We start from the raw sequence: 277,881 nt of genomic DNA, 5'->3' as shown, positions 1-277,881 counted from the left end.
CAGTGTCCACTTGTATCACCATTTTACAGATGGAGAAACTGAGGCAGAGGGAGATGTCATCTGCCTAAAGCACCCCATCAGTGGTTGGAAGAGCTCGGATTCAAATCCAGGTCTCCTGACTTCAGAGGGGGTGTCAGCTCTTTAGCACAATTAAGGAAGAGTGCAGACATCAGTTGCTCTGGGCCCATCAGTGACAAGGAAAGGACTGGCTTACAGTGGAGTTACTTCATCTGGGGTACATGGAGTTACTTCATCTGGGGTACATGTGAATTCCACCAAAGAGTATGAAAGTATGGTATGTGTGTGTGATACATATGTGTGCAGGTGTGATGGGGGCATGTGAAATGTGTGATGCCTGTATGCATGTGTGTGGTGTATGTGTCTGTGACAGGAGAGTATGTTTATGTTCTCATCAGAGGGCATCCAGACCCTCCCCAAACTCCAGGACAGTCTCTGACCTCCCCCCCACCCCCTTCTGCCAGAACTGATGGGCAGCAGGCAGTCCCAGGCTGGTGAAGCCCCTACCACCCCGGCAGTGCACCGGTGACCTGTCCTACGGGATCCTGCTGTGGCTTGTCCAGATCTAGGATCTCTGCTAGAAACACTCCAGCAAGAAGGGCATGCTGGCCCTGACCTCTGATTCCTGGGACTACCTCTCCTAGACTCACCAGAGCAGCACAGGGCCCTGGGCTGAGTCAGAGGGGGGAGGGTGTGCCAGTGGAGAGAGCCGACTCCTGTCCCCCGAGGGGGCAGGCAGTGAGAGCTGGGTTCAAACCCTCCCTCTGCCCCCTCTGCCCGTGTTAGCTTGGGCAAGGCCTGCCCCTCTCTGAGCCTCAGTTTCTCTTTGTAAGGAGAACAGTTGCACGTTCCTTATGGGGTGTGTGCAGGAATGAGATATGCCTTGACCCCCACAGTCCCCTGCTTCACGTGGTTCCCCCAAGGGCTCCTCACATCCTCCAACAACATCATCACATCATCATGGTGCCAACTTTGCCCCCCTAGGGGAGCTCCCTCCCTTCCACCTGTGATTTTTGGGCACCTCTATGTGCCATCTGTCTGACCCCCAAGAAAAGCAGCTTTGCACCTCTCTGGTTAGCTCTTATTTTTGACACAACTAGATCAGTTACTTAATCCTCTAGATAACTTGTCACTCTCAAGGGGCCATCTCATGAGATGGTCCCAGGCCCATCTGAGGCCTGGTCAGGCGGCCACGATCAAAACCCAACACCCCAAAGGGCACTTTGGAGGGTATGCAGCTCTTTAGGAAGGGGAAGTGCTGGGCAGTGGCTTCTGTCCTGGGAAGGCTCAGGAGGGCCACAGAATGAGGAGGCACTACCACATCTTTTTGCAACGTGTCTGAGATGCTCCTGTGATGAATGGCATACATGCTCCTTTATCACCAAACTCGTGGGCGCTCCAGGCCACTGCAAATTTCTCCAGCAATGGATGCTCCCAGGAAAAGCTGTTATCAACATTTGGACATCAGAAAGGGTCCTATCCTTACTGAGGCTGGGGTCCCTTGGTCCAGGGTATTTATTTAAAACTACAGCTAGACCCCCATGCTAGTGCAGCCTGGTGGTTACCACATAGGCTCAGCACCCCATAGGCCTAGGTGTCAATTCCAGAGCAACCACTGGACACTGTGTGACCCGGGACAAGTCACCTCCCCTCTCGGAGCCTCATTTCCTTGCCTGAAAAAACAAGGCAGTTTTAAGACATGGAAGCAACCTAAGTGTCCATCGACAGATGAATGGATAAAGAAGATGCGGCACATATATACCATGGAATATTACTCAACCATAAAAAAGAATGAAATATTGCCCTTTACAGAAACATGGATGGACATAGAGATTATCATACTAAGAGAAGTAAGTCAGAGAGAGAGAGGCAAATACTATATGATATCACTTACCTGTAGATTCTAAAAAAATGGTACAAATGAACTTATTTACAAAACAGAAACAGACTCACAGACATAGAAAACAAACCTATGGTTACCAAAGGGGAAAGCGGGGGAGGGATAAATTAGGAGTTTGGGATTAACAGATACACACTACTTTATATAAGATAGATAAACAACAAGGTCCTACTGTATAGCATAGAGAACTATATTCAATATCTTGTAATAAGCTATAATGGAAAATAATCTGAATATATATATATAACTGAATCACTTGCCTGTACACCAGAAACTAACACAACATTGTAAATCAACTATACTTCAATTAAACAAACAAAAAACAAGGCAGTTTTTAAAGCTTTGGGTCTCTGCGCGGTGGTCCTGGGGCACAGTATGAAGCCCCCTTTTGAGGGCGCACTGTCCTGGTGGATATCAGCTTATTTTCTGGTCCTCTTTCCCCACTGAGCAGGAAGGGCAGGAAATGCTGCAGGGGCCTGGGTTTGGTCATTTGAGGTTTCAGTGTTTGCTGAGATGGGGAGGAGAGGGGCCCGCTGGCTCAAGGCCCCTGTGGGTGGGGCCTCTTCCCTGGGGGGCTGATCTTCTCAGCTGCCAAGACGGAACCACAACCGCCAGTAACAACAGCAGCTTCCGGTCCGGTCTGAGCGCTGACCGTGTGCCAGGCGCTGTGCTAAGCATTTTGCTTGCATTGTCGCCTGCCCTCTTCTCCCAAACCCAGGAGGCCTCCATATTATCCCCAGGTGCGGGGCCCACGGCTGGTGAGTGATGGGTGCCGGCCTCTGCACTTACCCATTAGGCCACACTGCTGCCCTCTGACCCTGCAAGGGTGTTTCTTTGGGCAAAAAGAGAACTCAGCTCAGATTTAGACTCCCGTGAGAGGGAGCACATGCATAAACACGCACGCACGCACGCACGCACACGCGCGCGCGCGCACACACACACACACACACACACACACACACACACACACACACACACACACACACACACACACACACACACACACACACACACCCCCCACCGGGAGCAGGCCATGGGGTCTGGGAAACACAGCCCTTCTGGTGTGTATTCACTGACACATCCAGCCGGCCTAATCCAAACAGGAAATGCTGTTCTTCTAATAGCAAACAAACCTGGGTCGCAGCCTCCCTTCCCTGTGAACTGCCCCTGGAGCCTGTGCTAAGGACCTCTTCCCTCTGCCTATGTCCCAAGGACAGTCTCCCCAGCTCGGGGTGGGGGGGGACCCATAAAATTAGCCCTGCTTGCACACCAGCTTGTGTGAGTCCAGGTGCCCCAGTTGATCTGTACCCATGTCGTGCACATTCTACAGGGGAGGGAGCAGCCCAAGAGGCCTGGGGGTACCGGAGCCTGTGGCGGCAGCCCCCAGGGGCCCAGTCAGCGCCAGCGCCATCGAAGCCTCTGCCCAGACAAAGGGCAGGGCCAGTGGGCCGGCCTTCCAGGTTAGGGAACAATGCCCGCTTTCTGTGCCTTTGATCTGGAGGCCTGGCCCTGCGGCCCCTCACTGGGCCAGGGCGGGGATGCTGGGGGACCCAGAGAGCCTGCAGCTGCCCAGCCAAGTTAATTATGCTCCATGGAGCTGCCCTTCTCACCCAGTTCATTCCTTCTTCATGAAGCTGGGACGGGAGCTAGAAGGAGTGATGGGAGGAAGGAAGCTGTCAGAAAATCATAAATTAGGGCTCCGAGAGAGGGCTTTCCTGCCCTCCTCAGGAATCCTCAGGGGGAGAGACCGGCACCTTGGGTCAGGGGAGGACGACAGGGTGGCAACCAGGGCACCTGTATTTGGAGTTAGGACACCTGGATGTCTGCGTGATCTACAGTGAGTCCCTTCTCTCTGGGCCTCAGTGCCCCCATCTGGAAACCGGGGGAGGGAGGGATACAAGACTTGGGGACTTTCCTGTGACTGTGCTTTGTTGACTGTGAAGAAATGGACAGATAAGAGGCCTTCTCCTTAACAATGCTTGTCCCACTTCCCTTCCTCTGGTTCCTTGCCCACAAATCCCCTCCTTTCTGCCCCCCACCTTTGCCCTATTTCCCTTCTTTGGGTATCCCTGGCTCTGCTTCTTTTTCCACATCTCTCCTCGTGCAAAAACAGACTAATGAGGTCTCCTTAGGCAACATCCACCTAGCTGGGAGGGGGTAGAGTTTGGCTCATTTACACTAGAGTGTTAATGACTGATATATTGAGTGTTGTTAAATGTTGGGGCCCAGTTAACAGGGATTCTTCCTCATTTAAACCCTAAATCACTAGTAGTGGGCTAGTAATCACTTCTAGGCTAGTAAGGGGGATGCTTGGTGACCAAGGATCTAGGAACAAGGTCTGCCAAGTGAAAGGGCCTTCTGTGTGGGAAAATGTCCTTTTCCTGGCCACAGTGAGGTGAAACCCACCCCCTGCTGGACGCATCTGGAGTGGTGGCCACAAGTCCATGTGGTTTAGATGGACCTGGCAGGCACGAAGGACAGGCAAGAGGAGCCACTTAGAGTGGAGACCCTGGAGCTGCCTGCCAGCCCTGCCAGTCCCAGGAGGTGCCTGCTGGGCCAGGAGCATGTGGGCCTGCCCCACCTGACACCCCCAGGATGAATGGGTTCCACTCTGAGGAAGTGATTCTGAGGAGGAAGAGGAGAGGGAGAAAGAGTCAGAGAGAGATATAGAGATATAGAGAGATACTCAGAAAGAGAGAAAGAGAGCCAGCAAGCTGGAGACAGAGGGAGAGATGTCAGCCAGAGAGATGTAGAGAGAGGCAGATGGAAAGACAGAGAGACAGAAAAAGAAACAGACAGACACAGAGAGAAGAGCACTTGGGGAAGAGGACCCCAGGTTGTCGGTCTCAGCTCCTGTGGGGACCAGGCAGAGGGGGCAGGACCAGGGTGCCAGCCCAGCACCATCTTCTGCACGACAGGCTCTGCCTCCCTCAGACCCACACTCCCAAACACCTAAGAGTCAGGAGCTGGTCCTTCTGCCATCTGCTGCCCTTGCCTGGCACTGGCTGACCAATGGGCTCTGGGCTGCCTGCATTGGTATAAATTGTGCCTGGGAAGCACTGTTAGGCAGATGGAGCTGCTGGACCCAGAAGAGATGGATTTCTAGCCTGTGGCTTGGCCCAGGGAGTCATAAGTGGATGGACAGCATATGGGGGATGTGCACCCCTGGAGCACCTGGACTCCAGGCTCTCCCTGCCCTGCCCTCCTGTCCAGCCCTGCGGTGCCAAGCCTGGATCCTCTCCATCTGCCCACTCCTCGGCTCTGTCCCTTCCAGCCTCCCCACCATCTATGGGATGTGGCCTCAGTTTCCTTGGTGGCTTCTTACCTCCTCTCTGACCCTTCCAGTCTTTTGGGATCTTCCCAAAGGTGACTGGAGGTATTTCCCTGTGAGGGAAACCTTCAGTGTCCCTGCTGCCCTCAGGGTGGGAACTGAATGTGTCCTGGCCTGCCCATCCTCCCTGTGTCCCAGACCCTGGGACACCAAAGCAAGTCTCCATCCTCCCAGCCAACCCTGTGCTCTCCAGCTGGACTGCAGGGCTTTCCCATCCCATCCCATCCCCTCTGCCTACCAATGCCCACTCCCCCTTCTGTCACAGCTCAGACATCACCCCCTCCCTGCCTCTGGGAAGGTGTCCCATACCAAGACTGGATCCAAGACTGGATCACATGTCCACTGGGCTTCTCCACTCACAGCGTTCTATGCAGGAGCCATCTGTTGATTTGTCTGATTCCCCTAATGGATCATAAATAGATGCTGGGCCCTTTCCGTAATCTTTCTAAGAGTACTAAGAAAACTACATACCCCAGAAGCCATAAAGGATACACTGGGTACATAAAAATTTCTGCATTAAAAAGAATAATATGATTAACTGTGGAAAAAATGTTCAACATATCAATCAGAAAAAAAGACTATTTTCCTCCACATATAACGAGCTCTTACAAATCAATAACATCAATCAATGACCCAATAGAGAAATAGACAAAAGTTATGAACAGACAACTCAGAATGAAAGGGCATTCAATTTCACTCAAAAGAAAAAATTGCAGATGAAAACCACAATGAGATAGCACCTTCCAAAACTGATGGTAAGGACTTAAAATCTTTGATAAAATGAGTTGGCAAGGATGTGGAGAAATTGTCACTTCACATATGCCCTCTTTGGAGCACAGTTGGTAATATGTAATAGAAGGTAAAATGTGTCTTCCTTTGACCTAGTAATTCCACAGTGAGGAAGTCTCTTACATGTATATTTGCAAAGAACAGAAGGAAATTAACTGCAGTACTATACGTAGTATCAAAAGACTGGAAACAACCTAAATGCCCCTTGCAGGAGACTAGTATATTAAGGTACACCCATCAGTGGAATGCTGTATTGCCAGTAAAAAGAACAGAGATAAGTGAAATGTGGCATACATATACAGTGGAATATTAGTCAGCCATTGAAAGGAACACAGTACTGATACATGCTCCAGCACGGATGAACCTTGAAAACATCATGCTGAGTGAAAGAAGCCAGACACAAAAGGCTACATATTGTATTTATATGAAATGTCTAGAATAGGCAAATCCCTAGAGACAAAAAATAGATTAGTGGTTGCCAGGGGCTGGGGGCAGGGGATGGGGAGTGACTGCTAGTGGGTATGGGGTTTCTTTTTAGGGTGATGAAAATGTTCTAAAATTAGTGGCGATGGTTACACAACTCTGAATATACTAAAAAACACTGAATTGTTCATACTAAAGAATGAGTTTTGTGGCATGTGAATTATATATACATATACATATAAAGATGAGGCTTATATATATATTTACATATGTAAAGATGAGGGAGATTATGGAACTTTTTTTTTTGGCTGCGTTGGGTCTTCGTTGCTGTGCACGGGCTTTTCTCTAGTTGCAGCGAGCGGGGCTACTTTTCTTTGTGGTGGTTTCTCTTGTTGCAGAGCACAGACTATAGGCACGTGGGCTTCAGTAGCTGTGGCACGCAGGCCCAGTAGTTGTGGCTCACGGGCTCTAGAGCTCAGGCTCAGTAGTTGTGGCGCACGGGCTTAGTTGCTCCGTGGCATGTGGGATCTTCCTGGACCAGGGCTCGAATGCATGTCCCCTGCATTGGCAGGTGGATTCTTAACCACTGTGCCACCAGGGAAGTCCCTAGATTATGGAACTTCTAAGATCAGTTGTTAAGTGAAAAAAGTAAGTGCAGCTGTGTGTAAAGGATGCTGCCACTGGGGGGAAATTGCAGGAATATCTACCCGTAAGTACTCAGATCATGCACTTACTTTCTCTAGAAGAATTCACAAGAAACTGCTAACTGGCTGCCTTTGGGAAGGTGAACTGAGGGACTGAGGGTGTTAGTTTTCACTGTGAATCCTTTTGCATGGTTTGAAAAAAATTAATACCAAAAAGTATACATATTATATTCACCCTCTGCCCTAAGAATTAAATTCATGTGTGTGTGCGCCCGCTCATGCACACGTATGAAATGGCAACTCTTACAATTCCAGCTCTGGAAGCTGCTATTGCCTTCATCCTGGGAGGGCCCCTGGGTGCTGGGGTGAAGTTTTGGATCTCCACCTCTGGGCAGGCAGAGGATCCACAAGGGCCAGGGCTGGATCAGGAGCTGCGCCTCTGAACAAGCTGTACCCTGGGAGGCGGCCCCTCCCTCCCCTCCCGGGAAGGACCCTGTGCCCCTGTCCTCAGCAGGCCTGGCCCAAGGATTCTGGTTACTCATGACACACCTGAGTGGAGGCTGTTCAGGGAGGTGATGGGGAGGTGGGGGCCCTGGCCAGAGGGAAGGACCTGACAGAGAGCCGGGGCTGCCCCCCATGTCTGCCTGCTGGAGCCACGAGAAGCTGAAGTTGACTGTGTCCTCCCCTGATCCCAGGGAGGGAAGAAGAGGAAGAGAAGGGGAGGGAAGACAGAGATAGAGAAAAGGAGGGTGAGAGAGAGAGAAAGAGAATGTTAGAGACAGAGATAAACACACAGAGACAGAGAGACTGAGCCCTGCGGTCAGCAGGGAGGAGCCGGGCCTGACATGGAAAGAGGTGGGGCTCAGAGTAGCCACACAGGCAGACAGCGATGTGGAGAGAGCAGAGAGACAGCAGGAGGACAGGATGGTGGACAGGAGCAGGGGGAGTGGGGTGGGCAGAAATGACCTGTCTTCTACTGAGTCAGCCCTGAGCCTGTATCTATGTGCCTGCAGACGGCATGCATTATCACAGCTGCCCATGCAGAGGTGTTCTGCCCAGGAAAGGGAGGCCAGGGAGGCTGATAAACTGCACAGCGAGTGACCACAGAGGGCGACTCAATGTCTTGCTGCAGAACCTTGGAGCAGGTGGTCGGGACAGTCCAGGTCCGAAATTGGCCCTGGGAGCCTGCACTGTGCCCAGCCCCCTCCTGATGGGGCCCGTTGGCCCATCTGGGCTGCCTGTGCCCTGCCCCAGTGGTACGTTCCCAGGAGCACAGCTGACCTGCTTAGACTCCTCCAGCAAGAAGGGCAGCCTGCTGTCAGGAAGGGGCTGACATTGTGGGGTCTGTAACCCCAGCTTGGCCAGGAGGACGTTTCAATCCTGCCTGTATCTTCCTCACTGTATGACATTGGCCAAGTTGCTTCCCCTCTCTGAGCCTCAGTGTATTTGCCTGGAAAATGGGGATAGCAGCATTTGTCTCAGGGTAGGTTGCTAAGAGGAGAATTCAGATGAGCTCCTTATGCAGGGCCTGGCATATTCTGCTCAGGAAAAAGTACCCACGTGACTCTGAGGCATGGTGTATGTAGTTTGCAGAATGAGAAATCTGGGCAGCTTGGGAACCTGACAGACAGAAGAGTCAGTCTTTGGCAAAGAGAATATTGGGGAAGAATTTGGTGTTTTCTAAAGGCCCTTTGTTGCTACTAGTTGTTGCCTGACATTCTTCTATTGGCCAATCTCTTGGGCTAAAGCAAGGAAAACCCATGTTGAAATACAAAACTTTTCTCTAGGAGGGCTACTGTATTTACTCAAGACTAGACTGAATAGTTTATTTACTATCATCGTGACTGGCTTTGCTGGCCCAGGGATCCGGTTCTTTCTAAAACTGGGGATAGTTTGTTGTACTCTGCCTGCAATTAGGAAGCTCTGCCACTAGGTGGAGCCTTGGGTTTGTACTTGCACATTAATGAGTGTTTTTTGTTTTTTGGTTTTTTGCCCCCTCTGATTCACTCCTAGAAGTTACCTTTTGAGAAGAATAGATAGGGATACAGAGACAGTCTATAGTTTGGTGGAAAAGAGTGCTGTGATCACTTAGCAATGTCTACCCTGGGTGAAGGAGTGGAAAACAGCAGCTTCTGTGCCAGGCATCCAGCCGCCTCTAGACTGTGCTTCTGAGTAGACAAGAATGTGTTTCTGTTTAATGATACTTTTCAGAATAAGTGGAAATCTTTAAAACACGTGATCATGAATATTAGAATTACTAATCTCTGCTTAAGAAGGGATGCTTATAAGAATTATTTTTGTAATAATGAACATATAGTTTGGGAAAAGGTTTGCAGCAAGATATTTAAGAAAGCAAACATGAAGTTTCAGCCTTTCTTACCGGTCATGAATGGTTAAGAATTTCCATTTTTCCCCCACAATCGTTTTAAAGAGAGACACCTTTAATGCCTTTTCTTACCTGCTTTTTCCTATGTGCGCACAGGCAACTCTCATTCTTGGAGTTGAGATGTTCACAGCTTCCCTCAAGTCTGCGGCTGTCTGCTCACTCGGCCTCTGTCTCAGTGAGCCCGTTCTTGGAAGAAACTATAAAAGAACAAAAAAGGCCTTTTTGGCTGCACTCTCCTTAAGAATTGCTGGGTTTTATAAAATCACTCTTTTTCATCAGTAATCCCTCAAAGCCTTCTTAGAATCTTTTCAGTGGTAAAACATTATAATAATATAATATCATTAAATTTTTTCAAAAAGAAAATAAATCACTTGTAATCCATCTATCTTGATGTAATGATTCCCTAGATTTTTGTTTGGGGTTTGGGTTTCCCTTCTTTTTAGTGCTTTTTTTTTGGCCAAAGAATGAGAAGTTCCAGCCCCATTGAAAATCTTTCCCCCACCTCCAGACAGCTGAAAATCCTCCTTCTTTCTTAGCTGTTAGCTAAACTCTTAGCTGTTTGTCCTTTGAAGTTAAAGCTGGTTTCATTTCTAATCTGCGCTGCATGGTTCTTTATTGATAGTCACACGAGAGATCAGAGGAAGCTGAATGCAAGGGCCAGGAGTTGTCACAGTTTCTACATACACGGCCTCCCGTTCACGATCCATATAAGTAAACAAGAGCAAAGGGATGTTTCCAGGGCAGGACACCAGATATCTTTGTTTGTAGGGATTATGGGTGTGTCTGTATTTTCTTGTTTCTAATTTGTGGCTTCCGTGATCTCTCGTGTTTTGTGTTTGTAATTTAAAATATAAATTATTTTTAATTAAGAAAAACACATTCACCACACTTAGGTATAGACCCAAGAGAAATGAAAACATATATCCACACAGAAACTTGCACACAAAGGTTCACAGCATCACTATTCATCATAGCCCCAAAGTGGAAACAACCCAAATGTCCATCAGCTGACGAATGGATAAATAGTGGTCTATCCATATAATGGAATATTATTCAGGCAATAAAAAGGAATGCAGTGCTGACACATGCTACAACGTGGCTGAATCTAGAAAACATTATGCTAAGTGAAAGAAGCCAGACACAAAAGGCCACGTACTGTAAGATTCTATTGGTATGAAATGTCCAGAATAGGGAGCTCCATGGAGACAGAGAGATTAGTGGCTGCCTGAGGCTGGGGCTGGGGAAGGGGTGCAGTCAGAGGGAAATGGGTCGTGACTGCTCATATGCATAGGATTTCTTTTTGGGATAATGAAAATGTTCTAAAGTTGATTGTAGTGATGCTTGCACAATTCTGAATACCCTGAAAACTATTGACTTGTACAGTTTGGGTGAATTGTACGGTATGTAAATTATATCTCAATAAACCTATTATATAGAAAACACACATACATACATTCAAACAGAACTTGATTTTAAAGGTGGGAAAAAAGACTCTGAGGAAGGAAGATGGGCAGGGGTGGGAGGTGGGAGGAAAGTTCCAGCCCTGTCTGATCCCCATGCTCCCCCAGACACACTGCAGGATGCCAGCTGTGCCCTGCGGCGGGTGGCGGCCATTCTGCAGTGAGCAGGATGGATGTGGGTGAGGTGGGCCCTGCTCCAGCCGAGCTCGCGGTCCGGAGAGCAAAGACAGGTGAACCCACCTTATAACCCCCTGGGACGACTTGACGGGGACAGGCTGTGGGAACTCAGGCCCCTGATTCACTTGTCAAGGGGAGTGCAGGAGAATCTCTCTAAACAGACTTGGTAGACTAGCAAAAGTCATCCAGGTGAAGCTCACAGGAAGAGTCCCAGGCAGAGGGAGCGGCGGTAACCGCTCGGGGGACGCCTGAAGGCAAGAGCGCGTGTGGACCCTTGCAGGAACCAAGGGCAGGTCAGTGTGGTGGGAACAGGGTGTGGGGAGGGGAGCAGGGAGACCCGAGGCCTAAGAGGTCAGCAGGGCCCGGCCAAGGGAGCTTCCTGAGGCTCTGGGAGCCTGTGAGGCTTTAAGCTGGAAGGGACTGGGGTCTGGTCTCTGCTTCTGAAAGATTCCTCTGGCTGTGCGCCCTGGAGGCTGGGAGACGGGGTAGTTGCAGTGGCCCAGCTTGGATGATGGCAGCTGGGACTATAAGAAGGGGTTGAATGGTGACCTCCAAAACATATGTCCACGTCCTGTAAGCTGTGAATGTGTCCTTATTTGGAAAAGACTCTCTGCAGATGTAATTAACGATTTTGAGGTGACATCGTCCTGGATTACCTGGGTGAGCCCTGAATCCAAGGACAAATTGTCCTTATAAAGGACACTGGAGGAGAGACAGAGAAGAGGAGGCCATGTGGAGACAGAGGCAGAGATCGGAGAGGGATGCAGCCACAAGCCAAGGAATGCCTGGAGCCACCAGAAGCTGCACATTGCAGGGAAGGATCCCCTCTAGAGGCTTCAGAGGGAGCCCTGCTGACATCTTGACTTCCGGATTCCAGAAGTGTGAAAGAATAAACTTCTGTTGTTTTAAGCCACCAAGTCTATGGTCATTTGCTACAGCAGCCCCAGGACACAGATACAGGCAGGCACGTGGGGATGGAGAGAAGTCACCAGATCCGAAGATTTTTAGGAGGTAGAAATAACCTCCCCTCACACCGCCTCTCCTGCCCGAATTCCCAGGCATTGCCTTTTACTCCAACTGCAGTGATCTAAGCTTCATTCCTTCAACTGAGGGCTGTGTCACCCACTTGTGAAATGGGATGGTAACAGCTGCCCTGCAGCTAAGGATGGGGGAATGTGTATGCCCAGTGCCTGGCACACGGTGAGTATTCAGTACACGCGATGATGGTTATAAATTCACAAAACCTTAGAGAGTATGTGAAATACCCTTTCACTTTGCAAACGTCCCCAACCCTCAGAACCTTCCCCACTGGCCTCCAGGGAGGCTGAGAGGAGTAAGAGCGTAGTGGAACAGAGTTATGGGTTGGATGGTGTCCCCCTAAAAGATGTTGAAGTCCCACCCCTTGAAATGTGACGTTATTTAGAAATAGAGTCTTTGTAGATGATCAAGTTAAGATGAGGTAATTGGGGTGGGTCCTCATCCACTACGGCCGTGTCCTTATGAAAGGGGAAATTTGGACACAGAGACAGATGGAGGGAAGATGATGTGAAGACACAGGGAGAAGGCCACCTACGAGTCAAGGAACGCCTGAGGCCACCAGAAGGTGGAGAGAGCAATGGAACAGATTCTCCCTCCCAATCCACAAAGGCACCTGCTGAGCCCTCAACTGCAGACTCCCAGCCTCCCAGCCTCCCGAGCTGTGACACAATAAGTGTGTTGTTTATACCCTCCAGTTGTGATACTTTGTTACTGCGGCCCCAGGGCACGAACTCAGGTGAGGATAAGGTGAGTCTCACGGTCCAAGGAAACTGGGCATTCCAGGGCCTGTAGGGGTACTTGGGTTGGTGCCAACCCCTGTCGTCCACAACAGTCACCGTCCAGGCCAGTGGCCAGGCTCGGCTGCCCCTCTGCCCCCCACTGTCCCAGCAAGAGGGCACCAGGCGCTTCCAGGACAGAAGTCCGGGATGCATTTGGAAACACTGGAGGAGGGGTTTTCCAATTCGGCCCCATCCTGGTCAGCAGGGGAACCACCATCTGGATCCTGTCTGCAGCCCCTGGCAGGGGAATCAGAGCAGAGCTGTAGCAAGTAATCAGGGAGGGGCGGCTCCCTTTGTGGCCAGGGCTCCTGGTGGGAGACAGCAGGTCCTGCAGTCTGGCCCTGGGTCAAGCCCTAGCTCTACACTTACTTGCTGGGTGAACTCAGGCCACTCATGTCACCTCCCTTGTCTTTGTTTTCTTACCTATTAAATGAGAATAATAGTAGAAGTTACTTCCAAATGTTGCTGCCAGCATTCAGTGGGAGAATGGGAATAGCAGGATGCTTGATGAAGGGAAATTTTAGATTTTTTTTTTAACTTAAAAATATTGTAGGGCTTCCCTGGTGGCGCAGTGGTTGAGAATCCGCCTGCCAGTGCAGGGGACATGGGTTCAATCCCTGGTCCGGGAAGATCCCACATGCCGTGGAGCAACTAAGCCTGTGCGCTACAACTACTGAGCCTGTGCTCTAGAGCCCACGAGCCACAACTACTGAGCCCACGTGCCACAACTACTGATCCCATGTGCCACAACTACTGAAGCCTGTGCGCCTAGAGCCTGTGCTCCGCAACAAGAGAAGCTACCGCAATGAGAAGCCTGGGAACTGCAACAAAGAGTTGCCCTCACTCGCCTCAACCAGAGAAAAGCCCATGTGCAGCAACGAAGACCCAACGCAGCCAGAAACAATAAATAAATAAAATAAAATAATAAAATACATAAATTTACTAAAAAAATTGTGGTAAAATATACATCATTTAAATTTACCTTTTTAACCATTTTTAAGTATATGGTTCAGTGGCATTAAGTACATTCATATTTGTTGTGCAACTGTCAGCACCATCCATCTCCAGAGCTCTTTGCATCTTGCAAAACTGAAACCCCATCCTCATTAAACACTAACTCCCCATCCCTCCTCCCCTCCTGCCCCTGGTAACCACCACTCTACTTTCTGTCTCTATGAATTTGGCTGCTCTAGGGACCTCATATAAGTGGAATCATACAGTATTTGTCTTTTTGTGACTGGCTAATTTCACTCAGCATAATGTCCTCAAGGTTCATCCATGTTGCAGCATGTATCGGAATTTCCTTTAGATTTTATTTTTCACAACAAGAATATTGTGAGCGGCTTTGTGCGGTGGTGAGCTCCAGCCACCATGGCAGGAGGTGCTGAGCAGCCCCTCTGCTTTAGGTAGGTGCCGTGGGCCCAGAGGAAGGAGGCCCTCGGATGGGTCTGCTCTCGGGGCTGCCTGTCTCCCGACCTCTCGTCTGGGGAGCTGGAAGGGGGCATTTTATTAGGGGGGCTGGAGCTCCTGACCTGCTCCCCTGTGAGTTTCTAAAGTTTCTAGGAGGAGACCCCAGGGTTCCAGGGACCTGCACTGGACTGAGGGGAGGTGGGCACTGGTTCCCAGCCTGCCGGGGGCTGGGGTGGGGTGAGGAGATGGCTGGGTGCACACACATTATGTATATGAACCCGTGTGAACTAAAAACGAGGATTGACTAAAATACTGAGGGGACCCAGGTTAATGTGGGGTGGCTCAGCCAGCGTCTGACCCAGGTCCTAGAAAACTCCCCTCAAGGGCTGCATCTGAGTTCAGGTTCTGCCATAAGTGCAGCCAGGCTGGACCCTGCCTGAAAGAATCCCGAGGTTCCCAGACATGGGATGGAGACCCTGGCCTCTGGGTCACCCTCCGCCTCATGCACGGCTGCATTTCCATGGCTCCCTCCCAGCATGTAAATGGCCCTGGGTACCACTCCACAATGGAATGGTTCTTAGGTGGATGGTGGACTCAAAAGGCCTTGGGGTCATCCTTCTGCACAGCGATCTTCACAGTCCAGGCAGTAGGGGATGCAGTGGAAAATGGGACCAAGCATGGAGCCTGGAGGTTAGGCAGACTTGGGCCACCACGGGCCTGAGCAAGGGTCCTCACCTCCCTTCACCAGCCACAGTCTCCTCATTTGTAAACTGGAGATAATAACAACCGTGTTCACCTGACAGGGCGGGCGAGGATTCGTGGGGTGGTGTACAATGTCCAGCCTGGGCCTCGTGCCTTATGAGGAAATGGCCCTGTTACCGTTAGGAGAGACGACAGCTGCCCGGGCTGAATGTGCATTGGGACGCCCCCTTGGATGCTTTTTTTTTTCTTTTTGGATGTGTCAGCTCACTTTCTAGCCACTGGCCTCTTCTAGAAGTTGCACACGGATAAAAGGTCCCAGTTAATGAGGATTCTAGCTAAAGTTTTAAAATTCACAGCAAGCCCACTCCGCATAATAATGTATTAGAAACACAACAATCCTTTAATCTAGAAGGAATTAATTGCTGGGCTCAGAAATTCAGGGCACGCTGACAGAATCCTTAATTTCTTGAGTTGATGGTTTCAAAAAGCGACTGATTTTAGACTGGCTTCTCTCTACGTGTAAGTAAGACTCCCACAGTTCTGACAAAGGGCGAGATTGTCTCAATGCCTCACTCAGTAAGAATCATGTATGTGGGGTCTGAATTAATGTCAGCTCTGAATTTTTCCTGCTGGGTGTAACGTGGCTGACTTGAATCCCCAGGAGATTCAATGCTGGCTCTGTGGCCTGAGCATCCCGGGCCTGTACAGGGAATGGCTCATTCCTCCCACACACACGTTTGCTGAGTGGCCACTCGGAGCCCGAGTTCAGGTTCGGTGTTGGATATGCAGGAGCATATAAATAAAAAATCTTTGCCTAACCTAAGGTTGCAAAGATTTTCTTTTCCTATCTTTCCTTCTAGAAGTTTTATAGTTTTAGGTTTTACATTTAGGTTTATGATCTATTTTTGAGTTAATTTTTATATACAGTGCAAGGTGTGGATCAAAATTCTTTTTAAAAGAAAATTGCATATGGATGTCTACATTAGTTTCTTGAGGATACCATGACAAATTACCACATACTTGGTGGCTTAAAACAACTCTCTAACAGTTCTGGAGTTCAGAAGTCTGAAAGCAAGACATTGGCAGGGCCGTGCTCCCTCGGGGCCTCTGTGAGAAAATCTCTTCCTCATATCTTATAGCTTCTGGTGGCTGCCTGGCATTCCTTGGTCACATCACTCCCATCTCTGCCTCTGACTTCATACCACCTTCTCCTTGTATGTCTCTCCTCTGTGTGTCTCTTATAAACATACTTGTCATTGGATTTAGGGCCCACTCAGATAATCCAGGATGATCTTCTAATTTCATGATCCTTAATGTAATTACAACTGCAAAGACCATTTTCCCAAATAAGGTAACATTCAGAGGTTCTGGGAATTAGGATGTGGACGTATCTTGGGGGTGGAGGTTCAGCACACTATCATTGTTTTAGCACCATTTGTTGAAAATATCAATACTACCCTTTCTCTATGAAATTGCCTTTGCACCTTTGTTGAAAGTCAATTGACCATATACATACATGAGTCTATTTCTGGATTCTTTGTTCTGTTCCATTAAATCACTTGTCTATTTTTATACCAATGTCACATTGTCTTCATTGCTGTAGCTTTATAATATCTTGAAGGCATTTAAGTCCTCCAACTTTGTTCTTTTAAAAAGTTGTTGAAAGGACTATTCTAAATCCTTTGCATTTCCATATAAATTTTAGAATCAGCTTGTCAATGTCTACCAAAAGCCCTGTTGGGATTTCGATTAGGATTATGTTGAATCTGTAGATTGATTTAGGGAGAATTGACATGTTTGACAATATTAAGTCTTTCGATCCACAAACATGGCATACTTTTCCACTTATTTAGACTTTTTAAATTTCTCGGAACAATGTTCTGTACAATGCTTCATACTTTCTGTTGTATTTATCCCTAAGTATTTCATATTTTTGTACTATTGTAAATAAATTTTTTTAAATTTCCAATTGTTTGTTGCTAGTAATACTATTGATTTTTGTATGTTGATCTTGTATCTTTCATCCTCACTTACTTGTTCTCATAGCTTTTTTGTAAATTCCATCAGATTTTCAATGTAGACATACATGTTATTTGCAAATAAAGGCAGTTTCCCCCCTTTCTCTCAAATACAGATGCCTTTTATTTCTTTTTCTTGCCAGATTATATTGGCTAGAACCTCTCGTACAATGCTGGATAGAAGTGATGAGAGTAGACAGGCCTGTCTTGTTCATGATCTTGGGGGCAAGTATTCAGTTTTCCGTCATTAAAGATGATGTTAGCTGTAGGATTTTTGTTGTTGTTGCTCGGTGTTTTTTGTGTAGATGTCCTTTATTAGGTAAGGAATTTCCCTTCTATTCTTGGTTTGCTTGAAGTTTTTTTTTAACAGGAATGCATGTTTTTCTGCATTTATTGAGATGCTCTTACAGTTTTTATTTTTCAGTCTATTAATACAGTGAATCATACTGATTGATTTTCCAATGTTAAAGCAACTTTGCATTCTTTAGAGAAATCTCACTTGGTTGTGATGTATTACTCTTTTTACATGTCATATATTCAGAGATGGCTTATGGAATAGTGGTGTGAGGAACTCTGTGGCTCCCTCACCCCAGATAAACAACTATAATTGATAACAATTATTTGTAAAACAAACAAACAAAAAACACACTTAAAGTCTCTGGAAATTGCCTTAAGGGCATACAGCAAACAAAGAAACATTTATTCAAGAAAATTTAGTAAATCTCAGAACAGCAAGAGTCTGTAGCATTTGAGACATGGCACATTCCCTCCCTCCCCCACCCATTTCAGATCAGAAAGAATCAGCAAACGAGGATAGACTGACAGAGATTATACAATCTGAAGAATGGAGAGAGAAAAGAATGCAGAAAAATGAACAGAGAGTTAGAGAAATGTGATACAGCATTACGTGCACCAACACATGTATAATGGGAGCACCAGAGGAGAGGAGAGAGAAAAGGGGGAAGAAAAACTTTTTGAAGAAATAATGGTTGAAAACTCCTCAAATTTGATGAAAACGTTAATTTACATATACAAGAAGCTTAATGAACTCCAAGTAGGAAAAATGAAAACAGATCCACATCCAAACACATCATAATAAAAAAAAAGTTCAAGGACAAAAAGAAATTCTTGAAAGCATCAAAAGAAAAGTATATCATCACATACAAGAGGACTTCAATAAGACTAGTAGCTGACTTCTCATCAGAAACAATGGAGGCAGGGCTTCCCTGGTGGCACAGTGGTTAAGAATCCACCTGCCAATGCAGGGGACATGGGTTCAAGCCCTGGTCTGGGAAGATCCCACATGCTGTGGAGCTACTAGGCCCGTGTGCCACAACTACTGAGCCTGCGCTCTAGAGCCCAAGAGCCACACCTACTGAAGCCCACGTGCCACAACTACCTAGCCTGTGCACCACAACTACTGAAGCCCATGTGCCTAGAACCTGTGCTCTGCAACAAGAGAAGCCCCTGCAATGAGAAGCCCGTGCACCACACCAAAGAGTAGCTCTCGCTCACCACAGCTAGAGATAGTCTGCACGCAGCAAAGAAGACCCAACACAGCCAAAAATAAATAAATAAAGTAAATAAATTTATTAAAAAAATAAAAGAATCTGCCTGCCAGTGGAGGGGACACTGATTTGAGCCCTGGTCCGGGACGATCCCACATGCTGCAGAGCAACTAAGCCCGTGTGCCACGACTACTGAGCCTGCACTCTAGAGCCCGTGAGCCACAACTACTGAACCCATGTGTCACAACTACTGAAGACTGCATGCCTAGAGCCTGTGCTCCGCAACAAGAGAAGCCACCACAATGAGAAGCGTGAGCACCACAACGAAGAGTAGCCCCCATTTGCCACAACTGGAGAAAGCCTGCACGCAGCAACAAAGACCCAACACGGCCAAAAATAATAGATAGATAAATAAATAAATTTATTTAAAAAAAAAAAGAGAAAGAAACAATGGAGGCAAAGTGCTGAAAGGAAAAATATGTCAGCCAAGAATCTTATATCCAGCAAAAACTATCTTTCAAAGCTGAAGGTGAAATAAAGACATCCCCAGATAGACAATAAAACAAGAGAATTTGCTGTATACTATTGGATTCAATTTTCCAACATTTTGGTAAGAATTTTTTGTTTCTATGTTCATGAGTGATATTGTAATTTTTCTGTTCTTAAAATACTACTGTCTGGTTTTGGTATCAGTTGAATTAATGGCCTCATAGAATGAATTGGGAAATATTTCTTCCTGTTCAATTTTCTGAAAGTTTGTATGGAATTGGTATTATTTCTTCCTTAAATATTGGGGGGGATTTGCGGGCCCAGTGAATCCATTTAGGCCTCAAGTTTTGTTTGTAGGAAGGATTTTAACTATAAATTCAAAGTCTTTAATAGATAAAGAGGTATTCAGGGTATTTCTTGGTTCTTGAATGATCTTTGGTAAATCATGTCTTTTCAAGGAATTTGTCTATTTCATCTAAATTGCCAAAATTTTTGGCACAAAGTTGTTCAAAATATTCCCTTTTTGTTTTTTAAATATCTATAAAATCTATAGTGATGTCACTTCTGTAGTGTGTCTTCTTTCTTTTTTATTGGCCAATCTGGCTGGAGGTTAATCAATTTTATTGCTCTCAGAGAACCAGTTTTTTTTTTCCAGTGATTTTCTCTATTATTTTTCTGTTTTCCATTTGTTTGATTTCCATGTTGATTTTTATGCCCTTCTTCTACTTACTTGGGGTCTCACTAATCTCCTCCTCCCCCACCCCCCTTCTTCATCTCCTCCTTCTGCTCTTCTCCTTTTTCTTCTTGCCTTTTAGTTTCTTAAGGCGAAAGCTCACTCCAATCCTTTAAAATTCATTGAGGTCTGTTTTATAGCCCAGAATATGGTCTATCTTGGTAAACGTTCCATGTGCATTCTGCTATTTTGGGGTAGGAAGTTGTATAAATGTCAGTTAAGTTGAAAAGAGTGTGGAAAAACCCTGAATGAGTCCAGGCAGTGAAGAGGTCAAGGGTTGTTGCAGAAACTGCAGGAATATTTCTCAGTCATAGGGAAGGCTGAGGCTGTACAGAGGTGGTCTGTCCAGGGTCTGTGGGTAAACACCTGGTTCTGGCAAGGAGAGGTCCAGGAGGGAGGTGCAGGTTCAATGTCATCTTGGCCCTGGGCCTGTCTGCATTGTGGCCCTCATGGCCGCCTCCCTGGCTATCTCCTTCACAGGTCCCCCCTGCTGGGCTGGGCTGATACCCAAGTTCCAATTTCCACCTTCATCAAGGCCCCAGGCCTTGACGTGGCCACTGGGCCTACCAATGAAACTCTGGCCACAGAGAGACCCCCCACTGGATTCTGTGTCCACTCAGGTGGGGTACAGGCACTATATGTTTGGGTCCTGGCTCCTCTATTTCCCAGAAAGTTATCTGTGGCAGGCAGCCTACCCTGAGCCTCACTCTTCCTCCTCAGATCATGGGTCCTGTTCCCACACCCAGTTCTTTTATGCTCCTCCCCACTGCCAGCAGCCCCTTGGCTCAGACAAAACTAAGCTCTCAGCACCTGTATCGGGTGAACCATGCCCACCCCCAAACTCATATGTTGATGTCCTAACTCCCAGTATCTCAAAAAGTAACCACATTTGGACCTAAGGTCTTTAAAGAGGTAATTAAGTTAAAAGAAGGTCATTAGGGTAGACCCGAATCTGGAGTCCTTTTGAGAAGAGGAAATTTGGATACACAAAGAGATACCAGGGATGCACATGCACACAGGGACAACTATGTGGAGAGGCAGAAAGAGGGTGGCCATCTGAAAGCCAAGAATAGGGTCTCAGGAGAAACCAAACCTGCCAGCACTCTGATCTTGGACTTTCAGCCTTCAGGACTGTGAGAAAATACATTTCTGTTATTTAAACCACCTAGTTTGTGGTATTTTGTTATGGTAGCCCTAGCAAATTAATCATCACCCCTCATCCCCTCATCACACACACAACAAGCTTTTCTACCCATCGAGGGAGGTGGCCCAGTCATACCCTCAGCCAGTCTGCAGAGCTGGATGCAGATCTTTTTGGTTCCTGGCAGAGCCAAGAGGCCACAGCCCAAGGATCTGAGGGCTGAAGAATCCAACCACCAACAAAGGTTGGAGCAGAACCTGTTTCCTCCACACCTAGATCTCCAAATTCTGAGGAACTCTTTATTAGTTATCTGTTGCTCTTGTGGGTCAAGAGTTCCGGAGCAGCTTAGCTGAGCTGTTCTGGCTCAGGTCACTCATAAGACTGAGGTCAAGATATTGGCTAAGGCTACCATCACCTGAAGACTTGACTGGAGCTGAAAGACCCACTTCCAAGATGGCTTGCTCACATGGCTCTTGGCTGGAGGTCTCAGTTCCTCATCACTCAGGCCTCCCATGGGGCTGCTTCAGTGTCCTCACAATATGGCAGCTGGCTTTCCCCAGAGCGAGTGATCCAAGAGAGAGGAAGGCAGGCACTGCAACGCCTTTTATGGCCAACCCTTGGAAACCAAGGGTAGTCTGACCCATCTCCCTTCTGAACTCCCCTTTTTAGTTCAGTAGAGATCCATGGGGCTGCCCTGGCTCCCCTGTCCACCTCCCTGTGCCAGGGGCAGAACTGCCCCTTCGGGCAAAACCACCATACCTCAGAGACCCCCTCCCGAAAATCTGCAGCTGAGGGTGGCATTCTACCACCAGGGAAGGTTAGGGTTCTGTTCCCCTTAAGATGCAAAGGCTGGATAGAAGAAACAAGCACTCTGCCGATTGTCCCCAAAGTCTGCAGAAAGGGCAGGAGGCCCCATCCCCATCTCTGTCTCCATCCCTCCCCTCTCCCCTGCATGCTTGGGAGGTTTCAAGGAGACTTCCCTCCTCTCCTTTGACTCAGCCTCTGACTCAGGTGGGGTGCGGAGGGGTCTGCTAAGGAGGTGTGACATATGTGCCACTGGCTGCACATTCCCTTCCTAACTAGAGGCTCCTCCAGTCCCTTGCGGGAGGTCTTGAGACTGGGAAGGGTGAGGGGCTCACCTGGACCACCCAGCAGGACCCAGGTCCCTTGGCAGGCTCCCCGAGGGCAGCTCAGAGACCCCAGATCTGAGAGCAGGTTATAAGAGCTTGTTCTCAGGAAGGCAGGCTTAGGCAGGGGGAGCTGGCTGGCCACTGGGACTCTGCTGCTGGTATGGACCTTTGGACTTGTGCAAAGTGAGCCACTGAAGGCAGACCAGGTCCCCCAAGGGAGGACAATGAGGACATCCAGCCATGTGTTCCCGCTTCCTGGGGCGGGCTGCTGGGATGAGCTCTGGGCTGCTGGGATGAGCTCTGGGTGCCCCGGCCTGGAAGGGGGATCTGGACAGTCCCCCTCAGAGTGTCCACCCCAAGCTTCAAGTTTGTGGGACAAGTGTGCTGCCTCCTTGACCTGCTCCCCTCCTCCCCCTGGCCTCCCAGATCCTATCCTTCTGGAAGCAGCTGCAGTGGTTCTGGGCTCTGCGGGAAGAGGAAATGGAAAAGTTGCTTGTGTTTGAGACATTTCCTTGTATTCCTCTGATAAAAGAAATGTTCATGTATTGAGGTCTGGGGAAGTCATTCTGGCTTATACATGAGTTAACTTGAATTTTATGCTAACTAGTACAGCCCGTTTGTGGCCTATTAAACATACATTGTACATCTGCTTTGATTCAAGAAAGGGGCACTTTGACCAGAAGTAAAGAATGCCCATGTTAAAAATAAAGATTAAATGCCTCCCTCCTGGGATGTCACTCCTCTGGTGCTAAGACTCCCTTCCCAGGTGCCAAGGCCATACTGACCTGATGTGTACATGCTGATCTGTTTTTTTTTTTTTAAACTTGAAGGAATGTATCCCTGACTTGTTTGATGTTCTTTGTTCTGACAAGACATAAAACTGTGCTGAAAACCATGCTTCTATGGAGCAGTTTCTCAGAGTTATCTGAGAGGCTGTCTTCCTGGCTATAGTCCTTAGTTTGGCTCAAATAAAACTCTTTGCTATTCTTATTATAAATGGTTTGTTGATTATTTTCATCAACACCTCCATCCCCAGCCCTGAGGCTTCCAGGGAAACCCCAGGTTATGGAGCTGGGGAGAGAGTGGACAGTTCAGCCAACCTCACTAAGCCCTGGGCACTGGCTGAAAGATCTGGGCTGCAGGGGCCAGTTGGAGGCACCTGGAAGGTCACTTGCATTCCTGCAATAATAACAGCAAACTTGAACTTGCACTCACCAGGCGCTGGCTAAAATGCCTCACAAGCCTCATCTCAGGGTCCTCACAACCCTGGTGTTAAGATACCTGCTGTACAGAGGAGGACACCGAGGGCCACAGGCCTGGTGCATAACAGGACCTGCACTCATACTCAGCTTGTCTTAACTCCCAGCAGGCTGGATACCCAAGGACCAGAGCAATTAGCAGAGATGGGCTTTGACAAACTTAGCCAGAATCTGGCTAGAAGATAGCAGAAGATTTAGAAAGAAGCTATTTTAATTCCAACATGCACAAAGGTTTGGAGCTTATGGTTGGTTTTGTTTGAGCTGTAATTGGCTATGGGGAGGGGACGGGGCAGTGTCAGCTTGTCATTGGCAGCCTCTAAAGGTCTCAGCTGGCTGTGTCCAATGCCACTGTCCTAAACTGCTCTGCCACTTCCACCCCATTGTCACCTCTGTCCTTTCCCTGGCCCAGCTCCTACTAGGGCTGAGTTACCTTCAGCATTTTCCTGGGCTCCCCAGCAAGGGGACTGTCAGCTCCTCTGTGTAGCAAAGGGGCATCAAGGCCAGAATCATTCAAAGGCCGTCATAACAAAGACCATTGATATGGTTTCAGATTCCACACTGCAACTAACCTTTGAAAAACTGCCAATTTTGTGTTTTAGTTTATATCAAAGAAGAATAGCCATTGTTGTCTGAAAAAGGTATTGAAATGCTCCTCTTTTTTTCCACCTTCCTATCTGTATGAGGTTGAATTTTCTTCATATTTTCAACCAAAACAATACACCACAACAGAGAGAATGCAAGAGCAGACATGGGAATCCAGCTATCATCTGTGGAGCCAGACATGAAAAGATTTACGAAAATATTTTTTAAAAAGCCATCTTCTCACTAATATTTTTTAAAATATAGTTACTTTAAAATAAAAATAGTTTTATGCTAACAAAAAATATACTTACTGTTATTTTTAAACAAATTAATAGATTTTTTAAGTTCTCAATTTAAATTTCTAATAGGAGTATTAGTTTTCTATGACTGCTGTAACAAATTACCGCAAATTTTGTGTGGCTTAAAATAACACTAATTCATTCTCTTACCATTCTAAAGGTCAGAAGTTGGAAATGGGTCTCATTGAGCCAAAACCAAGGTGTCACCAGGGCAGTCTGGGGCATTTAAACAGTGCCTGGAGCTCAGTAGGTGCTAAGTGTTGGCAATCATCATCACCTTCTTCTTTTTCTTCTTCTTCTTCTTCTTCTTAATAATGAGGTTAGAGAGGTCAGTTGAAGGCAGATCATAAAAGCCCAGGAAGCCCCGTTATCCTGGGAGCACTGGGGTTCTTAGGGCTGGTATTCGGTTATGGAAGGGTTTAGGCAGGAAGGAGCTGGTCAGCCCTGGGTTTAGGAGGGCCCCCCTGTGGGAGGGTGGAGAATGGATGGGAGAGGGAAAACCACCAAGGACACTACTGCTGTCACCCAGCAAGGAGTGGTTTTTGGCTTGACCTTGGCAGTGGCAGAGGGATAAAGGGCAGTAGATGGGATTGAGAGGAAGGCTGGGACAAGGCCCACGTTTCTGGGCCAACAAGAGTCCAAGGGCCGGATAGGTAAGAGTCACACCTGTCAAGTGCAGGAGCGGCTGCCTGCAGAGGTACAAGCTTCCTGCCGCAGGAAGGTGAACGCAGGGGTAAAGGGCCACCTGCTAAGGATGCTACAGGGGGTGCCTGCACTTGGACAGAGCACGACCTCCAGCTCTGACAGACATTCCAGATTGTGACTTAAATTACTTGGTCCTGGCATATAGGAAAGCATCTGTAACCAGAGGTAAATTAGGCAGGCCTGGGCCACAGATGGGGTGGTTAGCCTCCCTCAAAGTCTCAACGTGCTGTCTGAGGGCCTCCAGGCTCTCTTACATGCATGCATGGGCCTGCCCACCAGGTGCACACTCCACCTGTTCTCACCCACTACCCTTGTCTTCTGCTGGGTGCCCAGGCTGCCCAGTGGTGCCAAAAGCCTGTGGCTGAAGGCATGGTGGGACTGTGGTCCTCAGGGTTGGTGTCCGGAAGGGAGGTCCGGGGTGCCCAAATCTTGCTTCCTGTGAGGTTGCCCAGTGAAATATACACACCAAGACATTGACAAACAGAAAAATGATATATAACTTGGTTCTGGAATAGTCTCAGAGGAGCCCACACTGGTCTTGGGGGCCTTTGATGTCACCGAGTGACAAGTCCTGCTTTGCCATTAAATGATTATGGCCATTGATCCTGAGCAAGCCACACAAGGCTTTATGTGCTTGTGCAGATGATAAAACATATTGCGACCAGGGCTGGATTCCTTTGGGGCATCCCTCCTTCTGTCTGCTCTGGCGTTTGTGGCTTGCTGTGTGCTGTTTCACTGAGAGAACACAGTGGGACCTCCGGGGGTCCCAGATGAGGTAAGAAAGTTGTGACCTGCCTCAAGCATGTCAGATGGTTGTGGGACATCTGTTACAGTCGATGAACCTACACTGACATGTCATTATCACCCAAAGTCCAAAGTTCACACTACAGTTCACTCTTGGTGTTGTACATTCTATGGGCTTTGGCAAATGTATAATGACATGTATCCACCATCAAAGTATCATACAGAGTATTTTCACCATCTTCTGTGCTCTGCCTACTCATCCCTCCCTCCCCACTAACCCCTGCTGTCTTTTTGCTGGACCTTTTTGCTGTCTCCATAGTTTTGCGTTTTCCAGAATGTCATATAGTTGGCATCATACAGTATGTAGCCTTTTCAGATTGGCTTCTTTCACGTAGTAAAACACTTTTAAGTTTCCTCCACATCTTTTCATGGCTTGATGGACTATTCCTTTTCAGTACTGAATAATATTCCATTGCCTGGATGTAGCACAGTTTATTTATACATTCACCTCCTGAAGGACATTTTGGTTTCTTCCAAGTTTTGGCAATTATGAATAAAGCTGCCATACTCATTTGAGTGCAGGTTTTTATGTGGACATGTTTTCAATTCCTTTTGGTAAATACCAAGGAGCATGACTGCAAGGATCATATAGTAAGAGCATGTTTAGTTTTGTAAGAAACCACCAAACTGTCTTCCAAAGTAGCTGTACCATTTTGCATTCCCACCAGCAATGAGAGTTCCTATTGCTCCTCACCAGCGTTTGGTGTTGTCAGTATTCTAGATTTGGTTCATTCTAATAGGTGTGTAGTGGTATCTAATTGTTTTAATTTGCATTTCCCTGATGACATACGACATGGAGCATATTTTCACATGCTATTTGTCATCTGTATATCTTTTTTGGTGAGATGTATGTTAAGGTCTTTGGCCCATTTTAAAAATCAGGTCATTTATTTTCTTATTGTTGTTTGAAGAGTTCTTTGTAAATATATTTTGGATAACAGTCTTTGTCAGATGTGTGTGGCTTGTCTGGGGGAAAAAAATATTTTCCCCCAGTGTGTGGCTTGTCTTCTCATTCTCCTGGTATGTCTTTGCAGAGCAGAAGTTTTACATTTTAATGAAGTCCAGCTTATCAACGATTTCTTTCATGGATCATGCCTTTGGTGTTATATCTAAAAAAGTCATCACCATACACAAGGTCATCTAGGTTTTCTCCTTTATTATCTTCTAGAAGTTTTATAGTTTCACATTTTACATTTATGTCTCTGATTCATTTCAAGTTAAGTTTTGTTAGAGGTGTAAGGTCTGTGGTTAGATTTTTTTTTTTTTTTTTACATGTGGATGTCCAGTTGTTCCAATAGCATTTGCTGAAAAGACTATCTTTGCTCCATTATATTGTCTTTGTTTCTTTGTTAAAGAGAAGTTGACTATATTTATGGGGATCTTTTTCTGGGTTCTCTATTCTGTTCCACTGATTGATTTGTCTGTTCTTTCACTGATACCACACTGTCTTGATTACCATAACTTTACAGTAAGTTTTGACATCAGGTAGTGTCATTCCTCCAACTTTGTTCTTCTCCTTCAATATCATGTTGGCTATTCTGGGTCTTTCGCATTTCCATATAAACTTTAGAGTCAGTTTTTTAATATCCAAAAATAACTTGCTGAGACTTCAATTGGAATTGCATTGGATCTATAGATCAAGTTGGGAAGAACTGACATCTTGACAATATTGAGTCCTTCTATTCATGAACATGAAATATCTCTCCATTTATTTATTCTTTGATACCTTTCATCAGAGTTTTCTGGTTTTCTTCATATAGATTTCGTACATATTTTGTTAGATTTATACCTAAGTATTCCATTTTGGGGGTACTCATGTAAACAGTACTATTTCTCTAATTTCAAATTCCACTTGTGCACTGCTAGTATATAGGAAACTAATTAATTTTGTATATTAATCTTGTATCCTGCAACTTTGCTATAATCACTAATTAGTTCTGGGAGTTTTTTTTTACTGATTCTTTCAGATTTTCTACATGGATGATCATGTCATCTGTGAACAAAGACAGTTTTATTTCTTCCTTCCCACTCTGTATACCTTTAATTTCCTTCTCTTGTCTTATTGCATTAGCTAGGAGAGACCACACCTATTTTTAATGCCACTGTATCCTTTGTACCCAGCACCATGCCAGGCATAAGTAGCTGCTCAATAAATATTTATGGAAAAAATGAACCATGTGGTCACTTAGAGGCAGAAAGCCTAAGAGAAGAGTGTGTGGTGTGTGTGCATGTGTGTGTGTCAGATGTGCACCTGCATGATAAGCACATTTGTATGACAGTGTGGGCATGCTTGTGCATGTGTGGTTGTGTGCATGCATGTGGTGTGTATGGAGAGACAGTGTGTGTGTGCATGTGTGTAGTGTATGTGTATGTGAAAGATCTTCTAACAGTGACTAGTAAATTCTACTCAGTCACTGTTCTGGAATCAGACTCATTCGAAGTAGCAGCCCCCTCTCTTGGGGAGAAGTGAGGAGGGGTTGGAGAGATGCAGCCCCTTTCTCTACCTCTTATTCACTGGTGCCCTCCCGGGGCCAAAGCTCCCAATGGCCTGTGGGAGAGTCGGGGAGAAGATGCCATTCCCACTTGGGACTCTCCAAAGGAGAGAAATGCAACATCTTCCTGCTTGGAGGCCAGGGTCTAACAGGGTTTGTGAGCATTTCTGTCAGTCCTCGCTTACATCATCCCTGCTCACCATAGAGCTCAGACATATCCAAGGGACAGCTGGGTTCAAATCCCAGCTCTGCTATTAGTTCTTTGATATTGAACAAACTTTCTTCCTCCGAGTAGGGGAAAATATTATTACCAACTCTGTTGTCATGATTAAATGAGATAATGCAAGCAACATGCTGTAGTAGGCAGCCCCCACAGTGGCCACCAATGATCCTCACCTCCTGGTATTCACACCCTTGTGTAGTTGCCTCCCACACCGAATAGGTCTGATCTCTGTACCAGCAGGACACTGCAGAAATGACTAAGTGTGATTTCTGAGGCTACATCATAAAAGACATTGAGGCTTCCATCCTTCTCTCTCTTGCATCACATGCTCCAGTAGCCAGCTACCATATCTTGAGGATGCTTAAGAAGTACCATGCAGAGGTTTAAGAGGCAAGGAACTGAGGGGGCCAGGACCGACTTGCCAGCTGCATGAGTGCACCATCCTGGACATGGATCCTCCAGCCCCAGACAAGTCTTCAGATGACGGCCTCCCTGGCTGACATCTTGATTATAACCTTGTGGGAGACCCTAAACCAAAACCAGTCAGCTAAACTGCTCCTGAATCCTGACCCAGAGAAACTGACAATAATACATTTTCATTGTTTTAAGCTGCTGAACTGTGGGGTACGTTACACAGCAGAGTATAACTCATATATGTGTGCAGCACAGTGTCTGGCACTGCGTGTACTCAACAAATGATAGGAAGGCACGGTTATTAGTCACTCCTCTCCTTTGGAATCAAGCTTTGTATCTAGGTTGAGCTCCCTGTACTAGGTTCCTTCTTCCCTTAGGCTGTGGGCTGTTCTAGGTAATGCAATGGAGGGCTGGTCTCATCAGTTTGCCAGCTGTGTCTGAATCCCTCTTTGACTTGAAGAGGATCCCCACCACCACCATCCACAGGCATTTCCATCTTGGACTAGTTAACCTATTTCCTGATTTTGTGATGTCTCCAACACCAGGACTGGTTTTAAAAAACATACAGGCAGGCCTCCTTGAATGTCTCTTTGTCTATGAAGGTAGAGGCTCCTAAAGTTAGGATGAACCTCAAGTCTCCTAGTCTAATGCCCCTCCCTCTCACTTTAATCCAATGTCCCCATTTCCCCATTTGGGCACCTGGACTTCATCTATCATCTGTCATTCTCAACATCACATCTCTTACAGAGCTCATCATTCTCAATTTTTAAAAAAATCTCTCACCGGCAAGCACTTGTTTCCTCCTAATCTGGCTCCCTGAGCAAGTGGAATCTGAAACCAGTCTCTCCTAAATATTTATACCTGAGAACACTAAGGAACAAGACACACCTGAGCTGACCAGCCCCCACTCCCCATCTTCCTCTAGATCCATCTCCTGTTGCCCTGCTATCCCATCAGGCTGGAAAGCAGCCTCTTTCAGCAGCACCCCTGCCCTGGAGGCAGGGTCATCATGCTGATACCGCTAGACATAGGGCTGGCTGCATAATTTGTGCGGCCCAATGCACAATGAAAACATGGGGCCCCTTCTTTGACAATTATTAAGAATTTCAAGATGGTGACAGCAGAGCCGAGCACAGGACCCTTCTGAACGTGTGGCCCTGTGTCACCGCAGAGGTAGCCTTTGTGTGATGCGGGCCCTGCTGGCACCAGTCCCTGTTGTCTTAGAACTCTCCAGTGCCTTGTGTTTGCTTTTCTCCTCTGTTCTTTATTTTCATTTTCCAGCTCCCCCTTGCATCCTCTTCTTTTCTGGAAAGCTAGCCAGGACTCTTGGCTGGTGTGGCCTCCTCTGGACATCTTCAGGGCTATTGGGTTTCCCTTAACATTCATCTGCCTCTTGCTCTGGCACCATCTTTTTTTTTTTTTTTTTTTAACATCTTTATTGGAGTATAATTGCTTAACAATGGTGTGTTAGTTTCTGCTGTATAACGAAGTGAATCAGCTATACATATACATATATCCCCATATCCCCTCCCTCTTGCATCTCCCTCCCACCCTCCCTATCCCACCCCTGTAGGTGGTCACAAAGCACCGAGCTGATCTCCCTGTGCTATGCGGCTGCTTCCCACTGGCTATCTATTTTACATTTGGTAGTATATATAAGTCCATGCTACTCTCTCACTTTGTCCCAGCTTACCCTTCCCCCTCCCCGTGTCCTCAAGTCCATTCTCTACGTCTGTGTCTTTATTCCTGTCCTGCCCCTAGGTTCTTCAGAACCAGTTTTTTGTTGTTGTTTTTAGATTCCATATATATGTGTTAGCATATGGTATTTATTCTTCTCTTTCTGACTTACTTCACTCTGTATGACAGTCTCTAGGTCCATCCACCTCACTACAAATAACTCAGTTTCATTTCTTTTTATGGCTGAGTAATATTCCGTTGTATATATGTGTCTGGCACCATCATGTCCCTCTCCTGCCGTGGCTGAATTGATGTCAGGGACTTTAGCCACGTGGGGCTTGGTTGCAGATCAGTACCCTCTCTCCCTGCTACTTTTCCACTGGTGTTTCTCAAGCTGGGCCAGCCCACTTTTCCAGCCTCACCCACTTGCTCCTCCTACATGCTATGCTGAACAGCACTCACACTGGACCTTCCTTCAGATCTTGAGGCATTTCAGGCCCTGACACGACTGTGAGATTTTGAATAGTTATGGCAGAGACAGTGCTGTGGATTCACCAATTTCATTTCCCACACCGCCTCCCCGGCAGGAGGACTATACTTCCCAGAAGCCCTTGTATCCAGCCCAGCCCATGTGACTGGTTACAGCCAATGGGATGTGGGAGGAAGTGAAGTACAGTGAAGGAGTATACTCTTGGGTCCTGCCTCTAAAATCTCCTGGAGATCCTCTGCCCACTCACTCCCCACCCTGCCTGTTTGTGACATTAAGGGTGCCTTGAATCCACAAGATACTGGAGCTAAAGATGGAAGCAGTCCACGGCTGACTTTGCATAAAGGAAGAAACACCCTTGGCAACTGGGTGATGCCCTCCATCTAAACCGAGGGCCCAGGGAACATGCCAGATCAGCTTTCTCCCCATCTTCCCAGTCCAGTGCTTGCCACCACCTTCAGTTTTTTTTCAGGAAGCTCCATGCAGCTGTGGAAAAGCACAGACTGTGGAGGCAAAGTCATAGTAGCAACTTGGGCATGAATTCCACCTTCTGGGCCTCAGTTTCCCCATTGGAAAGATGGAGGAGGATGATCCTTTGAGATCCCCCAGCCTCTCATGATGGGCTTTGGGACCTGGGGGCTGACAGCTGCCCCTCTCACTCCCTCTGGGTACCCCTAAGTGGCGAGCTTGTCTGTGCACTCAGCTCCCACAGGTAGCTCCTTTGAGTTCGGCATTGCTTCTGGAAGTCTGAAAGGTGATAACCGTCATTTGTGTTAGTGAACACAAATGGACAGGGATGGCCGGAGGTGACTTTGAAGTTGCAAAGCCCTGGGTTTCAGTCCCAGCTCTGCCACCACTCACCAGGTCGATGACCTCGGGCAAGGGACACCTATCATCTGAAGAGGAGGACCTAAGCAGCCAGGATTAAATGAGACTCAAAAAAAAAATAAAGCAGACTTTACTTCTCTGAGACTCAATTTCCTCATCTGTGAAATGTGAATATAACCATACCCACCCTACTGGGTGGTTGGGAGGATCAAATGAAATAATATGAAGTGTGTCGAGTTTAGCAGAGAGTCTGGTCCTCGGGCATTTAATCAATGTCCACCATTGATATGACAAAGTACCTGCTCTTCAGCAAATGTTAGCCCCGTGGTGGGTGGGCCTTGCTCCCCCTGACTCTGTGTACACACCCATCATCAGGGGGTCTTGCCCCAAGTGGTTTAAATGCTGTAGCTGCTCACAACCCTTCACCTGGAGCGGGTGCTGTGGTGTCAGGCTCTTTCTCAGGGTGAGTCTCTAGTACCTAATTCAGAGTTTTAAAGATGTAGCCGGTGTCATTTCCAGAGAGCATTCCAAGGCCTCAAAAGCCCATCAATAGCAAAGTTATAGCAGAAGCCCAGATCAGCCACCCGCCTCAAACTGCTGCAGACCCCTTGGCGGAAGATCAGACACCCCGATTGCTAAGGGTTAATTACAAACTTGGCGCCCATCTGCTCCAGAACTCTCAAGAGTTTTTCTTTTTTCTCTTTCCAAAGGCATAAACATTTGTACTGCAAGTAGCCCGGGGGGCTTGAGTTGTTTATTTTGTAGTTAACAAAGAGAAGAACCTTTTGGCTTGTGGCCCAAGTATTCTGCTGGCCTCAGGGAGAACCTTTTGGGAGGTGCCCCCTACACAAGCAGGTGCCTCTGGGGGTGGCTCAGGTTGGGGTGGGGCAGGCTAGCAGCTTCAGCCCGGCCCTGGGAGCCCAGGTGACTTCCCCAAGCAGGGGAAGTGCTACCTCTCAGGCTTAGTCTGTCTTGGAAACACACACCCCAGCATTTTGACTCTTCAGAAGAGACAGAAGAACGAACTGCTTTCTTCTGAGTGGTATGCCAGTGAGAGGCAAATGTTGCTTTGTTTTTTACACTTTCCATTTTAAAAAAAATAATCAATGTGCTTCCCCCCCCCCAAATTGCACATGTAATTCAATAATATAAAAGATTCAAGCTACATATAAACACATCAAATAAAATGTGTTGAACAGTGACTTAGAATTTCATGGTATGGAAGTAGAATAATTCATCTGCTCACGTACCTGCTGATGGGGTGTGTTCCTTTTATAAGCAGACAAAAAGGATGCTCTTAAATAAAGATCTTCCTGTTGTTGGGTCCCGTGGGGTCAGGGCGCAGAGGACTCGCCTTCTGAGCAGACATTTTGAGAATCCGAGAGCTCCTAGGTGTCGTGGTGAGAGAGAGTGCCCTGGGTTAGTCAACAGGGTTAGGGCCCAGAGCAATGGAGGTGGCGGTTCAGGCCTGATGTTCTGTCGCAGCACTCAGATATTACCACTGAGCAGCGCTGGTGAGCAAGGCTGCGCAGGGGCGGCTCCTGCCATGAAAGCAAGGGCGTGGGAGGCAGAGTCGGGGCGAGCAGAGAAAGAGCTGGGCCTGGGGTTTTAGCCTGCCTGTTTGCCCACCTGGGGCCAGGAGGGAAATAAAAGGACATCAAAATTCTGCATTTGTTCCTGACCTGAAGCAACAGATGAAGAAATCCACTGCAGGCAGGAGGCCTGCAGGAGAAGGGTATTTTCACCCAACAGATAACGTTACTGAGAAGGTGATGGTCAGTAGATATTTTTATAAAATAGGGCCATACAATGAACATATTGGGGGAAATTAGCTACTTAAAGGAACCGAGTCAGGAATTATTTTTCTAAGGAGTGAACTGCCCTTTGTGCATTGTGTGCTTAGAATTTGATAAACAGAGTTTCAATCCCAAAGGCAGGGCGCATCTGAGGTCCCATGCTCTTGGTGGTCCCCGGGAGGTCTGGCTGCAGAACCGTGTGATTCCGCTCCCGTTTGGGACTATGGACCAGGCCCTTGACATGCTGACCCTCTCCAGACCTGTGTGGTTAGAGTGTCACCACCCTTAGTTTACTGATGAAAATCATTAAAATGCCAGTGCCAGAGCTGAACACTTTACCTTTATTACGTTATTTAATCTTCACAACAACTCTATGAGAAAACTACTGTTAGACCTATTTTATAGATGAGTCAACTGAGGATACAAAGGTAAAATAACTTGCCTGAGGTCTGGGAGCTGGTGACAGCAGAGCCTGTATTAAACCCAGTCCCCACAAGTTCAGAGCTCATGGTATTAATGCTCCTCTGATGAGGAATCAAGGCTTCCTCGGTGAAGCCAGGTGGCTTGGCTAGGGTTACCTACACAGGTATGTTGGCAAGCCTGCCTCCTTCCCCCACCCCTCAGCAGCGGCCGCCTTCCTCAGTCCCAGCTTCCGGTCCCTGTCACCCCAAACAAGACAGAGGCACAGCCCGGAGTGTTTCTGGGGTAGAGGGTTCCCAAGACTTGGGCCCAAGTTGCAAATGACTCGGTGGGAATGGAGAAAAGGCGAACAGCACCAAAGAGAAAGGCCACCCGTGCAGCAAGTCTCCTGTCCCGAGAGTCAGCCGGGGAGCCAAGGGGTTGGAGAAAGTTAAGCAGATTCTTTGCTAAGCCCCTTTGCTGACAGATTTGATGGCAAATCTCAGCCAAGCAAGGCCACATGCAAAAGGGCCGCCCTGCCCGCCTTGCGGCACTGAGAAGGCCAGTTTCTAAGAGACTGGGGCTCCCTACGTGGGAAAGGGAAGTGATTTTTGCCCAACATTTGGCTGGGAGTCTGGCTCATGGTTCCAACTCATGGGTATTAGCAAAGGAGAACAAGGCATTGCTGAGGGTGGCAAATTAGTTATAATTAAGAGAACCTGGGAGACGCAAAACAATGTGAGGGCCACCAGCTGTCGTGGATCTGGGGCCTCTGGAGGAAACCGGTCGCCACCCCTGCAGTGCAGCCCATTCAAGCAAAGAGCCTCCCCTATCCCCACCCCGCCCTCCCTTGTGCTCCCAGGGGGCAAGCGCTGCTGTGTGTTAGGGTCTCCCTTTCTGCCCCACCAGCACCTTTTCCTTCCCTTTCTCCACAATTTAAACTCACCCAGCTTGTCTCTCAGAAAAGCAAACAGGCTTGGGGGTGGGTTCAAGTCCCGATTGCTGTGCTTCTTGAGTGAGTTATTTAACCTCTCTGAGCCTCAGTGTCCTCATCCGACACATGGGGATAATAACGAGGTCTAACCCATCCAGCTGTTGTAAGCATTCAAAAGGATGAAAAGCGGTTGGCATGGTGCAGGGGCTGGCCTGTGGGCTTGCCTTCTGTTTTCCTACAGCCCGCGAGCTGAGAATGGTATTTACATGTTTTAATTATTGGAGGAGAGTCAAAAAAGAGGAAGAATACTTTGGTGACATGTGAAAGTTATACAAAATCCAGGTTTCAGTGTCCATAAATGAAGTTCTATTGGCATACAAGCTGCCATGTGTTTATATATTGTCTGTGGCTGTTTAGGGGTGGGCCTTGGTGCCCGCCTCCCACTGCCGATCCCCACTCCCTCACAGTCACCCGAAGGCTTGAGGACTTGAGGTGATGGGGGAGGTCCTTGGGAGTCCCTGGGAATAGGCTATGGTTGGAGTGGATGCTGCCCCCAACCAGTGCAGGCAGAGTTGAGAGGTTGTGACAGAGACTGGAGACCACAGGACCCACAAAAGGTAAAATAGTTACTATTTAGCCCTTTGCAGAAGAAGTTTGCTAACTCCTGGTGTGAGTACCTGACACTGGATAAGTGATCAGTAAAGTGTATATGCATGGTTACTATTATGATTATTACTCTTTTGGTCTAGTTTTAACTTTCAGGTACCCCTGTTTTGGCTTAATGGAGAGATTCTGAACCTGAAGTCCATGGAAGGGTTTCTGGGGCTGGGTGGGGAGCATCTCTGAATCTCCAGAATTTCTATGTAGCTTTTGCAGGTGAGGTCTTTTGGGGACAGGCTTCGTGACATTCCTCTGATTCCCAAAGGAGTCTGGGTTGCCAAATAGGTAAAGAAGTGTAGAGTTGATGCCTTCCTCACCCCAGGCAAATTGATCTGTATTTTCCCTGGGCTGTCTGGAAGCAACAGGGATGATATTTGGGGGAAATATTTGGGGGCCACAGGGTTTCCCCTCAGACCCCAACCCCCTGCCCAAGTGGGAGGGGCTTGCAGAGCAACAGGAACCAGGAGCCTTGGCTTTGGAGCCAGCAGACTTGGGCTCAGTCCTGGCCTTGCCCTCCACTGGCCGGACTGCTTCTCTGAGCCTTGGTTCCCAGGCTGGGTTGACCCAGGGACGACTTTAAGGGTTGAGCACAGTGTCTGGCACACATACCGCAGAAATGGTAGCTATTATTATTATCAGCAGCAGCAGCATCCTTGCACATTCAGATTTCCTCAGCTCACCTGGGACCTATAAAAAGCTGCCCCACATTTGGCTAATATGAGGTTTGAATTCCCACTGAGTGCTCTTGATCCGATTTTACCTTTGGTACCAGCGACTAAGGCGAGTTCATTACACATATTCTCACGATCAGTGTGCAAAACAGCAGGTCCTCAATTAAGTTTTTAGAAGTTCAGTGGCTTCACTTGAACAGGGACAATGGTAAACGTTCCTGAGAGCTAAATAAGAGAACTGAAGCTTCTCTGTTGCAAGAACTTTGGCTGTTTCAGATCCTGCCATCTTTTTTCCCAAGGAGTTACTCTGGACCTCAAGCTTGGATCTGTTTTCCCCCTAAAATGCTTCCCTGTGGAGCCTGGTTCCCCAGCCCAGTCATCCACAGTGGGCAGGTTCATTCCAGAGCCTGGTAAACACCACTGAGAGGGCTGAGGGCATCCCTGCTACCGGGCTGTCCTGGAGAGGGGCTTCTCAGACACAGGCTGGTCCACGGCCAGCCCAGCCCGGTGCTGTCTGCGTCCAGTTGCCGGGTGTAGTCCCATTCAGCAGGGATCTGGTGGCTCCAGACAACAGCTGGAGACCAGGACGGGAGACTTCCAGCTACAAGCAAATGTTGCTGCTTCTTGAGGCTGAAATATTCTATCCCCAAAGTGTCCCTTTCAGCCAAGCAAAAACAATCAATCCCCCATGGGGACCCGACCCTGCCAGAGGAACAAAAGCTTCCCAGTTCTCTGCATCCCAGAGACCGTCTGCAGCTTCAGGCACGCACAGCCCAGTGGGGAGAGGGGATGATCACATGACCCCCAAGCTTGGAGACAAGGTCACCCTTGTCCAGCCCTTTCGTCTCCATGGGAAGAAGGGCCTTGGTTGCCTGACAGAGGATGGTGCTGATGCTGCCCTGGTGCTGGCTCCCGGATGGGCGGGTTTTAGTGTCCCATCTTGCGGGTTTGGAACAAGGAGATGAGGTCAAGGTCAGCGATCTCCAGAGTCCACTCAGATGGGTTTTGGGGGCTCCTCCTGGCGCTGCTCTGGGCAGGACAGTGGTGTGCATCCTGGCTGCGTGTATTTATTTTTCTGTTGCAGGCGGATCCATCTCTAAGAAGTTCACCAGCTAGGCTGTCCCATTTGTCTTCCACCAGCCATTAAAAATATTTTCCTTCAGGGAAGGAAAGCGCATATGGGAAACAGAGGAGAGCTCAGAGAAGATAAACACTCAAGTGAAGCTGGCCTGTGAGGTGCCATCATGTGGCAACGGCCACAGCAGGTTAGGGCTGACTGGCACCCTGGGCGCAGGCCGAGGTCAGGAAGGGAGGGGACAGCGGGAGGGGGGCACAAACCCCACGTCAAGGCAGCGCTTTCTGGAGAAGTGTCTGGAATGACTGCTGTGCTGCGCAGTTCTCCTCCCCTGCCCCTCTCTGTTCCGCAATGAATCTCTGGAGTGATACGGCCTTCAAAGTCGAGTAACCAATACACTGTGGATAGTGGAGGAAGCAGCCAGTGGAACTTAAGGCCACTGCCTATGAGTGGATGATTCGTTTTAGAGGAAAAGGTGACTACTGACCAAACGTCTCAAACAAGAGGGCTGTCACAGTTCAGTGAGCGTCGGCAACACTCAGAAGCTTCCCAGGGATTCTGGCAGGTCTGGGGTGGGGCCCAGGAACCTGCATTTCGAACAAGCACACCAGGGATTCTGAAGCAAGTGGTCCAGGCACTGCTCTGAGGAACGCGTCTGCATCTGAGGCGGTGGTAACGTGCCCCCTTTTCTCATTGCCATAACCAGCTGGAGCAGGGAGACCTCCCCCAGCAAACTGCCTCCTGAGAATTTGGACCCGGGGCTCCCAGAACCAGCAGTGGCTGTGTGACTGAACCAGGTAGGTCCGAAGCTTGGCTTCCGGGGCTGCCCCCTCTCCTTCTCCACGAGCCAGCTCCCCCCACCCCACTCCTGCCCAGGCTCCCCCTCATCTGCCTGAGTGTGTCCGTGACACTGTCCTCAGCAGCCTCCTGGGTGGCCCCAGACACACCCTGGAGATGTCATCTGTGTCCCCATTTCCATGGGCTGTGGAACCTAGGTCTGACCCTCCCTGGGTCTCAGGCTGCCTGTCCCGGCCTGACAGCTCTGCCTCCATGTCCCACGGGATCTCACTCAGCCCAAACAGAACTCAGCGTGTCTTCTCTCTCTTCCGGTGCCTTTTACGTCCTTTATCGAAAAGACTGGCCTCTCTCTCTCCCCAGCACCCAAGTCAGGATACTTGGGCATCACCCTAGACACTCCCTTGTTCTTCACCCCCCAGCTCCTTTCTAAAATAACAAGGAACAGCCACCACTTACTGAAAACATACCACAGGTAATAACTCATCACAACTCGATGACGTAAATAAGTACTGTAATTGCCCTCACCTGACAGGTGAGAAAACAGGCACCTGGGGAGGGGGCATGCGCCCGAGGTCACGTGGTGGTGGGGTTGGGGGATGAGCCAGGCCCCTGGCCTGCGGAGGTGGCCAACTCTCTCTCAGGCCCTCCCCTCCCTCCACGGCGCTGGTGTGGGGGCCTCGGTATCTCCCAACTGGCCTCCTCGCCCTTGGTCTTACCCCACTCCGACCTGTTTTCCAAATGCACGTAGGAAATCCTTCTCACTGGGAATCTGGCGTCGCTCCTCCACTGAAACCCTTCAAAGGCTCCCTGTTTTACACCCCCGGGCTCACAGCGAACCAATGGTGGGAGCTGAATCCTGCAGGCTGACTCAGCCGTACTCTTAGTTTACTGCCCCGCACTCCTATCTGAGCCTCAGCTTCCTCATCGTCAAAACAGGGACCACAGGACCCAATGCAAGGGCCACTGGGGTGCACAGCTCCTCACGGGAGAGGGCAGGTCACATCCGAGCTTCTTCCGTGTTATAAAAAGGAAGGGGTGGGGGGAAAGGGGAGAGGAAGAGCTGGCTGCTCTGAAAGGCAGGGAAACCCATGTGGATGATAATCATGCAGCATGCTAGCCTTCTTGACCTTCTGAGACGTAGATGCTGTGCATCTTACAGGAGGGGAAGCTGGGCCGACCGACCTGAAGCCACTTCAGACCCAGGTTTTCTGAGTGCAGAGCCCTGTGCCCTTGCCCGTGGCCACCCTATGTCCACCGTGCACCATGTGAGTTTGGAATCCCAACTCTTCAGACCTTACCGGCCGGAGATCGGCTGTGGGTCAGAGACGCGATGAGAGCTGAGCGACTGGAAGACGCTGACCCAGTGAGAGCCTGAGGTCCTCCCAGCGCGACACCTTCCTGGCCTCGGGCTTGGGAGCCTCCCGTAAACACGACAACCTAGGGCCCATCACGGTTTCTACAACAATGAGAATATTTATTTTCTCCAGACGGTAAAAATAACATTTTTCTCTCTTTTGTAAAAGTACCATTACATTCCATTTTCTTAAATAACAATCCTAAAAATATATATTAAATTGTATACAGTGCGTCACACTTCATCTTATATTTTAAAATACATGATGTTTCTATTTTATTCTCAAAGTTGTGTATTAAGAGCATATTTACAAATAAAGCCATGTCATCCAAAGTCAGGATCCCTGCGGGAAGGTGAGTCTGGATGTGGGCAGGTCCTGGCGCTGTGTGGACCCCTCGGCGGCAGCCCCTCAACTGTGTGCTCCTGAGGACACGTCCTTTCTGAAGCAGTAGATTGACCTCAGACTTTCCTCCACACCCCACTGCTGCCTCGTTAAATATGTTCAACTTGGCAAGATGGGAACCTGGGAGATGGGCCCCCTGGGGTCTGCAAACAGAGGGTGAGGCCCCATCCCCCTGGGCCAGCCAGCCTGAGAGGAGGCAGCTGGGCTGGAAGGTCTGAAAAACACCCTGGGCCAGGGTAGCTAAGCTGAGAGCCCTGGCCAGGAGGTAGAACAGTGAGGAGGGTAAACAGACACCAGAGGAAAACAATCAAAAGGTTAAACATTCCCAAGGTGGTAACAAAAGCAGACATCAAACAGCAAGGAGAAGATTGGAAACCCAAGAGGGCAGCAGTTGACCGGGCTACAGAGTGGGGGCCACCAGGCTCTGCAGGAGGCCTGGGGTGCTCATCAGACAAGGGGATGGGACCTCGGAGGCCGTCCCCCTGTAAGTGCTAGGGAAGATGAAGTGCCAGGAAGCATGGGGGCTTGGTGACAGGCTGCATGCCCTGCTAGTGTCAGGATGACCCGGCCGGACACTGAGCAGGTCAGGCCACTCCTGCCTGGGGCTGATGATGGGCCATGCGGGTGGGGCCGTGCCCACCCATGGGTTCGGCCTAAGGGCCAGGACAGCTGTGCTTGCGAGTGCTTTGATCGTTGCGCTGCGGGTTTCTGGCCGGCTGGAGTCTTGAGCCAGAGCCCACACTTCAGAAGTTACAGCAACCTGGTTACCTCGCTCATGCCCAGAAAGGGGGCGCCTCACCCTTTTCTCAGGGTCACCCCTTTCCAGTCCCCTCCAACCCCCACTTTCTTGCCTCTAAAGTGGTTTCTTAGCAGATCAAGTGCTTCCTCCTTCGGTGCTCCTGGGTGTACATCTCCCCTCTTCTGGCCTCACAGGTTCCCCTCTTCTGGGACAATTTATGCCTCCAGTGTTTACTTAGCCACGGGGGGCCCTCTGGGGGATCATGCTTACAGAGGTTGGCCTGGGACAATTTATGGCCCTCTCCCCCCATGCTGTCCTGAGGCCGGTTTGGGATTCCTGGGGCTGCTCCCGGGATGGTAAGTGGGTCCCAGGGTGCTGGGCTGTGCCTGGGGTGGCAAGAAAGACAACACTGGGGTCACAGCCCTTCTGGGATCTCTGAAAAAGGGCTGCTCCAGGTGCTCAGACACACCGTGACCTGAAGTCACGAAATGTGAAGAGGGCAGGCGGGCCCATAGGAGGCCCCAAGGCCAGTGATCAGAGGGAGCCCATGGCTGCGAGCGACTGCCCCTGGCCGGGTGGACCCCTCCCGGGTGGGACTCCACATTCCCTCTGTGCTGCGCGGACCTATTCACAGCACAGGGCCCTCTGTGACTGCACACACCTGACACTTGTGTTTGAGAGGAGATTCCATAAAGGCCAGGAATAGCTTGGAGGGGAGACTGTATACGTCAGTATATTCCAGTGGTCCTTGCACTCGGCAGGCCTGTCTCCAGACCCTGCTGACAGCTGCTCGGGGTAACCGCCCTTTCCAGATCAAAGCCTCACCCGGTGCCTGGGGCAGCGCCCCCGCTCTCCCGTGGACACGTGGCGTTTCCCCCTCCAAACGCCCCTGGCCCACGCTGCCAGCTCCCAGCATCTCTCCTGGTTGCTGGTGTCGCCTCCCAGCTGGCCCCACGCGGCCCTCTGTCTTTCTGGGAGCTGGGCGCAGACGCCTGCCGGTGTGGCAGACCCCTAGGGAAGGCCACAGCAGGCAGTAGCTCAGGGGTTCGGCGAGGGGGGGCAAAGTGCCCCAAACACTTGGCACAACGAGGCCCAAGGCTCGAGTGCCTGCGGGAGAGCCACACTCCGACAGAGGCCAGGCCCGGCCTTTGGGGTCCCAGGTGCTCCTCCCGGCTGCTGTAGACGAGGCTGCTCTTGGACGGACGGCAGGGCTTCTGGACGGGATGGCACGGACTCCCACCACCCACGGCCGCTGCAGGTACAGCTCTCAATCTTCGGAGGCCTTTCCTCAGTGGGGCTCCCGTTCCCACACCCTCCCTCCCCACTCCGCATGCCACTCTCTGCGGCTCCCCTCCCCTTCTGGGGGGCAGAGGGTGTGGGAGTAGGGACAAGAGGCCTCTCCTTCCCCACTGAGCCATTCCGAAGCCCACCCTGTCCCCATAAGAAGAGGCATGGAGGCCGCAGAGAGCACAGGCCATGGGAAATTTTTCATCCTCTTTTAAAATAAGGGACACTTAAAGGAGGGACTGCTGGCACCCTGTGTCACACGTTGCTTCCTGGATGCTCAACCATGTTTACACTCCCTGTTCTGAACTGAGAGTCAGCTTAGGAATCCCGAGACGGGGCCTGGCTCAGGCTTCACAGGACGAGCAGCTTGGGGGAGAGGTCACCAAATCCAGCCCAACAAGGAGCTACTGAGCACCTAGAAAAGCTTTCGGTAAAGTCTACTGCATGAATAAATGAATGGATGTTTCCTATGACCACCCCTCAAACTTGTCTGCTGGTCACCAAGCTGCAGAAGAAGCCATAGAAAGAAGCCCATGGGTGAAGGTGTCAGGTTTTTACATGACAGGCCCTTCCAGGCTGGAGGCGGCCCATTCTCTCCTGGAGCCCACGGAGCAAAGCCCCAGAGTCAGCACAGAGCGTGGGTTTCTGTCATGCTTTGGGGGGCCAACCCCCAGGACAGCCTCAGAACTCTCTCTGCCTAGCCTGTTCCAAACCATAAAGACCAGGAGAAAGCAATCTGTGTGGACAAAACTGAGAAGAAGCACTACCTACCCACTACCTGACAGTCGTCTAGAACGTACCTGAGCCCAGTGCTGGACACAACCATCTCTGTCATCTCAGCCCCACTGTCCCGACACCCTGTTCCTAGATCAGAGAGAGAGAGATGCAGGAGGCACGGACCGTAGGACCATGAGTCTCTCTCCTAAGTGCAGTGATGAAGCAGGTCGAATCCAGGCTATGCTGCCCCTGTGGCCGGTGCCCCAGAAGAGGCCAAGGGAGAGGCAGGAAGAGTCAGTCAAAGGAAACCACGGGAGAAGTGGTCCCCAGGGGCCTCGAGCTCAGAGGGATCTCACGTCCTGGGCACAGAGCGGGGAGGTTTTAGTCACTCACAAGAGGATTACGGTCATCTTGTTGACTCTGACCCTTGAGCTTCTTCTTAAAGATGGAAATCGAAGTAGAAGGCTTATAAAAAATGCTCCAGATTTCCCCCGACGTCCCTGGTTGACGACAGTCCCTAAGGTCCCCTAAGGCAGGAACACGATGGGATCTGTCGAACAAAAATAACTTAATTTTTCAAGTAGAATAGAACAAAGCGTCCGAAAGAACCTACCATCTCATGAGATACCTGCACCTATAAAATGGGACATTCAGTGACGTGAGGCCTCAGGAAACCTTATAGCTGCCTTTAGAGACCCGAGGGACTGCCATCTGGATGACCTGCGCCCTGTGGGATGGCAGTGCAGTGGGGCAGGTTCCAGCTCAGTGTAATGAAGAACCTTCTAGCTGGAAGGATTATTCAAATCTGGAAAGGGCTGGCCTGAGAGATTATGAGTTTTCAAAATACTTCTTTCTTTTTAAGCAGAAGAACTCTTTTCAAATGACACTTATTCGGAAGCCCACCTAGCTAAACAGGATGAAGGCAAGCCTGCTCTTCTTGGACTGGGACCTGCCTTTCTGCCCACGCCTGCCCTGCCCCCATGCCAGCCCCCGGCACTGCTTGACAGGGAAGCTGCAGAGGGGCTCGGTGTCAGATGAAAGTCAGACACGGGCTTTGGTGCCTCAGTGTGCGGTGAAGTGCTGGACCCTAGAGAGAGTGTCCTGCGCTCTCCCTGCTGTGGGGGACACGCAGACGGGACTGTGCCTGAGAGGCTTCCCCAGAATGTGTGAACTGGGACTTAAAAAAAAAAAAGAAAGAGAAACACAGATATAGATGCCCAGTAGACAATAACAAGGACATTGTTTCCACTGAAAAATGTAAAGTGCAGGGTGGAAAGGCCTATGGGTGGTGCCAAAGAGGCCAAGGGCAGCCTTTACAGGGCAATGGAGGAGACGGCATTTAATGTACAAAGAAGTCTGTGGCAGAGAGCAAGCCAGAAGGTCAGGGAAAAGGTAGCTTTTACAGGACACCAATGCTCAGGAAGGCCTTGAAATGGAGAGAGCCCTTATGTTAATTATATCTCAGTAAAACTGAGAAAAAAGTTTTACTGAGGAAAAGAAAAGAAATGGAGAGAGCCTGGACTGAGAACCACAGGAAAGACAGAGCAGAGGGCTAAGAAAATTAGCACCCCCCTCTGCAGGCACACAAACATCAGTGCATGAACCATCACCCCTTTCCTGGAAGGCAGAACAGTTAAACCTGAACAGCGGAAGTAAGGGGAGGAAATATTTTTTTCCAAATTGGTTGGAACTGAAGGATGAAGTTTTTAAAAGCTTCTTAAATAATTGTTTTAAAATAATTATTAAGCAATAGTTAATAAAATGTTGGAATTCTCTTCCTAAGAATGTCTCACAGTTTCTAGAAGGCATCAGGAAATATGCCTGGTATTGTCCTAGGAATCTTTGCTCTTATGTAAACATCTCTTCAGGGGGCCAGCACAAGCCAAAAGATGGAAATTGTCCTGTTTTATGCCCAGACTATTTCAATCCTCCTTGAAATCGTATCCTTTAGACCCAGGAGCACACACACAATCCCTCAAACCTAGTGAGATTTGTCCAGTTGTACATTTCACTCTACAGAGAATGAGGAATGTCTATGGCCTCACGCTGCCCAGCACTGAGCGCTTTGGAATCATGTTCCGATATTACAAGTGTTCTCAGACAACTGAAGCGTAGTAGAAAAGGAGCCCTGAGCCTTCCCCTCCTGGAGTCGGATGGCTCTCATACTCACTTGAAAGTGATGTGCAGAAGCATCTTTGCTATGACGGCTGTGACCGTGAGGATAAGGAGCGTTGCCAGGCCATACACTGTCCATCCTGCAAGTGCAAAAGACAGGGGTGATCGGACTGTGTTGTGTGAGCTCACTTTTCAGAAGGAGGTCTGAGTGAGGCCTGGTGGCTCAGAGAAGCAGGCCTGGCTGAGGAGCTCCCTGCAGGTGGGGGGTAGCCATGCAACGCAGCTCGAGCTGGGCTGGCCCGGAGTACCAGACCTTCTGAGCACCTCGACTTGCTCTAGACTCCCTCCTGGAGAGAGGCAGGCAGGGTGGTCCAAAGCACACTCAACTTGGAGTTGAAAGGAGTGGTGCACATTCTGTCTCTACCACTGGAATCACTGTGCGACCACAGACGAATTACATAAACTCTCTGGGCCTCATTTCCTCATCTGAGGAATGGGATGTGTGACTTGTGAAATCCTACAGATACACAAACAATAGGATACACAGGAAGGGGCTCTCCTCCCTGACTTCCTACTGTGAGTCTTGCAGGGGAAAACCTCTAGTCCAGGGAATTGCGAATGGTATCTGCAGCTCCAACTTCCTTGGCAGAAAAGAGAGAGTCACAGTCCGTACCCGACCAAGTTAGCCAGCTTGAACCATAAGATCACCACCCTCTCTCCACCCGTCTCCTGCAGGACCTGCCTTCACAGCTCTGGTGACTATCTGACTCTTCTTTTGCTTTTTGTCTTTCTCCTTCCATGTGTCAGCCACAGATGGGCAGGGATTTTGTGTGGTTCGCTGTACAATCCAGTGCCTAAGACAGAGCCTGACACCATTAAAGCACTTACACATCTTCCGAATGACTGAATAAACACAGCTCTGGCAACTGCTGATGCACTCAGAGAGCTACAACTTGGGGCCGCAGGAAACACTGGGTTAGCTGATTAATCACCACGTACTAAAGGCAGCCGTGTTGGATGTTGGAGGTAAGGACTACGGAATCAAGCTAAAGAGAAAATGTCCCTCCAAGGCCAGGACAAACAGAGTCATGGAGCCAGGACCCCCAGCCTACCTCGGAAAGAGAAACACCTGAGAGAGCTCTGTTTCTGTAACCGCCAAGTGCACTACCCCCAAGCTCTGTGGCTCCCACCCCTTTGATGGTGTCTGGGAACTGCTACCTGGCATGGTCTGGGGTGGGTGGCTGGGGCTGGTGGTGATGACGTAGAGGACTTTGGAGGACCGGGCAGCGCTGACACTGAGGTTGGCCTGCTCCGTGAACACCTCAGCCAGCGTCTGGTTGGCAGTGGGCCTCTCCTGTGGCGGGTCTTCCTTGACGGCTGGAAGATCAAAAGGAATTAGCTGGGGGAAAGCTGGTGGAGACAATGAAGAGGAGGAGGCACTGGTCATGAAGAGAAGGCAGTTTTCTATAGTTCAGTGCTGGGGGCAATTCTTGGCCCCGCTGGCCCCAAAGCAGAACCTGCCAGGCTCTGGCTCCGAAGGAGCCATTTGACGTGTCTCTGCGTGGATCCCGGAACGTGCTTTAGGGTTTTCCTGCCCTTGTGCCTCTGCAGCTATGGTCCCTCTGCCCCGAAGGCCCTCTTCCTTCCTATCTGTCTGCCCCAACTCTACCTGTTCTTTCAGCCCGTCCCACCCGTGAGGAGGCCTCCTCCTCCTTCCTGTAGCCGCACACTGCCCGAACTCTTCTTGAGGCCCTTGACATCCAGGACAGAGACTAGGTCATGGACACCTGCTGTGTTCTCATGTGCGGGCAAGGAGTTGTGCCTAGCACACGTGTGTTCACATTACAGGGGCAGGAGTGCAGCCCCATGTTAGGAGGGTCTGAAGATGGTAAACCAGGCTTTGGGGATTGGCTAGGATGTTCAGAGGCAGGAGGATGGAGCAAATGACCTCTCTGGAACCTTCCGATTCTGCCAATCTCAGCTCTTTCTTTTAGTTAGTCTTTTAACTCTCCCATGAAAACTGTCATGAGAACGACTAAGACAGCAGAACTCACAGGTGGCACCTCGTTTCTGTATCATGAAGTGGGTACAAGTTATAAAATAGGAGGCGGGAAAACCTGCAAGTTGAGTGGGCAGATCCTGACGTACAGTCCTTCTGGCAAGAAGCACCCGAGGTCCACACGTCACAATGAGGTTCAAGGGGAGCCCAAGGAGGCCGGGGTCTTACCGTGGTACAAGACAGCAAATCCCTGGGCCTGATTGACGCGATCAGAGAAGAAATACAAGATGACAAAGTCCAGAGAGATGTTAAAGGACAAAGGTGGGCGGTTCCTCCCGTTGAAACGGACCAGGACGCGGTGGGTGTAGCCGTCCAGCAGCTCCACCATGTCTGCGGAATCCCGGATGTCAAACAAGGCAAAGTTGAAGTAGATGTGGGAGGCTCCCGGGACCCGGATGGTCCAGTAGCAGACCCTCCCTGTGGCGTATGCGTCGGGAAAGTCGGGGGAATAGACCACGGAAGTCATGGCCGAGTAATTCCCACCACAGGCACCGACCAGAGCTGCAGGAGACAAAAGGATACCAGCCCTCAGGCTGGGGCTCGGCCACAGGGCTCACTTTTCAACCTGTTACAAACAAAACTTCCTAGCTGATGGGATCCAGTTTGGGATGTTGTTTTTTGTCTGCAAAACCAGACTGTCTCATGTTTCAGGATTGAATCACAGAATGAATCGCTTAAACCCTGAACAAATGACTGGAGGCTTTTTTTTTTTCCCCCAGGAGACCTTAAAGTTAGCACACAGCACAGCAGTGCGGCCCCGGCAGGGGCCAGGCTGGAGTCAGAGAGTCTGGGTTCGGAACCAGCTGGGCCATTGATCCCAGGGGCCATACTTCACATCCAGACCTCTAGCTTCTCACAGCTTTGAGAGTGGAGAGACCACCACCTACCTGCTCTCGTATCACATAAATGTGTGAGGACAGATGAGACAAAGCACATGAAAACACAGGACCTCTCTGCAGGGGGCACTGATGAGGTAAGGTCGTAAAAAGCCAAGCGCATCCCAAGTACCTTAGGGGTGCGAGGTTCATTTGAGGGGCCACACTTGTTTTTCAAGTGGGAAACTGTGGCACAAGAAATGACTTTCTGCAGAGGGGAAGCTCACTGATCACTCTGCAGCAGCACATTTGATGTCTCTGGACTCCCAGTTCTGAGTGGCAGGTTCTGAGTGGCAGATACACTTCACTGTATCTTATGTGCTGAAGTGCAAATAAGATCCTGGAAATGAAAGTCCTCAAGAGGGAGGGTAGGGCCGGGATTTAAAAAGCAGGCTTTGGGGGAGTTCTGCTTCCCTTTAGGATGTAGAAAGCTGCTTTCATCCTAACAATGAGAAAAAGCTCAGAACTTTTCTTCAATGCATTAGAAAGCTGAGGTCTCAAGACAACCAAGGCAATTTAATTCTAAAAAGTAAGAAGCTCCTCTGAGGAGAGTCAGGCCACACAAAGTGTTTCATCGTTGACGGAGCACAAGAGGAAGAGGGGGTCGCCATGAAAGTAAGAAAGAAGAAAGCAGCTAAAATTTTAACAAATTTCTAAAGGCTGAATGTGGGCTAGCCTCTCAGTCCAGGATGCCCGGGGACCCCAGACACAACAGGAGTCTGCACTCACTTGCAAGCAATTCTGTGCAGGCCTCCACCCAGGGCCCACGAGAATGACCAGGGTAGGGCAGGACACCAAAGGGTCCCCATTGGTGGTACCAGTGAGCAGAAGGTGACGGGTAGGAGGTGATGAGCCACTGCTGGGGGACAGGCCTGAAACCCTGCCCTCTTCCAGGACCCTCCTCTCAAAGGAAACAAAAGTCTTAAGCTGCAAGGGGAGGGGTAGCAAACCCTCCTGCTCCCAGGGCCAGCGTAGAAGCCCCTGGGGAGGGAGCAGGAGACTCTCTCGTTCCTGTCAAAGTAACCAGGCAAAAACTCATTGCTTCCGGGGGAAGAGCAGAGGCAAAAGCCATCAGCCCCTGGTTGCCTTGAGCCCCAGGATCCTGGACCAATGTCAAGCAGAGGTCTGCTACCCAATGGAGGGGCAGGAGACTCTTTTCTTCCCGGAAGCCTCCACAGATACAAGGCAGTGCTCGGCTGCCGGGAGAGGGGTATTTGGGGATGCTGGAAAGACCCCATCCCTGAGGCCCAGTGACACGACGTGTCTGAGATGGAGGATGGTGCAGGAGAACCAAGAACCCCCAACCACACCACGAGCACAGCGCCAAGTAACAAGCAGCAGAAGTCTACCATCAAGGGAGGGGAAAGGTCACGGGCAAGGAGGAACTGCTCAAAGTTGAGGGTGGAATGGGAACAATGAAAAAACCCCACTGGCATCCCAGGCTCCACACTGAGCACGAGGTAACAGCAGCCATCATGGGAGGAATCTGAAGGTTGACATGCACTGCAGGTGATGACAGGAACAGGGAAACCCAAACCCAGCTCGACCACTGATATAAAGGCTCAATCAATCCCCACACCGAGCAGGCCTGCCCATTTCCAGGTGTAAATACACTTCCTCAGCCTCTACTATCCTTCTACGTATAGTGTACGGTATTCAATACAATATTACAACACACAAAACATAAAAGCGGGCTTCCCTGGTGGCACAGTGGTTGAGAGTCCGCCTGCCGATGCAGGGGACATGGGTTCGTGCCCCGGTCCGGGAAGATCCCACATGCCGCAGAGCGGCTGGGCCCGTGAGCCATGGCTGCTGAGCCTGCACGTCCAGAGCCTGTGCTCCACAACGGGAGAGGCCACAACAGTGAGAGGCCCACGTACTGCTAAAAAAAAAACCAAAAAAAACATAAAAGCAAGCAAGCAAGAAAGAAAGGAAAATAAAAGAAAGGAAAATAAAAGACACTGTCGGGACTTCCCTGGTGGTGCGATAGTTAAGAGTCCACCTGCCAATGCAGGGGACACGGGTTCAATCCCTGGTCAGGGAAGATCCCACATGCCGTGAAGCCCCCATGTGCTACAGCTACTGAGCCTGCGCTCTAGAGCTTGCAAGCCACTACTGAGCCTGTGTGCCACAATCACTGAAGCCTGTGTGCCTAGAGCCTGTGCTCCGCAACAAGAGAAGCCAGCGCAATGAGAAGCCCACGCGCCGCAACGAAGACCCAAAGCAGCCAAAAATAAATTAATTAATTTATATTAAAAAAAAAGACACTGTCAAGAGATAAAACATCTGGTAATCATTTCACAATAATATATACATATTGAGTGATTATGTTGTACACCTAAAACTAATCTAGTGTTATATGTCAATTACATCTCAATTTTTAAAAAAGGAGATAAAACAATCCACAGAACCAGACTCAATAATGACCCAGACATTAGAACTACCAGACAGAAAATATCTAGGGGAAAAGATGGACAACATGCTTGAACAGATTGGAAATTTCAGCAGAGATATGGAAACTACAAAAAAGAGTCAGATGTAAATTCTAGAAATAAAACAAACAATATTAGAGATGAAGAATTCCTTTGATGGGCTTAGAAACAGATTACACACACTGAGAAAAGAATCAACATGCTTGAAAATAGGTCAGTAGAAATTATCCAAAATGAAACACAGAGAAAAAAATAAATGAAAAAAGCAGAACAGAGCTTCCAACAGCTGGGGCACAATATCAAACGGTCTAACAATATATAATTGGAGTCCCAGAAAGAGAAGAAAAAGAGAATAAGATAGGAGAAATAGTTGAAGAGATAATGGCTAAGAATGCTCCAAAGTTGATGAAAGGTTATTTAAGAATCTCAGCAATCTTCAGGCAAATAAAACAAAAATTTAAAAAACAAAGGGAATTCCCAGGAGGTCCAGTGGTTAGAACTTGGCACTTTCACTGTCAAGGGCCCAGGTTCGATCCCTGGTCCGGGAACAAAGATCCCACATGCCGTGTGGCATGGCCAAAAAAAAAAAGAAGGTGAAATAAGGCTTTCTCAAACAAAAGCTGAGAGAAGCCATTGACAGCAGACCTGCATTAGAGAAAATGCTAAAGGAACTTCTTTAGGCCGAAAGAATATGATACCAGATGGCAAATAAGAACATGAAAAGATGTTCAACATCATTAGAAATTATGGAAATGCAAAGTAAAACCATGAGTTACCACGACACACACGACAGAATGGTTAACATTAAAAAAGAGACAATACAAAAGTACAGGTGAGGATGAGGAGCAACTGGAAATCTTATATCTTGTCAGCCAGAGCGCAAAATGGTATAACCACTTCAAAAAACAGCTGGCAGTGTCTTATAAACGCTGAATATGCACTTAGCGTATGGCCCAGAAATGCTGTAATTCCTAAGTACTCACCCAAGAGAAATACAAACACACGCTCACACAAACACCTGTACATGTGTGTGTACAGCAGCTGTACAGCATCTTTATCATAGACTGATGTTTATCGATTGGTAAATGATGAATGAGTTCTGATACATTTGTACAAAGGCATGTTTCTTAGCAATAAAAAGGAACTACTGAAACAACACAAGCGAATCTCAAAAGTATTCTTCTAAGTGAAAGAAGCCAAACGCAAATGTTTAAGTACTGTGTAATTCCATTTATATGACTTTGTTCAGAACACAAAACCATACAGATGGAACACGGGATCCGTGGCTGCTGAGGGCTGGGGGTGGTGACCACAAAGGGGCACAAGAGAGCTTTCTGAGGTGACAAAAATGTCCTATATTTCGACTGTGTACATATTTGTCAAATCTTACTGAACTATGCAACTAAAAGGGTGACTTTACTATATGTAATTTCACCTCAATAAACCTAAATTAACAAAATAAAGATTCCTGGGTTCTAATCTTGACTTTACCATGTACTAACTATGAATTTGAGCAAGATACTTATCTTCTGTATACCTCAGTTTCCTCATCTATAAAATGAAATTAGTAATAGTTTCTCCCTCATGAGGTTATAAGAATCAAAATGAGTTGATGCATGTAAAGTGTTTAGTATGAGATCTGGCACAGAGTACAAGCTCAGTTACGTGTTAGTTATTTTATTATTATTATTATTATTTGAAAAGAAAAAAGTGTCCAGGTTAAACTGATGTTTCAACAGCAAAGGCAGACAAACTCAGAAATTTCGATTCCTAGATGCGTGCCATGCTGACAGTACATCCAATTCAGCAATTTTGAGAATAAGCACGTGACATCTATGATGGATTATTAAGTTCAGTGATAATTCAGGAAAAAAGGAAACTTACATTTCGGATAATAAGGAAACTTAAAACTTACGAATATATTCAAGATCTTATTTTTTGAAGGGGACATTGACCTGACACACAACCTAGGATGTGTCTTTCAGTCCGTGCATGTCACTGTTTAATTGGAAGCATTTTTTTCCCTTCAGTGGCATATAAAATAATGTTGCATCTCACAACTGATGGCATCTTGGAATCTATGAAATACAATTACTAATACAGTCCCAGCTGTCAGATCCTACATGTCCTTAGGCCCTCAATCTTTTTCACCATTAATCTCCTCCCTTCCCACCAAAATGTAAGTTCCATGAGGGCAGGATCTCTATCTGTGGGACTCTGGGCAAGTTACTAAACTTTTATGAGCCTCAGTTTTCTTGTGGGGCAAGTAAAGATAACAGTACCTGCTTCACAGTATTATGAGAATTAAGGGAGAGAATGCCTGGGAAATGGATAGCACAGTGCCCTGTAAATATAAGTGCTCCACTAATGTTACCAAGTAAGACCCAACCTATATGACTCACTTCTCCCTTCAGTGCCTAGAAGCTGAGGGAGGCCAAGAGGGCTGTTGGGCAGTCCCTGTGACCTGTTGCTGACGCTGGCCTATCTGATCTTCTGTTTGGTTCTGTTAATTCAGTACGTTTAACTCTGGGGGCAGCAGAGGCTCTGAAGCCTTCATCAGCGCCACTTTTACACACAGAACACAACCTACTTCAGCAACCTCCCTAAGCTCATGAGAGCCTGCTGGAAAATCAGTCACAGAGCCTGTGACAAATCACTGGATGTGGCAACAAATACTGAGCAGACAGCTTCCGCCCGCTGCCTGAGTAGTCTCTCTCCCGAGGTGGTTGTTCTGAGACACAGAGACTGAAACCTGGTCCCTTTCTCACATCTAACTCTCCTCCAATCTCTTAGGAGAGGCACCTTTGCCCTCCCAAATTACGGGATAGTCTGCAGTCACCATCTCTGAAATGCTCAGCCTCATCCAGTGGATCATAAGGATCTCCATGAGGCAGTACTTAAGCTCTTTAAACTATTTTACTCCTAACAGATGAAACTTTACAGATTATTTCTACAGTGCTGCATTTTGTACCTTTCTTTACAAAGCTGTGGGGTACGAATTATGAGTTGGCTGCTGTCAGGGGCCCCTGCCAGTCAACACACATCGGGGCCTCTGAAGACTGGAATAGGCAGCCTCTCAGTGCCATTCTTTTTAGTCCTCGAGGGCGTGGAAGCCAGAGGGGGCAGTTAGAGACCTGCGGAAGGGGCCAGTTTGATCATAATCTGAACAACCGGGCAAACTTTGTTCACATACTTTTTTTTTTTTTTTTTTTGGTACGCGGGCCTCTCACTGTTGTGGCCTCTCCCGTTGCTGAGCACAGGCTCCGGACGCGCAGGCTCAGCGGCCATGGCTCACGGGCCCAGCCACTCCGCGGCATGTGGGATCTTCCCGGACCGGGGCACGAACCCGTGTCCGCTGCATCGGCAGGCGGACTCTCAACCACTGCGCCACCAGGGAAGCCCTGTTCACATACTTTTAAAGCATTAAACTGGATCTGGTATTATGATCTATTTTGTTATTGTTAATACAAGGGATTTTTAGCTGCTGAAAATAGAAAAATAAAAAACTGTGGCAAACCTGAGTTTGAATCCTGGCTCTGGCACTTATTAGCTTGGACAAATTATTTAATCTTTTGATCCACAGCTTCCTTATCAACTGGGCTGTTGCAAGGATTAAATAACAAACTAAACAAGTGCCCCAGCATCAAGTCTAACATGAAGCAAGCACTCAATAGAGAGCAACTATTTTCATCGTAATTAATTTGTCTTAGGGCACTTTTGTGTGAGGCCCAGTGCTAACTCCTAGATATATTTCTAGTACCAAAGATGATACTTGGTACAAAGATGACTGACTTTAAATCAAATTATTTCCGTTTGACACTCCAGTAGAGGCACTGTGCAAATAAAACATAATTTATCTGCCACACTGAAGATACCCAATAAAAATGTGCTAAATGAATGAAAGAGTACCATATAAAAACTACACTTATTTTTATTGATATGAAATTCACCATTTTAACCACTTAAAAGAGTACAATTCAGTGGTATTTAGTTTTGTCACAATGTTGTGTATCCACTGCTACTATCTAATTCCAGGATATTTTCATTACCCCAAAAAGAAAACCCATACCTCCTAAGCAATCATTTCTCATGCCTCCCCTTTCCCCAGCTCTTGGCAACCATTAATCTGTTTTCTGTCTGTATGGATTTGCCTATTCTGGACATTTCTTATCAATGGAATCATTAAATATGCGCCCCGTATGTCTGGTTTCTTTCACCGAGCATCATGTTTTCAAGGTTCCTCATGTTGTGGCAGGGGTCAGTAATTCATTTCTTTTTGGGGCTAAATAATATTCCATTGTATGGACACACCACATTTTGTTCACCCATTTGTCAGTTGATGGACATCTGGGTTGTTGCTACTTTTTGGCTGTTATGAATAATGCTGCTAATGAACATTCATGTACAAGCTTTTGTGTGAACATATGTTTTCAGCTCTCTCGGGTATATACTTAGGAGTGGAATTACTGGGTCATAAGATGATTCTGTTTCACGTTTTGAGGAACTGCCAGACTGCTTCAAAGGAGCTGCACCATTAACATTTATACCAACAACGTACAGGGTTTCAATTTCTCCATATTCTCACCAACACTTATTTTTCATTAAAAAAAATTAACACTATATTCTGTTTAAAGTAGAAAAACAGGTAATGAACCCACACACCCTGCTTCTGTTTACTGTCTACGCCCACGGCTTGTTGGTGGTGTGAGTCCTGGCAAGTTATTTATCCTCTCCACAACCTAAGACTCTCTTCCGTAAAATGAGAGGGATAATAATGCCTTCCTCAGATGGCTGCCAGGAGGGCCCAACGTGACAATTCTTATAAAGCCTTACATACTAGGGACTCAGTATTTTTCTCCTTATTTTTTTTACTTAAGAGTATACCAGGGCTTCCCTGGTGGCGCAGTGGTTGAGAGTCCGCCTGCCGATGCAGGGGACACGGGTTCGTGCCCCGGTCCGGGAAGATCCCACATGCCGCGGAGCGGCTGGGCCCGTGAGCCGTGGCCGCTGAGCCTGCGCTTCTGGAGCCTGTGCTCCGCAACGGGAGAGGCCACAGCAGTAAGAGGCCCGCATACCACACACACACACACAAAAACAACAACAGGAAGAACAGAGATAGAAAAGGGATGTAGGGAAGGTAAAGAATAGGTGTTATGAGAAAAACAGAAGTACTGAACATTAAGAACAGTGTGCAGTGGACTTCCCCGGCAGTCCAGTGGTTAAGACTCCACCTTCCAATGCAGGGGGCGCGGGTTCAACCCCTGGTCGAGGAATTAAGATCCCACGTGTCTCGTGGTGTGGCCATAAATTTAAAAAAAAACAGCAACAACAACAGCAACAACAAAACAAAACAAAAAACCAAAACGATGTGCGGGATTTAGCTGAATCTTGAAGGTCACCCTTGGCAGAAAAAAAAAAAAAAAAGAGTATACCAGGCACTCTGTAAGGTCAGCCAACATACTCTCCTGGGTTGGGGTGTTGAGGCAGAGGATTTTATAACAATGAACTCTGGAGATGAAAGGCTAAATGGATGTGCAGCACATATTATTTGCCAACTATTCTCCCTTAAACATTAGCTAAGGTACAGCCTTTAACAGAGGTACTAACACTGAGCAAAACAGGATGTATAGAAAGCCACTGACAGTCTCCAATGGGCACACAACTAAAAAGACCAAAAATTAACCACGTGAGTTCTGCTCGCCAATCCTCCTGCTGTCCTCCCCCCACAAAAAAACACATTTTTGACAGTGTCTAAGCTGTAACCTGCGAAAGCATCAGTTATAAACTCGGGCTGGGTTTTACAGACACCATACGTAGTGGCTGAATCATGTCCTCCAAAAAGATATGTTTAAGTCCTAATGCCTGGTGTCTGTGTTGGTGACCTTATTTGAAAACAGGGTCTTTACACATGTTATCAAGTTAACTGAGGCTGTACTAGATTAGGGTAGGCCTAATCCAATGACTAGTGTCCTTGTAAGGAGGCACAGAGGGAAGTCAGTCACGTAAAGAAGACAGAGACCGGAGTGATGCAGCTACAAGTCAAGGAATGCCGAAGACTGCCAGCAATGACCGGATAGTAGGAAGAGGCAAAGGAAGATTCTTCCCTGGAGCCTTCATAGGGAACATGGCCCTGACAACGCCTTGATTTTGGACTTCTAGGCTCCCAAACTATGAGAGAAGAAATTTCTGTTGTTTGAAGCCACCCAGTTGGTGATAATTTGCTATGGCAGCAGCCCCAGGACACTGACGCACCACATGACATTCTGGCTTAAAACTGAGCCACTCAGCCTAGTCAAGATGTCAGCATCTAATCTAGCCTGGGGACTAACAACACTGTAGACTCTACAGTGTGTCTCAGTAAGCTCAAGCCTTTCCCTTCGTCTGCCTCATCTGTGACTATCTCCTTTCTGCCATCTTAAAATCTGGCGCTGCACTGGTACGAGGGCGCTTGCAAACTCTCATTACCACCGCGTAGATGTGGGTGGATTACGGGGGATCAAGTGGGCCAGCGGTTGAAGAGGTCAAGGCCCCAGGCCATACCCCGTTTAGATGCTCTGCCCTGGCCAGCATCTCACAGAGTGGCGGAGTGGTGGGTCAGGGAGGAGATGGGTGGGTCAGAGCACACTCAGTACCAGGCCTGGAAAGATAACTCGAAGCTTTGCATCTCTTCTCTGCTCTATCACAGTAAGATGTGTGTGATCTTATCACAGTAAGATCTCAGATGCCTCAGAAAACACTAAAATTACATTAAACAAGAGGATCTTAAAGCTGATACTGAACCATTACATCAGTGTCCCTATTATCTTTTCTAGGTTGTCTGAGCATCTCACAATAGGCCAGGGCACAACTGTAAGTAATTACTTGTTAAACGTCTGTGCTCCCTTCTAGAGTCTTCTGGTTCAGTGCTGTATCCCCAGGGTCTGGTCAGTGACTGCCTGGCCTGTAGTAGGTGCTTAATAAGTATTGCCAAGTGAATGAATGGAAAACGGGGAGGGAGGAAGCAGGGGCAGGCTGGTTCCCCTGGCCCAGGGTTCCTGTGCCTTGGACAGTGCCGGGCACAGGGCATACTCACTGTCAAAGACGATGATCCTGCCATCGCCCCCACAGGGCTGGGTGTGATCCCCGAAGCAGACGCTGTTGCACTCAGTACTGGCTGCCTCCCCGTACTTCCAGTAATCAGGACTGTTTCCACAGAAGCAAGCATAGCCTGACTCCATCCCGGCAAACTGCCACGACAGAGAAGCAGCACTTGGTAAGCGTCAGTCAGGGGTGTCGGTGGCCTGAAGGAGCCTGGCAGGTTTGGCCCCCAGCAAGCAAGCACTTCGTCTTCCCAGCCCATGTTCCCCAGGGACCTCTGCCTCATCCCACCCTCACCACACTTCATTACATGTGGACTGGTAACTACACACCACCAAGGTGCTTCCCCTTCAGTAAGCATCCCTTATTAATGTTTGCATTTCTACTGTATTTAAGTAAGTTAAAGGCAGGGGGGAATCTCATTAACTTGAAACATTAATAATAATAACAGCTAAACACTTTATTGAATGTTTACTATGTGCCAGGTGGTAAATGCTTTAAAGTTAGTACTCACAGAAAACTTACTCTAGGCCCCATTTAACATTTTTATTTTTTATATTACCATACAGTACGACTATTTATATGGTACACAGTCCTATGAATTTTAACCTATGTATAGATTTGTACACCCACCACTACAATCAGGATACAGAACAGGTGCATCACCCCAGGAACCTTCCTTGTGCTATCGCTTTATATAATAGTTCTCCCTCTAGAACCCCTGGCAACCACTAATTAGTTTTCTACACTATAGTTTTATCTTTTCGAGTATGTCATACGCTATAGACTGAATGCCGGTGTCCCCCCCAACCCCCGAAATTTATATGTTGAAAGCTAATTCCCAATGTGATGGTACTTAGTGGTGAGACCTCTGGGAAGTGAGGGCTTGCTCTCATGAATGGGGTTAGAGCCTTTATAAAAGAGACCCCCTTGCCCCTTCTGCCATGCGAGGACACAGTGAGAAGATGGCCATCTATGAACCAGGAAACGGGCCATCACCAGACACCAAATCTGCCAAAGCCTTGATTTTGGACTTCTCAGCCTTTAGAACCATGAGAAATGAATGCTTGGTTTAAGCCAACCATTTTGTAACAGCAGCCAGAATGGACTAAGACATTGTATACTGTACATGGAATCATACAGTATGTTATGTTTTGAGAGTGGCTTCTTTCACTCAGCATAATGTCTCTGAGGTTCATCCAAATTGACGCATGTATTTTATAATTTGCTGAGCAGTAGTCTGTTGTATGAATGTACCACAGTTTGTTAATCCATTGAGTTGTTTTTAGTTTTTCATAATTATAAAATAGAGCTGCTATAAACATTTGTGTAGATTTTTGTGTGAACATAAGTTTTCCTTTCTCTAGGGTAAATACCTAGAAATGAGATTTCTGGGTTGTAATTTCTCTACAACCTCACTAACACTTGCTTTTGTCGTTTAAAAAAAATTACAGCTGTCCTAGGTTATTTATTATATGAAGTGGTATCTGATTGGTTTTGATTTGCATTTCCCTAAAGACTAGTAATATTCAGCATCTTTTCATGTGCTTATTGGCCATTTGTACATCTTCTATGGAGAAATGTCTATTCAAATCCTTTGCTCATCAGGGCTTCCCTGGTGGCACAGGGGTCAAGAATCCGCCTGCCAATGCCGGGGACAAGGGTTTGAGCCTTGGTCTGGGAAGATCCCACATGCCTGGAACAACTAAGCCCGTGAGCCACAACTACTGAGCCTGCGCTCTACAGCCTGTGAGCCACAACTACTGAGCCCGCGTGCCACAACTACTGAAGCCTGCGTGCCTAGAGCCCATGCTCCACAACACGAGAAGCCACCACAATAAGAAGCCTGTGCACCGCAACGAAGAGTAGCCCCCGCTAGCCACAACTATGCCGTGGAGCAACTAAGCCCATGCACCACAACTACTGAGCCTGCACTCTACAGCCTGAGAGCCACAACTACTGAGCCCGCATGCCACAACTACTGAAGCCCGCGTGCCTAAAGCCCATGCTCCACAACAAGAGAAGCCACCGCAATGAGAAGGCTGTGCACCGGCAACAAAGAGTAGCCCCCGTTAGCCACAACTAGAGAAAGCCCATGTGCAGCAACAAAGACCCAATGCAGCCAAAAATAAATAAATAAATAAATAAATATAAAAAAAAAAATCTACAGATCGTTTGCTCATTTTTTAGTTGGGTTGCTTGTCTTTTTATTGTCACATTGTAAGAGTTCTTTATATATTCTGGGCATTAGATTTTTATTCAGATATGTTTTGCAAATATTTTCTCTATTCTGTGAGTTGCTTTTTCACTTTCTTAATAGTGTCCCTGATACACAGACGTTTTAAATTTTGATGAAGTCCAATTTACCTATTTTTTCTTTGTTTGTTTGTGCTTTTGGTATCATAACTAAAAAAACCACTGCTTAATCCAAAGTCATGTATATTTGTACCCATACTTCTTTCTAAACTTTTATAGTTTTAGCTATTACATGTAGGCCTGTGATCCATTTTTAATTAATTTTCATATGTAATATGAGGTAGGGGTCCAAATTCATTCTTTTTCCATGTGGATATCCAGTTGTCCCAGCACTATTTGTTGAAAAGACTATTCTTTCCCCATTGAATGATATGGCACCCTTGTCAAATATCAATTAGCCTTGGGACTTCCCTGGCGGCCCAGTGGTTAAGACTTTGCCTTCCAATGCAGGGGATGTGGGTTCGATCCCTGTTCGGGGAGCTAAGATCCCACATGCCTCAGGGCCAAAAAACCAAAACATAAAACAGAAGCAATATTGTAACAAACTTAATAAAGACTTTAAAAAAATGGTCCACATAAAAAAGAAACTTAAAAAAAAATCAATTGGCCTTAAATAAATGTATGGGTTTATCTCTGGACTCTAAATTCTATTCCATTGGCTTATATGTCCATCTTTATGTCAGTACTATAGCTATTTTTTCAGTAGTATAATTTGAAGTTATGATGTGATGTAAGGACAGGGGTTCATGTTTTTCATAAAGAGCTCCAGTTCTCCAGAACCATTTGTTGAAAGACTATCCTCTCTCCCACTGAATTACCTTGGCATCTCTGTTGAAAATCAACTGTCCATCTAAGTGCAGGTCTATTTCTGGACTCTCTATCCAGTTCCATTGATCTATAACAAAGGTTGGAAAACTCCTTCTATAAAAGGTCATACAGTAAATGTTTTCAGCTTTGTGGGTCACACGGTCTCTTCTCAATGACTAAACATGAAAGCAGGCCTGGACAATATATACAGGAATGGGTGTGGCTGTGTGTCAATAAAACTTTTTTTTTTTTTTTTACAGAAATATGTGGGTGGTAGGATTTGGCCCACATGCCAAATCTGACTCATGATCTATGTGACTATTTGTATGCCAATACTACTGTCTTGATTACTGTAGCTTTACAGAAAGTCTTGAGATCATGCAGGGCAAGTCCTCCTAGGATGATCTCTTTAAAAATTATTTTGATTATTCTAAGTTCTTTGCCTTTCCATATAAATTCTAGGATCAGCTTGTCAATTTAAAAAATCTGGTATGATTTTGATTAGGATTGTATTGAATCTATAGATCAATTTGGGGAAAACTGACATTATAACAATATTGAGCCTTCTGATCTATGAACAATGTCTATGTCTCCATTCATTTAGATCGTCTTTAATTTTCCCTTGCCATGTAGTATTCAGTGTATAGGTCTTCAATATCCTTTGTTAAACTTATTTCTGTTATTTATGCTACTGTAAATAGCATTTAAATTTTTGTTTTAATTTTTAAAATAAAACTTTAATTAAAAATTATTTTTAAAATTAATTTTTAAATTGAAAATTTAATTGTTCACTTTTAGTATATAGAAATGCAACTAATTTTTGTATATGACCTTATAAACTGCAACCCTGCTAAATCTACTTATTAGTTCTAATAGCTTTCTCATAGATTCCTTATGTCTACATACATGATCATCTTGTCCATAAATAAAGAAAATTTTACTTCTCCCTTTCCAACCTACATGCCTTTTATTTACTTTTCTTTCCTTATTTTATTGGAAAGGACCTCCAATACAATGCTGATCAGAAGAGGTGGCAGTGGGTCTCACTGTTTGTTCCTGATCGTACATGTAAAGCACTGAACCTTTCACCACTGAACATAAATTTAGCTTTAGCGTTTTTGGTAGATGCTCGTAATCAAATTGAGGAAGTTCCCTTCTCTTCCTAGTTTGCTTATGACTTTTCTCATTAATGGGTGTTGTGTTTTCTCAAATACTTATGCTGTATTTTCATTTTGAAATAATTCCAAACCTACAGAAAAGTTGCAAGAATAATACAAAGAACTGCCCTTTCCCTCTCACCTAGAGACCCACATTCAAGTTGGCAACTGCCTTTGTAGAAAAGGATCCAATCCAGCATCACAGACATACTTAGCTGTCGGGTCTCCTCAGTCTCCTTCAATCTGGAATAGCTGCAGGCCTTCCTTGACCTTTGTGACCTTAACATTTCTGACGAATAAAGGCTATTTTGTAGAATGTCCCTCGTTTCAGATTTACCTAGTGTTTCATGCTTATATTCATATAACACATTTTTGGCAGACAATCACCAAAGTGATGTTATGCTCTTGACAGGTCAGGTGAGACACAATGTCTAGTGGCCCCATCACTGGTGATACTAACTTTGATCACCTGCATATGGTAGTGTACGCCAGTTTTCTTCACTGTAGAATTACTTGTTTTCCCTTTATGGTAGTATTTTGTGGGGAGATCTCTGAAGCTATATAAATATCCTATTCCTCACGCAACTTTCACTCACTAGTAAAACTTTTACTCACCATCCATGAGGATGTGGAATATTTACATACCTTGATATTTGTTCTCTGAATCAATTATTACTATGATGGTGGCCAAATGGCGAATTTTCTAATTCCATCATTTCTTCTACATTTATTAGTTGGCATTCTCCTGTAAGGAAATGCTTTTCTTCTCCTCATTTATTTGTTCACTTTTTTTTTTAACATCTTTATTGGAGTATAATTGCTTTACCATGGTGTGTTAGTTTCTGCTCTATAACAAAGTGAATCAGCTATACATATATCCCCATATCTCCTCCCTCTTGCATCTCCTTCCCACCCTCCCTATCCCACCCCTCTAGGTGGTCACAAAGCACCAAGTTGATCTCCCTGTGCTATGTGGCTGCTTCCCACTAGCTATCTATTTTACATTTGGTAGTATTCAGTTATTTTTTTATATCAGCGTGAATTTGCAGATTCTTATTTTATTTAATGGAGTATATTCATTATTCTTATTATTTGTTTTGAAGTTCAAATTATGTTAGATTTAGCCAGTGGGAGTCCCTCCAAGTGGGTTCCTGTGTCCTTTTGACAAGTCCCTCACATTCCTTACTTTCTTGTACAAGATGTTTCAGGATCATCTTGTGCTTTCTCAGAAAAAAAAACCCAACAACCTTATCTTGCGATTTCTCTAGAATCAGCAAGTTTCTCCAAGGAGCCCTAGTTCTTTTTAATGGAGAACAGTATTTATAAACCAAGATATGAGTGCTAAATGTGACCTTTACTACCAGTGTGGCACTGTTCCCAGGCCTTTTCAGTGGACAGACCTAGGAAATATACATGTATATACATACATACATACACACACACACTTTTATAGTTAAATTTACTTCTCTATATATATGTATCAGAAACCATACACTACACTAATAACTTCAATCCCTGTCCAACACTATAGACTTCATTCCAGTTTTCCCTGGCTTTCTTCTCTAATAATGAGAAACCTAGCTCCCATTATCCTCAATATAGTTACTTATACGCTCAATCTTTTGCAAGCAACCAATCCCTTGATCACGTTGGGCTAACTGCCTTGCTCAGCTACCTGCCCCACAGAGGCCCTGAACCCTGCCAGTCTATTCTCCTCGCTTGGGCCTGATTAATGATCTTTTGACTGAAGAAGGAAGGAAGGAAGGGAGGGAGAGAAGGAGGGAGGGAGGGAAAGACTTTTCTTTCTTTTTTTTGATATAATAAACAAGAGCATTACTGAACCTTCATGGCCGACGAATGAGTTTCAGATAGAAGAATGGATAGGAAGGAAAGAAACTATTTTGGACTGGTGTCCAGGCTAGGGCACCCTAATGTATCAAAGAAGTAACCACTACCTTGGCTTATTCCCAGATCCCCCACGGAGCCAGAGATGTCTCTGCTCATAACATGCAGGGGCTCAAGGACACATGTAACTGTGTTGGAGGTCAAACTGGGATGCAGATATTGGTGCTTTTCCTCCCCTTTTCTCGCAGTCTTTGGACAGAGTGCTGCCTCACGCCCTTGAATCCCAAACCTCACGCTTCCTCCAACTTCTCCTTGGCAGAAAAGTATACAGTCATATAGCTTCACAGGTTGTTTTTTAAAATTTATATGTTTTAAAGGTATCTTAGCAGAATGCACTTACACCTTTATCTTTTTCTATAGATACATAGCCACAGAACCATTACCTTGAACCTTTGACTCCGACAAAAACTGATACAGGTTTGTATGGTAAGTCTGTTAGACGTTTTACTGGCACCAGTTAGAGGAGGTGGGTTTCCATGATCCTTGTAGCAGCCAAGGTTTCCAGGCACTGAAGAAAAAAGAAAAACAAAAGAACTTTACAACATCTGGCTGTGAACACCAAGAGGGAAAAGCGTGTTGTGTCAGGTACTCTCATCTCAGCCAACATTTCCACTCCTAAGGTGCAAATGAATAACAAGCAATAAGCTTTAAAAATGGAAACCTTGGGCTTCCCTGGTGGCGCAGTAGTTGAGAGTCCGCCTGCCGATGCAGAGGACACGGGTTCGTGCCCCGGTCTGGGAAGATCCCATATGCCGCAGAGCGGCTGGGCCCATGAGCCATGGCCGCTGAGCCTGCGTGTCTGGAGCCTGTGCTCCGCAATGGGGGAGGCCACAGCAGTTAGAGGCCCGCGTACCGCAAAAAAAAAAAAAAAAAAAAAGGAAGCCTTAGTGTCCTCTGCTAGCTGCTATGTTTTTGTTTTATTTTGACGAGTGAGGCCCATATAACTAAGCCTAAGAAATTTTTCACCTGTTCAATATTGATAGAATTTAGTATTGATGAGAACTAGGAATAACTTCTTAAAAACAGAGAAGCTACAATATGTAAATTACGTTTCAGAGTCACTGGACAGCAAAAAAGCCCTTGGAAGCCCACCATCCTATGCCTTATGCCTCCCCTTGTTTCTTAAAAAGCCCCGCAAGTTGGTTTAACCAGGTCCTTTGGTGAATGTATTAGTTTCCTATTGCTACTGGAATAAATGACCACAAATCTAGTGGCTTAAAGTAGCATAAATTCATTATCTTAACAGTTCTGGAGGTCAGATGTACTAAATGGGTCTTTTGGGGCTAAAATCAAGGCGTCAGCAGAGCTGTGTTCCTTCACAGGCTCGAGGGGACAACCTGTTCCTTGCCTTTTCCGTCTCCTAGAAGCTGCCCCTATTCCTTGGCTTGTGGCTGCCCCATCCCAGCCTCTGCTTGCCCCCCTCTGCTTCTATCATCACATCACCTTCTCTGACTCTAGTCCTCCTGCCTCTATGTTACAAGGACCTGTGTGGTTACACTGGCCCACCTGGGTAATTCAGGACAATCCTCCCCATCTCAAAATTCTTAACTTGATCACATGTGCCATGTAAGGTAACATATTTAAAGATTCTGGGGGTTACAAAATAGACATTTTGGGGAAGGAGATTATTCTGTTTACCACAGTGAACATATTAGTGTTTCACACAATCAGATGGTCTGGTCTAGTAGAAAAAGCTGCAACTGAGAATAAGGAAACCTAAATATATATACCAACTGTGGTAGACAGCTTTCAAAGACGGCCCTCCATGATCCCTACCTCCTGGTGTTCATGCCCTTGTGTGATCCCCTCCCCTTGAGTGTGGGCTGGAAGAGTTACTTGCTTTCGTCCAACAGAATGTGGCAAAGTTGATGGGGCCACTTCTGTGATTGGGTTACAAGAGACTGTGACTTTAGTCTTGCTAGTAGACTCTCTCTATCGCCCTCTCAGCTTATATACTTTGTTAAAGCAACATACCATGCCCAAGATGTCATATGGCAAGGAACTGAGAATGGCCTTCAGCCAACAGCCAGCAAGGAACTGAGACTTTCAGTTTCTGCAAAGGCTGAATCCCACCGACAACTATGTATGCTTGAAGTAGATCCTTCCCCAGAGGAACCTTCAGAGGAGATCCCGGCCCTGGCAGACACATGAGAGACCTTGAAGCAGAGGACCCAGCTAAGCCATGCCCAGATTTCCTGGCCCACAGAAAGTGTGAGATAATAAATGTGTGCTGGGGCTTTCCTGGTGGTGCAGTGGTTAAGAATCTGCCTGCCAATGCAGGGGACATGGGTTCGAGCCCTGGTCCGGGAAGATCCCACATGCCGTGGAGCAACTACGCCCATGCGCCACAGCTACTGAGTCTGTGCTCTAGAGCCCGCGAGCCACAACTACTGAGCCTGCGAGCCGCAACCACTGAAGCCTGTGCGCCTAGAGCCAGTGCTCCGCAACAGGAGAAGCCACCACAATGAGAAGCCCGTGCGCCGCGACGAAGAGTAGCCCCCGCTCGCCGCAACTAGAGAAAGCCCACGTGCAGCAACGAAGACCCAACGCAGCCAAATAAATAAATAAAAATAATTTTTAAAAAAGTCATTAAAAAATGTGTGTTGTTTTGATTCATTAAATTTTAGAGTAATTTGTCATATAGCAATAGACAACTAACACACCTATATAACACATACTAAATATATGCTCATTGAATGAAGGAATGAATTTATTGTGAGCCATGGACAAATCAACCTCTCTGCCCCTTAGTTTTCCATCTGTGTTATTAATTTATGAATCACTTCACTATCAGATGAAGCCCTTTCCCTACGTTCTCTGTTTGGCTCCTCACAGTTTACATAACTACAGCTATAAAAAGACATGAATGAGGCCTGGTCCTAGAAGCACTTCTAGGTCAGTCAAGAGTTATACATTATCCAATTCCAAAGTGAGACATATAGATTCTTAGGAGGCACTTTTCCTTTATGTTTAAGACTGGAGAACAGCATGGTCCAGTTTAGTAAGCTTTATATCCAAACTAGTTTTTGGCATATAAAAATATACATGTATATAGGTATATGTGTGCATAATATATATATGTACACATACACACTTTTTAATTTCTGTCACCATCTACATTTAACCAGCTCATTTTAAATTGGCAGGAAGTTAACCCAAAGAGTCATCCTTCCCCCCTAAGCCAAGTGGTTACCCTTCTCCTTTGCATCACACATGGTTCAAATATAACAAATGTGGCTCACCACACAAATGTTAAAATGCATCTTTCAGAAACAAACCAAATCTCTATAGAAGCAAATGCAAACAGAAAAGCTCTAGGCAGTAGGAGTTCACAGTGTTCAGTGGGGGCCTAGCTTGGGAATGGCTGGATTTTAGAGTTTAAACAAATGCAGTGAGTTAAGTAAGCATCTCTAGTCGGAGGCATATCTTATAAGCCCAGTTTGTTAAAGGGGCTTTACATATGGAAACCTGAGCCATGCGTTTAATGGTTTTTAATAAGAGCTACTTGATCGTGATCGTCTTGGTCATTTACTCTGATTTCTCTCTCATTTATTCCATTATGTTCACAAATAAGCATGATATTATGTATTCATTTATAGACAGCCCAAGGCACATAATCATAAATGTTAAGATTAGACATAAACAGGGTCGTAGTTTGCATTGATGCAGCTGGAACCTATAAGCTTTATTCACAATAATTCGGTGAGCAAATCCAGGCAGCTCATGTTCCAGTGGGGCAGTGAGGTCCCAAAACGCACCGGGAGGTAGATCACTGGAAATCAGACCACACCATGCTGCTGCTGCTCCACCCCTCTGAATACCCATGGCCTTAGGTATCATCCTTGACACCCAAGTCAATCGCTTGCCAGACACTGTCAATTCTACCTCCTAAAATACTGCAGACACCTGTCCACGTCTCTATCCAGCCTGCCATTTCCCCCGTTTAGGCCACCGTTCTCCCACTCAGACTATTCCATCAGTCTCCTATTCCATTTCCCTGCTCCTAGGCTCACCCTATTCTAATCTAGTTAGTACACTGCAAGCAGAGTAATCTTTACAGTACATTCCAGGCAGAGGAAGGCCAAGGGCAAAGGCCTAAGGCAAGAACAACCTTGGCCTTTGCAGGAACACAAAGTAGTGAGTATGACCAGTGAAAGAGAGGGAAAAGCAGCAGGAGATGCAGAGGTATGCAGGAGCCCTGCCTAAAACCCTCAAAGCTCCCATGCTGCCCTTCAGGATAAAGTCCAAACTCTCTCACATGGTACACAAGGTCCTGCCTGATCTGTGCTGTTCCCCTACCCCACCCCCATCAGCATGACCCCTCTCTCTATCCCTCGGCTCACATTCTATATGAAAGCCAAGATAAATCATAGTGCATCTGCAAGTTTCCCACCTGCACATTGCTCTATGGCCTCTGGACTTTCTTACAAAAGTCTGTTTCTTCTGCTTAGAATGCTCTTCCCTGCTTAAGATTGCAGCCTGAGCATCATTTCCCTTGGGAAGCCCCATGGGCCTCCCATCATCCTCCCATCCCACAAAACAGGTTATACGCCCCTGCTGTGTAGTCCTACAGCAGCCTATGCTAAGCTTGATTCTAAACACTTGTTTATGTGTCTCTCTCCCCAGTTAACCATGAACAACTTAAGGGTAGGACTGTACCTTCTGCCCACTTGTATTCCCAGGGCCTAGCATGGTCCTAGCCATACAGCAGGTGCTCTAAAACTGTGTGCTAAGTGAACAAATGTGTCCCACACTGCCAGCTGAACTCATGGAGAGAGAGAGGTACCTCTTAGGCAGCAGGGAGTCGAGAGAGCAGAGCAGAGTGAAAGGCAGAGCTGATCTGCATCACGACGTCCACTTACAGCCAGTACCCATTGGTTTTGACTCCTCTCTGTCCTCTTTGACTATCTGGAAACACCATTCCAGATAACCAAGTTCTCCATTAAAGGTTAACTTTAAAACTTAAAATTCTATCTTTATCATTTTGGATGAAACTTTTCTAAAATGCATTAGCTATTTTTTTTTAAAAAACTTAGTTTAACTTACACACTTTTAAGTTTTTCTTGGTGGCTTGAGGTCACCAGATGTACGTCACCAAATGGTCCCAGACTGGTGTGCTTTTCTGTGTTCCTGTGTCCGACTTTAATAGTTAACCTGTCTCCGTGGTTACTGTTGGGGCAGCTGAACCCTCAGAACATTAGAACTGGAAGGAGTCTTAGCATCTACTTGCTACTGTTCGTGCCTGTGGTCCTTGCTTATCCTCTTCTTAATTTTCTGCTTCTTAGGCTTAGAAGAAAACTATCGAGCTTATTAGAACTGTGTGGAAAATAATAGTTTCTGAAAGAGGGAAGGCCTTTACCACTTCCCACTTTCGGCCATCCATACTGTAGCTCAGGGGTTGTTTTTTGCTTGCTCACTTCCCAGTTCTTGGCAACGTTCTGAAGAGCACTGGTGCTACCATCACCTGTCCAGAAGCAGCCAGCATTTTGCAGCATTCACAAATGTGGGCTTTCGGGTCAGAAGGACCCCAGGCTTAACTCTGGCCCCTCCACCATGGCCTTTCTAAGCTGAGGTTCGTCCACAGTGGAATGAGGAACAATATGGGCCTCAAAGGGTTCTTGTGAGAATTAAAATTAGATAATGTAAATAAAGTAAACACCACAAGGCCTGGCAATATAGTATGTGCTGAATAAACAGTGTTTGTTATCATTATATACAACAAGGCTTTCATCATTTACCACACCAACAAGAATAACCTGCTCGGTTAACAGAAGAGTAAAATGGGACTTCCCTGGTGGCACAGTGGTTAAGAACCTGCCTGCCAATGCAGGGGACACGAGTTCAAGCCCTGGTCTGGGAAGATCCCACATGCCGTGGAGCAACTAAGCCCCGGTGCCACAACTACTGAGCCTGCACCCTGGAGCCCGCAAGCCACAACTACTGAGCCTGCATACCACAACTACGGAAGCCGGTGCGCCTAGAGCCCATGCTCTGCAACAAGAGAAGCCACGACAATGAAAAGCCCACGCACCGCAACGAAGAATAGCCCCCGCTCGCCGCAACTAGAGAAAGCCCGTGTGCAACAAGGAAGACCCAATGCAGCCAAAAATAAATTAATTAATTTAAAAAAAAAAGAAGAGTAAAATAGCATTGACTTAAAAGATAAAGTCAAAGGCAGCCACCTTGGAAAACCGGGTTTGATTCTAGATATTAAAATATTAACCTCTTACATCTGGCTAGATACAGTGCACTGCCATGCGAGCCTTTCACATGAAACTCAGGTCCCTTTCAAGAAGGTGGGACAGGTGATGTGCTTCCTAGGTGACTGAGAAGCTGCAGTTCAGCAAGGTTAAGGGCCTTGCATGGGGACACACAAGATGGAACTAACTGGAGAGCAGAGGTCAGCTCTAGAGTGGCAGATTCTCACTCCACGGTATTTTTCTTGGTGTCCCTGCCCCCCCCTTTCCTCATGGGGACAGTCTGGGAGCTAAACGACAGTGACTTCCTGAGAATAAGGACTGAATCTGCAAACACGCAGTCCCTCAGCGCCCTGTGTCCCACAAGGCTGGCCTCTGAGGGCTGTCACTGCCTCTGACTCGCACTGGAAAGTGTGGCTCGAAGTCTCGCCAGAGAAGACACGTCATTGTCGTCTTCAAAAGCATGACTAGTCAACTGAGTGGATTTCCAGACTGTGTCCCACCCTTAGCTCTTCCCAGAAGCAGGGAGGAAAAGTCAATTTGAAAAAGGATATTTGTCCTCAGATTCCTTTTTACTTTCAAGACCACTTTAAAGTCCTGTTGCTTGGTCATGCATTTTTTTCTTACCAAAGAGGCTCCAACACATTCAAGTTTTAAAAATCATCTTAAAATATAAATGGACCCCTTGTTTATCATACTTGATGCTTTAAAATGTGACAGTTAATTACCAACAACCTCTTCAGATGTTCAGAGTTCCTGACAGAGATAAAAGTTTTAGAGGTGGCTGAGGGAAGATGGTTCTCTCTTCGGATTAATCCAAGAACTATTGTTCTTTTACTACCACAAGGAACTGTTGAGAAGCAACCAGGCAGGCCTCCTAAATAGCCATTACATTTGGATATGACTGTGGCCTCATTGTGAAGGTGCTAAACACACCTCCATGGGGGCCTCCACAGCCGACAGCCCTTTTCTGAGAACCACTGTCTCAGAGGACCTGCTACCTGCTACCGTAACTGCTGCTGGGTGGGGACAGGCCAAAGAACCCCACCCATCCTCTGGCCACAGCTGACTCCCACTGGGGCCACCAGATCCTCTCTCCCAGGAAGGTGGAACTGGATTCCAGTAAGTGAATTACAGGCACTGGACTTGTAGGGTTCAGTCAAGTAGGGATTAAGGCAACCAGCCACGTTTGGAGCACGTGAGTGGATGAGTGAGCTGATTCTGTTGGTCCACAAAGAGGAAGAAGAATGGACACCATACTGAGAGAGAGGCATAGACGGGAGGCCATGTGGCCCCAAAGAGAAATGGCAAGAGTGGGTACTTCCTTCCCAGGTTCTTGGGACACAGGTATTGACTTCTGCAATATATTCCCAGTGTCCTTCCAATAAATAAATCTCTTTTGCTCAAGTTAGCTTGAGTGAGTTCTATTCCTCGCAATCTAACAATTCCTGACAAACACAGAAAACATGGCTTTTATTGTACAAGCTCAATCTGAATAAAAATCTTCAGATGGTAATTTGCTTAAGAAGAAGTCCTGACCCATTACTGTGTTTTCTATTCCAGTGCTCTGACCAAATCTGAGATATTTGTTTAAGAAATCAGAAGCAGGGCTTCCCTAGTGGCGCAGTAGTTGAGAGTCCGCCTGCCGATGCAGGGGACACGGGTTTGTGCCCCGGTCCAGGAAGATCCCACATGCCGCAGAGTGGCTGGGCCCGTGAGCCATGGCTGCTGAACCTGCGCGTCTGGAGCCTGTGCTCCGCAACGGGAGAGGCTACAACAGTGAGAGGCCCGCATACCGCCAAAAAGAAAAAAAAAAAAAAAAAAGAGAAAGAAACCAGAAGCAAAGTTCTACATTTTAGAAAACTCTTCCCTGGCTGTACAGAACTCCTCTTACTTTTTCTTACAAATAAAAATTTGGTTCTTCAGAAACCATGCAGTGACTGCTTATTTTTTTATACTACAAGAATAAAGATTTTTATTAAGCATTGTAAGTTGCATTCAATAGCCTTCAGATACACCACACCACAACCCATATACAATCAGTCAAACCCAACAGCAGTTCATTCTTGCACAATCCATGACTTAAGGCAAAACTCCCTTCAACTTACAGTAAGACCCTACTCAGGTCTTGCAGGCAGGGACTGGGGAATTGCATCTTATTTCTGATCACTAATGTGTGATGAAGAGCATCAGGAGAATTATATAAAAATGAATAAGAAGTGATCTGATTTCAAAGTACATTGTTTGGAAACTGACAAAAACATCAAAATGATATAAGTATACCTGCTTCTATTAAATTCTTGATGGGAAAGTTCTCAAGAACAAGCAATTTGTTTCCTGCTACAGAAGGGGGGGGCGGTGACTGCTTATTTTAAATGTCATTTAACCTTGTGTGGCAGAGACTATCTTCTGTCTCAGGGACTCCACATTGGTGCCTCAGTAGCTGAATTCTCCCTTCCGTGGGAATAAGGACTAAGTACACATGAGATGATACCACTGGTGTCCTATCAGAGGACCAGCCAATTCAAATACCTCCTTCAGAGCATCAATAGGCTAAGCGTGGATTACTCCACACTCTCAGCCCATGACTATGAGCACACTGTACCCCATCCTGTCCATCTATAACTTCCGTTCCAAACCTGACAGCCACCAGTTTGGTCCAAGTCCTATCATAATATGGCCCCTTTCTACCTCTATAACTTTTTTTTAAAGTTTTTTTTCTTTTTTTGGCCATGCTGTGCGGCATGCGGGATCCTAGTTCCCGCATCAGGGATTGAACCCGTGCACCCTGCAGTGGAAGCATGGAGTCTTAACCACTGGACCACCAGGGAATCCCTCTACCTCTATAACTTTATTTCTAAACATCAATTCTCATTTTCAGTCACTCTGATTCTTCATAGCAGCCCTACTTATGTCTCTGAGTCTCGTTATCGACTCACCCAAATAAATAAGTAAACACCGCTTTTTCTTCCTCTTTGAAATTTTACCTTTAGGGGAAGGTGGTAAGAGTTCCTAAGGATCCTGACCCCCATATAACCCTGATGTATCACAGAGATAGTTCTCCTCTGGCAGGAGTTCCTTCTTTGAAACTTAATTTCTGGTGATATAATGCGGGAGACAGTCTCCAAAGGAGGGTCTAATCATTTCTCCCCTCCCCACTTATGTCATACATGTGTGTGACTCCCCACTTTAAACTTGGAATCAATTTCTTCTCCTCTTGAATCTGGACTGACCTTGTGACTTGCTTTGATTAACAGAATATGGTGGACTTCTGAGTTCACTTCTTAAGGGGACTGGAAGCTTCTCTTGGAAGCCAGCCACCCTATAAGAGGTCTAAGTATGCTGTTGGAAAGAGAGGTTGCCCAGGTAGAGGCCTGAAGCTGTCTTGGATGCCCCAGCCCCAGGAGAGCCCCCAGGTGGATGCAGCCACCTGACTGAGCCCAGGTAAGAGCAGTAGAAGCATGGCCGAGCTGAAACTCAGCCAACCCACAGAGTCAGGAGAAATGACAAGTTGTTGTTGTTTTAAGCCACTGGGGTTTGGGGTGGTTTCTGATGCAGTAACAGACAACTGAAACACCTTACTTGACAAAAGTTCAGTCCAAGTTCAAGAGGAATGATACAGCTGTGTCTCTGGGAAGAAGAGCTCAGTCTGACTTGAACTTTTTTTCTGGGACACCACAAATATCCCAGGCAAAGAACCACAGAGGCATCTTTTACTCTTCCTGCTGTTTCATCCCTTATATATTCCACTTGTCAAGTTCTGACTTCTTCCTAAATGCATCTTGGATTAACCCTTCCTGCACGATCTCACTGCTGCCATCATCGCCCAGGCCCTCATCTCCTGCGTTTAGAAATCTACACCCATTCTCTCCTCCCCAAACGTCCCTCCCCCGATCTACCCTCTAAGGGACACTGGGCTCATCTTCCTGAACGAGGGCTTTCAGCGTGTCAGCTGCCAACTAATCAGCCCTGGCTTTCAAGGTTCTGACCCGGTTCCTCTCTGTCTGCTCCTTTCCTCAGGCATCTTGGCTCCCACCAGCGTGCATGGCAATCCCGTGTCCTTCCTCCAAGTCTCTGTCCAGCTGTTCCCTGACCTGCTGTGCCCTGACCTGTCCAGCCCCATCAGCCTTACTCGATAACAATGCCTCCAGCTCCCCAACCCTCACGGAGCCCTCTCATCTTCAAAAACTCACAGCTCTCTACCTCGTAATTCAATCTTATTTATATAATTGGTGGGCTGGTCTCCAATTTTCTCCTGTGTTTATAACTCAGATTCCTAATTACATCATAAGATTGAGGGTAGGGACTATTTCTTATGTTTATGTATACTCCTTACAGGCAAGTGCTGGTGTAAAGATTTTACAGTAAAATTGCCCTTATTGATCTAAATGATTTTCCCTTTTTAAGTTATTAGTATGCTTTACACAACTTTGCTTTAGAACATTTTGGAAATGTGATATACATAACTGTCGCTGAGGAAAATGTCCATTTGGTTCAGAAAGTCTGTATTTTTTTAGTGAAAAATTAAATAATATCCACTGCCAAAAACAATGAGTAATCGAGTATATGCCAGATCTGAAACCATAAAACTGCACTGTCAGAACGAATGTGGGGCCTCCTGTGCTCCCCGAGTGCAGTGTCACATCAGGCCCCAGGGGAACGGCCTCCGAGCAGCTGAGGCACAGCTCCGGGGCCCTGGGGCCAGTCATATAAAGCAGGAACAGAAAGAAATAAAATGCAGGTCAGGAATAACCTGTTTAGGAATTAGATGACAGGAGCATGCCAATGGTGGTTTATGTCTTGGAGAAAGCACAGGCCACCACAATCCACGCTGTTACTTGCATGCCTTCCCTCTGCTAGGTCCTGGACTCAGAGTCATGTGTATTTTACTCATCTAATCTTCAAAATAACCCTGAAAGGTAGAGATGTGGAAACCAAGGCTCAGAGGAGAGTCATTTGGCCGTGAGCTATTAAGCGAGTAATGATTACAACCTAAGCCGGTATGACTCTGGAGGCCACATTCTTTCCACTAGATTGTGTTGTCTCTCTTCTTGGGAGAGATATGACATCACATCAGCAAGAATATTTAGTGAGCACCTGTTACAGCCTCCACAGTGCTAGATGTTGTGGAAGATTTTTAAAATATATGGCTCGAGGAGGGAAAGCCCCAATAAATTCCATCAGTACCCCTCTGTAAATAAACATACAGTCCAAGTAAAATGAGGGGGCCGGCTGAGCAAACACAGCTTTCAAAGAAACCCTCGAGTACCCCTCCACCTTAAGTCTCTCCTTCAGAGATTCCAGAGCTACCCCTGTGCCGATATTTGAACAGCTTAGTCCAGTTGGGAAAACAAAACTGCTCACATCAAGCAAGAATAAACAATCAAAAACAAGATTCTGACCATGCTAATTTGGGTAGTCTAAAAGGGTTCAATTAGACAAAAACATTAAATAATTGTAGTGGAAAGAGAGAAAAGGTAAAAAATGAGCCGGCATAATTCATATTATTAACGTTCATCTTTTCTTTGGCTACCAGCTAAAGTTTAAGGTTTCATTTTAGCTGTAAAGTGTTAGTGACGTGCTGAGATGTGTCTTTTTCAAGGTGAGGTTCAGCCAGTGCAATGGAAACACGGTGCTGGGAGAGACCCTGAGGCCTGGACAAGGCTGCTGATGCAGGGTTTCAAACAAAAGGTCCACTTCTGGGGAGCCCCTTCCCAGCTGAGAACAGCTGGGCCGGGAACACCCGCGGAGATGGGCCCAACAGTCTCCAGAGCTGGCTCTGCCTGCAACAAATGCTTCCTGGATACCATCGCAGCCTGCTTACTCCCGGGGCTTGGGATTTCCCAAACTCAAAGAAGAAAAGAAAATGACTTGGAGCTAACAGCTTGAACTGCAGACCCTCTGTCGCCACTGAGTTAATCCTTTGGTTTCTACAATGTCAAAAAGGCAATCCTAATAATTCAGCATACTATCAGAATTTCAAACTCTAATTCCCAAACAATCCACAAAGAAAAATTCTCAAGAATGACCTCAACAGTAGCCTGGATCCATCTCAAGGTTCCCGCTTTTAAGGAAATAAAGGAAATGGGGCTGTTCTCAAGTACTGGACAGAAATGGCACTGGTTTTGCCATTAGGAGTCCTAGATTCAAATCCTATTTGGCTCAGAGGGTAATCCTCATCAAATCACTTAACCACTCCAGCTTCATTTTCTCATCTGACCAAGGGGAGCAGGCGGGAGACGACATACCACCTGCTTCATAGAATTGTTGAAAAGGTTAATAAGATAATGTGAATATAAGTGCTGTACACATACTAGGTACTCAATAATAACTGAAATAAAAGCTAAAATGTTTAAAAATCAGTGCTGACATTAAAATGCAGAAAGTGCTGACAAAAACGAAACATTTTCTATAATTGAGAGACTGCTTTGACCACTACTACCAAAGTGCCCTTGGCTTTTTACTCAAAGTCTGAACTTTAAAAACTCAGTCTGAACTTTAAAACTTGAAGTCTGAACTTGAAAAACTCTTATTAGGGATCACAATCGGAAGGTTTCAAATCCTGTTTTGGGGGTTGCACTTTTGTAAGGAACAACAAATCTGTTTTAACAAAGTCAGGGTATCATTTAAATAAAAGGAAATTGAGTCAGTGAGACTGACCGAAGTTCCCATATGGCAGAGGTGCCATTGCTGGCATCCTCTTAGGCTGGTCTGGGAGAATATGATACAATCGCTACAGAACTTCTCACGGATTAGGAGGGAGAAACCTCACCCCATATCCCTAATACAGAGGCTTAAGAAGTTATGGAGAAATGTTTCCTTCTGACCCTCCACACTCCCCTCAGCCTCATCACTATCTTCTTGGGTCAAGTCTGTACCCAGAACATTATCTGGCCCCATCTAATTCTTCTCGGACCTCATCTCCTGTCCTTCCTTCTTAAAACTGATATCTCAGCAACACTGATTTTGCTTGGGAATTCACGTGTGCGTGTGTGTGTATACGCATGTAAACTGTTTCCTTTGCCCAACCCTAACACCTAGAACCTGGCTGCTTGAAGTGTGGTCCTGCAGTGCCAGCATCCCAGGGGTGTGTTAGAAATGCAGAGTCCCAGATCTGTCCCAGAACTACTGAATCAGAATCTGCACTTTAATAAGATCCTTGGTGATGGTATGTACCTTACAGTGGGAGAAGCCCTGAACTAAGACCCCACTCCTTCCAGAAGCCCTCTGACAAAGAGCAGGCCTGCCACCCACCGTGCCAGGGCAGATGCCCCCCTTTAGTGCTCCCATCCTTTTGCTCATCTCACTTATTACAGAGTATCTCACATTTGCTGATCTGTTTATATGTCGGCCTTCAGTCCTAAACTAGGGGCTCCCCACAGGCTGCAGATCATGCCACCCTGTGTCCTCTACTTTGTACAAGGTCTGGTATATGGTTAGAGCTTAAATAATGTCATTTGTCACAGCTAATGACTTCTAAAGTCCTTGTGATTTTAAACTCTAATAACTAATTTTAAATAACTAACTCTAATAACTAATAGTTTTAATAACTTTAAATAACTAATAGTTTTAATAAGTTTAATAACTAAAACTTTAATAACTAACCTTAATAAATAACTCAAATACCTGTGAGTTATATTTAAAAAGTACTACAATTTAGCTTAGTCATGTTACACATTTGAATCCAGATACTTTGAATGTATTTACACATTCACTTTTAAATTTTTTAAACGTTATAAAATTTTTTAATATTACAAAAATTATTTTTATAATTGAAACTTTCAAGTATACACAAAAGTAGGAAAGAATATGAGGCCCTTACCCAGCATCAACAAATAGCCACTTTTAAAAAACCATTCTTGGGCTTCCCTAGTGGCACAATGGTTGAGAGTCCACCTGCCGATGCAGGGGACATGGGTTCGTGCCCCGGTCCGGGAAGATCCCACATGCTGCGGAGCGGCTGGGCCCGTGAGCCATGGCCGCTGAGCCTGTGTGTCCGGAGCCTGTGCTCCGCAACGGGAGAGGCCACAACAGTGAGAGGCCCGCATACCGCAAAATAAAAAAAAAAAAAGGACTCTCTGTATATGTAAACGACCATGCCATTATTGTACCTAATAAAATTAAGAGTGATTTCTTAATATAATCTAATACTCAGCCTGTATTCAAATTTCCCTATTTCAAAGATGAATTTTTATAGTTGAGTTTGTAGAAATCAGGTGAATATTTAACAGCAAACCAAAAATAGCTCTCGGAGCCAACATGATAAATATCTCATGCCTGTGGCCTCAGGCCCTAATCAGGTATGTGAAAAAAATTATATCTGCCTTTAAGTGCCATTTGCAGGTTCTGCTCCCCCTCAACTAGATTACTTACTTTAAAAAACTGTACAAAACTTTTATAAGAATCTATAGGTAAAAGAACAAAACAAAAGCCATGCTAAGCATTACACAGCATGTCCCTCAAAAGCAATAAAATAAAGAGGAATTGGACTGGTGAGGATGATTATTTAACAACAGACAGATGCGCAAGGGGTGGACATTAAGCCAAATGATTTCTCCCTCAGTAGCCAAACCAATAGGACTTAGAGATTTAGAAGGCGGGACACAGAGGAGTGGTAAACTTGATGCTGTTGGAATTTCCTTTTAAAAATCTGTATTTCTTCTCTCTGCAATAAGAACGAGGTTTCTGAGAAACATACTGGCAGAAGCAGTTTAAACAGCAAATCCAATTACCTCAGAGTTGTTCTCCTTTTAACAGTAAGTTCTGATCCATGTTCCGTAGGTCAAGAGCACAGTTCAAATCTCTCTTTGCCCCCTTCTGAATCAGGCTTGTCTTTGCCTCCCTGCTCCTTTTAGCTCTCTACGTAACAGAAATTCCGGTCTCCACACAATGGCCCACCATTCAACCACACTCAGCTTTGTCCCTAAACATTCACTCCCCCTGGCTCCTGCTGGGTCTGTTATATTCAGATATGAACTTTCCAGGAATCTGATCATGTCACAGGCCTTTTCCTGTATGACAAGTTCAATGCTAATCATGAATAGCAGGCTTCACACAGAGGGTTAGCATTATTCATGATGACTCCACATCCAGAAATAGGGCAAAACTGACCTAAAATAGGCAGGCTGGATCTCAGTTGAGTCCACCAGGCAATTACCAAGGTCTCTTGCTGCAAACAGCACAGAAGTTTTTCTCAACTTTGTTAATCTGACACATTAGAAGCACAATGTCCTTCCAGACTCAAGGTCTGAGGCTCAGCTTCATGGGAAGCACTGGTGCCCACAGGGTGAACAGAAGGGTTTTCCGAAGAACCAAAGCCAGACACTGCTCATTCCTCCCACACCCCCAAACCAGGGGCTCCCCAGTTCTCATTCCCAACTTCTGTATGTCTCCCTACCCTGATCATTTCAAGACTGGCTTTAGAAGCTTTGGGAGAGTTACCAAAGGGCCTTAAGAAAAATAATATTTAATTTTTCTCTTTGGGGACAGTGAGGCACATCTGACAAATATTACAGATTAGAGGGAAATTTAGGTGGTTCATACTGTTTTGCTATAATTCTCTCCTCTGGAACTTAGTCTCAGTGACCACATGAGTCCACTCCCATTGGCCCAAATTATATTTTATAAATGCGAGTTGAGGATTATCTTTCCAAATAAAAGCGACCGGATTGAAATCCCCTCTTCGCCATTCCTGAGAGAATGACATAGGCTGGTACTAAAAGACTATCTTTGTGTAGAACAAATGGACCAAGGAAAATCTGCTTTCCTCTCCCCCTGCCCCTTCCTTTTTTACATAACTAGAGCCAAATGAGATGTTTTTCACTTTAAAAATTTGATTAAGCAGCCTGGGCAAAAGCCTAGTCTTCTGGTCTTTACTGTTTTCTCAATTTGGGGGACTGAATCAAGGTATATCAGGTTGGAAGGATAGCAAAGTGAGGGTCTGACTGCCAGACAGTCGTGACATGTGGAAGTTTAGTTCATGAAAGGTGAGCACTGGTCCCCTTGAGGCAGAATTCAGACCGCTGTGGTCGGCAGGAGGGAGAGGGTCGCGGGGCCCCACATGGACCTCCATACCCTCTCCACACACACCCTCCTGCCCTGAGGACTGGGAGAGGAGGCAGGGCAAGGGGTAGGTTTAAATCATAAGGAAAAAGAAAAAAAAACAGGTAGAATTATTATGAATGAGCTGTCCTTTTCTTCAGCTCTAGGAACTGAAAAACCTTGTTCCTTTGGCCTATTTAAGAAGATATTATAAACACTGCCTTAGTAAACGCCTTACAGTACCATGTTTGATTTTGGTTCCTGTACTCTAAATCTTCCCACAACAGTTTCCACCTTGTTTTAAAGTATCCTTCTAAGATCCCCTGCCACATCACATATTCCCTGAGGGTCAGGGTATCTTTCTGCCTTTGTACCTTACAGATAATAAACACTGAATACGGGAATGAATGAATGAACCAGTTAGAAAACAGGTCTTGTGCTAAAGAAAGAAGAAAGTGGGTTTTCCAGTAGTAGAGAGTGACAAGTTGTGAGTTATCATAAAATAACAATAGAACATATTTATGCTAATGTGAGGAAAGGGACTATCACATTGGCTTTGGAGGGTATCTAATTAGATATTTACTGAACACCATTTTTCAGGAGACATATCACATCAAATCTAAATAGTAAGCAGTATCATAACTTAGTTTTACTGTCTATAAAGGGCTATTCATTCATTGTAAAAAAAAAATTTTTTTTTGGCAGCACCATGTGGCCTGAGAGATCTTAGTTCCCCAACTAGGGACTGAACCTGGGCCCCAGCAGTGAGAGTGCTGAGCCCTAACCACTGGACCGCCAGGGAATTCCCTCATTCTAAAAAATTAATTCCCCAAAGTGCAAGGTACTTTTTTTTTTCTGGACTGCTACTGAGCTGGTGCCATCTCTATTCAAGAAAGAATCAGCATGAGGAAATCAAGCAGAAGCAGAAATTGTGGTTGGGCTTATCCATCAAGGGAATGGGTCCTGAGAGAACCTGAGAGTCCCGTTTCTGAAAAGCCTCCATAAGAGAAGTGAAAATCCTCAGCCCAGGTGGCTCCTCCTTTCACCTGCTTCAGGAAATCCACCTGCCTGCACTACCTGCCCCCGGCAGTGGCCTCCACTCTGCACGCCTAGTGCTCAGCGTCCCGAAACCTGCCATGGGTGCATTAGAGCCTTACTCTGGCAGGCGGGAATCTCACAGTACTTCCAGTAGACACCATCCTCGTGCTCCGCCACGTAGCACCAGGGGCTCACATCACCGTCTGGGTTTCTGTGGAGGGAAAAGGACACACCTGGTAACACTCCCATTGTTTTAAGTCAACTGGCTCATTGCTTTTCAGTTTTACCAAATGCCCCTCACCAAAAACAAACAAACAAAAAACAAAAAAACACTTCAGCTTCTGTGTTGTTTCTAATAATTCGTATAGATTTTAATGCCACCTCTTATGAAGAAGAAAAAAGTGGTAATACTACAAGAACAAAGCTATCCACTCCAACAGAAACTTCAGAGTTTGAGGGTGGGGGTAGGGAGTGAGTAAAGGTGAAATATGTTTACACAAATTCACTGCAGTGTAACTGGGACAATTAACCACTGAACAGATGATGCCAAACAGCACTGGCACCTTAACCATGAACACGGTGGTCCCATGGCTGGGAGAACACAGGTGCTCGCAAAACTACAGATAAGAATACGAATGGAGCAGGGACTACCCTGGTGGCACAGTGGTTAAGAATCCACCTGCCGTGGAGAAAAGGGAACCCTCCTGCACTGTTGGTGGGAATGTAAATTGATACAACCACTATGGAGAACAGTATGGAGGTTCCTTAAAAAACTAAAAATAGAATTACCATATGACCCAGCAATCCCACTACTGGGCATATACCCAGAGAAAACCATAATTCAGAAAGACACATGCACCCCAAGGTTCACTGCAGCACTATTTACAATAGCCAGGTCATGGAAACAACCTAAATGCCCATCGACAGACGAACAGATAAAGAAGATGTAGTAAATATATACAATGGAATATTACTCAGCCATTAAAAGGAACGAAACTAGGTCATTTGTAGAGACGTGGATGGACCTAGAGACTGTCATACAGAGTGAAGTTAATTCAGAAAGAGAAAAACAAATATCGTATATTAATGCATATATATGGAATCTAGAAAAATGGTACAGATGAACTGGTTTGCAAGGCAGAAATTGAGACACAGGTGTAGAGAACAAACGTATGGACACCAAGGGGGGAAAGTGGGGGGGGGCATGGTGGTGGTGGGATGAATTGGGAGATTGGGGTTGATATATATACACTAATATGTATAAAATAGCTAACTAATAAGAACCTGCTGTATAAAAATTAAAAAATTAAATTAAATTAAAAAAGAATCCACCTGCCAATGCAGGGGACACAGGTTTGAGCCCTGGTCTGGGAAGATCCCACGTGCCATGCAGCAACTAAGCCCTGCACCACAACTACTGAGCTTGTGCTCTAGACCCCGTGAGCCACAACTACTGAGTCACATGCCACAACTACTGAAGCCCGCGCACCTAGAACCCGTGCTCTGCAACAAGAGAAGCCACTGCAATGAGAAGCCCATTCACCGCAATGAAGAGCAGCCCCTGCTCGCCGCAACTAGAGAAAGCCCACACGCAGCAATGAAGGCCCAATGCAGCCAAAATAAATAAATAAATTTTTAAAAATATAATAATAATGTGAATGGAGTGAACGGTCAGGATGGAAACTTGGTGATTAGAGTCAAAGGCCCTGAAGATACGCAAACCCCCTTTACTTGGCAATTTCTCCTTTAGTGCTATATTCTAAGGAAATCTTTACTTACAAAGATGTTCACCACAGCATTTTCATAATGCAAAAAAGATAGAAACAACAATTAAGGATTGGTTAAACAAATATGTCCATATAAGGGAATGCTAGGCAGCTGGTAAAAATGTGGTGTAGAGACACATTTATTAATATGGAAAGATATTCACAATGTCTTGTTAGGTTTTTTTAAAAAGGCAGCTCTAAAACATGATGGATGACAACAATCCCATTTTTGAAAAGATATATTTAAGGAAGGATATGCACCAGACTTTGAAAGTATTTATCACTGGATGATGGGACTCCTGGTAATTTTAATTTTTTTCTTTTCCAATTCTCTTTATTTTCTCATTTCTTCTACAATGAACACTGTGTAATTTTTAAGCAATAAAGTAAAATTCACATCATGTAGTCTGCACTGACAAGCTTTCACCAGGATCAGGCCAGTCAACTCATGTTTGATAGAAATGGGTCCTATTTCCACGTCAAAACACTAACTTCTCAGGGAATTCTGAAAAAAACGATGCCAAAGAGTTTCACTCAGAACATACAGTCCTATAATCCTGGTACCAACTTCTGATATGGCAATAATAATTGCAAAAGACTTATTCCACATTTCTAAATGAGTGGCTTGGAATAAATGCCTTTAAGGTCTTTTCAACTCAGAGATGCCACGACAATAATGGGCAGCACTGCTGAAACAGAGCAAAAGATGGCAGGGGTTACTGGACACACAGAAAAGCCTCACCTCTCCTCGCTGCTTTTCAAGCTCCTTTTATTTGGACTCAGAACACTGGAAACCTGACACTCCGGTTAGGCCGGAAATGGGCATAAAGACCCTGCAGCCGGAGCTCTGGAGCAGCCCCTATCAGGCCTGGGAGGGATCAGCCTATTGTGTGGCCCAGAAGATAAGCTGCCCTGAAGCACAAAGGGTCCTTTTATTTTTTTTGTGCCCAAAGGCAGGTACCAGTGCCAACCCTGCTGTCCTGGCCTCTCTGCCTCCCCCCAGTCCAGATACGTGGAGCCAGAGAAGTGCGTCCCCATCACTGGCCATCTCGCAGACATCTCAACTGGGATGGGTCTGGAAACATCGCATAAGACAAACATGGTGTCGGATGTCAGCTGAGAAATCAAAGTCGGAGAATTTGTACAAAGCCCTTCTTTAAACAGTTTCACTGTCATTTTCCTCCCTCTATTCAGTGTTCAGCTTTGATGTAGTATTTGGTAAAGGCTTTCGAAAACAACTGTTTGTCATCAATGTCAAAACCATTCTGAAAAGCATCGGAATAGGTTAAAAAAAAAAAGAACAAGCAAATTCATCTTTGACTCTGCTGCAGTGCTAAAACGAAAGGCCCCAGCTCTCTGATGTGATAATAATCGACAATTTCAGTATCCCTTTTTCTGAAGGATAAACTGTTAGTTCAGGTCTGGTACATTCCATCAAATCAAAGGAGAGGACCGCAGCCAGCCAAGGCTCAGGAGGAAGGTGGTCCCCTGGCTCTCAGTGTTTTCTTAATGGATATTTACTGGTGCATTTCTGAGAGCCTAGTGGTAAACTGGGTACTAATCTATAAGAAAAGATTTTCTTGTCAGATAAATAAACTTCATTGGAAATTTAAAATTTACCTTAAAATCAGGAGCACGTCTGAGAAGGCTTGCTTGATAGAAGGCAACAGAATAACAGAATAATATAATAGAATAAACCAACAGCCTAATACCAAGGGACACTTTAGAACAATAAGATAAGTAACTATGTAAAAATAAAAAACAAACACTGGTTTCTCTTCCTAAATACTCTTCCCAACCCAAGCCAACTATTCCCATGAATAGGAAAACTAGGGGAAGAAAATAAGCCAGAAGTGGAGTGGGGTTAATTTTTTTAATTATGCAAGAAAAAAATGAATGAACATGTATAACTTTGAAAATAAAACATCAAAGAATTCTTTAATGAGTATGTGTAATGTTAACAATAAAATACAAATGATAGCGAAATGTGAAATAGCATATATACAAATTGTTACCTCTGGGAAGTAGGCCTTGTTGGAGAGGATTTGGGAGGAAAGAGGTACAATGGGGACTTTTATTTAAACAATATATATATCTGTTGTGTTGGAGAATTTTTTTTTGGAAAAACTTTTAATACTTTTATAACAAACAAATAATACAGTGTAACATATAAAATATAGCAATCAAATAACAAACTAAAAAATAGTGCAATAGCAACAATGGGGGAATGACCAGTTGGTACACATCAGAACCAAGGTGAAGCAAAGAGCTGAAGGCACAGGGATAAAGATAACATGGACTACAGGCCTTGAGACTTCAAGAAAAGCACAAGGGTCCTAGGGTGTTAGCAAAGGTACCTGGAGAGGGCAGTAGGTAAACACTGTGGCCCATGCAATGCAGGTATAAATATGTTGTCTCAGCTGGGTCAACAGTGCCATGGTTGAGATTCCAACATTCTGGTAGCACTGGGGGCACAGTGTGTAGCTCAAAGAGTAGCTTGGTGATCATTTTTCCCTGTCCCAATGGCTCAAGAGGCTGCCTTTGCACCTGTCCTATTAATAATTAAATTCAACACATGGCTGACCCATGAGTCATGTTACCAGGATCCTGGGTATAAATAGCTAAAACGTAGCTATAACCAAGGGTGCTCTGGTCCCTACTGACCAGTGATTCTCAACTTGTTTTGGATCACAGAAAACTTTGAGAATCTGATCAAAGCCATGGATCATCTCTCCAATCACAAGTACATGCTTGAAGCACCATGGGTCTCAGCCCCTGCGAGGGTCAGACAGGAGGTGAAAGAGCAAAGGAACACCTTAGTCTGTTGAAAAGAAGGAAACAGCACAAATCTGATGGCTACAGCTGCTCCCAGAGCAAGGTGGTACTGGGCTGGCAGGAGGTGGTACAACGCAGGGAGGGCAGCTTCCTTTGCTCAGAAGCAGAGGGAGGTTTGGGTCACAGATGGTGCTCTGCTTGCCCATGACATTCACAGCAGCTTAAGAAGCTGCGCTGTTTGTGCACTGTCTTCTGGGACAACTAAGAAAACCCTCTCAGAGAGACATGAAGCTATCAGACAGGAAAGCAGAGCTCTGAAAACCAGTATCAAAGCACCCCAAGTTGAAAAGAGTGGGTAGATTGTGTGTGTGCGTGCGCAGTTTTGGGAGAAAGATTTTTAAAACAGTAACAAGAAAGGCCTTGTGAGTTGGGCAAAAGAAGACAAAGAAGCCCTCCCTGTTGTGAGTAAGGCCAGAAGAAATGGGAAGAGGAGACCAGAGATTTTTTTAAGTACTGTGAAACCCCATCTTACCTGCAGTAGTTATGCTCGCCCAGGCCCCCCTCCCCATTGGGGTATTTCAGAGTGTTGTATGGATGCTGGAAAGTCTCGTTCCAGAACAGACATGGCTTCCCGCCTTGCAGTGCTGTCCAGTTCTGTGTTCCCCTATAATCTGCACCGTTGGCTGTGAAACATTCTAGGAGAAAGAAAAGACAGAGCAAACTAATTTTCTGGCAACATCTATAGCTTCCTCCCTCTCTGCTTGATGTTTTATTTGTTTTGTTTGGACCAAGCTAGAAATGGATAGTGTCTTGCTGATCCTGGACACAGTGGATTTAACATTGGTAGGGCTGAGGAAATCTGAAACGAGGTACCCTCCAAATGCTAGGCTCATCTTGGCACTCGCTTGTCTACAGACACTAGGACATTTTCCCCTGAAGTATACAGATCCCAACTAGGATATAAACAGGGAGCTGAACGGTAATGAAGCCTATGGAGTGAACCGGGAAACCCCCAAATCTGGGAAGAGTTGGTAACAGCCATCCGTGAGGAACTCTGGGTGCTCGGAGGGGGTCACTGCTCTCGCCAGCATCTCTGTGTGGTAACTAGAACCAGGTCACCAGCTGTAACTGAGCTCTCCCCTACAGTCTGAAAGGCTGCACTGACACTTGGATTTAATAAGACCATCAGATACAGCAACGTTTTGGAATCCCAATCACACGAGTCTGGGAATGACTCACATTCCCCGGTAATGAAGAACAGTCCTCCCCACGCTGTTTGAGATAGAGGTGCCACAAAACAGACAGTCAACAGGAGGGAACAGGGGCTGAGTTGGCATTTTCTCTCACCTCTTTCTGAAATTCGTTCCTACAGGACACATTCAACATGGTCTGAGGTCCGTTTAATAAAATGACAAAATCCTTGCAGGTGCAGCAATGTGCTTCTAAAATCTGCCTCTCAGGGACATCCCTGGTGGTGCAGTGGTTAAGAATCCGCCTGCCAATGCAGGGGACACGGGTTCGAGCCCTGGTCTGGGAAGATCCCACATGCCGCGGAGCAACTAAGTCCGTGCGCCACAACTACTGAGCCTGCGCTCTAGAGCCCGCGCGCTGCAACTACTGAGTCCACATGCTGCAACTACTGAAGCCCGCATGCCTAAAGCCCATGCTCCACAACAAGAGAAGCCACCGCAGTGAGAAGCCCACGCACTGCAACGAAGAGCAGCCTCTGCTCGCCACAACTAGAGAAAGCCCGCGCATAGCAACGAAGACCCAATGCAGCCAAATCAAATCAAATCAGATCAAATCAAATTAAATCTGCCTCTCAGACTTTGGGGGGGATGGGAACTTTAGCTGAGAGGATTTCCCCCCACATGTTGCATGCATTAAATTCACAGAGGTTCATGAGAAAGGCACAGTACAAAGAGCAATTTTTAAAAATTAGCTTAGTTGAAACTGACAGATAGAAGCACTTCAAACACTTTTTAAAGATGTATCACTAGGAACCTGACAATCTGGGGGAGTTACATTAACATTCTTAGCTTTATTTCTTTCCCTCTCCTGGCATGTGCTGACCCACGACTTCCGGTATGAAGGACTCTCACTGCCGGCTCCTGCTGCAGTGCATGTGCCTCCTCTGGCCTAAGCATGTGCACAACACAAGCACATCTATATTCTGAAAGATATTCCTTTTACTATTTGAAATCTACCTGCTAACCATCTCTCTTCCTGTACCCCCTTCCTCTCCCTATCTGGGCCCTGCGTTTCATCTGGAACAGCCCAGTTTTATGGACAGCCAAAATAACCTGGACTCCCAGGCTGCAAAGGACACCCTAGCACTTTATCGTGCCTGGTGTGACATTTACATGTTATGAGAAGTGCAACTCATCATGTTCCAAGACAACCGAACCCTCCACCAAGAGTCTGCATAAATAAAAAAGTTCAAAGGTAATTGAAGGAGGCAGCTCGGTACAGCAGAAAATACACTGAACCAAGAGCCTAAGCCCTGGCTTCTTGTCCTGGACCTGCTGCTGACCAGTTGTGCAACCTTGGACGAATCACCACAGTCTGCATCACCGCTGATGTTTACAGAGTGTTCTACCGTGTGCCAAGCTCTGTGCTAAGTGCTTTACAACAACTCACCACCAACCCAGTGGGGAGGTCCCTTAATACTCCCATTTCACAGATGAGGCACCTGGGGCACTCGATCACACTCTATACTGCCTCCGACAGAACACTTCGGCATCATCCTTGCTTTCCCCATGCTCTTCCTCACCCCCATTTCTGCTCATCAGCAAGTCCTGTTGACTTTCTTCGAATATGTTCCCTGAAACCCCCCTCTCCTCTCCATCTTGGGTGCTGCCACCTTCTTCCTGTTCACCATCGGAGGACAATACGGTCCTGTTCAGGTCTCACAGCTTCGACTTTCGTGCTCCCGCAATGCATTCTCTGCACAGGGCTCAAAGTGCCCAGGAAAACGTGAGCACTGGGAACAAAACCCAAAGCCGTCATCCTTGTCTGTGAAGCCCCCTCGATGTGGCCCCAGGCCCTCCCTCCACCGGGCCCGAGCTCTTCCCCTCATCACGTGCTGTGCTCCAGCCACACTCGTCTGCTTTTAATTCTGTAAACACACCACGCTATTTCCTGCCCGAAACGTTCTTTCCCTAATACTTCCCATCACAGACTAAATATTACCTCCTCAGAAAACCCTTACCCACCATCTCCACTCCTGTTTTTCTGCCCTTCATTTTCTTGCTTCATAGCATTTATTATCACTAGGAATATATATGATCTGCTAGAGAGAAAGAAAGAGGGAGAGCGAGACTCACGTGTGCCCATGTGTGTGTGTGTGCGTGTGTGTGTGTACCACACCAGAGCCCTACCCAATCCCAAGGTTAGAGTGGGATCTGGGAACCTATATTTCTAGAAAGCTGCTCAGGTGATGATTCTAAGAACATCAAGCCAATCTTTGCTAATTGCTAGAATTTTAATTGCTATGTGTTAATACATCTTTTTCTGCTATCAAAAGTGGTTGAGGGTGGCTTGGGAGCCAGAAATGCTGGCCGACCACTGGAAGGCACTGGAAAGCCTTAGTAATAGACAGCAACCTGCAGGGCAGTGGGGTCGGTGTTCCCGGAGACTCAGATGACTTGATTTGTAACACAAAAGAATGTGGTAGCCATCCACACAAGTGTCAGCCCTCAGGAATGGAGTGAGGTGGCATCTGAGACAGGGAATGGGTAAGAGCAAGCCTGTTTGCTTTAGTCTATTCCTCCTAGACCCAGTCTTATTCTTAGCTATGCTAGGGAAATGGAGGCAGTGTTACCAGATTTGACAATTATTTTTTTAACAGACTTGTCCAGTGCATGTCAATTTTGGGGGGGAAAAAAAAAACAAACTTGAACGTTCTGGATTAAAGTTATGTGTGCATCTTGATTTCATCAGAATACTGGGGTGTGCACTAGGTAATGAGGACCCCGCCTCCCTTGTTTCCTACCACTATGAAACTGGCCTAAGCTCTGGCTAGACAAGCAAGGAGTGGATTAAACCAATAAAAAATAAAATATCACATGGCTGGTTGTAATATTTATGCATTCAGTGAAAGAGAACAAGCAAAGGTGATAAATCTAATGTCTACGATATTATTCATTAATTCAACAAATATTTACTCAACACTATGTGTCTGGCACTGTTCACAGCACTGGGACAGCAGTGGTGAACACTCTGTGTTCCTAGAGCGCACATGCTCACAGGGCTTCACGCTCATAATACACCAATCAAAATTAACACTAGCCAGTGAGAAGTGCTACAAGGGAAAATGGAGTTAGGGGACGGAGATGGAAGGGTGGGGGTTCTCTTTTAGAAGAAGTGGGTCAGGAAAGGCCTGGAAAGGAGACGAGGGGAGGACGAGGGGAGATGTGGACAAGGGGAGGAAGCGAACAACGGAAAGGACACGGGAAGGGCATTCCAGGCAGAGGGCACAGCCAGTGCAAAACCTCCGCAAGCAGCAATGTGCTGGGGAAGGCTTGGGGAACTGTGAGGCAGCTCCTCTGATCCGACCAGGTAGGGTGAGTGCAGGGGAGGGTGGTGGGAAATGAAGAGGAGGAGGAGGCAGGCAAGGCCAGGACATGTAAAGTCTTGAGGGTCGTATAAATTAGATTTTGGCTTTTGTTCTAAGAGTTACAGGACGTCATTGGAGGGCTCTGAGCAGAGAAATGACACGATCTGACTTATCTTTTAGTAGAACTGTAGCTGCTGGGTGGAGGAAGAGCTGTGTAGAGACAGCTAGGCACTCAGCAGGGAAACCAGTTAGGTGCCTACTTGCAGAAGGATGAGCTGGAAAGAAGGATGGCTTGGGCCAGGCTGGTAGCTGAAGGATAGGAAGAAGTGCCCGGATTCCAGATGTATTTTGAAGGTAGAACCAAAAGTATTTGCTGGGGTCCCAGAGAGAGAGGAATTAGGTACAACACCAAGCAGCTGGATAAGCGGTGTTGCCATTTACTACGATGGGGATGACCCAAGAGGCACAGAATATCTTGGGGTGGAATCAAGGCTTTGGTTTTGGATAGGAAAATTGGATGGAGATACAGAGTAAGCAGACGGCTAGATGAGCCTAGAGTTGAGGAAAGAAGCCAAGGCTAGATCCAGAGTGTGGAGGTAACAGCACTTGTGTGGAGAGAGAAGACATCTGGGGCTGAGCCCTGGGGCCCTGCAATGTTTCAGGCCTGGAAAGAGAAGGGCCCAGCAGTGATGTGCAGCCTGGGAGGTGGGAGAAAAGCATGTGGGTCTCAGAAGGTAAGGGAGAAGGTGTTTTGAGAAGAGAGGAATAAGAAGCTGTGAAAGCACTTTTATTTCCTCCCTGTCTTCTCCAGTTGGAACCCATTCCATTCATCTCTGCTGGACCTTCCTCTCCATCAGAAATCTTTTGCTTTGGGGATTGAATGAAAACAGCCATTAAGTTAGATACAAGTCTGACAAAAACTTAGTAAATACAGAAGAAAACTCCTTAATAAAAACTTCCAAGGCTGGCATCAAAGCACTCGGAATTAATTCTACTTTTCTAAGCTGGCGATTCCTTATCTTTTTCTCCAGCACCAAAACCCTCCAAAATATGGCATATGGCATTTATTTTTAAAAACTGGAGATGCGGGCTTCCCTGGTGGTGCAGTGGTTAAGAATCCGCATGCCACAGAGTAAATAAGCCCGTGCGCCACAACTACTGAGTCTGCGCTCTAGAACCCATGAGCCACAACTGCTGAGCCCACAGGTCTAGAGCCCGTGCTCTGCAACAAGAGAAGCCACCGCAATGAGAAGCCCGCGCATGGCAACAAAGAGTAGCCCCCGCTTTCCGCAACTAGAGAAAGCCCGCGCCCAGCAATGAAGACCCAACGCAGCCAAAAATAAATAAATAAATTTATTTTTTAAAAAAAACCTGGAGATGCTACTTTCATTGAAATTCTCTGGAGATATATGGAATCACATTAGGGTATACAAATCTTGGGTGAGAATCTCTGCGCAAATGGTTTTGTGCAGACCAACTGTTTTCTGCAGGACCTGCTGCTGCATGAAGGCCTGGAGGTCATCCCCATGGTAGGAAGATCTGAGGACAAAGACCATGTCTGGGTGAAAGTTCAATACTCCCCATTGCTAATAAAGGCAAGCTTGAGTTTTCTCTCATAAAACTATTATTGTTTATTATGTTTGGAATTCAGAAGGGTCGGTATAAAGACTGATTGACTTGATGGCATATATATTCAAAACTTTGATATTTATCCCTCAAATTCTATAGGCTCTCATACTCGCATGCTGTATGTAACATTATTTGAAGATTTCAGTTGATTTAGAGGCATGACCTGTAGAGGACCTAGAAATATTCCCAGATACATTTTCCACAATACAATTCCCAAAGTCTGTCTACCTAGTGATTTAATGGGCAGTTATCAGGCTACCATCAGGATAGGAAAAATATATATGGTTTGAACCCTATGTTGAATCCCAGCATTCAGTGGATAAAAAGTAAGGAAAAAAAGGTACGTTTTTCTTAATCAACATTTAAACTGTGGGATGAAACACATCTTTGTTTATATATGCTACTGAAGTCACATAATTCAATATCTGTACTTATTATAAGTGAAGAAAATGCCAAGTTAAGAGAACCAGGCAATTTAACTCCTGACAGGTTGCACGTGCACTGCATTTTTTAAAGTTCATATTTAAAACTATAATGATGTGTTTTAAAATAATCAAAACTTGACATATATGAGATGGTGGTAGGAAAGCAAAAGACATTCTATTCCTTGATAACATTTAATAAAGTTGAAGAATAAGTTCTCAATGAAGCTCTATAACTAGGTCATTCCTAACTACACTGTTTGCCTGAAACCACACTATTGAGGTTTTTCTCATATTGAGTCTTGAATTTTCCTGGTTTTCTGGTAGCTAATTACTAGTTAGATCTCTATTATATGATGTTTGTGAGAGTCACTGTTTTTAATCCATCAAAGCTGACTTTCTGTTCCATGTAGGACCACTCAGCATCTCTATTGATCCTATGTTGGAAGAATCTGGCTGGTTTTAGCCCAGTTTGAAATTAACATGAATCAATAAGCATTAAATTGAATTATGGCATCTTAAAATAAGAAGGCAGAAACATTTTCCAGTGGGAACATCTGTTCTTTTAAAGACATCTATAAAATTTGGTAGGTGGGTAGATTATAGAAATACAAGGCTTAGTTGAAAAAGCTCCGTTTAATATACAGAGGGCAACACAAGAGTGTCGTCAGATGTTTGCACAACACACCTGATGCTCTGTTGGGTTTCCAGTACAGACTGGTGTCCAGTGGGAACTCATGGGTAGGTCTTCAAAGCCTATGGTCCCTGGCAAAATCGCCTTTTGCCCTCAGACACTCCAAAGCACTTCAGGAATGCTTATTTCAGTTATGTGGAACCCCACGGTAAAGAGGCACGTGGCCTTGGGAAGGCAGGGGTTCCCAGACTTTCCCATCCTAACACAGCTGAGCCTGTGAGAAGACACTGTGCGTCTTTAACGCCGATGGCTCCCCAAGGGAAGAGATTCCCATGATTACATGGAGGCAGGCGATCAGGTCTAGATCACCTAGATTACTTAGAGAGACGGTAGGAGGGAGGGGCCTTCTAAGCACATGGTACATATTGAGAATCACTGGAAGAAAGGGGAAATGACACCAGACGAGTAGCTGACACTGCGGGGTTTGAAGAAATCACCTGGATTTGGGGCTCCATTTCTTCACTGGTGAAACAAGGGGACTTGAGACAGGTGGTCTCAATATCCCTTCACACTAAACTCTAATTTCAAGATTCTAACAAAATAGAACTGAGGCTCAAAAGTCTGAGGGAGTGTGACAGGAAAGGACTGATGGCTAAAATCTCTCCCAGGCTTAAAATTCTCTAATTCTACCTATTTCTCTAATGGAAGTGAGAATTCTATGGAAAAAAATAACTCACCTTTATGTGGGCCCGCCTTCTGAAGAGGCATTTAAGCACTCTTTTTGTTTAGAAGAAACTACATCTTCAACAAATAAATTTCAAGAAAAAAAAAGAAAAAGAGGAGAAACCTCTAGGTTAATAGAGACTCAAAAGTCACATCACCTAACTGTACCTGGCTTCGGTCCTGGTTTGAACGGTAAAAACATCGATGAGACAACCAGGGATATCTGAAAACTGATTACTGACTGGATATTTGATGATATTAAGAAATTACTGCTAAAATTTTAGTTGTGATAATGGTAGTGGTACTGCTACTATGTTTGTTTTTTTAAAATATTTATTCATTTATTTAAGTTGCGCCAGATCTTAGTTGTGGCACGTGGGATCTTCGTTGCAGCATGTGGGATCTTTTTTTTTTTTAGCTGCGGTGTGTGGACTTCGTAGTTGTGGCACACGGACTCTTACTTGCAGCATGCATGCTGGATCTAGTTCTCCGAGCAGGGATCAAACCCAGCGCCCCACCCCCCGAACCCCCCCCCCCCGCCCCGCCGCCCCGCATTGGGAGCACGGAGTCTTACCCAGTGGACCACCAGGGAAGTCTCTGTTGCTATGTTTTTGAAAAGAGTTCTTATCCTTTAGGGATACATACTGAAATATTTACAGATAAGATGATATGATATCTGAGATTTCTTAAGAAATAATCTAGTTGGGGGGATGAAAGAGGTAGAGATGAAATACTTTGGCCTTGGTTTATGATTGTGGAAGCTGGGAGATGGATACACATGACTTCCTTACACTTTTATTTTTGAATATGTTCTAAATCTCCCAAAGCAAAATTTTTTGAAAGGACATCTTGAAAATACTTACTAACATGTTGTTTTACAATTAATCTACCTTAGTTTCTTTTCAAGAACGATAAACAAACTCAATCAGCCATAAATTCAGTCATCTAAAATCAAGACAGACATTCACCTACCATGTTCTTAGACTATGTATTCACAGTTCAAATGACCAGAGGACAAAGTACTTTTGTACTTTTGCCCAAAGTAGAATTACCACAAAAATAATCACTGCAATTATTTATCAGTAGCTTTTCCATTAAAATATCTTTTAGATCTTCCTTTTCATTCATGGGAACAATGTCAGAAGAAAAGGCCATACCTCTCAAAGTTATTTTAACTAAAGAATTCATACTTTTGGAAGGAGACCTGAGGTCTTCTATTTGAATCTCCAGTTTATTCATCTCTATTAACAGATAAATACTTAATTAAAAGACTATTTTAAGAAAAACTGAACATATCGTAAGCAACAGACAACAGGTTTAAATCCAGAAGACCCACGAAAACACTTCAGAGAGGGGTCCTTATTATTTGCTATATAAAAATTGGAAAAATAGATAATTCTTGAGGCAGAGCAGGCCCAGAATGCAGTGCTGCTTGGGTACCACTCCTCCCATCTGGCTCTCATCTTGAATATGCTCCACTCCTACCCAGGCAGGACCCACTGGAAAGCATGCTGTGGCTGTCACTGTGAAGGACATGTGTTTTTGCTAGGAAGAGTCACCATGAACATGCAGTAGTGCTTGAGGAACTTACATTCATCATTTAGGATATTATATACAAGTACACTCATCAAACTGAAGACCAGGAGATAGTTCTTAAGAAAGAATGACCATTAACCTATCAACATCTAGCTCTGTAACATATACAGAGAGATTAGGCCAAGCCTCAGTGAAAGCATGGACTCACTAAGTTAGAAGTTACTAGCTCAGCAGAACTCTACGAAAAACATTTCATTAATTAACCATGGGCTTTACTGCCAATACCAACAGAACATATTCTATCATGGTGTGGTGATGGCACCTCTCTCGGTGTAATGTTTGAGTATAAATGGATCTACTTTAGATGTTTATTTATAAATATCCTCTTCAATCTTGAAATAAAATTTCACACTAGAGTTTTCACATAAGGAAACGGGAAGCACAATAAGATGTTTTAAAGCTCAAAGTCCAGTTCTCTGATGGACAATAACTTAGTACATTATAAATCAACTCTAAAGGAAACAAAAAAGACAAAAGATGGAGAACTATTTGAAAGCTCAGGGTCTAGAGGAGAGAGCACTATACTCCTATGGAAACCAGAGGCTCTAAAACAAGTCCCACAGCACCTGCTGCCCCAGCTCTTCTAAGATTTGATCAGCTTGATCTATAATTGCTCAAGAAGCACCTGGCCCTGCTTCCACTAGCCCGTAAGTTTCTTCACTCATCTTTGTATTCTCAGCAACTACAGAACAAACAGAACGTGCCTGGCAAACTTTTGTTGAATGAGGGAATCAGGTGTATGGAGGGCTAAGGGGAAAAACCCATGACAGACATGTTCAGAGTGCCCTGGTTTCCTCACCAATTTGTGCCTCCAGGCTAGCTATCACGCCCTACCTAGCAATGACCTGGGAGAAGTTCCAGAAAAGCTCATATAAATCAAGTATTTGAAAATCAAATGCTTGCTATTTAAACCAGGGGAGTCTGCTATTTAAATGGAATCCACGGTAGAGCTACTTGTAATAGGGAATAAGCAACCCCCTTTGTAATGAACACTCATGTTGATACTGAGTTTGCTTTCAATGGGAGACACCTGGCTCAAATCTACACCTTGCCTCACCATCACTTGAGCAACACTATTTCACGCTGTCTGAAGCTCTCAGTCAGACTAAAAAGGAGATAAAATAAACTGTTATAATCCAGCTTTTGCACAACTTTCATCAGTATTGCCTGTACCCTATTTTTAATTTCAGAGGGCAAGAAAGTTCCCCAATAATGGAGCCCTGGAGGGCAGCCAATGCTCCATGGAAGCCAGGCTCTGGGCTATTCAGCTTCCCTTGGTTGACGTGGGATGGGCAAGTAATACAACAGTCCTTGAATGGGGAGCTAGCTGACTGCCAGGTAGACAGCGTATCTCTAGAGAACATCTTTAAAGTAAAACCCGAAGCAACAAAATTGTCATCTTCTAAGAACCGGTACAGGGATGAGTCCTAGTCAGAGATGCTGGGCATACAGTAGGCATTTGATAAGCGTTTGTTAGTTGGTCCCAAGATAAAAATATGACTCAAGTGACAAGTTTCAGAAGTTCTGGCCATGGAGACAGCTTGAGGCAGAAGGAAAGTGTCAGTGTAGCACTGACTTACAAACAAGAACAGGCGTTGCTGTCACCTCTAGTCACCCAGAACAATAAGGGCAGATGGTGGCCAACAGACTGATTTGCTAGTCAAAGGTTTAAAGTTTCATGTAATGTTTCATGGATCTAGAGTAGGGTTGTCAGATTTAGCAAATGAAAGTACAGAATGCCCAGTTACATTTGAATTTCATATAAACAACGAATGATTTTTAAAGTATTCCCAAATATTGCATGAGACAAACACAAAAAATTACTGTTTATCTGAAATTCAAATTTAATTGAGTGTCCTGTATTTAATCTGGCACTCTTACTCTAGAGAAAGTGGAAACATACGGTGACCCACAGACCTTACTCCATTAAGATTTCTGAAACACTGTTCACGGAAATGCTTAAGGAGTTTAGATATGGACAATGAAGAATCTATTTTCTTAAGAGTGAAAAAAGATGTTGATCAGAGTTGCCTACTCCGAGGCCACAGTGAAGGGAAGGATAAGAGAATAATATAATTAGGACACGGTTTCTCGACCTCAGCGCTACTGACGTTTCAGGTTGGATAATTCTGGGGGGGAAGGGGGCCGCTGTCCTGTGCACTCCAGGATCGTAAGCAGCATCCCTGGCCTCTCTACCTGCTAGATGCCAGTAGCACACCCCTCCCCGCCACACAGTGAGTTGTGACAAGCAAAAATGTCTCCAGATATTGCCAAGTGTCCCTTGGGGGCAAAAAATCTCCTCTAGTTGAAACCACTGACTTAGAAGAAATGGTCAAATAAACAGAAAGTGTCATATCCATTAACCAACCGGTGGTCATACAACAAAAGATTCTTCTCAAGGGAGAAATTTTCAGCTCACCCCGGGGCTGCCTCGGGATGAGAGGGCTAGTCATTTCAGCTAAGACAATCAGAAACCCTTCATCCGCCAGAAGCACTACAGAAGAATCTTTGGTAAGCCAAGCTGATGAAGCTCTGCATGGCAGTACACACATCACAGCAAGCAGGGCATCGAACCCAGCCTTTGAAGATGTTCCTTTTAAGTTAACCTCCCTTCCAACTAAACTTTTTCCAAATCTCTTCCTGCCATTTGGAAGTTGAGTGATTCTCAGCTGAAAAGGACTGTATATACGAGGTGCAGATGGCAGCAGTTACGGCCCTCACCAGATGCTGCAGTCTCTAATTTGATTGAAAGGATATAATTAGACAACAGAAACACTTTAATGAAAGAGCAAAACATGGAGGGAGGGAAGGATTGAAGGCCCTTAACTGATGCCAAAACACCCACCAGTAATAGAGGCTTTGAGTCTGGGGAAAAGGAAGGGGAAAGCCCCTTAAAAGGACAGTCCCCATCCTGTTTATTTCCCCATAGACATAGGAATAGGGATTTTATTATTGTAGATTTCCACTGTATTTTATGTGGGAACAATCTGATTAAAACCAGAAGAAGTCTTTGGAAGAACATCAAAGAAAAACAAATATGGCTTCTGTGGTCATTATTAAAAATATTTTTACCAGCCCAATAATTTTCTTTGAAGATGAATTTTTATAGATTGAACAGCAGCAAGTAATTTACATACTGTGATGACACTGGTTAACAATCCCTACTGTTCTAGAACTACTTGGTCGCCATGTTTTCATCCAACTTTAGGACACCAAGGAACATGGACAGCCATTTAACATTTCTGTTTAAAAGATATAAACTCTAACTCTGTTTAGAGTTAGTCCTATAAGTCAATGCCACAACTGTTTTGTATCATCTTTAAAAGTTGCCTATGCTGTTTTTATTATTTCCGAGCTTTCAAACTTTGAGTGTGAATATACTGCTCTGGTTCTAACCAAGAATCTAACCAAACTGAAAGAAATCCAGCCCTCAAAGTCTGAAGTTGCTAATGTGGTATGACACTGGGGTTTGGAAGACTCCTCAGCCCACTAGAAGCAGGGCCCCGCCCTCGTGGTAAATTGAACAATAAAAGTTTAATGCTTTGGCTACTTGCCAGGGATTAAATCAGTGGCAAGAAAACTAGAAGCTGGGCCCAGCAGAGGGGCAGCCCCGAGAGGGTACTGTTATTAAGTACCCTCTCATAACTGCAGGAGGGAGAGGCAGCCTTGCGTGAGGTGGCCTCAAATCTTTTGTCTGTAAAGTACTTCCTAGCCCCCAACCTCATTCCTCTTCAAACCGTTGCAAGTCCAGAAGAGGGAGGTGTTTACCTAGAAAGAGGATTAAAAGGGGGATGGAAGGAATTTCCTTAGAGGATGAGAAGGCAGGTTTCTGTGGAGTGGCTATTTTTGAGGAGTGTGGACACCCTTCTAATGTTTCTACAACGGCCTCTATCCTTTCCCTGTTTAATCCGAATCCAGGATAATGTCCCAGAGGTGACGTCTGGGGAAGAAGCACTGCCATCTTGAGAGAATGACACTGAAGACAACAGAGGGGGAAAAAACAGAGTGACCTCAGGCTCCTCTCCTAGACTAATGCTTCCGGGTTCCACCTGGATACTCAAGGTCAAAATGAATGTGGAAGAATGTCAGTCACCGTCTTCACCCATTCACTGTGAGCCAGACAGAAACTAACCTGCCAGGTGACAAAAGGGGGCTTGAGGAGACCTCACCTCAAAACCTGCACAGGTAGTTTGCTAAGGAACACATTCACTTCCTCCTCTGTTATCCTTATTCAGGAGGCAAAAACTAAGAAAAAACTACAGATCCAAACTTTCGGCCTCTCCCAAGTGTTTTGCATTAACTGTTCCACAGTACAAACACAATCAATTTGGTATGTTTGAGTGTTTCATTTTGTTTTTTCGAAAATGTTTTAATTAAAACAAAATAATCATCCATGCTAAGCACACTGTTGTTTTTTAAAGGCCACTTTAAAAATCACAATAGAACCATTCAACTGTTTAGGAAAGTGACAGAAGTTTTCTTTTTTTTTTTTTTTTTTAAATGTCTCAGGGCTGGTGCCACCTGCTGCCTGGGCTTTCCTCTGAGAAACAAATCTCTCAACAGTTTGATCCAAGCAACATCTGCATAGCTGAACAAACAATGCGCTGGTTCCGAGAAAGGCTCTATTTTCTTTATGTAGTGCACACTGAACCATACTGAATTACTTTTTTTTTTTTTTTTTTTTTTGCGGTACTTGGGCCTCTCACTGTTGTGGCCTCTCCCGTTGCGGAGCACAGGCTCCGGACGCGCAGGCTCAGCGGCCATGGCTCACGGGCCCAGCCGCTCCGCGGCACGTGGGATCTTCTTGGACCGGGGCACGAACCCGTGTCCCCTGCATCGGCAGGCGGACTCAACCACCGCACCACCAGGGAAGCCCCTGAATTTCTTTTTAAAGTATTTTTTAAAGTCTTATTAAAGATCTAAATGTATGTGTATGAAATTTCCCTCCCTCGATATGTTTTTTTTTAATTGTGGTAAAATATACCTAACACAAAATTTACCTTTTTAACCATTTCTCCCATGCCTCTTAAAGTTAGTTTATAGTAAAAGGTAAAAGGTTCATTTAGCAAGCCTCCTTGTCACTTTTCCAGACCAGTGAACACTGCAAAAAATCAACACATATGGACCTAGAGCAGGACTTGGTCAAGTCTAGCCTGCAGGCCAACTCTGGCCCACTGCCTGTTTTTGTATGGCCCATGAGCTAAAAATGCTTTTTAAACTTTTAAACGGTTGAAAACAACCAAAAGAACAGTATTTTGTGACATATAAAAATCACATTAGACTTCCCTGGTGGTTAAGAATCCACCTGCCAATGGAGGGGACATGGGTTCGAGCCCTGGTCCGGGAAGATCCCACATGCCGCGGAGCAACTAAGCCCGTGTGCCACAACTACTCAGTCTGCACTCTAGAGCCTGCAAGCCACAACTACTGAGCCCACGTGCCAGAACTACTGAAGCCCGCACGCCTACAGCCCGTGCTCCGCAATTAGAGAAGCCACCGCAATGAGAAGCCCGGACACCACAACAAAGAGTTGCCCCCACTCGCTGCAACTAGAGAACGCCCGCATGTACAACAATGAAGACCCAACACAGCCAAAAATAAATAAAATTTTTAAAAAACTGTTAAAAAAATCACATGAAATTCAAATACTGGTGTCCATGTAAGTTTTCTTGGAAGACAGCCACACCTATCCATTCACAGTCTGTCTATGGCTGCTTTGCTCTATAAACATGACCTCCCTTCTCTTCATTCTTTGAGATTCTGCAGCTGTTGTACTGCAACAGACAGTACATGGCCCACAAAGCCCAAATTATTTACTGTCTAGCCCTTTACAAAAAATGTTTGCTGACACCTACCTGACTTAGAGCCTAAGATGGCATTATAGGCTCAAAAATTCTAAACTAAAGATGGTATATTGCCCATCACCCAAAATTTCTAATCTGTATATTGTAAAGCAATTTAAAGCAATATATTTTACCTTCATCATTTATTGCTTTTGATCCACATATGCTAAATCATAAGTGTATCAATAATATCTATATTAAGTGTACCAACTTGCTGTTTATTAGCAGTGAGCCTAAATTGAACTTCACTTTGCTCTAAGATTTATAAAAGGTCTCACTGCATATCTCAAACAGTTAAACAGCTTTGTTGAGGAGCCAAAAATTTTCACAAAAAGATCAGAGTTCTTTGATGCCAGGTCAGTTTTGATAGTTTCCTGTTTCTTAAAATACATAAAAGTAACTGGTAATGCACGTTAGTCCCCTTCACTCCTCTCAGCCCCTGGGTTGTATACAGGTAATTCTATACAACATAAATGGAGTCCCCAAGAGGGATAAGGCCCTGTACAGTATGAAGCTCTCACTGTTAACTGAACTCATAGGTTTTATGGCAAGACACACTGCTGTCTAATGGGACAAATTCTACATGAGGAGCTGGAGGAGGATGAGCATAAAAGGCTGTTCACAGCAAACATAACCAGAGTTGATACACTCTGTTGACGCACACCTGAAAGCCCCTAAATGTGGTGAAACACCCAAGCAGGTATATGCCTTAGGCGGAAAACTCAGAGCTGAAGTCCACTCAGCCTTCTCTGCTCTTCCTACCTCTCGGCTGTCCCCTGCAGGTCAGTAAATTCCAGATGGGAGTTCACTTCAGAGAGCCCATCAGCCCACGGCCCTGGCTGCCTTCCTCCTTGAAAAGGGAGTCTAGATTCCACCACTAACCTCTACCTTCCTCCTTATCAGTTGTGAAGGAAAGGAAAGAATCTCAAAGAATGAAGAGAAGGGAGGTCATCTGGGGTTGGCTACACACTGTAATTAGAAGTAGCACTGATAGGGAATGAGCTAACTTTTTATAAAGTCAGCATTCAAAAATGCAAACCACCAGTAATCTAAATATTACAAAATTATGCAGAATATAAGTATTGAAATAATTTTTTCCATCCACAAAATTTTAGAGAAAATTACAGTATCAAAAATATGAAATGTCAAGTTTGGCATATCCTCAGAGTAAAACGTGTTTTTCATTGGAAAGGATTTTTAAAAACTAGTGGGTAGGCTCTAGACAGGATGTGATGCTGAAGACCATGTGGTATCTCCCTAAAACTGCCTCTGGAACTAAAGAGGAGAAGTCACAAAGGCACTGATGTACTAGGATGGGAGGGAAAAAAGCTGGTAAGGCTCACTGAATTGGGAACATGGGCCACTTATCATAAATCATTTCACAATGGTTATTTATTAACCAGACTCCAATAAAAGCACACACCAAGGTTTGAGGTTCAAACTACATAAGAGCTGCTGCATTTGACCCTTCCAAGCAAAGCAAAGGTGCCTGAGGAGAGGGTGCCACCTTCCAACAAGCATAAGCACACAGCTGGCTCACTGAACACTTTTCAGAGCTATTACTCTGCCCTTTCCAGGAGAGGAAACAGTTTATTTCCACCCATACCTCTCTCTCCATAGAGGTCATTAAATCCTGACCACACATATGGCAAAGTGGACCTAAGGGGTTACTAGGTTACAGTTATGTTGACATATCCTGGCTCTCAGAAAGTCCCTCCTTCATTCCCCACATACAGCAAACAGTAGAAGTGATCAAACTTCTGCACAAGTTTTTGTAGTTGTCCCCTGGAAGGCCACTGATCACTCAGAAACCACTTCCTGAGCCTAAGGTTTATAGCACTTGGAGAGCCCCCTTCTACCACTCTAAAGCCAAGCTTTGCCTTTAACAGGGATTAATCAGACTCGAAGCTCATAGCATTCCCAGGGCAAAGGAGGTGTCCAGCACTTGGTGAACTGTAAAGCACTATAAAAAGAAGTATTAAATATGTTTAGTGACTGCCTGCTACATGTGGGTGTGTTACCTGCAGTACATCATTTAATCTTCACAACACCCTGCAAGGGAGTTATCATCATCCCTCCTTTACAGATGAGGAAACTGAGGCTCAGAGAGCTGAAGGCACAACCCAAAGTCACATAGTAAGTGACAACACTAAATCCTTATCTTTATCACAAATCCAAGCTGGTAAGTAAACAAAGCAACTTGGAGTTTTCTTTCATCAGCAAAATCCTGTCTCTCCAACATCACAGTCTGCGACTTTGGGTGGAGAACCCAGAGGCCGGTTTTCTTACTTCAGCAAACCTGTAATGCACTTTTCCTGTCCCTTCCATTAATGCCGAATTCTCAACACCTGAACAACTTGCGGACCAATGTACCTGGGCCAGACAACGCCCCCTTGCCTGCTCTTCAACTTGGAGAGTTCTGTTGCAAGGAAGGGTGTGCGGGCAAGCTAAGCAAAGTCACAGCTTCCATCCTGGTCTAGGGCCCCACTTGGGGAAGACCTGGCCTTGACCTTGGCCTGGGGAGCGGGTTACCCTGTTTAAAGTGTGGGCCTACTGGGGAAACGAGTGCTCTGCACTGTACTCTCAGGATAAGCACCCTAAGCTCTGTAGGGGAGAAGATTCCCATCACCCCTTACTTTCTTCCCCTCTCCACGCTGGACCTGCACCGAGTCACGGGGAAGTTCAAAGCGGCCCCGGTGGGGTGGGGGATGGCTAGGGAGGGAACGTTCTGGCTGGGTAGAGCCGGTCGTCTCCGGACCCAGGTCTACCTCTAGCAGGGCGGGCAGGTCAACTTTACTCTCCTCAACTTGTACTCAGAAATTAGTGTTGGGCAAGCGGGTGCAGCCGGGACCGGGCAGAGGGGCCGGGTACCCGCTCCCGTCGCCTCCGCACCCGCTCGTGAGCGGGTAGACTCAGGGTTCGCGGGCGTGGGTGGGAGGAGGGACTGGGGGCGCCGTTGTGGGGCTTGCGGAGGGGATCCTGGCCCCGGGTGTCGCTGAGGGGCTTGGCGGGGGCGGCAGCGTCTTGAGGCGGAGTGGGGGAGCGTCCCGGCCCGGGGGGAGTCGCTGAGGGACTTGAGCTGGGGGTGCCGGGTCCTGAGACAGAGGAGACATCCCGGCCGGGGGAACGTCGCTGAGGAGCCTGACCAAAGGGTCTGGGAGGTACTGAGGCAGACAGGGCGCCGGCCGAGGGCGGCTGAAGGGGTCTGGGGGAGTCCCAGGTCCTGAGGAGAGGGTCCGCCCCGTCTGAGGGGCGTCGCTGAGGGACTGGAGAAGGAGTCCCAGAAGGCAGGGGCGAGGGAGTTGGGCCCCCCGGGCGGGCTCCGCGCAGGACGGGCGGAGCGGGGGGTGGGGGGGCAGCTCACTCACCGGGTCCGGGACCGAGGCCGGGGCTGGGCGCGGGCCGGGCGGCCAGCGTGAGCGCGGCGGCGGAGAGCAGGGCGAGGCGGGCGGCGGGCGGCGCCATGGGCCGTCAGTGCGGGGCCCCGGGGCGCGGCCCGGGGGAGAAGGGGCAACGCAGGGAGCCGGGGGCGGCCATGGGAGCGGGACGCTAGGCTCGAGCGTGGCCCCGCCCCGGCCGCCCGGCCGCCCCGCCCCGGCCCGCCCTCCCCAGCGTCGCCACCACCCCTGCCGCCAGCGGCCCGCCAGGCTCCGCCGCGAGGCCCGAGGGGCGGAGCCGACTGCGCACGCCCGCCTCGCCCCGCCCGCGCCTGTCACTCACGCCCCAGGCCCCACCCACATCCCCCCTGCACCTGGGCCCGCCCACCCGCGGACCACTTTCTTGGTTGGTTTGAGGGGCGGGGCCCGCAGGTGAGGGGCGGAGCCTGGGGCACATTCTCCGAGTCCACAAGCGGAGGTTTGACCCGGCTGGACCGGGCCGGGCGTCCAGTGACCCTTGCTCCAACCTCACTCGGGTCGTGACCCACACGCGGGCTCAGCCGCAGCCGTTATAGTCAGAACAGCAGTCTGCAAACCGCTTTTCCCTGCTTGGCTCATCACAGCGGTTTAAAAAAGGGTGCTCTGGAGTCAGCCTGTCCGGGTTCATATCCCACTTGATCACCTGTAAAATCTTGGGCGGATTTAAAAGAAAAATAGCTCTCTTACTTCAATTTCCTTATCTGTTAAATGGGGACGTTGATAGCAATTACTCCCAAAGAGGTTGTACTAAATGAGACAATGCGTGGAAACTTTGACACACACACAGTAGGAGCTTAGAAAATGTTGAGCTCCTTTTACCAACCCAATTTTTGCAGCCACAAAAGAGGCAGCATACTGAGCCCCGGTTCCGAATCCTATCGCACATTTTTTGTCAGCTGGGGCATGTTTCCTGCTCTTTGTCATCTGCAAAATAGGAATATTAAAAGGTCTTCACAAGATTAGATTAGCTAGATGCAAGTAAAGCGCCCGATACCAAGAAAATCCAGAAGTGGGTGGGGCAATGGTGCTTTCTTAGACACTGCCATCCCGGGACGCAGAGAGCGCGTGGCTCGCTTAAACTCTCGGCCCCGCGTGGCCTCACTCCCCCACAAGGTCTTCCCCGCCCGCCCCCGCGGTCTGTGGTGGGCCTCTCTCCTCCCCCACACTACCCCAGGCAGAGATTCTCCTTCGGCTCCAGCCTAAACCGCCGCGGTGACGCCCCGCGGGGCAGGTCCGGGCGGTGCGCCGGGCGCTTTTAAGTCCCTGGTCCCAGACTTGCAAGTGCGGGCCTGTGCCCCACGCGGCGGCGGGAACCTCAGCCCTCCTGTGCTGACTCGCCGCGCCCTGAGCGGTGCTGGGCTGTCCCCGGCCCGCCTTAGGTGCACCGGCCCCTTCGCCCCCTAGCCATCCCCCTCGCCCGGTCCAAAGACCCGCCACCTCGCCCCCAACCATCCCCCCATCCCAGCTGCTCCCAGAGCTGGGCCCCAAAGGCACAACTACACCCACGAGGCTTCTTGGCTCCGTCACACTACCCACACGACCCAGTGCCACGGCAAGAGTATGCTTGTTCAATCACTGTTTTCCCTGGGTCATTACCAAGGTCGAGAATCCTCTGGCTCCTTATTGGAGCAGGGGGATGCCCTCCACATCCCACCTGGTGTCTCCCACTCTTGCTTACCTTCTCCTTCACCATTTTGGGCCCTTCCCCACCTCCAAAATCACCTCCTCCAACATAACCTGGCACTCCTTCAACTCTTAACTTGCACTCTCCCAGGCAGGAGGCCCTAGAAGGAGAATAAAATGGGAAGATGCAGGTAAAACCATCAGCACAAAGCAAGTACTCAGTAAGCGTGATCCCTCCTCCATTCAACAAATATTCAGTGTGGAGCCTGTCAAGAGCACCAGCAAGACAAGAACTTACACTCCTAGAACTGACACTCAAAAGGAGGGGAGAGGCCAGTCAACCAACTGGAAAATAATGTGAATTTCAGAGAGCAAAATGTACTACAAAAACAAGAAAATGATGATATTGACAGAGGGTGCTCTGTGGACTGTTTTAAACAGAGTGCAGGGGAAAGGTTTTAGCAAAGCAGGACACAGCTGTCTACAGTTTACAAGGTCCTTTCATATCTCATCCTAGTTTCAGAGGAGGAAATAAGAAGAGGCAGATGGGGGGGGGCGGGGATTCAAAATCAGGTTTATTTGGCCAAGTCTGGGGATTTATGCCTCATGGTAGCAGCTCCCATCTGTCTTACTGCCCTGCAGAAAGGCACCCCTGTTGACTGGGTACCAGCCCCCTTCCTTTATTCTGCTCTCTTGGCCTTGTGTAACCAGAATGGGCTACAGTGAAAAATGAAAATGAAAATGTGGGGCCCCTTGTTCAAAATTTTTAAGAATTTCAAGATGGTGACAACAGAGCATTAAACCAAGCCTGAGGTCCTTCTAAGCTCGGGGGCTGGGGGGTGGGCCTGTGTCATTAACTACACACACCCCTGAAATGTTGCAAGCCCATGAAAGCTGACTTGTGCAACAGAGCTCAGAAATAGTGTGCAAGCTCCTGCCCCCACTGGCTGCCATGAGAAACATCTCTCTAGCTGTCCCCAGCCCTCCCTCCCCTCTTTTCCAGCGTAAAGCCCAGCACAGGTGATGGAAACAGCACACAGAGGCTAAAAATACCACCGAGCAGGTCTAGGTCAGGGCACGTAATGGCTCAAGGTCTTTGCTCAGTTATGTGGTCCCTGGCCCTGGCAAGGAGCTGCCTGAGATATTCATTTCAATACTTCACATGCCTCGGTCCTTAAGCAGCTTTATTTCATGGAAAGAGTGAGGGCATTGACTGTAGCCCCCGGGCCTCCAGGAAGATATTGGTGTCCGTCTGTCTGCCGGCTCTGCAGTCAGGCCCTTGGATTCCTCCCGAGGGCAGCAGGATTTGCCAAGAAGCTGAGAGATCTCAGCTGGTGGAGTTTGGGCGATCCTGGTATCTTTGAAACTCCAGCTGCGGTGATTTCTACTCAAAGTGCAGTCATGTTGTGGAGAGAGCACTGGATGAGGAGTCTGATTATAATAACAAGAATAGCAAACCTTTACTGAGGATTTTACTAAGCTTTCAGCAGTGTGCAATGTTTGTCATCACATTTCTCATATGACGGTAGCCCTATGAGGGAGGCACTCTTACGAGCCCCCTCATACAGAGAGGTTAAATGGCTTGCTTAGAGGTTGCCTAGTGGTGGAGCTGGGCTATGACCCCAGGCAGTGGGACTTTAGGACCCTACTCCTCATCACCGTGGTAAATTGCCTTCTTATCTTTATGGGGTTCTAGCAACCAACGCCTACTGAGTGGTCCAGGGCTGGGATTAGGGTGAGGCAAGTGAGGCATTGGCCTCAGGCACAAGATTTAAGGGGGCTCCCCAAAACTCAGTAATCAAGACAAATATTTAATCAATTTTTAAATATATTAAATATATTTAATGGACAGTGTTTTAATGCAATATCTTTAAAAACTCTAAATGAACGTCAAAAAATTAATGATGGACAGGGCTTCCCTGGTGGCGCAGTGGTTGAGAGTCCGCCTGCCAATGCAGGGGACGCGGGTTCGTGCCCCGGTCCGGGAAGATCTCACATGCCGCAGAGCGGCTGGGCCCGTGAGCCATGGCCGCTAAGCCTGCGTGTCCGGAGCCTGTGCTCCGCAACGGGAGAGTCCACAACAGTGAGAGGTCTGCGTACCTCAAAAAAAAAAAAAAAAAATTAATGATGAACAGAATCTCAAAACTGTAAATAAAAATAAAAAATAAAAAAAAACTGTAAATAAAAACAGGACCTAGATTCCTGATTTTCCTTTAGCCTCAGGCTCATCTCAGCACTGATCCTGTCTCCCAGGTTCTGGGTCAGGCAACTAGTGATGGAAAATTCAAGAGAAGCAGTAGTTAGTCTGTTCTGATGGGGGTGAAGGGAGAAAAAGAATTTGGTTTTGAACATAACGAGTTAGCAGTGTCTGTGGGGCATCCAGGTGGCCACACCTGAGAACTCAGAGCCAGGTGAGAAGGGGCGGCAGAATGGGCAGGGCAACCTCATTTCACATACTTGGCCCATGATAGGTGTGTATTCAGTACATGTGGTCTAAATCACTAGTCCTCCAAGTTTGCATCATGGTTCAGGAATCTTTTCAAGTTCTCTCATCCAAAGTTTTTCTCTTCTCTCCTAAAACTTCTACATCACAAACCTAAGATGTGTTCCCATATGGGTGTGGAAGTTTACTTGCTTGGGTGTTAAAATAAAAACATCTTCTGAGGAAATTAAAAACAACTAAATTCCACTAGAATTTGGGGGTGGGGCATGAAGGAGGAAGATGAGAGTTCATATAAATTGGCTCAATTTCCTCTTTTCTTTAACTTTTTTTTTTTTTTAATTTTTGGCTGTGTTGGGTCTTCATTGCTGCACGCAGGCTTTCTCTAGTTGCGGAGAGCGGGGCTGCTCTTTGGTGAGTGTGCGGGTTTCTCATCATGGTGGCTTCTCTCCTCGCGGAGCACGGGCTCCAGCTGCGCAGACTTCAGTAGCTGCAGCGCGTGGACTCGGTAGTTGTGGCTCGCCGGCTCTAGAGCACAGGCTCAGTAGTTGTAGCGCACGGGCTTAGTTGCTTTACGGCATGAGGGATCTTCCCTGACCAGGGCTCGAACCTGTGTTCCCTGAATTGGCAGGAGGATTCTTAACCACTGCTCCACCAGGGAAGCCCGGCTTAATTTCCTCTTTATTCACTGACCCTCCGGAAAGAGAACAGGAGCTTAGAGAAATTAGAGAGAAGAGTGGTAGTAGAGGAGAGAAAGAAAGAAGAAAGATTATCGGAGCTAAAAATACATTGAGCAGAGACTGGCTAAGCATCAGAGACAGGCAGATGTGTTTCCAGACAGAAGCAGTGGTTTAGATATGTCAGGAAGAACAGCTCCAAAGGATGGGTGGAAAATAAAGGTTATTTAGACTGATCTCAGCAGAGTGAAAAAGGTTCATTGGCGAACCAAACTCAGGAACAGGACTTTCAGCAACATGGAAGCCCTATGACCTCAGCCCCAAGGTCTCTGGATCAAGTGTTGGCACCAACAATGGAAACTCTTGCCATGGTTTCAGGACCCTGGATCAAATAGAGTCTTTCCATCCTGACTTTATACTTCTGAACAACCTTCAACAGAACAACCTCTGTTAAAGACTAGTTACTTTCCTTAGTGTATCCTCAGGTACCCGCTTCCCTTTCCATCTAACAAAGCAGGGATATTCGGGACAACTTCTAAAACCAAGGGGAAATGTAGCTCCTGTAGATACATCACCTCCATAAGGTTGATGAATCTGACAAATGTTTAGTGAAGGTGGATCGTGGGAAAAGAAATGTCATGATACCCAAGTCAGATCAGAATCATCCCCTGTTTCAAGAGGCTGATTGCTTGACAGCAAGGATTTACTGTGTGGCACAGGGAACTATATTCAATATCTTGTAATAACCTATAATAGAAAAGAATCTGAAAAACTATACGTCAATTAAAAAAAAAAAAAGAGGCTCATTGCTTGGTCTCATAAACCAGATGGGCACACAGCTAAGGACCTGGGATGAAGTTCCTATAAAATGTTGGGTTAAGTCACTCAGACCATGAGCAACAGGGGCTCAAGAAGGGGTCAGATGAGTGAATGGGCCATAATGTTAATAACATTAGGGACTTCCCTGCTGGTCCAGTGGTTAAGACTCCGTGCTTCCACCACAGGGGGCGTGGGTTCAATCTTTGGTTCGGGAACTAAGGTCCCGCATGCCTCACAGCACAGCCAAAAAAAACAAAAAAAACCCCCCAAAAAACCCCAACATTAATTAGAACTTTATTTACTGAGCACTTACTCTCTGCCAGGAGCCATGCCAAGTGCTTCACATGCGTTGTCCCATTTCCTCCGCGTAGTGATCCTGGGGTAGGCACTCCTACTATCCGCATTTCACAGATGAGGCAAGTAAGGCCCAGAGATGTGAATTCACTTGCCCATTGAGAAGTGGATCTGGGAGCCATCAATAGGACTTGATGTGGTCCGTGCCCAGGTGTGGTACGTGGATGGGTCAACCAGATGCAAGGCAAAGTGTCACAGCATAGCTCTGAGTGGATAAGAGCAAAGGTGGTATAGACCCTGGTTGGGTTGAGTCCAGCCTTTGTTGGTTACTAGCTTTTGGGCCTGAGGCATGGTCCTTGAGCAATTGAACCTTCAGTTTCTTTTCTTTTTAAAAAATTTTAATTAATTAATGTATTTATTTATGGCTGTGTTGGGTCTTAGTTGCAGCACGCAGGCTCTTCGTTGTGGTATGGGCTTCTCTCTAGTTGTGGTGTGTAGGTTTTCTCTCTCTAGTTGTGGCACGCGGGCTCCAGAGCACGTGGGCTCTGTAGCTTGCGGCATTCGGGCTCTCTATTTGGGCACAAGAGCTCAGTAGTTGTGGCATGCGGGCTTAGTTGCCCCGCAGCATGTGGGACCTTAGTTCCGCAACCATGGATTGAACCCACGTACCCTGCATTGGAAGGCAGATTCTTTACCACTGGACCACCAGGGAAGTCCCTGACCTTCAGTTTCTTCATCTATAAAGTAGGGATGGCAGCAGCACCCAAACTCATGCAGAAGACTGTTGGTAGCATTTGGTGAGATGATGTTGGTAAAGTGTTGTCTAGAACCATGTTTGGACGACAATGAGCATTCAAATCAACACAGATTTTACTGAAACAGGAGAAATAGCACAGGCCAAATTACCCTGAGTTATTTCTAAGGAACGTGAGGCTTACTGCTAGGGCAGGGTCAATTGAAGGGAGTTACACAGAAGGGAGAGAAGAATTTGATAGAACTTGAAGAGTCTGTATCAGCTGCCATCTGTGTGAACAGCTCTGTGCTAGAAGGAGACACTGAGTGCTTCTTGAGTCAAAGGCCTAGGAAAGTAAATACATTTGAGTGTCTGGAAAGAGGTGGTGTGGGAAAGCCAACCTCAAGATGGGGAAGGAGAGAAGGAAAGCAGAAGAGCAGCTCCATGTGCCATTCTTGCCCTTCTGTCCCTGCCATGCAGAGTAAAGGCAGACCGTAGCCCCAGGGCCCGGTGGCACTTCTCCAGGGCTCACTGGCTTTGAAAGGATGCCTGCCTGCCCAGTCTCCAGACGTTTGCAGACCCTTCCCAAAGACAAACCCTTTCCAACGCCCAGCTCTAAAACTGACCGACCTCTCGAGAGGTGAGGCCAGAGCTTGCCACTGAATTAACCCCACTGTCCTCCCAAGCATCTGTGGGTCCAGATGCCGGTGGCCTGGTGGTGGTTCCACGGTGGCCTGCGGTGCGGTCTGCCTGCGACTTTGATTCACTCCAGGGACAAAAAAACTCAAACAGGCAACGCATGTGATTCCAGGAACTCCTGCCAGACTCATACTCTGTTTTTCCACCATTTCGCTCTCCTCCCCCCGGAGAGGGAGCCTCCTTTGGCATTCTGTACATGAAAAATCAAAACCACCAACAGGGCAGGCACCTGATAAGGAGATAGGCATTGCCCAAGAGTTCCCAGGAAGAGGCGTCTTTGTTCTTGTTTCAAGCCCTTGACACTGCTAACAGCTCTAATTACTGCATTTGCCATGGGATGTAAAATAAAACCGCATTCCAGAAACCACGTATTCTCCCCCGAGAGAGACATGCGGGCAGAGGTGCCCAGGGCTGCAGGAACGTGTTCTTTCATTTCTGGTCCCTAGCCTTGGCAGCTATTCTGAGAACTTAACAGTACCTCCTTTATGTGCACGGAGAAGGGCCCTTTCGCACCTGTAAGGATGCATCTCGCTACCTGTATCCACAGATCTGGTCTGCATATTTGACTACATTGCGTGCAAAGTGTGCTTCTTAAGAATGTCAGAACCTTCAAAATTCACCCGCGCCATATTGGGGAAAATGAGGGCTTGAGAAGTTCCTGAGGCTGTAAACACAAGAAAATAGAACTTCTTCCAACATAATTTAATTATAAAAATCTAATGATGTAACACCCACCCACACCCACATCACAAACCAGAGTGACATCACAAATCCTAGAGATAATGGTTCAAAACTGCATGAGAGGCAAAATCTAAACAAACAGCAATTTGCCCATACGTGACTGAGGCAGAGAAAGACAGGTGATAGAAATATTAAAACAAAACAAAAAACAGAGAAAAGGGAAAAGAAAATACATATTTCTTCCCCCTACTAAGCTAACTAAAATAAAATTTAAGGCAACCGAAATATGGTAAGGTGATTTTATTTTATTATAGATGACATTTCTTAGAAAGCCAGGTCTCTTTAAGTGTGTGATTCTAATCTATCCAAATTGTTCTCTTGTTCTTGGCTGGTCCCAAGAAATGGAGGCCAGCATCATTTACATTGTGCTTTTGCCTTTTTAGACCCCAGAGTATATTTCCCTGCTTAGCAGCTTTTCTTGGCTCATGGCAGTCTGGTTAGAAAGTGATTTCAGGGCTTGGCACGATTTTACCTGCTGTCATTTCTGGGTTGCAGCATAGTTGAGGAGTGGCTACAGCTCCTATAGGAAGCTTGAGCGATCCCATCTCCCATTCCTTTCCTGCCATGGGTTCCCTTAGCTTTCCAGGGGACAGAAATGGTCTTTAATTCCTTATAAATGCTCTCTGACCCTCCCTCAGCTTCCAGCCCAAGCATGCTATGTTCTCTGAGAACCTGACCATCACTGTGACCTTGTGAAGTTCTACTGCTTCCCTACTTGGTACAAAAGGTTTTGGTGTGCAGGAGAGAGGTTGTGCAGAAAGATTTCTAAGAGCTGTGTGGAAGGAATGGTCTATAAAAAGATGTTAATACTTTACCTCCAAAGTAGACCTTCTAGTCTCTGCTTGAGAATTGGCCTTTTTTATTCCTTTTCTCCCCCTTATAATTCTAGCATCCAATCTCTGTGAGATGAGATCCCAGCAACCCCACCTATGGACTCTGACAGTCTATCTTATGAACACCAGGCTTCAGGACTGCTATGTGGACTCGCCAGCTCTCACCAACATCTGGACAACCAGAAAGTGTGCAAAGCAGAACATCAATGCTCCCGTACCAGGTACCACCTCTTCTTGGGAAGTTGTAAAGAACCCATTAATTGCCAGTTCCTTCTCCCTGGTTAGACTTTTGCTCAGGCGACAACTGAAGGAGAAATGCTGCCCAGTACCACGCAAGTTTGGAGATGCGAAACCCTCAAAGAGATTAAAGCCCAAGGACGATTCAGCAACGAAAGCCGCCCAGCGGGGCGGGATAAGAAACTCCATCAGTTCCAACAGCAAGTGGCCAGTGGGGCAGTGGCCAGGTTCACCCAGGCACAGGAGGCCTGCAGGAGGCGTCAATGAGGTAGGTGATGGCTGGTGGTGGAGAAAATGTGATGGGGTGGGGAGAAGGAAAGGTAAGCTAGGGCTTCATGCCAAGAGAAGGAAACCCTGAAGTTAAAGACAGGATTGTGGGGGGTCAGGATGGGGGTGGGGGCGTGATTTAGTGGAGAGAGGACAGATCTGGGGTCATGCATATTTCTCCTTTGCTCAGTTTGAGAGGAGGATAAAGTGGCTTTCAGAAGTGGAGACAAAAGAAACTTGACTTGAAGCAAAAATGAGGATGGGAAAGGCTCAGATGCACATGCTTGAACCCCAGAGCTAAGCCACAGACCTGGTCATGAACGTCCACATGGAGAACTTGGCGCCCAGAGGCCTGATCTGAGTCCAGCTCCGTTAGTCCACAGTGGCCGGCAGAGCTCAGAATGCACCCTGGAGCTAGGTGGTCAGTGTTCAAATCCCAGCTCTGACCGTAATTGAGGGGGACCGTGGGCTCAGTCTCTTTCTACCTAGGTTTTTGTCATCTATAAGATGTGGAGAAACAGCCCTCCCCTCACAGGGTTTCATGAGGATGAAATGAGTTAATGCATGCAAAGGGCTTTTGAGCAGAGCCTGGCACAGAGTAGATGTTTAGGGTCCTGGGTGGCACTCAGTAGGTAACAGCCGTGGTCCACCTTCTGGCTGTGTGGCCTTGGGCAAACCCATTCCAATTTCCTTGCTTTTAAAGCTGTCTCCTGCTGACCTTACAGGGCTGTGGGGAAACACTCGCAGTGGTATCCCTGAAGGAATTCGGTAAACTAGAACATGCTAGACAAATGTTGGTTGTGGCTGTAACCAAGACCTGGGGACACAAATCCCAGATAATTATCCTGAGCTCCCTTCTCAAGTTTTAGCTTTGACTTCTCTGCTTTCTTCCTGGCTACAGTAAAGAAAGTTCAAAGGAGAAAAAAGGAACACTCTGCCAAGATCTTGAGAGCAGATATGCTGAACATGTGGCTGCCTCCCAAGTGCTACCCCGGGACATTGGGACAGTGTCCTGGAAGGGCCGAGCCTCACCTCACTTCCGGAAACCAGGAAGAGACAGCAGCTGTCGGAGGATGCATTAACCACCCATGGCCTCTGCACAGAGGGCCACTGGGCTCTGCACCACACAGTGGTGGAGCCAATGCTGTGGAACCCTTCAGGGACCCCCGAGAGGTACACTTAGGAGCTGGGCAAGGCCATCAAAACAAAGCCCTGGGAGGCTCTTTGCAGCCAGGCTGCCACCCCTGAAGGTGCTCAGAAGGACCCACTGCCAGGCAGGAAGAGGCCAGAGGTCCACGAGGAGCATGCTCCCAAGAAATGGCCCAAGTCAAAGAGCGAGAAATAGGGACAGGAGCTAACAGGATTAGGGTATTCTCTGCTAAATGTCCGAAGAATAAACACCACTTTGCACCTTCCACGCGATCTCAGAGCACTTTACAGATCAGTGACTACCCTCCCCGGGAAACAAGACAGATGGGTGTGAGATTCACTTTAGACTCGGGGCCCCTCTCCACCTTCATGATTTGGTCATTTCCAGGCTGGATGCTTAAGCTTTTTTCCTACAAGTCCCTTTTCCTTAAAGAGGGGCTGGAGGGCCTCAGTCTTCCAGATAGGAAAAGGCTTAGCAGATGAAGTCGATGGTTATACCCAGTTTACGGTCCCTATGTTCAAAAAGTGGACTGCTGGGATTGACCACCATTCCCCCCATAGGGCTGAGGAGAAAACCTATCACCACCTCAGAGACATAATCTCAAACGCTGTCTCTCAGATACTTGCCCAGACACCACCTGGATCCCCAATAACCTGAACTCTGTGTTAACAGGAGAGGAAATTACACAGATGCTCCCATGAGCGAGCGGATGTTATTAGGCACTGCTTCACGCAGACCTCTCCTTTGTGGAATCTGTAGACCTTTACCAAATAGAGCAATGACAATATATAACGTACTTGATAAAATTGTATTTTTTTTTTACAGTCATTTGTACAATTTGTTACAAAACCATAGAAGACTACAACTTGTTTTAAATCATTTTTGGTCGGCAAATATGTAAAATCTGTGTGCAATTATCATGTATTTACAGGGCCTCATGTTAGTCATTTTCAATGATTATTCCAACGTCACACTCTCAACATAAGACATGGCTTAAGATAAATATATTAGTAAATAAATATTCTGAGAACATATTTCCATAAATGAAATGTGCTGCTATACATATACAGAATATACATAAGTTGTTTTCTAGCCTTTAAAACATTTTTTTTTTAATGGTAATGTTGGAGAAGGAGCCCTTAGACCACTTTATTACAAAATCTTTACAGCAAAGTCTTTACAAAATATCTTTTAAGTGCTATGGGAGAAATTTTTAAAAAAACATTTTAAAATAGTGCCTTGTTAGACCAACACAATAGAGTTTATATAAAGAATAGAAAAAGGCAGTTGTTTAAAAAATAATACTCTTGATTAGTAATTATTTTTTAGACCTCATTTTAAAAGCATTAGTCCTGCATGAACTTTGAGTAGGAACTAGCAGCACATAAGGGAGGGTGTGAGTGGTGGACAGCAGAGTGGTGGACGTGTCATAAAACGGCGTGGGTTAGGGTTAGGGTTAGGGTTAGGGAGAGGCAAAGAGACGGAGAGTTAAGGCCAGCATCCTGGGGCTGTGTCTACTACAAAGAGGTACCTGGTGGACCAGAACTCCCAACCCCCCATTTTTAACTGGTTCTAGCACTCTTCAGTCTACATGGCTGTCCTATACCCAAGGCTGAGCCACGGGACCACACCCAACAGTCACATTCCTGCGCGCGTGTGTGTTTGTGTGTGTGTGTGTGTGTGTGTGTGTGTGCGTGTGTGTGTCTCTCTCAATGGAAGATGTGATGCTCCCAGTTTCCATAGCTATGTAACTCCCACATGCCACTGAGAGGCCACCAAGGAAAGGTACTTGTCATCATTATTGGAGTCTTACGACTTCAAAGAAGACATTTCTTTTGATTTGAATGGTGAGGCGATATAGTTGGTCACCATACTCTGGTGACCCAACACAAATTTAAGACAACGGCTGAGGTTTAAAGCCTGAAAGTTTCACTTTTCTGTTTCTACCACCCTATAAACTATGAAAATTAAATGTCGTTTTTTTGGCCATCTGTAGTTACTGCTCTTTCAAATGAAAATTGGACTCATTTATTTTAATAAGCCCAGTTGAAGCCACATGCTCTCCTCATCTATTTATTGCTTAAGGCTGCTGAGGAGTGGTTTTCCAGCCAGGGCTAAAGAAAGCCACTTTGGGGGTATGATTTCAGACAAGGAAGATAATATGCACTCAAAGGCATTAAAAACAAACAAACAAACACAAAGCCACAAACGAACAAACAAAATCTCAACAATGAGAAGCTGCTTTTTGTAGTTCATGTTAGAAGCCATACCCCCCACCCCTTCCCTAAAATCACAAGATGCAAGCTGCTGTCCTCAGCAGCTGCTACTCCTGGCCCGAGGAATAAAGGCGGCCCAGATCACGTGTCACGGGGCTCAGGCATTTCGCACACCCTCGCCAACAGGTGTGCTGGGCACAGGCGGTGCTGGGGGTGGGGGTGGGGGCAGCCCCCAAGGGACTGCACCTCAGAGGCTGGATGACAAATCTCACCACAGTGAGCTCCTTAATGGCAAACGGCTCAATCGTTTGATGCTGGAATTTCTTTCTGACAAATCCTGGCTGGAAGTAAGTAAATTTCCTCATCACAGGCTGGGGTTTTTAAGAAAAAGGGATTCAGTAAGATTCTCATTCAAAACGTTGTGATGTGGACCCTGGGCTGACCTTCCCTGGGCCTGACTGGAGAAGAGCCGTCACAGTCCCCTGGCAGCCCAGGGTGGGTCTCTGCTTCCCCACCTACAGGGGGCCAGGACTCAAGGTTCCTATTCAGCAAATGAGCATTTCAGATGACAACAAACACCTGCTGAATAAATGAATAAACAGAAGTGACCAGAAGAGTTAGCGAACACAAGAGCTAATGTGATTAGTTTCTTCTAAAAAATTTTTTAATAACAAGAAATACATTGGACAAAAAGGATAACGATCCCTGATCTGAAATAGCTTTAAATAGATTCTCCCTTTTAAAATGGAAACTTTTAAAAAATGGTTTGGGTTTTTAAACTCTTCTTCCCTCTTAAAACAACAACAGCAACAACAAACAACAAAAGGTTGGAACAATATATAAAAACCTACCCTTTGGGTCTAAACTATCTGATAGTCTCTTTCACTCTGTCTCATGGAGAATCAATACAGAATAGTGCATTAGGTAGAAAGGATAGTAGACATTTACAGGCGAGATGAGCAATTTCAGCCACGAGGCAGAGGGCTGAACAACCCTGAAGCAATGGGATGGGAAACGTTGTCATTCAAAGGGAGCTCAGACCCTATCGGGTCCCGGCGACGCGCACCCAGGAAGGCAGCCCAACGCCGGAAGCAGCCGGGGTGTGTGTGGCCGGGCACACACGGACGCATGCGCACAGGTCCGCTCCGGGGCGCCCTCCATCCCACCTCTCCCACAGCTGGGGTAGACACCAAGGCTGCAAAACCACGTACATTCCTCCTGGGTGTCTCTCCCCACACACCCCGTCGAGCCATCTCTGCAGCCAGTGGCAGGAAGCCCAAAATCAGGACTGTAAACTCTGTCCTAGTTAGGACGATGACCAGAGGGGACAGACTGAGGACACTACGCAGAATCGTCCCTGTCACCCTGGGGCTTACGTAGCAATGGCTTGTCCCGGCTCCGCAGTGCTGCAGACCTTCCACCCGACCCCAAGCTGTTTCCATCAGCTGCCTGAAGGTGCAGGCTGGAGAGGCATGGCTTCCGAGAAGGCCTGACATTTTGTATGTTGGGATTTGCCACGAGAAAGTAAGAGGCAGCATTGCATTGTTCCTCAGAGTTTGTACCCATATCAACTAGCTTTACTTCAAGTTTCTGGTTCATTTTCTAAGGCAGGTGTAGCCCTGAGCTTTTCAAAGGCCTGAGCTCCCTCCAGGGAGACAACAGTATCTACACATGATGTGGTTCAATTACTGCAGCAGTGATTTTTTTTTCAGCAAAAGTTGGCGGTTAGGGTTCTTTAAAATATATATTTAAATAACTTTTTACATTTACATATAATATCTTAAAAAACAAAGCAGAGAAGTCAATCCCACACACCTCGAACCCCAAGCACACACACTTTACAAAACAGAAGAGTAACATGTTATCAAGAGGCAAAAGACTAAGAGAATTTTGTCTGTTGGTTTGTTAATTGGGAGGAGGGGTTGCCACACGTGGCTCACATTTTGGGTTGAGGAGGGCTCTCTTTATTACCACTTTTGTGTTTGTCAAAGCTAAAAAAATCTTTTTTTTTTCTTTTTTTTTCTGTAGGAAGTCAGAGTTTGGAATCTCCATACAGTTCCCATTTCCACGGAAGAGTTCCATCTGAGCTCAGGCTCCAGGGCCTCCACTGTCGGCCAGGCGAGATCTTCGTCCTGGGAGAGAAAGAACAATCGTCAGGGGAGGGGGCCAGGCCCGCAGGCTTTGGGCACCACATGCAGGGACGAGGCAAGGGACCTGGGGGCCCATCCCAGCGTGTGGTGGGCTCTCAGAAGTGACAGCTCTGGATGCTGGATGGACTGTGTATATGGTAAAGGGCTGAAGTGGAGCCCCCTTTCTGAGGGCACGGAGGCCTTCTAGGGAGCCGGCCTCCCACATTGGGCTGTGCAGAGCCTTCTGGAAACCCTTAGGCAGCATGAAAACACAATGTACAAAAGATGTGCCTTGGGCCCTGTTGCAGGCACTGGGAAGACCCCCATTACGGAGCTCTCACACCTCACAACAAAGTAATTTCAGATTGTGAAAACCTGGGAAGTAAACAGAGGGTGTGAGAGTGAGCTCGGAGGGGGCTGGAGGCCGGCTCTTAACCCAAGATCTGCAGGAGAGAAGCGGTAGAGAGGCCTGGAGGCTGGAATGAACCTGGCACGTTGGAGGAACAGGACGGGGGCAAGGCGGCTGACATCATGAAGAAGGAGGGATGCGGGAGGAGGTTGGGCGGGGGCGGCAGGGCCTGATCATACAGACCTGGGTGAGGGGTTTACATTTCTAAAATTTGGAAGGTAATGGCAAGTCAGTGAAGAGTTTTCTGGTATAAAGACAGACTTATGTTTTAAAAAAGACGACTCTGGCACCCACGTGGAACAGAAGGCAAGACTGGCCACAGGAGACCAGTCAGAAGGCTACTGCCCTCACCCTAGAGAGAGGAAATAGGCCTGGCTGCGGACAGCAGGCGGGGAGCAGAGCAGATCCACGTGGGGTTTACTTTGGAGTTGGAATTGTCCCAGTGCTATTCAAAGGTGCTAGACTGCACACTGTTCACTACTGAAGACAAAAGATTTGGCAACTTTATCACAATTTGATGATGTCTGCTGAATCTAATAATAAAAAATCTGGACTTGGGTTTTGCATGTCTTTTGCTAAGTTTCATTTTTCTGGGGATTCAATTTTCTGGACCAGGGGAAAACCAGCACATGTGGTTCTCACAGACAGGCTGAGAAGCCCAGGACCCTGATGCATGAGGGGCAGGGCAGGCTCAGGGCTGGGGCCTGGGCTTTTGGCCTGAGCATCTGGGTAGGGAGCCTTGGAGAAGGGGGTGCAGAGGGAGGAACTCGAGACACTGCTGTGGCAGGATCAAGCGGGATGCTTCTGCAGCATCTGGGGGAGAGAGCTCATGGAAGCAGAGGGCCAGCAGGTCTGGAGCCCAGAGGAAGGGCTGGATTGGGGAGTAACACTTGGAAATCATCAGTTACGGATGCTGTTTAAAGCCAAGGGCACCAAGAAAGTCACTCAGAAAGTGACTGTGTGGAGAGAAGACCCAGATCCTGGCCTACCGTCACCGCCCGCTCTCACCTGCAGCCTCAGTGGCTGTGGCACTGGAGTCCTGAGTGTCCTGGGGGGCACTGGGGAAGCTGGCCCCAGGGGCCCCCACATCCTCTGGAGGGCAGGGAAGTGACAGCGGTGCCCTGGCCGGGCAGCACGGAACCCGCTCTTCTTGCTGGGCTGCTCCCAAGCCTCTGTGGGGCCACAGGGCATCCGGACCTGGCAGTGTCCCACCCCAGGGGCTGAGGCCCCGGGTCCCTTGGCATTCAGAGGGCAAGCCCAAGTCACAGTCCACATCCTCCGGAATGATGGGGATGCGCTGGCTCAGGTCCCGGGCCCCGGGGTGGCAGCTGGGCGGGAGCTCCTGGGCCAGCGTGTACTGCACACGTACCGAGCAGTCCTCGGTGTAGCGGCCGCCACCCCCGCCCCCGCCCCCGCCATGGGCCACCTGCTTCTCTTCATAGAAGCAGCAGGGCAGGCCCTCATACTTCACCCCATCTGTCCTGGGCAAGTGGTCCGGGTGAAGGCCATAGGGGCCCTGGGAGCTCCCCGGCTGTGACTCCCCAACCTGGGGGCCGCAGCCCTCACAGGGCGGGGGGCCCAGGAACAAGATGCCGCCCCCAGCCGCTCCCGTTCCGGGGTCTGGGGCGGGGGTCTGGGGCTCACAGCAGCAGGCACACATCGGCCCCTCCCGGGCCCCCTTCCAGGTCCTCCTGAGGTCCGGGGCGGCCCCGGGAGAGGCCTCGAGCCCCCCTTCTGAGGTAGAGCTGTTGGGCCCCCGGGGCTCCAGGGAGGAGCTACTGCTGTAGTTCATCTCCAGGCTGCAGGTGGACAGCTGGTCCCCCGAGGGAGAGGCGGGCCCGGGCCAGGGCTCTCCCCGCCCCGCACCTGGGCCTCGGGCCGCAGCCAGGACCTCCTCGGGGGGCGGGGAGCCCTCGAGGCGCACCACGGGCCCCCGGCCTGAGCCCCCCATGTCTCCGGCGCGACAGGGGCTGCGGCTGCGGTAGACGAAGGGGTCGTAGTCGCTGCTGAGAGAGCTGCGGAAGGTGGAGCAGCTCCCGTACACGCCCTGGTTGCTGACCTCCGTGCAGTCCACCACCGAGTCGCTGGAGGAGCAGCGGCACTGGCCCGAGCTGCCGCTGCTGCTGCTGCTGTCGCTGCCCGGGCCGTCGGCCAGGTAGCCGCTGCACACCGAGCGGTGGCCGTGGTAGCAGCTGAAGCTGGACGCGCTGCCGCTCTCCAGGTGCGAGGCCGGGGCCGCGTGCACCGCGGGGGCGAAGAGCAGGCCGCTGCTGCCGCCGCCGCCGCCGCCCGGGGGGAAGGCCCGAGCCGGCCCCCCAGGGGTGAGGCCGGGAGGGGGCTGCCCCTCCTGCTCGGGGTAGCTGAGGCCCCGGAAGTAGTAGTGCTGGTACATGGTCTCGTACTGGGAGAAGCAAGCTGCCTTGGAGAAGCTGCGGCCGCCGAACTTGGGCCTGCGGAAGGGGGGGGCCGGCGAGTAAGGCCGGTGCTCCAGGCCGCAGCGGTGAGGGGCCAGGCTGTGGTCCAGATGGAGGGGCGGGTAGCCGCGGATGTAGGCGGGGGTCTGCGGCGGGAAGAGGCCCTGCTCCCCGCGCCGGTCCACGGTCAGCAGCGTGACAGGGTTCCCGTGGGCGTCCATGCTCGTCCTCGTGGGGTAGGCGGGGATGGCGCTGGCCCTGTGTACGCGGCCGGGGTAGTGCACCGGCAAGATCACCCTCTGCTGCCGGCCTCGCGCCAGACTGCCGGTCTCCAAGCACACGGCGCTCGGGTTTCCCTTTTGTTCTGGGGAGAGGCGGAGGAAACGCGGTCAGGGGGGCGTGCACGCTGGGGCCAAGGGCTCAAGGGGCGGATGCGGGCAGAGACTGAGGCGGCCGGCGCCAAGGTGCCCAGTCTCACGACCATGGCCCATTCTAAGCTGTCGCCAAACCTGGCCACGCGGGTAGAGGCCTCCTGCTTCTCCACTCGAAAGGTGGTCACTCCTGTCAGGGTCCATCTCCCACCTCCCAGCTGCTCTGCACGGCATAAGGCTCGAGAGAGCAACAGGGACACGGAGGGGAAAGGCATTTTCCCTCTTGGGAGAACAGCTATACCTGGAGGGCACCCTGCCTTCTGGGCCCTCATCCACCACCACAGGGAGGCAGCAGCAGCATCACAACCCCGAGGTACCAGGCACAGCAAGCGTCACCACTGTCATCCCACTGAAGAGATTGTGGGCCCAGGGCCTGGAGAGGCCGGGTGCCTGGCCCAAGGTCAGGAAGCCAGTTCATGTCAAAGCCAGAACCCAGACTCAGGGTGATTCTTCAGAGGCCTCCAAACCCCAAGCCCCCACGCCTCCAAGTCCAGGTGGCAATGCTGCGGTGGTTTGCTCGCTCCCCAGCACGTGTCCTGCTCCTGCTAGGTACTCGGTAAAGACAGTGACACTCCAGCAACAACAGAGGCAGCGGAGAATTACCTATGATGTTGTGTCGACAGTGGGGGCAGGTGTGGTGCTGCAGCAGCCACGGGTCCACGCACTTCCTGTGAAAGCGGTGAGTACAGGGGATGACCCGCAGCTCCTGGGAGGGAGAGAGGACACACAGCCTGAAGGAAGGGCACAGGCAGAGGGCGGTGCTGTCTTCAGCCCTGCAGTGTTTCTTCCCGTGGACCAAGGAGCCCAGTTCACTGTGGCAGTGCCCAGAGGCTCCCCCTCCCCATCTCTAGCTACAAGTGGGCTCCGTTCCCTGGAGTCAGGGCCCACACATGGGTTCTAGGGAGAAAGACACGGACCATCAGCCAGCTCCAACCACGGTGCTTGGTGTTGAGGGAGGAAGCCAGCTCCCTTCTTGTGAGGAGGGCACTCACACCCACACCACATATAAGGGACCGCCAGAGCTGTATGCTAGTGCAAATGGTGAGCCTGGGGGTATGGAAGGGTGGCTAGATACACCCCAAAACCTTCTGCACTTCTGGGATGGTGGCTGGCTCCAGATACCCAAAATGGGGTGGGTAGAAAGGAAGATGCCCAGGACTCATGATTGACAGGTGGGGCAGCAAGGGGGCAAAGTTCTCCCGTCTTCCCCTTCACTGGACCCTCAGCACTCACCTGGGGGCACACAGTTAATAACAAAGCATCCAACGTGGAGAGGAGGTAATGGGGTTCTGAGGCAGGCAGAACCACCTCTAAAGTTCCTGAGCCCAAAGCACCCTCCAGACTTGCTAATTTTACTTTGATTTTCCATTCTCTGACCAGCTCAATGCAGTAACATTCAAACACCTAAGGCTGTGCCTGACCGTGGCAAGAGTCCTACCTGGATTTTCTTGTGTAACCTTTGTGATCACCTGGAGTACAGGTCAGTCTCGGGCCCATATCACAAGCATAGGCACAGAGAATAAAGTCACTTGCCCAAGATCACAAAGCTAGAACCCTCCTGGGCCCAGATGAGAACTCAGGCAGTCTGCAGGTAGAGACCATGTGAGACTATTCATCTGGAGGCCTCTGCAAAACCTCTTTTTTCATCCAACAGTCTACACAGCAGCGGGACACTTTCATCAAAGGGGCATCAAATGCCTGCAACTAATTCTGAAGTGGTTTGCTCCCCACTCCCCAAAATGTGTGTGTATATGCACGCCTCTATCCAGAAGGAGATGAAGCAAATGTGGCAAAATGTTAACAATGGGTGATTCTAGATGAATGATCCAGCATTCATTGTCTGATTCTTGCAACTTTTCTGAAAGTCTTAAAATTTCAGAAAAAAGCTAGAAGGAAAAAGGGGACATCACATCCCTTGTCTCTCTTTCTTTCTTTTTTTTTTTGCGGTACGCGGGCCTCTCACTGTTGTGGCCTCTCCCGTTGCGGAGCACAGGCTCCGGACGCACAGGCTCAGCAGCCATGGCTCATGGGCCCAGTCGCTCCGCGGCATGTGGGATCTTCCCGGACCGGGTCACGAACCTGCGTCCCCTGCATCGGCAGGCGGACTCTCAACCACTGTGCCACCAGGGAAGCCCCCCTTGTCTCTTTATAAGTAAAAACGTAAACGTTCCATACGGCTTTGTAAGAGAGGTTTGTATCAAGTCAAGCGCCAGAGTTTTCAGAAGAGCAATTCTGAAATTAAGTGTAAATGTTCTTACAACTAGACGTTTTCTGGCCCATTATATATTTCTGATCAACTTCCGAAATCACCTATGTTCAGCTCGGTCCCCTGGAGAGAGTGTCTGTGTATGTGGCCACCTGCTTCCGGGGGGCGGGGGGGAAGAGCAGTTTGAAGGTCTCAGGACGTCTCCTGGAGACCTAGGCAGCTCGGCCCTTCCCCTGTGGGAAAAGCCCTTCCCCTTCCATCTGCAGGCCTGTCTACCTCATCCCCACCAGGACTGGCCCCGCCTCTGCCGTTACCTCTCCATCGATGTACTTCTCCAGGCAGATGGCACAGTCGGACGTGGAGCTGCTGCTGAGCGTGTCCAGGGCCCCACAGCTCCCCTCCCGGCGCCCCTTGCTCTTGGAGTTGAACTTCCTGGTTTCCATCTTCTCCAGGGCCTGCACGGCCAGTCTGTTCATGGAATTCTGCACAGCAGAACGTGGTCCATGTTAGGGTCTGGGACATGTTAACAGCACTAGTCACCCCTGGGGCCATGGTCGGCCAAACACTAGTCTCCATCAGGCCAGGACAGACTTCTGAGAAATCACTAAAGATTCAGAGGCCACGGCACAAGAGCACAGATCTTCTAGACTCCCAAGTGTCCACCACATCGGTCTAAGCAGCAGTACCAGCAGAGGTCTACTCTAATTATTTGGCCAACTCTGCTCTGTGCTAAGGGTTCCTTCCTTCATTGGAGAACGTTCTGAGGGCAAATGAGACCATGCATTGGGGTGCCCAGCACTTAGCAAACCAGACACGCTCGACAAACATCAGCTGCTGCTCCGTCGCTGATGGCCACCCATCCTCCAGAGAAGTCAGCGCCCAGTCCACCGTCTCTCGCTGTGGACATCACACTGCTACACCTCTGAGAGTCTAGATTCCCGAGTATCCTCCCATTGCCCTCTACCCCCAATCCTTCCTTCCTACAAGCACATCGCCTGGAGAGCTTGGTAGATGCAGAGTCGGATGAAGCAGGTCTGAGGTGGGGCCTGAGATTCTGAGTTTCTGCCAAGCTCCCAGGTGATGCTGATGCTGCTGGTCCCCAGATCGTATTTGAGGAGCAGGGCTCTAGGGGTCCAGGTTGACATTTAAACATTTCTTTGGAAAAACCCCCGGCTGGAAACGGCCCCAGGGCTTGGCCTTTGTAGGACTGGCCCTTCAGAACAGAGACGACACAGTGCTATAAGCTTTGCTCTGCTTTTTCTCCATCTTTGCTGGTTCTAGGCCGCTGGGGACAGGCTGCAGGGCTCAGGACCAGGTCTGCGCCGGCAAAGGGGCCGCAGGGATGAACGCTCACAGGCTGCTCTGCGTTACCTGACTGCGTCGCTGCTTCAGCTTGATTTTGACAAGGAGGATGAGGCAGACCAAGGAGACCACGACAAAGAAGGCCAGGAAGATCCCCATATCAAAGTATTCCGTGGGTTGCTGGAACAGAACACGGACACAGTGAGTCACAGGGGATTGGCACACGGGCTGGGCCAGCCCTGGTCGGGAGAAGGATGGGGCCACCGGGCTGCATTTCCCCTCCTTTGCAGGGCACATGTAGGGTTCTGCTAAGACACACAGTGTGCTATCCAGGCCCAGGTAGTGCCCCACAGCGTGGCCCGGGGAGGCCGCAGCGGTCTCAGCCAGGCCTCCTAACAGCCAGGAGAACTCTGTTCACAGAGCCTCGCTCCCTGCAGAATAGCGCAAAGTTCGCCGTAACCGGTAGGAGAGGCCCTTCCAAATAAACACAAATATCACATTTATGGGACAAAAGAGTGAGTGTCATGTTTTGAGGGAACCGTGATTACTAACCATATAATTAATGGTTTACAACAACTCAGAAAATTGTATGCTGCTTCCACAAATATCAGCTTCCACTACAATGAGTCATATTTACCAAAGCGCCCTTTTTTCCTTTAAAAAGCAGCCAGCAAGTCAGTTCTTTTGCAAACTCCCTCTAGTTTTAGTTCTTACCTTTTCCTCATGGCACACTGCCTCCTAAAACCTTAAAGTTACCTCATCTGGGACGTGTTTAGCCAACAGGAATGGAGTTTTGCTAATTGAATGCTATGGGTATCCGGATATTTTGTGCAAAAGACCCATCCTCTATGTGAATATTCCAATATTCGTGAGGAGGAAATAAACCATCTGTGGGGCACCTGTCCTAGGTTCCTAGAATCTTCAGTCTGAGGTTGAGCAAAAGATGCCAGCAGTGTCCCTTTAATACACCTAAGAGAAGCCTAAAAAATGAAGCTATTCATTAACCACCTGGAAGTCGTGAGCCCCAATCCCTGTTGAAAGCTTACTTTTCCAGAATCAAATACAAGTTAGGGGGTTTCAGTAATGCATTTGCCCCATAGGAAGAAGGAAGCACAGGCTTTATCCTCTAGTCTAGGCCAGACGGAAGGAGGGAGATACAGGAAGCTGAGTGCAGGGTGTCCTTCCCTTCAATGCTCCTCAGTTAGCCTTTCACAGGGAGATGGGACAGAAGAGAAAAAAGGATAGGAGTTTACCCAGAGGGGATGCCAGGTGGAAGAGACATTTGGTCACAAATCACCTATCATTGGAAGGACTTTTCAAATCCCCTCTAGAGGAGCCGGCTGAAATTTCTCCCTGGCCTCCAGCCTTAAGTCTGATCTAAACCTGCAGGAACCTGGGGCGCATCAGCATTGTAGACGGAAAGAAGGTAGGAGCAAAAGGCCAAAGCCCAAAGGGGATTAAGGCACAGGCGGCAGCAGGGAAGGTGGCGGCGTGGCCAGCGGAGGCTCACTCGAGGAGGGCGGTGCTGGATCCTTGCTCGAGCCACTTTCTGCTTGTTGACAATGTTCATCAGCTTGATGGCGTCTGCGCCCTTCACGTACACCACTGGCCTCTTGAGTGGGTCTTCTGACCCCTGGTTTAGCTAAGGAAGGAGAGGAGGTCCTGGTTAGAAGACGTAATTACTTCAAGAAGCAGGAGAGAGAAAGAAAGGCTGGAGGAAAAGAACACGAGATACCCTTTTGGAAATCCTCAAACTCCTCAAGCATCGTAGGCTTGGAGCTCCCAGAAGGACGAGGCTGAGGATGATGCCCCTTTTAGGATGGAGCGGGACCCCAGAAGGGCCTTTGAAAATGCCTCACCAACCCTCAGCTTCTTGGCTCTTACCCCTCTTGATACACTTGCCTTGGAGTATGATGTGCAAACACGGATAACTAACAAGGGCAGACAAGTGCAAGGGCCCTGAGGATGAGGGTGACACAACCGTGAGAAGCCAGGCGAAGTAAAGGAGGTGCTTCTCTCAGGGACACTGCAGCATTGGCCTGGCCCGAGGAGCTTACCTGGTCGATAGCTTCTGGGTTTTCAGACACATCGAAGATGACTGCGGTGGCTCCCCGCTGCACGGCTCGCTTGGCCTGGCAGAGTGAAAAAGAGCAGGTTGGCACCCTGGTCCTTACCTTTCTGAAGCTGGCCTTGGAAATCAGACCTGTATTTGAATGCAGAATCTGACAGTCACCAACTAATGTGACTGGGTGAGTTACTAACTTTCCTAAGCCTCAACTTGCCCATCTGTTTAAAAAAACGGGGGGTGGGGAGTGGGCAACAGCACCTTGTACAGTTATCCTGGGAACCAAATGAGTTAGAAATGGTGAAAATAAACAGCTGGGTACTCGATTAACCTTTGTCTCCCTATCCAGCCTAAACCTTAAAATCAAACTACAAACCAATAACCTGCCCAGTCAGCATAAAGGTATTGGTTTCAGTATTTTCTGCTATGAACACAGGGCCACTGGCAGCTAAAGCAAATGCCTTTGGTCCTTCTCTTGCGGTCCTGCTTCCTCCCCACATCATCCAGCACCGCAGTTAGAGGAACGTACTGAATATTTCCGAAGGAATCTCAAAACGGTCAATTTTAATAAGTGACATAAACTAAAGACCTTTGGACATGCTGTCGGGGGAAAAGCTACGAGAAATAATTGTAAATGGGGATTTGGAGCAGTTGGCTGCCAAACCTGGCTGCACATCAAAAACCACTTGGGAAGTCTGTAAAGCAGATTTCCTGGCTCAAACCACAGAGACTGATTTAGCAGGGCTGGAGTAAGGCCCAGGAAACTGAGTTCTGAAGCTTTTCCGAGGGATTCTGATGATTCAACCACTTGGGGAACTACTGATCAAAGATGAGATTAGAACGTTTTAGGGAAAAATGAGAAGGGGTGGGATTCTCTTTTGGAGGAAAGGATTCCTTTCCACCCCAGTGAACCTTCTAATTTCATGTCCAGCTAAGGGAACAACGGGTAGAAGCTGAGGAAGAACAAGACGTAAGACATAATCCTTGCTTATAGGAACCTGAATCTCGTTAGGGAAGCGAGACACCTCTAACGGGTGGGGGGAGAGCTCAAAACAAAAACCAAAGCCCCTATAAGATGGGCAAATGATGGCTAGTACTCAGAGGTCAAGAAAGTCTCTGTGAGCCAGAGTGCTTGAGAAAGAATAAAATCTGAATTCCTTCCCCACAGGAAAGCAACACTGAGCCTTAGACCAGAATGTGGCTAGAGCAATAGCTCCATCAGCCACCAGAGGGCGGCCTTACCTCACACCTTCTACAACAAGACAGCTCCCTGTACTTGGTACTAAATAAGCAGGACGGTGGATTGTCAGGGATGCAGCAAAGTCCTCCGCAACTGAACAAGCTCAGACACCTGAGTGCTGTGCTGCAGAAGCTGTCCTTGTTCTGCTGGGGACCCTTTCCTGTTGAACTGAGATTCGATGTATTTAGTCTGCTCTGCCGCTTGCCTGTCCCACCCCGTTTCCCCACCAGCACGCTGCATCAGGAGGGGCCCCTGGGCGCTGTCTCCAGCTCTGCCAGACAAGCTGCCAGTGGTCGGCGAGTCAGAGTCTCTTTCAGCCCCAGCCTCAGTTTCCCCATCTGTAAAAGGAGGAGGGAGCCTCTGTCATGAGGACTAGGGTCCCTTCCAGTTCGCAGTCTTGGCCACTCAAGGAGGCAAGGGACTGTCCAGAGTGACGCAGAAAGAGCTGCAACAGCTGTCACTTGCCTCCAGCAAGAGAGGACATGATGGCCCAGTGAGAAGGTTCGGGGCCAGGTGGTGTCACTTTCCTCCATAAAGCTCTTTAGGGGCACAGACCCCTTTGCCTGAGGTCAACAAGCCCTCGGGGGCTCCAGAGTTAACTAACAGCAAGTGGGTGCCAGTCTCAGGGGGTAGCCCAGCCGTGTTCACAAATTCAGGGACGCAGAAGGCCCTGAGGGACAGCACCACAAACGAGGAAATAGACAGGACTTCTCGTTCCTTTATTTGGCTTTTGTTCCCTGCTTGAGCACATCAAACAGCACCTGAGGGGACTGTGCGTGCAGCTCCCTCTTGCTTGGGAGCTTCAGTGGGGTGCATCTGGAGAGCCTGGAGGCCAAGAGGCTGCAGGCCCCAGGGCAGTGCAAGCCTCGGCTGCCGCCTGCTCCCGCCTCCAGCCCCCCTGGCTTCACGAGGAGGCAGAAGTCACGGGGATCTGGAGGCCAGGTATGACCCCCATGGGCCAGGCATGTTTTAAAAGACATTTTAAACAAAATCTAGGAGGGAGGACTCATCTCCAGGTTTCTCGAGTGAAAAGAGCAGGTCAAGAATAAGGTGCTTAATCCTGTTTATAGCTCAACTTTAGACACAACCAGGTTAATGCACAGGGTCCAAAGTACTAATATTTTGAGAAAATGATAATTCTCACAGTCGGCTTACTTTAAAAGTTATGTTTAATGTAAGCTGCTGTTAAATTAAGGTTGTATTTCCTGCACTCAGGACTGGACAGGAGGCAAGTCAGGATTACGTCAGGAACTTGCCTGTCAGGAGCAAGGCTTGGGATTGAAAATAGGCCATGAATAATCCACACTTAAGAAAATGACACGTTGATCATACTATTCCCAAAACAAACGAAAACACAGACCACTACTTGGTCATACTTTCCCCCTTGCCCCACATTTTCAGTTTAAAAATTGATGAGGCATCCTTAAACATGTCTTCATATGTTAGATCTTTCACTGTTTTCTCTAGTCAAGCTTGGGCTGGAATATTATTTCAAAACACTAACTTTATAAAGGCACACACCCAATGTCCAAATCTCTCAGAATAAGGCTGTTTCAACAAAAGGCTGAGAAAGATACAGCCTGGTGCCTGTTGCTAGATGAAGGTCACTGGTCACTGGGCTTCAGTTGGAGAGGGCAGTTACCCTTGACCTGTGCACAGACTGGATTGGGAAGAAGAGCATGAGAAGGGTGTGAGCAGCAGAAAGCAGGTGGGATGTCCTGGCAAGGCCTCCCAGAAGCAACTGAAGGCCTTGCCTACTGACCTCTGCTCGCCCTTCCCCTCACCCCACTCACACAGGTGTTCCCCACCCTTCATCACTGCTGCTGCTTCCATCAGGCCAGGACAGGTTGGCACCAGCCAGCAGGTGACCACAAGCCCCGCAGCAGAATGAGGAGTAAAAGGTTGTCATGGTCTCTCATTTACCTTTCCAGGGCTGTGAGACCCGAGGCTAGACAGTTGCCACAGCCACTGAGACACGTAGCAAAAGCACAAACATCTGCAGACTTACCTATTGCAAAGTACAAAAGGTCAAGCTCTAGAAGACAGGATGTTACGTGGCTGGCACTTATCACAATGCGAGACTCCTATGGTTATTCGATAAACGGTCATTCTAATTGAAAGCAAACCTGCCCAGACCGTACTCTTGGGTTACTGCTCCCTGAACGTGGATGTGGTTTTCTCCTAAGAAAGTGCTTCTATCAATATGTTTGAGTCTTGGGACTTCCCTGGCGGTCGAGTGGTTAAGACTCCACACTCTCAATGCAGGGGGCTCGTGAATTTCTGGACGCGTGGGGGGCATTCTGATAAGAATAGTCCCATTACCACCTTGTGGGTGAGAAAACCTACAGCCTAGAGTCTGCTTGGGTTTCAATTAAATTCAGGAATTCCAATCAGGAATGGACCTGGCACTCTCCCTGGTGTGTGCAGTAACACCCAGACTTGGTTCGGGGCTTGGTCCCACCCCATAGCTACTCCACAGAGCCCCTGGGAACAGACTCCATTTCCCCCTGTTTATCCGTTTCTTCGTCAAGCACTGGATGTGGCGTCCCAGTGCCTAATCTTTATTGTAGGAAAACTTTCGATAGCACACAACCTTAATCGGAAATAACCCAAAAGATGGCCCCAAATCTCCTTTGTCCCAAACGCCTGACCAGAGGATAACCCAGGAAGCTGGACTGTTAGCACTGATATGAAGGCTTGTGTCTTCAACCTCTCACAGGAAGTTCTGACATATGGGGGCTTCAAGCAGACTTTTTTTTTTTTTTGCCTCTATTGAATATAATTTCCCATTCTGGCCTTTTTGTACTTATCATAAGCTTCCAACAAGTCATTTAAATTTTTTTGTTAATATGTTTAAGGCTGTGATATATCTCTTCAGATACGCTACTCATATCTTTTTGATATTTGGGCTATTCCAGTTTTTTCTTTATTCTTGTAATTAATGCCATGTTGAATGAATCTTGGCTTACATTTCCAATTTTCTTAGGATGGAGGCCCAGGGCCAAAGAATATGAAGATTATTAAGAATCTTAATACAATCCACATAGGATTTTAAGGCCCCTCCTTATAAACCCACTCAACTCTTAATTTATCTGCAGTAATGACAAGATAAGATGACACAGACAGTAAAAGACAAATCTGTCAACAGATTTAACTTCTGGATAAAGTGGCCCATTGCTGAGCTGGCTAGGAGGAGGCAGGCAGTCTCAGAGTAACGCTCTGCGTGATGCTTCAGGTGCACAAAGATCTCCAAAGTGAACTATAATGAGTTGATCTTACCTAGCCTACTGATTCTTCAAGGTCAAGTTCATGTGCAAAGCCTGTCACATAAGACCGGTAAGTGCTTCTCTTTAGTGAAAAGCAGCTCTTATCCCTCTCTGAGTTCTAATACCAGTCAAGATTCTCCTCTGCCACTTACCACTTTCTGGGATGCATTTTTCCCCACAAGTGTGACCATCTTTAGTATTTTTGCTATTAATAAAAGTAATATGAGCCTGACATGAAAATTTTAAAACAATTGAGAAACTGAAAGCAAAAGATAATCTACCTATTACCTCCCTATATCCCAGCTTTATAATAGTGTGGTTTATATCTTTCCATTTTTTTCAAACTCATATATTAGCAGCAATAAAATGCTTATGTTTATATACACTCACATACCAAAATATACTTAAAAATAAATTGGATGTATATAATGTTCTCAACTCTGCTGTTTTCCCCCTTAACTCAACAATATTATATGCAGTGATGCAGAAAAATGTCCATTCTTCTTACCGGCTACATATATTCTTCCCTTATATGGAGCTTAAGACTGTCCCTCTGACAGGCATTCAGGGGATTTCTTCATTTTCTCTATTATGAACAGTGCTGTATTTATCTTCTTGTACTAGCATTCTGGTGGAATCTATATCCTTTAAATTGCTACAAGTGGCCCTGCGGAGTCGAATGGCAATAACATCTCACATGTAAATGTCTTGACTGGGTACCAGGCTAAGCTGCCCCGGGGTCTATGGAGCCAGGAGGTACATCTCTGACCAGTGTCTGTGCCCCGTAAAGCCTAACAGAGCAGACTGCCCTGGGCGCGGCCCATACTCCACAAATTAACATAGTAGGCGGCAGTAGAGTTTAATTCTATTTGAGGTGCCATTTATTACTTTATTTGTTCACGTAGTAATTAACCAATTACTACGTGCGCCAGGCCTGGAGGATACACACACTGAGCAGAATGGTGGCCGCGCGTCCTCACGGAGTGTCCGTCCATTCTGTCAGCAGTGCTGGCACGGGGCTCTCTGAAGAGGCTGGGGGAGTCATCAGGAAAGGTCCGAGCGTTTGGTTCTGAGGGCCAATGAGTAAGAAACTACCAACCAGGAGTCACTTATCCCACATCCCTGTAGTAGGTGTCAGGGGAGGAGAGACTGTCCCGGTCAGTGTCCTTTGAGAAATGCTGCCTGTGATAAGGCTCTTAGCTACCCGGCATCCCCAGGTTTTTTGACACAGGACCCTTTTTGCAGCAACTCCTGTCCATACCCTACCCTCCCTTCTAAGGGAGAAATTTTGGGACCCAAGGCTCCGTGCACAGGCCACGCTCACGTGACAGGAATCTCACCCCCTAACCACTCCCTGGCTTTAACTCACGTAAGAGGGTGAGGGATGGGCCACAGACCGACGTTTTGATCTGGAAAATGATACTAAGGAATACACACACTGCAGTTTAAATGAGATGGTTCCTGGTATATTCAATTACAGTTGACCCTTGAACGACGTGGGGGTTAGGGTGCTAACCCTCTGCGCAGTTGAAGGAAAATCCACGTGTAACTCAGTCACCCTCCGCAATCTCGGTTCCTCTGTCTCCAAGGTCCTCCATACCCACAGTTCTGCATCCACAGATTCAACCAACTGGGATGTGTAGCACTGTAATATTTACTACCGAAAAAAACCCATGTATAAGTGGGCTGCATGGTTCAAACCTGTGTTGTTCAAGGGTCAACTGTATACAGTTCAATTTGACAACTACCTAAGAGGGCCAACTGTGTGCCAGGAGCCCCAAGAAAGATACAAGCCAGGACCTCCTAGAAGTGTCTGTCTCCACACACTTGCTGGTGTCCTGGGGGAAGAGATCTTGCTTAGCAAGGAGCAGGGTGAGGGCACTGAGGTCTCTTCCTTTCTTACCCAAGAGAGTGTTCTCTTGCAGCTCTCCTCTGGCATACTGATACAGCAGTATGACCCAAGGTGGCAGAAACCATGATCATGGAGAATCCAAAATGGCACCAGAGTCTCAGGGCTTAGTTCCCACAACCTGGCATCAGCTTTCTGCTTCAGCAAGGTCCCCAAGCTCCTGCCGCTGCTCCCGGGGCAGAGCTCACTGTTCTTGCTCAGGCTGATACAGGTGCATGGGCCTACCCTCCATGCAGTCCTCACATTCCTACAACCAGGGCTCCCTCCTTAGGGAGGTGCCCCGCTAGCGCCCCCAGGGGGCCAAGCTAAACTACAACCCTTTGCCCTCACCCCTACACTCAACTGCTTACTAAGTTTTGCTGATTCCATCTTCCAAATCCATCCACTGTTTTTCCATCTCCACTGCTGCCACCCTGTACAGGACACCAGACTTCCCACGTAAGTCACAACAACACTCCCCCCCTGGGGGTTCCTTAGTCCACCCCACCTGCCCCTGGTAGGGTCTCCACGCAGCATAAGAGGGACTTTTCTAGTTAATAAACCACCGATCTGACCTGCCCCACTCTCCCCGAACGACGCTGTGTCTGCTCTTAGAATAAGATGTGACTTCCCTGGCTTTTAGCAAACTCAACACTCCAGCCCCAGAGCTTGACTAGGAGGAGCCTCTATAGGTGAGCCTGCCCACCTGCTGGAGAAACACACCACATCGCCCCACAGCCCGCCTTGCCTCCTCTAACTCTCCCTGCCTTGGGTGTCACTCCCTCTGCACTGCCTGGCCTGCAGCCTGCCTCTGAGCCCCACGGGTGCAGCTCTTGTGACATCACACTGTAACTGTTTACTTAAAGTGCCTCCCTCACTAGAGGGCAGCCAAGGCCTCAGACTTCTTTCCTGCTCAATGCCCAGAATCCCACAGAGAGCCTGGCACAGGGTAAATGGCCAAGAAATGTCTGTTGCTTAACCTAAAAAGGATGAGATTTTGCCCTTGGGGTTAGCATCAAACACCCTAGGCCCTGCTACTCCAAACACAGGCTGTAGCTCGCTCCAGGCCGCCTGATCTCCTGTTTCCTTTGACTCTTGAATTGTGGAAGGTCCAGTTCTCTACCATATCTTCTTAGAACTCAAGATTCTCCGCAGTGCAGATGTTCGGGATTTGGTTTCTTATTAACCGCATGCACGTCTTCTGCCGTAGTGCTTGCTGATGGGTCTTTGATTGGTGGTTGGTTCTAATGTAGGAATTATTCTCCCTGGGCAACCTCGACCCCAGTCACTGAAAGTGGCTCTGCCTCGTGGTGGATCCTTATGGGGCCCCAGGCCTCTTGTGAACACATCTCCGATGTCAGAGCTCTCAGAAAACGAGCCTGTGCACTTGCAGAGTCTGGCCTTTCTACTCAAGGGAGGAATGCAAGCCTCCCTGAGAACTCTCACCAAAGGAAAGCAGACCAAACGATCAGCTTCGGGCATATCCACAGGGACAAACGGCAGGAGATGTGGATTTTCAGTTTTCTCCCGATATCACTTAGGGGAACTTTGCTTTTCTTCAGCCTAAAAGACTGATGGAAAAAGATGGCCTGCACCACACAGGGAAGAGAGTGTGTGGACAGTGGCCTGCCCTCCCCACCTGCTGTGAAGATCCTGGGAACTGGCCGCAGATTCCAAACTCTAAACTCAGTGGTGGCCTCAGGTGGACCAATGAGAGACTAAAAGCACAGGCTTGCGAGGCTTGTCCACCTGAGGCCTGAGCTTCAAGCAAATCACTGCCAGGAACCCAGGGCCGGTAACAAGCCCTGCTTAGGCTGCCACTGCCACAGGGCCTGCTTCTGTGGCCAGGGAGGGGCAAGGGCCTGTCAACACGACAGAGACCCACCAGCCAGACCCAGAGACACCTCGCCTGATGGCCACCAGTCTCTCTTGGCTGCTCCCGCCCCAGTGCAAACAAGCCAGCGCTCACCACGTCCCTTTATGCCCCTCCCTCTGGAGGCCACTAAGTGGATTTTAAAGCTGCCCTCCTCACTTTTTCCTTTCCTCCTCCCCCGTGTTCTTCACTGAGTAGTGACCACCCAGGCACCGGGCTCTTGAGCATTCTGGTCAGCTGCTGTGCCCTGAAGCATGAGTCACTGCACGACAGGGGACACACTTGCCAGGCAAGGGGGCTTGCAAGGCCCGTCTCACCAAGAGCCCTGTTTTCCTGCAGAAACCTTTCATTCCATAGGAAATGAGGTCACACACCAGCGCACATGGGTAACTGGTGAGAAAATCCTGGTGCCAAGAAGGGGGCGGGGCATCAGAAGAAGTGGCCAGAAAAAAACGACCCTAACACCTTAACGTGCACAAACCTCAGGGGAATCACCTGCAGCTCTGAGGGAATCTGTAGGGGGTAGGAAGGAGGGGGGGCACATAGCTTAAAAAATAACCTGGTTTCTTTTACAGTATGTACAACAAACACGATCTTTGCAAACCAAACGTGCAGGGCATTTGGCTAGTTGACTGTCACGGCTTGGAGCCCCTAACCCACTGCCTAAGGCAGACCAACACAAAACAGCCCCCAACGGAGTGGAGGTCGGGATGCCAGGCAGCCAGGCGGGCTCACTTTCCGCGGCGGGAGGAGGCGGGTGGGGGGTGCGGGTGGGGGGTGCAGGTGGGTGGCGCAGCCCGGCCCGCTCCACCGGCTCCTGGCTCCGGGGCTTGGCTGCAGCCGGGCCTGACCTTCCAGGTTTCCCTGGCCGGAGATCAAAGCGCCAGAGCCACAAACACGGCTCAGAACTCCGAGGCCCCGCGGCCACCCCCGTCCCCGGTCCCTCCCCATCGGCTTCCCCACACCCCCAGCCCCTCCCCCCACCCAGTGGGGCCGCTTTCGGGGGGGGGGCGGGGGCGGGCTCCCATCCGGCCTCCTCTGACCCTAGCTCGCCGGCCGGGCCCCTCCCACCCGGAGAAGGTACTCCTCGCCATAATTGAAGTCATTAAGCCTCCAAAGTCTCCTGTCGGCTGCTGGTTCTGAGCTCCGGAACGAAGGTGATGCATTTTAAGTCCTAGTGAAGATTATGCTCATCTATTTAGGAGACATGTAGCAGCGAGAACTCCGCGGTTAAGTTAGTGGTTAAGGCTGCCTAAGTTTAGAGTTATTTATTCTCAAAATATGTAGCAGCCCCACTTAATTTCTCCTAATTAAAGGAACCGGCAGAAGAGGCTGGAGGCCGCGGCCGTGTCACGGCGCCATTACCAGGTTGGTGCCCTTCACAGTCAGAAAATACTGGGTCTCAAACGGAAATGCGTTTCCCTAGATCTTAATCTTAAACATAGACATTTAGGCCAGTTCCAAGAAACACAATGATCCTCTTTGTTTTAACACCTGACAAGGAGCACCAAAACCCAGGAAGCTGTCCACACCCTCCGCTCCGTCGCCACTGCCGGGTCAGGGGGTGTTATGGAAAAACGTCAGCAGCTGGCTTGTTTAGTGAGATGTCTATGGCTGCAAGAGAAACTTCTGGAAGAACCTGTTAGCTGCTAGCTATCCCGGGTTGAGTTTCCAGAAGTCCCACTGCGGGCCAAATCTTACAAAGTCAGCAACTAGAAACTTCAGAAAGGACCACCCCCTTCTTTGCATATGGCAGCGAACACTTGTTTATAAACAAGTGTTAATTAGGTGGCGGAATGGGGCTTAACAAGGAACAACAGTGCCTGCAAAGTCTGAAGACCCTACAGTCCCCCTTCCACCAGGAGAGTGGAGACGGGGCTCTTGTTGAGGCTGAGCTGGGTGGACTTGCTTCTCAACCTTGGCCCCCTGGGGAGGCAACTGGGCCCCGCCGGCCCCTTGAGATGCCTATTTCATCTATGTGGAATGGAGCCCCACAGAAGTATTTTTCTCAAAGTTTCCCAGTTAGTTTTAAAATTCAGGTAGGGCTGAGTACCACTGAGCCCCAAACTGCACGAAGCCTCTGGGATGCCTGTCAGATGCACATTCCGGACCCTCTCCTGGTTCAGCTGGACTCGTGGAGGTCCAGAAGCTGCCTACCCAGCACCCCAGGCAAACCTTGTGATGAGGCAAAGGAACATGGTAGAGAATTCCTGAATCAGGTGGCAAACTGAAAAAACAAAACAAAACAAAAACCCAAGATATTTTGATTATATGACTTTCTTATTTTTATTAAGAGGAAAGGAATCTGGATGAAAGAATTTCTGCATGCCCGAAGCAGGCTTGCTCCTAACATTTCTGGGGCTTGGGACAAAGCTAAAAAACCATTAAATAAAATCAATGCTACCCTCTATCTTAACATATACACCTTCATAAAGACCTGAAAGTTCAGGTTCCAACCGATTTCTCTAACTCCTTGTTAGAATGTGTCAGTGTGGAGAAAGCTCACCCCTGGCCCACTGTGCATTTTGAGGGGGGCTTACACACATGCGAGTGGACACTCCAGCCTTGAGGCCAAGGTCTGTCCACCCTCCTTGGGAAGACGGGTGTGCTCCTAGGATAGTCTGCGCCCAGGAGGAGGGTCTTGGAGAAGAGGTCTGCAAGGTCCTGGAAGCCAGCACAGGGTCATCTTGGGGCAATGTGGGGATCTGGGAAATGATTTAGAAGGGGACTTCCTCTTGGACTCGTCACCAATTGGCCAGAAGCTTTAGAAGCAAGGGCTCCCTTGCCTGGTCTTGGGACGTTACTGCCCCAAAGTATCAGACTCCAAGGGGGAAAAGTAAGGAAAGTACTTATTATGTACGGGGCAAGGCAATGAGCTCTTTCAAATAGCACTAAATCTGCACAGCATCTGCAGGCGGGGTGGGGCTGATTCCCATTTCACAGCTGGAGGCTCAGAAGTTACATCACACAGCCACGGAGTAGTAGAGAGCTGACAATTTGACATCAGCCTCTCTCCATAATCCCAGGCTACAGAAACACTCATGTTATCCTAGGGGCTTCCAAAAATCAAGCATGATGGAGGTATGTGCACAAGTATAAACATGAATGCTGAAACTCAGGTAGTCCATTAACAGCTTATGTAAGTATTCTATTTCCCAACCCCACAAGGAAATTCCAGATATCTCTTATCCTAACCCATCTGGACTCCCTCCATCTTTTTTGGGGGGCGTGGGGGGGCATGCCACACAGCATGTGGGATCTTTGTTCTCCAACCAGGGATCGAACCCATGCCCCCTGCATTGGAAGCACAGAGTCTTAACCACTGGACCAACAGGGAAGTCCCACGGACTCCATCTTTAAAACTCCCTTTACAAATGTCATGCAGCTCATATAGTCAACATAAGGAGGGATGGCAGGGTTGAAAGTTCTACTTTTGTACAAGGTTAGCTGCTTTGAAAGCTCATGCCTGTTTCATCAGAGGCTCTTTCATTCAGAGGAGTTATATCCATTGCTCTTTAGCCAATGCAAGTTCACAAATAGTACAACCTTCACCCTGTATACTTCTTAAGGATCTACGAAGCTTGTTTCCATATGGTCCTTGGCATACCCTATTGTATTGATTCCTTGTATCTGTGACTTGTATTAGAATTTAAGAATGATATAGTTTCATTATCTCAACTTCACACCAAAATCATTTATAACAGCAACAGAACCAAATCTCTCCCCACACCTACCTTGGGCAGTGTTACCAGCTGGGTCCCCCTCAGCCTAGCTATTCTTATCTGGCCCCCAGCCACGGTGGCCCTGAGGAAGAACACAGCCTGAAGGTGACTTGTGAATGGGCGGGCCAACCCAGGTTCTTTTTAGCACTGCCATGGGGGAAGGCAGGGGATGGAGCTGTCACCTCACACTGTTTAATTCGGGCTCATCTCCCCAGCTCTGGCTGTGAGTAGACGTGACGACCTTTCTCAGCTCCCATTTGTTCACCTGCACAGTGGGGATAATGCTAACAGGCAAGATGAGAAGATGCCTGGCACACGGTAAGCACTTCAGCTGGATCTCCATCTCGACACAGCACATACACTATGAGTGTTTCCTTGGGGCGCCCGGCCCTCCCCTTGACCATCTGCATACAGGGTTCCTCTCCTCTCCAGGAAGGAGAGCTGAGGCACCCTGTCTGAACCCTCCTGCAGGTCCAGTTCCCACACAGAGTGGCACGCACTTGGGACTCACAGTGACTGTACCTTCGGAAGGTTCTGGAAGTCGACCTTAGTGTACTGCACACCATATACACACAGGAACCTCACGGTTTAGGCACCAAAACCGGCAGAAGGTGGTCAGTGGCTGTCAGAGTGGCACATCGGAATGTTCTGGGGAGCTTTTTAACAATACAGAGACAGGGACTTCCCTGGTGGTCCAGTGGCTAGGACTCCGTGCTCCCAATGCAGGGGGCTCAGGTTCGATCCCTGCTCAGGGAACTAAGATGCCACATGCTGCAACTAAGACCCGAGGCAGCCAAATAAATAAATAAATATTAAAAACAGGGGCAGACCCCTCCCTGGAGACTGGGGGGCACTGGGCTAGAAGTGGACCCGCCCTCTGTAGGCCTGAAAGCTCCCCAGGTTGATCCTTGGGCACAGCCAAGATAGGGACCCACCAGACAAAGACCTTAAGGAGGTCAGAGGACAGGGTGGTGGGAGTGTGCTTCTCAAGCCCAGCTCACCCATCCCTTGTTCCTCCCCTCCCGGAACTGCCAGATTCCTTTCTCAGTTAGACTATTTGGTTTCTAGAAACCCACTTAGGCTACTATAACTCAGACTTAAGGAAAGCTCTCAGAAAAATGTGCTTCAAGGCAATAAGCAGTTGAGCTTCTTGGCATGTCTGGCTGTGGGAATGATACACCTCCCCCCCGCCCTGCCCCAAGCAGAAGCCTGGGGCTCTCACAGTCAAAGGTCTGGGGGTGGGCAGCCACTATCCCAGGCATCCTCCGGTCACCAGGCCCCCAGCAGGCAGGGTATCTGGAACCCAGCAGGCAGCAAATGCCACGGGGCACAGATGCTGGGGGGAGGCGCTGTGGCATAAGAGCAACTATCTACTCCTTACAGGGCAGGCTTTGGGGTTCACAGCTTAGGACCTCCCTGAGTCCAGGACCCTCCACCCCCTGACTGGACAGAGCAATAGAATGTAAGTTCCAAAAGTCTTCTGTGATAATAGCATGATGAAAATTCAGAAAGACAAGAATTTCAAGAAAGCCATTTTCAAGTTTAGGTCCCGTTTTTCTTCACAAAACACATGCTTTTTTAAAAAAATTAATTTATTTAATTAATTTATTTATCTATCTTTGGCTGCGTTGGGTCTTTGTTGCTGCGCGCGGGCTTTCTCTAGTTGCAGCGAAGCGGGGCTACTCTTCGTTGCGGTGCGCGGGCTTCTCATTGCCGTGGCTTCTCTTGTTGCGGAGCACGGGCTCTAGGCACGTGGGCTTCAGTAGTTGTGGCACACAGGCTCAGTAGTTGTAGCTCGTGGGCTCTAGAGTGCAGGCTAGTAGTTGTGGTGCACGGGCTTAGTTGCTCCGTGGCATGTGGGATCTTTGCGGACCAGGGCTCGAATCCGTGTCCCCTGCATTGGCAGGTGGATTCTTAACCACTGTGCCACCAGGGAAGTCCCTAAAACACATGCTTTCCTGAATGAAGTCTGCAAACACACACTGAGCTGAGTTAACCAAGTCACAGAACGTGGATGCCAACTGCCCACCTAATCTCCACTTCCCTGCAATAAGTCACGACTGCTTGATGGGACTATGCGTGTGGAGGGGTGATACAGGCTGCAGCAGCTCAGATCACAGGTTAGGCTATAAAACATAATGTGAGTTAAACCCAGAAAGGCCATATTTTAGTGTCTAATTCAAAGAACAAGCCTTAGAATCCCATTTCTATAGGCCAACAAGCTGAAGGCCACATTGAAAGTACACTCTTTATTTTTTTCCGAATGCATTCCAGGCCTGGTGCTCAATAAACAGTCACAACAATGGTGGTGATGATGGAAGCGGAAGGAGAAAAGCTGAATAGGCACCAAGCAGGACTTCCTCAGGCCGAGAAAGGACCTGAGCTGGAGGAAGAAGATGCTCTCGGGCATCCCTGCCCGGTGTCAGGCAATGGTACTTCCTGCTCCTGGGTTCACAGTCCCATCCTGCCCCACCACCTGGGCTGCAAAGCAGTCGGGAATGAGAGCTCGCCTGTGCAGAGCTTGCAATCTTCTGACTTAGAGAGAGGGAGCTGGACCAACAAGGAAAACAAATGGGTCAAGAGCCCAACTGTGTGGGACCACCCTGAGGGAGGCTGCAAACAGGTCTGGAACAGATGAGCTTGGATGTAGGGGTGGTGTGTGCTATGGGCTGGCGTGGTCGGGAAGGGCTTCATGGAGACCAAGCTGCCCGGATGAAGAGGAAGGGAAGGCTGGCCAGGAGCTGGACATACAAGGCGCTGGCTGAGGCCACAGACCCTGCAAACACGTCAAGTCCCACGAAGGGAAGAGGCGGTGCTCGGTTGCATGGTGATTACACATTACAGTCCACTCCTAAGGCCATCATATAAACACTGACTACTACTTACTGACTCTTTTTCTCTCAGTAGCAGGCAGCACACCCACAGGTTAGTTTGTGACACAGTGTCCAAGCAGCCCCTATAGTTTACTGACATTTTTGGATCACTAACTGAAATTTTATTTTCTCTGACCCCTACACTAGCTCAGTCTGCTCACTGTGTGCTTACAGGGAAATGTGTAATTCTAAGTGACCGTCTTCCCCAGGAGTTAATTTAACACATATTTCTTGAATGCCTACCATGATGGTACAATCGTATGCTGAACAGGCTCAGTCCTAGAAGATTTAGTCCCTCTTAACTTGGAGCTCCAGTAATCACACTAGGGGGCCTGCGTGCACAGCAAGAAATGCTTCCTTGAATGAAGGGAAGGTGGGGGTGGCAGGGGGGGAAGAAAGGTGCCTGCTGACAGGGCTCATGTGTCTCCCCTTTACATCAGACCTCAACTCATCATCCTGTGCACGGAACCCTCACTCAGCAAATATTGAAACATCTCTCTTATCCAAGAACAAATATACGGGCAATTATTGCTTCAAGAAGGCAGATTAATTTTAAAGTACAGTTTGATAGTCTTTAACTGTGCCGAAAATTGAAAAAAACAGTTAATAACTTTGAAAGTCATTATAATGAAACAGACTAAAAGGACTATGAACCACAGAAAGGTGGAGTTGGGCTGGATCACTTCCTTTGGTCAATAGGTCGATGACTGTGTCATTAAGAAAAGGACTTCTTGCAAAGGAACAGTTTAATCCCAGGAAAAGGAAAGAGTAAGAAGGTTACATTAAGGGAATCAGGGATAATCTCTATCAATTACCCAGAGCCTTTCCTGTTGGGGAAGTCTCAAAAGAAGAACAGGAAAAGAGCTGGGTCATGATCAGGTGCTTACGCTTTGTTTCACAACCTAGGAGCTTGGCAGTCTGGTTTGTGGTAAGTGGAGAGAGCTGAAACTACAAAGTGCCATGAGACTCCCCCCCGCCCCGCAAACAAGCAGACAATTGTAGAATATGCCAAGGTTGGTTCAAGAGGCACCCAACTATCAGGCAGGCGGGGGGTGGGGGCTGGCTGGCATCATTTTGAGACTAAACAAGTCAAATTGTGTACACTGCAGGAGGCTGGACATTTGGAAGGACCAGTGAGCCAAATCCAGAGGAGAGACTGAGCCTGCTTTCCCCAGCCCCGAGCACCAGTATGGCCCAGCTGAAGAGTCACTGCAGTCCTCATGCAGAGGGACAAATGGGGCCTCTTAGGCAACAATGACCTTGACTACGGTCCATCTGAATCGATTAAGTGCCTCTCAGACCTGGAATGGGATTAAAGAGCACCTAGTCCCACGTCCCAGATTTGCAAAAGGATGCGGTGACTTCCCGAGGTCAGAGCTGCTGGCAGCAGGGGAGGGTGTTCAACTCAGAGCTGACTGCATCCTGTCAGCCCTGCCCCCCAACTTCTTTATGGTCCCTTACGTTTTGTCATGTCTAAGTTTTCCCTTTTGGAGAAAATCAAAACTTAGGGAAATCCAATGTTAGTTTTCCAAAAATAACTGAAAGATAATATTTAACCAGCACCTATTAGTAAGAATATAAGTATTTTGCATATTATTTTAAGCGATCGTTTACTAGAACATTCCTATACTAAGAGGTCTGAAACCAAGCATTTAAGGAAAGAGTTTATTAAAAACTGATTTGTGAAAGGAATAAGGTTGACTGTAATGAACTTGGTAGCAGACAAGTGTATGCTAGCCTTAAAAGGGGATGGAGTCTTGAAAAGAAGTGTAAATTAAAATAATTTCAAATATACCAATTGAGTTCACTATAAAAAAAAATCCTAAAGTGAGTACTTTTGAAACAATACAGAAGTCCCCTAATTTCTGCCCATATACTGAGTTTGCTTCTACTGGGCATTTGCATAGCTCATGTATATAAATAAAAGAGTTGACAGAAGCCCAGGCTTTTCACTGAGCACCCAGCTCCTCCTATTCTGCTGGTCACACCACCATAAAGCCCAAAGTCCCACTGTCATGAGAGAATGAAGATGTGCTACATTCAGATATGATGCTGGGCAGGGACCAACCAAGACTCACAAGTACTGGGCTCCCCAAGCCCCACAGCCCGACTTCAGTTTTAGCCCCGAGAGAAAGGGTGCCCAGGATCAGGGTCTGACAGTCAAGAGGTTGTTAGGTTTGGGGGTCACGTTAACAGCTAACAGATGAAGTTATAGATTAACTCATCACTGGCATTAGTTAGTTAATGTACAATTTTGTAGGTAACTTCAATAGTCCTGGGCCAAGTTCAGTTAAAAAAAGCAGTGTTCCCTTTTCTCGTTTAAAATTTAAAAAGGAATAAAAAGGAATAAACTGCTGATACAATCAACATGGATGAACCTCACAGTAATTATGCTGAGTGAAAGAAGTCGGATTAAAGAGTACATATTGTATGATTTCATTCATATAAAGTCAAACTAATCTAGAGAGAAGAAAGCAGATAATGGTTGTGTGGGGACTGGCAAGGGACAGAGAGAGAAGGGGGAGGAAGGGCTTCAAAGGGGCATGAGGGAACTTTCTGGAGCGATGGGAAGTTCATTATTTTGATTGTGGTCATGGTTTCATGGACGTGTGTGTGTGTAGGTCAAAACTTATCAAATTGTACACTTTAAATACATTCTGTTTATAATGTCTACTATACTTCAATAAAGAACTTTAAAAAATTAGGGGTGGGGACAGAATGTACAAACATTCTTTTCCCATTATTGCTCTTATTGCTTAAAAGCGAAATTTTTATGACACAAATAGCTTTCATCATGTGAATGCTGTTAATTCTAGTTAATATAGGAAAATTCTAAAGCTGGTTTTAAAAATTATCCAGACTGAGCAAGGTAAGACCTTCTGATATGTAAAAGTGTCCCAGCATCCTAAAACAAATCCACTCTCAGTGAATCTAGGTGAATGGTAAAGCTGGACCAGCAGTAGGGAGCCCACGGGGACTCCCAGGTCACGCAGGAGATCACATCAATGTGAGGATGGTCAGGACTGGAGGGGGCAGCGAGGGGGGTGCGTGTCCCTGCGCACATGCTCCTGCTGCCCGTAGTCCTGGGAGCCCAGTGGCCTGAGGGATTTTTAAAAATTCCCAATTCTATTACTTCCTAAATAGGTGCCCACCGTCGAGTCACTTCTGATCCTCAGGCGCCTCATCTGTAGAAACGGGCCAGTGACAGGACTCCGTAAGGGTGTTCAGGGGATCAGACAGTTCATGGGCGTAAAGTGCTTGCCACGGTTTGGGCACACTGAAGGCACCAATTAATGGCAGCTATGATCTAGTCTTAAATGAGTCACGGCACTAAGAAGTGTTGATTGCTGCAAATTAGACAATGCTGCTTTGAGAGAAAGGAACTTGGGTTTGAGTTTTGAACAAGGAATATCAATGTCTTTAGTAATCTCTTTAGCTTGCTCTCATGAATACGAGTGGCATTGTTTTCCCCTGCACCACCTTCAGTTTTCATTTGGAGCAGAACTGAAATAATCTCCACAATTAGATGAGTCTTCAGAATTTAAACTGCTCCACTGTGATCTTCAATCCTTCCTGGCTCAATTGAGAATTACACGATTGACCCAAAGCATCAAATAGCTCCTTTGGCCAACTGTTACGAGAAATTCACACCTGTCAGGGTAGATGGGGAAAAAATGGCCACAATACTTTGTGGCTCCTCCCATCAAGGGGTGGAGTTTATTTCTACAGCCCTTGAACTTGGGCTTGGTCATGTTACTTGCTTTGGCCAGTGGTTCATTAGCACATATGATGCCTGCAGAGGCTTGGTAAGTGCCTGTGCACTGGGCTTGCCCTCTTCTTCTGCTGGGAACCCTGAGACGACCACATGAAGAAGCCTGGGCCAGCCTCCTGGATGATGAGAGCACGGACTGAGAAGGTACCACTGTTCCGAGCGAGGCCCCAAAGAACCGCCAGCAGACCACAGGGATCAGCCAAGCTGGCCCAGACCAAAACTGCTCAGCTGACCCATAGAATCATGAATAAATGAGAACAACTGCTGTTTTTTAGGATACTAGGTTTCAGGGTACTTTGTTATGCAGCAAAAACTAATGGATACACATGTGTTAACTGAATGCACGACAAGGTCATGCTCCCTCACCTGGGTTGTCCTCTGTGCTGGTCCACAACCCTGTGAACACTGCTCTGAGCTCACGGGCTGGCCTCTCTCCTCTCTCACACGTTCAGGTTCCCCTTGATGACTCTTACGTGGTCCCACTCACTGCCTGCTTGCCTCTGGAAATTTCCAAACACTAATCTCCTCTTGACATACCGCTCTCCGTAACTACTCCTCAATCTCTTTTATTGGCTTTCCCCTCTCGTCATCCCTTATTCCAAGTTTTCCTTGGAATCCTGTGCTGGCCCCCTTTCTCTTCCTGGTCTATATTTTCTTCCTGGACAAGCTCATTCAGACTCTTGGTTTGAAAACACACTCCCCCCACAATGACTTCCCAACCGCCAGCCCCCGCCCCTTTCTTGGATTCCAGGTCTCCTATTCAATACAGCCAAAATCAGCCAGCAAGTTTCTCTCAAACCTACATTACTTGTCTCAGATTAATGGAACCACCATCACGTGAATCCAGAAACCCTCTCCCGCTGTCTGCCTCCAAAGCACTGTGTGCCCCCGACATATGGTCGCCCCAATTCTGAAAAATTAAGACACACAAACACCTTCTTGCTTAGGCTGTTCCTTTTCCCTGAATGGCTCTCCTGGATCCTTCTCTACCTCTCAAAGCCCTCCTCATGCTCAAGGACCTACCCAAAAGCCTCCTTTCTCTGCAAAGTCTTACCCATTTTTTCCAGAACCATCTCTATACCACTGTAGCCTCCGTGTGAGCGCCTCTTATGAACCTTTACTTCACTCACCCTGGTTGATGGAATGTAAGCTTCCTGTTTTCATGTCGTATAGGCCTAGCACGGTCAGGTGTCCTGTGCCCAGCATGCCTGGGACAGCTGTGATTTATACTTGTCTTCCCACCATAATGAATAGTGACAGCATACCCTTCCATTCTCAAAAGTGTTCTAGCATGGATGACAAATGACGTGGTCACCCTACATTGGTCTTATAGTGCTTGACACAAATCAGAGGCATAAAAGAATTTGGCAAATCCAACCCATCTTGGATTCTTCTTCATACTGACTGTTTGACCATCAGAAAATAGTGGTCTGTGTTCACACTTGATTCACTAAACCTTCTGCAGACAACCTTGATGGTATTTCCCTGGCAGTTTAAAGATCACGCAATGGAGATCACAAACTCAGCTGCCCACAGGGCCAGGTAGAAGGCTGACGGCAACACATATGCTGCCACGGTGAGAGGAAAGCAGCCGAGTGGCGGGGACAGTGGCAGACTGGTTGGGGCACGTCTGTTTGATGGGGGCAGGGTCCATGCAGCTCAGGTGATCCTGATCAGCAGGGATGGGGCACCAGCACTGCCGGACCTTCTCATTTTTCAAGAGAAGGTAGCAATGCAGGTTTTTATATTAAAATCTTCCAACTGAAGTGTTGACACCTAATTTATACTTAAAACACTGTGCAGGTGCACGTTGAGTGGCCAGTGCCTTACATCTTTGGCCTTCAACAAACCCTCAGATTTCTGCCTGGAAAACGCCCCACTTCAGGAACGGAAATAAATGAGTAGGCTCCTGAGCTGGGCCGAGTCCGTCTCTGCCACTCACCAGCTCTGCCCCCAAAGACCATTTGTGGGGGCAGAGCACCGCTGTCTCAGTTTATCTAGAATACAGGGACCAAACCACCTTTCTCTCTAGGCAAGCATTACGTTTCTCTCCCATTTCAAGTCTCCTGGATGAAAATGAGTTGCACAGGTGGCTTTGTGCACTGCTGTGCACACTCCCGAGGACATGGGGGAGCCTCATCCAGAAGGGGAGGGATGTTTCTCCAGCTGAAGTCATGTTTCTGTGAGGTACAGCAGCCCCACCACCACCACCACTGCTCCCAGCCCACCCCAATATAAGCCAGCTCTCTCTCAGCCGGGGCAAGTACTTTAAATCAGAATATGAAAAGTCTTATTTGAAACTCCTTGGTTAATCAGTAATCACTTAAATACTAAGAGGTCACTCACGTATTAAGGAACAAATACACTTCTGTTTCCACTGCCTCTAACAGGTAATTTGCAAAAATCCCTAAATTCAAGCTTTATCTCAAGTCTCATTAAATTAACCCTTGAATTTAAGTTCCTTAAATTAACCTTCATTGAACAACTGAAAGGATGGCCTCATTCAGGCTTTTCCTACTATAATTATTCAGTGTTAGCAAGACTTTACTTAGTAGAACAAACAAAGGAAGTGGGTTCTAGTATAAACCTTTTATTTGCTAGAGCTCCCACCCCTTGCCCTGGCAAAGCCTTACTTCCCATTCACTTTTTTCTAAAGAGAAAGTTCTCTAGCTCATTGCAACCTGTCTCCACACTTGTGTCTTCCGTAGGTGGTCAGACACCGCTTCACCTTCCCAAATGCACGGATCGCGGGCTGAGAGGGCGCTTGGGTGGTCTGGTCTCTAGATTCTGAAGCGAAGGCAAGGTCAACGCACCGGGAAGCTCTGCGTGAACTGTGACCGTGGGCTTTGCCAGGACCACAGACATAGGGATGGATCAGCTGACCTCTTGCAACATTATTTAATTCAGAGTAGAAGATACAAGTCTCATCAGCCAAGCCAGTCTGCATGTTAATCAGTTTTGGGTTGTTCTTTTCCCCCTTTCCTTCCTTCCCTTCTTAAAGCCACTGGGAGAGGGCAAGAAGTCTGGAAGGAAGGATGTTAACTCAAAGCAATACACCAAAACCGGAGTAAGTTTCAATTAAACTTTGGGTTTCTTAGGCTACAACTTAGCATTAAAAAAAAAAAAAACCCACACGGTAAGTTTTTGGCAATTATTAGAATAAAAGATTTTGCATATAGTACATCCTGTTACATCACATAGCACATTATATAACTTTTAGAGGTTTGAAAGCAGTTGTCACCAAATAGTCAAGTAGATAATATTTAACAAGATACCTAAAATAAGCCGTTAACTTTCTGCAAAACTTGAGTGCTCTTGTTTTATTACTTGGCAGATAGGACATATATGGTAGCAAAGTGCCATTTGATGGTTAGAAAGTGACAGGAATCACAGGAATCAAGAGCTCACACCTCACGCGGCAGATGTGCTGAAGAGCAGGTGCCAGAGCGGGTAGGTGCAGAGGCAGGCACACTGTGACGTGGTGAGGGGTGTGGGAATGTTTCCCTCTTTTTTTCCAGGAACCTTGACCCTGGGCTCTCAGTTCAAGGCAGCCTATATGGAGAGACACCCCACTCATCCTCCCACCCCTGTTTATTGGTCTTGCGATGCACGTCACAGGCTGCACTCAGCCTGTTGTATATGTGTGTACTTGCTGGTGTCCTCTGCATCCCCCCACTGCCTGTGAGCCCCCTGTGGGCAGGGGACTTGTCTATCTGAGTCACCACTGTATTAGCAGCATTTAGCAGAAGACCTGGGATATAGGAGGTACTTAATAAACAGAGGAATGAAATCTAAAGATGCAGTCGGTTCTTCTACATTGAGCTACAAAAGGGAGCCGCTTAGAGTCAAGCTCGTTGCATCCTTTCACCACTGCTGGGAGCCTCGGGTGTCTTTGCTTCTGGTCACATGAAGGGGTTGCAGTAAAATGGTCCACAAGCTTTTGTCCCCACCCTGGCTTCTGTGCAGTGCACTGCTGAGCTGCCCTGGCTCAGGGATCCCACAGACATGAGAAATCACATCACCCAAGCCTGCCCGACAGGTCAAGCAGCCCATGGGGCTACTGCTCCTGGGGGAAGGGACTGAGGGCGTGTAGGGCATTAACAAATGACTTCAGATGACTGAGTGACACCAAAGATGCCACTACTATTAAACTGCCTTGTTAAAAAAACAAACAAAAACAATTTTAAAAAGTGGCGGGGAAGGGGGAGCACAAAGCAAGAAAAACAACAGTGGTAATTCGAGTGACATTTCTCAGCTCTTCCTAGGGGCAAGATTTGGGCGAGGATCCTCACTGTTGTTTCAGCCCTCGCACGTCTGTGTGACTTTCTGGCAACATGGAAATAACCAGGGCAAGAGGAAAAATACAGGGAAAGATATTTACGGAACAATATTAAGACTACGAAGCCTTTTGCACTGTTTTGTTTTTTTCTCTTCTGAGCATGGAGATATTTTAACATTATTAACAATGCTAGGCTGTTCTGGGAAAGACCACCACCAATATTCTGTGACGACTGTGGTTGCTTATGTTAGAGAATGGTACCCACTCCAACCCAGGCCCACCCCACCAGTTCCTCATGCTAATGGAGTGAAGCATCATTGCCGTAAATCCACTATTGTTCAGTTTTCTCCGTGTCATAGCTACACCGGCAATTGAAAAATCTGTGATAGAATTCGGTTCCTGACACGTGAGTCCCTTTCCAAGCCCACTGTCTTCACAAGTTTAGCAGGCAACGGTTTAAGCTGATCATTAGGTACAAGCTGACATGCAAATGATCATATACCCTCCTTTCGGTCTGATACAGCTTTAAATTAGCTGTGAGGGTGTAACATGGCCAAGATTTTCTACAACAAGGGTCAAGTTGCTACCACATTCTGTCACCTAAGCACCACACTCCCCAAAGAGCGACAGGATAAATCAAGGCCATGGTGGGAAGGTTTTCTTTTGTCTTATCTCTTTCAAAGGACCAACGTGGCCTCTAAAAACTTAGTTGTCTTTTTATTTCTGGATCTACCCGTTTCCCAATGACTTTAAGTAGTTTCTACAAGCCCCAATGAAAACTGAAGCACGAATGCGAGGTTGGAACAGGGCCAGTTGCTGGCACTGACAGGATACTCTCCACTGGCATCATCTTGCCAGGCAGTGGCCGAGCTACAGCGGCCTAACCACAGGCATGGCGCGGGAAGACAGACGTCCTGGGGTTCCCTGAAACCTCACTTCAGACAGTCTGAGCAAGCTGAGGGCTTGTGGGAAACAGACACAGTGGACACGTCCCTCTGGCACATGACAACCAGGAATGGGTGGCAGCGCTGGGCTCCTCCCCAGTCGGGGGCGTGGACTGTTGGTCAGGAATCTGTCTGTCCTGTTACACATGCACAAGTAGAAGAAGAACTGCCGTCTGTAGGCTCAGCTTCTAATTCAAAGGACGTAACTAACGGGCAAAGAGGAGCTGGGTGGCCTAGAAAGAGCAGGTCTGAAGTTACCTCAGGACCTGGACAGAGCCAGGAGGTGGCTGTGGGTAAGTCTCCTCCCCGAGACTCAGTGTATTCATCTTAAAGGCGGGTATCAACTGGCTCCCGGAGCTGTGAACACCAGAGGACACTCTGTCTGGACAGAGTGCAGCCCAGGGCTCAGCACGGAACTCAGGAGAAGTGTGCTTCACACATTTGACTCCAAAAAGTGTAATTTCCCCTTATGAACTTTTAAAGTCACTCAGGCACAAGCACCCAGTGAACTTAACGATGAATAAGGTAACAGCCCTCAATTGTGCATAAAATGCTCAGGCACACAAAGTTCTCACGCGCCCTTCCCACACTTACCAACATGAAGGACGAAGGGTGCCTCAAAGATCAGCTGGGAAATGGCACATCGCTCGTGCTCATGGTAATTATCTAGAATTGTCTAAAATTGATTCTATCATTTACCAACAGTCTTATACTTTGGGCCCAGAGAACACTGCTCATTTGCCTTTTTAGGACAAAAGAGTAAAAATGAGAGAGATCATCTGTTCTAGCCCCTGAGGGTTCCTGGGCAAGTCAACGATGTACCCACAACAAAACAAAACAGGTGTATGTGGATTCTCTACACACGCGATACTTCCGGATAATCAAGAACTAAGAGGTGATCAGTCTGAAAGGAGCATAGCCCCTCCACTTCATGGCCAAGATCAAGAAGCATAGACTCATGTGCAAGGCTGAAGACATAAGAGGGTCCCACCACCCAGTGCCAATTCGACCTTGGCCTTGGCACCTCAGAGCTGCAGTTCCCCCTCACTGCTTTGCATTTTGTTCTCACTGTTCTCCTTCGGGACTTAAGAAACTTCACTTGCAGTCTAAGCGTGGATTTGAGCATCTCATGGGGCGGGGGCGCAGCCCGGGATCCAACTTGGCCAACAGCTTCAAACGACTGGCCAATCCAGGTGACCCAGCTCTTGGCCCAGACCGAGCTCTTTGTTTTGGGTTAGGCTGGTGGTGGGGTCCCCCGGCTGCGGTGGGCCCACATTGTCAGCTTGTTGCTTCTTTCCCAAAAGAGGATCTTGTTACAAAGAGAAGCTGGAAATTTCTTTGCACACAAGCAGAGACATGGCGGCCCTGCAAAGGCCCCAGGGTAAGGATTAAAGAAAAACAAAATAGAAACCCTTCCATCTCTAATTAGGGTCTTCATTTGCCAAAGTGCCATTCCCCAACAGGAGAATTTACATTCAGGCCGTTGCTTGGAGTTACTTGGAAAACGTCTCCCAGCAGGTTGGTTCCTCGGTTCAGGGTCCTTTGAGCCAACAGTTTCTGGTTACTTGGAGGAGAGCTGCCTGCATATTGTTTTAACTGGCTTGGCTTCTGCAGCCAGCTTAGCTGTGTGAACAATCTCCCATTCAGAATCCAAAGATAAAAGCACAGTTTGGTTGAAAAATCTTTTTTTCTTTTTTAAACTTGGGAATTATAGGTTTTGGAACTGGCACTACTTCTCTCATACACAAGAGTGTTCCCCCCCCCCCCCCGCCTTGGTTCTCCGCCAGCAAAGGCTGCATCCTGGAGCCCGGCCAGCCGCCAGCCCCCACTTCCTCACCATTCACACCATGGGGCTGGTGGCAGCTGGCCACGGAGGCGGACAGGAGCTCCCCATTTGCAAGGGGTCAACCACAGAATAGTGCAGCCAGCTTGCTGGACCCCTGTGGCCAGCCTAGGAACAGCCTTGGAACCTTCTGTGCAGTTCCGTATCATTCTTTGTAACCACAACAGCACATCTTCCAACATGTCGAGTCCCCGAGAGCCTGGCCCAGGAAGTAAAATTTCTCTTCCTTTCTGGAACTCTCAGGACAACAGTAAATTCTAAACCAAGACCGAGTAGTAAGATATGCTTGTATAACTTTCTATGTGTAAGAAAATGTTAGCTGATGATGAATTAAGGAGCAAGTGCAAAAGAGAGAGAAGAGACAACAAAAGCACAGGCCACAAAAGGAAAAAAAAAAACTGGAGAATCTGGATTTCAACTCAATTAAAAAATGGGCAAAGGACTTGAATAGTCCTTCTCCAAAGCAGATATACAAATAGCCAATAAGCACATGAAAAGATGCTCAGCATCACCAATCATTAGGAAAATGCAAGTCAAAATCACAGTGAAAAACCACCTCACACCTCTTAAGATGACTATTCTACAAAACAAAACAGAAAACAAGAAGTGTTGATGGGATGTGGAGAAATTGAACCCTTGTACATTACTGGCGGGAATGCAAAATGGTGCAACTGTTGTAGAAAATGGAATTACCGTATGACCCAGCAATTCCACTTCTGGGTATATACCCAAAAGAACCAAAAGTAGGGTCTTAAAGAGACATTTGTATATCTGTGTTCATAGTAACATTATTCACAATACCCAAAAGATGGAAACAACCCAAATGTCCATCGAGGGATGAATGCATAAACAAACATGGTGTATACATACAGTGGGATATTACTCAACCATAAAAAGGAAGGAAATTCTGATACGTGCTACAGCATGGATGAACCTTAAAGACATTATGCTAAGTAAAAAGCATATAAAAGGACAAATATTATATGATTCCACTTACATGAAGTACCTGGAGTAGTCAAATTCATAGAGACAAAAAGTAGAATGGTGGCTGCCAGGGGCTGGGGAGAGGGATGAATGCGGAGTTAGTATTTAACGGGTACCGAGTTTCAACTGAAAATGAGAAAGTTCTGGAGATGGATGGTGGTGATGGTGGCACAAAATGTGAATGCACTTAATGCCACAGAATCGCACACTTGAAAATGCCTAAAATGGTAACTTTACATTATGTATATATTGAACCACGATTTAGAGAGAGAGAGAGAGAGAGAGAAGATTCAGGGTAAAAAGAATTAGCGCCACAGGGAAGGGAAATTAGAGCCCTGTTTGTGTTTTACGTTGGCCGGGCAGGTTCTACCAAGTACCACTTTAGTTCAATCATGTAAAACTTCTCTGGGATTTTACATTTTAAGGCCTCTGATACGTTGTTTTATTCCTCTCTTTTACTTAAATTGCCACAGAATAGCAATTTACAGCAACATCATAGAAATGTCCAAACTGGGAATCTATTTCTAGGCCTAATCACATCCTGATTCCCTCTGCTGGGACCACGTGCCCCTCCCCTCCACTGTGTGTTCCTCTTTTGCACACCTCTTGACACACTCCCTGGAAATGCCTTCCCTACCAAGGGGATCTCCTGTCTACTAAAACCACACAGCCGGGTCAAGTTGCTCTTTCTGACCCACCCTGGGACACACCAACTACACACCAGCAGGCTACTCCTGCTGGCCCCACTCCTGGCGTTTCCTCCTGCATCCCTTTCTTACCCCAAACCCACCCATTCTTGAAGGTTCGGTTTCACCTCTTCTGTGAAGCCTTCCCTTGCTAACACACCACAGACCCAGAAAGACTTTTAAGAGAAAGCAATGTATAAGCAAAGACCTGAAGGAGTCTGTCCTAATTTTCTCCCCATGACGGCCCTGCAGTGCCCAGAGGGTGGTTGGAGCCCTGTGGACACCCCGAAGCTACCTCTGTAGATCAAGGGACCGTGGCAACCAGGGCAAAGGAGTACGTGGGAAGCTGTAGTTCTGAGCCATCAGGTAAATTTAACATCCTGTACACATCCGCATCTTAAATGACAAACTCTGGCCCAATAACTGAATAAACCTTCTTGGTAACAAAAAAGAGTAATTGGCTCCTTATACTATCACAGCCACAGAACTTGGACAAACAATAGAACTGAATTGGAGAATCAATTTCGAGCGGTGAGAGACATCCAATTCTCCTAATCCTTCTATTAAAGCTGCCAACAAGGATAGTCGTTAGCATAACTGGTGAAAAACCAATAACCTTCTTCTGAAGAACTGCTAAATTCAAGCCAAGAGCCATCACCAATGCACCCTCCACCTGCCATCCCACGCCCATCCCATTTAGTTCTGTCCTGAGAACACACAGAAAGAAAACGGTGCTCATTCGTTCAGCCTTGAAGTACTACGTCCAAGTTAGGCCTGACACTGGGGAGAAAGGAAAGACAGAAAACCCAAAAGGTTCAAGTGAATCAAGAACCCTAACCTCTCTTTCCTAGTTTCTTCAAGACACGTGCCTGACACCTAAAAGGGCCAAAGTAAATCACACCACCATTAATTTCTGCATGTCGAGGTAGATAAAGAATCTCGAGAGAGTTGGCTCAGAACCTGGAATGAGGGAAGCCATCACCTCCAGGAGCATGCACTCGGGTGAACAGCCATCCCTGGACCCCATGGCCACGGCCAGACTCTGAACAGCTCAAGGTCTCCAACTCCCACTAGTAAGAATACAATTTGGAGCATGTACTCTGCCCACCAAACAGGACATGGTGATGATGACATTTTTTAATACACAGAACTTGTGCCATCCTTGCATGTCCTTCCTCATCATCTGAGTGTGCAAACGAGAGAAGTACCATTTCAGATAGTTTTGTAAAAAGGAAAGAGATACAGTTTTTATAGAAGGGGCAAATGAGCAAGAGAAAAAGAGGAGGTACGATCAAAATATTACAAAAGGTAAAGACAGGTAGCAAATTAACAGCTGGAGAAACATCCAATTTCCCACACATGTTCTAGCTCAGGAAGCTCAAGGCAGAAATTAACATCTTGGGCCGCAAGCGAGGGGGGCAGGCTTGACATTTGAAAGGTGAGCTCTCAGAGCACATTCACCTTTTACTTCCAGCATCACTGTACAGCAGCCCACCCAGATGGTTAACACTGATTCTGTCTCTCCAAACAATGTGAGAGGCTCCACTCCTCTGCATTATTCAACAAACAAGCAAAGATGAAAGTCAAACCTGGAGGTGAGGGGTAGGGTGACTGCTCTGGCATCCGTGGTCCTGGAGGAGTGAGCAGATACCCCCCTCACCCTGGCTCTGGGGACAGGAAGCCAGGGTCACCTGCCTTGACTCCATTCTCTGCTGACCCCAAAAGCTAACGGAGAAAGTCCCACATGGCCTGCCAGTCCCATGACCTTCCTCAGTCCAAGCCTCCTCTTCCTTCCCCTCTCCTACCCCCAACAAGGCCACCTCTCTTCCAGTTTATAAGGGCCTTAGGCTTTGTTCTTTCCTTCAACTTCAGAAAGGCTCCCAAAGGCTCACCACCTGTAATCTCTACATCCCATCCAAATCTAGCCGGGGCACGCGAGACGGGCGTACACATGCACTCGCCTGCCCTGTGCACATCCACACGCTCTGCTGAGGGTATTTCTGCGAGGCTGCACAGCCTCACTCGGCAGAGGCAAGGTTTTCCTCCTGGCAAGCGAGGGTCAGAGGCCTGGCTCGGAGGAGCTGCTTATTGTGTGGCCGCCTGGGGCGGGCAGCTCAAGCGCCGGGAGGGGAAAGGTTCCCTTTGAAGCACATGGCGCTGAGCGCTTCCCAGTGACCATGGAAACAGGCGCAGTGGGTTCCCAGCCTGAGAACCAGGGAGAACAGCCATGATTCAAACACAAAACACACACTGGGTCTGAAAAGCAGAGACAGGAGGGGCTGGGGTGAGGGGCAGGCGGCTGAGCTGGCAGGAACTGAGCGGCTCCCTGGTAGGAAAATCTGGCCAGTGAAGCCAAGCAGGTTCACAGGGTTTCCTTTTCATTCCCGAGGCTTTCTTCTCGCTCCCGTCACTGCCCCTCGGGTCCTATTCAGCACCTCATCAGATCAGTAGAGCCGGGCCTTTGGCTGGCCTGCTGGCGGCGGGGCCTGGAACCGGGAGGGAGGTGATCAAAGGGGCCGCTGGTGCAGCCACCACCCTCCTCCCGCCAGCCCTCCCGCCCTCCTCCGATGAGGCCCTGCCAAGGTGATCCAGTGGAAGCCACTGGGGGAGGGCAAGGAAGAGAGGGAGTTTTCACGTCTGCCGTTCTGTTAGAAGAGACACAAAGCACAGCTTGAATGGAGGAGACATGCCACTAGCAGGTCAGAGCAACCTCCTTCTGGGATGTCTCTGCTCTTAAACCAGGAGACCCAGAAGCCACCTAGAATGATGCACTTGGGGTGCACGTGGATGCCCAGCCCCCCTGAGACATGCTACTTCCAGGTCCTCTTTCATAGCTGTCCACCTCCTAACCCTCGAGATGGATGACATTACACTGAAAAAGTTACCTGAGATGCTATGCCCCGTCCCTTCAGCGTTCCAATTTAAAAGGGGAGAAAAAGCTATCGGGGATTTTTTCAGCAAGGAAGAGGAAGCTATGTGATTAGAATCTGTTAAGGAGGAAAGATCTCTCCCTTACTGATAAGTATCTTTCCTCTCGGGTCGGATGGATCAAAGTCCAACAGCGTCCTACTGGGCACAGGGCCAGGGACAGTGAGAGAAGCGAGCCCACTTCTCGGCCAGGCCTTGTCGCCACCGCCGAGCAGGGTAGGCTCTGGCCCTGACCAGCAGCTCTTGAGGAAGGCAGTGTTTGGACAGGCCTGTAATTTGAAAAGCCCATGAGGTGCGTTTTCCCTTGCTTACCTTTGTTGGGCTGCCAAAATATTTACTTGACTTCTTAACTCTATATCTCTGAAACACACCTGCATTGCCTAAAACAGGCAATTTTCTTATTTTCTCTCATTCATAGAAGAGAGCCCAACCTCAGCAGAGATGACAATAGCACAGAGGGATAAAGAGGGTGAGGGCCTGGTAAGAGATGCAGCTTTACAGAATACCACCTTCTTAACATAATACAATGCTTAAGAGATGGGTGTATACTGCATTTGTCTTTTTTTTTGGTGGTGATGGGGGTTCGTTTGCAGGGCAGTGTGGATAGCTGAAAGCAATTCTACAAGTAATCCTTTTGCAAAACAAACTGACTACTTTGACCTTTAGGGAAGAGTCCATTTCCATGTCAAGTAAACATTCTGTGTGGTAGCCAATTGCATCCAGTCTCCTATCTATCGGATCGATGGATGGATCGATCTATCTATCCATCTTCACATAATCATGATATAAAAGCTAACTGCACTGTAATATGAGCAGAGGAACTCAAGACTATGTAACAGGAAAAATGGGGTGCTTGAACAACAAACAGTATTTGCAGGGTCTTAGATGAATTTCAGATGCTATAAATGACACAGAAATAACTACAAAAACTTTTCTCCCTTTTCTCGGTGCTTCTGGCCCCACGAGAAAGAACTTGGGAAAAGTCTCAGGTCTAGCAGGCATGAAGTCACTGCAACCACCAGCTCCTCTGCCATGTGTGCCCGTCTATCAGCTCCCATTTCTGCCGGGCGCTTTCTGATTGCCAAGGCTGAGTGAAGTCAGGCCTTCCAGACAGGCTGTGGGTTATGGCTAGAACTCAATGGAAGGTCCCTGCACTGCCTGTTGGTGCTGCTCTTAGGAGCACAGCATCCTGGTCGATGACCCTCAACCCCGAAGACCGTACCTACACTCTCTTCTGAGAACGGGGGTGTGGCCATCAGTTAGGGGGAATTATTTTCACAGTCTGGTGCTCATCAGTAAACCTTTGAGAGAAAAATGATTTTAGAAACATTTGAAGATCTTGAGTGTTCTAAAATGGGACCTTTGAGCTATTGTCTTTTCAAAGACACTAATAGCACAGCAGAGGTGGGAGCCTTACTGACAGCTGTCACTCGCCTACGTCCTTTCTGTAGCATTTGGCTCTTCTTTTCCCTTTATTTTGATAGACTGTCTTGTCTTCCCTACTTAAACCTGACAGAATATAACCTTAAACCCTAAAGAAATCGGGTCCCTAACTCTGGTCAGCAGGAGTATCCATATTCATGGGCATTTGCTGGGATTCTAGGAAGTGGCAGGCCAGTCTCTTCCAAAACCATCATTAGCTAAAAAAAGGAGAAGGCTGGGCAGTAGCTCTGCTGCCTTTCCATGTATTTAACCCAGCCATTCAGCTACTGAGCTGGAACTGAAGGAGTCCTCACCACTGCATGCCCCGTGCTGGACCAGCCACCTGCCACAGGATACGTGGAGACTGTAGTGGCTCAGATGACCCCGGTGAAATCAAGGGATCTGGAGAGCAGCTCAAGACAAGGACTGGCGATGAAGAGAGACCAGTGCTTCCTGGCCCTCTGTTAGCTTTAAGCTTCTGGAAAGAAAGAGAATAAATTCTTTATTACAAATCCCAGAAGGGCTTTAAATATACGACCATGTAAAATACCACACTAAAGATGACTAGTGGGTCTCAGTGAAAGAATGAGCTTTCCATCCTGTGATAAACCACAATGGAAAAGAATATGAAAAAGAATATATATATATATATGTATAACTCAATCACTTTGCTGTACAACAGAAATTGACACAATGTTGTAAATCAACTATACTTCAATAAAATTAAAAAGAATGAGTTTTCCAATGGTTTCTTAGGCATGACACCAAAAGAAAACAGATCAACTGAACTTTGCTGAAATTTAAACTTTTATGCTTCAAAGGACACTAGTAACAAAGTGAAAGAAGCCCCATAGAATAGGAGAAAATATTTGCAAATCATGTGTCTGATAAGGGACATGTATCTAGGATACATAAAGAACACTTACAACTCAATAATAAAGAGATAAATTATCAATTAAAAAATGGGCAAAGGATCTGAAGAGATATTTCGCCAAAGAAGATATACAACCCTTCAATAAGCTCATGGAAAAGATGTTCAACATCATTAGCCATCAGGGAAATGCAAATCAAAACCACAATGAGATACCACTTCATACCCACTAGGATGGCTGTAATCAAAAAGACAGATAATAACAAGTGTTGGCTAGGATGTGGAGAAATCATACACTGCTGGCAGTAATGCAGAATGTGTGGCCACTTTGGAAAACAGTCTGGCAGTTCCTCAGAGGTTAAACAGTTACCATATGACCCAGCAATTCCACTCTTAGTTATTTATCCAAGAGAAGTGAAAACCTATACCTACACAAAATCATGTACACAGGGACTTCCCTGGTGGTCCGGTGGTAAAGAATCTGCCTTACAATGCAGGGGACACGGGTTCAATCCCTGGTCAGGGAACTAAGATCCCACATGCCGTGGGGCAACTAAGCCCGCACACCACAACTACTGAGCTCGTGCACCTCAACTAGAGAGCCCGCGCACCACAACTACAGAGCCCATGTGCCCTGGAGTCTGCGCGCCACAACTAAAGAAGAGAAAACCCACATGCCACAACTAGAGAGAAGCCTGTGCGCCACAATGAAGAGCCCGCGCACCTCAACGAATATCCCGCATGCTGCCACAAATGTCCCGCATGCTGCAACTAAGACCTGATGCAGCCAAAAATAAATAAAATAAATAAATAATAAATAAATCTTAAAAAAGAAATCATGTACACAAATATTCACAGATTATTCTTAGTAACCAAAATGTCCATCAACTGATAAACAAGCAATAAACACACAATGAACTATTTGGCAATAAGAAGAAATGATGTACTGCTGACTGCTGCTTGCTGCAACACGGATGAACCCTGAAGACATAATGGTAAACAAAAAGAAACAAATACAAAAGACCACGTTCTGCATGACTCCATTTATACGGAATGTCCAGGATGGAAGGGAGATAATGGCTCAGTGGTAAGGGGTTTCTTTTTGGGTTGATGGAAATGTTCAGACATCTGATAAGGGACTTGTATCTAATAATATTTAAAGAACATGAAAATACTAAAATTGATTGTGGTGGTAGTTGCACAATTCTATGAATATACTAAAAACCACTGGGCACTTAGAGAAAAAGAAGCCTTCATGTGGGAACAATCTGATCAGTCATTTCTGTTCTATTTCTGTATAGAGTCCAATCATCTATTTCTTGAACAGAAATGGGTAGAAAAGTTTTGGTGGTGAAACAATCTTGGGTAACCGAAAGTTGAAATAGGCTTAGTAGTTGGTTTTAACCACAGTATACATTTCCTAATAAAAACTTTGTGTGCGTGCTGGAATGGAGTGAAACTTGAATATGGCAATTACAATAATGAACAGATTCTGAAAGCAGCTCCCCATGCTGACAGAGTTGGGGCAGGGTTATGATATACTCACTAAGTGGGAGAGGATGAGGATTAACTAGGATTCCCTGCTCTAAAGAATACCACAAACAGGCATTTGCTTTGTTGATTTACTGATGGATTAATTCTTTTAAATGTGTTCGCAAGCATATTTCATTTAACTCTGGGACTGTGTTCTAAAACAACAAAAATTAAAACAGTGTGGTATTGGCCCAAAAAGGGATACAGAATTTGACAGTAGATAACACAGGATGTGATTCTGTTACAGAATTCAGTAGAACAGAATATATTTTTTAAAAGGAGGAAGATACATAAAATGAAGGCAATGACAACTCTGAGAAAGAGAGAGACTCTACTTAGCCACTCCCTGATATTACACATCAAAATAAATTTTGAGTGATTTAAAGGTGCAATATATTAAAACCAGTGATCACAGAAAATGTAGAAAAGGCAAAAATGATTCTAAGCTTGCAAGGGAGGGAAGAAAATAATTAAGTTTAAAAGCAATAGAAGAAATCATGAAGGAGTGATGACTGTAAAATTTTAAACTCCTGCATGCCAAGAGAGCTAAAACAAAAAAAAATTAGTAAACAAAAAGGGCCAGTTTAAAAATATTCCAAAATGACAAGGAATTAATACATTGCTATAAAAAAAAAACCTACATTAAGATCCACACATAAATGAGCAAGGGACCAGAATAGACAATTCACAAGAGAGGAAATTTAATTAGTAGATGGAAAAATGCTTGGCGCTTAATACTTGCTAATAATCAAAGAAATGCGAATGAAAACAATGAAGTACTATTTTTATCTTTCAAACTAGTAAAGAAACATTAATGATAACAGTCAATGTTAGCATTGTTTCTGTGGAAAATGGTTCACTCTTACTTCACTAGTGGCAAGGTAAACTGAGGGAACTTTCCTGAAAAGCAATTTGTAACTGTTTGCACCAAGAATCATTTAAAAAATGTTCATATCCTTTGATCTATAATCTCCTCCTGGAATATTACCATGAGAGAATAATTCAAAGAGGGAAAAAAAACCCCAAAAGCCCATCTTACATAAAGAAGGCTTTCAGTTTGGTTTCTTTGTAAGGATTAAAAATAAAACAGAAGCAATCTAATTACTGAACCCTGGGGGAATGGTCAACTACATCACGGTATGTTCTATTGTCATGTTATGCAACCAATAAAATGATAGGTTATGAAGATAATAGCAAACTGGTAAAATGACTAGCATATGTTATTAAGTTTGAAAAGGCAGAACAGATGTTCATACCTTCATAATAATTACGTTAAAAATCAGACTTGTGTTCCCTGGAAGACAGGAAAGGAATAAACCAAGATTGACAGTACATGTGTTAAAGGAGCAAAATTAAAGTTGGGTTTTTTCCTTCTATTTTTAAATTCTCCATAGTTAATTGTTTCATGCAACAAATATCTACTGAGTGCCCACTATATGTACGAGGCACTGTTCCTGGCACTATGAATATGAGAATTACACACTTAAAAAAAAAGACAAAGGAACCAGAAAATTTGTTAGTTACAGAAACAGTAAAATAAGTTAATGCTATAAATTTTGGATATACCTTTAAAATTAGGGGTTAAGATTAGGGGTTATAAAAATGTTAAGATTCTAGGGCTCCCCTGGTGGCGCAGTGGTTGAGAGTCCGCCTGCCGATGCAGGGGACACGGGTTCGTGCCCCGGTCCGGGAAGATCCCACATGCTGTGGAGTGGCTGGGCCTGTGAGCCAGCCTGCGCGTCCGGAGCCTGTGCTCCACAACGGGAGAGGCCACAACAGTGAGAGGCCCGCACACCGCAAAAAAAAAAAAAAGTTAAGATTCTAGCAACTGAAACTCTAAAAAAAAAGGAAAAACACTAAGAAAATAACTCATTTTAAAAGCCAATCTACTATGCTTACAAATAGATGAAAAAGAAAGCTTTTGAAGCTAAACGCTTTAAAATTTGATTAAGAGCAAGCCAAGGTAACAAAAGTTCCTTGCATATTCCACATTCTTTTCTCTGAGGTTAAGTTAAAAGTTGATACATTTGTGAACATCTATCAGCAACCGGGTAAGGTGTAATAGTGAAGGCCGAGGGCTTTACACATGCCAAGAAACAGCCAAAGTTCTTCAGGCTGACTAGAATTTTATTGCATCCAGCAGTGCATAGAACTACTGGAATGTGTTGATACTCTTTTATTATTTTTATAACTAGCAAAAATGATGCAGAATTTAAAGGATTTCAGTATCCCAATTGTTTAGACTGCCTCGAACTTAAAACAGCACAGAAAGTATTAGAACACACAGCCCGAGGTCTGATTTGGAAAATAAGATCACCAAAGCTGAATGCTACCTTTTATCAAATGAAATATGGTGCTTTCTGTAAGGGGAACAAACACGAAAGACAGAGGACGAGGCAAAGAAGTGGCTTTTGTCCGCAGTCTGAGAAGGTCTTGTGACCAAGGTTAGCAGACAAGATCTGGCCAGGGGCTTCCCTGGTGGCGCAGTGGTTGAGAGTCCGCCTGCTGATGCAGGGGACACAGGTTCGTGCCCCGGTCTGGGAAGATCCCACATGCCGTGGAGCGGCTGGGCCCGTGAGCCATGGCCACTGAGCCTGCGTGTCTGGAGCCTGTGCTCCGCAACGGGAGAGGCCACAACAGTGATAGGCCCGCGTACCGCAAAAAAAAAAGAAAAAAAAAGATCTGGCCAGTATTCCCGTTCCTCCACGTCTTCACCCAATGGGTCTCTCCGCCCAGGTTGGGCACCCAGGCGCCCTCCTGCACAGGTGCAGCTCAAGTGCCCTAGACTGTGAGCTGGTCAAACCTTGTGCACAGGTTCTCCACGTAGATCGTTAACCAGTTACATGCAGTCACTGTCAAGACAGGCCCCCACCAAATCTGAAATACCCCTGGACATGGCCAGAAACGCACTCGAGGGGCAGCCCGCTGCTGCTTATTTGGGTTAATTCACGCACACAGCCAGGTGCGTGCAAGACCCCTCTCTCTGAGAACAGTGAGCAGATGGGACTTTGGGGCTTATCTCCAGGTATAAGAGATTCAGGTCACCTGACTTGGGACTGGTACTATACATATTATCATGACTTAATATGTTAGGTTTTAACTTCGGTTATTATTCAAAATGGCCTCTCAAAAGTCGACAAGGTCATCAACTGTTTTTGATGGTTTTTCTGCTGGCTCATCACACCAGTCCTAGTCTTCCAGGACAGCCTCATTTGTGGCCCCTGCTCTATTGATGGCCTGGCTCAATCAGAGGGGACAATGGCCAGAAGGAGTGTAGTGAGCCAGGCTTCCCCCAGGCTGGGGAGATGGCCATCAGCCTGTGCTCCTTGGGTTGGCAGAAACATTATTTGTTCTGTTCACTCGCTCTATCTTCAAAACTCCCTTAAGTCTTTCAGAAGATTTCAAATAATGGTTTCAGTTAGCCTTTTATAGCTGAAAATGTCTCAGACCTAGTTTAAGAAAAAAAAAAAAAAAGTCTTGTGCTTAATATAGCCTTTTAACCAAGAGGTTCCTGGAAGATTTAGGCATAGAAGAAAAGCAACAGATTAAAAGTTTGTGACTTTCAAATCAGACACATGACCTTAGAAGAAAAGTGGGAGTCCCCAAGTTTTTCCTTTTTCCATTCATATCATGTCAATCTTTTCCTCCTGATCTGATTTCTTTCACTAAGTTCCTTTCTTGTTTTCCTTTTTAACCAAAGATGGGAAGTATTTACCCAAGTACTCCTTAAAATAAATCTGAAGAGCCTTCCAAACTTCCTCTCCAACCAGAAACCCACCTCACCTCAGGAGTATGTTTAGAGAAGGGAGGAAATTGATATTTGTTGAGTATTCACACACTCCGAGAACTCGACACACATCATTTTTTTAATTGTCACAACTATCTTTACAGAGGGCAATATGGAGAAACAAAGACCAAGAGAGGTTAACTGGCCTAAAGTGAGGAGCGCAGAGGACCGCAGGGAGCCCAGATCGTGAAGCCACGCAGCATAGTTGCAAACCGTGCTCCCCGCGCTCCTCACGTGGAAACACAAACGTGCTCTAACACTGCTCGTGCACTTCAACGAACACACCACAGGACACCAGGAACCTGTCTCTGTACTGGAGGCCAGCAGGGCAGAGAAGCAAAGGATGAAGGAAGAAGTGGAATTTAAGGTCTTCTTAGGGAGAGAAAACGTGTCACAGAAAGACAGGAATTCTCAATGGTGACACTACTGACATTGGGGCCAGAATGTTCTTTGTTGTAGAGGGGCTGGCCTATGCCTTGTAGGGTGATAAGCAGCAGCCCCACCCCCATCCTCGCCTGGATATTTTTATCTGAAAACCAAAAATGTCTCCAGATATTGCCAAATGTCCCCTGGGGCGGTGTGTGTGTATGTGTGTGTGTGTGTGTGCGCGCGCACATGGGCGCACACTGTGTACACCCCCAGTTGAGAACCGCTGCAATAAGATGCCTTGGGTAACATGCTCTGGGAAGGTGTGACACAGGTAAGTGTCCCAAGCACAGGTGCTCCCAAGGATACCACGGCAATGAGCTGTGGGTAGTCACAGTACCCTGAGCTCAGGTATGTGGCAAATATCACACTCACTTCCCTGCCTCAAGAGGCCAATGCCTGTGATGGGGGCAGCTGCTCTGAGACCCTGCTCCAGTCAGCCACCACCTTCCTTTCAAGTCAGACCCTAAGATTTTAGTCCCACCATCGCTCTTGAGACAAAGCGGGGAATCTCATTCTCAGGAGCGCTAGGCTGGGCTCAGCCTAAGGGCCGGGGCACCCAATACTGCAGGAAATACCCATCTGTGACCAAACTCTGAACGAGAAGGGCACGACGAGCCCCCTGCCCCCTCCACCGCCCATCTCCAGAACTCTTCCACCTCCTCCTGAAACTCTGGCCCCGTTAAACTCTAATTCCTCATTCTCCCCTTCCCGCAGCCCTGGCAACCACCACTCTATTTTCTGTCTCTAAGGATCTGACTACTTAAGTAACAGCACTGTGAGTGCTGAAAGAAACTGAAGGATAATAAGGGAGGGAAGGAGCGAGGGAGGGAGAGAGGATGTGCACCAAGAGCTGCTAATTTGTGTTTCCAGCCACGCGTGAACCTGACATACACTCTCTCCCTGAGGTGCCTCGAGGTTCCTGTCTCCTGAGGTAGAAATGGGCAGAGGGGTTCAGGAACCATCCCAGGTCACATGGATTAAAGGGTTGGAACTGGGGTTTAAATTCAGGTTAGTTTGATGACTAAACCCCAGTCTTAACCATTATGTGTTCCCTCTCCTCCCAACCATCCTGAAAATATTAAATTCCTTTGATTCTGTTTTCTGCCTTGTGGTCACTTTGGTCACTAAGGTCTTTGTTCTCTTTGAAGAAGTTACCTAGACACTCCGAGGGCTGGATGTGGGTCGGTGGAGTGAACGCAAGGGTTCAGTTCTCCACTGACCATGCCCCCACCTGCCACCGGGTTTCGCGCTGCTCATCAGAAGAGCCAGGACTGCCGAGCCGCTCCCCTGCCTCACAGGCACAGCGGTTCCCGGCAGTGTCCACCTGCCGTGCGCTCGGCCAGGCTGCTGCTGCAGGTGGAGACTGGAGAGGCGAGATGAAGAGCCGGGAAATTTTCCGAGATGGAGACAAGATCGGGCCCGTCTAGGGTGGTTTGGCCGTAGACAAGCCGGGAAATCTGAAGGTGAACACGAGGTGTCCTTGGCAACGTCACAGGCTGGAGCCTCACCAAAGCGTTCAAGAGACTTGACGTCTGGGCCCATTCAGCTCCAGAAGCACCCACCAGCAGAGTAACCTGACCCTCCCCTCTCCCACCAGCCTAGACACACTGCCAAATGAACATCCCCACAACCTTCAGTGGCTCCCAGCTTCCTGGGGGATGAAGATGAAACTCCTTCACCCGAAACCCTCTTCCTGCCCCAGCAACTTTCAATGCCCCCTGAGGAACTTGCTCCCGTTCTTCCCGCCCTCTTCCTGGAGGTTATGCGCCCGCCTCAGAGCCCCAACCCCTCCGGCACTGGGGACGTGCTTCTCCTCACAACAACCACTGTCTGTGCCAGCGACTGGCCCTCGGTTCAGGGCAAGAGGAGGTGACTCTTGCCAGCACACAGGAACCAGAGCAGGCCCTTCCAACTGGCGCCTCTCTGACCGACCTGGGATAAACTGAGGCCATCGTCCAGCTGCTTGTGAGTGCACATGTGATTGGGTGACTGAGGGAGCTGCTTGGGGACGGTAGCCCAGCACTGCCCCCACCAGCTTCCTTCTGGAAGGCACACCTTCCACCCACGCCGCACACACGGCTGGGCAGTCGCAGTGTACTCCCAGCCCCGGATCACAGCTGACCAGACTACAGGTGAGCACCTGATCCAAGATGGGCCACTAAATCCCTTTTCTGGAATCCTTTAGACTTGAAACCAAGAGCGACAGCCCAAGGGATATTGGGGTGCTGTCCCCGACCAAGGAGGTGGGGGGTGGTGGAGAATATCGCAGATTCCCAGAAGACCTAAGCCCTGCGGTCGGCGGTTCCAGAGGAGCAGCAGCGCACCCATCACAGGCTCCCTGACGACACACTCAGGAGCTTCCAGAGCAGATTCCCCTTTCGGCTCAACACAGCTCAAGCACGGTTTCTATTCAATGCGACCAACAGTCCTTGCCCAGCCAGTGACTACTGAAACGCATCCGATTTTTATCTAGAAAAACCGGCAAAGGCAAAAGGAGGCAGGAGGAAGAAACCAGCGCTGATGCGGCGGCGTGACAGTCCTGATCTCAGATCTCGGCTCAGCAATTGGGAGCCGTTGGATCTCAGGTTAGGTTGAGATCTCCTCATCGTTAAGATGGGAATCTGGACACGGCCCCAGAGTTGGCCTGACAATGAGAGGAGACGCTGCTCGGAAAGCTCTCGGCATTCAGCGAGCACCCACCACACGAGGGCTGCTCTTACACTCTTTCCGGGCGTCCCCCGAGGGCCAGGCTCTGTGTTCAGGGCCCCTCGCAGTACCCCCAACACAGTGACAAGGGCAGCATGAGCCCCAAGAACTGAAGTGACCTTCTCGAGGTCACTCAGCCAGAGCTGCATCTCTTTGACCTAAATCCCTTGTTTTTCTTGTCTTTCTGCTAACTTTCTGCTCTCCTCCTAAGGACTGGCAAGAGCCAATATCATGCCTGTTGTCCACCCTGCCCTTTAAAACCATCCCTACGAGTCCACTCCAGCGTGGGGTGTGAGGGAGAGAGGCTGGTTTTCTTCCATGTTTGGTGAATCTGGGCCAGGCGGGCTGTGTTAGATCTGAGCACGTCTTGTGTGTTCCCTGCCACGAGGCTCTCCATGAGGTGGAAGAGTCGTAAGAACCACGGCTATTAAAGTCGACCTTCCAATGTCTTACCAATCCCGTAAGATGCTTAAATAATAAACACTGTTTGAACTGAAGGGTTAAAATGCCTGGGGCATAAACACAGACTCCTGCACTTTGCCGATGGTTTAAGACCCTTACTTTCAATAACAAGCTGCTCAGTAACGTCTATTTCTTTCTGTTTCAATTTCCGAGGACGTAAACTGTTGCAGGTTAACAGAGACTTTCAAGGCCGCACCTAGAAATCCCCAAAAACTGGAATGTCAAGGGGAGATTTTTAATATGATACAGAAGTTCAAAGTGTTAGACAATCAAGGAGCCCAGAACAGCCTCTTCACATGAAGTGGAAAAGAAAGGCCCAGAAAGCGGAAGGGATTTGCCCGGGGCCTGGCCTGGTGCCCTGGCCTGCTACGTTCTGGGGGAGCTCACTCCCACCCCAACTCTGCCCCCCTAGCTGATCCGACTGCCTGCCCTGCCTCCTCCAGAATCAAAAAGATTATAAGGCGGGGATCATAAATCATTTTTCTCTCATGAGTTTATAGTGTTCCTTTTTTGGAGTTCAAAAGCACTTAGTAATAAACGGAGGTGATGAGTTTACGTCTTTCCCTTTTAAAATGAAACTTTATTTGAACTCCTGGAGAGGCATTTACGTTTTCTTAATTTAGGACATTCCTCTGTTATTTTCCACATTTCACCCCATGGCACTTTCTGTGGGCAGGTGGGTGATGGGGGTAGGTGATGGGGGAGGGAGAGGGGTCTGCGTCTGCCCCTCCCCCTTCTCCCCCAGGCTCCTCCAAACGCCCGACAGCACCCCCACCCCCCACCCCGGTCTATGGTTTTCAACAAGTCTCAACATCTACACGGAGGAGTCCCTCCCCCACCCCCACGGGGACCTGGCTGTAGCGTCTTCCTTTTGTGCTTCTCTTAGCTGCCCACCTCCTTCTTGCCTTCACCACTAAGGGCAAAGAAAGGGTAGAAAACCATGCAGTGTGTCTGCAGGTGAGCAGGCCACCCATGAGGACCACTTTGCTCTTCCTACCCTAGCCTCTTGCCACTGCACTTGGGGGCTCAGAAAGAAAGAAAACAGTTAGCGAAGTTAATAAAATTGAAGCTGAAAACAACTACACTTAAGAACAAGGTGAGAGAGCAGAAGAGAGGGAGGGAGAAAGAGGAAGAGGAAGGAGAGGGAGAGGGAGAGGGAGAGGAAGAGGGAGAGGGAGAGGGAGAGGGAGAGGGAGAGGGAGAGATGCCTGACTCTTTGTACCTCCTGTACCAACCCAGGTTTTAAGCAAACGCTAAACCGTCTTGCTTTGTCTGGCCCAAGCGCGTTGGCTAATGATTTTATTCAGGTGTTAAGCCAAATTTCAGTAATTAACCACTTGCAAATACGACCTGGCCACCACCACAGCCTCTCCAAACAGAAACATGTTTCTCCCAACACGGAGAAACATGGAGTGGGGTGCTGCTTGTTAGCAGGTACAACCGTGCGCTTAGCTCCTGGGCCCCTGCATTCAATAAATACTTGGTGAATGAATAAACTCAAGAAATACTTAATGAGGCAATATATGTCGAGGGTTTTTATTCCCTGTGGCTTCACAGGCCGGCAGGCCAAACCATACAGAACTCTTCAAGTCAAACCACTACATGGTTGTCCCAGGCGGAGGAGGAGCAGTTGGGTTCTCTGAGGGACTTCATCACCACTAGGCCATGGGAGAACATGGGGTGTCTCCGAGGGGCCCTGTTCCAACCCATTTACAGACATGACAGACGCGTAGGTGGAGACCCACTGGAGTGGGGCAAACAAAATGAAGCTGAGCTGCTGAGCCCTGCACAGCAGCAGCTTAAGTACAGGAGAAAATATTCTATTAGGAGAGTGCTACCTACAAGGAAAGCACTGTTCCTAATCTTTGGATGGAGCTGGCATTTCTCCTAGGAAAACACTAACGTATTCTCAAGGGGGTCACTGCTCTCCGAGCATCATTAGGCAGCTCTGGCCAACTATTTAAACGATGAAGTATCGGGGCCTGGGCTGCCTAAAACACATTGATTCACCTTCGGGAATTATAAACCAAATAGGTAATAGTCCCTGTGGTTTTTTTTTTTTTCTTCTTCTCCTTCTATAAAAGGGCAGGGGAACTTGACAAGTGGTCGGAAGCTACTCAGAAGACAAGTGGGACACAAACGTCACAAATTAGATCCATGAGGGTCTCCTGGGCCAGAAGTCTTTCAGGAGACACCGGCTGGGACAGCTTTGACTGTGGGAAAGGCTCCCTACATCAAAACCACCTCTTCTCTGGCCTGAATCTCCTCAAGAGGTCAGAACCAGGACTGTTTTCCCCCCAGCTGTCTCCCCATGATACTTAGAACAGCAGCTTCTGAGAATATAAAAAATTCCCAAGCAATAACACTACCCTTAGGATATACTACCTTTTCTCCAACCAAAATTCTAACAACTTTCTCCAAACCTTTCCCTTTAACAAAATGATCCAGTTTAAAACAGGCTGTTGGGACTTCCCTGGTGGCACAGTGGTTAAGAATCCACCTGCCAATGTAGGGGACACGGGTTCAAGCCCTGGTCCAAGAAGATCCCACATGTTGCGGTGCAACTAAGCCCGTGTGCCACAACTACTGAGCCCGCGTGCTGCAACTACTGAAGCTCACGCCTAGAGCCGGTGCTCCGCAACAAAAGAAGCAACCACAGTGAGAAGCCCGCGCACCATAACGAAGAGCAGCTCCCGCTCACTGCAACTAGGGAAAGCCTGCGCGCGGCAACAAAGACCCAATGCAGCCAAAAATAAATAATTAAAAAAAAAACCAAAACAGGTTGTTATCTGTCATATTTTAAGATCATTGACAGATGGTTTTCCAAAGTAAATGTATTTCTGTCTTTTATCTTATACTGCAGCCAGAGGTAATGCTGACCCTTAAGGCTAAGAAAGTTTTTTTTTTTTTAGTACTTCTAAACGGAATATCAATAGCCAATGGCAGTGAACATTTCTGGAGAGCTTTCTCTGCTAGACATTTGTATCTCATCTCACCTGCTAACCATCCTATGAGGTAAGGTCTAATACAGGACCACAACTGCTATCTGCCATTCTGAAACTGAAAAAGCTCTACAACCCCAGAGTCTATTCAGAACTTACTTGGCAGCGAAACTTAATGGCCCTGAACTCATTTGGAGGCACAGCTGCCCTGAACTAACACGGGGCTATTTAGATTTTAGTTGTCCCACTTAATGTGAATATCCATGTAGTTTGCTACACAAATATGCATGTGTTTCGTTCCTGAGGACGGCCCCACGTCTCCTGGGAGTTCCTTAATACAAAATATGTGCATCTTAATACCTTTCTAAATGCCCCAAATCTCAGAATTCTGAAATATCTGGCCCCAAGGGTGTAAGATAGGGAAGGTGAATCTCTATTATCAACCCAGTTCACAGAGAAGAAACTGAGACTCCTCAAGGGGAAGTGGCCTGCCCAAGGCCACACAGTGGGCAGGGTGGAGCCCACTCTGAGGCTGGCAGCTGCCATCAGAGTCCAAGCTTCTGGGTACCATGGGGGGCTGCTCCAAGCCATGACTTCAGCCAGGAAAGAGTGCTGTGCCAGCAAGGCTCTTCTCCGTAACCGGCTGTTTGAGGAATTGGGGAAATAAGGGTGTGGAGAACACCAATCAAAACGGGAGCAATTCAGAGGGCCTCGTGCTTACCTTGCCGAGGACAGTGAGGCATGGTTTCGGGTCCAGTTCTGGTTGTTCCAGCTTCACCACTCCTACCCAGCCATATTCATACAAGTCCTCTTCATCATTGTTATTACACAGGCCCAGTGGGTGCATCTAGGAAACAAATGGAAAGAAAACTTCAGTAGGCAGGCTGCAGACCTGCTTGACTCCCGGTGTGCACGTCTCAGACTCAACAGTCAAAAACAACTTCAAAACTTAAAGTCATATGGGCGGGATGCATTTTTCAACCCATTGAGTGGATCCTATTTCAGTACAATGAGCTGAGCCCTGGAGAGAACACAGTAGAGCCACTACAAATAGACTTCACAGATGCTTTCTCACTGCTTTGTAAGCAGTGGTTACCTAAGGTGGACACCACCCAATGGGATGTAGGAAAAGAGAGATAGCGTAACTCCCACATAAATCCCGGTCTAGATGGCTGTGAAATACCATAACATTCAGTGGCAGCTACAGAGGAGACGAGCTAGGTTAGCATCCAAAACTATTTGGCTTCCAGACCTTGACAACACATCTACTTCAACTGATGCAAGAGGACCTCGAAACACATTCAGGAATTTATGGAGAGACCATTAGACATACAGCGGAATCACCAGGATAATTAACAGGCTGTTTAAAGGCTACCCCTGGTTACTGGAAAATAGACGAAATTCTTTGAGGTTTCTTCAAAATTTGCAAAACACAAAATCAAAGATAGGTAGGAGAGCACTGTCAAATTTTTACTAGTAAAAGTGCACTTAGTGGAAGCCTGAACACAGAATGGTACTACGGCTTGCGCTCACAGTTCTAGTATTGAGTTTTATCAGACCCCAGAATCCCTAATAACCATCTGAGAAGAGGAAGTCCTTGTGGATAAACCTAACCTACCGAGACGTGAAGGAGTCTAGCACGGTGCTAAACTCTTTAAATAGCTGGAAGAAATATGTCTTTAGAGTCATGGCATATTAGAGATACAAGAGACTGAAGAATCCACTGTGTTAGCCAGAATAATGGCCCATGAGACATCTATGTCCTAATCCCCAGAACCTGTGAATACGTTACCTTACAAGGCACCAGAAACTTTATAGACGTGATTAAGCTTGATATCCTGGATTACCTGGGTAAGCCCAATGTAATTGCAAAGGTCCTTACAAGGAAAAAAGGGAATCGTGGAAACAGAAGAGATATGACCAGGGAAGCAGGGGTTGGAGTGATGTGCTCAGAAGATGGAGGTGGGAGCCATGAGCCAAGGAATGCAGGCGGCCCGCCTCCAGAAGCTGGAAAAGACAAGGATTCTCTCTAGACCCTCCACAAGGAACGTAGCCCTGCTGACCCATTTTTGACTTCTGACCTCCAGAACTATGAGAGATTAAGTTTGTGTTGCTTTAAGCCACTAAGTTTGTAGTAACTTGTTATAGTAGCAAATAGGAAACTAATACAACCTCCTTATCCCCCACTCATTTTAGGATGAGAAGTTCAAGATAAATAGCTTTTCCAAGACAACACAGCCAGCAAGTGGCTGCCCCTGGGGTGGCCTGGCCCTTGAATTCACAGTCCAGTACCTTCCAACTCCACTTGCTTAACTTTATTGTCCCTTCTTCTGAGAGCTGGTCACCTGACTGGGGAGAAAAGACTAAGAGGTACAAATCTCTGTAAAGAAAGGCTGCCTGCCAGCTCTGAACTGGGTGGTGTGGGAGTGTAATGTGAGTTTGGTGCAGGTGGCCAGAGCTGCAGCTGAGCCTTGAGCTGAGCTTCAAAGGGAGAGCTGGACGGGTCCGGGGCAGGGGAGAGGATGGGCGGCCATCCACACCCGGGGACGAGGAGCTGAGGGATTTAGGGGGAGAAGAGAGGCTACCTGAGCAGCATGGAGGGACACAGTCGACACCAAGAAGAGAGAGACAGGCTCAAAAATCAGGAAGGCATGTGGACACCAGGACAGCACCACAGGTTCTTTGGAAAAGCGGCGCACCAAGAACAGTAATTTGAGGCAGGCGGGTTGCACCTTCTGGCAATGGTGGCCCTGGACTGGAGAGGATGAGTGAGCGGAGGAGGGGAGGGAGCAGCCCAGAGGGCAGAGATCCTTGGCAAGTCGATGGACCCACAAGGAAGGGTGAGCGCCGCAAGCTCAAGGGGTGGCCGGCAGCTGTCTTCGTAGCAGGCACAGGATAACCCTGCCCTGGGAATTGCAGGACCTGAGATGGGGAAGCCTGCGACATATGATTTTTGCACCAGCCCTCAGGCTCAAAGAGTCTGCCCAAAGGACCAAGGAGGGTCCTGCAGTGCAGTGGATGGCACAGCCTCCCTCCAGCTGCCCCTGAAAAACTCAGCCCACTCTAGGATGTTCGATGGTTATTAAATGATGAGCGGCTTGAAATGCAGATCTCCAACTGGAGAGGATGGGCAAGGGCAATAAGCCAGTCGTGCCAAGAGCCAGGTACTTCTGACCCTCCAGGAAGTGGCTCCCAGCCGGGCTCAAGTCAGCTTCCTGAATCCCAGGTCAAGTCACGTCAATGGTAGCCCCTCTACTGACACTTTTCTACAGTGTTCCGTGATATTTTTAACCTGGCCATGTGCCTTGGAGGTTTCCAGAGGGAAAGGTGCTTTTTGTTACTTACACCTATATAGGGTTTGGTCAGTGATAGAGAGCTGCGTCGAGGGAAGCAGAGGAATCATGCAGGTCTAAGACTTTGTATTAAAACTTTACTGAAGAAGGAAGCCAGATGTAAAAGGCCATATATTGTATAATTCCACTGATATGAAATATCCACAACAGGCAAATCCATAGAAACAGACAGCAGCAGATTAGTGGATGCCTGCCTGGGGGAGGGGGAAACGGAGAGTGACTGCTTAATAGGTACAGGAGACCTTTTACGGTGATAAAAATGTTCTGGCATCAGATGATAGCAACAGATGGGTGACCATTGTGAATGTACCAAATGCCTCTGAATTTTATACTTTAAAATGGCTTAAGTGGTAAATTCTGTATCAATTTTACCACAATAAATAAGTTTTTAAAAAAAGTCCCAAGAGTCAGGGACTGCCCTGGTGGTCCAGTGGGTAAGGCTCCACTCTCCCAATGCAGGGGGCCCAGGTTCGATCCCTGGTTGGGGAACTAGATTCCGCACACACGCTGCAACTAAAAGATCCTGCGTGCCGCAACTAAGAGCCAGTGCAGCCAAAATAAATTATAAATAAATAAATAAACATTAAAAAAAAAAAAAAAGTCCTAAGAGTTTACTCAGAAATGACTGTCCTCAGCCAACATGGGAATCCACAGTGTAGGACGATGTGGTTTCCACACTTCCTGAGCCTAAGCCAACCACCAGAGCCCTTCGGGAAACTGTGTCCTGCAGAATACTAGCCCTGCACGATGATAAATGGGTTCCTGCACACGCAACTAATGCTGAGGAATAGGACATAGGGATTCGGGATCTACATTTGGAAATTAAAGCTCTGCAGAGGCCTAAGGTTTAAATAACTTAAAAGGGTTTTAACCTTTGCTAAAACCAGCATTTCCTACCCGTTGATGATCAACCCATTTTGTGTTTAATATGCTCACACTGTTTCATGGAACACACTCCGAGAAATGCCAAGTTAGGGAGAGCACAGGTACGCGCGTGAGAAGAAACGAACCTGAAGTAGATGTGATCCGAGCCAAACGCTGACACGCGTGATGCGAAGAGCAAAGGCTGCAGTGGGAGGAGATGGAGGGACGGTGGGGGGCGGCTGGAGAGAAGGGGGGGCCTGGGAGGGCGGGAGGAGGAGGAGGGCGTGACTGTGAACCCAGAGCAACAGAAGCAGGAGTAGAAGCTGAGGCCCTTAGCAGACCAGGCTGAGGCTCGAGCTGTGGAGCAGGACACGTGGCCAGGGGAGGCATGGCAAGAGGGCGTCCGAAGCACTTGGAAATCCCAACTGTGTGAGCCTCACACACGCTGAGGTCCCCCTGGCACCCTGGGCCGCACCCCATGTGGGGCCCTCCCCCTCCTTGGCCCCAAGACTCCTTTTCAAAGCATCCGCTGTCACTAAGGTGCCTGTGAGCAGCTCAAAGTGTCAGCCCTGTCAAGGGTGTTGACTTCTGCACGGGGATCAAAGATTTAAAAACCAAAAGGAATTTTTTCTCAAGTGCTGGTGGGTGTAATCGGTTGGCGTGGGTGGTTTATTTTCCCAGGGAGGGTAAAGGGCCACCAAAATCACATCTCAGAGCATCCAAAACCGACCTCACCATCCTCCCCCTTCCCAGCTCCACTCCGGAGTTTCTTCTCTTCTGAGTTCCTTATTCCAGTCTGTATCTCCAGAGGTCCAAACTACTGGGGTTGTGAATTCAACCTCAGCTACGTCTCAAGTGTAACTGGCCTCTCTGACTCACCTGCCAATATTGTACAATTCAGGTCTCTTTCAGCTCGCCCCTGATGACAGCATCAGCTTCCAGAAATGCCCGCCACCCTAGGTCTCCAAACATTTACGCCCTGGGGTTCTCTTTTCCCAAGGGCTCAGCAGAATGTTTTATAGGGAAGCCATAACATGAAAATATTCACTCATAAACTGACCTGTGTCAAAGGATGGAATACTCTAGGCAAAGGCAGAAAATGCAAACGAATATGCCAAACCTGGGGAAAGTGAAGGAGACGGCTTTCTTGTTAACTGAGCATCAACTATATTACTCTGTTTATGTATTTTACCTTGTTTAATCCTTACAGCAACCTCTTGCTAATTGGTCTATCAGACGACACAGTGACTAGACCATGGCGATAAATTGCAAACTAGAACCGCAAATCAGCCAATGATGCAAATATAACAGAGTCCACCAAAGTCATATTAGTCAACAACAGGATCCACTCAAAGCAAATGGCAAACAATCTAGCTAAGGATTAAAGAAGAAATCCACATGGGGGTTTCCATGGAGAATGATCAAAGGATTAAGACAGAACTTTGGGAAAAGAGAGAGTTCTCTAACATTTTTGGAAAAATGACTTTGGGTGATCCTGCCGCTGGAGTCAAACATAAGAGAAGGATGTCACATCCATATTCTCAGACAGTTTTGCTGGAAATATCCCAACACTGCCAACAGGGGATTTGCTCTTTGTTCTCAGAAATCAGAACAAAGTTGCAATTATAATTTAACTTGTTAAATTCAAATACAAACTTATTTTGTGTTCCACGTTTCAAGATAAAGCCCCAACCAAATCTTTCTACTGTCTACTGAGAAATAGTAGCCCTTAACTTAAAAAGATCCCAAAGTCCTTTTCTGGATCACAGTCATCTACGGAGAATGAGGACCTCCAACATATGAAGCACATATATTCTAAATATTCAGTGATACATTGCTGCCAGACAGTCATCACATGAAAACCACGCTTGTGAATTCGTACATGCTGACACCAGCCAGTGACATATAGGCAGTGACTACACATAAGACCTGTGTGTGCAAAATTAATCTTAGGAGATTTCAATGAATGATGTTCAAGCATGTTAACTTTGAACTTAATGTGGCATATAAGCATTTAACAATTATAGGAATTTCTGAGTTTATTTTCTTAAAATGTTTGGGTGTGTGGGGTTTACCTGATCAGATGTTTGAAATTTAAGAAGTTTTTGCCTTCATATTTTTAAGAAGGTTAAAAATGGCTGAATTGGGGGTGGGGAGAACTGGATGAAGGTAGTCAGAAGGTACAAATTTCCAGGACATAAGATAAATAAGTACCAGGGATGTAATGTACATCATGATAAATATAATGAACACTGCTGTATGTTACATATGAATGGTTAAGAGAGTAAATCCTGAGTTCTCATCACAAGGAAAAAATATATTTTTCTCTCTTTAATGTTGTATCTGTATGAGATGATGGATGTTCACTAGACTTCTTGTGATAATTACTTCATGATGTATGTAAGTCAAATCATTATGCTCTACATCCTAAACTTATGCAGTGCTGTATGTCAAAACTGGAAGAAAAAAAATGGCTAAATTGTGTATAAGAACTCAGGATTGTCAGAAAGAACTACTAATGAAAACATAAAGGGAAAACCAAATAAACTCAGAAACCTAGAATGGGTTTGACAAAACTTGACAAAAACTCACTGGACAGAGAATACTGAAGGAGGAGAAGGACAGCCTGAAATGAGAAGATAAGCAAATCTCCTGGGGCGGGTCCAGAGAAGAAAAATGCCAATAATTAACAAGCCACACTAAAGTGTGAGGATTTAACAGAAGATATGTCCTGAGTTATAACTTTGGTCTTGTGCTCTCAGAATAACTTCAGGATGTCAACACCCTGGCTTAAGTCAATTGAAGGCAAATTCCCAGTTAGTCCTCTATCGGGAGGTTTGACATTAAGAAGCGGTGCCTCTGGCTGTCTTACTCCTGATTTTGTTCTGAGGGGTGTTTGGGGGATGGAGAGGATGAGAGCTTTGGAATCATGTAACCATGTTTTGAAACCTGCCTCTTATGAGGCATACCTCCTTGAGCAGATGACTCGATTTCTATAAACCTCTATTTTCTCATCTGTAAAATGGGGACAGTACCATCCACTTCAACAGGGTGCTGTGCAGATTAAATGAGATAAAATATATAATCTTAGTTGCATGGTAGACGCTCAATCAGTGGGAAAGCCCTCTCCTTCTTCACTTTCTCTTGACATATCACGTTTGCTTGCCCTTCATGCATTTGCCTAGAATTCTCTGTCCTTCAAGACCAGTTTAAACGTCAGCCCTTCCATGGAGCTTTCTTGAAGGCACCAGTATAGCTAGTTGCTTCCACCTCTACATTCCCAAATGCTTTACATGGTGCTTAGCACAGTTCCCTCAGCCTCTCCTCTGGGATGGGTACCTGCTCCTACAAGGAGTCTTGCCCAGAGGTCCCCTTTCACCCCACCCAGAGCCTTGTGCCCAATAGGTGCTCAATAAATGACCGCTGGGTGTCTCCAGCCCTCAGCCTGGAGACAGGCCTGCTGCCGCATCTCAGCTCTGTTTGGGGAAGCCATTTGCGTCTCTGTTCGGCTAACTGAGGGAACAAGACAAAGAGATCAGGATTTCAACAAATTGCTGCCGGAACTTTAATAAAAGATCCGGCTCCTAGAGTCATTGATCCCCAAGTCACCAAACACATTCCCAGGACTTTACCGGCAATCTCAAGATTTACTGGGAATGGCACAGGAGCAAAGGCTGTTCCTTCTTGGTCTCAGCAGCTGGGCTTGCAGAGGCAGGTAACACTCTCCATGTGCAGAAAACACAATGCCGCTGCCCTTACTCAGGCAGGCCCACAACAGTGCTTTATGAGGGTGATGGAGGGGGAAGAGGAATAGAGGATTCCTCCCCTAAAAAGCAAAACCTCAAAATTTCCGGCCCCTGTCTGACCTCAGAAGCTGCTGTCAGCTCCGAGAAAACAAGGGAATAAACCGAGGAAGAGGCAGGCATGGGATCCAGGGCACAGAGAATCCAACAGAGAAGAAAAATAGAGGGAAATCCCAGGAGGACAGCTATGCCACCAGCCTGCCAGGCGACCAGCCCAGATAGGGTCAGAAGGATGAGGGCTGCAGGAGAGCTCCCCAAATAAGCAAACAAACAACAACCTGAGTCATCACCCAGTGGGACTGACAGTGTTGAGAAGTGTTACAGTCCCGAACAGGAGAATGAAATGTGATAATCAGATAGCAAACTAAAGTAATGGGGTGGGGGCGACAGTTATTAACTCCAGAAAAAAACCAAAAAGTCACACCAGAATTGTAAACCATAAGCAGGGTATGGCATGCATGGCCTGGCTGGCAACAGTGACAGCCATAATAACGTAAATCCTTATCTAAACATTGATTGTGATATAACTACATTGGGAAAATGCAGAGATGGGAAATTTGTGTATGGGGGTGGGGAGGTGGAAAGGCCGGGCAGGGGAAGGGATGAGGGGGTTAAGAGAACAAAATCGCCATCTTCCAGAGTAGGAAGTTGAAAAATGTATAAATGGGCTAAAAATATGAGGCAGTATAAGCAGGTTTAGAAATTATTGACAGAAATTTAGAAATATTCCCAGAGGTGAACGGCAGAAGAAACCACTAAATAATTGAAAGTAGTTGCCTCTGAGAATAGCAATCAGGGACGGCAAAGGGTACACCAGAGGAACGCTCTTTTAATTAAAAGCCATGAAGTACTCTTTCCCTTCTGTAAACGTATACGTGCTTTATTTTGGTTAAGATCTTCGTAGGCACTGCTGGACAAATGTCCCCTTCCTCAGGTGTTCCAGCAGATTCTCTGGGTCCTGCAGGGAAGCATTCCATCAGGCCAAAGAGAGACCCCAACAGGCAACCTGCACAGGACTATGGACTTGGAGGACTGCCTGGGACGACGCTTGGGAGCCCCCAGGCCCTGGGCTGACGCTCGGGAGCCCCCAGGCCCTGGGCTGGGGACAGCTGGAACACAGCACATGGATGATTCAGGGAGAATGGTGAAGAAGGAACCAGCAGCCCTCACCACCCCCATAAGCCAAATAACTTCCGGGGGCACCAGAGTGTGATGTGGATTTGGGAGTTACAGAGGTGGCAGACACAACAACCAGGGTGGTTGTTCTAGGGAGCCCCAGTTTTCTCCCAGACACAGACAGATCCTATAACCTCTACAAGGGGTGCTGAACATCCTCCTTGCATTTCCAAACAAGGAGCTGCTCGGGCAAAATGGCTAACAATAAGCAGGGCAGCGTCCTGGCCACCATCAGTGCCAGGTATCGAGCATCTGGTTTTACGCTGAAACATGAAGATGGACCTTCTTCAAATTTCTCGGAGCCCAATGAGGTTGGCTATCATGATTTCACTGTTTTGTTAATGGACAAAGACTCTACGGGAACTTCAAAGCCAAAAGACTATGTCAGACAAGGTTAAGTATCTGGAGAAACAGAACTACGTTCCCTTGGGTACAGGACATCAAGCCAAGCTTTGAAACCAAGACCAGCTCTTTAAGAAGCTTTCAGTACAAAATCCTGGAGATATACTGGGGCACTTTCCACACGCCTGAAAGGGCAAAACTGAAACCGGGGCTGGTGGTGCTCTTATCCAAGGCTACAATATCTCCACACTCTGCTGGAAGTTTAAAATAACTTCAAAAGGGCCGCCTGCTTCTAAGTGGGTTACTGTTACACTGGAGCCAAACACGGAACGAATAGGAGGAGAGACATTTTACTCTGTAATATTATCTCATCAAAAAATTCCTGGGGATTTAAAAGGGAAACTTCCTTCCTTTTGTCCTTTTGCCGCCGCAGACCAGGGTAGGGTGTCACTGTGGTACAGAGTTTCACATGAAACAACAGCCCTGGACCTTTTCTTAAAAGGTGTGGTGGCTGGAATCAAGACTTATAATTTATGTGAAAGAATGGAAAAGGACAGCTCCACCCATTTTTCTCTTGAATCATAAGGATTATTTTTTCTCTTCTATGTACAAGGAAACAGACAACTCTCTTTTGCTCTTTGAACAAACAGCCTGAGCCTTTTTCTGGATCTAGAATCCAGAGGTACCCGAACACAGTTTTTTCCCCCCGTTGTCACAGCAATGGGAACGGAAAGGACCCCAGACACAGAAAAGGAGCTGGCTGTTGCTGCTGTTTGTTGGAAACTTCCAAATGGGAATTGCGTGAGGATTAAAACCGGCATTTCTTCGCTGAGGGGTCTGGTCTTCCAAACACTGTCTTCTGCAGTGGGTGTCACTTTTTAGAGAAAAACCAAGAACAGCCTCTACCCTGTTTGGTTCCTCTTGTTCTTGGTACCAAAAGAACAACTGAGAAGTTGCCTGTCGGAATCTGGGCAAAGCAGCAAGTATTTCAAATCTACCTTCTCACCTGAATATCTCCCATCCCCTGAATTGCATTTTGTCAGATAATCATGTTGAAACTTAGATACGGCCCTGTGTATATCGCATGTCTGACTTTACAGACCTTCACTTAGAACTTCCAATTCCAAGTAGGTAAGGAGATGTTTCATAGGTTACGTTTTGTAAAAAAAAAAAAAAAAAAAAAAGTATCCAATAGCCGATAGGAAACCATCTGAAAATGTTAAGCAAAATTTAATTCTAAATCTATTCTTTAAATGACTCAAAGTGACATATACAGCTACCAGATGACAAGTATTGAGCTCTACATAGAAATTCACAGACATAGTTTTATTTTAAATTACAAGGCAACATCATAAAGGACACTTGATTGTTCTTATTATAAAAAGGTAAGGATTTGGTGCTTGTGCACACAAAACAGTTATTAAATCAAGAAGAAATATGTTGGAGGGGAAAGGGTAAAGAAGGCTTCTCATTCTTCCAGATTTAAAAAGAATACTATAAAACCACAAAATCAATAAAACTACATGATGCCAGTCTGGAACTAGAAAAATAAAACAAGTGGAAAAGAAATTCCAAAAACATATTTAAAATATTAAAAGATCTTATGATGCAAACCAGGACAACATAAGGATGCAGAAAGGACTCAATAAATTCTGTCGGGACAGGTGGATAGCAATGCAGAGAAAAGCTCAGTTTGGCCGTCCATAAGTTATTCTGAGAATCAGTGAGACAACTCGAGTTAAGGGAAGTCCTTTAGGACAATTAACAAGCTAGACAGTGACAAAGGAGGCGGAAAGAGCAATATATTCTTAAAACTTCTCCGTATTATCAGTAACAGAAAGGAATGAAGTGACAGTTATGGGATATATATAAATAGTTTATAGTAAGAAAACAGAAAGACCATCAACCTTGTTGCTGATGAATGCACAGTAAAATCACCAACGTAACTCAATGCTACTGGGTGTATGGGCTGCTGGGTGTATGTGGACACACCTGGCTGGCCACGCTGCAAATTGGCTCAGTTTGGGGTAATCTGTCTATCAATATGCAACAAACCCAAGATCCTATGACTTTCTTTCTCCCATAATTCCATTTTTAGAGCAGATCCTGAGGAAGTAACCTAAAACTAAGTCAAAAACAAACGAAATAAATAAATAAAACAAAGAAGTAACTTTCCATGATAAAATCTTCAAGCAGTCCTTCTCCAAACTATGAAAATGTGAAAGAAAAAAAAAAAAGTCTTCCCAAAGACTATATAATCAAACAAAACAATGTGCATAATTTAGGGGATATTATATAATTATAAGAGGATAATGATGAAGATAACATGGTATAAAAAGTACCATGTATGAAATTTTAAGAAAAGCATATGTGCAAAACAACACCTATTTAAAAATACCATCTGCAGATGGGCGAAAACCGCAAGGAAACAAAGAATCTTAAAAGTTGATGGGTTTAGAGAGTAAGGGTAGCTGGAGACTTTCCTTTTTTGGATTCTAGTATTCATCCAAACCAATATTTGCTGAGCACTGACTCTGTGCCGGACACTGGACAAGAAAAGGTAATTAAGACCCACTGTTGTTTGATCAGTAATTTGAAAAAAAAAAAAAATCTAAAATGTATGTGCATTTGCTGACACAACAGGTGACGGAAATTTGAAGCTCATCAGGGCTTTTCTCATATAAATCAGCTCTATGTACAACACAGTTTAAAAGTAACAAACGGCATTACTAGGTAGTGACACGCATCTGCAAACAGATGTGCTCCTCCCCACAGCAACACACCACCACAGAATGGTCCAGCAGCTGAGCACACCCTGGAGAGAGCGTTCCGTGGGTGCTGGACAGGACAGCCAGGCACTGGGAGCCTGTGCTGGCCAAGCAGCACAGGCTGCCTGCAAGGGCTCAGCAAGAAAACATGAGAGGAAAGTATGATAAACCGGCAAGCAGTGTGGAATCAACAATAAACACCATCCTAATGGATGATGACAGCAGTCTAGCGTCGGTCATCCCGACACGATGAGCTTGTGCCAGAGGCCACCTGATCAAAGAAATACTTTATGAAGTTACACCATGGTTTTGGTTCCTTCCTTTGACACACGCAAAACAGATGGAGAAAAACACTCAAAACAAAAACAAAGCTAAAAATCCTTTCACCATCTGCTAGAAATACACTCCCTGCCCCCACACAAAAACTTGTACCTGAAAGTTTATGGTAACATTATTCATAGCAGCCAAAAAAGTGGAAATAACCCAAATGTCCATCAACGGGTGAATCGGTAAACAAAATGTGGTATACCCAAACAATGGAATATCATTTGGCTACACAAAGGAACAATATTGATACATGCTACAACGTGGATAAGCCTGGAAAATATTAAGCTGAGTGAAAGAAGCCAGTCAAAAGTCCACATCTTCTATTCGCTATTCATATGAAAGTCCGGCACAGGGAAATCTATAAAGACAGAAAATAGATTAGTGGTTGCATAAGGCTGGAGGGTTGAGGAATGAAAGGATAGGGAAGTAGGAGCTAAAAGGTACAGGGTTTGTTTTTTGATATGATTTATATGTTCTAAAATTGATTGTGGTGATGGTCTACAACTCTGTGAATATACTAAAACCCACTAAACTGTACACTTCATATAGGTGAATTGAATGGTGTGTGAATTATATCTCAACAAAGCTGCTAGTGAAAGAGTTAATGCAAATAAAGGGTAAGTTAGAAAAGAAAAAAAAAAAGAGTAGGGCAAGACTCTAATTATGCCGTGTTGAAAAGAACACAGCCCCAAGGTCCAGTTTCCTCGTGTGTAAAATAGGGACAGCGCCTGCATCACCCGAGTTAGATGGCACAAGCCAATGCACTCGGTAAATTAGGATTCCAAGGTTGAGGGTGAGGGGACTGTATTAGAGCACAGTGCCTAAGAGGGAAAGGGCTCTAGCCAGGGCAGTGTCACCATGAAAAGAGTAACGACAGGAGATTGGTGAGAGCAGAGTGAGGTGGAAATAGAACTACTCCTATTCACCATGCCCAAGACCATGGACCCAAGCAAGAAACCTATCGCAAGAATGCAGGAAAGCAGGACACCAGTGATAGATCCAGAATGGGGGCAAGAGCCCGTGGGGAGGGGAAGGGCACCTCAAGCTCCTCGAGGACTCGCTAGCTACACCCACAGGCTACAGATTCACCCCCATCCCATCCTCGCTTCTCTGTAACTGCACTGGTGAGTTTCCAAACCAGAGCGCTTCAGAAAGGGTCACTTGATGAAAATCGCCTGATTAAAATAGTCCTGTGTAGTCTGTTAATAACAGGGGCAGGGGGCTAGGGAGGAAAGGAAACCACAGTGTTAAAAGCAATAAATTATATGCTGCGCTTTGCCACCCTCACCCGACCTTGGGTGAGTCATATAAGGGCCCCATTCTCTCTGATCCTGAGAGCAAGGGGAATGCCTGCCACCTGCCTACCCCATGGGGGTTTTGGGAAGATTAATGAGATAATGTCTGAGCTGTGGTTCGGGCTCCCTGGAGACAATACTAGGTCTCAGGCACTATTAGCACAAGCTAGGACAGTTTCTTGCCCATTCCTCACCTCATTATGCCACCTGTGCTTTATTACGTCTGCTATTAAAGTTCTCTCTCTAAGAGTGGACCAGGGAGGTCATAACCCAGGCTGGGTCTGCTCTGCCTGGCCAACCTTGTTAACGCCACTCCCTACACCCTGCTCATCAGCAATAGGGTACCTTGAACGTTCAGCACAGCGCCCAGCATTTGATGCCAGAGACGGATGGTTAAAAAGGCTCTCTGGACTTTTGGGTTTTAATTGAGACCCTTTGCTTCGTGTTACTGCCCTCACACCCCAACATTTAGGGCCCTAGGGGAGTGACTGCCATGCTGGGGAGGGGAGCAGGAACAAGCTCCCGGAGTACTGAACTACTCTGTTCCTGGGTGTCAGGCTCACGGACAGGTTTTTGTAGGTTTTAAGTTCAAGGCTACCAACTAATGAAACCAGATGGACTCTGAGTTCACATACAAAGAAACCTGTATTTACGGTGTTTCAAAGCGAGGGCAAGGCCATGTGTAAAATTGCGTGTGCGTGTAAAATTGATACAAAAAACTATACTTGATGTGGGTCTCTGTCTTCAAGGGTCTCTATCCAGTTCGGTGAACTGATATTATAAGGGTGTTGTAAAGATTAGAGATAACATATGTTAAACTTCCAGAGCGGTGATTATAATAGCCGCTAACACTTAACTGTGTGCTTGCCATGTTCTGGGCACTGGTTTTCTAGTTTTATAGGTGTCAGCTCATTTGATCCTAACAGGCTTGAGGGGGGTATTCTTAGTATTCTCGTTTTATAGATGAGGAAACCAAGAAGACGTTCAGTGATTTGCTCAAGGTCACACCCAAGTCAGTGGCAGAGCTGGGATTTAAACCCGGGTAGCCTTTACCACCCTGCCATAGTAGACATGAAATATATTCCCATTACCTTCTTGGTGCTGAAAAGAAAGTAACATGTTTTATCTAATCCAAGTGCTTAGAATGGTGCCTGTCCTGATACCCTCTTAGTTATTTGATTAACCTTGAGTTTAAACAAACAAACAAACAATGAGAAAAAGAGAAGGCTTGGCAGGGATGTAGATAACAAGAGACTGAAGAAGTGATAAGTGATGGGGGGTGGGGAGCAGAGCAGAATCAAATAGGTTCCCAGTTAAGAAGGACAAACTGAGCTTCATGACCCTCTGCCTCCACAAACCAAAGGTCCAAATCTAGGAATATGCAAGCATTCACAATAATTCAGCCAAACACTGGACCCGTGTAAGACAGATGTAGCAATGGAAGTAAAAATACCAAATTCAAGATGGTGGTCACATTTTGCAGGAAAGGAGAGGGAAATACTATTTCTTGGGCTTGTTCATAAATACCCAAGTATCTTATATATTGTTTCACATCTCAATCCCTTGATTTCTTAAGAAAGCATAAACCGGATGACATTATTACATAAGAAATCCACCCATAGCACCCCCATCTCAAGCACACTCTACCCACTCCATAAATCAGTGATCTCCCTAGCATGTCTGTCTACTTTCAGATATTTTTCCCAAAGCCCTGAGTGGCAAAAACCTAATTCCTACCTCTGCAAAGCTCTTAGGTCCTTGTCTAAATGAAGGGGAAAGGTGTAAAAAAATTAAACGTCTGAAATTCAACAGGGTACCAAAAATACCTTGGCAGGAAGAAAACTACCAATCTATGTCAACTTTCCCAACCTGAAGAAAAAAGTAACACATAATAGCAAATCGTAAGTGTACCAACTTGGTCCAGCAACAAGTTAATAAAGGAAATAGGTCATTTAAAAAAAAAACAAAACTGGGAGGCAGCCAAAGAAGCAGGGACTACACCAGGTGTTTAGTCTGTGTGTCGGCACAGGAGGGTAACCAGCCAGTCTTCCCTTCTCCTTCACCAGGATGCAGCGGACACACAGCCAGAAGCCCTGGCAAGAAAGATCACCTGCCACAATAGGAGCCCAGCAAGAGAACTTTAACTTACACCTTAGCCTGGAGAACTAAATAATTCCAGATCGCCCAGGACGTCTGCTTAGCTGACTTACCACCCTGAGGAGAGGTGGACAGAGCACGGACTCTGGGTCACAGCCTCAACTCGGTCTCTTACAGCCATGGCCTTGAACATGTCATTGTCATTTAGACCCTCTGGGACTCGAGGTTCTGTGTCTATAAAATATGGCAAGAAACACCCCAGCTCGTACATCTTCAGATACAGTGTGTAGCAGAGGGTGGCCACTTAGAACACAGGTCCCAGTTCCCGCTCAATGAGGCAATCTGTGGCTGCTTAAGGGCATAAACAATAACCTACTGCCTTAGCATTTAGGATCGAGGCTTGTGATGAAGTAGGATGTGGTCAGAAAAAAAAGACTACCTTAAAACTGCCACTCCTTGGTAGATTACCTGCCTTCTCTCTTTCGGTGGTTTGGGAGATTTTGGCTTTATCCCTACATTGGGCTATTTCACTGCAACATGTCTAGGGGTGGACTTGTGGGTTTATTTTAATTCACCTTGTTAAACAAAGCACTGTGTGTGTTTTCAATCTGAAAACTCATGTCTTATTTTGCTTCTGGAAAATTCTCAGCCTTCATCTTTCTGAACAGTGCTTGTCTGCCACTGCCCCATCTCTCTTCCTCTAGAACATCTATCAGACCAGGGTTGGAGGCTTAGGTCTGCCCTCCACGTGGCCCAAGTACTCTGTCAAAACATTTCTACTCCTCCTCCTGCATTCTGCATATCTTCCAACTCACTAATCCTATCTGCATCTTTGGCCAGTGTGGAGCTTCATTTATTAAGATTTAAATTTCGATGCTTACTTTTCATTTCCAGCATTTACAGGTTTTTGTTCGTACCTACCTATTAATATTTCCTTTCTGCCTGTTGTGTTTCATATTTTCTTTTAGCTGTAATGCCTTTCATCTCTGATAATTCTAAACATGCATTTTACACTTGGTATCAGATGGCTCTCTTTTCATTTAATCCTGAACAAATTAATCTCTCACTGTTGATTTTGCTGGTTATCTTTAGTAGTTTAGGTGTTCTGGAATTTTGGTTTGTAAATTCATATGGTCAGAGTTGGTCAGGAGGACGTGGAGTGGGGTGAGGTAGGGTTGGGGAGGGGAGGTCTTCTCCGTACCACCCCTCCCCCACAGTTTTGTGGTCACTACTCCCAGGATCTGCAAGCCTAGAACAAGTCTCGTGTTGACAGACCAGGACCCCTCGCACACAGTGACACGGGTAAACTTCAGTCATGCCTCCAGGTGATGTTGGCCCATGAGTGGGCTGCAAGCTTGTGTCTGTTTCTTCCCGCCGCCCTAGACTTCACCCTGAGCAGTAATTGTCTTGGATGTTTTTAGCCTCCTTCCATAGCTGGAGCAGCCCAGCCCAGACCTTGTTTTCAGCAGTGAGTCTGGCTCATGGGCTACTTTTAGTTCCCTCTGCCCCAGCAGAGCGGAGCTCCCAGCTCCACTGCCTATTTCCAGACTCACAGCAGAGCAGGGCTGTGGCTTCAGCATCAATCTGCTTTGTATTTGTTTTTTTACAGATATGTTTATCTTGTTTTTGAGCATAATTACATCTTTAATTTTGTTTGGTGTTTGGAACTGGGGGACAAATGGAAGTGATCCAAAATTAAACATATACACTGAACAGAAGGTGATAGATATTTAAACAAAGACGTAAAGGGAAGTAAGGGAGAGAGTCACGCCTGGAGGAAGAAAGTTATTCCAGACAGAGGGAACAACAGCAAGTGCAAAAAGCCTGAGGCAGGTCTGGAATGTTTGAAGAACAGAGTGAGCACAGGGGATGGAGCGCAGCAGGAGAAAAGGGAGAGAGGGGACAGGAGGCCAAACCACGGAGGGTTACAAGCCCTCATAAGTCAATGGGAAATTCTCCACAGAGTAGCAAGAGGGTTGGACTTAGGTTTTAACAGGATTGTTCTGGCTGCTGCACTTGGAAAAAGATGGGGTGGGGGAGAGTGGCAGGAAGTGGGAGGTAAGATGAAGGGAGACCAGTTAGGAGGCTCCTGCAAGAACCCAGAGGATAAATGAGGGTGGGTGAGAACAGGGTAGAGGTGGTGAAAGTGGTTGGATTCTGAATATAATTTGAAGGTAGAGCAGCAGAAATTGTTGATGGGCTGGATGTGGGAGGGGGAGAAAGACAGGAGTCAAGAATGACTCCAAGGATAGAAATGCTATTAGCTGAGATGAGGAAGAATGACAGAATAGGTTTGTTTTGGAAGGAGTTCAGTTTTAAACACTAAAATGAAAGTTGGGCCTTGTCTTACTACAAAGACACCAAAATTACTGTGAGACTCAAAAGAAGACTGAGGACTACTATCCGGAATATATAAAGAACTCTTAAAACTCAATAACAGAAGCACAAAACAATCCAATTAAAAACGGGCAAAGGATTTGAATAAAGACTTCACAAAGGAGAGACAGGGATGACAAACAAGCACATGAAACGATGCTCAACATCATTAGTCATCAGAGAAATGCAAAGTAAACACAAGATACTGCTACATACCCACTAGAATGGCTGAAATTAAAAGACTGATAATACGAAGCGTTGGTGACAACGTGGAGCAACGGGAACTCTCATGCACTGCTTTCAGGAATGCAAAGTGCCACAGTCACTCTGGAAAACAGTTCGGCAGTTTCTTATAAAGTAAAACATACACCTACCAGGTGACCCAGCCATTCTACTCCTAGGTATTTATACAAGAGAAATGAAAACATTTTTCCACACAAATCTTGTACTCAAATAGCCATAGCAGCTTTGTTTGTAATAGCCAAAAAGTGGAAACAACCCAACGTCCATCAACAAAGTAAATGAATAAATAAAATCTGGTGCATTCATACAATGGAATACTACCTGGCCATAAAAAGCAACAAAACATTGATGCACGCTACAACATAGATGAATCCAAAATCAACACAGTGAATAAAATAACCCAGACTTACTCCCCTCCCCCCAAAAAGGGTACATAATGCATGTTTCCATTCATATAAAATTCTAGAAAATAAAAGGTTATCTACAGTGACAGAATGCAGGGATTGTCTGGGGCTGGGGCAGAGGAAGGGATGGACTGCCAAGGGACAAGAAACATTCAGGGGTGATGAAAATGTTGGTTGTGGTGCTGGTTTCACAGGTGTATACATCTATCAAAACTCCCTAATGGGGGCTTCCCTGGTGGTGCAGTGGTTAAGAATCAGCCTGCCAATGCAGGAGACACGGGTTCGAGGCCTGATCCGGGAAGATCCTACATGCTGTGGAGCAACTAAGCCCGTGCACCACAACTACCGAGCCTGCGCTCTAGAGCCCGTGAGCCACAACTACTGAACCCTGCACGCCTAGAGCCCGTGCTCTGCAACAAGAAAATCCACCACAATGAGAAGCCCACGTACAGCAACAAAGAGTAGCCCCCTACTCGCTGCAACTAGAGAAAGACCACACACAGCAACAACGACCCAATGCAGCCAAAAATAAATAATCAATTAATTTTTAAAAAACCCTATACTGCATCTTTAAATGGTTAGTTTATGGTAAATAAATACTTCAATTAAAAGGGTTTTTGTTTGTTTTTTTTAAGGAAATTGCGGAATTCGGTGCAAAAACAAAGACAGCATTATAAAAAGAGAGTCAACAACTCTACCATGGAGCTCTCCAACCCAACCCAAAGTAACAAGCATCCCAGCGCCAACACTCAGTTATGTAAGTGGGCTTTAATTCATAAACACATGATGACCCAGGGGAGAAAAGAGAAAACCTTCCTTTTCTGATTCAGGTCTAGCTCAGAATCGGGCCATGAAAACCAATATGAGACGACGTCTTTTTTAGACAGCTAGTATGGGTTTGGCTCTTCATGCTTCGTAAACCCTAATCTTGGTAGAATAAAGACTAAAACCTAGAGCAGGGCCCTTGAGATGTCTAACCATCCCGTCAGAGGCAGTGTACATGCTGAGACACACAAGAGCCCTCTTTGCCTCCCTCTTCCAAAAGGACACTCCCAGTGTAAGCTACTGTGTGTAAAACGACTCACCTCAATGCAGTTGAACTAAGACCAGCCCCTTATCTGTAACTCTGCATTCAGGTTTTTATTCTTGCAAACCCAAAGTATGTACAAACCAAATTCCAGTCGGAGACGGGCAACAAAGAACATTCTTAAGGGTGGAGGCGGCAACATGGCAGCTCGTTCCTCTGCACAGGAGCTTTTCTGGCTACAGCTGTTCTCCCCACCATACCTCTCCCAACACAGGCAGATATCTTCACACGTATGCCTTCACCCACCCACACACAACCATGTAAATACGCACCACTAACAGCACATGTAATATGGCCACATATAAACATGGGACAAACGATAATACAGTTGTCCCTCAGTCTCCACAGGTGACTGGTTCTGGGACCCCTGCGGACACCAAAATCCGAGGATGCTCAAGTCCCTTACACGAAATGGTGCAGTATTTGCATATAACCTACACACATCCTCCCGTATACTTTAAATCATCTCTAGGTTACTTATAATACTCAGTACAATGTAAACGGTTGTAAACACAATGTAAATGCTAAATAGTCACCATAATGAGGCAAATTCACTTTTTGCTTTCTGGAACTTTCTGGAATTTTGTTTCCCAACTGAACATTTTCAATCTACAGTTGGTTCAATCCATGGATGTGGAACCTGTGGTTACGCTGGGCTGACGGACACTGATTCTAGATTCTATCGTGGGATGCTGCCCAACCACAGGAGCACTTGTACCGGAGTCAGTACAACTCAGGTCAGAGGTCTTCCCTCTCTGTGAAAAACAAGCGACTGCTTGTGTCTTTTAGGGAGCTGAACCAGAGACTGCTAGAACACGGCCTAAACACATGTCAGTGCCATGGACAGCTTTATCACACCTTCTATGCTCCGAGCCTTCCTTGTAAGGTCAGAGGTCATGGGAAGTCACTCAGTCGGGGCTGCAGCTGTGGACCAGGGCTGGCAAACAACAGCACCTTCCACGGCAATGGGCAAGCTCTGTTCCTGCACTGACAATGCAGGAGCCGTGAGCCACGTGTGGCTGTTGGAGGCAGGGAACTGGACTTTAAATTTTACTTAATTTTAATTAATTCAAATTTAAGAAGCCACATCTGGCTAATGACTGCTATGTTAACTTTAGACTCTGAAATCTAATACTCCCCTACAATCTCAAGAAAGAAAGGAAAACAAAAGTCCAAACACACTCTTACCCTGTCCACCTCCAGTTATCTTAAAAGTATCAAATTAAAGTCAGGACTGGCTCAAATCTAGAAGATAAAGAAATGTGTTTGATGATACAGGTTAACAGTGGAAATGCTGTTTTAAAAAGATTTTGTTTTGGCAGCACCAGGCAATGCAAAATAAAACAAAACACCACAGGAAACGAGTAGTGAAGGTGTTCTGGGGTCAGAGACCAGTGGGAGGTCAGGTGACACAGGAAACTTAAGATAGCAAGAGGGAGAGCTCAGGCTGCCAGTGATCTCACTGGGTAGTCTTGGGCAAATCACTTCTTCTCTCTGGACCTCAGTTTCTCAGCAATACATAGGATTCACATACATACATCTAATTCACAGAGCTGTTAGAAAGGAGAAGAAAAAGTAATGAGTACCGAAGAGTACCAAATGCTACCTAAAAGCAAGATGTCACCATAAATTCACCTAAGTAACCTGGAGGTCCTTATGCCCCATTCCTTGGCTCCATCCACTCTTCATGGTCCAGCTCTAACCCCACTGCCTCTGCTTGATCTTTCCAGAACCCTTCCACTCACTATTACTGCTCCCACTTCTGAACGCCTACCCTGTTTGGACTCTTCTAAGCTTAACTACTGCATGTGTATTCTCTCCCTATGGAGAGGGTAGGGGGTTGTCAATCACTGGCTCTGGATCAAATGACAAACCTTGATATTATGAAAAATAAACAGCAACATCATAAAGGAAAGGGAGCTGATGCACTCAAGTGAGTCACCAAGAAGAAGCCAAGAATGGCATTGGTCTTCTACACTTAGGATGACTGGCAACAGCCACAGAAGAACCAGTAGCTGGGAAACCCTAACCATGGAATTGCAGGGGACCCCGCCAAGAAGGGGTTGGAGCCTGCAAGAGCCTGACAGGCGATGGGCTCTGCTATGGTCTGAATGCTTGTCTCCCCACAGAATTCCTATGTTGCAATCCTAACCCCCAAAGGTGATGGTATTAAGTAGGTGGGGCCTCTGGGAGGTGCTTAAAGTTACGTATGGGATCAGTGCCTCATGAAAGAGGCTCCACAGAGCTCCCTGGACTCCTCTGCCACACAAGGATACAAGAAGTCTGTAACCCAGGAGAGGGCCCTCACTCGACCATGCTGGCACCCACATCTCAGACTTCCAGCCTCCAGGACGGTGAATGATAAATTTCGGTTGTTTATAAGCTACCCAGTCCGTGGTATTTTGTTAAAACAGCCCAAAGGAGTTGAAAGTGCAAGCAACAACGTAGACGCCACATCTGGAACTGAAAACACCCTGATTTCGGAAGGGAGAAGCAAGGCAGGCCCAGAGGTTGCCTCCAACTCCTAAGCAAGTTGCCAAAATATGTCTTTTTAAAATATAGTCCCTATCAATAGGATCCAAGATCTACAGAATTCAAGAACCTTGAATTCAGATGGTAACTCCAATCCCCAACCCTTCCTGCTAGATCAAACTTCCAACGCTGTACTGTAGTTCATTAATTACCAGTGGCTCTCTGGCCTCAGCCACTATTAACAAGAAGCACTGGGGCACTGCTAGATGCACAGTCCAGTGGGGACTGACTGGGAAGGGGCACGAGGGAATCTTCTGGACTGATGGTCATATTGTTCTTTATCTTGACAAAAAAGATACAGGTTGAGTTACATAAGGGGACACATTTGTCAAAACCCACAGGGTAGAATACTTAAGATTTGTACATTTCATTCCATGCAAATTTTAACCTCAAAGAAAGAACTGTAAAGAAACAAAAAATGCATGGTCCAGCCATACACAGAACCCCAGCCAGAGTCTCTAGGGCTGGGACACAGACTTAGGAATTTTAACATGATTCTGATGAAGGTGAACTTCTGAGAACACTTTGAAAATTACTTGCCTAGGCCAAAGAAAACAGGTCAAGTGTAGACAAGGAAGATAATTCAAATTAGGCTTCCCATTTTCTACCTGAAACTGACTACATGACAGAAATCATAACTCAATGCTTCCAAGTAGTGGAAAAAATGATATGAAATGGCTACTGTTTGCCAAGTTCTTTATTTACAAAAATTGCACTTGCATATGGTAATTAGGTACTATTACTTCTAGATGCAAGCATGCACCTTGGCGAATGGGCATCTTCTTATTCATAGAAGAGGATAACCTTAATTTGTCAATATAAGAGGTCCACTCAGGCCAGAGGTTTGTCTCCATTGTGAACTGCAATGCTCCCCTAGGAGAGGGGAGGTGGCACTAGCCAGGGTGTGTGGCAGTCTGCGGGCATGGCGTCCCTCCAGCTGCCTTGTTCCACAGCTAAGGGATCACTTCCCATGTGGGAGCCACAGAGCTGCTGGGCCAGAGCCTTGTGTAAACTGAATCTCCTTCGTCCTCTAAAAAGACCAGCTTGTATCTTCCTGTTTCTGAGGTCTAGTTTTTCAACAAAACTGGGATTCTCATCCCTGTGGTTGTAAGACATACTTGAGAAGCTACTCAGCTTCCCTTGGGAAGGATGGGAGAGTGAGTACCAAAAGGTAATTTTCATGAGCACTTGTGACTGGTGAGAAATTCCAGACCAGAAAGGGCACTCTCCTCCAGGGCCTCGCCTTCCCATGAGACTGCGTTCTTCTCTGCTGATGAAGTCGGCACTCACTCTGCCAAGCTCCCAGGGTACCATTTAGCTCTTGCTATAAGATGCGAGGACAAAATGTACCAGGTGCAAGTCATTCAGTTTCGACCACAGTAACTTGTTTACCTAGAGCTAAGAGAGAAGCCAAACTGGGAAATGGGCCAAACGAAGGAAACTGGATGAGTTGGTACCCACCAAATGCAGCCCGTCACAAGCCTGAGGCTCCTGGAGTCTGTGCCCCACAAGGGCCACTCTTTCATCCTCTCCCCCCGACTGAAAGACAGGCCCCATGCTTTGTAGACATGCCTCTCTTCCCGTGAGCGGCAACCACTTTGGGGTACCCAGTCTTTACAACCCTTAATGAAGGTCATATCCACTCCTTCGCTGCAAGTATGCATGACAGAGATTACTGTCCCTGTGTGTTGAGGAAGAGCCTGCGCTCAGGAGGCGACACATCCAAAGAGACACAGAGGCAGCTGGACCCACGTTCAAACCAGCCACTCTGATCCCCTCTGCCAACTAGGCCCCCGAGTCACTGGGTCATACACCTTCCCCAACAGGAAAAATAAATGACTGTTTAGTCATTCTTTGGATTTGAGGGAGACAAAAGTAAAAACAACTTTTACCCATCGCCAAATCAATCAGTTACTGATTTATTGCCGGCATAGTAGGCAAATAGTTGTTGGTAGATCAACTGGTTTCAGCAAAGACCAAACTGATTCCAATGGCTTGGAGCCTCAGTTCTTATTAACAACTAGACAGAAGAGTCACTTGCTTTTCAAAGCATCGTTCTCCACTCCGCTGCCCCACCCCATATCCCAAAGTTCTTCACACTGCCAGACAGAGAAAAAACATTGGTTCCCGCCTCTAAACGTGGTGCAACCTGGGGGAGGCAGTATACGATCTTGCTGGATGCAGCACAATGGACGAGGTCTCAGAAAGCAATCTGTAAGTTTATAAACCCGTTCAGGGCTTCCCTGGTGGCGCAGTGGTTGAGAGTCCGCCTGCCGATGCAGAGGACACGGGTTCGTGCCCCGGTCCAGGAAGATCCCACATGCCGCAGAGTGGCTGGGCCCGTGAGCCATGGCCACTGAGCCTGCGCGTACGGAGCCTGTGCTCCGCAATGGGAGAGGCCACATCAGTGAGAGGCCTGCGTATCACAAAAAAAGAAAAAAGAATCGCCTGCCAATGCAGGGGACACGGGTTCGAGCCCTGGTCCAGGAAGATCCCACATGCCACGGAGCAACTAAGCCCGTGTGCCACAACTACTGAGCCTGCGCTCTAGAGCCCACAAGCCACAACTACTGAGCCCATGTGCCACAACTACTGAAGCCCACGTGCCTAGAGCCCGTGCTCCACAACAAGAGAAGCCACCGCAATGAGTAGCCCCCGCTCGCCACAACAAGAGAAAGCCCGTGCTCAGCAACAAAGACCCAATGCAACCAAAAATAAATAAATAAATTTATTAAAAATATATAAATAAACACGTTCACTAAATTTACTGAGCACCCTCTGGGTGTCATGCACTGTGACAGGTGCTGTGAGTGACACAGTGAAGAGTCAGACCAAGGATCCCACGCTGGAGAGGCTCCAGATGATAATCGGCTTGGAATTCTTTGACTGTCAGTCTTATCTTGTAACCGGTGCCAACAGAGCAGAATCTCAGAACTGCAAAGCCCCTCGACAAAGACAGAATTTGGAAAGCACTGTCCTGGCTCCAAAGATGGAATCTGGAAAGCACTGTCCTGGCTCCAAACCATAACACTGTAATAAACCAAAAATTGTCATAAACCAAAGACACTACACACAAATCTACACTGCTCTACAATTCTCTTCCAAATGCAGACAGCCTTGAACAAAAAGCCCTGTGGTCTGCCCTATACGCATATTACCTTTCTAGACCTAATTCAAATCTTCCTTCTTAACAAATCAAGATGTGCTGGGAGGGGGAAGTGCCACTCGGGACTCCTGGTGCCCCTGGACCCCACTTGGCTGCTGAGACCCTCAGGGCTAAATACACTTTGGGGTGAAAAGCAGTCATGGCTGTTAGGCCCTATTCTTCCTCCAGAATGGACCCAGCATGATTCCAAAGCCTTCTGGGACTATTCATCCCCCAGACCTGAAGGCATGGAGACCCCCCTCTACAGGAGGCCTGTGATGCCCAGAGGTCTAAGAAGCAGGAGTGCCTTACTCGGTTCTCAGCTCTCTGGCAGATAAAGTTAAAGCAGGAATGCATGAAGCCCTCTGCACGCACCTCACGTACTGCTTTGGGGGCGATTAAGTAACTTTTTGCTCAGCTCAAGGTTCAAGAAGCTAGTGGGGAAACGGTCTCAGTCAGAGCAGATGACTTCAAAGGACTGAAAGTCAGGCCCCATGCTTTGTAGACATGCCTCTCTTCCTGGAGTAGGCAAAATCAGCTTCCCCAAATTCTCCATGCTACACACTCGGTCATGAAGAAAACACCAGCCCCAGAAAAGGGAAGGAAAGAAGAGTCAGGAGGTCTCTTTGTTTCTAGGAAGCTCGGGATTTCATCCAATACAAGAAGCTGCTGCTAAAAAAAGAAAAAAAAAAAAATCAAGGAAACAAAAATCAAAGGTTGCTCAGAAAACCTAAAATATGTCATCAGACACTTCCGGCTAACAGGAAGATCTACAGGTATTAGCAGGAACTATCCCTCACCCCTCCCCACCTTATCTGTACTACACACTGTCCAGTCCCTTGTATTTCAGGGTTGGCCTCCCACATCACTTTACCAGCCCATTTCCATCCCAGAAAGCAGCCTGCAGAGAACACACCCCCTACTTGAAGGCACTATTGGCCAAGGCGGACATCCCTGTCTCTGACCATCTCTGTGGTACTTGATATGCTCCAACAATGAACAGAGCAACCACCCATCAGCCAGGTGGGCCAACGTGCTTTTCCTGTCCCGGGGATGAAGAGAACACTTTGCACTCCATCCTGCCCAGCCTTTAGGACCGCAGCAGGTAGTCAGTGGGGTAAATGGAAGGATGGCTTATTGCTGGTTTCCAAGCCATGTTTAGTACAGGAAGTCCTTTCTTTTTCTTTTTTAAAATTTATTTATTTATTTTTGGCCGCGTTGGGTCTTCATTGCTGCACGTGGGCTTTCTCTAGTTGCAGCGAGCAGGGGCTACTTACTCTTCATTGTGGTGCGTGGGCTTCTCATTGCAGTGGTTTCTCTTGTTGAGAAGCATGGGCTCTAGGCGCATGGGCTTCAGTAGTTGTGGCATGTGGGCTCAGTAGTTGTGACTCACAGGCTCTAGAGAGCAGGCTCAGTAGTTGTGGCACACAGGCTTAGTTGCTCCGTGGCATGTGGGATCTTCCCGGACCAGGGCTTGAACCCACGTCCCCTGCATTAGCAGGCAGATTCTTAACCACTGCACCACCAGGGAGGCCCCAGGAAGTCCTTTCTATCAACCCACCCTTAAGTAAATCCACAGAGGATTCTAGGTGGTGGACAGGCGGACTTTTTAAAACATATGTTTTATGTTCATATACATAAATATACATATGTTCATTTTACCATGAATTAGAAGAGAGAAGCACAAGTTCTTGATAAAATCTCCTTTTTCACCAAAGCTAAGACACCATCAACCAAACATCTTTGAGTGGCAAGGAAAAAATTAAACAAGGACACACAATGGATTTTAAGACATTCCAATGTCAGAAATGATAAGACACAAAAAAAGCAAAGCATCTAAGAATCAACAAAATCAAAAGTTACTTCAGTTTTTAGAATTATAGTCACTTTAAAGAGAAATATTAAATGAGTGTGGCACACAGATATGGGAGGAATTGTGAAGGTGTTATAAGAATGACTACATTATATAACAAGAGCAAGCCGTGCTTGCTTAGGGCCCTGCTCTAAGTGCTTTATAGAACTGAATATATTTAATCTTTAAAACAACCCCATGACGAGGTACCGCATCATGCCTGTTTTCAGAGCAGCGAACTGCAGAATGATGGGGGCGGTGACCTGCCCAATGTCACACACAGGTGGTGCCGAGGTGAGAAGCCCAGCCCAGCACCAGGCATGTGGGTCCCAGCTCCCTGCTCTTCTGAGCCTCTCCAGAGAACTCCGGGTAGGACCATGGGAAACCGCCAATATTTAACTATTTCTGACTTACAAAAATGGCAAGTGCAAAGGATTCAATCTAATAGTCGCACCAGCCATTTGTTAAATGTCTGATTAACGGCTGAAACGTGACTGACTAGAGAGAATTCCTTTCAGGGCAGAGTGGAACCTCGGTCGTGGGCGGCGCATCCCTAACCTCAATCCAAAACCCTGAAACTTTTGAAATATTCTAGAATGTTTACCTAAAGCCCCTTTCATTTTCTTCACTTGGATTCCAGTCTCCAGAATCAATTGAAGGACAGGAAGGAATACTTGCAGGAGAAAGGTATAAAAAGGAGAAATGCAAGTACATTCTGTTCCTAAACTTCAGGGCTGGCCTGCAAGCAATTTCAGGACAACTTTAAGAGACAACTAATAATTCTCTGGATTGATCTTTCACAAGCTGTGGCCTCACCCCTGTCAAGCTGTGGCTAAGCTAGTGGCTGGAGGGCAAAAGCCATAAGCCGGGGTTGGCCAAATACTTCTCAAGATGAATGATTTGGTTCATCAAGGGCACAGAATATCAAAGGTTATGCCCAGGGTCTGTTTCTAAAAGTAATTATGTAATAAATGACCCCCAAAGCAGGGGCCCCCACCCACCATGCCTTTCCTGTCGGCACCTGCACTCAGGGCTGCACGCAGCCGGCTCCAGCCGGCACCCTTCACACCCTGGTCTCATCTACTCAGATGAATGGGGCCCCTAGAGTTGTGCAACATGCTGGTCCTTCCTGCACATATGTAGAGAAGGAGCTCAGGTTTCTAATAACTCTGGGCAAATGCCCAGAGAAGATCTGAAGTTAAGCAGAAACCTGATACACAAAACTGGGATCATCACGGAGGAAGGCAAGGAAAAACCTGGATCTTATTTTAGGAAAATACTTTATTCTGACATTTAACTCAAAATACCTTAATAGTCAAGGACTCTGAGCTGGTTAATACTCCTGGTTCTAAAAGCAGCACAGACCCCGACATAGGAACCTCTTTCATTTTTATTTCTTTGTAACTTGCAAAGCTCATTCTCATTACTGATATGCCTCCATTAACTCCTAATTCCAGAGAAGTTTAAAATACACACATTCTCAAACATGTTCTTTTTTTTTTAATCGTCAAAGCTCAGCACCAGAAAAAATTAACTCAAGCCAGAGAAGATTATCTTCATAAACATTATGTTCTTAATAGAAGTAAACTGCTCTTTTCCCTTAAGCAAAATAGAACATTATGCAGCGCCTTTTGTACTCGGCTTTCAAAATGTGAATGGGAACACTTTACCAAAGTCACGAATATACAAAAGGACCAAACAAAATCGCAAAAAAAACATGGAAATGAAAAACTTCTCTCTGCCGAAAGGAACTGTTCTTTGTTGATAAAGGGAGGTTCAAACATATTTTAAATATTTTTAAACAAAGGCCTAGCTGATGTCCCTTAATCCATCCATCCAGCTCAACTTTCTGCGCAGGCAGCTGCCACAGCGCAGCGCCCGTCCAGAAGGGAGGGCCGGAGGCATTTCCTCAGTGGCCCACATTCCTGGGGGACACGGGACTTAGCAAAGTTAACAGCAATTTTCAACCTCCAATGCAAGTACAACAACATCTTCATAAAAGTTTTACAAGGACATCCTGGCAAGAACCAAACTACCACAAAGAGCAATGTTTCGGGGCCCCGAGCATTCCAGCAGCTCGCTTTTCTTGGCCACCTCTCCTTGCAGTGTGGTGCAAACAGGCGGTCAGCTGGGAACCCGCAGGAGGGTCCCAGGGAGAAAGCACTTGGAGAAAATAAAGCCAAATGTACCCATTCTGGCTCAACACTCCTTGCTCCGCAGGAAAGGGGAGCAAGAGGAGGCCAGGCAGATTTCAACATCTCTCATCAGTGCCGGGGAAAGGATGGGTGCAGATGCATGAAGCTGCCTGCCCCAGAGTCCAATACCGTCTCTCTCCATTCCTCCAGAGGATGCCATCCTCAACCTTGCATTCCTCATCAGTGAGAGCACTAAGGGAGCATTGCTCTGAGCAGGACCCTCACACGGGGGGTGGCACAGGTCGCCCTGGGAGACCATCCATGGTGCGACCTATGGAACAAAGGTCCAAGGTGAATAACAGAACCACGGGGCCACGAGGGAGAGCAGTCAGCCTTGAAACCAGGATCAGGGTCCTAGGGTTGTCCTAACAAATGCCACAGACTGGGTGGTTTCAACACCAACGCACTGTCTCACAGTGCAGAAGGCCGGAAGTCAGAGATCAAGGTGTCTGATGGCTGAGGGAAAATCTGTTCCCACCTCTCCCTTCGCTTCTGGCGGGGGGCTGCTGGCAATCTTTGGCGTTCCGTGGTTTGTAGAATCATCACCCCATCACTGCTTCCCATCTTCACATGGTTCTCCCTGTGTTCGTGTCTGTGTCCAGATTTCCCCATTTTATAAGGACACCAGCCATATTTGATCAGGACCCTCCCTAATGATCTCATTTTCACTTGATTACCTCTGTAAAGAATCCATCTCCCAAAATGGTCACATTCTGAGGTACTGGGGGTTAAAGCTTCAACACATGAATTTGGAGGAAGGGACATAATTCAACCCCATAAGAGGGCCCTTGGAGAATCACTGGTAGTTGAGAAAGAAAGGGTCCTGTAAGAAATTAGCATTTTCATTCTTTAGCATCTCTTGCACAATAAGTAACTGCAGAAGCCAAAAGTCTGTATCACAATGCAGGAATAAGTTAAATGAATAATTTTTTTTAAGTGGGCAGAAAGATGTGGGAGAGAAACACAGGCAAGGTGCCATCACAAGAGGAAACAGGAAAAATGAGGTGTAAAATGATACATTCATAAACAGTTTTGGCAGAGGCCTGTTGCCAGGAGCTATACAGTAGACTCTCTGAGTTTGGCAAGATATAAAAGAGAACAAGGCCCAACATACATTAATGGCCCAGCTATGGCTTTAGATCGGGTCATAATTGGCTGGGAAACGGGGCTCACCTTACAATTCCGTGAACTGCTAACTTTGAGTCTCATGCCATTCAGTGAGGATTTACATGGCAAGGATCAGGTCATTGCCAGCCACTGGCCTGGGCTTGAGCTAGACACCCATCTAGGGTTTCCAGAGTAAGGAGTGTCCTGAGAAACAGACATATGCAGGAAGGCCCTAAAGGGCCCCTGTTTTCTCAAACTCAAAACATGAAATAAGGAAACATCACATCTGGCAAAGGTGGGTGATGAAGAGAGGCTTTTTCTTGGAAGAAAAAGAAAAGAAAACGGGAAGGCATTTTATTTTCAAAGGACTCTCAGTGGTAATAGCTTTGTGATTCTGAATATTGCTGAAGACTAGGAAGAATGTCCAACTACAAGGTGCATAATACACGCACACATACACACACACTGTCACTATCATCATGCAAATGTGTGCTAACATCTGAGATAACAGAGAGGCAAGTGCCTTCAAAACAATTTCACCCCAATTTCCATTAAATGCCATCTAGCCCGTGTTTCTCAAAGTCCACTCTATAAGCTCCTGGTGGGGCGGCAGTGGGGGTGGTCCTTAAACCTTTTTAAAGAATCTGCGAGGGCAATACCATATTTGTAATAATACTAAGACAACAACTGCCTTTTACATTATGCCAACATTTGCACTGATTGTGTAAATGTAACAGTGGGATAATACTGTTGAGTGAATCAAGGCAGTGGCGCCAGATTGCACTCCTGACTACTGTATACTTGCAATCAGAAAAAGGAGTTTCCTTAAGAATGCTGATGAAGCAATACTGATGAAGAACACTGATGAATAAAAACTATTTTTATTTTATTGTTTTTTATTTTATTAGCTCCCAACTCCTGAGTACATACTTCTTTAATATTCTGTGTGACAAAGGAAGTATGCGTAGAGCACTTCTGCTGCATACCAAAGCACATGGTTGCTTCATGATAAAGTACTTGTGCAATTGTGAGTTGCAAACTGAACTAGCCACTTTTTTATGGGACACCATTTTTACTTAAAAGAATAACTGACAAAGTATGGTTATACAGATAAGTACAGGGCAGACATTTTCTCACGAATGAAGCGAGCCTGCCACTTCAAGGAAAACAATTGACAATATTTGTTGCCAACAATAAAATCTGAGCTTCCAAGCAAAATTAGAATTTGGGGAAATTTGTATCTACCACCATGTGCTTGACAGAATCCCAATACTACTTAAAGACTTTCCTATTGAGGATGATGAGGATATTAACAAATGTGATTTTTAAATACTGTATAATGAAATGTGTCAGCATTTGAAAGAGCCATATGACTCAGTGAATCAGTATTTTCTAAATAACCAATGCACGATAATACAAAATCATTCATTAGTAACAGACCCATTCAAAGTGCAAGCAAGACCAATGGATTTCAACATAAAAGAATATGAAGAGTTCATCTATATGGCTTCAGGTTCCACATTACAATTAACCTTCAAGAAACTACCTCTTGCTGAGTTTTGATGTAGTATCAAAGATATCCACAATTATCTTAAGAAACTAATAAAATACTTCTCCCTTTTCCAACTACACATCTGTATAAGGCCAGATTTTCTTCATATACTTCAACCAAAGCATATCAAAACAAACTGGGTACAGAAGTAGATGTGAGAATCCAACTATCTTCTATTAAGCCAGATATTAAAGAGATAAAAATATTAAAAAGACCACTCTTCATTATATTTTCCAAAGCATAATATTGTTTCATAAAAAAATGTTAGTTATGTTAACATGTAATGGGTTTATTATTATTTTAAAGCATATTTTAAAATTAAATATTTTTAAAGTTTTTGTTTTAATTTCTCACCTGGCAAATATCAGTAGATACAACCCACATAAAGAAAATCTCTTTGTGCACCTTAATACTTCATGAGGGACTTCCCTCGTGATCCAGTGGGTAAGACTCTGCGCTCCCAATGCAGGGGGCCCAGGTTCGTTCCTGGCTGGGGAACTAGATCCCACATGCATGCCACAACCAAGAGTCCGCATGCCGCAACCAGTAAGTCCACATGCCACAACTAAGGAGCATGCGCACTGCAACTAAGACCCAGTGCAAATAAATAAATATTAAAAAAAAAAAAAACTTTATGAGCGTTAAGAACTCTTACAATAAAAAAAAAAGAATTACCCAATTTAAGTGGACAAAGGATCTGAGTAGACATTTTTCCAAATAAGATATACAAAAGACCAATAAGCATACGGAAAGATGCTTAACACCATTAGCCCCAGAGAAATGCAATCAGAACACGAGATACTACTTCACATCTACTAGGATGACTATAATCAAAAAAACAGACAACAAGTGTTGATGAGGACAGAGAGAAATTGGAACCCTCATGCACTGCTGATAAGAATGTAAAATGGTGCAATCACTTGGAAAATAGTCTAGTAGTTCCTGAAAATATGAAACATAGAGTTACCGTATGACCTAGCAATTCTACTGGTACGTTTACACCCAAGAGAAATGAAAACATGTCCACACAAGGACGTGAACATGAATGTTCACAGCAGCACTGTTTATAATAACCAAAGAGTGGAAACAACCCAAATGATCATAAACTGATGAATGGATAAACAAAATGTGGTGTCCATACGATGTAACGTTATTCAGTAATCTGTGGTTAATAACAGGATACCAGTTAAAAGAAAACTCCATCTAGACACCTGTGGATTCCCACATGTGCCTATTTAAAGGATTCAAAATAGAAGAGATATTAAAAAACTAAACCCTCTCAGGAGAGCCAACCCTAACTTCACCAGTCCCTCCCACAAGATGAACCCAACAGAAGCTAGTCTTACCCATATTCCAGCATTCTAGACTTGCCTCTCAATGCCTTCCCAAGAAATGAGTGCTATATTTCTCTTCCTCCCAGCTTTATGAGCTTCCCAAGTAATTGGTGACAGTGAGGGTTGAAGAAGCATAAGGCTTGTAGCATAGCTGAATAACTCAACCAACCTCATAGTCAAGTTCACCTTAACAAACAGTGCAGATCTTCCTACCATCAGCCACCATCGGCTACTGTCAAACACAAATGAAACACGCCCTCCGGTCCCCAAAACACTCTCCCACCACCCTGATGCCCCTAGATAACCTGCTCATAGAACCATCACCTGCGAAACTTCTCTTTCTTCCCCCAAATCACAAATATTTCCAAATAAAGGTAAGGTCCATAACTAGTGATTTCAACCACTAACAAACAGAAGGGCTTCCAAAGCCCAGTGCCATGCATCCATCTTTAACAAATGGACAGTCCAGCTGGACTTTGCCAAAAACAACCAATCCAAACACCAATGCCCACAAACTAGTAAGTCACTTTGAAGTCAGGCATCATTGCATGATTACAAAAGATGATATATTATTTTATTGAATTCCTGCTAAGGGATAGAACTTCCTTTTGGATAAAACCACAACTTCTTAAAGCTGCAAAGCCATTTCTCTCACACAAAGAATGATGGTTGCATCAATTTAAAAAAAAAACAAAAAAAAAAAACCACAAGCACATTCTAATGACAAAAAAAACAAAGAAGAGATGCATTATCTTGGTTCACCTATTTAAAAAATACTTAGCTTTGAAAGAAAATATTATCAGTGTACTTTGTGGGTTAATCTGTAGGGAATCAATTTTTTAAATTTCTCAGCTTATAAAAGTAATTATCTGATCACTGAAGAACTCGGAATATGAAGAAAATTAACACACCCCAAAATCTCATTACCGGAGAAAAAATTGAGAGGTAGTATTTCATTATAGCCTTTTTCTATGTATGCCATACAATTTTTCTTATTTTTTAATGAAAAAAAAGTAGGATCATATGATATACTACACTTTTTTTGCTGCACCTCGCAGCATGCGGGATCTTAGTTCCGCAACCAGGGATTGAACCCATACCCCCTGCAGTGGAAGCACAGAGCCCTAACTACTGGACCGCCAGGGAATTCCCTATACTACATTATTATATTCTGCTTTTTTCCCATTTATGAGCATTTTCCCTTGACATTAGATACTCTCAAACAATTTTAATGTCTGTAAAGCACTCTACTATATGAACAAAAGCACTATCACTTTGCCAGCCAGATATCCTCATTGTTGGCAATTTTTATCATAAATAACATATTAGTGAACATCCTCACACAAAAATCTTGATATGCACCTCTGATTTTGTTTTTTACTTTTTGTTTTTTAGGATAAATTCCTAGAAGAAAAACTGTTGAGTCAAGGAGTATGAATATTTTTAAGGCCCTTGATACGTACGCTGCTACAAACAACCCTCCTACCAGCAGTGCATAAAAATGTCTATTTTCTTGTACCTTTTTACTAAAATGTGTGCTACTATTATTTTAGCCGTTGTCACTTGGATAGGTTAAAAAAAAAAAAGGCTAGTTTTTGTTTTAATCGAGGGTTCCTTTGGAATCCTTGCTGTTCCACAATGTCCTCATTCTGTCCAAGGCAAGTTCACAGAGCTGAACAGAAATCCACACACTAGCTGTGCACAGCACATCAGGGGCTGTCCAAGCAAGACAGGGGCCACATGTGAGGGGATTCTGCTGCTGTAAAGAAAGAAAAATTGATGCTTTGGGGGAAAACACGGGTGTTCAAGTGTGTGGAGATTTAGGTACTTCGGCAATTCCCAGCACTCAGGTTACATGGGGAAGCAAGTTTACTGCCAACATACTAACACCTGGGGGGAGTGGGGGGCCAAAGAGTGCCCTCCCGTCCTAATAAGTGTTAATCACATTATAATAAAAATGAAAAGTAAACCAAATAGCTTCAGTAAGGAATCACTGCAGCAACTATTTCCACATTATCTCACAACTAGGGCAATCCTACACACTCAAAACTGTGCTTGATTCTGCACAAATATCCCCTCCACACCCCCACCCCCGCAAAACCTCATATTCTGGAAAGAGAAAGCACAGGCTGAGGGACGCTGGGAACCCTAAAAGAAATGTGCTAACAGCAGGCTCCTACCCCCAGCCTGGTAAATCTCTCATCTATAATCCAACACAAGAGACAACAGGCAAACAGCAAGAGGTCATCTTCAAAGAGCCGGTTGCTACGGGAAGCAAGTGTAGAGGCAGCAAGCATGTCCCCATCAAAGTCCGGCAGCTGCAGAAGAACCACAAAGGTACAGCTCCCCTCGGAGCATAGCACGGATGCGGGAGGGGCATCTCCGGGGGAGGGGGCACAGGAGGAGGAGGAAGAAGGGGAGAGAAAAACATCAGACCAGCAGCAACTGCCCAGTGGAACATAAAACCTGGCAGTTTTGTGTTGCTCAACAAGGGGGAAAGTAGGAAAAGAAGAAACACAGAAAATAGCATTTCCTGAACTTGCCTTTTTAAGCGCTAGTCAAAACTGTCAACGTACCTCAGAGACGGCCAGATAAAACCCACGGCTATGGAAAGAGAAACAGCCATTAGTGATAAAACGGCAAGTATCAGCTTTAAGCACCATCTCAGTACAAATGTGATCACCTCCCGGCAGAAAAATCTCTAAATCCTTGGTCCAAATGCCCCCTTCCCAATACAGCAACAGCAGCCACAAAGAAGAGTAGACCTACCACTTGCCCACAGAATCCAAATAGGGGAATCTCAGGGCGGCCTTTAATTTGGGTAAAAGCTGCCCTCATTTTTCCAGGTAAAAAGCACAAGAGTCGACAGGATTCACAGCCCCTAAGTGGACATCTCAAATAGTCCCTTTTGCATTTGAGCTCTCCAACCCCAGATGTAGCACTGGTGCACAGAAATCACACAGGACTCAGGGGGAAGAGACCACTAGAGAATCAAGTCCCATTCCTTCACTCCAAATGAAGACAGACCTTAGGCCATTCCCCCAGCTCATCTGGAAGCCAGGTCTCCCAAATCCCAAGCTGAAGTTCTTGGTTGTCATGGGCAACAACCATAAAGGTCTAGGGACAAGGAGAGGGGCTAAAGCTTCGTCTTCGCTTCTGGCTGCTACTAAATGGCTTGATGTGCTATATGAAGTTCTGAAACAAAGTGCTCCCAAAGAACAGTCCATCTGTTGGTTCTGGTGGGTTTTCACAGAAGTCAGGCCCACAGGCAGGTGGACACATCTGTATGTCCTCACCCTGCTCTCTGTGTCTGTATCACATGGCTCTGCTGAGAAAGTGCTCAGACTCTCAAAGAAGATATCATTTTGCTCAAAATGATTTCCTGAAACAGGTGAGAGGTTCATGGGGCTAGATGTACACACACAAAGGGTTCAGGCCTGAAACTCAATCACAGAACCATATCCCATGTGAAAGGGCAAGGCTAAAATGGCACGGGTGATTTCTTCCAGGGTAAACACTCAGAAGTCACAGACTTGTGCAATCTGTTTTTATGAATGGCTCTGTCTTCATCACATTTTGCGGATATAAAATGTGCTGTTAAAAAAAAAAAAAAACAAATTTAAATGGTTCTTTCAATAGGCCAAGACTTTATCTGTATTTGTCCTCAGCCAAGTGGAAAAGAGTAAACATGAAATTAAAAAAATAAAAATGAAATAAACTCTGAATTCAAATCAACAAAAATAAGTCTGCAGTACTCCAGACACCTTTTATTGCCACCCAGCTAGTAAACAAGCAAGTGCTCCTAATCAGCGTGCCAGGGTCTCATCACTTTCTTCCTCAGCCGCCAATGCTGCCACCAACACAGGACTTCTCAGAACCCTACTTCTACTCTTGTGGGTTTTTTGTTTTGTTTTGGTTTTTAGTGTCAAGAAAAGAGAGAAGTACAGTACTCTGTAATGGCCTATATGGGAAAAGAATCTAAAAAAGAGTAGATATATGTATAACTGACTCACTTTGCTATACAGCAGAAACTAACACAACATTGTAAATCAACTATACTCCAATAAAAATTAAAAAGAAAAAAAAAAGAAAAGAGAAGTATGAGGAAAGATGTAGGCACTTATTTATATGAAGAAAGACTTCTCGAGTACCTTCCACTGTCACTTAACATGTTAGAGAACTGAAGACAGAAAACGAGGAGGGAAAAAAAAAAAGGAATTCATGAGGGTGATTCAAGTGCCTGAAAAGGAACAACTGTCCATAAAATGAACAACCTCAGTTAAATACATTTTTGTTATATTGGGTCATTTTCATAAATATTTTTGGCTGAAACCATTAGAAGCTTCTGGCTGCAATGGTAAATGATAAAGGGGAGTTGGTCTCCCTTACAGTTCACAACTGGAGATTAAGTTTAAGAGACCCAACCCAACCCCCTAACCCAAAGAATCAAACTTGCTCCTGCCCTCTCAGCCTTCCAAAGGCCCAGAGGAAGACCTCTGTGGCCCCAGGTCAGGTGCCAGCAGCCTCTGAAGGGGAGGGAAAGTGCTTCTGAATGACCAGATTAAGTCTGAATGGAGGAAGAACCTGTGATTAAGTTTTCTGAATAGTTGGCTCTCTTAGGGGGAGCAAACTCCTTCCAAAAAAAACACACAAAACAGCAGAAACCTCGCCTGGCTCTCTGTTACTACCCTTCAGAAATGGGAGTCCTGCTCTTTGGATCCAGGAAAGTGGATTTTCACATACTCAAGTCAAGCCCACTTTCCAACCAACGTGTGGGGTTCAGCCAATTTTCAAGGGAAAGGAGAAAAAAAATAACACTGCCTTATTTCTTCTCCAGATTACTATTTAGACAGTTCAGGTTGACATGGACCATGTTTTAACCGCCAATCCCCCAGGACAAACTTAGAAACTTCTCCAAGCCATTACACAGCAAAGAAGCTACTCTTTCCTTCAACTCACTTAGCTTCATCTTCAACCAAAACTTCTTTACAATATTATTCCAGCTTTGCTGGTCCAGAATCTTTGCCAGAAGGTTCTTTACCCCAAGTATAAGTAGGAAAGGAAAAAGGCAAAAGGCATTTTATCTAACCTGTGGCAGTCTGGTCGGAATTGTCCTGGCTACACAAGACGCAGGCCTGCTGAGGTTTTGTTCTGCTTTTCTAAGTTGGGGGGCGGGGAATATCAACATAAATCTTTCTTCCCAGTGAAAGATCCGAGGACTAAGTTAACTCATAACACAGACTACTCATATATTAAGATACAGTTCATTAAAAATCTTGAACAAAATGTTGAGTGACCCATCCATGTTAAAAACTCAAGTTTGGGTGTAAAAGGCCAACGTCTGAAAAACCCAGGGGGGAAGAATGGTTGGGAGAGATGAAAAAACTCTTCCAAGACCATCCTGTTTAAGCTCGACCATCTTGGCAAGGAGAGCGTGCACCTCCCCTCCTAAAGCACCTGGTTCTGCAACTGATGTTCAACATGTTTCCATTTAACTGCAGGGGACACAAGAATGAAAGGCAGAGATCCTGCCCTTCAAAGGGACTGCAGTTACACAGAGGAGAGAAGGCACGAAAAGAATAAAATGCACGTGGGAGTGAGGGGTAAGTGCCAAGAGCGAGGCCCATCAAGAGAGGGCAAGATGGGGGCATGAGGCGTCCCGGGAGGCCTTCAGGATTTGGTCTCGAGAGATAACAGACTGTGAGATTTGGCTCCTTACTTATTTCTGTCTAGAACTTTCCAAGGATTTTTTTTTTTTCCCTTAATTTAGGCCGCGCCGCATACCATGCATGATCCTAGTTCCCCAACCAGGGATCAAACCCGTGCCCCCTGCAGTGGAAGCGCTGAGTCCCAACCACTGCACCGCCAGGGAAGTCCTCCAAGTTTCCACTCAGCAACTGATGTGGCACAGATTACACATTTATATTTATTAAGCCCACTAAATATATAAAATACTTAATATATATTTGTGTATTTATTAAGCATAACAATAGCTAGCTCTTACTATGTATCTGTTTAATCTTACAACCATAAGAAGTTTTTTTTTTTTTTGCTGTACGCGGGCCTCTCACTGTCGTGGCCTCTCCTGTTGCGGAGCACAGGCTCTGGACGCGCAAGCTTAGCGGCCATGGCTCATGGGCCCAGCCGCTCTGTAGCATGTGGGATCTTCCCGGACCGGGGCACGAACCTGTATCCCCTGCATCGGCAGGCAGACTCTCAACCACTGCGCCACCAGGGAAGCCCATAAGAAGTATTTTTTAAGATACTCATAACAAAAACTCAGAGAGGCTAAGTGCCTTACCTAGGGTCACTCAGCTGAAAAGTAACACTAGACTTCGAACTCAGGTCAGATTGCCAAGTCTGATGCTGCATTTCCCTCTGCACCTCGGCAATGCAACAGTTCCAAGCACACATCCCCTCCTCCAGTGGATTTTTTTTTAAGGTGTCAAAACCCCACCAGTAATTTTAAACCTCCGGTGTAATTCTTAGCCTATAATTATTTGTTTACATGCATGTCCTCCCAACTAACCCAAGTTCCTTAACGACATCCTTCACCTTCATATTCTAGCACTGGGTGTGGCACACAGGAAAGCTGAACAAACACACCATGGTCACACTAAACTGAGTGGCTCACGACACTCAAAACGCCAGAGAGCCTGCTTCAGCTAGAAAGTCGTCAAAGGGTTTTGCTCGCTTAACCTCCCTGACCCTGTTTCCTCATCTGTTAATAAGGACAATAATGATACCTGTTTCATAAGGTTGTTTTGATAAGTGTGTTAGATAATGCATGCTAAAGGCTTGGCAGTGCCTGGAACATGCTAAGTACTCCACAGAGGCGGGCAAATAATGTCTAACCTCCAATGCAAGATAAAAGGGAGGTATGCCCTACCTCACCTTTCATCCACTAGACTTAAATTCTGGAAACTGATATTATTAAGTTTTAAAAGGGTTCCAAGCAATGAGTGCTATCCATTGAAATACAATGGGACAGATCTAGATATACTGATAAAGAAAAACTTTCAAGACACATTAAATGAAAAAAAAAAAGGTGTGTGTGTGGTCTGATTACATAGGTATATAAGTGCACAGAAAAATACTCTGAAATATATAGGTAATGAGATGGGAGGAGTAAAGAGGTCTTTTCCTTCTGTCACTATTCAGTTCTGATATTTGAATCTTATTATAAAAAAACATTAAAAGTAATATTTTCATTAAAAGCAAAAACAGTGTGGAGTTAACAGTAATGTACCACTGTTGGTTCCTTAGTTGTGACAAATGTACCACAATAATGTAAGACATTAACAATAAGAGAAACTGGGTGAATGGTATATGGGAACTCGCTATCTTGGCAGCTTATCTTAAGTCTAAAACGATTCTAAAATTTAAAGTTTGTTTTGGACTTCCCTGGCGGTCCAGTGGTTAAGATTCCGTGTGTCCACTGCAGGGGGTGCAGGTTCAGTCCCTGGTGGGGGAAGTTCCACATGCTGCAAGGTAAAAGCAATAATATGTATAGCACAGAACCACCTTTGCTTTTAAAACTGTCCATATACATAAATATATATTCACTACATTTCAAATGTTAACAATGGTTCTGAGTGGTAAGATTGAAGATGGTGCTCATTTCCTTGTACCTTCTAGATCAGTGGTTCTCAAAGGGTGGTTGCCAGATCAGCCATAGCAGTGATATCGGGAAACTTGTTAGAAATGCAAATTATCAGGCCCCACCCCAGGGCCACTGAATCAGACTCTCTTGAGGTGGGGGCCAGATGATTTTGATGCACATAAAAGTTTGAGAACCCTGTTCCAGATCACAGAAACTGGTTTTATAAAAAGTGTCCCTTTTATAGTCAAAACAACAGAAAAATGAAACTTGAAAAGGGGGTCAGTATGTTGATGAATGAATAGCATTTTAAGCCCAGATGCAGGCCCTGACACAGCACGTGCACCAGGATGCAAGCACAGGCCAGTCCCAACTCAGACTGACCTGCTCTGTCCCTTCCCTTGTCTCCCCACCATCCCAGGCCAGCTTCCATGGGAGCCCCTGGGATACCTACAGAGACAAGTTTCAGACAAACAAATCTGGCATGGGGGGAGGGTTTCTTTTTTAAAAAATTTTTTATTGTAAGAGGAAAGTTTGCTGGCAACAGCTCATCATCTTCAAATTTATGGCCTCCAGTCTCAGTTGTATATTAACAGCACCGGCCAGGGCATGACAACTAACAGTTTAAGAGGTAGAGACTCATCTTCATAATTAAAAAAAAAAAATTCCTAAAACATGAATGTAGTAGCAGCTCACATGAACAAGGTGTGAGCCTATCAGCCCTGCCTTTGGAATGGCCCCGGATGTCCTCTGCCATCCTACTCCGAGGCCCCGGGAGTATTTATAATGCCCGGCTGGCTTCCTCCCCTCCAGGTACATCCCGAGACTCCTTCCACCTCGTGCAGAAGACCCTTGGAGTCTGTACTTCAGCTCTGCTTTCAGAGGCCCTCAAGGGGCTGCTCTGCCTGCTGGCTCAGCTCCATGAGAGCCATGGTAAAGGGAGTATGGGTGTATTGCTGGCAGCGGCAGCAGGTGAGGCAGAGCAGAGTATGCGGTGAGAGGAGCCTATGAAGGGATTCCTGCGGTCCCCAGAATCCTGCTCTGCCCTGGATTTCAATTTGTTGAAATGAGCAGTCGTAAATCAAAGAGTAACAACTTAATACAAGCAGAATACCTTTCGCGGGTACAAAGAATTTTACGTGAAAGATTTTGTCATCAGAGTCCACATAGTAACCTATTTGGAGTACAAGTACAATATAAACACTTAATTGAGCTGCTGAAAAGAACTGCTATCCATGGAGAAAGTAATTCTGCTCTCATTATTGGACCCCGAGGATCAGGAAAGACTATGTTAATAAACCATGCTTTGAAAGAACTAATAGAAGTAGAAGAGGGAGTGAAAATGTATTACAAGTTCACTTAAATGGACTGCTGCAGATCGATGATAAAATTGCCCTAAAGGCAGTTAAATCTGGAAACTGTAGTTGGAGATAAAGTTTTTGGAAGCTTTGCTGAAAACCTTTCATTTCTTCTGGAAGCTTTAAAAAAAGGTGACTGGACTAGTAGTTGCCCAGCGATCTTCATGTTAGATGAATTTGATCTTTTTGCTCATCATAAAAACCAAACGCTCCTCTATAATCTTTTTGACATTTCTCAGTTTGCACAGACTCCAGTAGCAGTTATTGGTCTTACACGTAGATTGCATATTTTGGAACTCTTAGAAAAAAGAGTGAAGTCACGATTTTTCCACTGGCAGATACACTTAATGAATTCATTTGGTTTTCCACAGTATCTTAAAATATTTAGAGAACAATTATCTCTATCTGCAGTATTTCCAGACAAGATTTTCACTGAGAAGTGGAATGAGAAGGTTCAGAGTCTCTCAGAAGATAGAAGTGTGCAAGAAGTGCTGCAGAAGCATTTCAATGTCAGCAAAAACCTGCGGTCATTACACATGCTACTGAGGCTTGCTTTAAATCGCGTAACAACATCACAACCATTTATGACTGCAGCAGATCTGATGGGGGCAAACCAGCTGTGTAGCGTGGACTCTAAAGCAAATATTGTACGTGGTCTGTCGGTCTTGGAAATCTGTCTTATCATAGCAATGAAACATTTAAATGACATCTATGAAGAGGAGCCCTTTAATTTTAAAATGGTTTATAATGAGTTTCAGAAGTTTGTTCAAAGGAGGGCCCATTCTGTTTATAATTTTGAGAAACCTGTTGTCATGAAGGCTTTTGAACACTTACAACAATTAGAATTAATAAGGCCCCTGGAAAGAACATCAGTAAATGCACAGAGGGAGTACCGGCTGATGAAACTACTTCTGGATAACACACAAATTATGAATGCTTTGCAGAAATACCCTAACTGTCCTACATATGTTAGGCAGTGGGCAACATCCTCCTTAAACTGGTTATAAATATAACCATGGCTTCAGTTATGGAGTTTCAGGCATACTTCTCTAAAGAACTAAAAGCTATTGTCCTTTAACAAGATATGTTACTATGTTTTCCTATATTTATAAAGATGTATTTTTGTATTTATGGAGACTGTTACATATGCAGTATCATGGCTGTGCCTTGCCTTTGAATCACAAGCAGTTACATGATTTATAATTCCAGTGACTTAGATTATTTTGTAAGTAGCTGTTCAAAAAAATAAGTATGACTCTTTTAGGGATTGAACCACATGCTTATTTAACACTTGTGAAGTATTTATGTGGTACATTTGAAGAGTTCATTTCAACCCAGCAGCCAGATGTTTTAACAATCCTTAAAACAGTAAAGAAACAATGGTAAGAGTTGAGGTGTAATGAGTAATCTTTTGGTCCATTGGGAGGTGCTGCAGTTTTTCTGTATTCATGGAAATTTGGGTTTCTGTCCCAGACCAAGGTCTTCTAGTTCAGGAGACTGATCAGTTTGGCTAGAAGATGGTTCACATGGAAGAAAAAAGCCAAAAGTTTGAACATTTTCTTCCAGACTTCTTAAAATATGGTACTCATACCATCTACAGAAGAATCTTTTGTAGGAGATTTTTAAATACAGATTTTTGGGCCTCTTCTAGGGACTAGCATTTGTCTTTCTAACAGGCACTTTACGAAATTCCTGTAAAACCACTCCCACAAATAATGGAAAGTGTGTGACAGTGTTAACTAAATCTATTTGTAACAAAAAGTAGACCCCTATGAGGAATGTGGAAATGTCAAAGCATTACCTTATAAATTCAGGAATCCATGAACTAATACTGGTATATGTTTGCTTGTTTATTTATTTATTTTTATTTTGGCAGCAATGGATCTTCAATGCGAGGCGAGCATGCAGGTTCAGTAGTTGCTGCGTGAGGGCTTAGTTGCCCGGAGGCGTATGGAATCTTAGTTACCCGACCAGGGATTGAACCCCCGTCCCCTGCACTGGAAGGTGGATTCTTAACCACTGGACCACCAGGGAAGTCCCTGGTATATGTTTAAAGTGAAATTTAATAAGCATTCATTAAGTGTTGTGACTTCATTTATTCAAGAATATTTGATTGCCTATTCCTTTCATGGAAGGTTTACAGAAGAGAGAGTCCCTATCCTTGTGCAGTTTGTAATCCTTTTAACTGTCGAAGACCCAATGATATTTAGTTACTGTTGTTTACAGGTGAGAAAACTAACACAGTAGTGGCCCTGTCCAGAGGATTGACAGACCCTGGAATTCAACTCATTTCGCTGACACCAAAGCTCAGTAACGTGTTCCTTACCATGTATTTTTAAAAGTGTACTCTAAGAAATTATTTACTTGGTTTTGAAGAAGTATTGCGTTTAGAATGGAATATGAGATTTCTGTGCATAAAAATAGCTCTTCAGTAGTTGCAACCTATTCTTTGCATACTTAGGCATTCTAAGTTTTCAGATCACTGTCAATTACTTTTCAGCAGTGTCTCATGAAAGCTAAGGCTTGCATCCTGGTTCTATGCAATAGTCTATAGATTTTTAGGGGACAGTTTGCCAAAATACTTACCATGGTAGATTCACTATTACTAGAAGCAAGGATTTTGCACTTGAGCTAAAATTGTCCCTTTAAAAATTTTTCTGAACTGTTTTAGGGAAGTACCCTCTGCTTTAAAGGCACTGACCACAAAAGTACCTAAAGAACTGGCTTGAAGACTGCAAATTTTTATCAGCTTAAGATTCCACTAAAAGATTAAGAGCACTCATCTGCCTCCCTGTCTCCATAAGAGCTACAGAAAATCCATCAACATCAGTGAAAGAGCTATAAAACAAACTAGAAAAAATAGGTTAGCAAAAGTCATACAAATGAAGCACGTGCCTACATTTCAAAGACATTTTTTCAGAGAAGGAATGTTGATATTCCCCTTTCCATATTCCCTAATACAGAGAAGCTAAAATATACTTTAAATTTTTAAAACTAACTTCATCTCTTAAATTGTTTAAACCATCATCAATAAAATAAAAACCAAATCTGAAAAAGCCCTAGTAAAAAACTTTTGAGAATAATGTAAACAAATATGGCTTAAAGATATTTTCATTTACTAGAGGAGGAATGTAGCCTGTTAACAGCACAATCAAAAGATTGAAAAACAGGTGAGGAGGAATGTTAGAGGCATTGCTGCAGTTTTCACGCATGTGATCCCTCCAAGTGCCCTACCAGAAACAGGATCTTACTAAGAAAAAAAAACAAAAAGTCTTTCCAATTTTGTGGACATGCATGTGAATGGCTCTGAGGAATTAAGAGCTGTTGGTTCAAATTTACCACATCATAATGCTATATATGATGATTATATACAATTAACTTCCTGAAGAATCTGTTTTGCAGAGCAGCGCTGTGGAAACAGTTTTGGTCTTTCTGCAGAGATTCCTTGCAGATTCCACTGTGGTTTGCATTTTCATTTGGTTTTAGAAGACAACGCAGGTTCTTTCAAACCACCATAACCCAAGTGTTGCCCTTTCCTTAACCTTTACCCTAAAAAAACTGAGAATCCATTGGTGTGAACTATGACACTAAATGTGACTAGGTGGGGCTCTTCCACCCCCATTTTCTTTGCAAGTCATGGGATAAACGAAAGAATTTGCAACACTAAAAATGTAAATGAAACTAGCTTCCTTGGTGATCACCCTAAGTGAAAATAACAGAATTCTTCCGTTCAATTGTTAAACTAGTTATAGCTGGGAAGTGTAGTTTATATCTTGATGTCTATTTCCTAAGCCACTTTTAAAAAATCTCTGTATGAAAAAGACAAGATAACTAATGCCATTTAGCCTCTTTTAAAATTGACAGGACCAACATATGTACTTTTGTGGGAATACAATCTGCTTACACACAAAGGAGGGAAATGCCACAATTGACAAACCTCCCTTTCACCTATCCCCATTCTTGCAAATCTCAAGGTGTAAGCCTCACTATAAATTATAAAGCTACTGTTTCTCTCTTTAAGAACATATAACTGAAGAAAAACTTCATATGCGAATCATACAGCTTTTTTTTTAACTTGGGAATGGAATGGGGATAGCACACATTTTATTTGTACAATACTTAATCACTTACCCAAGGTGGGGTTTTATGGGACTTTTTTTCTTTTTTTAACTTTCTGTTAAATACTTGCAGAAAAAAGAGCAAGTAAAATTTGACAGTAGCACAACCTGTGCCCAAAACACTAACACGAAATACAGAGTAAAGCCAAAATAATTGTTTACCAATATTTTGAGAGGTAACAAATATGATATTGGTTGAGACTGCATAAAAAATGTACTGCTGGTTGAATATCTGAGGTAAATGATGTTCAATCAAGATGCTACTTGTGGCTTCCCTGGTGGTGCAGTGGTTAGGAATCCGCCTGCCAATGCAGGGGACACAGGTTCAAGCCCTGGTCCGGGAAGATCCCACATGCCGCGGAGCAACTAAGCCCGTGTGCCACAACTACTGAGCCTGTGCTCTAGAGCCCACGAGACACAACTACTGAGCCCACGTGCCACAACCCATGAAGCCCACACGCCTAGAGCCTGTGCTCCGCAACAAGAGAAGCCACCACAATGAGAAGGCTGCGCACCACAATGAAGAGTAGCCCCAGCTCGCCACAACTAAAGAAAGCCCACTCGCAGCAACGAAGAACCAGTGCAGCCAAAAATAAAATAAATTTATGAAAAAAAAAGATGCTATTTGTATCATTTTGCCCATAAATCAGTAAATAATTTTATGCACATTATACCAAATGTTCCTAAAAAGTAATATTTTTAAAAGGTGAAAAAGAGAAACTGGAAAGCCATGGTAAAGAAAAGCACAGAGGGGCTTCCCTGGTGGTGCAGTGGTTAAGAATCTGCCTGCTGATGCAGGGGACGCGGGTTCGTGCCCTGGTCTGGGAAGATCCCACATGCCGTGGAGCGGCTGGGCCCGTGAGCCATGGCCGCTGAGCCTGTGCGTCCAGAGCCTGTGCTCCGCAACGGGAGAGGCCCCAACAGTGAGAGGCCCGTGTACCACACACACACACACAAAAAAATCCGCCTGCCAATGCACGGGACACGGGTTCGAGCCCTGGTCCAGGAAGATCCCACATGCTGCAGAGCAACTAAGCCCGCGAGCCACAACTACTGAAGCCCATGCGCCTAGAGCCCATGCTCTGCAACAAGAGAAGCCACCGTAATGAGAAGCCCACGCACTGCAATGAAGAGCAGCCCCCACCTGCCACAACTAGAGAAAGCCCGCGCGCAGCAACAAAGACCCAATGCAGCCAAAGATAAATAATAAATTAATTAATTTTAAAAAAATTACTACCTCCTAGAGCCAAGGGGAAGGAGGAATGGGAGATGAGCAAGACCACAGCCATCAGAAGTGAGCCATCCACGACCCAGCAGCCACTCAGGGCACTTCACAGGCCCAGGAACCGAGGGCCACACACCCAGGCACTGAGCCTGCTGCTCTGCCAGGGCCCCGGGAACCCAAGAGAGGTGCCGAGGCACTGGGACCTGAAAGATGTCGGGCCTGCTGCTGACGGACTCCAGGGCTCGGGGACAGCACGTCCTCAAGGCAGGAAACTGTACAGGTGTGGTGTGCGGAGGGGGCATGACAGCCACACAACCCAGGTTGCACAAGTAGAGATGGGAGGTCGACCAAGCTAGAAAGGCCACCTAGGGTCTGAGTCTGGGACATGGCTGGGTCAGGTCAGGACTTTCAGCCAGAGGATAAGGAGAGTGACACTGGAGAGTCGACAGGAGACTGTCCTCCCCATTAGGGACCTACAGCTGAAAGACCTTCACATGAGTCTGGGAGCAGCAGGCCAGCCAGTGAGTGGAAACCAGCAATAAAGGTGCCGGGTGAATCAAAACAGCTCTTGGGAGAGCCTGACAGATGCAGAGAAACCTATGCCAGAGAAGCGAGGGTCTGGCTTCCTAAATCACCTCGACTGGGCCTTTGGTCTGCACCCCTGGAGTCTCCCGCGCCGAGGAGGGGACCAGGAAAGGCCTGGTGGGGTTCAGTGCACGGTGGGGAAGGACAAAAGTACAAGCACTGCTTCTTCTAATAAAAAGATCATCTACTCACCTGCCGAGATTCCTGGGGTTGGTGAGGTGGCTGGGGATCCAGGTGGGGAGCCTCTTTGGAGGCCCTCAGGGAATACTCTGTTGCTGGTGGAAGGGACCCCACATCCAGATTAGGAAAATGGATTCTCTCATAAACCACTGTGATGGAATTGTAGAAAATCATTTTCTGCAGCCACTGGAGGACAGAACCCAACAAACCTTGGAGGAGGAGGTGGGCTGACCTGGGGCAGCTGGCCAGATGTGTGGGGTGTCAGGGGATCAACAGTGGACAGGCCAGCCTCCGAGGTGCAAAGACAGCAGCCTTGCCCTCAGGGAGCAGAGCCTGGTGAATGCATGCCAAGCAAAGAGCCCAGAATAAAGACAGATGAACCGAGGGCACCAGCAGGGCACGCGAAACCCAAGCCACAGAGAAGCAATGCCGAGGTCGGGGCCGAGTGACCAGAAACCTGAAAACAATGGGGCTTTATCACCTGTGACACCAAGGTGGGCTGCCTCTGAAGGGCTCCCACAGAAATGCCTCTCGGGACAAAGGTCAGGTACAGGGACAGGGTCTGTGTGCTCGTATCTGAGATCAAAAGAATTGAGATATTTATTCAGAAATTCCATTCTGGAAGTGCCCTATTAGGAGAACAACACCAGAAGAATCAAGAATTGTTGACAGCCATACCCAGAAACTGGGGCAACATCTGAAGCGTACAGAAGAGACATGAAACCCAAGGGCGTAAGGTAAGCACCGCTGCCCCACGAATGCCTGCGAGTGTGTCCTGTTTCACGCGACCCGCACTGCACACCCCGCTGAGGCTTGGTTATGGTGCTCCGGTGCCCCTGCTCCATTCGGAGAAGCCCTGGGTCAGCAAGTCTAGGAACAGGGTACACAGATAACTGCCAAAAAGAAAAACCAGGCACCCAGCTGGTCATGGCAGCATCTACAGGAGGAAGAGTAGGGTGGGAAGGCTTCTCCTTTCTTAATCTATATACTTTTTCACTGATTAGACTTTAATGCTTGCTTGAATTATACGAGTTTTGCCTTAAAACAATTTTTTAAAACAAAATTTAAGGCCAAAAATACAGGAGCACTGAGTGATGGTGATCAATGAATGGCCTTTGATGTCAACTCTCAATGCACCTCATCAGCTCTTTTTCCAGAGGGTATTTGAGAGTAAATAAGAGGCAGAGAGAAATGGCCACTCCAAAGCACTCTATACAGAAACAGGCTAAAATTTTATGGGGCCCTCTAGGCTGAGAAGCTATGAGAAGCCACAGCTCCAAAGCAGCTAGGTGGCAGAGAAAGCACTCCAGAGGGGCTATTCAGGAGCCTCCAACATCGTCCCATTTGTGAGTTTGAAAGTACTTTTGTTCTTCTCTGGGTTTAAGTTTCTGGGTCACCCCAGCCTTTTGTTAATAACCAAATGAACACATCTGCAATAGAGCAGTACCCCCTTTATGTGTCCCCCCAAATATTAGTGGCCTCAGAGCATTAATACCTCAGAGAGCACTCGACTGTGTCTCATTGTACCTCGCCATCACTCTGTCTCCAAGAAGCAATTTTAATGAATATCCCTAATAGGAAAAGAGGTACCATTCATTTTTATACAATAAAATAATTACTACAGCGCTCTCCCCCGGATCCAGATAACTCGTGTGTGTGTGTGTGTGTGTGTGTATTGGGGGGGCAGGGGGTGCTGACAGGAGGTTACAAAATGTTAAGAAGGCAAACTCTATGTACCCGCAAAGCCAGTTGTTTCTCTGGATATAATCAAGAATCTTCCTTTGTTGAGGCCTAATGTCTATTCTCATCCTGTTCTAGCATCTCCTTGGAGGAAAAACAAAGCTCGACTGCCAGAAAATGTTCCAAATAATTGTTGATAACAGATAACGGCAGAGGAAGCCCTCTGGTTAATGTTTAAACACGGCAAGGGTAACACTAACTCCTCAACAGTTATGATGCCCACCAGAAGACTCCAACGTTTGCTTCACGGGCCCATGGCTCATCAGGTACACTGACGGCTTCAATCAAGTTCAGGAATGTTCCTTAAAAAAAGAAAATCAGAATAACACCTAAAACTCCTTTTAACTACCATACTGCTCAGACTTGAACTGATTCATTTTTGAACACTTATAATGTACAATCCCTCAGTTTTTATAAGTAGATTCCAATAATTTCTAGAGACATTAAGGAGAAGAAAGGGAAGATCATGGGAGAATCAGGGTATAATTGAGAAGAATGCATTTGTTCGTGAGTTTAGATGATATTTTAAAAACCACAAGCTATTAAAATACAGCTTTGCCATGAGAAGAAGGTCTATATTCTAAAACGTCAGATGATGTACTTTGGAAGATTTGGCTGTTATTATAGGTGGAACACACACACACACACACACACACACACACACACACAACACTTCATTCTAATAAACCTTGGCAATCTTTGTTTCCATATAATTAGAAGTTTTGCTTTCTGTCTTTCAGGCAGAGGGAGGGAGAGGCAAGGGGCATGGGGACGAGGGGCGAGAAGGAACAGCACATCTGAGAGAGGATGCAACTGAAGATTCACTACTGCTGGTAAAGAGAAGGCGGACACTGAGTAAACCTCCTCCAGGCAGGTTCTTAAGGAAAACCAACCACAGCCAGAGACACCCAAGAAAAGGACTGAAGTAAATAGGGATCAGCCCTGCACCAGCTTTCAGGGCTCTAGTTGCAGAAACCACTTCTCTGCTCAGTCTTGCCTCTCAGCTCAAGTCACTGCCGGGCAGAGCGGCCCGGGGACAGACCACGAGTACATGCACACAATGACCCCATGTTGCTGTGTGCCTCCTGCACTCTCACGCTGCCTGAGCTTCTGTACATGACAACAGGGGCCTGGCCATCTACAAACAGACGTTTTGCATTCACTCCAAAGGTAGCACAAGCCAGGAAAAGCCAGGTCCCCTCCACTCACCCGGATCACTGATCAAAGATCAAAGAGGCAAGTGGTTACATTCTTACTCAACAATGTTAAGTTTTTTTCTGTGTGTTTTTTTTTTTTTTAAATCAAACCAGGAGAGACCTTTGAGATGTAGGCCTCGTTTTACAGGTAAGGAAACCAAGCTCAGGAGAGGGCCAGGCCCCTCCCCAGCTAAGATAAGCATCAGCTCCTCCACACCCTACTGCCCCAGGCAGACCTCCCTGTTCTAGGCTCTTACCCTTGATTTCAAATAGGTGCTCAGGGATGACTGTGTGCGTGGCTCAACTCGTCCTCTCCGAGCTTGAGCAGGGTAAGGTCATCACCTGAGCCTCAGCTATAGGTACCGCACACACCCCTGTCCCTTCCACAGCCTCTGTTCCAAGTTGGCCCCGTGCCTGGCTGACAACCTACACTTGTCACCGAGTTCGAGTCTCCCAGGCTCTCCACACCGATGCATCACCAAGCTCGGCATGTCCCCATCACGCCTTCTCTGACCACGGGAGCCTCACCTGTATTTTGGCATGTGACCAAAGCTTAGCTGTTTCTCGATCACACATGTACTACACATACAGCCCCGGGGAACTGGACAGGAAGAGTCCCTCTGTTTCCAGAATGACTGTACTGGGACATAGGTTCCCCAGTGCGATGTTGGATCCATGTCTTTTCCATTGCAGCGTTCCTAGTGCCTGACCTAGTGCCTGGCAAGGATGGATGGGCTCCCTAACCAATAGTAGCCTCCTGGATTGATTCCCCTTTTGTCACTTCCCATGTCAAAAGACTAGTGTTAGCTTCAGGGCAGAATTTGTGCTGTATTAATAACAATTTGCATCAATAATTCCAGGGTTTCCCTAATGCTAACTGAGACACAATTTCGCTATTCTTCAAGCTACAAACATACTTACAAAGTAACGTCTTCACTTACTGAGAAGATTCTAGCTTCCCTTGATGGGAGAAGGAGGAAGGTTACAAAAAGAAGTAACTGGATGGGTTCAGTTTCCCTAACTGGTGACACTCCACAACAAACGGTCCTTCAAGGTCTGAACATCAGTGTGAGATTTACCTAACCATTCATTCAACAGCACAAGACTCTGCTGACATAACCAACGTTGGTCAGCCTGATGATGAAAGAATGAAAGTGGCATCCTGGCAAAAATAAATAAATTTTACTGTCCAGAAGACCCTAGAATGTTGCACTGCAACGATGATTTCTTCTCCTCCGGGGTGGTGCAGTCTCCACAAGTCACTTACTTTGCATGCGCGTCAAAGCGCGGGTACAGGACCTGTGATGAGAACCCTGCCAGCCTCTGACACCCCAGCCGAGCCCCTGTCCTCCCACCTCCTGCCCCCTCATTCCCGTCTGCTCTCTGGGTTCATCACTGAGAAGCCAGTAATCTCCACTCAAGCAAGACCTGCAACAAAGACTCAGTCATGCCATGTGGCTTTGCCATCAGCATGGTAGGAGCCCAGAGCGATTTCCTCCGGGATGGGTATGAACATGCACTGAGCAAAGTCGCTTGTTTCCTACTCTGGTCCAAAGCTCTCAGTGTGAGGGTTCAAGTGTCCTCTGGTCAGAGAGCAAGAAGCAGCCAAACACATCCTCAGAAGAGCAATCCATTCTCAGACTCAGCAAAAGCTAACTCATCAATAACACCCCAGGGGCCCACAGCACATTTGCAAAGGCACATCCTGCGTGTCCGTTAGGTGACCTGCGTGGAACCTGCAGGATAACCTGCTTGGTAGTTAGGCATAGCTGTCACTCCCACCTGGCAGATGAGCAACGAGAAGCTTGGGGCCTCTAAGGCAGATCTTTCCCCCAGATCTTCCAACTCCTGAGGAGGCCCACACTTAGAAAGGGCACCACCTTTGTCTGGAGCCTCTCCGCTACTTCAGAATAGAGCAGGGGCTATTGACAGACCAGCCCAATATGCCGTGAGCCAGCACCTGCTCCCACTGCAGATGCCTGGCCAGGAAACCATCACCAGGACCACCACACGCCACTGCTCCCACCAGCCAGGCTGTACGTGTTTGTAAATCTATTTATGCTAACTCTATCTGATATAAATTTATAACAACACTAAATCTTAAATGATACAAAAAGTTGAGTTTTACCCTAGGAAGACTAAGTCAAATAATTTGGAAAGAAAGATTAAACGAAGACAAATAACTAAAAATGGCTGAGAACTAAGTGCAACTTTTTTTTTTTTTTTTGCGGTACGCGGGCCTCTCACTGTTGTGACCTCTCCCGCTGCGGAGCACAGGCTCCGGACGCGCAGGCTCAGCGGACATGGCTCACGGGCCCAGCCGCTCTGCGGCATGTGGGATCTTCCCTGACCGGGGCACGAACCCGTGTCCCCTGCATCGGCAGGCGGACTCTCAACCACTGCGCCACCAGGGAAGCCCCTAAGTGCAACTTTTGAAGACTAGACAAAAAGGGGGAAAACGGCAAATTTCTAGAAGGCTCCTGATAGTCTGCAAGTACTTTTTTTCCTTCACTTTGAAAAAAAAGCCCAGAACTGTGAATTTTAAGTGCTAAATCAAGAGGAGGACTAAAGTAAGACTCTAAGGAATACAGATCAGTGGTCCCATTCACAAAAGCCTGGGTTTGACTGTCTGCTCACAGACTTTCATTAAAATATGATTTTAAACTTTTTAAATCATTCCCAGCTTCAACTGAACTGACCTTTTTCAATCATCCAACTATCCACAGGTCCCAATAATATCAGGTAACAAACTCCAGCTAAAGTGTGAAAATCACAAAAGGCACACGCTCTGTTGTCATCTGCCAAGTGATTTCAATCCCTTCTAGATGCCAGTGACATCTAGAAATTTCTGGGTTCTCAGACAGGGATAGGGCTTAACATAGTTTAATTCTCACTGTAATAGGAAATGTCTCTCCACAGAAATTCATCAGTAGCATAATTAACCCCAACTCAATAATTAACCCTAAAGAGTTTCTAGAACAATGGTTCTTAACTACAGGCAGTTTTGTGCTGTGCCCCCACCCCCCAACACACACACACACATATCTGGAGACGTTTCTAGCTGTCATAACTGACAGGGAAGCTTGTTACTGGCATCTAGTGGGTAGGGGCCTGGGATGCTGCTCAACATCCTCTGATGCGTGGGACAGTGCCCCCACCACAAAGAATGATCCAGCTTGAAGTGCCAAGAGTAGAGAAGCCACCCTGGAAAAAGGAGATCTAAGACCTACAGACACTGTTACATCATCAGAAAAAAACAGCCTTCTGAACAAACCAAAGGAAGAGCTGATTTCTTCCCTCTTGATTCAAACAGTACTCAAAGGCCACCGGCCTCTTGGCATTCTTAGTAAAACTCCCAATCTCTCAGCAAGAATTTTCAAAGACCACAATTTTTGGTTATGTGGTGAAACTGCGCAAGAGTCTTGGTCAGTTTTCTTTTTTCTTTTACATTCCACAATACCTCCAATTATCTCATGGATGACGATAAAAATGAACTAAAAAATTTGTCCAGAGCTTCGTTTTTAAATATAAGAAGATGGAAAAGTGAAATTGGTTTGGTTTATTGTGATAGTAGGACTGTGTTAGAAGCTTTTCCTTTTATTTTGCTTTCCCATTAGCATTACAGTATCTGTGCATCATCACAATACAACTACTTAAAAGTTGAATACTATGAGAGAAGCCTGAATGCATCCTGGATTTTTTAAGGCCAGCTATTTCGGACATGTCTGAGACACTTAGAGAAATCTAACATGTCAATTTCACAGGCGTGATGATGACACAGTGGTTAGGAGCATGTCCTTAATCTTAGCTGGATGTATGCTGGAGTATTAAGGGGTAAAAGGTCATGGTATTGGCATCTTTCAAATGGTCTAGCCAAAACAGAAAAAAATACACACACACACACACACACACACACACACACAGCATATGTTAGAGTATAAACTGAGCCACTGTTAACATTTTGCCACACTCAACTATTCATTTAACTTTTCTAAATGCTTAAAAACTTCAAAATAAAAGAGCTAGGCAAAAATTAAACACAGACCAAGACGGCGGTTAGGGAGACAATCAAATCACAAGTACCGCTGGATCATGAATCTAGACCAACCAAAAAAAAGGTCTCCAAACAGAATCAAACTGGAGATGGTGGTCTTCGCTTCATTATTAAAAGGCTGCATAGCTGCCTTCTACCGCTACAGCAAAATAAAATAGGTATAACCCTGGAGTAAAAAAAAGGCACACCCAGCAGATTCACAACACAACCCATGTCACACACCTCTTGGCACCCTGGAGGCACCATGGAGACCATGGCAAAGTCAGGTCGTTCTTCTGAACACATACACACACACCCCTAAAACTGAAACCTCTCTGAACCCAACCCCTTAAGCAAGGAAACCACAGGCTGGAATGAAAATATGCTCCCCACGCGCAAGGTGAAGAGCTTACCCATCCTATGAAGAGAAAGAATCTGGTAAGCTTGCAGACCTGGTCCATTTCCTGCTTATAACAGTGAAAGAAAGGGCTTCTGCTCTAGAAGACTTTGCACACACCCGCAATCCCAACGGCTTGTTCCGGAGGAGACACAAAGCTGAGCAAAGCAAAGAAAAAGAAAAGCTCACGGGAAGCCAGTTTAAGTGCAACAAGCTGTGGTTCATCTAAACTTTGCAAAGCTTTTTACATCTAAGTTTTTACATATAAGTCAAAATATTTTAGGATTCCAGGATCCTTCGAGCAGATTTACAAGTGAGAGCTAAAGCCTTTCAACTGAAAGGGTCATACAAATAAGCTGACTTTGTCGATTCCAATGAGATTTCCCTCCAAAGCACATGTTCATATTGATATTTCAAGAAATGTGACTTGTTTTACTTACTCAAAAATAAAAATAAACAACACAGTACTCTTCAAACTAGAGATCTTTAAAACCAGCTTCTTTAAAAACCTACCAGGGGCTTCCCTGGTGGTGCAGTGGTTGAGAGTCTGCCTGCCGACGCAGGGAACACGGGTTCGTGCCCCGGTCCGGGAGGATCCCACATGCCGTGGAGCGGCTGGGCCCGTGAGCCATGGCCGCTGAGCCTGCGCGTCTGGAGCCTGTGCTCCACAACGGGAGAAGCCAGAACAGTGAGAGGCCCGCATACCGCAAAAAAAAAAACTACCAGAAGTTCCACCCAGCTGGCTAACCGTTCACTCTACAGTAGCACCCTTGTTGTACGAAAATCTACAGTCTCTGAGCCCTGCAACCACCAGGCAGCAAAGGGTTGGACAAGACCGAGGAAGAGCAATGGGCTCCATTCCAGGAAGCATGAGGAGGCAAGTCACTCAAACACAACAGGTCTCCAAGGCAAACTCCATGCCCCAGGTTGTCCTCTGGCCACTGCAAGCTTCTGGGTTCTCCCTTGAGTGTCCAAATCAAGAAGCAAAATCCCTGGGGCTGCTCCAACTTGAGAGAGAGAGAGAGAGAGAAAGACAGATATTTGGATCTAAAAGTTGTAAAACCAGAATAAAAAGGGAACCTCAAAAAACTCTGTCATATCCATTAAAACATCTGAGCACCTACCATATACATGTACCCAGGTTTCAAATATTAAAGACATATCACATGAACAGATGGACAGATATGTGATATGGTAAGCAGAGTAAAATGTTAATGGTAGAATATAGACAATGAGTATATAGGTGTTCACTATAAAATTCTTTTACTTTTCCTTTATGTCTGAAATTTTTCATGATCAAATACTGGGGGGCGGGGGTTGTAGAAGTTGGGGGAAATCTGATTTACAGTTTAAAAAAGGATAAAAAAAACCCTCCCAGTCTTGCTGTCAAGAAGCTTACAGACAATTCGACATGCGTGGACAGAGGCATCTTTGGGGCCAGAAGAGAGAAGACAGTCTAGACAGACAGCAGGATTTCAGCTTGAGTTACAGGCAAGAACCCAAGAGAAAAGGATTTGGGGACAGAAGAGAAATCTGGTTTTACAGGTGCTGGTTTGCTTGGCGTGCCCATAAGATGCTGAGGTGGACGTTAGTCACCATGACTTAGCCTGGTTGAGTGCCTCAGACCCCACTGATCCCGACCTCTGATGTGAGAAAGATCTTGGGAAGGAGCTCAAGGGCCAGCAAGCTGGCTCAATTTGGAAGACTGCTTTGTCTGTGCAACTACTTGTCTGTAAGACAATGGAGCATGGCTATCATGGAGGTATGCATGGCACAGAGTTTCGCCAATGTGTGTCCTGAACAAACAGCTAAAGGCAGACACACCAGCTTAAGCTGGGAACACCTAGAAAATCAGCCACTCGTCTGTGATTCTTATAAAAACTTGGAAAATATTCAGGCTGGGGGTGGTGGAGATCCTGGCATTCTGCCATATTGTTGGGGACCCCCCCCCCAACAGAAAGCCCTGCTCACCAGCCTCAGGCAAGCCTCTCACACCCACTGGGGAAGGGACAGATGAGCAGGAACGACCCCAGACAGCCCACACACTCCCCTGCCTACTCCTGGTTTGTCTCCCACCTGGACCAGGTGTGTTCCAAAGCCTGACTCATCCACCAGAGGAGGCTGCTTTCAAAATCTCAGGAGGGTCACTTGGGAACAAACCCGACCATCCTAAGAAAGGGACAAAAATCAGCTGCTCTTAACAGAAACAGTTTGTCTTTTACGGAAAAATCTGCAAGTCCATCTAAGAAAACTCCCTCCGCTTGGGGCATTCCTGCCCGACCGCCCCCGCTCCCGCCCCCGCGCCTACCCCAGCCCGGCTTAGAGCCTCCAGATGCCGCCTGCCCTCCACGGCACACGCTTCACCTCTCTGAACAAACAAGGGGTGTCTTTGTTTAAATTAAAAAAAAAAAAAAAAAAAGAACCTGTCTCACAGGCTATGATTACATCAGCAGAGCGCTCTCATTCTCTGCATCAATCCGGGCTGCTCCGGCGGCTTTGAAGCGCTGAGCGCGCGGCGCCCTTTGATCTTGAGGTTCCAGCCCTGGGGCCAAGCTGATACCATCGCACGCCCACGCAGGGACCCACCGTCCACGCTGGGACCGTCCGGCCCAAGCCCGCCTCTGTCCCCACCAGCTCTCCGTCCCCGCCAGCGCCCGCCAGATCAGGGCGCCAGTGCCAGGGACACCTGACGGCTTACGAAGTGGGGGGAAGGGGCACTGTCCCTTTGGGGGGACACCACTAACAGCGTTAACCTGTTGTGGGAATAGCACTAAGATTACATTTTTTAAGAAAAACTCAGATATTTACAGATTTATAAATATTTACAGATTAAAAAATGATAATGCTGGCTTTGCTTCAAAATAACATGAGAGGTTGGGGTGCAGATGAAACAAGAGGGGCCAGGAGTTGACAACTTCTAAAGCAGGTGATGATGACTGGGTGGGGCATGACAGCGGAGGTACACTGTGTACAGGACACCTACTGTCTACTTGTGAATACATGTAACACTTTCTATAATAAGAACTTGAAAAAGAAACCAACCTCTAACTCTTTGCTATTTTAAAAGGTTATTCCTCACAGACTTTTATTTTAGGAAAGAAAACAGCAGTTTGACACTGGATGGGGTGAGGGTGGATCACATCAGACTTTCCAACTGTGCCCCCAGGGCAGTCCCTGGAGTTACCAGGGCGCAGCAGGCCCACAGGGCCAGCTTCCCCAGTGCAATCCCTGCAGGGGGAGGGGCACAAATGGCACCCCCCCTTGGGGGCTCTTCACTGGTTGAAGGATCTCAGCCCTCTTTAACAGAAAGATGAATGTTGTAAAACTCATCTCTCCAGAAAAACACCCATAAACACAGGAGAACCTGGAGGAAATACCAAACCCACCCTCAAAATCCATCATGTATAGAAATCTGATTAGAAATGGCCCTTGGACTAAGCACTCCAGGTTGCTTCATTTGGACAACTCCCTCCCTCAAAGGGCTACAGGTACCCACCAGTCACTGGCCTCCCAATGCCACCACACAGGGCCGTCGTGGGGCATGGTACATCTCTGAGTTGCCTCACAAGGCCAATTCTGCTCCTTACTGGCCCTGTGGCCTTAGGTAAGTCGTGAACCACTCCCTGCAGGTCCCCGCATTTTGTAAATGGAGAGGTATTAATGACGACCTGTGTTGCCATCACCTCTTCTACTACACGCTTAACTGGGGAGTAAGAAGTGGAAAAAATGCCAAGAAGGAAAAGGTACATGGGGATGCAAACACGATTCTATCCACTGCTGCAGCTGAACAAGCCACACGCAGACCAGGCACAAAAGAGTTAACTCAGAAGCAGGAAGGGTCCAGGACTGTTAGGTGTGTTCAAAGCCAGAATTTCATACACACAGGCCTGAAGGCAGAGGGGAGGAATGGGAGGGGGCGGAGAAGGGAAAATATATCCTTCCCATACAGGTGGATCCGCCTTTGGAGGTCAAACTAAAAATCCAGTGAAGACCACCAACCTACCTGCACCCCTCAGAGTCGAGGGCAAAACCATAAACTACGGAAAGGGTCAAGGAAACAAAACACAGTATCATAATAGCTAAGAAGATTAGGGGGACTTCTAATCTAACCACTGGTGGTCCAGTGGTTAAGACCCCGTGCTTCCACTGCAGGGGGCAAGGGTTTGATCCCCGGTCGGTGAACTAAGATTCCCCATGCCGTGCAGCAAAAAAAAAAAAAAAGAAAAGAAAAGATTAGGGATATTTTTAAGAGAAGAACACAACTATAACAGTGTGAGAAGAGATCCAAGAAATGAGTTTGAGGGAGAAGTTATCAGAACACTGAAGTAAAAACCTAAAAATAAAAGGGCAACTAACTGGGGAGCAAAACATCATCAGCAGATTAAAACTGCATGTATTTGTTAGATGTCATCCTGAAGGGGTCTAGGTCCAAAATTCCCACTATAGACCATTTCTCAGTAAAACCACACATATTAAAAAATGTACACAAACTCCCCGATTCATTCAAGGACTCCTGATTTAAAAGCATACTGATTCTGGCATAGCAAGATCTCAAGATCTTTCTGGCATAAAAATCTCTCTGCTAATTATTTTATTTTGGAAACTCATTTATCAAGTCTTTCATTCCTATTAACAGAAAAAAGTTAACATTACAGTCCCAGATCCTTATGTAGCATCCAGCCTAGGCCCAATGGAGTGCTGGTGTGATGTAAAGCAGTTCAGAAGGCCTGCCTCTGACCTCAGTAGGCCCGCAATCTAGTGAGAAGACAGACACACCCACAAATTAAACAACAAAAAAATAACACATTATGAAGTGTCGAATTCATGACCAGACCAGGCTGTCTCAAGTTCAGAGGCAGCAGAGATGACTGGGTCCTGCAATGGTCCAAGAGAGCTTCCTGGAGGTGGCAGCCTTGAAAGATGGGCAGAATGTGAGCAGAGGCAAATAAAGGCCAGAGCCTGCTTGGAGGAGGCGAATGGTTCTACAGTAGGGTATCAAACTGCAAAGACAGATGGGGAGCAAAATGCCAAGGGCTTTAACATTAGGGTTAAGGCAGGGTTTAGACTCCATCCTATAAAGAGTAAAAAAGCTCTTAAAGATTTGTGAAGAGCAACGTGACATCTGGCAGCCAAGTAGCAGAATCGAAGAGGGGATGTGGGGCCCTAACTGAAACAGACCACTGGAGGGTGGGGGGCTTCCTGCTCAAAGAAAAATGACTGTCCCTCAATGAACTAGAGAGAATCATGTGCTCAGCCTACTATGAGTGTGGCTTTTTTGGGGTGTATGTGTGTGTTTGTGTGTGTGTGTAACAAGGGGATGAAGATCAAAAGAAACTGTTTGCAAATGACAGCCCTCCTACTCCTCTGACTTGTCATTTCTATTCCTTTCATCTTCCCTCCTGTTTGAAATTCAGGTGAAAAGAAGAAGCATGTGGCCAGTGGCCTGCTGGCCAGCCCTGGGTCTGGCCCCAAGTGTAATAGGGGGCAAATCACTCAAGCTTTCCCAGCTCGCTCCCCCTCTCCCTCCTTAACTGAGGAAGGTCAAGGATGGGATCTCAAGTCCCTTGTAGTAAGTGCCAAGTCTGGATCTAGGTTGGGGAAAAGACCGACAGCCTACAGCTAAGATTCCTAGAGGTACAGACTATACCCATCAATCCCTAACATCAAGAACTTCAACTGTAGGAAAGCCACGACTACAGAGCCCTACAACCATCGTCCCTCCTTCCCAATGAGAAAGAAAACAGCATTTACATTATAAAGACAACACAGAGAGTTAGAAATTAGAAAAGTTCCTTTTCAGAAATGACAAGGGGAAAAAGCATTTATGTTTATTCAAATACAACTGATCAGCAAGAATCAACAGATGAACGTAACCATCTGCAGAGTTCAACGTTCTGCTTCTTTCCCTAAAAAGAGTTTCTGACCGGGCTTGGGGCACTGAATTAAATTTCATCCTTCAACACTTACTGTAATTTAGAGCTATGAAGAGTAAAGGGTCTAAAATCAGCTTGACTGGGCCTGTATTTCCATACTTGTATCAGTAGGTAGTAAGACCTTGGGTAAGTCATTTCCCTTCTTTAAGCCTCAGTTTCTTCATCTATAAAACAGGGACAAGTGCTTCACAGCACAAGACTGCTATGAGGAGTAAATATGATCGTTTGTGTTGGGTGCTTAACGTCATGCCTGGCACAAGTCAGCGATAAATGTTAGCCCTGTGATATTTTAAATCTGTGGCCCTCACGCCTTGTCTAAGAGACAGGAAGTAGTGTCATGAGAAGTAAGAAATCCATATGATAAGGGCATCTCCCAAGGAAGAAAGGACTGCAAACCCCAGCTCAGAAAGAACTTGTGTGGCCCCATCTGTGGGGAGAAACAGGTTGGCATTCTTCTCTAGAATATAACAGCTGCCTCTCCTCCCATCTCACCCTGACCCCTCCTCGGCTGCAAATACTCAAGGATTAAGAAGACATTCAAGCTTTGTTCCGTCTCATTTCTGCTCTGGCATTCTTCTCTTCGGCCCCTTTTTCCTAAATGCCATTTCTGCTCAACAGCAGGCCCTGCACTGGAGAAGTGTCTTGTACTTTCTCAGGGTGCCCCCAACCCTTTATTTCCACAGATCCTTACAACATCCTGGTGGCAGGAGCTGCCAGCCCCACTTTACAGAATGGGACCCCAAGGTTAAGAGGAGTCAGAGCATCGTGCTGGGTCTCAGCAAGTAGTTCCAAGCGTCAGAACCAGAACTTCCCTGCTCTGAGCCCACGGGTCTTCTGGACTGAGCTGCTCTGATCTGAATCAGAGGCGGGATCCGTGGCGGCTGTCCTACACCGGTGTGGGGAGCAAGGAGTCAGGCTCACCGCTTGAGGACCAAGTAGAGATACCAGGGCTTCCCATGAACCAAGACGCCACCCGGCCACCCCCACTGGAGCAGCCCTAGGGAGCCGTATAGTCAAAGGGATTCCTGCCCGCGCCAGGAGCTGCAGTCTAACCGTCTCTCTCGTGGAGAAACACTCCTTTCGCAGAGACTTTAAACACAAATACACACATACACACAGAGGAAGCCAGCTGCGACCCGGCTGTGAGCTGTGAAATGTGTGGGGAGACCCTACCGGCTGGTGGGTCACCAGGAAGCCTGGGGGCTCGGTCCCCGGGTAAACTTCCTGGGAGAGACATGCGCGCAGGCCCCGCTCCAGGTTCGGTTCGCCACCAGGTTTTACCCTTCACCGCTTCTCCCCACACTTCAAAGGAAGTATTTTTGTACAGCCCAGGGAGGAGTGTAAACTGGCCAGCTGCTTCCAAAGCAGAGCCGTTAACCCTGAGAGGGCCGTGGGGGCCTGGTGGGGTCGCGGGGAGCGGAGCCACGCCCGCTCAGCCTGCTCACTCCCTACAGTCAGGCCGCCCCGCTTCCTCCGAGCACGCAAACAGCCTGTGATAAATCCCCTCCTGCTGGAGGTTCAGAGGCTCCGGCAGCCAGCGCTTCAGTGGCAACTCCAACTAACAGAACAGGCCTCTCTCTCACACCCAGTCCCTCCCTGAGCCACACGAGGGGATGAAGGGCTCAAAAGCCAGCACCATGAAGCCTGCCCCCCAAAGTCCGACCCCTTCAGGCCTGGAGGCCAGGGGAGAGCTCGCCCTCAGCAGCATCCTAGCAGCTGAGCCCTTTCTAAACGTTCAAAGCAGCGCCCTGAGGGGGGGCTGCCCCTTCCCCTGGACTCTCAAGGGCGGCCTGCAAAGCTTTCCACAGAGGCAGGTGAGGGAAGATTAAGACCCCTTTCAGGCCTTCTCGAGAGCTTTCACATTCTCTCCAGATTCTTCACCCTCCAGAGATTGTACCAACCCAAATCCAAAGCCAGCATCTTGAGTTCCTGGGTTGAAATCTGAGGGATCCTTCCAGGGACAATTACACAGACACTGCACTGCACACTGATCTAACCTAACAAGCTTCTCTGCACAGACCACTGAAGACACAGCTACCTGGGGGCTGGCAGTTAGAGCAGCATGGGCTTCTCTCAAGAGTCCACATACCCTGGCATCCTTTGTTCTTTTACCCGCAACCACACCATCTCCAAGGACCTGGGCTCTACTAGAGCAGTGCTAACCATAAGTCTTCTTCTGACTCAGGCATTGATGTTTAGAGTGCTCAGGGTCCAAGTTTATTCACCAGTCTTGTCCTTCCTTATACTTCAGTTTTAGGAAAGCCAGTGGGGATACTTATTTCAAAAGAACAAATAAATGTAGAGATGTGTTTATTCTTTTGAAGTGTAACTGGCATCCCAGCAGGCCTCAGCCCAGGGAGGCCCCCGCAGCACTCAGGTGGGACTCAGCTCCTGCCACCTGGCTGCAAACTTCTGGGCAGCAGCATAGTGGCGGGCAGGTGGGTGTTTGCCCTGTCCCACTGGCAAGAGCATCCTGTAATTTCCTGACACTGAAAAGTATGCTATAAATAGTTGGTGTTTTTGATGTTGTCGGGCCTAACAGCTGTGTGGGGCCAGGGCTCTGGGCATCTCAGAGCTACAATTTGGAAACCCTGGGTGGTGTAGTCAAAGCATCTTCAAAGAAAGGAACTCCAAGAGTGTCGCACTCCATCTGAACAGAATACAGTGGAGGGAGAAAGTCTGTCAGAACTATCCATCAGGATTTACAAACCACTACTTAGCAGAAAAGTGAATGGCGCTGAGGGTCTCTTCGTGGAAAGATCCACAATTCAACAGCAAAAGGGGAAGCAACCAGAAAAACCCCCTAACCCCAAGCTGATATTTCTGCCGCATTTAGGCCTCTGAGGCACAACAGGACACTCCTGATTAAATAAGCACAAGATGATTCAGAGGCTTCATTTAGTCATTCAACAAACTTTTTTTTTTTAAACTTGGTTCTGCCAAGTGCTGAAAATACAAAGAACAAAACAGATAAGCCTTTTGACACTTAATTTCTGGTGGAGGAGATGTGGGCAATAAGAAGTAAAACAATCTCCAAAAGTGAAGAGGATACCTTATAATTTTAAATCTAATTACACTAGAACTTGGCATAAGAGTCTGTACCTAAAAGGAGTTATATTCAAGTAACTGAGTTACTTCTAGACTCTCCAGACAGCAATTACACTTCAAAAGAACAAACACATCTCTACATTTATTTGTTCTTTTGAAATAACTACCCGCATTGGCTTTCCTAAAACTGAAGTATAAGGAAGGACAAGAGTGGTGTATAAACTTGGACCCTGAGCACTTAACTCTAAAAATCAATGCCTGACTCAGAAGAAGACTATGGTTAGCACTGCTCTCATGAGTGTGTGTGTGTGTGTGTGTGTGTGTATACACACGTGTGCATGTGTCAATGGTCAGACCTATTCAGGCACAATTAAAGATGAATATATAAAAGTTGCCACTGAAACTCAGGTCCATTTTTAATCTTTTAAATTTTTCAAAAAAATCATCAAAACCATTTGCTGGAGCAGATATTGGGATGAATTCCATCTAGAATACAGCAAGCAGTTCAGAGTGCTCGACTTTGTCTCTTCTTAACTGAAAGCAAGTCTAGAAGACTCCAAGACGGTCAGGGACCTCAAAACCATCTCATGTGAAGAATAATGAAAAGAACCAGGGTGCTCAGCAAGGAGAAAACAAATGTTATTGGTTTAATTGGTGGTGGTGGTGGTGGGTACGGGGTGACAGGATAACCACCTTCAAAGATCTGAAGGGCCATCATGTCTTAGTGGCTCTACGTTATGGGTTGAATTGTGTCTCCCCAAATCTCTATATTGAAGGTCAAACCCCCAGGACCTCAGAGTGTGACTATTTGGAGACAGGGTCTTTAAAGAGGTAATTAAGTTAAAGATGAGCTCTAATCCAATATGACTGGTGTCATTTTTAAGAGGAGGAAATTTGGACACAGACAGTCACAGACGGAAGACCATGTGAAGACATAGGAAGAAGACAGTTGGCCGTCTACAAGCCAAAGGGAAAGGCCTCCAAAGAAATCAACACTGCCATCACCTTCTTCTTGGACTTGTAGCCTCCAGAACTGTGAGAAAACTAATTTCTGTTGTATAAGCCACCTACTCTTTGGTGCTTTGTTCTGGCAGCCCTAGGACACTAATATACTCTAGAAAGCAGAACCAGAACCAAGGCACAGAAGTCTGATCCAGTGTAAGGAAGAACTTTCTGACAATCAGCACCCTGCAAGAAGAGGATGCTTCCTTAAGGGGTGTGTGTGTGTTGAGGGGGGAAGCTGAGAAGGGTCTGAGCCCCACCCTTAGTGCAGTAGCAGAGCCTGGGGCCTCATCAAAAGCCACTGAGGCAAAGGGCTGGATGCCCAAGGCTATGGAGAGAACTTAGCTGCTGACAATATCCATCAGGTAGGTCAACCCAACTTTAAAAAGTTGAAAAAAAAAAAAAAGCCCTATGTCAACACTCTATGAAATGTGACACGTTGTTGGAGAAGAATTTAAATTCATCTGGAGTCTCCTCTTAGCACCTCACAGGGGGAGGAGCATCTCAGCCCTGCTCACGTCACATTCTTCCTAAAGGCAACTAGAGCCAGAAATGCGTATTTAATCTTTTTGTGCATTAACCAAGGTAGACAAAGTTGAAAAATGCACATCCATTCACCTCAGCCCAGCGCCTCCAAGGCAGTTGGCCCCCAAAACCCGGCAGCCAAACTCACAGCTTAAAGAGTCAGAGTTGGGGAGGGTGGCCAACCCCAAATCCAGCAGAGCAGCCAGAGACAGCTCCCTTCCAGAGAGCTCTCAGGGCTGCATTTCATCCAACTCTTAACACGCCAACCTTGGGGGAGTCTAAGGGATTGTTCCGCGTGAACATGTGCTAAACACAGGGCCGAGTCTAATGACAAGTCATTTAGGACGTCCCAGCTGCCAGGGTGCTCCTTTATCTTATCTCCCCACAGCTCGCTCAGTTGCAACACACGCACTCCTTCCCACCCCTGACAAGCACCCAGAGGACAGGCTGCTTGGACCCGTGCTAAGCTTGCTTTGGTATCACTTCCTATCCGCTTGGAAGGTATTTCTGTTTAACTCTTTCATGAATCTTCCCATTCTAGTAGAAATTAAATTCTTCAAAGAGAGGTGCTGTTTCTTGCTTCTTTTATACTCCGACCCCTACCCCGTCCATCACCCAAGTACAGAGAAGACCACAAACCTGCTAAGCCCAAATGGAAGAAAAGGTCCCATCACAGCTGAAAGGCATTCTGACCGTTCTTGGTGGGCACAACTGTATCCCAGGGCCCTGTGGGAAGTTGGAAATCAACAGTCTTGGGCTTCTGAGCTCATAATCCAGTGGGACACCAACTGGACAAGCCCGGCCCGTAAACCAACCTAACACAAGCTATTTGAGAGTGGAATTTCCCCAGCACCTTGGGGCCTTCGAAAAAGGAGTTCTGGGATCAAGGATATTTGCAAAATGCCAGCTTGAATAGAGTTCATTTAAATTCCTTTTCAGCAGTATTTCTCAGAGCTATTACTACTGTGCAGTCTAAATCTCCAAGAGGCAATGATGATAAACAGCATTCTCAAAGTTAGCTCACCAAGGAACCCTTTCCAGAGTATTCTGTAGGACTGGTATCCTTCAGAAGGTGCCTTGAAGAAAGCTCATTTTGAGGCATAATCCAGAGAAATCTGCATCTGGCATTAGAAACTGTACCTCTATTTTAATACAGGTGTGCCTGAGGCCCTAAAAATTCACAGCATACCCAAACCAAAATAAATCAAGCCAGCTGGTAAAGACCCAAATCAGTAAGAGCTGGGAAACTCTGTCCCTGAGCCTGATGGTCTTTGCCTATCCCCAGAAGTACGTCTTATGGGACAACAACAAAGGCAAGGCAGCCTCTGTCTCCCTCCCCTGGAGTGTTTGCTCTGCACCTGACATCCTTCCTAGGGACAGAGAAGCAATAATTAAGTGCTTTGGTTAGGAGGAGGGTTCCTTGATCCCCAGATGTAATCCAGCATAGCTAAGAGATAAGAATCAAGCTAAAAAAAAAAAAAAAGTTACTTAAGCAGAAAGGAATAAAGGTCACAAAGAGCTGAAATTATGAGAAGCAGGGGAAGATGAAAATAGAAAATTAAACATCCTAGAGAAAATTCCGCCTGGACTGGCCCAGATCATTCTGCACCTCCTGCCCTAAATTAAAAAGCTGACACGTGCTTTGGTCCTGGCTAGAGCAAGCAACGCTTCTGGAACAACTTCACCTTGGTTACATATTTCTACTTTAAACATTCCGAAGTTGCTAAAGGCCTCCCAGGAGCATCTGCTCCTGTTTCTCAGGAGGGAGTTAGTTCCTGTGGAAAGTGTTTGTTTAGTTTGATTACAACTTTGAAGAGGGGTAGGAATTCTGGCCCAGAAGAATTTAATGGCCAGGCCCTTCTCTTACATAATTTGTAAACAAACAGAGTTTATCCTAGTGTGGCTCATTTGGCTCAGTGGCTGGATTTAGAAAAATATATTCCTCATTCATTTGGGAGAAGCCACAGTAAGGCCTGTCAATAACCAGAAAAATGTCCAAACCACCCTGTCACTCTATTGCCTAATCCTAACGGACCTCGAAATCTCTCCTCTGAAACCCAGGACTGTCAACAGATGGAGCCCCAACTGATGGGTTATGGGCAGGACCTGAATGGCAGCTGATGAATCGCCCTCCCGAAGTTTCTACGCACTCATGGTATATTAAAAAAAAACTCTCGGAAAAAAGAGCCACAACAGCAAATTTCCCCAGGGTGTCATGAATGGTTGAGAGTACGGGTGGAGAGCAATTTGTTAGTAATAACAGTTAAAGGCCAAAGCTGGCATGTAATTTATTTATCTTTAATAAAGCGAATTCAAGGTTTTCACTTGAATGCCACTTACTCCCTTACATTCCAGGCTGTTCTCAGGAGAGGATAGCACAGCTCCCAACTGAGCCTCCGGGCTGGTGTGATTACAAACCGTGCTGCTGGGGAACACAGACCAGGGGAGGTGGTGTTATCAAAAATCTGGCCGTGCACATAGACCTCATCTACCGCACATGGCTGTGGGACCTATCAGTCTCTACAAAAAACGTCAAACACCTTCCCTGACATTGAAAGCCCCTCCTGTCCATCCCCTACTCGCCCTCTGAAGTTCATTTCCCTCCCTGGTTCTCCAGTTTGGGTGTCCAGTTTGGGTGATTCTCCCCCTTCCTGCTCCTGCCCCACCCCCGACCCCGGGCACACAGATCTAAGCCCCCAGGCATCTCACCCAGTTTACCGATGTGTGGGCTGAGGCTCAGGGAGGCTGGCTCCCCTCGGGTCTCACTTAAGTGACAGATCGGGGAGCAGATCGGGCGTCTTGTCTCCTAGCCATGCCTCATTCTGCCACAAGCACGTTACACACCAGGTGGCCTCCGGTCTACTTGCTACCCCCACAAACTAGGAAAAGCCCCATCGGATGCCAAGCCAGCCTGGGTCTCAGCAAGGAATGCCCCCCACCTACCCACCCACCCACCCACAGGCTGGCAGGGCTAAGATCCAAGCGGCAGCCTTCTTTAAGAACCCAGCTGGAGGCCCGCCCCCAGGAGCTTCTCAGCAATTCTAGGCACTTTCCCGCCACCCCAGGCATGTGGTACTCAGTCCAGCCATGTCACCATCTCAGGGACACATGCTGGCTTTCCCACTGGCCCATAAGCCCTCCCCACCACCCATGCCCCCAGACACTCAGAAGGAGGCCGGCAGTGATTCTGTGAACACTATCCAGAAGATGTCAAGCCCGTATCCATCAAACCGCTCCAGGAAAGAAGGCACTTAGCACGGCCAGACACAACTTTATACACCAGAGGTTTCCTTACCGACGTACCCAAGAACACAGGAACAGGGCAGACGTCGGTGAAGACACTGGGGCTGCTCCAATCCACAGAAGACGGCACTGCGTTACCTCACCTTTCCTCTTACTACACTTCAGATCCAAAGTCTAACAGAGAAACTGAGGCTCCCGGGCACAAACCAGATTTCATCAAATTCATTGCGTAAATGAGGAAAGTACATGAGCCAGAGGAAGGCCTTTTCTTCTTTTTGCTGAACATTTCCAGGAACATAGCATACAGATCTGATTTGCATAATCATCCTATACCAGCAAGAGCAAATTTTAGTTTGATTATTTTCTGAGAAAATCAGTACAAGTGAAAACTGTCCTGGTCTAGAGGTAGGTAGAGTCCACAGCAGGGCAGTGAACAAGGCCAACAGGAAGGCCACAGGACCGTCGAGGCTAAGAGGCTGTCAGCTCCTAGGTGCTGCCCATCCCCAAAGGGCAAGTTTCCACAGACTTAAGACCAGGAAGGGCTTCAGAGTTTGGGAAAGTGGTTCAAAACCAAAAAACCTTCTGCAGGCAAGGGTGCCTAAAAAGCCCAACTGAGACACGAGGCCTGGCCTGGGAACCCATGGTCTCTACTCGACCATTACCTTCATCTTTGCTCCCTGCCCAGACAGCTCTAATCCCCAATTACAAACACCCAAACTGCAAGCACAGGTCCTATCACTGTTATCATCAATGCAGGATTTCCCCTCCTTGAGCAAAACCACACTGCGTCCGACTGACTGTGCAAGCGGCAGTCCAGCTGAGCCGGAGGAAGGGGTGCGATGTGGAATGGCCTTTGCTCCTAGTTTTGACAACCAGAGTCGGGGCAGACACACCCCATAGGGCATGGGGCAAGTGGATGGTCCATAAGTATTGTTAGAAAACGTAAATATCGCCATGTTCAGGCCCTAGGGGGACTAATTCAACCCTCTTAGACTTCTTTCTGTCCAAATTTGTTAGTGACGCCCACTTCTCCCCTCCAAAACAGCCTTGCACACTACCCAACACTGCTTGGAGATGTGCTTCCAGACACTACTGCTTTATCCTTATCCATGGCTGGAGTATACTGGGGACCAAGGACAAAAGGACGCCACCAAGATGCCCAAGAGAAGGTAAGTAAACATCAAGGGTGTTGGGGGTTCTTTGGAAAGAAATCGGCTTTGCTCAATTCTCATGGACACTATGGAGCTGACCTGCAGCAAATTTCAGTCGCATGCTGCCTTCTCTCTCTCATTCACCCTTCTTCCAAACCCTCCTCCTAAGTCAATCAGTGCTTGATTTAGCTGAATATAAGCTACTTTAACGTGAAGTTAAGCATGCGATTTATTTATTTTTAAAATAGATTTATTTATTAATTTATTTTTGGCTGCGTTGGGTCTTCATTGCTGTCCACGGGCTTTCTCTAGTTGCAGCCAGCGGCGCCTGCTCTTCGCTGCGGTGTGTGGGCTTCTCATTGCGGTGACCTCTCGTTGCGGAGCACAGGCTCTAGGTGTGCGGGCTTCAACAGGGGTGGCGCGTGTTGAATTCTTCAACAGAATTCAACTACGTGGCGCGTAGCTGTGGCTCGTGGGCCCTAGAGCGCAGGCTAAGTAGTTGTGGCGCACGGGCTTAGTTGCTCCGTGGCATGTGGGATCTTCCTGGACCAGGGCTTGAACCCGTGTCCCCTGCATTGGCAGGCAGATTCTTAACCACTGCGCCATCAGGGAAGCCCAAGCATGCTATTTAAAGAAAGCATGGGTACGAATGCTGAATAGATTGACCCATGCTGGTGGTACCTTCAAACAGAGCCAGGTAAAAAATTAACATTATGTTCATGGTCCAAAAGTAGTTAGAGCATCATCTTAGCTTCAAATCAACAGTGTATTTAGAAAACACCCACCTCCCACTGAAAGCTCGCTAACTCTACGAGAAAGGCACAGAAATTACCTTAAATCTATTTTAGAAAAAAGGCTTATTTGGGTTCTTAAAGTATATAGAAGACAATAGCAACTGCCTTTCAACTGTATCTTTTGTTCAGTTGTACTACTTGTTAAAAATATTTAACATATTTGGTTAAATATGTTATCAATCAACTCAACAAATGAAAGTTATGAACCATCCACTCTGTACCACGCACACGGTGGTTAGTTAAAAAGTTCTCCTGCACAACCATCCCCGCGGCTTGTGAAGGGGTGGGGAGGTGAAGAATGGGACCTATGTTTCCAGACAGCCAATGACAGAGACAATGAAACTAAGCAGAGAAACAAGCTACAGTGCCGGTAATCAAATCCGAATATGGCACTGGGTTGGAAAACCAAATCAAAGCAAAATCTTATCAACAAAATCCCCACGGAACCAGACCATGAGAAGGCACGGACACCATCTGGGCACTGTGAGGAACAAAAGGATCACCACCTGCTCCCTCGGCAAGTCGCTTGTACATTCTCAAGGACAGTACCGTTTTCATGTATGAGAGACCGGGAAAATTAGATAAGGTTAAAATAACAGTTGAAGGATAACACAAAGCCATAAGAGATAAACTGTCAAATGCCCATTTGGCACCTTAGGATTTCATGTGAAAATGACTTCTGGAAATTTTTCTCCAGGTGGCAATTAACATTTTAACCCAAATTCCCCCAAGGGAAAGGGAAATTTCAGGAGGGGGAGGGGAGTGTGACTCAAAGCTCTGCCTCACACAGGGCAAGCACTCAATCCGCATCTGCTGAATGAAAGAAGACAGAAAACCAAGCCGGTGGCTCTGTCCTGGGCCCGTGCTAAGCACTAGCACATCTCTGCGGCAGCTACCACGTTCACCTGCTTTACCTGACTGTCCTTCCGGCAGGACTGTGAATTCCTTGAGGGTGATAATTCTATAGCAGCAAAGCCACAGGTACTACACATATTAAGCACTTACTGGATGCCTTACATATATTATCTCATTTGATCCTCACAATCCTTTGGAGGTACAAGCTATACTGTCCCATGTTAGAGATGAGGAAACAGTAGTTCAGGGAGGTTGGGTGACCTGGCCAAGGTCACAGAGCTGGCAGTGGCAGAGCCGGGATGCAAATGCTGGCCTGACTCCAGGACGCTGCTCTCCACTACTGTACCCCTTACGTGGCAAAAGTCTGGTCAACTCTGAACTCTCAGAATGCAACTCACAGCTGATGTTAGATGTAAAAGGTTTTTAGCCATAAGAGATCAGCAGACCGCCATCGGATTTACCCACCTCAGACTACCTTATGGTGAGGCTGGAAACACAGTCCTGTGTTCCAGGCCAGCTTCTCCATTCACTAGTTGTGTTAAACCTCTCTGCACCTTGGTGTCCTCATCTAGAAACACAGGGATGGAACCTCTTATCGCTCAGAATGGTCCTGAGGATCTAGTGGGACCAACGATGTAAAGCTCCAAGGACAGTGTCTGACACAGTATTCATTCATTCAAATATTTCACCAACCACCTACGTGACCTTCAGCCCCAAAAGCCTTCCATGTAGGAGGAGGCAGCCAGCAGCGATGAAGGCAGCCACAGAAAGGTTCCAGGCCCGGGGAAGTGACAGCAGCTGAGAAGGAAGAAAAAAAGCTTAGATTGTTTCACAAGCAGAGTGTTTACCCAGAGTCCAAGCTGGAGAAACCACTGTCCTCTGTCCTGTCATTTGATTTGATTGGTACAAAGTTTCCTTTTCCTTTTCCTTAATGGTTTAACAAATCTACATCACAGCTCTGTTTTTCCCATTCCTGAGTCTGAAGTCGACCATTCTCTATTACTTTCGGCCAGGAAGTCCAGCAAAGCCAAATGGAGCAAGCCTGCAATGATCAGAACAGAGTTCTGTCTATCTGTATTTCCTGCCCCAGCTACAACAGTCTCTGCCAAAGTTACATCATAAATCATAACTTGCTGAGGCCCGGTCAAGACGCACAGGCAGAGTAGGACAGCGCAGCCTGGTCATCCATAAAGAGACACCTTCACACACATTGCCCAGGTCTCTGCATGGACCTAAAAGGTTTCAGGTCAGCCAGAGAGCAGATTCCTGATCCAAATCAGAAAAAACCTCAGTCTCTAGAAAGTCAAGGGACAAAGAGAAGTGCTTTAAGCAAATTCAAGCAGGCAGATGATACACAGAGGTAGCCTTTACCAAAGAAGCAAAAGGAAGAGTCAATCCTGTGTGTGTGAATGCAGCCAAAGAGCCTTCGCCAAAGCTGCAAAGGAAACAAAAATAAACTAACAGGATAAAAGGAAGGCTGTTGCATGAGGAAGAACTTTTGCTCCAGTTTGAAAAAAAAAGAGAGAGAGAGAGAGAGAAGAAAAGAAAAGAAAAAGAAAGCACACGCTGAAATGATCTAAAGCTGCCTATAAATATTTGGGAACATCAAAGGCGGTCCTGTTAAATTAAAAATGCTGTCACACAGATAGGAACTAGCCTCTAGCACTGCCAGCTTCAACATGTGAGCCTGTGATCTGAGGAGTGAGGGCTCAGCTCCTCGAGAAATCTGATTCACTAAAGAAAAAAGCGAACGAGCAGTTGAGTTTTAATAAGGGCATTAAATACCTTAGGAATGAGCTAATTAGAGTTTAACTCTTTCAAGACTGTCCGAGCTCTTAAGAATGCTGTAAAGTGAGCTCCCTCCAGAATCTAGTTAAATCGGTCTCGAAACCTGCAGTGTAAAAGAAAAGTATTAAAATAGCACCTTAGGACTTCAAAGCTGGTAAATCCCACCAGGTCCGCTCAGAGGCCGAGTGAAGAGAAGGGAGGAGGCTGGCCCAGAATCGTTTTCAAGGTGAGGTTAGGTTGCTTGCTTATTTAGAGGCTTTTCTTCTTTCCAGTTTGGACTGGGTAAGAATGACCTCACTTCCTGATACCAGATACATTCTACTTACCCTGTGAGTGGGCCCTTCACCTAAGACACTGCAAGGGTGTCGAGTGGAAGCCCTGACCTCGCTCGAGTGCCTCACGAGAAATTACAGCTGAGCCCCACCAGGCACACTCAAGGTCACTGCAGGAAGTCACCGAGCAGTTTCCCTACACACATTCAGGATCAGGATCCTAAGGAAACCAGAAGAGTCCCCATTTAAGAAAGTTCCATCAGGATGCCAGATCCTTCGAGGAGCAAGATTCTTTGGCCTTGAAGTAGAAAGAAGCGGTACCTCTTGGAGAAAGCAAGGAGAAAACACACCTGCACAGAAGGGGAAGGGGCATCTTTCCGTCACCCAGTCTCAGGAATGTGCGAGAAGGGGGTAGACAGAGATGGAAACTACCGTCTCCATTCAAGGAGAGGAATGCACTGCACAGTCTTGGCAGAGTCGGTGGGGGGAGTTATTAAAAAAAAAACAAAAAACCCACAATGCACTCCTATCATTCCCATTTTTAGAAAAAGTCCATGTGCCTAACTTGGGGGGTTAAGATTAATACAGTATTTGCATTGGCATAATTGCACAGTGGATCAAATCAAGCATTGAAGTCACCTGTGCCTGCCACAGGTCCCACATAATTAGGACCCCAGAGCACAGCCTTAGCACATCACAACATTCCACATGACCTGGCTGGATCCAAAGAAGCAAGCCACAACGCCACTTCCCTTCCGAGCAGTCATGCCCATGTGCAGGCCAAGCGTCCTCAGGAACAACAGACAGGCTGGCCTAGAAACCCAGCCTCCTGTGCACCGGACTTGCAGTTCACACACTTCTGTGTGTGTGTGTCTGTGTGTGTGTGCGCACGGGCCCAAGTGACAGAGCTCAGAGCCTGGACGGTGATCTAGCTGTAGCGTGCAGGGGTGAGCAGATGGAGCCGCAGCAAACACCCCCACACCCCCCGCCCCCCACCCCACCCCTGCCCAGGACACAGAGCTGAAAGAGGGAACCAGGGATCAGCAAGGTGTGAACACCCCAGCCCCTCGCAGAGCGCTTCCAGGGGAGAAAGGACACAGGTGCAAGTGGTCAGCACTGAGCATGTTGGAAATGATACCTACAATATGATCATTTCTCTTGTCAATGACTAGCACCTTTGGATTCTTTAACCTTGATAAACTACGACTTTAGAATAAAAATTTCCAGCCATTTGGGAACTACAACATAAGTGTTAGTATATGTGAGGAACATTATGTAACTCTGTATGTTATTTTCTTCATCATCATCGTTATCATCACTAGACACAAAGAGCGTGGTGTGAGTAACTCAACTCCATTGTACAGATGAAGAAACTGAGACCCAGAAAGGCAAAGTCACCTTTCCACAGCAGGTAACTGGCAGAGTCAGGTCCAAGCCAAGGCAGTCTGGCTCCAGACTTGGTGCTCTGCTGCCTCTCCCATCAGCAAAGGAAATCCAGAACCACTTTGTTCTGCAAAATTTACAACACAGTTTAAGGAACCCGACAAACCTTGGGTGTCTGCATAGCAAAGGTGCAGACTCCTGCTTCTAATAGCCACACCAATGTCCCATGACACGGAAGTGCTGTCCCAACTCCTCCCAAATACAGTTGGTTCAAGGTTGTAACACTGAACTAAAGAGAACTTACACCCAAATCAGGTTATAGACAGAAAGTTAATTTTTAAGTTGGTTACTAGGAAGACATGTGTATCTTCTCCCATAAAATGGTGATGCCATTTCTGCTCCACAAAAGGCCTATCCATTTAATTGTAATGCACCCAAGGCCTGAGGACCCCGCTCCAGACAGCACAAAGCAAAAAAGCAGCCAAAGGAGATGTCAAGAATCCGTGTACTAAACTCCTTACTCACCTTGGTATCTTGTTTTTTAACGTTACACTCAATTCTGGCAAACGTGGTTCCCTGGTGTTCTAGGAATAGACTACAGAAATTAGAAGCGGCAAATCACAACTTCTGAGAGAGAAGCGCTGGAGAGGAGGGAACAACTTGCAGACAGGTGCCTCAAGCCTGCACAACTCTAGGAGGCGCTGTCCACTTCTGGAGTCATCCTAGATCCACATTCTGGCAAACAGAAGCCAGGTATCTTAAGGAAGGGACAGCTTTTCCTAATTCACGCAGAGGGACCCTTTGTGTTGGAGTGGGGAAATGTTAAAAGGTTGAGACACCAGCCCTGTGCTGAAGATGAGACAATCTACTGGGGAGTCACACAGGCGACTCCAAGTCAGCAAGCAACGATTAGATGTGTGGTCAGCATCCACTTCTGAATAGTAAGTTTTCATTCAAAGGCAGGGACTTCTCTGGTGGCGCAGTGGTTAAGAATCTGCCTGCCAATGCAGGGGACGCAGGTTTGAGCCCTCGTCTGGGAGGATCCCACATGCCACGGAGCAACAAAGCCCGTACACCACAACTACTGAGCCTGCGCTCTAGACCCCACGGGCCACAACTACTGAACCTGCGTGACACAACTACTGAAGCCTGCGTGCCTAGAGCCCGTGCTCCACGAGAGAAGTCACCGCAGTGAGAAGCCATGCACAATGAAGAGTAGCCCCCGCGCGCAGCAACCAGGATCCAATGCAGCCAAAAATAAATAAATAAATAAATAAATTTACAAAGGGGTGGGGTGCTTTCTTTTCTGTGGGATGAGCCTTGAGGACAGGCCCTCTACGTCATGGGACTGCCTGAGCTACTGAAGCTGCACAAGCCCAGCCTCCAGTGGCTTGGGTCTTCTTCTGTAGAGGGGCTCTAGGACAGAGGATGGTGCCCAAGCGTCCCATCCCATCCTGCCATCCGGGGCTCCCATCTGGCTTACCAGGCCTGATCAATTCCCTTCTGGACCTTTCACTGCACACCACCAAGCACCACAGAATTATGCGGGATACCATATGCAAAGGGGCTGACAGAATTCCAGTGCTGGATGCCAAGACACATCACTCCTCTTCCTCTCCCAGCTCTTGAATGCCAAACCTTGAGAGCTTGGGGCATCCTAAGATCCCACTTATGGGTGATGGCACCTGTCACCATGGTCTTTGCTGAATATACACGATCAGGGAGGGGAGAGGATAAGCCTTCCTGAAATGGGAAGTAGGGAGGAATGAGGATAAGGAGCTGGGGAGGGGGAGTCCCCCAACCATCCCGCCTACTGCTCTTTCCCTTCCCCTCCCCCAATCAGCCATTACTGGATCAGAGTTACCAGAGGGCAAGGGATGTTGGCAGGAGGTGGGAGGAAGGGTTTGTAAATAGTACGACACAGAAGATTCCTTATTTACCCTGCAGCAAGTAGGGAAGACATTTATACGTGAACTTAGACAAGTTTGCAAGAGGACAATTAAAACAGCCTTGCCTAAGTAAATTTTAAAAATTAATTATTAAGAAAATTAATGTCATCTGAGCATGTTGTAAGAATTCTAGAGTTTTCTACATCTTCTTGTAGGAACACAAGAAGATGTAGGGAATAATATAGGGAATATATATTCCCTATATAGGGAATATATATTCCCTATATAGGGAATATAGGGAATATATATATAGGGAATAATTTCACTTGGAATATTCAAAACTATTCTACCCCCATCCCATTGCTGTTTCAGAGCCTCCCCCTTCCAAAAACAAGGTTGGCATGGCAACCAGAGCACCAGTCACTGTGGTCCCTAACCACATCCGCCAGGGCCTGGCTTGCTAAGACGTGTGCCAGCTCTGTTGTCTGTAGGGCACTCCTGGCCACAGCACACAGCAAGCTATAATCAAGTCAGAAACCATCGCATTTGTATAGAACTCGGCTCAACATAAATATTCATTAAATGTGAAATCCTATGGTGATGCAATGTTGAGACTGCAAATTTAAACACAAGAGTCAGGAAATGCAAAAATTGCCTCTCGAACTTGAATCACTCATACGGCACATTTAATGCCAAGCAAGTTTATATGTGTCCTAGAGATTTACACCTAATAACTCCAAAGTTTCAAAACTACACATTAGCTGTTCATTTAACTCCCTGAGTGAGGGTGATATTTACTGATGGGCACTGGAACATTTCCGGAGTGGACATGCCGTGAAAAGGCATGACAACCCTCTAGTACAAGTGAACTATAACACGTCATGGATAGACTCTGGAATATTCCTGGAGGCCCCAGCACCCATATAATAACCACTGTTCCACAACAAACAGCAACAATAACCCAAAAAAATTTCAATATGTACATAATGAAGCAATAACTTAATAATTCCCAAATGCTTATAGTGGGGCCCTTAAAGAGTAGAAAATCACATTCATTAAACTGAAATCTAAATTTCTTCCACTCGTAGTGTGCTGGTCTCTTTAGAAATACTACTGTAGTCCTTTAAAACTGCTTCCCATCCAGCACCTAAACACAGGCTCAGCCAGAACTTCCAAGGCTGGAGGGAGGGGGATCGAGGAAACAATATGGTATAAATTTAAGTAAGGATGGGTCATTCTGGAACTACACGTAACTGTTCCTATTCCCCAAAATGCCAGTTTTTTAAGTGACACCAAAATATTGTTCATATTTAAATAAAACATACCCCCTAAAAGTCTACAGTCAGGCTGAGATGTCTCTTCTCCAGCATGCTCTGAACACTGCACCCAGGCAGCCACACGCCAGCCTGGGAGGAGTCAGATGGTGCTACGTCCTGATCCCACATCCTTTTTCCAGGCCTGGAGAACAGAGGCAAGGTGAAATTATTTTCAGAGTCTGCTCCATTCCCAACTACTTGGAATATCCCTAGGACACACCCATGTCTTGTGAATTGTTTCTACAATCACAGAAAGCTCTCCCTCAAAAAGCCAAGTCTTCTTCTGGCTACACTAACATCTCCATCACTATCCTATCCCAAAGTATCATGATCTAGAAGAATTTCAGCTCAGTAAATATTTAAGAGTTTTACTGCAGGGCAACAGGGGGATGAGTAAGACACAAGCCCGCTCTGCTGGGAGCTGTGATTTTGTGGGGAAAAGAAAACAAAGAATAAGGTATTGAAGACCAGCTGAGAAGTGAAAAATGGAGTGCTTCAGTCGAAGGAACCCACCAGTAGAACTTGGAAACACTTGATGGGAAGAGCTGGAAGTTTGACCACAGGTGAAAGCATTGGGAGAGAGGATAGGAGGGTAGGGGGCAAAGGTGGGGGTCAGGAACATGGAGGCGTAGAAACATATTCCCGCAGAAGGGCAATCCAAAACGAAGGGCACAGAGGGAAGAAAGCCCAGGACCCATTCAGGAAATAAGGGCGGGAACACACAGGATCCAGGCCCGCATCCCAGGCCATCTCTGTGCTCAGCTTGCTAGTAAACAACAGGATGGCACTGAAAGATTTTGATCAAGGGAATGACAAGATCAGAGGTTACTTTGGAAAGATGAATCCGGTGGGGAGGGGAAGAACTGCTGGGAGGAGTGAGACTGTGAGGCAGGGAGATGCTTAGGCAGCACCTGGCATGAAGCAGTAAGGTCATCAAGGAAAGAGCAAGTTCATTTCCTCTGACTTGGCCACAAGCTACCTTGATTTAAATTTTGAAATGGCTTTGCAAGTCAAGCTTGCAACATTCTTTACATGCCATTAGCTGCCTGCTTCCCACCTACTCCAAGACTGAGGCACTTTCTGAAAAGATGCCAAGTCACCGACTACCCATTGATGGTTCCAAAAATCGTATAAAGGTGCTGAACACACAATGTCAAATGCATTTAAGTAAAAGCATACAATAGGTACAAAGAAAAGCATTCTACGTCAAGTGTGGGACAAGCCTTGGCAACCAGGACAACCTGAACAGCAGACGGCCTTCTGGGTAGAATCCAGGGAAGGTGCTCCTAACTGGGAGGATGAAACAAGATAACACAGGTGAAAGTTCATGGGGGCCCCTAAAGCATGTGGAAGATTTGCTGGAACCTGAGCATCAGAGTGGGATGCCGCTCTAGAAAGACCAGCACCTGGGAACACCAAGACCCAAGTTCTAACCCCAGCTCCTCTCGTGACCAAAGGCTTGAGGAGCCTGCCCACAGCGCCCTCACTGTAAAAGGAGAGCAAAGCCACAGCATTCCAGGGTGCCCTCCAGCTCAATCAAGGACTCTTGCAGTCAAAAGAAACCAAGGAGCAAAAAGAGAGAAGGGACAAAGATCATAATGAAGGCACAGGCCAAATGGCTCTAGAAAATGAAAGCACCTATGTCAAAGTGAAGAGAACACTCTGGTCACCCTAGGGCCAGTGCAGCCCTCCCCGGTAGCAGAACTTGAGGCTCACATGGTCTGGTGAAGTGTCATAAAGCCACTAATGGCCATCTGAAACGCAAATGGCTGAGAAAGGAGCGAACAGAGACCTGCCAAGTGCAACTTAAAAGCTTTCAGCTCCAGAACTTCCAGCGATAGAACGGATGGCAAACGTCAATACCCACAGGGCCCAGGCACTGGTAGACACCGGATCGCTACAGTGCGCGCAGCAAGCTGCAGCAACGCAACAGAGGCTTATAAACTGGGGCCTGTGTCCCATCTGAAGAGGGCAGCTGTTATTCCACTGGGGCAGGCTGTCGCCACGTGGGAATGTGGGTCCAACGTTGCCAGATCTTTTCATTTTTCAGGAAGAGCCAAAGCTCCAGATTATTATGTAAAATTTCTAGATTTTTTTAACAGGGATCAAACAAAATAGCAAGAATTCATTTTCAGCCCATGGGCCTGCTGTTTGGAGGCACCCTGACGGTCTGGTGCTTGGCTCTAATGCATCTCTGCCCACCACAAACTGACGGCATCACTCTGAATGAAAGGACGGGGAAAGAGACAGGGCAGAAAACATCAAGTGCAGCAGCACCCACCTGGGCCACAATCAGTTGCCACGGGGTATGCTGACAGCACAGTGGTCCCTCCCGTGAGGTCGCCTCTAGGCCTCGGAGCATGGCCATCTGCCTGGCCAGCCGATGTGTCCCTGCCCAGAACACTAGGGTAGCAGCTCCTGGATTGTGCTCAGATACGCCTACAAGGGAGGGACCCAGGTACCACGCCAGGTACCTTCCCTTCGATGCGGACATTGGTCATAACTCGGATCCTCATGGCAGAGGGAAAAAGCCAGTACTTTACCATTTACTAAGTGATAGGAATATATAGCCTTTCACTTTTATGAAATTGTTTTCTGATGTGGGTTTGTTTTTTTTTTAAGAAACAGATACTACCCATTGTGAGTGGGTGTGTGTGGACCTGGTTGGGGAGTGTAAACTAGATCCACTCTTCTGCAGAGCAAACTGACAATACATAACAAGAGCATGAAAAATGTTTATACCTCTCGACCCAGTGGTCCCAATTCTAGAACTTGATTCTTTGAAGACAATCAAGAGACAGAGAAAAGATGTTCCTCACAGCATTACTTACAATAAAGAAAAACAAGACACTAAAAATGTTTCAGAGTATTTATTAGTAAGAGGAAAATACTTAAGGTACATGAAGGGTTATAAACACTATGTAATGTTTTTTCCAATTTTCTTAAAAATCCCTCCAAGCTCATAGTAAAAAAAGAAAGGAAATCTATACCAAAACACAAAAGGTTAACAGAGTATGTGTAGGCAGCGGGATTGATTTTCTTTTTCATACTTTTCTGTATTTTCCAAGTATTCTACAATAAATATGCATTATTTTTATAATTAAAAAATAAGTTAGATGATTTATTTTTAAAGGAAAATTTTGGCCCTGACAAGAAGTAATGTAAAATGAATCTATTCTAACATTTTTGCCCAAATTGTATCAAAATACACCCAGGTCCTTAAGCAAGAAGGTCAGTGAGCTTTGTCTTCAAGTGACCCAAGTTCACTCCCAGCTCTGTGGCCTTGAGAAGCTTACTTACACTCTCAGCCCTGGTTTCCTCTGTTAAGTGCAGCTAATTCAACTGCCCAAATATGTATGGGAGAAATCATGAAAATGACATCTGTAAATCACAAACTGTATTGTGGGTGTATATGTTTCTTCTCTAGGCTGTATTCATGGTAAGAACTCAATAAATGTCTGCTGACAAGTTAGGGTATTCAGTTTAAGTAGAAAATCAAGTTTTAATTAAATTCTTACAGCACTGAATGGCTTCCCATACACACACCTAATCGAGCACCACCCCTACTCTCCTATTTTTAAAATGCAGCAGCTTCTGCACCAGGAGACCAGAAGTCCCCATTCCAACATAAATTCCCCCGTGAAACTTCTAGAATCATCAAAGTCTGTTTTCACCAAATGAGCTCTACACACTGAGTTTCTAAACAACCATAACAGACTGGCTGCTGGGGAAAGAAGGGGGTTAATATCAAGTCTTACAACACATCTTAAGGGTAATAAAAATAAAATGCTCTCCCTTGAACCACAATAGGCCAGCTGACCTCATTCTCTTCACACTATCATGAGTCAACAGAGCCGCTAAAAGTCAGATTTTAAAACATCTCATTCAAGCTGCAAATGGAACAAAGAACCTCTACTCTTTACAGCCTCCCCATCCTGTTTGACAGGTATAAAGGCACGTCTCCACGAAGGGGTTATCAGCTTTAACCTCAAAGGTAGGTAAAAAAATGAGTCAGAAAGGGCCAGAAGGCGCAAATCCATGTACTGTGTCATTACAGACGTTTTTCTTCAGAATGGGTTGCCCAGGCCTACACATAGCACCAGGGCCAGACGTACCCTCAGTATCCCATAGGCGTGTTCCACCAGAGGACCTGTGGTTGGCACGCTGTCCGCCCCCTCCACTCAGCTGCATGCAGGCAGGGCCAGTGTCTCACTCGTCCCCACCTGCTGCCTCACCCCGCACAGGGTCTGGGGACAGAAGGCAGCAGTGAATGCCTGTCCATTACGGAAATGCAGACCTATGGGAAGGTTTAACAGCCAGAAGGATGGCATGAGCGGGGAGAAGCCACAGCTTTAGGTTCTTACAATCTTTTAAATCAAATTTCAAATCACAAGGAACATGCAGACTGTGTAAAGTAAGAAAGGTGATGGACACAGGATGGGGCCTCTTTGGAAAAAGCCATGCAGGCTCCGAAATGGCTCTAAAAAGCTGGCCACAGGAAGGAGGTGTGTCTCACGTCAGAAATCCCTTTAAATGCCAGAGCGCCATGGCCATTCCAACTTTCCCAAAGCCAAACAACAACGGATGTGCCACGGAGCGACGGTTGTGTACTCAAGTCACTGGTCCCTCTTCCCAACCTTGGCAGAATGGCTCTTTGTGGAAAAAACAAGGTAGAATGAGACTGTGTGATTAAAAAAAGAAGAAAGAGAGAAAAGGGGAAGGAGGGAAGAAAGGAAGGAAGGAAGGAAGGAAGGGCGGGAGGCAGGGAGGGAAGAGATCTCTAAGAGTGGAGGGTTTCCTCAGTTGAAGTTACAGACTCATTTCTTGGTCCATCAGTCTGGATTACTGACTCTAAATTCCACCATCAGCTGCCATAATCTCACCCCAAGCAGAAGAAAGTGCCAAGTGAAGCAGTCTTGTAAAAACAGAAATGGCTTAGAATCACACAGACCTGGGTTTGAATCTGATCCCTGCTACCGACCTGCTCAGTGACTTCACCTCTCTGAGCTTAGTTTCTTCATCTGAAAACCTGGGGCATCCCATTTACCTCGTCCGTTAAGTGTAAGCACAGCACTGGCCCAAGGCCTGGCATGCAGAAGCATATGATCATTACTACCTATTTTTAAAAGCTCTGACAGAGGAAAACTGAGCAATTCAAAATCTAAATTAAAGGAGAAAAGCAACCACTTAAACCCAATGTGCAGATTTAGAAGGTCTGGCTTTCCCCAAGTATACACCTGATCATAAAGCACGCTTCTCTGTTGGCTCTCCCTGGCACACTCAGACGAGGTGCAGCCGAGGATGACATAAAGGCCCAAGCCTGGAAGTCAGGAGACCCAGACAGTTCTCCAGGGTCATCTATACCTCACCATGTGGCCCTGGCCCTTCGCTTCTTTGGAACTTCGTCTCCTTATCGAACACATTAAAGGGCTGAGTCTGGTTCTTCGGATTATTAAGATGGATTTAAAAGTCATTTTTGTCATGAACTGCAAATCCGCATCGTCCAGACGTGGGAAACGCCATCAAGAAGCAAAGTTTTCACATGACATATATTCAGGTTAATGATGATTCTGAATACCAAACCTTTATAGTTATTCCCAGGGACACTAGGGTTTGGCTGTGAACTATTCTCCATGTGTCTGTCCATCCATAACAGCTGTCCACATTAGGGCTTTCTCAATTATCAGTGTTTTACCACGAAAAGCACGTCTTCAGACCTTTATGTCAGGTACCCTGCCCCTGAACATGTGCACACACACAGGTCACTTTCATACAACCTGGTATTATAATATCAGTGGGTCCACCAGAACCATTCTTTGCATCTAATCAAGCAAGTTTCTGTAAATAACAACCAAGAAGGAAAGCTAATCCCAGCATGTATAGCCAAAGCAAATGACGTTGTTCTCATCGATTAATCCAAGCCCATTAAGACCCACTGTCTGCCTGGTGTCCACTCTGAATCCATCATTCATTCACTAATAGTGAGTGTCTGATAAGCAGCAGGTACCAGGGACCCAGGGATGAACAAAAGCAAATAGGCCTGTGCCCAGGTCCACAAGGAAGATGTAAGGAGTTGCTCTTAAGGCATTTCAACATCGACGGACACTCCGTTTCATTTTCCAGTGAATTACTGCAAAGGCACAAACATCCGCACTTCGCACTCTCACACCCTGCATTGAGCCTCACCTTCTTGCCCTTCACCAGCTAAATGCAGAAAATTCTTTATTTTTTTTAACTTAAGTATAATTGACCTACAACATTATGTTAGTTCCAGGTACACAACATAATGATTCGATATTAAAATGTACAAAATTCTGGGAGTGACCATCTTCTCACTTCTCCCAAGGATGATGCATTTAACTACTATCAGATAGACGCACAGGAGAGAAGTTAATCCATTAGAGACAATGGATGCCTTCAGGACCAAGGGCTCTATTGTGCAGGGAAACCCAGTTGGGAAGAATTATCATTTATCCACACACGTCTGGCTCTATAAGGGACTGTGAACTCCAGAAGACAACAGCAATACAGTATCTGGTACAGAATAGGGCTTTGGTAGAAATCTATCAAATGAACATGCTCGATGGAAACACATAAACCTGCAGACCTCTCTACAACTCACGCCACTCAAATCCTCAGTGATGCACTACTTGATGACAGGTACTAGGTGAGTGCTTCTTTTTCCTCTTGGAGAGGAGGGGCATCACAGAACCCACCAAGGGGAAAAATTATGTATCTTCTCAGGAAAATGAAAGTGCACATACACGGGATTGTGTGTATAATTTCAGGGGTTCACAGGCGCTCTCTGGAAGTCTGTGTCCCTCGGGTTAAGAACCCCTATGCTAGACTGTTAAAAATTAGACTTGGGACTTCCCTGGTGGTCCAGTGGTAAAGAATCCACCTTCCAATGCAGGGGACACGGGTTCAATCCCTAGTCAGGGAGCTAAGATCCCACATGCCATGGGGCAACTAAGCCTGCACGCCACAACTACTGAGCCCGTGCATCCTGGAGCCCCTGTGCCACAACTAGAGAGAAACCCACGCCACAGCTAAAGATAAGCCCACACACCACAACGAAGAGCCCGCAACGCAGTGAAAGATCCCGCATGCCTCAACGAAGATACCGCATGCTGCAACTAAGACCCAATGCGGCCAAAAAAAATAAAATTAAATAAATAAAATAATTTTAAAAATTAGACGTGAATTAATGTCAAGACCTAGCCGGCCAAGTCCTATTTATTTGGCGATAATAGGAAGAAAGGGGCCAGAAAGACCTGGGTTTCAACCCAGGTTTTATCATGCGCTAGATGTGTGAGGTCGAATAAGTCAAATCGCCTTTCTCAGCCTCAGTTTCCTCATCTGTGAAATGGGTTAACAACAGTTGTTGAGTCCATGTTAAAGTAATGATTAGATGAGCAAACACATGACGTGCTTGGCACAGTGCCCGGTACAAAATAAATGCTCCTAAATGGAAGCCATCACCACCCTCTCTAGTCTCCAGACCCCACACTTACCTCCCACTCCCATCTTCATCTCCATACAGAGCTGTATTAGTAACCCCCAGGGCATCTCAAAGAACAAGACAGAAAATAAGTGCCCCTAAGAATTCACCAGGTCACAAAACACAGCCCTAATGTTTTTCCCAAAATCAAATGCTTGGTTTTAACCTATGAAGGCCCTTCTGACAAGACAGTCAGCAGTCCCTTTTTGTGTAAATCCAGGTCAGCTGTCAGCACGCAATTGTTCTATTAGGCCAAGTCAATTTTTAGAGGCAGGCCTGTTAAGTTAACTTAAAATGGAGATGAAAAGAAAGTGATCAAATGCTAAACTGCAGAAACAAACTGACAGGGAAACAAGGCAGAGGAATTAGGTTCCTAAAATTATTGTCTCTGATACCCTTAGTTAACACTGGCTATTTAAGGACCTCACTCAGCCTTTCTAACCTACCACTCAGCTCTCCTCCCACCCCTCATGGCTAAAGGCACTGGCTTAGTTCTTTTTTTTTTTTTTAATAAATGTATTTATTTTTGGCTGCGTTGGCTCTTCATTGCTGTGTGCGGGCTTTCCCTAGCTGCAGCGAGCAGGGACTACCCTTCCTTGCAGTGCGCGGGAGTCTCATTGCAGTGGCTTCTCTTGTTGTGAAGCACGGGCTCTAGGCGCACGGGCTTCAGTAGCTGTAGCACGCAGGCTCAGTAGTTGTGGCTCGCGGGCTCTAGAGTGCAGGCTCAGTAGTTGTGGCGCACGGGCTTAGTTGCTCCGCAGCATGTGGGATCTTCACGAACCAGGGATCGAACCCGCGTCCCCTGCATTAGCAGGCAGATTCTTAACCACTACACCACCAGGGAAGTCCCACTGGCTTAGTTCTTAAATGTTCTCAGCAAGCTGTGCTTTCAAGACCATTCATCACTTAACCCAGGATCCAGAGAGGCCGATTTTAAAGTTACACAAAACCTACCAATCAGATGTCTTCTACAGATGAATTTCTCAAGCATTTCCAAATATCTGACTTCAAGAGGGGAAAAGATGCATTTCCACTTTGAAACAATCTTTCACCTCTATGCAAGTTTTCTTTGTTTGCTTAACCAATCCACATACCCTAGCCAGTGTTTAATTGGGCCTTTATTTAACATCACTAACCATGTGAGTTGAACAACCAAGTCTCAAAGTTTCAGATAAGGATCTCATTAATAGCAACAAATTGGTTCAAAGATGAAATATGTATCAATATGTCTAAGAACCCTTTAAAGTTCCACACTTCAGAACTATGGGAGAAGTGTAATTACTTCCTCCATCATTCACACTGTATGCTTGACACTTAAAAGCAAATGGGCTTTAATGCTGCATGAATAAATAAGATAATAAAAGTAATGAATAGCATTTCATAGCAACACATTGTTTTCACAACTTTCACAGAGGAAGATGTCAAAAAAAAATCTTTTTCCAGAGCACACTGATGACCTTGGGAAAGTTATTTAAGCCTAAAATGCACAAGGAGAGAACCAAGACTCCTGTGACTAATCCCAAGGTTCGAATCTCTCCCTCTCTCTCTCCCTCTCTCTCTCTCTCACTCACAGACACACACACAGACACACACACACACACACAGACACACACACACACACACACACACACACACACACACACACCCCTCCCTAAGCCTCCCCCTACTCCAATTCATGCAGATGAATGAACAGGTACTCTAATTAGGAGTATCTGGGCAAACCAGACTATGATAAGGTATCTACTCTATAAACATACACACACACATACTTCCATTGCATACAATACGGAGGGAAAAAAATCAGTGATACAAACCAATTTCCTATCTTAGAATTCTTAAAGGAGAGTCTCCCAAAACGGTTCTTTTCTCCCCTAAAGCATGAACAACAGGGCTGCGGAATCCCACGGGAAATAACAAAAGCAATCCTATAGGTGCTACTATTTACGTTTCGTTAAAGGAAAATGAACTCTGCTCTGAAGACCATAAAATATTAAATAGCAAGTTATGCAGAGTTTTTTCAAGATAGTAAATAGAAGGAGGCTTGAAAAGTTCAACAAGGGCACTTAGAAAACCTGATTAATCTGAAGCTGAACACCAATTTGTTTCTGGTACATTCTCATTTCTCACGAAAAATGTGACATTCCTTCTCAGCAGTCCTAAAACATCAGCTTTCCTTACAAAAACGTTCTTCAGGGCTGACGGGCCACACCAGTTCCTTCACTCAAGCGTATTCGAAGAAATAATAAAAGCATGCCAGCCTCTGTACACACACAGCCCTAGAAGCCACGCTGAGCTCCTTCTGTGCACACGGAGAGGTTCGGCAAGTAGGCCTCCCAACAAAGTTATCAAAGATATAGAGTGAGAACACCAAGAAATGACTATTCAGACAGCTCAGATAAACTCACCAGCATTACTGCAGTTATAAGGGAATTAAGGACACCTATTAGTGACTGCTTAACAGGTAAACTTATTAAATACCATTTAAGTCATTTTTCTTTACTTAGCAATTGTTGACTTTTTTTTTGGCGAGGCTAATGGACTACAAAGGAGTTAGATAAGCACTTCAAAAAGTTTTAAAAGAGAATAGATTCCTTCTGCCAAATTCACACATTATCTCTCCACTCACAAGGATAAAAGTTACAAATGGTGTGTTTAAACTGCTAATTTTGTATTAAATGGCGAACCCCAGATTATCTCCAAAGCATAGCACTACTCATAACGGATAGCTCGCCAGACAAACTACCAGGGAGAAAGAGTACAAGTTAAAAAACACTGCAGATAAAAATCGCAAACTTCAAAAGTCTCCTTCAAAAAGTGAAGTGCCACGTTAAAACATCTTTTCTCTTAGAAGGCTGTAAATCAAACATTTTCTATAGGCATCAGGCCACAGTGAAAGCCTCAAAGAGAAACAAGGAGTCACAACGAGTAAGCTTTAAGATTCAAACTGTGCTTGAAGGTTGCGAATGAAATGTGTAGGAATCTTCAGCAAACCATGGTCTCTAAATCTTATAAAGACCGTAATTATAACATTATCAAAACAAAAAAAGTCCAAAATCCTTTAACATATATGTAGTCACAGAACTCAAACAACATGTGTTTTCCCTTCTATTCAACCTGCAGAAGTTTAAGATAGGGATGTAAGGACACACCTCTAAGGGCCAAGCTGCAGGGCTCCCTGTCCTAACCACGCAGGCCTTTGAGTCTGCACCAGGAGAGGGGAAAGGAAAGGCTGCTTGCAGTTATTCCACTCGGTCCCCCTCTCTTCATTCATAAGTCATCCAAGAGTGAAGTGCAGAAGGCCCAAAGCTTAGAGCCCTGCAGCCAACCCTTCTCCCCCAAAAGGTTCAAAGACAAGCCAAACGTTTCAAATCGCCCCCATCCCAGGCACGCATATTAACCGCAGTAAGTGCGCTGGCTGTCTACTAACAAGTTGATAAAATCATAGCCCCGAAGCAGGAAGGCATCTACCCAGTTCACCATCTGCAGAGGCTTGGGCTCAGAGTTCCTCCTTGAAAGAGCGGGGTCAGCTTAAAGCTAGCTCTCCCTAGCCTTTGGAATGCACACCTCTTTCATCTGGAGCAAGGTGGAGGCCCTGTCAGTGAGCGACCCCGTCTCCCGATTTGCAGGCCCTCTGCAGAAGTCCTTGGCCGAGAAGCGGGCAGGCTGCCTCCCTCCCACCCTCTGTAATCTGAGGCACGCAGCGAGGGCTGCCTGCTTCGTCCACTCCAGGGCACCCGCGATCCCCACTCCTCGGCGGGCTCCCGCTGCTCTCCTCCTGCCGCTGCTTGTCCAGAGCCCCACAGGAGGGTCAGCGCCCAGGTGAGGCTGGCGGCAGGTTCCACGGGAGAACCTGATGTTGTGCAGCCCCTCAGACAAGGCTGGCTACTCCCCAAAAGAACATGCACGGGTGGGAAGGACAGCCTGCGACCTGGAACAAGCCAACCCATCCTTCATCACTTATCTTTCCGAAGTTGGCATTCAACAGGTAGTTCCCGGGACTTACACCTGAGGCAAACCGAAAGCCCCAACGGCCCGAGGCGGCTGCCCCAACGTGGGTGCCCGGACCCGGGGTCCCGCTCCCGCTCCCCGGACCCACAGGAGGCCGAGCCCCCACGTGCGCTCGCCCCCCGCAGCGGCGCCCTGGAGGCCGCGTCCCGCCCGCCAGCCAGGGAGGGATGCCGTGGGCCTCCTCGCTGCCCCTCCCGCCCGCCCGCCCGCCAGCCCGCGGCGGGGTCGGCGGGCGCAGCCCCCGGAGCCATCTTGTGGCGGCGGCGGCGCGGGGCCCGGGCGGCGGGCAGCTACCTGCACAATCTCGCCCTCCGCGCTGAGCGTGGCCCCGGCCCGCGAGAAGCGGCCCGTGAGGCCGGTGGTGTAGGTGGTGTAGTCGCCGCTCGGGCTCGACTCGAACAGCACCACCTCCACGAACGCCGTCTCCTTGGCCCGCGCCGTGCCGGGCCCCGCGGCCGCCAGCAACAGCCCGAGCAGCAGCGGCAGCGGCGGCGGCGGCGGCAGGCGGCGGCCGCGGGGGCAGCGGGGGCGGCGGCGGAGGCGGCGGCGGCGGCGGCCCGGGGCCCCTGGGCGCCCGCCCGAGCGCGGCCTCATGGTCCTGCGGCGGGAGGGCGCGGAGGGCGGGCGCGGCCGGGCATAGTCGCGGGCCGGCGGAGGACCGAGCGCGGGCGGACGCCTCACAGCCCCATCGCGGCGGCGGCGGCGGCGGCTTTGTGGGTCGCAGGCTCTGCTCGGCTCCCCCGGGCGTCGCGCTGCGGCCCTTTCATCTGCTCCACGTGAGGGGTTATCCCCGCCCCGGCAACGTCGTGACCCGCTCTCCCCTCCCTCTCAGCGCTCGACCGCCTCTGCAGCCGGGGGGAGAGGGAAGGCGGGGCGGGCGCGCCTGCGGCGGGGGCGGGGCCGGATGGCCGGGCACGCCCCCGTGTTAGCCCCGCCCCTCATCCCAGCCCCGCCTCTCGTCCGCAGCTGCGCTCCTCCCCTTGCTGTCGCACCGCCCACCGTCTCGCTCCGCCCCCTCATCCTCGCCCCGCCCCCACGCTCTAGCTCCACCCCTTGGGTCGAGCTCCGCCCCCACCGCGCTCCGCCCTCCGCGGCAGACATTTCTCCTCGCGGTTGCTGAAGTTCGGCGGGAATGGGCACCGTATTCTGCTCTGGGCCGATGTGCGTCCTCTATGGAGACCCCACGCCTCCTGCTCCCATGCAAGATTTAGATTCTTGTCCTTCCCGGCTCCCCCGCCCCAATCTGCAGTTCCTGGGAGCGGAGCCACTGCACCTGGTCCTCCACCCCCACCCCCACCCCCACCCCCAGGATCGAAAGGGAACGACTCCGGCGGTCTGGGGAGGTGTGCCGCTGGGCCATGACGGGGCGTGTCCGGTTCTTGCACTGGTGTCGCTTAGACAGCTACTCTCAACTGTGTGTGTAGGAGGGGGGCGGGGGTGAGAAAGCCATTAAGTCATTTGGACTCTGATGGAAATAATCTGTCTGCAACCCCAGAGGCTGTAACTGAAACATCCCCCTCGATAGAAGTTCTGAAACTTTGTCTCCTGTGCAGGAGTCCAGAGGATTCCAACACCATCGCACTTTATGCGCAGAGGATAGATGCTAAATTATCATACCTAAGACACGTGCTCTAGGGCCCAGGGTTTCCCAGTCACCCAAAAGATAAACTTTGAATTCTCTTTGGAATATGCCTTTTCCTTCCTCATCTATTCCTCTCTGAGAATCGAACCTTCTTTCAAAATCCAGATTCAATTCCCATTTCCTCTGTGGAGTCTTCCCTGTATGACCAGAATGACTTTGTTCAGATATTTGCAAATAGTTGGTTAAGATGATCTGCTTCTACTTGCTACCACACCCAAAATATTAAAAAGAAAACTCATTGTGAATTGTCTTGGGTAAACAACTTACCAAGGTTACAATTTAAAGTAGAAAAAATGTGGAATAGAAAATACACTTGAAAAAACTCCACAGGTCTGTGTTGCTGCATTTGGACCACCCAGAGCTACTGCTCAGGAGGGAGGCACCTGGAAAAGCAGGGTTTTGAGTATCGTGGCTTTTTAGTTTCTCCAGAACCAAGCCTAACCAGTGCTGACTGGACTGGGCAACATCAGTCCTGACAATGGGCTCCCTCTACATGGCACAGTCCAGTCCTTAACAGGGAGGTCCATCGCTACAGCCCATCCGTGACACGCTGCAATATTTAAAATTCAAGGTCACCATCAACTGATGAATGGATAAACAAAATGTGGTATATCCATACAATGGCATATTATTCTTCAAGGAATGAAGTACTGATGCATGCTGCAACATGGATGAACCTTGAAAACATGCTGAGTGAAAGAATCCAATCACAAAGGACCACATAGTACATGATTCCATTTATATGAAATGTCCAAATTAGGCAAATCTACAGAGACAGAAAGTAGATTAGTGGTTGCCAGGGACCGGGAGGAGGCAGGAATGGGTAGTGGCTGCTAATGGGTTTCTTCTGGGGGTGATGAAAATGTTCCAGAATTAGATAATGGTGATGGTTGCACAACTCTGTAAATACACTAAAAACTACTGAATTGTACACTTTAAAAGGATGAGTTTAATGGTATGAGCATTATATCTCAGTACAGTTGTTCAACAAATACAAAGTCATTAGTGGTCTTTTTCATGCAAACATACACATAACATACAAGATACTGTGTAAGGATATTCTGTGTTCTTTGAAGTCTTAGTTCAAATCTCACACCCTCAGCAAAAACAGCAGTATGCCCCCTGTCCCCCCAATCCCAACCTCCTTTGGCCTGTTCATCCCCCCACCCCATAGCATTTATCACCTCCTCACATACTAAATAACTTGCTTGTTTATTTTTGTCTCTCCTCCATGCGCATAAACACACATGCTGGAGAACAAACTCTATAATGGCAAGGATCTTGTCTTGTTCACTGACTTAGGCTGAGGCTGCCTGGCCCAGAGTCCACACTCAATTATAAATATTTGTTGCATGAATTAATGACTAAATGAATGAGTGATAAGCTCATTGTTGTGTAACCCTCTCATTTTGCAGGCATTTGGGGCAGCTTGTTAACAGCTGTTTAGGAGCACTGGGCTTCATGGAACCAAAATAAACTCTGAACATGGAGAAGAGCAACAGTCTTTCCCTCAGGGACTGTGATGAAAACCCAGTAAAGGGTCAAAAAAGAAACCGGTTTAGATTTTTTAAAATCTGCTTGAAGAAAGGTACAGTTAATAAGACACAGGTCATCAACACAGAGGTAATATTATTCATCTCAACAGTGTAAAGCTGTTTAGAAATGGAGGTGTTTGCTGAGTAATGAAATGTCACCAAAATCTGCTGGGCAGTAAGGGAAGATAGAAGATAACTTCAGATAAGAGGGAAGGCACATAGGCCAGGAGCAAGGGCTGGATCAGCGAGCTGGATCAAGTGATAGGAGTGAAGAGAAGCAATGCACATTCACTATCCTTCAAGGCACATCCCTAATCATCCCGAGTATAACTTGCCTTGCTCCTTTCTCTACTTATCAGACACAGCTCAGATGAAAATAACGGAGAACAGGTGCATCAGCATCAGTTAAAGCTGCCAGCCAGACCTTGAACAAATCTCACTGACTTAGGCCAGAAACCACACAAAGCTTCAGGAAATTTTCTGCCATCAAAGTTCTATTTACATGACCAAATAGCGAAGTTTGGGGATTTCAGATCCATAAAACATATGCTTTAGTACCTAAAGAGACTGTATCTGTTATAGAGAACAGACTTGTGGTTGCCAGGGGGGAGGTGGGGAGGGGAGGGAAGGAATGGGAATTTGGGATTAGCAGAGGCAAACTATTATATATGGGCTGGATAAACAACAAGGTCCTACTGTAGAGCACAGATAACTATATTCAATATCCTGTGACAAACCATAATAGAAAAGAATATGAAAAAGAATATATATATGTATATATTACTGAGTCACTTTGCTGTACAGAAGAAATTAACGCAACATTGTAAATCAACTATGCTTCAATAAAATTTTTAAAAAACAGAGAGAGACTGTATCTGCTTAAATCAAAACAGACATGGATATTCACAGCAGTATTGTCTCCTCTCCCCCTAACCCCAAGCCTTGGGGTGCGGGATCTTAGTTCAACAACCAGGGACCAGGAATCAAACCCACGTCCCCTGCAGTGGAAGAGTGGAAGCACAGAGTCTTAACCACTGAACCACCAGGGAAGTCCCACAGCCGTAATACTTTTAATAATAAAAGACAGGAAACAGTCTAAATGCTTATCAATAGGGGATTAGTTAAATAAATTCTTTTATGATACATCCATTTATTATATCATGGAACACATATTAAATAGTCATTAAAAACAATGAAGAAGCGTTCTATGAACTTACATAGAATGATCTCCAATATATATTGCCCAGTGAAGAAGATGTGCATATGGTTATTCTACAGTGGAGGGGGGTGGTGAGGAGGCAACAGATACATGAGGTATGAACTTGCAAACATGAACAATGTGTGGAAGAAGCTGTAAGAAATGAATAAATGGTTGCCTCTGGAGGCATCTGGGTGACTGGGAGGCAGGGAAAGGAAGGAGACGTACTCTTCCCTGTATACCCTTTGAATGTATTGAATTTGTTCCCTGCACATATATTACCTATTCAAAGGTAATAAAATAAAATAGAGCAACCAACCCGCTAAGTCAACAGATAACATTCATTTTCCATATGCAAACATATTCATTCAATAAACCTTATTTTTAAAAAATTTTTTTGAAAGTCTTTACTGAATTTGTTAAAATATTGCTTCTGTTTTATGTTTTGGCTTTTGGCCGCAAGACATGTGGGATCTTAGCTCCCTGACCAGGGATCTAATTTGTACCCCCTGCACTGGAAGGGCGAAGTCTTAACCACTGGACCACCAGGGAAGTCCCCTCAAAAAAACTATATTGAACACCTTCTACGTGCCACTGGAATATGAAATGGGATTGGCCTACAGTTATGGAAGGTGTTAGCATTAGTGGAATCTAGGTAATGAGAACATGGGACCTCTCTGTACTATTTTTGTAACTTCTTCTTCTAGTTATTTACAAGTAAAAATTAAAATTTTAATAATGGATTGGCCATGGGACTTCCCTGGTGGTCCAGTGATTAAGCCTTCACCTTCCAGTGCAGGGGGTGCACTGGTCAGGGAGATAAGATCCCTGGTCAGGGAGATAAGATCCCACATGCATCGTGGCCAAAAAAGCAAAACATAAAACAGAAGCAATATTTTAACAAATTCAATAAAACTTAAAAAATGGTCCACATCAAAAAAAATCTTTTAAAAAATCAATTGGCAAGTCCCAGTATTCAAGTAGCTTCCTTCCTTTTTCCTTCCTTCCTTTCTTCTCTCCTTCCATCCTTCTGCAAACATTGATATCTCTATGGGGCAGTTAGAGAAGTCATAAAAGATTACAATAAAGTCTACTTTATTTTACAAAGTAATTTTAAGAGTTTGAATCTCATCTTGTTTCTTTAAGGCGATTCAAACTTAAGACATGCTAGCATTCTTCCACAGTATTTATATCTATTTCTGGAAACTTTAATTTATTGTATTTAAAGATCATATAATTCTCTTGAAAGGTACAATAGATGTTACACGGACAAGTAGCGGCAGTTCTTTCAAAACTCTTACAAGTGTCTCTTCCGCCTTTGAAGTATACCATCAATCTATGTCTACTTTGAGCCTTGAGGCAGAAGGCCAATCTGGGCCCGATTCATCAGTGGTTTAAACCCTGCTTCAACCTGTCCCTGATTTGCAATGGCCACCCAACCAGGAGTCACAAACTCAAACAATGCTCCAGGGGCCAGGCAGGGAATGTGACTGAGTGAGGTGGGCCAGGTGTAAGCAAAAATAACCAGCAAGTAAGAAGGTAAATGGCAAAGGGGCCTCAGGCAGGAACACCCTTGGGAGTGGTGGCCTGGGAACGCACGGCCGGTCCAGAGGGCCACTCCCGAGCATCATTGCTCTGGGGAACATGGGCCCAGGTTCACAGATCTTCCAAGTTGTTCAAAACAAGCAAAATTCCAAATGTATTTGTAGTGTCTCCTGGTTTTAAAATGTTTACAATAGATTTAAAATATTTATATTGCTGTGTGGGGCCAAATAAACACACCTACAGGTCCAAAAAGCAACACATTTTGTGCCCAAAAGACACAGACCAGTGACAAAGCAAATGCTGATTGGACCAGGTCGTAAAACTGTTGCTTCTAGGCTGCTAAGTTAGAGGAAAAGGAAGAAACCCTAATATCTGAGAAGTATAAATGCTGCACTATATAAAGGAGATAGCTGTATGTGTGGGCTGCACCTCTGACAACAGGAGGAGCCTATCTTCAGGATGTAATATTCAATTGAGGTGGAAATGTAATCACATACCTACTTGACAAAGAAAGGCTGATAGTAGATAAGGGGGTCATTGGAGCTTTGAAAGATAGATGAGTCAGGTGGCTTTAACACTGATTATACCTCTATTTGAAGGTAAAAAGGGATTGAGTGAAAACACTAGAAGAAAGTAAAGGCCAATCACTTGCTTTTCTCCAACTGTGTGGGACAAAGTGGCTTAGAACAGAGGTGAGTCAATAAGAGAGAAGAGGGATTTGGGGTGAGAATGCAGAAATGCACACTCCATTCATCCTGGCTGGAAAGCCCCATCAGCTTGCAGAGAAGTGGTAATGAACAGGAATTGTTGACTCAGCATCTCTTCCTGTGGGTACCCACCTCTTCCTGGCCCATACCATCTCTCTGCGGCTGTCAAACACAGGACTCAGCTCCCCAGCTTAGGTGGGCATGTGGCCCAGAATGGCCAGAGTACTCCACTCCTCTAGCTACAGTGATTGGTTCAGAGGTAGGCATGTGACCAAAGCAGGGGCAACCAGAGTCTTCCCTAAAATTTGATCTTTTTGGAAACTGAGGGAGAGAAGGTCTGTCTTCCCCCATGGGATCTCAAACCCTAAGGATTATGTAAATTTAAGGTATTTGTGGCTATTTTCCCTAACCACAGAGAAGATGCTGCTACTGTAGGAGAAGAAGGAGAAGCAGAGGCAAGCTGAGATGAGACAAACAAGAATACGAAGGGTACTGGCTGCATCCTTTGATCCCCTGGATCCATCCCTATGACAAAAGACTCATAGGATTTCCCTGGAGGTCCAGTGGGTAAGACTCCGCACTCCCAATGCAGGGGGCCTGGGTTCGATCCTTGGTCAGGGAACTAGATCCCACATGCATGCCGCAACTAAGAGTCCGCATGCTGCAACTAAAAAAAAAATCCTACGTACCACAACTAAGACCCAGTGCAGCCAAAATAAATAAATATATACTTTTTACATCTTTATTGGAGTATAATTGTTTTACAATGGTGTGTTAGTTTCTGCTTTATACCAAAGTGAATCAGTTATACATATGCATATGTTCCCATATCTCTTCCCTCTTGAGGTTCCTTCCTATCCACCCTCCCTATCCCACCCCTCTAGGTGGTCACAAAGCACCGAGCTGATCTCCCTGTGCTATGCGGCTATTTCCCACTAGCTATCTGTTTTACGTTTGGTAGTGTATATATGTCCATGCCACTCTCTCACTTTGTCACAGCTTACCCTTCCCCCTCCCCATATCCTCAAGTTCATTCTCTAGTAGGTCTGTGTCTTTATTCCTGTCTTACCCCTAGGTTCTTCATGACTTTTTTTTCTTAGATTCCATGTATATGTGTTAGCATACGGTATTTGTCTTTCTCTTTCTGACTTACTTCACTCTGTATGACAGACTCTAGGTCCATCCACCTCATCACAAATAGCTCAATTTCATTTCATTTTATGGCTGAGTAATATCCCATTGTATATATGTGCCACATCTTCTTTATCCATTCATCCGATGATGGACACTTAGGTTGTTTCCATCTCCGGGCTATTGTAAATAGAGCTGCAGTGAACATTTTGGTACATGACTCTTTTTGAATTATGGTTTTCTCAGGGTATATGCCCAGTAGTGGGATTGCTGGGTCATATGGTAGTTCTATTTGTAGTTTTTTAAGGAACCTCCATACTGTTCTCCATAGTGGCTGTACCACTTCACATTCCCACCAGCAATGCAAGAGTGTTCCCTTTTCTCCACACCCTCTCCAGCATCTATTGTTTGTAGATTTTTTGATGATGGCCATTCTGACTGGTGTGAGATGATATCTCATTGTAGTTTTGATTTGCATTTCTCTAATGATTAATGATGTTGAGCATTCTTTCATATGTTTGTTGGCACTCTGTACATCTTCTTTGGAGAAATGTCTATTTAGGTCTTCTGCCCATTTTTGGATTGGGTTGTTTGTTTTTTTGTTATTGAGCTGCATGAGCTGCTTATAAATTTTGGAGATTAATCCTTTGTCAGTTGCTTCATTAGCAAATATTTTCTCCCATTCTGAGGGTTGCCTTTTGGTCTTGTTTATAGTTTCCTTTGCTGTGCAAAGGCTTTGAAGTTTCATTAGGTTCCATTTGTTTATTTTTGGTTTTATTTCCATTTCTCTAGGAGGTGGGTCAAAAAGTATCTTGCTGTGATTTATGTCATAAGTGTTCTGCCTATGTTTTCCTCTAAGAGTTTGATAGTTTCTGGCCTTACATTTAGGTCTTTAATCCATTTTGAGCTTATTTTTGTGTATGGTGTTAGGGAGTGTTCTAATCTCATACTTTTACATGTACCTGTCCAGTTTTCCCAGCACCACTTATTGAAGAGGCTGTCCTTTCACCACTGTACGTTCCTGCCTCCTTTATCAAAGATAAGGTGACCATATGTGTGTAGGTTTATCTCTGGGCTTTCTATTCTGTTCCATTGATCTATCTTTCTGTTTTTGTGCCAGTACCATACTGTCTTGATTACTGTAGCTTTGTAGTATAGTCTGAAGTCAGGGAGCCTGATTCCTCCAGCTCCGTTTTTCATTCTCAAGATTGCTTTGGCTATTCGGGGTCTTTTGTTTTTCCATACAAATTGTGAAATTTTTTGTTCTAGTTCTCTGAAAATGCCAGTGGTAGTTTGATAGGGATTGCATTGAATCTGTAGATTGCTTTGGGTAGTAGAGTCATTTTCACAATGTTGATTCTTCCAATCCAAGAACATGGTATATCTCTCCATCTATTTGTAACATCTCTAATTTCTTTCATCAGTGTCTTATAATTTTCTGCATACAGGTCTTTTGTCTCCTTAGGTAGGTTTATTCCTAGATATTTTATTCTTTTTGTTGCAATGGTAAATGGGAGTGTTTTCTTGATTTCACTTTCAGATTTTTCATCATTAGTGTATAGGAATGCCAGAGATTTCTGTGCATTAATTTTGTATCCTGCTACTTTACCAAATTCATTGATTAGCTCTAGTAGTTTTCTGGTAGTAAATAAATAAATATTAAAAAAAAAAAAGACTCATGTCAAATACAACAGTAAAAAAGGTGCCTAGTTCAATGATAGTTGCAGCAGCAGCAATAGGAAGTAAACACACACACACACACACACACACACACAAAGAAACTCTGAGATTGAGGTAGATCGAGAAACCCACATTTTGCTAAAAGCAATTGAGTCAATCAGTTTCATCTTGAGAGCTCTAGTATCTATCACGCCCCCCAAATTTTTGCAAGTCGAGAAAAATGAAAGAATTCCAAAACAAAAGATCTAAAATAAAGAAGTATTCAATATATTAACTGAGTGGATGAATGAATGAATGAATGAATGAGTACATACTCAGACTAGAGTTCCTTGTCATTTCAATTTGAGAAAACTTGGAGGAAATAGCTCACTACATAGAAAACAACAAAACTGTAATCTCCAAAATGTGACATGGAATTCAGAGAGGCCTCACATTTTACTGCTCAAAGGCACCTTAGAAATCATATAAGTGTTGTTTGTTTGACAGATAAGAAAACCAAGACCTAGAACCCACAACAAGCTAATAGATGGACGCAAATTATAGAGTACAGCTTTCCCCAGCCTTCGACATCTCCTCATTTATGTACAAGTGCTGTCTGGCAACAATTAAACACTGGGCACAGAAGTGCTGTGGAAGAGAGAAGTCCCACACTTCTGCTTTATTTGTTTGTGTGTTTGGGGCACTGGCTTGCAGCAGTGCCACCTTCTCCTGCCCTGGTCAGCTGGAGCCTTGAGGGCTGAGGCTGCTGCAGCCTGCCCCAAACACACAAACAAATAAAGAGAAGTGTGGGACTTCTCTCTTCACAGCACTTCTGCCTTTCATACTTATTCCTGCCTCTGGGCATCTTTCCTGTTTTCATCTTAGATAGAAGGAAGAAGAGAAAAATCAAGAAACAGCAACCTGAAATGAATTTCTCATTATTGAATGAGAAAGAGGTTTAAAAGATGCCAAAGAACTGGACTCCCCTGGTGGTCCAGCGGTTAAGACTCCATGCTCCCAGCGCAGGGGGCCCGGGTTTGATCCCTGGTCAGGGAACTAGATCCCACATGCCACAACTAAGACCCGGTGCAGCCAAATAAATAAATATATTTTTAAAAAAAGATACCAAAGAATTGATGATGCAGAGTGGGAACTGGGGCAACCCCTTTAGGAGACAATCTGGCAAAATCTATCAGAATTTAACATTCATTTGCCCTTTGGATCAAACAAGCCCACTAGTGTAAACTTATTCTACAGATTCCCTTACACTTGCTGTAAAGATTTATTTATAAGGATGTTCACTGTAGCACTGTTCATAGAAGCCAAAGAGTGCAAACAACCTGTGTTCACCAATAGAGCGCAAGTTATGGACAAATGATAAGGTAGACAAGATTTGCTTCAAAATAATGCACTGGGGGAGGGAGCAGGGCTGGGGTACAAATGAAACAAGATTGGCCAGATGATGGTAATTACTGAAGCAGGGTGTTGGATACATGGAACTCCCTTTTGCTGTTCTCTTGTATATGTTTGAAATTTTCCATGATAAAAATTTTTAAGTATTTAAATTATGACATGTCCATTAACAGAATATTCTGTATAGGTTAAAAATTATATAGGATGTGCTATATGCACTGATACAGCAAGAGTTCCGAGACATATTGTTACATACAAAATACAGTGTACATTATAACATACACAGTATTTTCCCAATTTATTTTTCTCTCTGGTCCTCAGGTATATAGAATTAAATTAGCCTTGGCACACACATTATTGGTCCATACATGGCCCACTTTTATTTAGTTAGCTAATTAGTTTTAATAATAGAATACCACCCATGATCCCACTGAATTTCATTTTGGATGAAATGAAAACTAGGACCTTGAAAATAACCTATAGGCTATTGTATAATGTGACATGAATTATGTTAAGAGAAGCATTACTCACAAGAGCAAAAACTTGGGAGATAGCCCAAATGCACATCAACATAAGAACGAAATGAATAAATTCTGACATATCTATGCAATGAAATATTATACCAGTCAAAACAAGTAAACTTCAACGACTTAGAACAATATGGATGAATATTAGCAATATAATATTAAGTGAAAAAAAGATCCGCAAAGATTATATTCATTGTGATATCCTTTTATAAAGTTAAAAGTAACTGATTTGGGAAAAAACTCAGCATTATATATTAATGCAATTAAAGTATATAAAAGGAAAGCCAGGGATTCAAGATGAATAACTCAATGGGGGAAGGCAGGGTCATGAGATGGAGGTATCTTATGGTTAGATATCCATTTCTGTAAAACAAACAAACATATATGTATGTATACATTTTTTTTCCCCTGGAATGTACAGAAGAAACTGTTATTCAGAATTGTTTGAATAAAGGAAAAAATTGTAAGTCTGGGATGGGAGAGAGACTAAACATAATCCTTTCTCTTATAACAGAAATCCAACTCAAACAGGCTTAAGCAAAAAAAAAAAAAAAAAAAAAAAAGTGGGGGGTGGATTTAATGATTCACATAACCGCAAGGTCCAGAGATAATTTTGGTTTCAGACACAGCTGAGTTCAGGGGCTCAAAGGATGTTATCAAGCACCTTCTTCCTCCAGCTCTTAGCTCTGCTTTCTTCTATGACGTCATTTTTCTCGGTTTCTACTCAGCAACCCCTTCCAGGGGGCTGTCTTCCAGGCTCACATCATCCACGTTGCCAACACTCCCAGGGAAGGCAGAGCTTCTTTACTCTCGTTTCCACCCCGTCATAACTTGACTCTCATTGGCCAGAGCTGGTTTACGTACACCACAGTGAACCAATCACTATGGCCAGGGGGATGGACTATGCTGATTGACTAGGCCTGGCTCAAGGTGTTCTTTGGACCTGGAGAAGAGGGTCAGTCCCTTCCAGCCACAGGGACTGAGATTGACTGATGACTGGAGGGGGAATGGATGCTGGGCAGGCAAAACCCACAAAAGCAAAACTAGATGCCATAGTCACCTCCTCCTTCCCCGGCTCCCTACCCCTGCATGGACAGGTGTTCCTCCCCTGTTCTCCTGGCACCTTAAGCAGATCCCTTTTAGAATTTCGATCACATTGACAACATTCCTCCATTTGTGTGCCTGTTTCCTCCTACTGGACCGTTTAATTCCTTGAGGACAACGACTATGCCTTTCACTTAGGCAGTAATTCCTGCCAAAATGCCTTACATACAGTTGGCACATTATAAATATTTGCTAAATGAATGAATAGCTTCAGTCTATGCTAAAATAAAGTCCTGACATTCAAACCAACCTGCCTCTTCTGCACCTTCCACAGCCTATAGGTCAGCAACCATCTCTAAGCCTTCATCCTGCTACTCCCTTGGCCTGATTGCCCTCCCTCCACACCCAAAGGGTTCACAATGGAGGGATCTGGAAAGGTTGGCCAACCAGTTTTCTGACAACAAGACCTTGCAGTTGAAATTTCTCTAATATAAACCTCTTGACTAGTCTGCTCAACTTCTCATCTCCACTTTTCTTTCTTTTTTTATAAGGTATTATTATTATTTTAAATTATTTATCTATTTATTTGGCTGATTTGCATCTTAGTTGTGGCAGGCGGGATGCTTGTTGCATCGTGCAGGTTCTTTGTTACAGCGCACGGGCTTCTCTCTAGTTGTGGCGCAGGCTCCAGAGCCCGCGGGCTCAGTAGTTGTGGCATGCAGGCTTAGTTGACCCACGGCACGTGGGATCTTAGTTCCCCGACCAGGGATCGAATCCACGTCCTCCGCATTGGAAGGCAGACTCCTAACCACTGAATCACCAGGGAAGTCCCTCATCTCCACTTAAAGTTAATCCACACTCACTTGAGACTGTTTGAACAAAAGCACCCTCTCTTGCAATAGCTGGTTCTCTGACTGAAGAAGTCAGGACCAGGTGCTAGTGAGTTGATGGGCAGTGTTGGAGCCGGGAGGGCTGGGGAGGCTGTTTCCTACCATGTGAGATGATAAGAGCAACTCCTGTTTGTTGAGCATTTATTATGTGCCAGGCTTTGTGCCAAGGGCTTTGCACGTGTTATCACCTTTGATCCCTCCATGGGAAGCACAGCAACCCCATTTAGTGGTGGGGAAGTGGCATGTGTGCCTGAGGTCGCAGAGGTAATAAATGGTGAGGCTAGGATTGGACCCAGCTCTGATGCTATCACCCTTGCTCTTAACCCAAAAATAGAGGGAGGAATAAAATTAATGTTCAGTTAGAAGTAGAGTTGGGAGACTATGTAATCCCAGAAAAAGAGAGAGAAGGGGTCAGTGGCCTCCTGGTCTCCTGATGGCTTTGCTAGTCCTGGCCCCTGTCCTTTTTTTTTTTTTTTTTTAACAAGTTACATATATCATTACAGAGTCTTGTGGGAAGTTCATAAGCCATTTTTAAAAATTTGTTTATTTATTTATTTTTGGCTGTGTTGGGCCTTCGTTGCTACGCACGGGCTTACTCTAATTGTGGCGAACAGGGCTACTCTTTGTTGCGGTGCACGGGCTTCTCATTGCGGTGGCTTCTCTTATTGCGGAGCATGGGCTCTAGGCGCACAGGCTTCAGTAGTTGCAGCATGCAGGCTCAGTAGTTGTGGCACACGGGCTTAGTTGTACCATGGCATGTGGGATCTTCCTGGACCAGGGATCGAACCCGTGTCCCCTGCATTGGCAGGCGGATTCTCAACCACTGCGCCACCAGGGAAGTCCTGGCCCCTGTCTTTTAAGAGGCCCAGCTATGCTTGTTACCCTTAACGTCCTAAACACACCCTGAACCTTAATTCATTCCCCTTTTTGCTAAAGCCAGCTCTGTTGTTTTCCCCACCACTGATAAGCTGTGTGACCGGGCCAAGTTCTCTCCCTCTCTGGGCTTGGTTTTCCTGGTCTGTGAAATGTAGGCAGTCCTCACCCTACCTCAGAGGGTCGGCATGAGGATTAGATGAGATCATCATGGATTGTGGAGGGCACGGTGATGGCATACCCATGGTGGCACATGGCTACCTGTGATGGCTGCGAGCTCTGGTACCCCCAGCTCCGAGCTGAGGGCAGATTCTGATTTTCCATGCCTCTGTCCACACAGCACCTGCACTGTGACTCCTTTGTAGAGAAGTTGCTCAGAAAATGCTCCCACCAGCCTGTGGGAACCTTGAGTGGCAGTCTCTCCTGATAAGTGGGACTTCTTAATGTCCAGGCGGCTCTCACGTCCTCGTGCTGGAGTGGCCTACGCTCCTGTCTGTTTCTTCAGTGAGTTAATGATTTACCTCCAGTGTTTAATTTTGTTTAAACAGACATGACCCTGTTGGTGCCCAAGGCTCTGTCTCCACCAAAGT

The 277,881-nt window shown here is 46.5% G+C and overlaps 3 protein-coding genes and 1 pseudogene across 5 annotated transcripts; 2 read left to right on the top strand and 2 right to left on the bottom strand.

Annotated features, from left to right (window-relative positions):
* Nucleotides 1–39,634: 39,634 nt before the first annotated feature.
* Nucleotides 39,635–104,049, bottom strand: KREMEN1 (kringle containing transmembrane protein 1; the record flags this gene model as incomplete). 2 transcript variants are annotated; one of them, XM_082667488.1, is made up of 9 exons in its annotated part: nucleotides 39,635–43,229; nucleotides 44,850–44,934; nucleotides 46,010–46,171; nucleotides 47,022–47,354; nucleotides 57,233–57,386; nucleotides 63,746–63,870; nucleotides 80,758–80,849; nucleotides 85,712–85,874; nucleotides 103,953–104,049. In XM_082667488.1, the coding sequence occupies 9 exons, from the start codon at nucleotides 104,047–104,049 to the stop codon at nucleotides 43,061–43,063; spliced, it is 1,380 nt and encodes a 459-aa protein (XP_082523614.1). In that variant the 3' UTR covers nucleotides 39,635–43,060. The 2 variants fall into 2 exon arrangements, with proteins under 2 accessions (XP_082523614.1, XP_082523615.1); XM_082667489.1 differs by having other exon boundaries at nucleotides 46,013–46,171.
* Nucleotides 104,050–110,603: 6,554 nt separating this feature from the next.
* LOC309831001 (uncharacterized protein C22orf31) lies at nucleotides 110,604–114,708 on the top strand (the record flags this gene model as incomplete). The annotated part of the gene is given in 7 exon segments (XM_082667929.1): nucleotides 110,604–110,636; nucleotides 112,916–112,933; nucleotides 112,937–112,961; nucleotides 112,964–113,378; nucleotides 114,265–114,391; nucleotides 114,394–114,543; nucleotides 114,547–114,708. Coding segments are annotated over 7 exon segments (930 nt in total).
* Nucleotides 114,709–117,897: 3,189 nt separating this feature from the next.
* On the bottom strand, nucleotides 117,898–263,721 carry ZNRF3 (zinc and ring finger 3; the record flags this gene model as incomplete). The annotated part of the gene is made up of 9 exons (XM_082667800.1): nucleotides 117,898–118,861; nucleotides 120,276–122,045; nucleotides 122,716–122,818; nucleotides 124,633–124,800; nucleotides 125,690–125,800; nucleotides 127,131–127,262; nucleotides 127,678–127,752; nucleotides 172,857–172,982; nucleotides 263,422–263,721. The coding sequence occupies 9 exons, from the start codon at nucleotides 263,719–263,721 to the stop codon at nucleotides 118,818–118,820; spliced, it is 2,829 nt and encodes a 942-aa protein (XP_082523926.1). The 3' UTR covers nucleotides 117,898–118,817.
* Nucleotides 214,654–215,952, top strand: LOC309831083 (origin recognition complex subunit 4-like; annotated as a pseudogene). The gene is made up of 2 exons: nucleotides 214,654–215,229; nucleotides 215,404–215,952. The product of its transcript is annotated as an origin recognition complex subunit 4-like (transcript).
* Nucleotides 263,722–277,881: the final 14,160 nt, after the last annotated feature.

The sequence above is a fragment of the Grampus griseus genome (genome assembly GCF_964374135.1).
Source record: "Grampus griseus genome assembly, chromosome: 12".
Classification (NCBI taxonomy): Eukaryota; Metazoa; Chordata; class Mammalia; order Artiodactyla; family Delphinidae; genus Grampus; species Grampus griseus.
The sequence above is the reverse complement of the archived record's forward strand: the minus strand, read 5'-3'. Positions and strand labels throughout refer to the sequence as shown.